The 288358-nt window shown below is 45.1% G+C and overlaps 1 protein-coding gene across 3 annotated transcripts; it reads right to left on the reverse strand.

The window, feature by feature from the left end:
* Positions 1-22735: 22735 nt before the first annotated feature.
* ADAMTSL4 (ADAMTS like 4) lies at positions 22736-223843 on the reverse strand. 3 transcript variants are annotated; one of them, XM_073639550.1, is made up of 17 exons: positions 223408-223843; positions 192205-192271; positions 173960-174708; positions 171185-172265; positions 167792-167894; positions 127283-127419; positions 100732-100936; positions 100023-100195; positions 44136-44244; positions 43352-43606; positions 42678-42807; positions 29821-30025; positions 29571-29744; positions 28231-28404; positions 27956-28135; positions 27719-27863; positions 22736-25796 (listed from the first exon to the last, which is right to left on the reverse strand). In XM_073639550.1, the coding sequence occupies exons 2-17, from the start codon at positions 192268-192270 to the stop codon at positions 25660-25662; spliced, it is 4023 nt and encodes a 1340-aa protein (XP_073495651.1). In that variant the 5' UTR covers position 192271; positions 223408-223843; the 3' UTR covers positions 22736-25659. The 3 variants fall into 3 exon arrangements, with proteins under 3 accessions (XP_073495651.1, XP_073495650.1, XP_073495652.1); XM_073639549.1 differs by lacking the exon at positions 223408-223843 and adding an exon at positions 222066-222324; XM_073639551.1 differs by lacking the exon at positions 223408-223843 and adding an exon at positions 222066-222325 and having other exon boundaries at positions 25664-25796; positions 27648-27863.
* Between the last annotated feature and the right edge of the window lie 64515 nt (positions 223844-288358).

Raw genomic sequence — 288358 nt, forward strand, 5'->3', positions numbered from 1 at the left:
ATAGTGAGTGCAGCTCTGGAGTATAATACAGGATGTAACTCAGGATCAGTACAGGATCAGTAATGTAATGTATGTACACAGTGACTGCACCAGCAGAATAGTGAGTGCAGCTCTGGAGTATAATACAGGATGTAACTCAGGATCAGTAATGTAATGTATGTACACAGTGACTGCACCAGTTGAATAGTGAGTGCAGCTCTGGAGGATAATACAGGATGTAACTCAGGATCAGTAATGTAATGTATGTACACAGTGACTGCACCAGCAGAATAGTGAGTGCAGCTCTGGAGTATAATACAGGATGTAACTCAGGATCAGTACAGGATCAGTAATGTAATGTATGTACACAGTGACTGCACCAGCAGAATAGTGAGTGCAGCTCTGGAGTATAATACAGGATGTAACTCAGGATCAGTACAGGATCAGTAATGTAATGTATGTACACATTGACTCCACCAGCAGAATAGTGAGTGCAGCTCTGGAGGATAATACAGGATGTAACTCAGGATCAGTAATGTAATGTAATGTATGTACACAGTGATTGCACCAGCAGAATAGTGAGTGCAGCTCTGGAGGATAATACAGGATGTAACTCAGGATCAGTAATGTAATGTATGTACACAGTGACTGCACCAGCAGAATAGTGAGCGCAGCTCTGGAGTATAATACAGGATGTAACTCAGGATCAGTACAGGATCAGTAATGTAATGTATGTACACAATGACTGCACCAGCAGAATAGTGAGTGCAGCTCTGGAGGATAATACAGGATGTAACTCAGGATCAGTAATGTAATGTATGTAGACAGTGACTGCACCAGCAGAATAGTGAGTGCAGCTCTGTAGTATAATACAGGATGTAACTCAGGATCAGTACAGGATCAGTAATGTAATGTATGTACACAGTGACTGCACCAGCAGAATAGTGAGTGCAGCTCTGGAGTATGATACAGGATGTAACTCAGGATCAGTAATGTAATGTATGTACACAGTGACTGCACCAGCAGAATAGTGAGTGCAGCTCTGGAGTATAATACAGGATGTAACTCAGGATCAGTAATGTAATGTATGTACACAGTGACTGCACCAGTTGAATAGTGAGTGCAGCTCTGGAGGATAATACAGGATGTAACTCAGGATCAGTAATGTAATGTATGTACACAGTGACTGCACCAGCAGAATAGTGAGCGCAGCTCTGGAGTATAATACAGGATGTAACTCAGGATCAGTACAGGATCAGTAATGTAATGTATGTACACAGTGACTGCACCAGCAGAATAGTGAGTGCAGCTCTGGAGGATAATACAGGATGTAACTCAGGATCAGTAATGTAATGTAATGTATGTACACAGTGATTGCACCAGCAGAATAGTGAGTGCAGCTCTGGAGGATAATACAGGATGTAACTCAGGATCAGTAATGTAATGTATGTACACAGTGACTGCACCAGCAGAATAGTGAGCGCAGCTCTGGAGTATAATACAGGATGTAACTCAGGATCAGTACAGGATCAGTAATGTAATGTATGTACACAGTGACTGCACCAGCAGAATAGTGAGTGCAGCTCTGGAGGATAATACAGGATGTAACTCAGGATCAGTAATGTAATGTAATGTATGTACACAGTGATTGCACCAGCAGAATAGTGAGTGCAGCTCTGGAGGATAATACAGGATGTAACTCAGGATCAGTAATGTAATGTATGTACACAGTGACTGCACCAGCAGAATAGTGAGTGCAGCTCTGGAGTATAATACAGGATGTAACTCAGGATCAGTAATGTAATGTATGTACACAGTGACTGCACTAGCAGAATAGTGAGTGCAGCTCTGGAGTATAATACAGGATCTAACTCAGGATCAGTAATGTAATGTATGTGCACAGTGACTGCACCAGCAGAATAGTGAGTGCAGCTCTGGAGTATAATACAGGATGTAACTCAGGATCAGTAATGTAATGTATGTACACAGTGACTGCACCAGCAGAATAGTGAGTGCAGCTCTGGAGTATAATACAGGATGTAACTCAGGATCAGTAATGTAATGTAATGTATGTACACAGTGATTGCACCAGCAGAATAGTGAGTGCAGCTCTGGAGGATAATACAGGATGTAACTCAGGATCAGTAATGTAATGTATGTACACAGTGACTGCACCAGCAGAATAGTGAGTGCAGCTCTGGAGTATAATACAGGATGTAACTCAGGATCAGTACAGGATCAGTAATGTAATGTATGTACACAGTGACTGCACCAGCAGAATAGTGAGTGCAGCTCTGGAGTATAATACAGGATGTAACTCAGGATCAGTACAGGATCAGTAATGTAATGTATGTACACAGTGACTGCACCAGCAGAATAGTGAGTGCAGCTCTGGAGTATGATACAGGATGTAACTCAGGATCAGTAATGTAATGTATGTACACAGTGACTGCACCAGCAGAATAGTGAGTGCAGCTCTGGAGTATAATACAGGATGTAACTCAGGATCAGTAATGTAATGTATGTACACAGTGACTGCACCAGTTGAATAGTGAGTGCAGCTCTGGAGGATAATACAGGATGTAACTCAGGATCAGTAATGTAATGTATGTACACAGTGACTGCACCAGCAGAATAGTGAGTGCAGCTCTGGAGTATAATACAGGATGTAACTCAGGATCAGTACAGGATCAGTAATGTAATGTATGTACACAGTGACTGCACCAGCAGAATAGTGAGTGCAGCTCTGGAGTATAATACAGGATGTAACTCAGGATCAGTACAGGATCAGTAATGTAATGTATGTACACAGTGACTCCACCAGCAGAATAGTGAGTGCAGCTCTGGAGTATAATACAGGATGTAACTCAGGATCAGTAATGTAATGTAATGTATGTACACAGTGATTGCACCAGCAGAATAGTGAGTGCAGCTCTGGAGTATAGTACAGGATGTAACTCGGGATCAGTACAGGATCAGTAATGTAATGTATGTACACAGTGACTGTACCAGCAGAATAGTGAGCACAGCTCTGGAGTATAATACAGGATGTAACTCAGGATCAGTACAGGATCAGTAATGTAATGTATGTACACAGTGACTGCACCAGCAGAATAGTGAGTGCAGCTCTGGAGTATAATACAGGATGTAACTCAGGATCAGTAATGTAATGTATGTACACAGTGACTGCACCAGCAGAATAGTGAGTGCAGCTCTGGAGTATAATACAGGAGGTAACTCAGGATCAGTAATGTAATGTATTTGCACAGTGACTGCACCAGCAGAATAGTGAGTGCAGCTCTGGAGTATAATACAGGATGTAACTCATTATCAGTACAGGATCAGTAATGTAATGTGTGTACACAGTGACTGCACCAGCAGAATAGTGAGTGCAGCTCTGGAGTATAATACAGGATGTAACTCAGGATCAGTAATGTAATGTATGTACACAGTGACTGCACCAGCAGAATAGTGAGTGCAGCTCTGGAGTATAATACAGGATGTAACTCAGGATCAGTAATGTAATGTATTTGCACAGTGACTGCACCAGCAGAATAGTGAGTGCAGCTCTGGAGTATAATACAGGATGTAACTCATTATCAGTACAGGATCAGTAATGTAATGTATGTATACAGTGACTGCACCAGCAGAATAGTGAGTGCAGCTCTGGAGTATAATACAGGATGTAACTCAGGATCAGTACAGGATCAGTAATGTAATGTATGTATACAGTGACTGCACCAGCAGAATAGTGAGTGCAGCTCTGGAGTATAATACAGGATGTAACTCAGGATCAGTAATGTAATGTATGTACACAGTGACTGCACCAGCAGAATAGTGAGTGCAGCTCTGGAGTATAATACAGGATGTAACTCAGGATCAGTAATGTAATGTAATGTATGTACACAGTGATTGCACCAGCAGAATAGTGAGTGCAGCTCTGGAGGATAATACAGGATGTAACTCAGGATCAGTAATGTAATGTATGTACACAGTGACTGCACCAGCAGAATAGTGAGTGCAGCTCTGGAGTATAATACAGGATGTAACTCAGGATCAGTACAGGATCAGTAATGTAATGTATGTACACAGTGACTGCACCAGCAGAATAGTGAGTGCAGCTCTGGAGTATAATACAGGATGTAACTCAGGATCAGTACAGGATCAGTAATGTAATGTATGTACACAGTGACTGCACCAGCAGAATAGTGAGTGCAGCTCTGGAGTATAATACAGTATGTAACTCAGGATCAGTAATGTAATGTATGTACACAGTGACTGCACCAGTTGAATAGTGAGTGCAGCTCTGGAGGATAATACAGGATGTAACTCAGGATCAGTAATGTAATGTATGTACACAGTGACTGCACCAGCAGAATAGTGAGTGCAGCTCTGGAGTATAATACAGGATGTAACTCAGGATCAGTACAGGATCAGTAATGTAATGTATGTACACAGTGACTGCACCAGCAGAATAGTGAGTGCAGCTCTGGAGTATAATACAGGATGTAACTCAGGATCAGTACAGGATCAGTAATGTAATGTATGTACACATTGACTCCACCAGCAGAATAGTGAGTGCAGCTCTGGAGGATAATACAGGATGTAACTCAGGATCAGTAATGTAATGTAATGTATGTACACAGTGATTGCACCAGCAGAATAGTGAGTGCAGCTCTGGAGGATAATACAGGATGTAACTCAGGATCAGTAATGTAATGTATGTACACAGTGACTGCACCAGCAGAATAGTGAGCGCAGCTCTGGAGTATAATACAGGATGTAACTCAGGATCAGTACAGGATCAGTAATGTAATGTATGTACACAATGACTGCACCAGCAGAATAGTGAGTGCAGCTCTGGAGGATAATACAGGATGTAACTCAGGATCAGTAATGTAATGTATGTAGACAGTGACTGCACCAGCAGAATAGTGAGTGCAGCTCTGTAGTATAATACAGGATGTAACTCAGGATCAGTACAGGATCAGTAATGTAATGTATGTACACAGTGACTGCACCAGCAGAATAGTGAGTGCAGCTCTGGAGTATGATACAGGATGTAACTCAGGATCAGTAATGTAATGTATGTACACAGTGACTGCACCAGCAGAATAGTGAGTGCAGCTCTGGAGTATAATACAGGATGTAACTCAGGATCAGTAATGTAATGTATGTACACAGTGACTGCACCAGTTGAATAGTGAGTGCAGCTCTGGAGGATAATACAGGATGTAACTCAGGATCAGTAATGTAATGTATGTACACAGTGACTGCACCAGCAGAATAGTGAGCGCAGCTCTGGAGTATAATACAGGATGTAACTCAGGATCAGTACAGGATCAGTAATGTAATGTATGTACACAGTGACTGCACCAGCAGAATAGTGAGTGCAGCTCTGGAGGATAATACAGGATGTAACTCAGGATCAGTAATGTAATGTAATGTATGTACACAGTGATTGCACCAGCAGAATAGTGAGTGCAGCTCTGGAGGATAATACAGGATGTAACTCAGGATCAGTAATGTAATGTATGTACACAGTGACTGCACCAGCAGAATAGTGAGCGCAGCTCTGGAGTATAATACAGGATGTAACTCAGGATCAGTACAGGATCAGTAATGTAATGTATGTACACAGTGACTGCACCAGCAGAATAGTGAGTGCAGCTCTGGAGGATAATACAGGATGTAACTCAGGATCAGTAATGTAATGTAATGTATGTACACAGTGATTGCACCAGCAGAATAGTGAGTGCAGCTCTGGAGGATAATACAGGATGTAACTCAGGATCAGTAATGTAATGTATGTACACAGTGACTGCACCAGCAGAATAGTGAGTGCAGCTCTGGAGTATAATACAGGATGTAACTCAGGATCAGTAATGTAATGTATGTACACAGTGACTGCACTAGCAGAATAGTGAGTGCAGCTCTGGAGTATAATACAGGATCTAACTCAGGATCAGTAATGTAATGTATGTGCACAGTGACTGCACCAGCAGAATAGTGAGTGCAGCTCTGGAGTATAATACAGGATGTAACTCAGGATCAGTAATGTAATGTATGTACACAGTGACTGCACCAGCAGAATAGTGAGTGCAGCTCTGGAGTATAATACAGGATGTAACTCAGGATCAGTAATGTAATGTAATGTATGTACACAGTGATTGCACCAGCAGAATAGTGAGTGCAGCTCTGGAGGATAATACAGGATGTAACTCAGGATCAGTAATGTAATGTATGTACACAGTGACTGCACCAGCAGAATAGTGAGTGCAGCTCTGGAGTATAATACAGGATGTAACTCAGGATCAGTACAGGATCAGTAATGTAATGTATGTACACAGTGACTGCACCAGCAGAATAGTGAGTGCAGCTCTGGAGTATAATACAGGATGTAACTCAGGATCAGTACAGGATCAGTAATGTAATGTATGTACACAGTGACTGCACCAGCAGAATAGTGAGTGCAGCTCTGGAGTATGATACAGGATGTAACTCAGGATCAGTAATGTAATGTATGTACACAGTGACTGCACCAGCAGAATAGTGAGTGCAGCTCTGGAGTATAATACAGGATGTAACTCAGGATCAGTAATGTAATGTATGTACACAGTGACTGCACCAGTTGAATAGTGAGTGCAGCTCTGGAGGATAATACAGGATGTAACTCAGGATCAGTAATGTAATGTATGTACACAGTGACTGCACCAGCAGAATAGTGAGTGCAGCTCTGGAGTATAATACAGGATGTAACTCAGGATCAGTACAGGATCAGTAATGTAATGTATGTACACAGTGACTGCACCAGCAGAATAGTGAGTGCAGCTCTGGAGTATAATACAGGATGTAACTCAGGATCAGTACAGGATCAGTAATGTAATGTATGTACACAGTGACTCCACCAGCAGAATAGTGAGTGCAGCTCTGGAGTATAATACAGGATGTAACTCAGGATCAGTAATGTAATGTAATGTATGTACACAGTGATTGCACCAGCAGAATAGTGAGTGCAGCTCTGGAGTATAGTACAGGATGTAACTCGGGATCAGTACAGGATCAGTAATGTAATGTATGTACACAGTGACTGTACCAGCAGAATAGTGAGCACAGCTCTGGAGTATAATACAGGATGTAACTCAGGATCAGTACAGGATCAGTAATGTAATGTATGTACACAGTGACTGCACCAGCAGAATAGTGAGTGCAGCTCTGGAGTATAATACAGGATGTAACTCAGGATCAGTAATGTAATGTATGTACACAGTGACTGCACCAGCAGAATAGTGAGTGCAGCTCTGGAGTATAATACAGGAGGTAACTCAGGATCAGTAATGTAATGTATTTGCACAGTGACTGCACCAGCAGAATAGTGAGTGCAGCTCTGGAGTATAATACAGGATGTAACTCATTATCAGTACAGGATCAGTAATGTAATGTGTGTACACAGTGACTGCACCAGCAGAATAGTGAGTGCAGCTCTGGAGTATAATACAGGATGTAACTCAGGATCAGTAATGTAATGTAATGTATGTACACAGTGATTGCACCAGCAGAATAGTGAGTGCAGCTCTGGAGGATAATACAGGATGTAACTCAGGATCAGTAATGTAATGTATGTACACAGTGACTGCACCAGCAGAATAGTGAGTGCAGCTCTGGAGTATAATACAGGATGTAACTCAGGATCAGTACAGGATCAGTAATGTAATGTATGTACACAGTGACTGCACCAGCAGAATAGTGAGTGCAGCTCTGGAGTATAATACAGGATGTAACTCAGGATCAGTACAGGATCAGTAATGTAATGTATGTACACAGTGACTGCACCAGCAGAATAGTGAGTGCAGCTCTGGAGTATGATACAGGATGTAACTCAGGATCAGTAATGCAATGTATGTACACAGTGACTGCACCAGCAGAATAGTGAGTGCAGCTCTGGAGTATAATACAGGATGTAACTCAGGATCAGTAATGTAATGTATGTACACAGTGACTGCACCAGCAGAATAGTGAGTGCAGCTCTGGAGTATAATACAGGATGTAACTCAGGATCAGTAATGTAATGTAATGTATGTACACAGTGATTGCACCAGCAGAATAGTGAGTGCAGCTCTGGAGGATAATACAGGATGTAACTCAGGATCAGTAATGTAATGTATGTACACAGTGACTGCACCAGCAGAATAGTGAGTGCAGCTCTGGAGTATAATACAGGATGTAACTCAGGATCAGTACAGGATCAGTAATGTAATGTATGTACACAGTGACTGCACCAGCAGAATAGTGAGTGCAGCTCTGGAGTATAATACAGGATGTAACTCAGGATCAGTACAGGATCAGTAATGTAATGTATGTACACAGTGACTGCACCAGCAGAATAGTGAGTGCAGCTCTGGAGTATAATACAGGATGTAACTCAGGATCAGTAATGTAATGTATGTACACAGTGACTGCACCAGTTGAATAGTGAGTGCAGCTCTGGAGGATAATACAGGATGTAACTCAGGATCAGTAATGTAATGTATGTACACAGTGACTGCACCAGCAGAATAGTGAGTGCAGCTCTGGAGTATAATACAGGATGTAACTCAGGATCAGTACAGGATCAGTAATGTAATGTATGTACACAGTGACTGCACCAGCAGAATAGTGAGTGCAGCTCTGGAGTATAATACAGGATGTAACTCAGGATCAGTACAGGATCAGTAATGTAATGTATGTACACATTGACTCCACCAGCAGAATAGTGAGTGCAGCTCTGGAGGATAATACAGGATGTAACTCAGGATCAGTAATGTAATGTAATGTATGTACACAGTGATTGCACCAGCAGAATAGTGAGTGCAGCTCTGGAGGATAATACAGGATGTAACTCAGGATCAGTAATGTAATGTATGTACACAGTGACTGCACCAGCAGAATAGTGAGCGCAGCTCTGGAGTATAATACAGGATGTAACTCAGGATCAGTACAGGATCAGTAATGTAATGTATGTACACAATGACTGCACCAGCAGAATAGTGAGTGCAGCTCTGGAGGATAATACAGGATGTAACTCAGGATCAGTAATGTAATGTATGTAGACAGTGACTGCACCAGCAGAATAGTGAGTGCAGCTCTGTAGTATAATACAGGATGTAACTCAGGATCAGTACAGGATCAGTAATGTAATGTATGTACACAGTGACTGCACCAGCAGAATAGTGAGTGCAGCTCTGGAGTATGATACAGGATGTAACTCAGGATCAGTAATGTAATGTATGTACACAGTGACTGCACCAGCAGAATAGTGAGTGCAGCTCTGGAGTATAATACAGGATGTAACTCAGGATCAGTAATGTAATGTATGTACACAGTGACTGCACCAGTTGAATAGTGAGTGCAGCTCTGGAGGATAATACAGGATGTAACTCAGGATCAGTAATGTAATGTATGTACACAGTGACTGCACCAGCAGAATAGTGAGCGCAGCTCTGGAGTATAATACAGGATGTAACTCAGGATCAGTACAGGATCAGTAATGTAATGTATGTACACAGTGACTGCACCAGCAGAATAGTGAGTGCAGCTCTGGAGGATAATACAGGATGTAACTCAGGATCAGTAATGTAATGTAATGTATGTACACAGTGATTGCACCAGCAGAATAGTGAGTGCAGCTCTGGAGGATAATACAGGATGTAACTCAGGATCAGTAATGTAATGTATGTACACAGTGACTGCACCAGCAGAATAGTGAGCGCAGCTCTGGAGTATAATACAGGATGTAACTCAGGATCAGTACAGGATCAGTAATGTAATGTATGTACACAGTGACTGCACCAGCAGAATAGTGAGTGCAGCTCTGGAGGATAATACAGGATGTAACTCAGGATCAGTAATGTAATGTAATGTATGTACACAGTGATTGCACCAGCAGAATAGTGAGTGCAGCTCTGGAGGATAATACAGGATGTAACTCAGGATCAGTAATGTAATGTATGTACACAGTGACTGCACCAGCAGAATAGTGAGTGCAGCTCTGGAGTATAATACAGGATGTAACTCAGGATCAGTAATGTAATGTATGTACACAGTGACTGCACTAGCAGAATAGTGAGTGCAGCTCTGGAGTATAATACAGGATCTAACTCAGGATCAGTAATGTAATGTATGTGCACAGTGACTGCACCAGCAGAATAGTGAGTGCAGCTCTGGAGTATAATACAGGATGTAACTCAGGATCAGTAATGTAATGTATGTACACAGTGACTGCACCAGCAGAATAGTGAGTGCAGCTCTGGAGTATAATACAGGATGTAACTCAGGATCAGTAATGTAATGTAATGTATGTACACAGTGATTGCACCAGCAGAATAGTGAGTGCAGCTCTGGAGGATAATACAGGATGTAACTCAGGATCAGTAATGTAATGTATGTACACAGTGACTGCACCAGCAGAATAGTGAGTGCAGCTCTGGAGTATAATACAGGATGTAACTCAGGATCAGTACAGGATCAGTAATGTAATGTATGTACACAGTGACTGCACCAGCAGAATAGTGAGTGCAGCTCTGGAGTATAATACAGGATGTAACTCAGGATCAGTACAGGATCAGTAATGTAATGTATGTACACAGTGACTGCACCAGCAGAATAGTGAGTGCAGCTCTGGAGTATGATACAGGATGTAACTCAGGATCAGTAATGTAATGTATGTACACAGTGACTGCACCAGCAGAATAGTGAGTGCAGCTCTGGAGTATAATACAGGATGTAACTCAGGATCAGTAATGTAATGTATGTACACAGTGACTGCACCAGTTGAATAGTGAGTGCAGCTCTGGAGGATAATACAGGATGTAACTCAGGATCAGTAATGTAATGTATGTACACAGTGACTGCACCAGCAGAATAGTGAGTGCAGCTCTGGAGTATAATACAGGATGTAACTCAGGATCAGTACAGGATCAGTAATGTAATGTATGTACACAGTGACTGCACCAGCAGAATAGTGAGTGCAGCTCTGGAGTATAATACAGGATGTAACTCAGGATCAGTACAGGATCAGTAATGTAATGTATGTACACAGTGACTCCACCAGCAGAATAGTGAGTGCAGCTCTGGAGTATAATACAGGATGTAACTCAGGATCAGTAATGTAATGTAATGTATGTACACAGTGATTGCACCAGCAGAATAGTGAGTGCAGCTCTGGAGTATAGTACAGGATGTAACTCGGGATCAGTACAGGATCAGTAATGTAATGTATGTACACAGTGACTGTACCAGCAGAATAGTGAGCACAGCTCTGGAGTATAATACAGGATGTAACTCAGGATCAGTACAGGATCAGTAATGTAATGTATGTACACAGTGACTGCACCAGCAGAATAGTGAGTGCAGCTCTGGAGTATAATACAGGATGTAACTCAGGATCAGTAATGTAATGTATGTACACAGTGACTGCACCAGCAGAATAGTGAGTGCAGCTCTGGAGTATAATACAGGAGGTAACTCAGGATCAGTAATGTAATGTATTTGCACAGTGACTGCACCAGCAGAATAGTGAGTGCAGCTCTGGAGTATAATACAGGATGTAACTCATTATCAGTACAGGATCAGTAATGTAATGTGTGTACACAGTGACTGCACCAGCAGAATAGTGAGTGCAGCTCTGGAGTATAATACAGGATGTAACTCAGGATCAGTAATGTAATGTATGTACACAGTGACTGCACCAGCAGAATAGTGAGTGCAGCTCTGGAGTATAATACAGGATGTAACTCAGGATCAGTAATGTAATGTATTTGCACAGTGACTGCACCAGCAGAATAGTGAGTGCAGCTCTGGAGTATAATACAGGATGTAACTCATTATCAGTACAGGATCAGTAATGTAATGTATGTATACAGTGACTGCACCAGCAGAATAGTGAGTGCAGCTCTGGAGTATAATACAGGATGTAACTCAGGATCAGTACAGGATCAGTAATGTAATGTATGTATACAGTGACTGCACCAGCAGAATAGTGAGTGCAGCTCTGGAGTATAATACAGGATGTAACTCAGGATCAGTAATGTAATGTATGTACACAGTGACTGCACCAGCAGAATAGTGAGTGCAGCTCTGGAGTATAATACAGGATGTAACTCAGGATCAGTAATGTAATGTAATGTATGTACACAGTGATTGCACCAGCAGAATAGTGAGTGCAGCTCTGGAGGATAATACAGGATGTAACTCAGGATCAGTAATGTAATGTATGTACACAGTGACTGCACCAGCAGAATAGTGAGTGCAGCTCTGGAGTATAATACAGGATGTAACTCAGGATCAGTACAGGATCAGTAATGTAATGTATGTACACAGTGACTGCACCAGCAGAATAGTGAGTGCAGCTCTGGAGTATAATACAGGATGTAACTCAGGATCAGTACAGGATCAGTAATGTAATGTATGTACACAGTGACTGCACCAGCAGAATAGTGAGTGCAGCTCTGGAGTATAATACAGGATGTAACTCAGGATCAGTAATGTAATGTATGTACACAGTGACTGCACCAGTTGAATAGTGAGTGCAGCTCTGGAGGATAATACAGGATGTAACTCAGGATCAGTAATGTAATGTATGTACACAGTGACTGCACCAGCAGAATAGTGAGTGCAGCTCTGGAGTATAATACAGGATGTAACTCAGGATCAGTACAGGATCAGTAATGTAATGTATGTACACAGTGACTGCACCAGCAGAATAGTGAGTGCAGCTCTGGAGTATAATACAGGATGTAACTCAGGATCAGTACAGGATCAGTAATGTAATGTATGTACACATTGACTCCACCAGCAGAATAGTGAGTGCAGCTCTGGAGGATAATACAGGATGTAACTCAGGATCAGTAATGTAATGTAATGTATGTACACAGTGATTGCACCAGCAGAATAGTGAGTGCAGCTCTGGAGGATAATACAGGATGTAACTCAGGATCAGTAATGTAATGTATGTACACAGTGACTGCACCAGCAGAATAGTGAGCGCAGCTCTGGAGTATAATACAGGATGTAACTCAGGATCAGTACAGGATCAGTAATGTAATGTATGTACACAATGACTGCACCAGCAGAATAGTGAGTGCAGCTCTGGAGGATAATACAGGATGTAACTCAGGATCAGTAATGTAATGTATGTAGACAGTGACTGCACCAGCAGAATAGTGAGTGCAGCTCTGTAGTATAATACAGGATGTAACTCAGGATCAGTACAGGATCAGTAATGTAATGTATGTACACAGTGACTGCACCAGCAGAATAGTGAGTGCAGCTCTGGAGTATGATACAGGATGTAACTCAGGATCAGTAATGTAATGTATGTACACAGTGACTGCACCAGCAGAATAGTGAGTGCAGCTCTGGAGTATAATACAGGATGTAACTCAGGATCAGTAATGTAATGTATGTACACAGTGACTGCACCAGTTGAATAGTGAGTGCAGCTCTGGAGGATAATACAGGATGTAACTCAGGATCAGTAATGTAATGTATGTACACAGTGACTGCACCAGCAGAATAGTGAGCGCAGCTCTGGAGTATAATACAGGATGTAACTCAGGATCAGTACAGGATCAGTAATGTAATGTATGTACACAGTGACTGCACCAGCAGAATAGTGAGTGCAGCTCTGGAGGATAATACAGGATGTAACTCAGGATCAGTAATGTAATGTAATGTATGTACACAGTGATTGCACCAGCAGAATAGTGAGTGCAGCTCTGGAGGATAATACAGGATGTAACTCAGGATCAGTAATGTAATGTATGTACACAGTGACTGCACCAGCAGAATAGTGAGCGCAGCTCTGGAGTATAATACAGGATGTAACTCAGGATCAGTACAGGATCAGTAATGTAATGTATGTACACAGTGACTGCACCAGCAGAATAGTGAGTGCAGCTCTGGAGGATAATACAGGATGTAACTCAGGATCAGTAATGTAATGTAATGTATGTACACAGTGATTGCACCAGCAGAATAGTGAGTGCAGCTCTGGAGGATAATACAGGATGTAACTCAGGATCAGTAATGTAATGTATGTACACAGTGACTGCACCAGCAGAATAGTGAGTGCAGCTCTGGAGTATAATACAGGATGTAACTCAGGATCAGTAATGTAATGTATGTACACAGTGACTGCACTAGCAGAATAGTGAGTGCAGCTCTGGAGTATAATACAGGATCTAACTCAGGATCAGTAATGTAATGTATGTGCACAGTGACTGCACCAGCAGAATAGTGAGTGCAGCTCTGGAGTATAATACAGGATGTAACTCAGGATCAGTAATGTAATGTATGTACACAGTGACTGCACCAGCAGAATAGTGAGTGCAGCTCTGGAGTATAATACAGGATGTAACTCAGGATCAGTAATGTAATGTAATGTATGTACACAGTGATTGCACCAGCAGAATAGTGAGTGCAGCTCTGGAGGATAATACAGGATGTAACTCAGGATCAGTAATGTAATGTATGTACACAGTGACTGCACCAGCAGAATAGTGAGTGCAGCTCTGGAGTATAATACAGGATGTAACTCAGGATCAGTACAGGATCAGTAATGTAATGTATGTACACAGTGACTGCACCAGCAGAATAGTGAGTGCAGCTCTGGAGTATAATACAGGATGTAACTCAGGATCAGTACAGGATCAGTAATGTAATGTATGTACACAGTGACTGCACCAGCAGAATAGTGAGTGCAGCTCTGGAGTATGATACAGGATGTAACTCAGGATCAGTAATGTAATGTATGTACACAGTGACTGCACCAGCAGAATAGTGAGTGCAGCTCTGGAGTATAATACAGGATGTAACTCAGGATCAGTAATGTAATGTATGTACACAGTGACTGCACCAGTTGAATAGTGAGTGCAGCTCTGGAGGATAATACAGGATGTAACTCAGGATCAGTAATGTAATGTATGTACACAGTGACTGCACCAGCAGAATAGTGAGTGCAGCTCTGGAGTATAATACAGGATGTAACTCAGGATCAGTACAGGATCAGTAATGTAATGTATGTACACAGTGACTGCACCAGCAGAATAGTGAGTGCAGCTCTGGAGTATAATACAGGATGTAACTCAGGATCAGTACAGGATCAGTAATGTAATGTATGTACACAGTGACTCCACCAGCAGAATAGTGAGTGCAGCTCTGGAGTATAATACAGGATGTAACTCAGGATCAGTAATGTAATGTAATGTATGTACACAGTGATTGCACCAGCAGAATAGTGAGTGCAGCTCTGGAGTATAGTACAGGATGTAACTCGGGATCAGTACAGGATCAGTAATGTAATGTATGTACACAGTGACTGTACCAGCAGAATAGTGAGCACAGCTCTGGAGTATAATACAGGATGTAACTCAGGATCAGTACAGGATCAGTAATGTAATGTATGTACACAGTGACTGCACCAGCAGAATAGTGAGTGCAGCTCTGGAGTATAATACAGGATGTAACTCAGGATCAGTAATGTAATGTATGTACACAGTGACTGCACCAGCAGAATAGTGAGTGCAGCTCTGGAGTATAATACAGGAGGTAACTCAGGATCAGTAATGTAATGTATTTGCACAGTGACTGCACCAGCAGAATAGTGAGTGCAGCTCTGGAGTATAATACAGGATGTAACTCATTATCAGTACAGGATCAGTAATGTAATGTGTGTACACAGTGACTGCACCAGCAGAATAGTGAGTGCAGCTCTGGAGTATAATACAGGATGTAACTCAGGATCAGTAATGTAATGTATGTACACAGTGACTGCACCAGCAGAATAGTGAGTGCAGCTCTGGAGTATAATACAGGATGTAACTCAGGATCAGTAATGTAATGTATTTGCACAGTGACTGCACCAGCAGAATAGTGAGTGCAGCTCTGGAGTATAATACAGGATGTAACTCATTATCAGTACAGGATCAGTAATGTAATGTATGTATACAGTGACTGCACCAGCAGAATAGTGAGTGCAGCTCTGGAGTATAATACAGGATGTAACTCAGGATCAGTACAGGATCAGTAATGTAATGTATGTATACAGTGACTGCACCAGCAGAATAGTGAGTGCAGCTCTGGAGTATAATACAGGATGTAACTCAGGATCAGTAATGTAATGTATGTACACAGTGACTGCACCAGCAGAATAGTGAGTGCAGCTCTGGAGTATAATACAGGATGTAACTCATTATCAGTACAGGATCAGTAATGTAATGTGTGTACACAGTGACTGCACCAGCAGAATAGTGAGTGCAGCTCTGGAGTATAATACAGGATGTAACTCAGGATCAGTAATGTAATGTATGTACACAGTGACTGCACCAGCAGAATAGTGAGTGCAGCTCTGGAGTATAATACAGGATGTAACTCAGGATCAGTAATGTAATGTATGTACACAGTGACTGCACCAGCAGAATAGTGAGTGCAGCTCTGGAGGATAATACAGGATGTAACTCAGGATCAGTAATGTAATGTATGTACACAGTGACTGCACCAGCAGAATAGTGAGTGCAGCTCTGGAGTATAATACAGGATGTAACTCAGGATCAGTACAGGATCAGTAATGTAATGTATGTACACAGTGACTGCACCAGCAGAATAGTGAGTGCAGCTCTGGAGTATAATACAGGATGTAACTCAGGATCAGTAATGTAATGTATGTACACAGTGACTGCACCAGCAGAATAGTGAGTGCAGCTCTGGAGTATAATACAGGATGTAACTCAGGATCAGTAATGTAATGTATGTACACAGTGACTGCACCAGCAGAATAGTGAGTGCAGCTCTGGAGTATAATACAGGATGCAACTCAGGATCAGTAATGTAATGTATGTACACAGTGACTGCACCAGCAGAATAGTGAGTGCAGCTCTGGAGTATAATACATGATGTAACTCAGGATCAGTACAGGATCAGTAATGTAATGTATGTACACAGTGACTGCACCAGCAGAATAGTGAGTGCAGCTCTGGAGTATAATACAGGATGTAACTCAGGATCAGTAATGTAATGTATGTACACAGTGACTGCACCAGCAGAATAGTGAGTGCAGCTCTGGAGTATAATACAGGATATAACTCAGGATCAGTAATGTAATGTATGTACACAGTGACTGCACCAGCAGAATAGTGAGTGCAGCTCTGGAGTATAATACAAGATGTAACTCAGGATCAGTACAGGATCAGTAATGTAATGTATGTACACAGTGACTGCACCAGCAGAATAGTGAGTGCAGCTCTGGAGTATAATACAGGATGTAACTCAGGATCAGTAATGTAATGTATGTACACAGTGACTGCACCAGCAGAATAGTGAGTGCAGCTCTGGAGTATAATACAGGATATAACTCAGGATCAGTAATGTAATGTATGTACACAGTGACTGCACCAGCAGAATAGTGAGTGCAGCTCTGGAGTATAATACAAGATGTAACTCAGGATCAGTACAGGATCAGTAATGTAATGTATGTACACAGTGACTGCACCAGCAGAATAGTGAGTGCAGCTCTGGAGTATAATACAGGGTGTAACTCAGGATCAGTAATGTAATGTATGTACACAGTGACTGCACCAGTAGAGTATAAGTGTTTTTTCTATGTCTGTAACCCTATAATAAACTTCCACCCTTTAAAGAATATTTTGTTGCTGAGTGTCAAAAGTGTAACAAAACCCAGTCATTAATATCGTTATGCAATAAAACATAAATAATCCCAAAGAGGATAATACTTTTTATAGTCTCTGTAGTTAGAGTTGGTTGCAATCCTATGAATTATATCATGAAGCAAAAGTATTGTTTCCTTCTAATATTGGGTAATAGCTGCCTCTGAATTGTATAAATGCAACGTTCATGTCTATGCAGCCACCACTAGGGGGAGCTCATGAAATACAGATTTATATAGTTCCCATTAATGTTCAATATCAGCTGTATAGTACATTTGCAGTTTCAATAAAAATATGTGAACCCTTTGATATTACCCATAATTCTGCAACGGATCGAGTAAAATGAAAGCGAGCAGGCCAGCGATTGTGTAAGCTGTGCACATGTTTAGGGACTAGAAGACAAAAATAGCTGTAATTATAACCTAATATGATCACAGGATAGTTATTATTGAAATAGTTCTCTAATATGATAATTAAATAAACGCTCCAGACTACACCTCCAAAACTCCAGCAATCCAGCTTCTCCTGTGCTGCCATCCAGTGGACAAACTGCAGTACTAATTAAGATTTAAAATTACATCGTATTGAGCGGGAAAAACAGTGCGCTATCGCCATCTGCTGGCAGAAAATTAATAATGACTATTTGCCATTTGAGTCTACAGCCCTCAGCTTGTATATTGTATAATAACCAGACGCGTAATTATTGCAGACAGGGCTGCCACCAGGAATTTCAGGGTCCCATACTGGCAAAATTTTCGGGCCCCCTTGAGACTCCGCTCAGGCTCCACCCCAGCTCCGTCTCCACTCCTCGGACCGTTCACAGTCCCACCGCCCACTCTTGGAAACACTCCACTTCTGCACCACATTCTCACCAATCACACATTAACATTTCCCATCGAACCATATCACACATATAGCCAGCAGCTTTTGTTTTGGCCAAAAGATTTTTTAAGCCACTACCATGAAAAGGAGACTCTCTTCTGTCCGGGCCTACTCTACCCTAACCTATTAAATATTTCTTATATTACCCAATACTCTTTTTAGGAATATATATATTTTTTAAGGGAATGTGTCACATATATTTTTTAAAATTACCAATAATATCACATACAAGAGAGAAATACCATCACACCATAACCAGACCATATATTACCACCACATAGTGACCAAATAATACCACATACAAGGGAAAAATACCGCCACACCATGACCAGACCACATATTACCACCACATAGTGACCGAATAATACCACATACAAGAGACAAATACCAACACACCATGACCAGATCACATATCACCACCACATAGTGACTGAATATTACAATACTGATTAATTACACAATACTAATATTACCATAAGTGCCATTATACACAGGAGCTCTGTACATAATATACAGTGTATAGTGTCAGTGCACAGGTAATACAGGGATCACCAGTGAGATTATACACAGGACCTCTGTATATAGTGTCAGTGTACAGGTAATACAGGGATCACCAGTGACATTATACACAGGAGCTCTGTATATAGTGTCAGTGTACAGGTAATACAGGGATCACCGGTGACATTATACACAGGAGCTCTGTATATAGTGTCAGGGTACAGGTAATACAGTGATCACCGGTGACATTATACACAGGAGCTCTGTATATAGTGTAAGTGTACAGGTAATACAGGGATCACAAAAGATATTATACCCAGGACCTCTGTACATAGTAGTGACTGAATATTACAATATTGATTAATAACACAATACTAATATTACCATAATTGCCATTATACACAGGAACTCTGTATATAATGTAAAGATAATAGTGATCACCAGTGACATTATACACAGGAGCTCTGTATATAGTGTAAAGATAATAGTGATCACCAGTGACATTATACACAGGAGCTCTGTATATAGTGTCAGTGTACAGGTAATACAGGGATCACCAGTGACATTATACACAGGAGCTCTGTATATAGTGTCAGTGTACAGGTAATACAGTGATCATCGGTGACATTATACACAGGAGCTCTGTATATAGTGTAAGTGTACAGGTAATACAGTGATCACCAGTGACATTATACACAGGAGCTCTGTATATAGTGTATAGTGTACAGGTAATACAGTGATCACCAGTGACATTATACACAGGAGCTCTGTATATAGTGTATAGTGAACAGGTAATACAGTGATCACCAGTGACATTATACACAGGAGGTCTGTATATAGTGTCAGTGTACAGGTAATACAGTGATCACCAGTGACATTATACACAGGAGCTCTGTATATAGTGTAAGTGTACAGGTAATACAGGGATCACCAGTGACATTATACACAGGAGCTCTGTATATAGTGTATAGTGTACAGGTAACACAGTGATCAACAGTGACATTATACACAAGAGCTTTGTATATAATGTCAGTGTACAGGTAATACAGCGATCACCCATGACATTATACACAGGAGCTCTGTACATAGTATATAGTGTATAGTGTCAGTGTACAGGTAACACACTGACTCACCTGTGACATCTCTAGTTGAAGTCTTTCATCTTCGCACAGCAGTAATAATATCCATAATTAGCCCCTACAGTAATAATGTCCGATATGCCCCCATGTCTCCATCCTGCCCCCATGTCTTCATTTTGCCCACAATGTCTCAATCCTGCCCCCATGTGTCCCATTTTGCCCCCATATTTCTATTCTGCTCCCAATGTCTCTCCATCCTGCCCCCAATGTCTCTCCATCCTGCCCCCAATGTCTCTCCATTCCGCCCCCATGTCTCTCCATTCTGCCCCCATGTCTCTCCATTCTGCCCCCAATGTCTCTCCATTCCGCCCCCATGTCTCTCCATTCTGCCCCCATGTCTCTCCATTCTGTCCCCATGTCTCTCCATTCTGCCCCCAATATCTCTCAATTCTACCCCCAATGTCTCTCCATTCTGCCTCCAATGTCTCTCCTTTCTGCCCCCATGTCTCTCCATTCTACCCCCCATGTTTCCATTCTGCCCCCCATGTTTCCATTCTGCCTCTATGTGTCTTCATTCTGCCCCAATGTCTTCTCATTCGGCCCCCATTTTTCCATCCTGCCCCATAGTGCGGCTTTATAAAAAAAAAAAAAGTTTCTCCTCACCTTGCAGCGCCAGACTCTCCCATCACCCGAAGCACGGTTGAAGGCGCATGATAGTGAAGCCATACTCCAGCGACATGCGCGCTGACGTCAGCTGCCGGCCTGTGAATGGTTGGCGGCTGTTAACTATTGCCGCGCGGGAAGCTTCCCACACGGCAATAGATTTCAAGTGAACGTACATCCGAGGACGCACATTCACAGTAACTGCCGCTGGGGCTCGGTGAGCAGAAGAATGGGGCCCTGACTGGGCCCCATACGCCAGTAGGGGCAGTAATGCCCTAATGGCGGCCCTGTTTGTAGAGGACACAAATGTGACCGAACCTGAAAGGAAAGGAGATGCGCTCACACATAGGTCGTCTGAAGTCACTTCATAATGTCCGTATAATATCCCCTCTCACTGTAAATAGAGAGACTTTATTCTTCCGTTGCCTGTTTTTTTGTGGGACGAGTTGTAGTTCCGAATGACACCACCTATTTTATCATGTGATGAAATGGAAAATGGAAAAAAAAATCCAAATGCTGCAAATTTGCAAAAAAAAAAGCGCAATTTCACAACTTTTTAGGGGGGTTTGTTTTTACAGCGTTCACTATACGGTAAAAATGACCTAAGAATACGATTCTCCAGGTCAGTACGATTACGGAGACACCAAACGCCATACTCCAAAACCCCTATCGTTTTCAATTTTCAGGATCTGGGGCTGGGTGGGGGCTTATTTTCTGCGTCCATTTTGAGGGAGGTACGATGCTGTGATTACCTTCTTATTGTTCTACCGTTTACTGATTGGATTATTTTATATTTTGATAGATAGGACTTTGTGTATTTTTAAATTTATTTTTAATAGGGGGAAAAGGAGGGTGATTTTAACTTACATTTTTTTTTCATATTTTTTTAACTTTTTACTTTACTTGTTAGTCCCCTTAGGGGACTTGAACCTACGATTGTCTGATCACCAGTACTATATACAGTAATACCACAGTATTGCTGTATATTGCAAATATTGCGGTCTATGAACATCAGCCACGTCCGACGTTGAACAGATTAACAGCTGCTCCTCTTACGGCAGTAAAATGCAGATGAGGGTTGAATAATACAGCCATCATCCACCTGGAAAGATGCAGGCTCAGGAACTGATCCTGCATCATAGAACTGGGCCTGACATATGAAATACCAGAACGTCATATGTCAGCAAGGGGATAGAGGTGTAGTTTATCTCCACTCATAAATTTATTTGTCATTGTTCATTTGCTTCCTAAATGCAAAGTTAGCTAACTTTGTATAAAGTCTTTAGTAAAATGTTCTACAATTTTGCTACTGTGGAGCGTCTGTAGGTCAATAATTCTAGCTAAGTGCTTTTGGAAAAGCTGATACAAATAGGTCGGACTATCTGCTCAATTTTGACCTCTTGGTTTTCCCATCCCCTTCTCTCAGTGTTAGAGGTATCAGCAGGGAGGGAGGCATTCACACCACTGGAGAGGGGATAAAGCATTTAGAGACTCAGAGAGGTCAGAAAATACAGACTATAGAAAATGAGGAAATAAGTGCAAGATAGAAGCAGTACCCTGGATACACACAGACCTCACTTCCAGCCTTTATTACTCCGAGAGACACTCCTAGAAGAGAAAAATTGAAAACTGCATATCAGATCGTCTGAAAATGAATGAAGGTTGCAGACTGAAATTTCATTTTATTAACTATAGGTAACCACTAACATATGTAAAAGATGCCCATAGTCTTTAAAAGTATGTTTTTTAAGAATGCATTGGGTAAAATCTGCAGCAAAATCAACGTCAAATCCACATCTCATGCAGATTTTTAGTTCCATGTGAACATACCCACTCACAAGGCTGGAAATATATTTGCATTACATGTAATAAACTCCATCGTATGCATTATAGACCGGAAACATTTCATCATAATGAACAAATCCGAGAATAAAATACATTTTCAAGAAAATTTAATATTTTTTCTTTACAATCTCTTTCCATATGAAACAAAAACATAAAATCCTCTTTCTTAAAAAATAAATTAAAAAATTTACAAGAAAAAAATGGACGCCGCTTATAATGATGTAATAGCTGGAATATGGATCTCAGAATAGAGAAGAAATACTCAGCAATATTTCATAAGATTTTTCCCAAAAATCAACTAAACAGTGACTGCGGAAATTTTATAAAAGGACCTTAAGCAACAGAGTAAATTATAACATTTTAGGGTGTGAGATCCCAATCTAAAATCACCAGTTTCCATGAATATCCTGCAGATTATCATCTTTCAGCAAGCTCCCCTGCACATGTGGCTCAGGCCTCCAAAATTACTGATGTCCAAACAATTTTCATTTTTTTTTAAAGGTTTTTGGGTGGTTCAAAAGACACACTGACCTATTAGGACATAAAGTTGTAAAAAAGTGGGGGGTTTCTAGAGAAAAAAAGCTGCTGCCAAGAGTGATTCAAGCTCTTGAGGACTTTGCGACCATGTTCTATATGCCTATCCATTCATTTGTAATAGTGCCATGTAATACTACATTTCCCCTGTAGTGAGTGACGATCTTAAAGGGGATCTTTACTGTTTAAAGGGGGCCTGTTTATTGCCATAAATATGTAATTTTTTTACCTGGTGTAAATGACACTTTTCTCCTGAACCCGGCAATGTTTTTCTTTTGTTCATACGCCTCTCCGTTCATGAGATATGGCCCTGTATTCTCTGGATATAAATCTACTCTTGTTAGCACAGTGGGTGTGGTAAACAAGACGACGCCCACAGAGAAGAGCTGAGAACCACGCCCACTTTACTAACAAGACTAGACTTATATACAGGGAAGAAGAGGGCATATCTCAGGAATGGAGAGGAGTAGGGAGAAAAGAAAAACATCGCCGGATTCAGGAGAACAGCGGCATTTACACCAGGTAAAAAGAAATTACATATATTTTGCAAGCAACGGGTCCTTTTAAAAGGGTTGTCCAGGACTATCCTTAGCATTAATGTAAACAGTCAGACGTTTCACACACCTTAGAAATATAGTTGGTGAACTGAAGGAAAAATAACGTACAGTCTGAATAGAAACCTTCGGCACTCAAGTACAACACTCTGGATGAAGTTGAAAAAAGTGCCGAAGGTTTCTATTCAGACTATCCTTAGCATTTAGCATCAGCTGGCTCTGTATAATTAGTGAGTCTTCTGCCACACAGTGCTTTTCCTTTAAGGGTAATAATGTGCTTGTTTTGGAAACCCCATCAATTTTGCATCACCCCTTACACTCCTCTAACAAAGTGGTCTCCAGCCTTTGGCTCTGCATGCAGTTGCAGGCAATTACCGGTGACCATGTGATTAATGGCTGAGGTGCAGGAGCGTTGGCACTATTTTCGAGTCATTGGTCGCTCCCTTTGTAACAGTGACAGTAACTCTGCGACAGTGATTGTCCGACACTCACAGTAATGGTCCTGAAATGTATGGAAACTTACAGTAAGTTGGATGGGAAGGGGTTAAAAGCACCATGAATCAATCCCTGATTATATTACACGCGCCTGTTGCCCGCATGAGGTGGAGGCGGACATTTTTTCTATGCAATTCACCACCATTATAAATGGGGGTCACTGGCACTGCACTAAGGAGGACGCCATTATTTACTACTAAGCATCCAGGAAGACATTTGGCCGTCAGGCGGGAAATCTATCAATTATAATGGGGTAAAATTAAAACATACAGAAAACACTTGTAATAATAACAGTACGATATGGCCGATCAAACTCAAAATTGAAAAATGAAAAGGCTAGTTCAGGGCTAAAAAATCGTGGCCTTTTTCTTCCAGAAACAGTGCCACTCTTTGTGATGGGTTGTTTCTGGTATTACAGTTTAGAGTCAATAAAGTGAAATGTTTTTCTTAAAGGGCATAAGGGACTGAGCAGTGTAGATGTGACTCCAGCACCAGAATAAGGTAAGAGCTTGATCTCTCTGGGTCTCCATCTGCTCGTTTTCTTACTCTCCTTCCCTCTCCATAGAGTAATTGGAGCTTCATAATAGGAGCTGTAACCTAACACCTCACTGTGCCGTCTTGTCTTGGATGATGAGTGGATGATGAGTTCAGAAGGCGGGGGAGAGGAAGAGGAGGAACATAAGTGGAGAAAGAAGCAGAATTTTCTGCTAAAATACAATACAAAGTTTCCTATATTGTTTTTCTTCCAAAGTTTGTTGAAATTACAGTTCTTATTTAACCTGTACAACTTTAGTGTATGACGTGGGCTATAAAGGCTCCTCCAGTCATGTTACAAAAATCTGTATGTAGCCCCATATAAAAGAGGGTCTAGGGTGATAGTTTCACATCCCCCACCGGGCAAACAAAAAAAGGAGAACAGAAACCTGGTCACTTTCTTGCAAAAGTAGCACCACCCCTGTCTACAGGTTGGGTGTGGCATTGCAACTAAGCCCCATTCCCTTCATTGCAATACCATGCCCAACCTAAGGACAAGTGTGGCGCTTTTTTTTTGGAAGAAAGCAGCCTTGTCTTTAAGTAACCTCGTCTTTTTGCATGATTCCTATATGGTGCCATCATCCTATGGCATGATCAGTTTCCCAGAAGTCACAGTTGTGGTAATTGCAGGTGGCGATATATCAGTTGTTATGTAGCACCGTAATAAAAGAATCGGGAAAGCAAAAAAAATAATTCCTCCCTCCCCACGTGAGCGAGAGGTAAACATTCAAAAGCAAATATACAATTCAGTCTTTAGTCACTTCTCCGTTGGGAAATTTCGACCTCGGCAAGAGCCGACGCCGGACGTGGCACTAAAGAGGTAAATAAATACTGTCTCTTCTGCATATATAAAATATAAAATCTGGTGAGGTGGGTGGGGGGCCGGCGACCTGCTCGCTATCGGTTCTCAGACGTCCTTCGTTGCAGCGAATGGGCACAGGAAGAACAGCATGCTTGCTTGTAATAGGTGTAGACACAGAGCCGAGCCTGCACCACCACGGCGCAGTTGTGATATCGATCGTGGCAGTTGTCATCTGGATAGGGGAAGACGAAAAAGTTACACCAAGAAAAGGCAAAGGGTTATGGAGACAATCACATGCTACACGTTCATGCATTTTGTGCTTATTTGGGGTTTTTTGTTTCATGGTGGGCATTCTTACTTTTTGATGATTGGTAAAAAGGGGTCAGATAAGAAAGAAGCTCTCCGTTCTTGCCGAATCAGAGGGGCCTTCTGGGATAACCTGTCCGTGCTCATTTCCAGACATCACATCTACAGACATCTTGCATGCACGGTCAGTAGACCAGAGGTGGAGCGCGGTCCCTGCCGCTTTGCATCGGGAGGCGAGCATGGCCGGTGACGTCGCATCGACAAATCTTCCTGGCTGCGTGAGTGACACGTATTGCCTATCTGTCCTACTCATTAGAACTGTACTGGTGCACATCTCCGAATCAGGAGGTGAGTGCTGCCGACGGCGGCGGTACATCTACAGTCATCTGCCGGTTTGTGTGCGCGACCAACAGGTATTGTGCACTTGTTCTAGTCGTAAGAACCAGGAAATATCTGTAGACCTTTTGTCATCAACTCCACTCACTTTCCGATGTGGAGAGGCAAATATCGAGCACATGTCCTATTCTGATGGCTCAGACAGGTACGCGATGCTTGCCCTCGCCCATGGGAGCCAGAAGCTATCTGTAGACATGACGTCACCGCCTCCCGATATGGAGCGTCAGGTATCGCAAAACAGTATAACGCCTTGAATAGAGGGTCATAGCAAGAATTATCTTAGGTTACATGGTTAAAAGATAACGTAGGTGCGGGAGAGGCACAAACCTGTGTATTTCCTGCCTTTCGTAGCTATTTTTAACCATTTTTGCAGTATATTAGGATCTCCTGCTCCTCTTCAGTATAGCTAAGAGCTTCCAACAGAAACCAAGGAAACATGACGCAAAATTTCCAGTTTATTAATCTAAAGGGAAAAAGATGCTGGAGGGACGCACATCTGTGTATTTCCTGCCTTTCTAAGCCGTGTTTTAACGATTAGACCACTAGTAGAACATACATGTTATAGGTGGGAACAGGTCACAAAATGTCAAGATCAAGAGAGAACAAGATGCCGGAGAGACGCACATCTGTGAATTCCCTGCCTCTCTAAGCTTTCTATAAATTTCGCAGTACATTATACCACTGGTGGGAGAACATACATGCTATAGATCGTCCATGACCTTCAAAGGAACAGGTCACAAAATTTCAAGATCTGGAGGCAAAAAGATGCAGGAGAGACGCACATCTGTGGATTTCCTGCCTTTCCTGCCTTTCATTTTCCTTCTAGATCCATAAACTGGAACATTTCTAACGTGGTCCCTACATAGCATTTATGTTCTACCAGTAATCTAATATTTAAAAAAAAATAGCTTAGAAAGACAGGAAATACAAAGATGTGTGTCTCTCCTGCCTCTTTTTCCCTCCAGATCCGTGAATCGAAAATTTTGTGACCTGTCCCTTTTGGTTTCTGTCGCTATACTCCAGAAGAAGCAGGAGATCCTGGATAATGGAGCCAAGAGAATCCGACAAGCCAAGAATTTGGAAACTTTTTGAACTTCTACATCAACAAGAGAAGAGTTTGCCAATCTTCTCAAGCTCCACTTGTGATGATGTTAGTGAGGACATGGAGGTGCCATGACGTAGAAGGAGATGGCATGGAAGCAATGATTTGGAATATCTGTGCCACATAGTTAAGTCCACAACGCACATCAAATAAAGCCAGGACAGACGTGCCACTAAGCTCAGCCACTACAGCTAACCTCTAACGATTAGGAATGGGTTCTAATGATCAAGCCGCCATCATCGACTTCTGCGCACTGCAAAGCATTTCCGGTTTATTAACCTCTGAGCTGCTGGAGCGGTCGGCAAGGGTAAAGTCAGGTCAAGGCTGGACGGTTCCCACTCTCTCCTCACCTAGTACAGAGGAGCAGGGCTGCGGATTACATGCTTTCTTCTCGTCCGGTTTAGAATCCAGGTCACACTGATGACTGTAGGTCTTGTCAGCCGCCAGGCACCGCACCTCTCTTACCTGTATGCCACCTTCACAAGACTGTGAGCACTAGGGGGCATTATGAAAAAACAAAATAAAAAATGAGGTCAATAGTCAGAAGCCATTATTAGATTACGATAGTGTCGATTTCCGCCACTCACGGTGCTCCAAGGCGTGGTGAACCAACGTGACCCGCAAGATCCGGCATTGCACGACTGTAGGCTTGGCGGCTTCTCTAGGTGGGCACACTCGGATGCATCACTGACGTTAAAGTCTGAGCCCATTTTGCTGACGCAGATCACATCACGTCTCTGCGAACCTTCATCACACTCTGCAGAGCACTATACCAAAGAAGGGATGAGACCCCATCGGTGAAAATTACCATAATTTTGGGGGGGAATGGGGGGGATTTATGATTTGAAGGGGGACTATGTACCTGAGACCAAGGTCCGGTGTACCACTTGATTGTCCGCTCACACGGCCCACTGTTGCACACTCGCATGTCGGAAGGTTTATTTCCTGGGCAGCCATCTTGGGACTCGTCGTTGGGAGAACTCGAGAGACAAAAGACCGAACGGCGCTGGATCCCAGGTCCACATTCAGAAGAACACTGCAAATCGTGACACCCAAGAAGAAGTATAACACATGGGACATCTAGAAGGGATGGCCTGAGCATTCAATGGGTACTCAAGGAAGCAATGCACTAAGTAGTAGACGTAAGGTGACACAACTTCAAAGAGGTGGTGAAAAAATAGAAAATCACTTGTGTTTTTCCCATTTTTGGATTTACTTTTTACCACCTTCGTTGTGCGATATAAATGACTTGTAAGATGATTCTTCATGTCAGCACAATTACAGCGATACTAAACTTGTAAAAAAAATTCTGACCTTTTTGTAAAAAAAACAATAAAATAAATAAAAATTGTTTGGTTTTGCCATTTTCCAAGACCCTTTTTTTCTCTGCATTTTTTTTGTCTATGGAGCTGTATGAGAGCCTGTTTTTATCGTTTCTATTTTGGGGTACATACAACATTTTGAAAGTTTTTTATTACATTTTTGGGAATAAGTGTGGCAACTGAAAAATGGTCAATTTTGGGGTTTTACCTGTTTTTTTCTATACAGCATTTACTTTTTTTTTATGGGTTAAATCATTTTTAGATCTCGATAAATTGAACCTTTACAGAAGTGGTGATAATGAATATGATTTAATAGATTTTTTTTCATTTTGGATTGAGAACTTTTATTTGTTTTATTTTGTTAGATAAAAAAAAATTAAAAATTTCACAGAAACAATAAAACAACAAAACACAATAAAATAATGAAACACAATTTGCAGTAAGAGGGGAAAAAAAAGCCACGAGCAAAAATTCAAGCTACGGTAATTCCTAAATCAAAAATTGCTGGAAAAAAAGTTAAAGATTTTTTTTAATTTTTTAGTCCTCCTAGGGGATTTGAACCTGCGATCGCTTGTATACTGCATTACCACATTTCCTATGAAGCCCAGCCTGTGGACACCCAACGTGGGGGTGCAACTACAATTGCACCCCTTCAATGCCACTGTCAGAGATTGACAGTCCAAGTTGCTCTCCACACTCATTGTCGGATGTGGTGAAAGCCCCTTTTGAGGGTTATCCTCCCGCCCTGATGGCCGCTGTGTCGTGTGGATATGAGTATATATATGTAAAGAAAAGAGGATCATATCTCATTAGACTACCATTCACTGGCGTACACCACCATATATATGTATAGGTCACACCGTCATAAGAGTAGACTTACTGTGGAGCTCCAGTCATTGTGGAACCAGCTCCGGACGCAGGGTCCCATGTCACAGACCTCGTTGTTCCTCGGGCGGAGACGGTTGCTGCATTCTCCTTCTCCGATAACGTCCCCTTGATTACTGATACATCGGACGTGACGGGTCCTCTGGCCAAGGCCACACATGACTGAACACTTTGGGTAAAATATAAGTTATCATCTCATTGATCATCCAGTTTCTCTACAGGCAGCTTCCTCGGCAGTTCCTTACCGTGCTCCAGTTGCTTTGGATCTCCCAGTGGCTACAGATACGCAGTTGGCACGTCTGGGTGACATTCGGCTTGGCCAAGTTGCTGCACCTTTGTGGGTGAACCATAGTGGTCCGGTTGGCGTACATCTGCCGGCACAAGACTTGCCGGTGTTGTATCCCACTGCCACACGTCCTGCTACAAACGGACCAGTTACCAAAGTCCCAGCTGAGGAGAAGCAAAGAACATGAAAAATCACATTCTGCCGGTAATCTATGAAAGTAGAATCATTTCATACGGTTCTCCTAGATGTTCTGTTGCTTCTAAGGAGCCCTCAGTATCCTGTTCTTGGATAACAAAATTGGCCAAATTGAACGAAATGTTTCTTTCTAGAGCGCTGCTGGTGTACAAAGCATTTTCCATCGTGACTCAGACAGTTCAGTTCCCAGTTCAAATTGTCCAAGACCAAGACTGTCTGGCACGCAGAGCCCCTGGATAACATTTACAAACACTGAAGTTGAGTGAAAATGGCTGTAAAATGGATCTCAAGAAACTGAAATGTATACCTTCTCGGCTTTCATGGTTGGAAAATTGGGGTCAGACCAAACCTCAGATCATTCCTGATCGCCAACCAATGCTTATTTCCAATAGACCCTTTCCATTCCTTGTTGGCGGGTATCAAGTTCATGTATTTTATATTTTAAAAGATATGGAGTCTGTTCAGTTTAATTAAACCCCTATATCCAATGTCAAATTAAACTCTGTTGTCTAAGATCTGCTGAATCAACTCTGCTACATCACTGTGCTAGCTCTGCTACATTCAATGTGTGGCGGCCTCTGCAGAGAATTGCACCTCAGATCTTATTTTCTGGTCTGTAACTTTCCCCTTAGGATACAGTGGGTACGGAAAGTATTCAGACCCCTTTACATTTTTCACTCTTTGTTTCATTGCAGCCATTTGGTAAATTCTAAAAAGTTCATTTTTTTCTCAGTAAAGTACACTCTGCCCCATCTTGTCTGAAAAAAAAAACAGAAATGTAGAAATTTTAGCAAATGTATTAAAAAAGAAAAACTGAAGTATCACATGGTCATAAGTATTCAGACCCTTTGCTCAGACACTCATATGTAAGTCACATGCTGTCCATTTCCTTGTGATCCTCCTTGAGATGGTTCTACTCCTTCATTGGAGTCCAGCTGTGTTTAATGAAACTGATAGGACTTGATTTGGAAAGGCACACACCTGTCTATATAAGACCTCACAGCTCACAGTGCATGTCAGACCAAATGAGAATCATGAGCTCAAAGGAACTGCCCAAGGAGCTCAGAGACAGGATTGTGGCAAGGCACAGATCTGGCCAAGGCTACAAAAGAATTTCTGCATTACTCAAGGTTCCTGAGAGCACAGTGGCCTCCATAATCCTTAAATGGAAGAAGTTTGGGACCACCACAAGTCTTCCTAGACCTGGTCGTCCAGCCAAACTGAGCAATCATGGGAGAAGAGCCTTGGTGAGAGAGGTAAAGAAGAACCCCAAGATCACTGTGGCTGAGCTCCAGTGATGCAGTAGGGAGATGGGAGAAAGTTCTACAAAGTCAACTATCACTGCAGCCCTCCACCAGTCGGGCCTTTATGGCAGAGTGGCTCCACGGAAGCCTCTCCTCAGTGCAAGACATATGAAAGCCTGCATAGAGTTTGCTCAAAAACACATGAAGGATTCCCAGACTATGAGAAATAAGATTCTCTGGTCTGATGAGACGAAGATAGAACTTTTTGGTGATAATTCTAAGCGGAATGTGTGGAGAAAACCAGGCACTGCTCATCAAAAGTATTGGCACCCCTGCAATTCTGTCAGATAATACTGAGTTTCTTCCTGAAAATGATTGCAATCACAAATTCTTTGGTATTATTCTCTTCATTTAATTTGTCTTCAATGAAAAAACACAAAAAGAATTGTCCTAAAGCCAAATTGGATATAATTCCACACCAAACCTAAGAAAGGGGGTGGACAAAAGTATTGGCACCGTTTGAAAAATCATGTGATGCTTCTCTAATTCGTGTAATTAACAGCACCTGTAACTTACCTGTGGCACCTAACAGGTGTTGGCAATAACTAAATCACACTTGCAGCCAGTTAACATGGATTAAAGTTGACTCAACCTCTGTCCTGTGTTCTTGTGTGTACCACATTGAGCATGGAGAAAAGAAAGAAGACCAAAGAACTGTCTGAGGACTTGAGAAACCAAATTGTGAGGAAGCATGAGCAATCTCAAGGCTACAAGTCCATCTCCAAAGACCTGAATGTTCCTGTGTCTTCCGTGCGCAGTGTCATCAAGAAGTTTAAAGCCCATGGCACTGTGGCTAACCTCCCTAGATGTGGACGGAAAAGAAAAATTGACGAGAGATTTCAACGCAAGATTGTGCGGATGGTGGATAAAGAACCTCGACTAACATCCAAAGAAGTTCAAGCTGCCCTGCAGTCCAAGGGTACAACAGTGTCAAGCCGTACTATCCGTCGGTGTCTGAATGAAAAGGGACTGTATGGTAGGATACCCGGGAAGACCCCACTTCTTACCCCGAGACATAAAAAAGCCAGGCTGGAGTTTGCCAAAACTTACCTGAGAAAGCCTAAAACGTTTTGGAAGAATGTTCTCTGGTCAGATGAGACAAAAGTAGAGCTTTTTGGGAAAAAGCATCAACATAGAGTGTACAGGAAAAAAAAAGAGGCATTCAAAGAAAAGAACACAGTCCCTACAGTCAAACATGGCGGAGGTTCCCTGATGTTTTAGGGTTGCTTTGCTGCCTCTGGCACTGGACTGCTTGACCGTGTGCATGGCATTATGAAGTCTGAAGACTACCAACAAATTTTGCAGCATAATGTAGGGCCCAGTGTGAGAAAGCTGGGTCTCCCTCAGAGGTCATGGGTTTTCCAGCAGGACAATGACCCAAAACACAATTCCAAAAGCACTATAAAATGGTTTGAGAGAAAGCACTGGAGACTTCTAAGGTGGCCAGCAATGAGTCCAGACCTGAATCCCATAGAACACCTGTGGAGAGATCTCAAAATGGCAGTTTGGAGAAGGCACCCTTCAAATATCAGGGACCTGGAGCAGTTTGCCAAAGAAGAATGGTCTACAATTCCAGCAGAGCATTGTAAGAAACTCATTGATGGTTACCAGAAGCGGTTGTTCGCAGTTATTTTGGCTAAAGGTTGTGCAACCAAGTATTAGGCTGAGGGTGCCAATACTTTTGTCTGGCCCATTTTTGGAGTTTTGTGTGAAATGATCAATGATTTGATTTTTGCTTCATTCTCTTTTGTGTTTTCTCCTTGCAAGAAAATTAAATGAAGATAATAATACCAAAGAATTTGTGATTGCAATCATTTTCAGGAAGAAACTGAGTATTATCTGATAGAATTGCAGGGGTGCCAATACTTTTGGCCACCACTGTATAACTTTACAAGAGAATTCATATAAAATAATATCGCGTTGGTACAGAACCCAGGAAATATTACATCATATCGGTCTGAGCGACTGTAACTTATGCTGGAGATGCAAACTAGATGTGGGTAATATGACACATATCTTCTGGTCATGCTCGAAGATTAGACCATTTTGGGGAAAGGTAGAAGAGACCTTAAAAAAACTAGGCCTGATAAGGTACACATTAACCCCTAAAGAAATCCTATTATCCTGCCCAACAGATAACTACAAGCCAAGAAACCACGACTCCTTGTTGTTGGGAGCAGCAAAACAGCTGATCTCTCTACATTGGAAGCAAGGATCTCCCCCCACTCATTCTGAATGGGTAAATTAGGTCAACATGATAAGGCGTTTAGAGGAACTCACCAGTTGGGAAACTTATAGTCACCCCCAATTTACTAAAGTATGGAGCCAGTGGAGACAGGAGGAATAATCTTACTTAGTTACTCCCCCTTGGAAAACCATATCACCTTCCTATTATGATATTCTTTCAATTATAATTCCCTTGACTTGCTGGATACATCCACCCCCCCCCACCCCTCTGCGAACTAATTGTCCCCTTGGTCGAGAGTGTATATCAACCACAAGCCTTATATAACACTAAACTATAAGAGATCTGCTATTTCTTTAAAAGGTAAATTGACTGCTACTATTATTCATATGTCTAATTGCTCTTATTTTTGTTTTTTCTTTATCTCTTTTTTGAGGTCTAACTCGTGGGCTACGAGCTTGTTTATGTTTTTGTTGTTTTTTAGGTTTTTTCGTTATTATGTCATTTAGTGTATCAACACGATTACTGTGATTTTGAAAGCCATGTTGACATGTTTTCCATTACCTGTGTATAATTACTGACTTGTCGTGATGCTTCAATTTTCCGTGTTCTATACCTTATTCAGAAATAAAGAAGGTTTAAAAAAAAAAACACATGAAGGACTCCCAGACTATGAGAAATAAGATTCTCTGGTCTGATGAGACGAAGATAGAACTTTTTGTTGATAATTCTAAGCGGTATGTGTGGAGAAAACCAAGCACTGCTCGTCACCTGCCCAATACAATCCCAACAGTGAAACATGGTGGTGGCAGCATCATGTTATGGGGGTGTTTTTCAGCTGCAGGGACAGGACGATTGGTTGCAATTGAAGGAAACATGAATGCGGCCAAGTACAGAGAGATCCTGGATGAAAACCTCTTCCAGAGTGCTGTGGACCTCAGACTTGGCCAAAGGTTCACCTTCCAACAAGACAATGACCCTAAGCACACAGCTAAAATAACAAAGGAGTGGCTTCAGAACAACTCTGTGACCATTCTTGACTGGCCCAGCCAGAGCCCTGACCGAAACCCAATTGAGCATCTCTGGAGAGACCTGAAAATGGCTGTCCACCAACGTTCACCATCAAACCTGACGGAACTGGAGAGGATCTGCAAGGAAGAATGGCAGAGGATCCCCAAATCCAGGTGTGAAAAACTTGTTGCATCATTCCCAAGAAGACTCATGGCTGTACTCGCTCAAAAGGGGGCTTCTACTCAATACTGAGCAAAGGGTCTGAATACTTATGACCATGTGATATTTCAGTTTTTCGTTTTTAATAAATTTGCAAAAATTTCCACATTTCTGTTTTTTTCAGACAAGATGGGGGCAGAGTGTACATTAATGAGAAAAAAATAAACTTTTTAGAATTTACCAAATGGCTGCAATGAAACAAAGAGTGAAAAATGTAAAGGGGTCTGAATACTTTCCGTACCCACTGTAGATAATCAATATAAGATTGGTGGTGGATGTCTAACACCCGGCCCCCACACAGATCAGCTGTTATTAGTGCTGGCAGTGGTATTCGAATGTTAACACGGCTCAGTTCAATATGTAATAGTCGCTGCCTAAACCTGCAGATCAGCTCTTATTTTTCGAGGTAAGTACCACTCACCTTCACCACAAATAACAGAGCACAGAGACACAGCTTATACACTGATCCCTCAACCTTGATTCTTCTGCTACATCTCTGCGCCTGCTCTGCTGTATTAAACTCTGATGCTAACTCGACTCTGTTACACAGATTTCTCATCGTTCAGTCTGTTCTGCTACATCATTGTGCCAGCTTTACTATATTAAATTCTACACAGATTCCCCATCGTTCAGTAAACTCCGCTACATCACTGTGCCAGTTCTGCTACATTGAAATCAGTTGCTAACACAGCTCAGCTACCCTAATTCCTTATTGCTGTGTCTACTTTACTTCACCTGCTGCAATGACTCCTCTTCTACTACTCCAGTTGCCTTCATGCCAGTTTGACCACTTCTGCTATCATGGTTCTAACTTGTCCACCCATCTGCACCAGCACCACCTGTCCGGGCTGCACAACAACCGCTCAACCGGAGCAAGGGCTAATATGGTCTGGCCAGGACCTGCTGTTCTAAAAACGCATTAAATTATGCTAGTGTGAGACTGGCCTAGCTGTGAGGTATGCAAGGCAATCCAGATTTTGTTTCAGCGTGACAAAAAGTTTCAAAACTTTGACAGTAAGTGTAGATACCCCCTGCAGCGGAAATTAAAGAGTAACTAAACTTTTTTTTTCTAACAACTTTCTCCAGCACAGAAAGTTATGAAACTTTGCAAATCACTTTATTATGGGATTTTCCTTCATTCCTGTAAAAAATTGAGTGTAAGTGGCTTCCAAACCCTTGTTTTTTCTCCACTCTATTTGGTTGCGTTGATATCAGGACATGCTCATGTGGAGTACAGATGCTGGCAGTGATGGGTCAGCACAGGTCTCCTCCTCTGAGTGTTCTGCTTATCAGCACAATCTCCTGCAGCAGCTTATCCCAGAGATAGTGAGACACAGTTGCTTCTTATCCTCAGAGTTATTGAGACTTAAGTGCTGGCTCTTTAATTGCAAGCAACTCCGCTCCAAATAAGTACATCCTGATATCAATGCAGACGAAGGCAGGCAAATAGATTGGGGAAAAGCAGAGATTTGGAGGTCACTTACATGCACTTTTTTACAGGGATGAAGACAAGTCCACTGATAAAGTGATTTGCAAGTTTCATAACTTCCCACGCTGGACAAAATTATAAAAAAAATGAATTACTCTTTAAGGACTACTTGGTATTCCTCTGCATCTATGAAATGCTAGGTCCTCTGTGGAGGTGCTCTGCTGTCTCGCTGATGGTAAATGGTGCATATAGGTGGTCTCGAAGTTTGGTATAGTTTATCACATACAGGTGCATCTCACTAAATTAGAATATCATCAAAAAGTTAATTTATTTTAGTTCTTCGATCCAAAAAGTGAAACTCCCATATTATATAGAGTCATTACACACAGAGTGATCTATTATATAGAGTCATTACACACAGAGTGATCTATTATATAGAGTCATTACACACAGAGGGATCTATTATATAGAGTCATTACACACAGAGGGATCTATTATATAGAGTCATTACACACAGAGCGATCTATTATATAGAGTCATTACACACAGAGGGATCTATTATATAGAGTCATTACACACAGAGGGATCTATTATATAGAGTCATTACACACAGAGGGATCTATTATATAGAGTTATTACACACAGAGGGATCTATTATATAGAGTCATTACACACAGAGGGATCTATTATATAGAGTCATTACACACAGAGGGATCTATTCTATAGAGTCATTACACACAGAGGGATCTATTCTATAGAGTCATTACACACAGAGGGATCTATTATATAGAGTCATTACACACAGAGGGATCTATTATATAGAGTCATTACACACAGAGGGATCTATTATATAGAGTCATTACACGCAGAGTGATCTATTATATAGAGTCATTACACACAGAGGGATCTATTATATAGAGTCATTACACACAGAGGGATCTATTATATAGAGTCATTACACACAGAGGGATCTATTATATAGAGTCATTACACACAGAGGGATCTATTATATAGAGTCATTACACACAGAGTGATCTTTTATATAGTCATTACACACAGAGGGATCTATTATATAGAGTCATTACACACAGAGTGATCTATTATATAGAGTCATTACACACAGAGTGATCTATTATATAGAGTCATTACACACAGAGGGATCTATTATATAGAGTCATTACAGACAGAGGGATCTATTGTATAGAGTCATTACACACAGAGGGATCTATTCTATAGAGTCATTACACGCAGAGGGATCTATTATATAGAGTCATTACACGCAGAGGGATCTATTATATAGAGTCATTACACACAGAGGGATCTATTCTATAGAGTCATTACACGCAGAGGGATCTATTATATAGAGTCATTACACACAGAGGGATCTATTCTATAGAGTCATTACACACAGAGGGATCTATTCTATAGAGTCATTACACACAGAGGGATCTATTCTATAGAGTCATTACACACAGAGGGATCTATTATATAGAGTCATTACACACAGAGGGATCTATTATATAGAGTCATTACACACAGAGGGATCTATTATATAGAGTCATTACACACAGAGTGATCTATTATATAGAGTCATTACACGCAGAGGGATCTATTATATAGAGTCATTACACACAGAGGGATCTATTATATAGTCATTACACACAGAGGGATCTATTATATAGAGTCATTACACACAGAGTGATCTATTATATAGAGTCATTACACACAGAGTGATCTATTATATAGAGTCATTACACACAGAGGGATCTATTATATAGAGTCATTACACACAGAGGGATCTATTATATAGAGTAATTACACACAGAGGGATCTATTCTATAGAGTCATTACACACAGAGGGATCTATTATATAGAGTCATTACACACAGAGGGATCTATTATATAGAGTCATTACACACAGAGGGATCTATTATATAGAGTCATTACACGCAGAGTGATCTATTATATAGAGTCATTACACGCAGAGGGATCTATTATATAGAGTCATTACACACAGAGGGATCTATTATATAGAGTCATTACACACAGAGGGATCTATTATATAGAGTCATTACACACAGAGTGATCTATTATATAGAGTCATTACACACAGAGTGATCTATTATATAGAGTCATTACACGCAGAGGGATCTATTATATAGAGTCATTACACGCAGAGGGATCTATTATATAGAGTCATTACACGCAGAGGGATCTATTATATAGAGTCATTACACGCAGAGGGATCTATTATATAGAGTCATTACACACAGAGGGATCTATTATATAGAGTCATTACACACAGAGGGATCTATTATATAGAGTAATTACACACAGAGGGATCTATTATATAGAGTCATTACACGCAGAGTGATCTATTATATAGAGTCATTACACGCAGAGGGATCTATTATATAGAGTCATTACACGCAGAGGGATCTATTATATAGAGTCATTACACACAGAGGGATCTATTCTATAGAGTCATTACACACAGAGGGATCTATTATATAGAGTCATTACACACAGAGGGATCTATTATATAGAGTCATTACACACAGAGGGATCTATTATATAGAGTCATTACACACAGAGGGATCTATTATATAGAGTCGTTACACACAGAGGGATCTATTATATAGAGTCGTTACACACAGAGGGATCTATTATATAGAGTCGTTACACACAGAGGGATCTATTATATAGAGTCATTACACACAGAGGGATCTATTATATAGAGTCATTACACACAGAGGGATCTATTATATAGAGTCATTACACACAGAGGGATCTATTATATAGAGTCATTACACACAGAGGGATCTATTCTATAGAGTCATTACACACAGAGGGATCTATTCTATAGAGTCATTACACACAGAGGGATCTATTATATAGAGTCATTACACACAGAGGGATCTATTATATAGAGTCATTACACACAGAGGGATCTATTATATAGAGTCATTACACACAGAGTGATCTATTATATAGAGTCATTACACGCAGAGGGATCTATTATATAGAGTCATTACACACAGAGGGATCTATTATATAGTCATTACACACAGAGGGATCTATTATATAGAGTCATTACACACAGAGTGATCTATTATATAGAGTCATTACACACAGAGTGATCTATTATATAGAGTCATTACACACAGAGGGATCTATTATATAGAGTCATTACACACAGAGGGATCTATTATATAGAGTAATTACACACAGAGGGATCTATTATATAGAGTCATTACACGCAGAGTGATCTATTATATAGAGTCATTACACGCAGAGGGATCTATTATATAGAGTCATTACACGCAGAGGGATCTATTATATAGAGTCATTACACGCAGAGGGATATATTATATAGAGTCATTACACGCAGAGGGATCTATTATATAGAGTCATTACACGCAGAGGGATCTATTATATAGAGTCATTACACGCAGAGGGATCTATTATATAGAGTCATTACACACAGAGGGATCTATTCTATAGAGTCATTACACGCAGAGGGATCTATTATATAGAGTCATTACACGCAGAGGGATCTATTCTATAGAGTCATTACACGCAGAGGGATCTATTCTATAGAGTCATTACACACAGAGGGATCTATTATATAGAGTCATTACACACAGAGGGATCTATTCTATAGAGTCATTACACACAGAGGGATCTATTCTATAGAGTCATTACACACAGAGGGATCTATTATATAGAGTCATTACACACAGAGGGATCTATTATATAGAGTCATTACACACAGAGGGATCTATTATATAGAGTCATTACACGCAGAGTGATCTATTATATAGAGTCATTACACGCAGAGGGATCTATTATATAGAGTCATTACACACAGAGGGATCTATTATATAGAGTCATTACACACAGAGGGATCTATTATATAGAGTCATTACACACAGAGTGATCTATTATATAGAGTCATTACACACAGAGTGATCTATTATATAGAGTCATTACACACAGAGTGATCTATTATATAGAGTCATTACACACAGAGGGATCTATTATATAGAGTCATTACACGCAGAGGGATCTATTATATAGAGTCATTACACGCAGAGTGATCTATTATATAGAGTCATTACACGCAGAGGGATCTATTATATAGAGTCATTACACGCAGAGGGATCTATTATATAGAGTCATTACACGCAGAGGGATCTATTATATAGAGTCATTACACGCAGAGGGATCTATTATATAGAGTCATTACACGCAGAGGGATCTATTCTATAGAGTCATTACACGCAGAGGGATCTATTCTATACAGTCATTACACGCAGAGGGATCTATTATATAGAGTCATTACACGCAGAGGGATCTATTATATAGAGTCATTACACGCAGAGGGATCTATTATATAGAGTCATTACACGCAGAGGGATCTATTATATAGAGTCATTACACGCAGCGGGATCTATTATATAGAGTCATTACACGCAGAGGGATCTATTATATAGAGTCATTACACGCAGAGGGATCTATTATATAGAGTCATTACACACAGAGGGATCTATTATATAGAGTCATTACACAGAGAGGGATCTATTATATAGAGTCATTACACACAGAGGGATCTATTATATAGAGTCATTACACACAGGGATCTATTATATAGAGTCATTACACACAGAGTGATCTATTATATAGAGTCATTACACACAGAGGGATCTATTATATAGAGTCATTACACACAGAGGGATCTATTATATAGAGTAATTACACACAGAGGGATCTATTATATAGAGTCATTACACACAGAGGGATCTATTATATAGAGTCATTACACACAGGGATCTATTATATAGTCATTACACACAGAGGGATCTATTATATAGAGTCATTACACACAGAGTGATCTATTATATAGAGTCATTACACACAGAGGGATCTATTATATAGAGTCATTACACACAGAGTGATCTATTTCAAGCTTACTTCTGTTAATGTTGAGGATTATGGCTTACAGCCAATGAAAACACAAAAGTCATTATCTCAGTAAATTAAAATAATTTACAAAAAACACCTGCAAAGGCTTCCGAAGCGTTTAAAAAGGTCCCTTAGTCTGTTTCAGTAGGCTCCACAATCATGGGGAAGACTGCTGACTTGACAGATGTCCAGAAGGCAGTCACTGACACCCTCCACAAGGTCCCAGAGTCTGGAGGAAGAGTGGAGAGGCCACAATCCAAGCTGCTTGAGGTCTAGTGTGAAGTTTCCACAATCAGTGATGGTTTGGGGGGCCATGTCATCTGCTGGTGCAGGTCCACTGTGGTTTATCAAGACCAAAGTCAGCGCAGCCATCTACCAGGACATTTTACAGCACTTCATGTTTCCCTCTGCTGACAAGCTTTTTGGAGATGGAAATGTCATTCTCCAGCAGGACTCGGCCCCTGTCCACACTGCAAAAGTACCAATACCTGGTTTACACACAACAGTATCACTGTGCTTGATTGGCAGCAAACTCGCCTGACCTTAACCCCATAGAGAATCTATTATAGAGAATCTATGGGGTATAGTCAAGAAGAAGATGAGGGACCCCAGACCCAACAATGCAGATGAGCTGAAGGCTGCTATCAAAGCCACCTGGGCTTCTATAACACCTCAGCAGGGCCACAGGCTGATCGCCTCCATGCCACATTGCCGTATTGATGCAGTAATTGATGCAAAAGGAGCCCGACCAAGTATTGAGGCATTTACTGAACATACATTTCAGTAGGACAACATTTCTGATTTTAAAAAACATTTTTCCAGCTGTTGTTATAAAGTATTCTAATTTACTGAGATAATGACTTTTGTGTTGTCATTGGCTGTAAGCCATAATCATCAACATTAACAGAAATAAACACGTGAAATAGATCACTCTGTGTGTAATGACTCTATATAATAGATCCCTCTGTGTGTAATGACTCTATATAATAGATCACTCTGTGTGTAATGACTCTATATAATAGATCCCTCTGTGTGTAATGACTCTATATAATAGATCCCTCTGTGTGTAATGACTCTATATAATAGATCCCTCTGTGTGTAATGACTCTATATAATAGATCACTCTGTGTGTAATGACTCTATATAATAGATCCCTCTGTGTGTAATGACTCTATATAATAGATCCCTCTGCGTGTAATGACTCTATATAATAGATCCCCCTGTGTGTAATGACTCTATATAATAGATCCCTCTGCGTGTAATGACTCTATATAATAGATCCCTCTGTGTGTAATGACTCTATATAATAGATCCCTCTGTGTGTAATGACTCTATATAATAGATCCCTCTGTGTGTAATGACTCTATATAATAGATCCCTCTGTGTGTAATGACTCTATATAATATAGGAGTTTCACTTTTTGTATTGAAGAACTGAAATAAATTTACTTTTTGATGCTATTCTAATTTAGTGAGATGCGCCTGTATATGGTGATGCTCTGGGCTTACAATGCAGGGCAGGGCTGGGTGTTACAGGCCTCCTCCTGAGGGAATGGCTTTGTTGATGAGTCGCATTCATCCTCATTAACCTCATCCAAGGAACTCCTGGAGACGCACTGGTAAATGGGGTACCAGAACCCTAAAAAAAAAAAAAAAAAAAAGGTGTTACAGTGATAAAAAATACAATCCTGCCAAATTATGTATTTGTATGGTTGGGTTCACAAGCAAAAAATTGTGACAAAAAATGCCACAAGTCCTGGCTGAAGGTATCAAGTCAAAGTTTGAGCAGCAAAGTGTATATGGGGCCTCTTCCATGTTCCTTTTGACAGTAAATTGAAATGAATAAAATAAAGTGCTATCCTGTGCCTAAATAATACCACTGTACAGTGTCCTCATCCTACCAGACAGTCCCGACATAATGCTACCGCTTAGTCCTTTAATGACCGGACTTTATCTGCCCCGCTTTTGGAGGGAAAGTCTCGGGACCTGAAGTGCAAAGGCACTGGACTTTGATGAACTCAACTGTTGGGTGGGTTGATTGGGGTGGTACTGGATCTTACGATAGGTGATCAATCACAGATCAGTGGGGGCCCTGAAGCTCAACATCCCCATTGATCAGTTGTCGTTAGCTCCAGTGGTGGCCGAATGTTTGGAGCTGTACAGCACAGCTCCGGCCCACTCACCTTTCCCACAGGTGACCGAGCATGGCGTATTTCCAACTCGTCTCCAGAAAAACTGAGGTTGTTCTGGCCAATAGTGAACAGGGGGCGCCGAAAGAGGAGGGATGCGGATGTTGCGCTGCAAAGTGCCGGGGGGCCGAACTGGTGGTGGTGGCCTTGCTTGAGGCGGTGGGACCACCCGGGGGCGTTCCTCCACAGGGTGATTTCGTATGCTGTTCTGTGGCAGGGAATCGCTGGAAGCCACTGACCTCAGAGAACCTACAGAGAGAATATATATCAGGTAAAAGAGAGAACTTGGATGAAACCCAACGGTGAGGTCCATGGGTCAAGGATGAGAGCCGGTACCCCGTCATTTTTGGCTGTCTACGATGAAACAGAGGAAGAGAACAGTCTCTAGTGCCACCTAGCTGCCTGAAAATGGAGAAAATACTGGTCTAGCTGTATATCCTAATGGGCCTCATACACAATAGATAGTTGTCGGCCAAAGGATCATGTATATACCAAACCACCATACACAGGAGTCTACAAGTGAGTCGCTGCCAGACTGCTCTGGCGGAGGCTTATCTTGCCAAGATAAAAAAAAGGATCGCTAGTCCGAAATTTCCCCAACAGATGAGTTGGGAGGCCCCCTGCCGATATTCGTCTCATGTATTTGGGGACATTGAGTCATGTAACAAGACTCTCTTTAAAGGGTCAATATTGACTTCTAGGATAGCTACTTCCAATAGGTGGCGCTAGAGACCCTGCTCACTTCCTAAATATGAATCTCTAAAAAGGGGGCTCTTACCGTATTCCTGCGAGGGGACGTGGGAGACATGGCCGGGATTATCAGAGCTGGACGGCGAGGAGACAAAATACTGAAATGAGACCCCAGGATTATCTTGCTGAAATATCATCTGTAATGGAAATGGAATAAATAGTTCGGTGAGTAGACTTCCTTTATAAGACGGATATAATTACCTACAGTCCCGAGTGTTGTGGGACTGTCATGCAAGCAGGACTCCAAAGGAATAGGGCTAATGTCAATTTGCATTCAGTTGCAGGCTATAGAGCATGCTGGGAATTGTAGTTTGGCTACAGCTGCAGTAAGAGGTGTTTGGCACTAGGTGGTGCTGCAGCCCCTATATACACTGCATAGGGAACTCTGGGGCAGCAATGTTTGACATACTGATCGGACACTACTGTAGCACAATGTGACCGCTATCATTACACAGGACTGCACAATGTGACTTGTGATTACACAGGACTGCATAATGTGACCGCTATAATTACACAGGACTGCACGATGTAACTTGTGATTACACAGGACTGCATAATGTGACGGCTATCATTACACAGGACTGCACAATGTGACTTGTGATTACACAGGACTGCATAATGTGACCGCTATAATTACACAGGACTGCACGATGTAACTTGTGATTACACAGGACTGCATAATGTGACCGCTATCATTACACAGGACTGCACAATGTGACTTGTGATTACACAGGACTGCATCATGTGACCGCTATAATTACACAGGACTGCACGATGTAACTTGTGATTACACAGGACTGCATAATGTGACCGCTATAATTACACAGGACTGCACAATGTGACTTGTGATTACACAGGACTGCATAATGTGACCTCTATAATTACACAGGACTGCACAACGTGACTTGTGATTGCACAGGACTGCACAATGTGACTTGTGATTACACAGGACTGCACAGTGGGACCGCTATAATTACACAGGACTGCACAATGTGACCGCTATCATTACACAGGACTGCACAACATGACCGCTATCATTACACAGGACTGCATAATGTGATCGCTATAATTACACAGGACTGCACGATGTAACTTGTGATTACACAGGACTGCATAATGTGACCGCTATAATTACACAAGACTGCACAATGTGACTTGTGATTACACAGGACTGCATAATGTGACCGCTATAATTACACAGGACTGCACAATGTGACTTGTGATTACACAGGACTGCATAATGTGACCGCTATCATTACACAGGACTGCACAATGTGACTTGTGATTACACAGGACTGCATAATGTGACCACTATAAATACACAGGACTGCACAACGTGACTTGTGATTACACAGGACTGCATAATGTGACCGCTATAATTACACAGGACTGCACAATGTGACTTGTGATTACACAGGACTGCATAATGTGACCTCTATAATTACACAGGACTGCACAACGTGACTTGTGATTACACAGGACTGCACAATGTGACTTGTGATTACACAGGACTGCACAGTGGGACCGCTATAATTACACAGGACTGCACAATGTGACCGCTATCATTACACAGGACTGCACAACGTGACCGCTATCATTACACAGGACTGCATAATGTGATCGCTATAATTACACAGGACTGCAAGATGTAACTTGTGATTACACAGGACTGCATAATGTGACCGCTATAATTACACAAGACTGCACAATGTGACTTGTGATTACACAGGAATGCATAATGTGACCGCTATCATTACACAGGACTGCACAATGTGACTTGTGATTACACAGGACTGCATAATGTGACCGCTATAATTACACAGGACTGCACAATGTGACTTGTGATTACACAGGACTGCATAATGTGACCGCTATAATTACACAAGACTGCACAATGTGACTTGTGATTACACAGGACTGCATAATGTGACCACTATAATTACACAGGACTGCACAACGTGACTTGTGATTACACAGGACTGCATAATGTGACCACTATAATTACACAGGACTGCACAACGTGACTTGTGATTACACAGGACTGCATAATGTGACCGCTATAATTACACAGAACTGCACAACGTGACTTGTGATTACACAGGACTGCATAATGTGACCGCTATAATTACACAGGACTGCACAATGTGACCGCTATCACTACACAGGACTGCACAACGTGACCGCTAACATTACACAGGACTGCATAATGTGACCGCTATAATTACACAGGACTGCACGATGTAACTTGTGATTACACAGGACTGCATAATGTGACCGCTATAATTACACAAGACTGCACAATGTGACTTGTGATTACACAGGCCTGCATAATGTGACCGCTATCATTACACAGGACTGCACAATGTGACTTGTGATTACACAGGACTGCATAATGTGACCGCTATAATTACACAGGACTGCACAATGTGACTTGTGATTACAAAGGACTGCATAATGTGACCGCTATAATTACACAAGACTGCACAATGTGACTTGTGATTACACAGGACTGCATAATGTGACCACTATAATTACAAAGGACTGCACAACGTGACTTGTGATTACACAGGACTTCATAATGTGACCGCTATAATTACACAGGACTGCACAATGTGACTTGTGATTACACAGGACTGCATAATGTGACCTCTATAATTACACAGGACTGCACAACGTGACTTGTGATTACACAGGACTGCATAATGTGACCGCTATAATTACACAGGACTGCACAATGAGACTGCTATAATTACATAAGACTGCATAATGTGACCGCTATAATTACACAGGACTGCACAACGTGACATGTGATTACACAGGACTGCACAATGTGACCGCTATAATTACACAGGACTGCACAATGTGACTTGTGATTACACAGGACTGCACAATGTGACCGCTATCATTACACAAGACTGCACAATGTGACTTGTGATTACACAGGACTGCATAATGTGACCGCTATAATTACACAAGACTGCACAATGTGACTTGTGATTACACAGGACTGCATAATGTGACCGCTATAATTACACAGGACTGCAAGATGTAACTTGTGATTACACAGGACTGCATAATGTGACCGCTATCATTACACAGGACTGCACAATGTGACTTGTGATTACACAGGACTGCATAATGTGACCGCTATAATTACACAGGACTGCACGATGTAACTTGTGATTACACAGGACTGCATAATGTGACCGCTATAATTACACAAGACTGCACAATGTGACTTGTGATTACACAGGACTGCATAATGTGACCGCTATCATTACACAGGACTGCACAATGTGACTTGTGATTACACAGGACTGCATAATGTGACCGCTATAATTACACAGGACTGCACGATGTAACTTGTGATTACACAGGACTGCATAATGTGACGGCTATCATTACACAGGACTGCACAATGTGACTTGTGATTACACAGGACTGCATAATGTGACCGCTATAATTACACAGGACTGCACGATGTAACTTGTGATTACACAGGACTGCATAATGTGACCGCTATCATTACACAGGACTGCACAATGTGACTTGTGATTACACAGGACTGCATAATGTGACCGCTATAATTACACAGGACTGCACGATGTAACTTGTGATTACACAGGACTGCATAATGTGACCGCTATAATTACACAGGACTGCAAATTGTGACTTGTGATTACACAGGACTGCATAATGTGACCTCTATAATTACACAGGACTGCACAACGTGACTTGTGATTGCACAGGACTGCACAATGTGACTTGTGATTACACAGGACTGCACAGTGGGACCGCTATAATTACACAGGACTGCACAACGTGACCGCTATCATTACACAGGACTGCACAACATGACCGCTATCATTACACAGGACTGCATAATGTGATCGCTATAATTACACAGGACTGCACGATGTAACTTGTGATTACACAGGACTGCATAATGTGACCGCTATAATTACACAAGACTGCACAATGTGACTTGTGATTACACAGGAATGCATAATGTGACCGCTATAATTACACAAGACTGCACAATGTGACTTGTGATTACACAGGACTGCATAATGTGACCGCTATAATTACACAGGACTGCACAATGTGACTTGTGATTACACAGGACTGCATAATGTGACCGCTATCATTACACAGGACTGCACAATGTGACTTGTGATTACACAGGACTGCATAATGTGACCACTATAATTACACAGGACTGCACAACGTGACTTGTGATTACACAGGACTGCATAATGTGACCGCTATAATTACACAGGACTGCACAATGTGACTTGTGATTACACAGGACTGCATAATGTGACCTCTATAATTACACAGGACTGCACAACGTGACTTGTGATTACACAGGACTGCACAATGTGACTTGTGATTACACAGGACTGCACAGTGGGACCGCTATAATTACACAGGACTGCACAATGTGACCGCTATCATTACACAGGACTGCACAACGTGACCGCTATCATTACACAGGACTGCATAATGTGATCGCTATAATTACACAGGACTGCAAGATGTAACTTGTGATTACACAGGACTGCATAATGTGACCGCTATAATTACACAAGACTGCACAATGTGACTTGTGATTACACAGGAATGCATAATGTGACCGCTATCATTACACAGGACTGCACAATGTGACTTGTGATTACACAGGACTGCATAATGTGACCGCTATAATTACACAGGACTGCACAATGTGACTTGTGATTACACAGGACTGCATAATGTGACCGCTATAATTACACAAGACTGCACAATGTGACTTGTGATTACACAGGACTGCATAATGTGACCACTATAATTACACAGGACTGCACAACGTGACTTGTGATTACACAGGACTGCATAATGTGACCACTATAATTACACAGGACTGCACAACGTGACTTGTGATTACACAGGACTGCATAATGTGACCGCTATAATTACACAGGACTGCACAACGTGACTTGTGATTACACAGGACTGCATAATGTGACCGCTATAATTACACAGGACTGCACAATGTGACCGCTATCACTACACAGGACTGCACAACGTGACCGCTAACATTACACAGGACTGCATAATGTGACCGCTATAATTACACAGGACTGCACAATGTAACTTGTGATTACACAGGACTGCATAATGTGACCGCTATAATTACACAAGACTGCACAATGTGACTTGTGATTACACAGGACTGCATAATGTGACCGCTATCATTACACAGGACTGCACAATGTGACTTGTGATTACACAGGACTGCATAATGTGACCGCTATAATTACACAGGACTGCACAATGTGACTTGTGATTACAAAGGACTGCATAATGTGACCGCTATAATTACACAAGACTGCACAATGTGACTTGTGATTACACAGGACTGCATAATGTGACCACTATAATTACAAAGGACTGCACAACGTGACTTGTGATTACACAGGACTTCATAATGTGACCGCTATAATTACACAGGACTGCACAATGTGACTTGTGATTACACAGGACTGCATAATGTGACCTCTATAATTACACAGGACTGCACAACGTGACTTGTGATTACACAGGACTGCATAATGTGACCGCTATAATTACACAGGACTGCACAATGAGACTGCTATAATTACATAAGACTGCATAATGTGACCGCTATAATTACACAGGACTGCACAACGTGACTTGTGATTACACAGGACTGCACAATGTGACCGCTATAATTACACAGGACTGCACAATGTGACTTGTGATTACACAGGACTGCACAATGTGACCGCTATCATTACACAAGACTGCACAATGTGACTTGTGATTACACAGGACTGCATAATGTGACCGCTATAATTACACAAGACTGCACAATGTGACTTGTGATTACACAGGACTGCATAATGTGACCGCTATAATTACACAGGACTGCACGATGTAACTTGTGATTACACAGGACTGCATAATGTGACCGCTATCATTACACAGGACTGCACAATGTGACTTGTGATTACACAGGACTGCATAATGTGACCGCTATAATTACACAGGACTGCACGATGTAACTTGTGATTACACAGGACTGCATAATGTGACCGCTATAATTACACAAGACTGCACAATGTGACTTGTGATTACACAGGACTGCATAATGTGACCGCTATCATTACACAGGACTGCACAATGTGACTTGTGATTACACAGGACTGCATAATGTGACCGCTATAATTACACAGGACTGCACGATGTAACTTGTGATTACACAGGACTGCATAATGTGACCGCTATCATTACAAAGGACTGCACAATGTGACTTGTGATTACACAGGACTGCATAATGTGACCGCTATAATTACACAGGACTGCACGATGTAACTTGTGATTACACAGGACTGCATAATGTGACCGCTATAATTACACAAGACTGCACAATGTGACTTGTGATTACACAGGACTGCATAATGTGACAGCTATCATTACACAGGACTGCACAATGTGACTTGTGATTACACAGGACTGCATAATGTGACCGCTATAATTACACAGGACTGCACAATGTGACTTGTGATTACACAGGACTGCATAATGTGACCGCTATCATTACACAGGACTGCACAATGTGACTTGTGATTACACAGGACTGCATAATGTGACCACTATAATTACACAGGACTGCACAACGTGACTTGTGATTACACAGGACTGCATAATGTGACCGCTATAATTACACAGGACTGCACAATGTGACTTGTGATTACACAGGACTGCATAATGTGACCTCTATAATTACACAGGACTGCACAACGTGACTTGTGATTACACAGGACTGCACAATGTGACTTGTGATTACACAGGACTGCACAGTGGGACCGCTATAATTACACAAGACTGCACAACGTGACTTGTGATTACACAGGACTTCATAATGTGACCGCTATAATTACACAGGACTGCACAATGTGACTTGTGATTACACAGGACTGCATAATGTGACCTCTATAATTACACAGGACTGCACAACGTGACTTGTGATTACACAGGACTGCATAATGTGACCGCTATAATTACACAGGACTGCACAATGAGACTGCTATAATTACATAAGACTGCATAATGTGACCGCTATAATTACACAGGACTGCACAACGTGACTTGTGATTACACAGGACTGCACAATGTGACCGCTATAATTACACAGGACTGCACAATGTGACTTGTGATTACACAGGACTGCACAATGTGACCGCTATCATTACACAAGACTGCACAATGTGACTTGTGATTACACAGGACTGCATAATGTGACCGCTATAATTACACAAGACTGCACAATGTGACTTGTGATTACACAGGACTGCATAATGTGACCGCTATAATTACACAGGACTGCACGATGTAACTTGTGATTACACAGGACTGCATAATGTGACCGCTATCATTACACAGGACTGCACAATGTGACTTGTGATTACACAGGACTGCATAATGTGACCGCTATAATTACACAGGACTGCACGATGTAACTTGTGATTACACAGGACTGCATAATGTGACCGCTATAATTACACAAGACTGCACAATGTGACTTGTGATTACACAGGACTGCATAATGTGACCGCTATCATTACACAGGACTGCACAATGTGACTTGTGATTACACAGGACTGCATAATGTGACCGCTATAATTACACAGGACTGCACGATGTAACTTGTGATTACACAGGACTGCATAATGTGACCGCTATCATTACAAAGGACTGCACAATGTGACTTGTGATTACACAGGACTGCATAATGTGACCGCTATAATTACACAGGACTGCACGATGTAACTTGTGATTACACAGGACTGCATAATGTGACCGCTATAATTACACAAGACTGCACAATGTGACTTGTGATTACACAGGACTGCATAATGTGACAGCTATCATTACACAGGACTGCACAATGTGACTTGTGATTACACAGGACTGCATAATGTGACCGCTATAATTACACAGGACTGCACAATGTGACTTGTGATTACACAGGACTGCATAATGTGACCGCTATCATTACACAGGACTGCACAATGTGACTTGTGATTACACAGGACTGCATAATGTGACCACTATAATTACACAGGACTGCACAACGTGACTTGTGATTACACAGGACTGCATAATGTGACCGCTATAATTACACAGGACTGCACAATGTGACTTGTGATTACACAGGACTGCATAATGTGACCTCTATAATTACACAGGACTGCACAACGTGACTTGTGATTACACAGGACTGCACAATGTGACTTGTGATTACACAGGACTGCACAGTGGGACCGCTATAATTACACAGGACTGCACAATGTGACCGCTATCATTACACAGGACTGCACAACGTGACCGCTATCATTACACAGGACTGCATAATGTGATCGCTATAATTACACAGGACTGCACGATGTAACTTGTGATTACACAGGACTGCATAATGTGACCGCTATAATTACGCAAGACTGCACAATGTGACTTGTGATTACACAGGAATGCATAATGTGACCGCTATCATTACACAGGACTGCACAATGTGACTTGTGATTACACAGGACTGCATAATGTGACCGCTATAATTACACAGGACTGCACAATGTGACTTGTGATTACACAGGACTGCATAATGTGACCGCTATAATTACACAAGACTGCACAATGTGACTTGTGATTACACAGGACTGCATAATGTGACCACTATAATTACACAGGACTGCACAACGTGACTTGTGATTACACAGGACTGCATAATGTGACCACTATAATTACACAGGACTGCACAACGTGACTTGTGATTACACAGGACTGCATAATGTGACCGCTATAATTACACAGGACTGCACAATGTGACCGCTATCACTACACAGGACTGCACAACGTGACCGCTATCATTACACAGGACTGCATAATGTGACCGCTATAATTACACAGGACTGCACAATGTGACTTGTGATTACACAGGACTGCATAATGTGACCGCTATAATTACACAAGACTGCACAATGTGACTTGTGATTACACAGGACTGCATAATGTGACCACTATAATTACACAGGACTGCACAACGTGACTTGTGATTACACAGGACTGCATAATGTGACCGCTATAATTACACAAGACTGCACAATGTGACTTGTGATTACACAGGACTGCATAATGTGACCGCTATCATTACACAGGACTGCACAATGTGACTTGTGATTACACAGGACTGCATAATGTGACCGCTATAATTACACAGGACTGCACAATGTGACTTGTGATTACACAGGACTGCATAATGTGACCGCTATAATTACACAAGACTGCACAATGTGACTTGTGATTACACAGGACTGCATAATGTGACCACTATAATTACACAGGACTGCACAACGTGACTTGTGATTACACAGGACTGCATAATGTGACCGCTATAATTACACAGGACTGCACAATGTGACTTGTGATTACACAGGACTGCATAATGTGACCTCTATAATTACACAGGACTGCACAACGTGACTTGTGATTACACAGGACTGCATAATGTGACCGCTATAATTACACAGGACTACACAATGAGACTGCTATAATTACATAAGACTGCATAATGTGACCGCTATAATTACACAGGACTGCACAACGTGACTTGTGATTACACAGGACTGCACAATGTGACCGCTATCATTACACAAGACTGCACAATGTGACTTGTGATTACACAGGACTGCATAATGTGACCGCTATAATTACACAGGACTGCACGATGTAACTTGTGATTACACAGGACTGCATAATGTGACCGCTATAATTACACAAGACTGCACAATGTGACTTGTGATTACACAGGACTGCATAATGTGACAGCTATCATTACACAGGACTGCACAATGTGACTTGTGATTACACAGGACTGCATAATGTGACCGCTATAATTACACAAGACTGCACAATGTGACTTGTGATTACACAGGACTGCATAATGTGACCGCTATAATTACACAGGACTGCACGATGTAACTTGTGATTACACAGGACTGCATAATGTGACCACTATCATTACACAGGACTGCACAATGTGACTTGTGATTACACAGGACTGCATAATGTGACCGCTATAATTACACAGGACTGCACGATGTAACTTGTGATTACACAGGACTGCATAATGTGACCGCTATAATTACACAAGACTGCACAATGTGACTTGTGAATACACAGGACTGCATAATGTGACCGCTATCATTACACAGGACTGCACAATGTGACTTGTGATTACACAGGACTGCATAATGTGACCGCTATAATTACACAGGACTGCACAATGTGACTTGTGATTACACAGGACTGCATAATGTGACCGCTATCATTACACAGGACTGCACAATGTGACTTGTGATTACACAGGACTGCATAATGTGACCACTATAATTACACAGGACTGCACAACGTGACTTGTGATTACACAGGACTGCATAATGAGACCGCTATAATTACACAGGACTGCACAATGTGACTTGTGATTACACAGGACTGCATAATGTGACCTCTATAATTACACAGGACTGCACAACGTGACTTGTGATTACACAGGACTGCACAATGTGACTTGTGATTCCACAGGACTGCACAGTGGGACCGCTATAATTACACAGGACTGCACAATGTGACCGCTATCATTACACAGGACTGCACAACGTGACCGCTATCATTACACAGGACTGCATAATGTGACCGCTATAATTACACAGGACTGCACGATGTAACTTGTGATTACACAGGACTGCATAATGTGACCGCTATAATTACACAAGACTGCACAATGTGACTTGTGATTACACAGGACTGCATAATGTGACCGCTATCATTACACAGGACTGCACAATGTGACTTGTGATTACACAGGACTGCATAATGTGACCGCTATAATTACACAGGACTGCACAATGTGACTTGTGATTACACAGGACTGCATAATGTGACCGCTATAATTACACAAGACTGCACAATGTGACTTGTGATTACACAGGACTGCATAATGTGACCACTATAATTACACAGGACTGCACATCGTGACTTGTGATTACACAGGACTGCATAATGTGACCACTATAATTACACAGGACTGCACAACTTGACTTGTGATTACACAGGACTGCATAATGTGACCGCTATAATTACACAGGACTGCACAATGTGACCGCTATCACTACACAGGACTGCACAACGTGACCGCTATCATTACACAGGACTGCAAAATGTGACCGCTATAATTACACAGGACTGCACGATGTAACTTGTGATTACACAGGACTGCATAATGTGACCGCTATAATTACACAAGACTGCACAATGTGACTTGTGATTACACAGGACTGCATAATGTGACCGCTATCATTACACAGGACTGCACAATGTGACTTGTGATTACACAGGACTGCATAATGTGACCGCTATAATTACACAGGACTGCACAATGTGACTTGTGATTACAAAGGACTGCATAATGTGACCGCTATAATTACACAAGACTGCACAATGTGACTTGTGATTACACAGGACTGCATAATGTGACCACTATAATTACAAAGGACTGCACAACGTGACTTGTGATTACACAGGACTGCATAATGAGACCGCTATAATTACACAGGACTGCACAATGTGACTTGTGATTACACAGGACTGCATAATGTGACCTCTATAATTACACAGGACTGCACAACGTGACTTGTGATTACACAGGACTGCACAATGTGACTTGTGATTCCACAGGACTGCACAGTGGGACCGCTATAATTACACAGGACTGCACAATGTGACCGCTATCATTACACAGGACTGCACAACGTGACCGCTATCATTACACAGGACTGCATAATGTGACCGCTATAATTACACAGGACTGCACGATGTAACTTGTGATTACACAGGACTGCATAATGTGACCGCTATAATTACACAAGACTGCACAATGTGACTTGTGATTACACAGGACTGCATAATGTGACCGCTATCATTACACAGGACTGCACAATGTGACTTGTGATTACACAGGACTGCATAATGTGACCGCTATAATTACACAGGACTGCACAATGTGACTTGTGATTACACAGGACTGCATAATGTGACCGCTATAATTACACAAGACTGCACAATGTGACTTGTGATTACACAGGACTGCATAATGTGACCACTATAATTACACAGGACTGCACAACGTGACTTGTGATTACACAGGACTGCATAATGTGACCACTATAATTACACAGGACTGCACAACTTGACTTGTGATTACACAGGACTGCATAATGTGACCGCTATAATTACACAGGACTGCACAATGTGACCGCAATCACTACACAGGACTGCACAACGTGACCGCTATCATTACACAGGACTGCAAAATGTGACCGCTATAATTACACAGGACTGCACGATGTAACTTGTGATTACACAGGACTGCATAATGTGACCGCTATAATTACACAAGACTGTACAATGTGACTTGTGATTACACAGGACTGCATAATGTGACCGCTATCATTACACAGGACTGCACAATGTGACTTGTGATTACACAGGACTGCATAATGTGACCGCTATAATTACACAGGACTGCACAATGTGACTTGTGATTACAAAGGACTGCATAATGTGACCGCTATAATTACACAAGACTGCACAATGTGACTTGTGATTACACAGGACTGCATAATGTGACCACTATAATTACAAAGGACTGCACAACGTGACTTGTGATTACACAGGACTGCATAATGTGACCGCTATAATTACACAGGACTGCACAATGTGACTTGTGATTACACAGGACTGCATAATGTGACCCCTATAATTACACAGGACTGCACAATGAGACTGCTATAATTACATAAGACTGCATAATGTGACCGCTATAATTACACAGGACTGCACAACGTGACTTGTGATTACACAGGACTGCACAATGTGACCGCTATCATTACACAAGACTGCACAATGTGACTTGTGATTACACAGGACTGCATAATGTGACCGCTATAATTACACAAGACTGCACAATGTGACTTGTGATTACACAGGACTGCATAATGTGACCGCTATAATTACACAGGACTGCACGATGTAACTTGTGATTACACAGGACTGCATAATGTGACCGCTATCATTACACAGGACTGCACAATGTGACTTGTGATTACACAGGACTGCATAATGTGACCGCTATAATTACACAGGACTACACGATGTAACTTGTGATTACACAGGACTGCATAATGTGACCGCTATAATTACACAAGACTGCACAATGTGACTTGTGATTACACAGGACTGCATAATGTGACCGCTATCATTACACAGGACTGCACAATGTGACTTGTGATTACACAGGACTGCATAATGTGACCGCTATAATTACACAGGACTGCACAATGTGACTTGTGATTACACAGGACTGCATAACGTGACCGCTATAATTACACAAGACTGCACAATGTGACTTGTGATTACATAGGACTGCATAATGTGACCACTATAATTACACAGGACTGCACAACGTGACTTGTGATTACACAGGACTGCATAATGTGACCACTATAATTACACAGGACTGCACAATGTGACTTGTGATTACACAGGACTGCATAATGTGACCGCTATAATTACACAGGACTGCACAATGTGACCCCTATCATTACACAGGACTGCACAACGTGACCGCTATCATTACACAGGACTGCATAATGTGACCGCTATAATTACACAGGACTGCACGATGTAACTTGTGATTACACAGGACTGCATAATGTGACCTCTATAATTACACAAGACTGCACAATGTGACTTGTGATTACACAGGACTGCATAATGTGACCGCTATCATTACACAGGACTGCACAATGTGACTTGTGATTACACAGGACTGCATAATGTGACCGCTATAATTACACAGGACTGCACAATGTGACTTGTGATTACACAGGACTGCATAATGTGACCGCTATAAATACACAAGACTGCACAATGTGACTTGTGATTACACAGGACTGCATAATGTGACCACTATAATTACACAGGACTGCACAATGTGACTTGTGATTACACAGGACTGCATAATGTGACCGCTATAATTACACAGGACTGCACAATGTGACTTGTGATTACACAGGACTGCATAATGTGACCTCTATGATTACACAGGACTGCACAACGTGACTTGTGATTACACAGGACTGCATAATGTGACCGCTATAATTACACAGGACTGCACAATGAGACTGCTATAATTACATAAGACTGCATAATGTGACCGCTATAATTACACAGGACTGCATAACGTGACTTGTGATTACACAGGACTGCACAATGTGACCGCTATCATTACACAAGACTGCACAACGTGACTTGTGATTACACAGGACTGCACAATGTGACCGCTATAATTACACAGGACTGCACAACGTGACTTGTGATTACACAGGACTGCACAATGTGACCGCTATCATTACACAGGACTGCACAATGTGACTTGTGATTACACAAGACTGCATAATGTGACCGCTATAATTACACAGGACTGCACAATGTGACTTGTGATTACACAGGACTGCATAATGTGACCACTATAATTACACAGGACTGCACAACGTGACTTGTGATTACACAGGACTGCATAATGTGACCACTAAAATTACACAGGCCTGCACAATGTGACTTGTGATTACACAGGACTGCATAATGTGACCTCTATAATTACACAGGACTGCACAATGTGACTTGTGATTACACAGGACTGCATAATGTGACCGCTATAACTACACAGGACTGCACAATGAGACTGCTATAATTACATAAGGCTGCACAATGTGACCGCTATAATTACACAGGACTGCACAACGTGACTTGTGATTACACAGGACTGCACAATGTGACCGCTATCATTACACAAGACGGCACAACGTGACTTGTGATTACACAGGACTGCACAATGTGACCGCTATCATTACACAGGACTGCACAATGTGACTTGTGATTACACAGGACTGCATAATGTGACCGCTATAATTACACAGGACTGCACAATGTGACTTGTGATTACACAGGACTGCATAATGTGACCGCTATAATTACACAGGACTGCACAATGTGACTTGTGATTGCACAGGACTGCATAATGTGACCGCTATAATTACACAAGACTGCACAATGTGACTTGTGATTACACAGGACTGCATAATGTGACCGCTATAATTACACAAGACTGCACAATGTGACTTGTGATTACACAGGACTGCATAATGTGACCGCTATAATTACACAGGACTGCACAACGTGACTTGTGATTACACAGGACTGCATAATGTGACCGCTATAATTACAAAGGATTGCACAATGTGACTTGTGATTACACAGGACTGCATAATGTGACCGCTATAATTACACAGGACTGCACAATGTGACTTGTGATTACACAGGACTGCATAATGTGACCGCTATAATTACACAGGACTGCACAACGTGACTTGTGATTACACAGGACTGCAGAATGTGACCGCTATAATTACACAGGACTGCACAATGTGACTTGTGATTACACAGGACTGAATAATGTGACCGCTATAATTACACAGGACTGCACAACGTGACTTGTGATTACACAGGACTGCATAATGTGACAGCTATAATTACACAGGACTACACAATGTGACTTGTGATTACACAGGACTGCATAATGTGACCGCTATAATTACACAGGACTGCACAATGTGACTTGTGATTACACATGACTGCACAGTGAGGCCACTATAATTACACAAGACTGCACAATGTGACTTGTGATTACACAGGACTGCATAATGTGACTTGTGATTACACAGGACTGCATAATGTGACCGCTATAATTACACAGGACTGCACAATGTGACTTGTGATTACACAGGACTGCACAATGAGACTGCTATAATTACACAGGACTGCACAATGTGACTTGCCATTACACAGGACTGCATAATGAGACTGCTATAATTACACAGGACTGCACAATGTGACTTGTCATTACACAGGACTGCACAATGAGACTGCTATAATTACACAGGACTGCATAATGTGACCGCTATAATTACACAGAACTGCACAATGTGACTTGTGATTACACAGGACTGCACAGTGAGGCCACTATAATTACACAAGACTGCACAATGTGACTTGTGATTACACAGGACTGCATAATGTGACCGCTAAAATTACACAGGACTGCACAATGTGACTTGTGATTACACAGGACTGCATAATGTGACCACTAAAATTACACAGGACTGCACAATGTGACTTGTGATTACACAGGACTGCATAATGTGACCTCTATAATTACACAGGACTGCACAATGTGACTTGTGATTACACAGGACTGCATAATGTGACCGCTATAACTACACAGGACTGCACAATGAGACTGCTATAATTACATAAGGCTGCACAATGTGACCGCTATAATTACACAGGACTGCACAACGTGACTTGTGATTACACAGGACTGCACAATGTGACCGCTATCATTACACAAGACGGCACAACGTGACTTGTGATTACACAGGACTGCACAATGTGACCGCTATCATTACACAGGACTGCACAATGTGACTTGTGATTACACAGGACTGCATAATGTGACCGCTATAATTACACAGGACTGCACAATGTGACTTGTGATTACACAGGACTGCATAATGTGACCGCTATAATTACACAGGACTGCACAATGTGACTTGTGATTGCACAGGACTGCATAATGTGACCGCTATAATTACACAAGACTGCACAATGTGACTTGTGATTACACAGGACTGCATAATGTGACCGCTATAATTACACAAGACTGCACAATGTGACTTGTGATTACACAGGACTGCATAATGTGACCGCTATAATTACACAGGACTGCACAACGTGACTTGTGATTACACAGGACTGCATAATGTGACCGCTATAATTACAAAGGACTGCACAATGTGACTTGTGATTACACAGGACTGCATAATGTGACCGCTATAATTACACAGGACTGCACAATGTGACTTGTGATTACACAGGACTGCATAATGTGACCGCTATAATTACACAGGACTGCACAACGTGACTTGTGATTACACAGGACTGCAGAATGTGACCGCTATAATTACACAGGACTGCACAATGTGACTTGTGATTACACAGGACTGAATAATGTGACCGCTATAATTACACAGGACTGCACAACGTGACTTGTGATTACACAGGACTGCATAATGTGACAGCTATAATTACACAGGACTACACAATGTGACTTGTGATTACACAGGACTGCATAATGTGACCGCTATAATTACACAGGACTGCACAATGTGACTTGTGATTACACATGACTGCACAGTGAGGCCACTATAATTACACAAGACTGCACAATGTGACTTGTGATTACACAGGACTGCATAATGTGACTTGTGATTACACAGGACTGCATAATGTGACCGCTATAATTACACAGGACTGCACAATGTGACTTGTGATTACACAGGACTGCACAATGAGACTGCTATAATTACACAGGACTGCACAATGTGACTTGCCATTACACAGGACTGCATAATGAGACTGCTATAATTACACAGGACTGCACAATGTGACTTGTCATTACACAGGACTGCACAATGAGACTGCTATAATTACACAGGACTGCATAATGTGACCGCTATAATTACACAGAACTGCACAATGTGACTTGTGATTACACAGGACTGCACAGTGAGGCCACTATAATTACACAAGACTGCACAATGTGACTTGTGATTACACAGGACTGCATAATGTGACCGCTATAATTACACAGGACTGCATAATGTGACTTGTGATTACACAGGACTGCATAATGTGACCGCTATAATTACACAGGACTGCACAATGTGACTTGTGATTACACAGGACTGCACAATGAGACTGCTATAATTACACAGGACTGCACAATGTGACTTGTCATTACACAGGACTGCATAATGAGACTGCTATAATTACACAGGACTGCACAATGTGACTTGTCATTACACAGGACTGCACAATGAGACTGCTATAATTACACAGGACTGCATAATGTGACCGCTATAATTACACAGGACTGCACAATGTGACTTATGATTACACAGGACTGCACAGTGAGGCCACTATAATTACACAAGACTGCACAATGTGACTTGTCATTACACAGGACTGCACAATGAGACTGCTATAATTACACAGGACTGCACAATGAGACTGCTATAATTACACAGGACTGCACAATGTGACTTGATTACACAGGACTGCACAATGTGACACGAGACGTGTTAGTCAAAATCTCATTACCATCATATGAGAAAAGCAATACGATGAATGTCCTGTGATAGATAGAGACTTTCCAGAGGGGCCAGGAGCTTCATATTATGCCACTGGACGAGGTTTATGTACACCCCACCAAACAGTTGGCATTGCTGGGTGTTTTGTGAGTGATCTGGGTTGGTCCTGGGGAGGGGGGGAGTTTATATTTTCATTTTTTTTTTTAACTGAACAGGTAGTAGTTATGCAGACTCTAGACCAGATCTGTCACTCTCTACCTGTCCTCCATGTGTAGTGTGGGGTCTGTCACTCTCTACCTGTCCTCCATGTGTAGTGTGGGGTCTGTCACTCTCTACCTGTCCTCCATGTGTAGTGTGGGGTCTGTCACTCTCTACCTGTCCTCCATGTGTAGTGTGGGGTCTGTCACTCTCTACCTGTCCTCCTTGTGTAGTGCGGGGTCTATCACTCTCTACCTATCCTCCATGTGTAGTGCGGGGTCTGTCACTCTCTACCTGTCCTCCATGTGTAGTGTGGGGTCTGTCACTCTCTACCTGTCCTCCTTGTGTAGTGTGGGGTCTGTCACTCTCTCCCTGTCCTTCATGTGTAGTGCGATGGTCTGTCACTCTCTACCTGTCCTCCATGTGTAGTGTGGGGTCTGTCACTCTCTACCTGTCCTCCTTGTGTAGTGTGGGGTCTGTCACTCTCTACCTGTCCTCCATGTGTAGTGTGGGGTCTGTCACTCTCTACCTGTCCTCCATGTGTAGTGTGAGGTCTGTCACTCTCTACCTGTCCTCCATGTGTAGTGTGGGGTCTGTCACTCTCTACCTGTCCTCCATGTGTAGTGTGGGGTCTGTCACTCTCTACCTGTCCTTCATGTGTAGTGCGATGGTCTGTCACTCTCTACCTGTCCTCCATGTGTAGTGTGGGGTCTGTCACTCTCTACCTGTCCTCCATGTGTAGTGTGAGGTCTGTCACTCTCTACCTGTCCTCCATGTGTAGTGTGGGGTCTGTCACTCTCTACCTGTCCTCCATGTGTAGTGTGGGGTCTGTCACTCTCTACCTGTCCTTCATGTGTAGTGCGATGGTCTGTCACTCTCTACCTGTCCTTCATGTGTAGTGCGATGGTCTGTCACTCTCTACCTGTCCTCCTTGTGTAGTGTGGGGTCTGTCACTCTGTACCTGTCCTCCATGTGTAATGCGATGGTCTGTCACTCTCTACCTGTCCTCCATGTGTAGTGCGGGGTCTGTCACTCTCTACCTGTCCTCCATGTGTAGTGCGGGGTCTGTCACTCTCTACCTGTCCTCCATGTGTAGTGCGGGGTCTGTCACTCTCTACCTGTCCTCCATGTGTAGTGCGGGTCCTGTCACTCTCTACCTGTCCTGCATGTGTAGTGTGGGGTCTGTCACTCTCTACCTGTCCTCCTTGTGTAATGTGAGGTCTGTCACTCTCTACCTGTCCTTCATGTCTAGTGTGAGGTCTGTCACTCTGTACCTGTCCTCCATGTGTAGTGCGGGGTCTGTCACTATCTACCTGTCCTTCATGTGTAGTGTGAGGTCTGTCACTCTCTACCTGTCCTCCATGTGTAGTGCGGGGTCTGTCACTCTCTACCTGTCCTCCATGTGTAGTGCGGGGTCTGTCACTCTCTACCTGTCCTCCATGTGTAGTGCGGGGTCTGTCACTCTCTACCTGTCCTCCATGTGTAGTGTGAGGTCTGTCACTCTCTACCTGTCCTCCATGTGTAGTGTGGGGTCTGTCACTCTCTACCTGTCCTCCATGTGTAGTGCGGGGTCTGTCACTCTCTACCTGTCCTCCATGTGTAGTGCGGGGTCTGTCACTCTCTACCTGTCCTCCATGTGTAGTGTGGGGTCTGTCACTCTCTACCTGTCCTCCATGTGTAGTGCGGGGTCTGTCACTCTCTACCTGTCCTCCATGTGTAGTGCGGGGTCTGTCACTCTCTCCCTGTCCTCCTTGTATAGTGCGGGGTCTGTCACTCTCTACCTGTCTTCCATGTGTAGTGCGGGGTCTGTCACTCTCTCCCTGTCCTCCTTGTATAGTGCGGGGTCTGTCACTCTCTACCTGTCCTCCATGTGTAGTGTGAGGTCTGTCACTCTCTACCTGTCCTCCATGTGTAGTGTGGGGTCTGTCACTCTCTACCTGTCCTCCATGTGTAGTGCGGGGTCTGTCACTCTCTACCTGTCCTCCATGTGTAGTGCGGGGTCTGTCACTCTCTCCCTGTCCTCCTTGTATAGTGTGGGGTCTGTCACTCTCTACCTGTCTTCCATGTGTAGTGCGGGGTCTGTCACTATCTACCTGTCCTCCATGTGTAGTGTGGGGTATGTCACTCTCTACCTGTCTTCCATGTGTAGTGCGGGGTCTGTAACTCTCTACCTGTCCTCCATGTGTAGTGTTAAGTCTGTCACTCTCTACCTGTCCTCCATGTGTAGTGTGGGGTATGTCACTATCTACCTGTCCTCCATGTGTAGTGTGGGGTCTGTCAGTCTCTACCTGTCCTCCATGTGTAGTGTGAGGTCTGTCACTCTCTACCTGTCCTCCATGTGTAGTGTGAAGTCTGTCACTCTCTACCTGTCCTCTATGTGTAGTGTGGGATCTGTCACTCTCTACCTGTCTTCCATGTGTAGTGCGGGGTCTGTCACTATCTATCTGTCCTCCATGTGTAGTGTTAAGTCTGTCACTCTCTACCTGTCCTCCATGTGTAGTGCGGGGTCTGTCACTATCTACCTGTCCTCCATGTGTAGTGTGGGGTCTGTCACTCTCTACCTGTCCTCTATGTGTAGTGTGGGATCTGTCACTCTCTACCTGTCCTCCATGTGTAGTGTGGGGTCTGTCACTCTCTACCTGTCCTCCATGTGTAGTGCGGGGTCTGTTACTCTCTACCTGTCTTCCATGTGTAGTGCGGGATCTGTCACTCTCTCGCTGTCCTCCATGTGTAGTGCGGGGTCTGTCACTCTCTACCTGTCCTCCATGTGTAGTGCGGGGTCTGCCACTCTCTGCCTGTCCTCCATGTGTAGTGTGGGGTCTGTGACTCTCTACCTGTCCTCCATGTGTAGTGTGGGGTCTGTCACTCTCTACCTGTCCTCCATGTGTAAACGTGGGGTCTGTCACTCTCTACCTGTCCTCCATGTGTAGTGTGTGGGGTCTGTCACTCTCTCCCTGTCCTCCATGTGTAGTGTGGGATCTGTCACTCTCTACCTGTCCTCCATGTGTAGTGTGGGGTCTGTAAATCTCTACCTGTCCTCCATGTGTAGTGTGGGGTCTGTCACTCTCTACCTGTCCTCCATGTGTAGTGTGGGGTCTGTCACTCTCTACCTGTCCTCCATGTGTAGTGTGGGGTCTGTCACTCTCTACCTGTCCTCCATGTGTAGTGTGGGGTCTGTCACTCTCTACCTGTCCTCCATGTGTAGTGTGGGGTCTGTCACTCTACCTGTCCTCCATGTGTAGTGTGGGGTCTGTCACTCTCTCCCTGTCCTCCATGTGTAGTGTGGGGTCTGTCACTCTGTACCTGTCCTCAATGTGTAGTGTGGGGTCTGTCACTCTCTACCTGTCCTCCATGTGTAGTGTGTGGGGTCTGTCACTCTCTACCTGTCCTCCATGTGTAGTGTGGGATCTGTCACTCTGTACCTGTCCTCCATGTGTAGTGCGGGGTATGTCACTCTCTACCTGTCCTCCATGTGTAGTGTGGGGTCTGTCACTCTCTACCTGTCCTCCATGTGTAGTGCGGGGTCTGTCACTCTCTACCTGTCCTCCATGTGTAGTGTGGGGTCTGTAAATCTCTACCTGTCCTCCATGTGTAGTGTGGGGTCTGTCACTCTCTACCTGTCCTCCATGTGTAGTGTGGGGTCTGTCACTCTCTACCTGTCCTCCATGTGTAGTGTGGGGTCTGTCACTCTCTACCTGTCCTCCATGTGTAGTGTGGGGTCTGTCACTCTCTACCTGTCCTCCATGTGTAGTGTGGGGTCTGTCACTCTACCTGTCCTCCATGTGTAGTGTGGGGTCTGTCACTCTCTCCCTGTCCTCCATGTGTAGTGTGGGGTCTGTCACTCTGTACCTGTCCTCAATGTGTAGTGTGGGGTCTGTCACTCTCTACCTGTCCTCCATGTGTAGTGTCGGTTCTGTCACTCTCTACCTGTCCTCCATGTGTAGTGTGGGGTCTGTCACTCTCTACCTGTCCTCCATGTGTAGTGCGGGGTCTGTCACTCTACCTGTTCTCCATGTGTAGTGTGGGATCTGTCACTCTCTACTAGTCTTCCATGTGTAGTGCGGGGTCTGTCACTCTCTACCTGTCCTCCATGTGTAGTGCGGAGTCTGTCACTCTCTACCTGTCCTCCATGTGTAGTGTGGGGTCTGTCACTCTCTACCTGTCTTCCATGTGTAATGTGGGATCTGTCACTCTCTACCAGTCTTCCATGTTTAGTGTGGGGTCTGTCACTCTCTACCTGTCCTCCATGTGTAGTGTGGGGTCTGTCACTCTCTACCTGTCCAGCATGTGTAGTGTGGGGTCTGTCACTCTCTACTTGTCCTCCATGTGTAGTGTGGGGTCTGTCACTCTCTACCTGTCCTCCATGTGTAGTGTGGGGTCTGTCACTCTCTACCTGTCCTCCATGTGTAGTGTGGGGTCTGTCACTCTCTACCTGTCCTCCATGTGTAGTGTGAGGTCTGTCACTCTCTACCTGTCCTCCATGTGTAGTGTGGGGTCTGTCACTCTCTCCCTGTCCTCCATGTGTAATGTGGGGTCTGTCACTCTCCACCTGTCCTCCATGTGTAGTGTGGGGTCTGTCACTCTCTCCCTGTCCTCCATGTGTAGTGTGGGGTCTGTCATTCTACCTGTCCTCCATGTGTAGTGTGGGGTCTGTCACTTTCTACCTGTCTTCCATGTGTAGTGTGTGGGGTCTGTCACTCTCTACCTGTCCTCCATGTGTAGTGCGGGGTCTGTCACTCTCTGCCTGTCCTCCATGTGTAGTGTGGGGTCTGTCACTCTCTACCTGTCCTCCACGTGTAGTGTGGGGTCTGTCACTCTCTACCTGTCCTCCATGTGTAGTGTGTGGGGTCTGTTACTCTCTACCTGTCCTCCATGTGTAGTGCGGGGTCTGTCACTCTCTGCCTGTCCTCCATGTGTAGTGTGGGGTCTGTCACTCTCTACCTGTTCTCCATGTGTAGTGTGGGGTCTGTCACTCTCTACCTGTCCTCCATGTGTAGTGTGTGGGGTCTGTCACTCTCTACCTGTCCTCCATGTGCAGTGCGGGATCTGTCACTCTCTACCTGTTCTCCATGTGCAGTGCGGGGTCTGTCACTCTCTACCTGTCCTCCATGTGTAGTGTGTGGGGTCTGTCACTCTCTACCTGTCCTCCATGTGTAGTGTGGGGTCTGTCACTCTCTACCTGTCCTCCATGTGTAGTGTGGGATCTGTCACTCTGTACCTGTCCTCAATGTGTAATGTGAGGTCTGTCACTGTCTACCTCTCCTCCATGTGTAGTGTGGGGTCTGTCACTCTCTACCTGTCCTTCATGTGTAGTGTGAGGTCTGTCACTCTGTACCTGTCCTCCATGTGTAGTGCGGGGTCTGTCACTCTCTACCTGTTCTCCATGTGTAGTGTGGGATCTGTCACTCTCTACCTGTCCTCCATGTGTAGTGCGGGGTCTGTCACTCTCTACCTGTCCTCCATGTGTAGTGTGTGGGGTCTGTCACTCTCTACCTGTCCTCCATGTGTAGTGTGGGGTCTGTCACTCTCTACCTGTCCTCCATGTGTAGTGTGGGGTCTGTCACTCTCTACCTGTCCTTCATGTGTAGTGCGATGGCCTGTCACTCTCTACCTGTCCTCCATGTGTAGTGCGGGGTCTGTCACTCTCTACCTGTCCTCCATGTGTAGTGTGGGGTCTGTCACTCTCTACCTGTCCTTCATGTGTAGTGCGATGGTCTGTCACTCTCTACCTGTCCTCCATGTGTAGTGCGATGGTCTGTCACTCTCTACCTGTCCTCCATGTGTAGTGCGGGGTCTGTCACTCTCTACCTGTCCTCCATGTGTAGTGCGTGGTCTGTCACTTTCTACCTGTCCTCCATGTGTAGTGTGGGGTATGTCACTCTCTACCTGTCCTTCATGTGTAGTGCGATGGTCTGTCACTCTCTACCTGTCCTCCATGTGTAGTGCGGGGTCTGTCACTCTGTACCTGTCCTCCATGTGTAATGCGATGGTCTGTCACTCTCTACCTGTCCTCCATGTGTAGTGCGGGGTCTGTCACTCTCTACCTGTCCTCCATGTGTAGTGCGGGGTCTGTCACTCTCTACCTGTCTTCCATGTGTAGTGCGGGGTCTGTCACTCTCTACCTGTCCTCCATGTGTAGTGCGGGGTCTGTCACTCTCTACCTGTCCTCCATGTGTAGTGCGGGGTCTGTCACTCTCTACCTGTCCTCCATGTGTAGTGCGGGTCTTGTCACTCTCTACCTGTCCTCCATGTGTAGTGTGGGGTCTGTCACTCTCTACCTGTCCTCCTTGTGTAATGTGAGGTCTGTCACTCTCTACCTGTCCTTCATGTGTAGTGTGAGGTCTGTCACTCTGTACCTGTCCTCCATGTGTAGTGCGGGGTCTGTCACTATCTACCTGTCCTTCATGTGTAGTGTGAGGTCTGTCACTCTCTACCTGTCCTCCATGTGTAGTGTGTGGGGTCTGTCACTCTCTACCTGTCCTCCATGTGCAGTGCGGGATCTGTCACTCTCTACCTGTCCTCCATGTGCAGTGCGGGGTCTGTCACTCTCTACCTGTCCTCCATGTGTAGTGTGTGGGGTCTGTCACTCTCTACCTGTCCTCCATGTGTAGTGTGGGGTCTGTCACTCTCTACCTGTCCTCCATGTGTAGTGTGGGATCTGTCACTCTGTACCTGTCCTCCATGTGTAATGTGAGGTCTGTCACTGTCTACCTCTCCTCCATGTGTAGTGTGGGGTCTGTCACTCTCTACCTGTCCTTCATGTGTAGTGTGAGGTCTGTCACTCTGTACCTGTCCTCCATGTGTAGTGCGGGGTCTGTCACTCTCTACCTGTTCTCCATGTGTAGTGTGGGATCTGTCACTCTCTACCTGTCCTCCATGTGTAGTGCGGGGTCTGTCACTCTCTACCTGTCCTCCATGTGTAGTGTGTGGGGTCTGTCACTCTCTACCTGTCCTCCATGTGTAGTGTGGGGTCTGTCACTCTCTACCTGTCCTCCATGTGTAGTGTGGGGTCTGTCACTCTCTACCTGTCCTTCATGTGTAGTGCGATGGCCTGTCACTCTCTACCTGTCCTCCATGTGTAGTGCGGGGTCTGTCACTCTCTACCTGTCCTCCATGTGTAGTGTGGGGTCTGTCACTCTCTACCTGTCCTTCATGTGTAGTGCGATGGTCTGTCACTCTCTACCTGTCCTCCATGTGTAGTGCGATGGTCTGTCACTCTCTACCTGTCCTCCATGTGTAGTGCGGGGTCTGTCACTCTCTACCTGTCCTCCATGTGTAGTGCGTGGTCTGTCACTTTCTACCTGTCCTCCATGTGTAGTGTGGGGTATGTCACTCTCTACCTGTCCTTCATGTGTAGTGCGATGGTCTGTCACTCTCTACCTGTCCTCCATGTGTAGTGCGGGGTCTGTCACTCTGTACCTGTCCTCCATGTGTAATGCGATGGTCTGTCACTCTCTACCTGTCCTCCATGTGTAGTGCGGGGTCTGTCACTCTCTACCTGTCCTCCATGTGTAGTGCGGGGTCTGTCACTCTCTACCTGTCTTCCATGTGTAGTGCGGGGTCTGTCACTCTCTACCTGTCCTCCATGTGTAGTGCGGGGTCTGTCACTCTCTACCTGTCCTCCATGTGTAGTGCGGGGTCTGTCACTCTCTACCTGTCCTCCATGTGTAGTGCGGGTCTTGTCACTCTCTACCTGTCCTCCATGTGTAGTGTGGGGTCTGTCACTCTCTACCTGTCCTCCTTGTGTAATGTGAGGTCTGTCACTCTCTACCTGTCCTTCATGTGTAGTGTGAGGTCTGTCACTCTGTACCTGTCCTCCATGTGTAGTGCGGGGTCTGTCACTATCTACCTGTCCTTCATGTGTAGTGTGAGGTCTGTCACTCTCTACCTGTCCTCCTTGTATAGTGCGGGATCTGTCACTCTCTACCTGTCCTCCATGTGTAGTGCGGGGTCTGCCACTCTCTGCCTGTCCTCCATGTGTAGTGTGGGGTCTGTCACTCTCTCCCTGTCCTCCATGTGTAGTGCGGGGTCTGTCACTCTCTACCTGTCCTCCATGTGTAGTGTGGGGTCTGTCACTATCTACCTGTCCTTCATGTGTAGTGTGAGGTCTGTCACTCTCTCCCTGTCCTCCATGTGTAGTGCGGGATCTGTAACTCTCTACCTGTCCTCCATGTGTAGTGCGGGGTCTGCCACTCTCTGCCTGTCCTCCATGTGTAGTGTGGGGTCTGTCACTCTCTACCTGTCCTCCATGTGTAGTGTGGGGTCTGTCACTCTCTACCTGTCCTCCATGTGTAGTGTGGGGTCGGTCACTCTCTACCTGTCCTCCATGTGTAGTGTGAGGTCTGTCACTCTCTACCTGTCCTCCATGTGTAATGTGTGGGGTCTGTCACTCTCTCCCTGTCCTCCATGTGTAGTGTGGGATCTGTCACTCTCTACCTGTCCTCCATGTGTAGTGTGGGGTCTGTCACTCTCTACCTGTCCTCCATGTGTAGTGTGGGATCTGTCACTCTCTCCCTGTCCTCCATGTGTAGTGTGGGGTCTGTCACTCTCTCCCTGTCCTCCATGTGTAATGTGGGGTCTGTCACTCTCTGCCTGTCCTCCATGTGTAGTGCGGGGTCTGTCACTCTCTACCTGTCCTCCATGTGTAGTGCGGGGTCTGTCACTCTCTACCTGTCCTCCATGTGTAGTACGGGGTCTGTCACTCTCTACCTGTCCTCCGTGTGTAGTGCGGGGTCTGTCACTCTCTCCCTGTCCTCCATGTGTAGTGTGGGGTTTGTCACTCTCTCCCTGTCCTTCATGTGTAGTGTGGGGTCTGTCACTCTCTACCTGTCCTCCATGTGTAGTGTGGGATTTGTCACTCTCTACCTGTCCTCCATGTGTAGTGTGGGGTCTGTCACTCTCTCCCTGTCCTCCATGTGTAGTGTGGGGTCTGTCACTCTCTACCTGTCCTCCATGTGTAGTGCGGGGTCTGCCACTCTCTACCTGTCCTCTATGTGTAGTGTGGGATCTGTCACTCTCTACCTGTCCTCCATGTGTAGCGTGGGGTCTGTCACTCTCTACCTGTCCTCCATGTGTAGTGTGGGGTCTGTCACTCTGTACCTGTCCTCCATGTGTAGTGCGGGGTATGTCACTCTCTACCTGTCCTCCATGTGTAGTGTGGGGTCTGTCACTCTCCACCTGTCCTCCATGTGTAGTGCGGGGTCTGTCACTCTCTACCTGTCCTCCATGTGTAGTGTGGGGTCTGTAAATCTCTACCTGTCCTCCATGTGTAGTGTGGGGTCTGTCACTCTCTACCTGTCCTCCATGTGTAGTGTGGGGTCTGTCACTCTCTACCTGTCCTCCATGTGTAGTGTGGGGTCTGTCACTCTCTACCTGTCCTCCATGTGTAGTGTGGGGTCTGTCACTCTCTACCTGTCCTCCATGTGTAGTGTGGGGTCTGTAACTCTATACCTGTCCTCCATGTGTAGTGTGGGGTCTGTCACTCTCTACCTGTCCTCCATGTGTAGTGTGGGGTCTGTCACTCTCTACCTGTCCTCCATGTGTAGTGCGGGGTCTGTCACTCTCTACCTGTCCTCCATGTGTAGTGTGAGGTCTGTCACTCTCTACCTGTCCTCCATGTGTAGTGCGGGGTCTGTCACTCTCTACCTGTCCTCCATGTGTAGTGTGGGATCTGTCACTCTCTACCTGTTCTCCATGTGTAGTGCGGGGTCTGTCACTCTCTACCTGTCCTCCATGTGTAGTGTGGGATCTGTCACTCTCTACCTGTTCTCCATGTGTAGTGTGAGGTCTGTCACTCTCTACCTGTCCTCCATGTGTAGTGCGGGGTCTGTCACTCTCTACCTGTTCTCCATGTGTAGTGCGGGGTCTGTCACTCTCTACCTGTCCTCTATGTGTAGTGTGGGATCTGTCACTCTCTACCTGTCCTCCAAGTGTAGTGCGGGGTCTGTCACTCTCTACCTGTCCTCCATGTGTAGTGTGGGGTCTGTCACTCTCTACCTGTCCTCCATGTGTAGTGCGGGGTCTGTCACTCTCTACCTGTCCTCCATGTGTAGTGTGGGGTCTGTAACTCTCTACCTGTCCTCCATGTGTAGTGTGGGGTCTGTAAATCTCTACCTGTCCTCCATGTGTAGTGTGGGGTCTGTCACTCTCTACCTGTCCTCCATGTGTAGTGTGGGGTCTGTCACTCTCTACCTGTCCTCCATGTGTAGTGTGGGGTCTGTCACTCTCTACCTGTCCTCCATGTGTAGTGTGGGGTCTGTCACTCTCTACCTGTCCTCCATGTGTAGTGTGGGGTCTGTCACTCTACCTGTCCTCCATGTGTAGTGTGGGGTCTGTCACTCTCTCCCTGTCCTCCATGTGTAGTGTGGGGTCTGTCACTCTGTACCTGTCCTCAGTGTGTAGTGTGGGGTCTGTCACTCTCTACCTGTCCTCCATGTGTAGTGTGGGGTCTGTCACTCTCTACCTGTCCTCCATGTGTAGTGTGGGGTCTGTCACTCTCTACCTGTCCTCCATGTGTAGTGCGGGGTCTGTCACTCTACCTGTTCTCCATGTGTAGTGTGGGATCTGTCACTCTCTACTAGTCTTCCATGTGTAGTGCGGGGTCTGTCACTCTCTACCTGTCCTCCATGTGCAGTGCGGGGTCTGTCACTCTCTACCTGTCCTCCATGTGTAGTGTGGGGTCTGTCACTCTCTACCTGTCTTCCATGTGTAATGTGGGATCTGTCACTCTCTACCTGTCTTCCATGTGTAGTGTGGGGTCTGTCATTCTCTACCTGTCCTCCATGTGTAGTGTGGGGTCTGTCATTCTCTACCTGTCCTCCATGTGTAGTGTGGGGTCTGTCACTCTCTACCTGTCCAGCATATGTAGTGTGGCGTCTGTCACTCTCTACTTGTCCTCGATGTGTAGTGTGGGGTCTGTCACTCTACCTGTCCTCCATGTGTAGTGTGGGATCTGTCACTCTCTACCTGTCCTCCATGTATAGTGTGGGATCTTTCACTCTCTACCTGTCCTCCATGTGTAGTGTGGGGTCTGTCACTCTCTACCTGTCCTCCATGTGTAATGTGGGATCTGTCACTCTCTACCTGTCCTCCATGTGTAGTGTGGGGTCTGTCACTCTCTACCTGTCCTCCATGTGTAGTGCGGGGTCTGTCACTCTACCTGTCCTCCATGTAGACTGTGGGGTCTGTCACTCTCTACCTGTCCTCCATGTGTAGTGTAGGATCTGTCACTCTCTACCTGTCCTCCATGTGTAGTGTGGGGTCTGTCACTCTCTACCTGTCCTCCATGTGTAGTGTGGGGTCTGTCACTCTCTACCTGTCCTCCATGTGTAATGTGGGATCTGTCACTCTCTACCTGTCTTCCATGTGTAGTGTGGGGTCTGTCACTCTCTACCTGTCCTCCATGTGTAGTGTGGGGTATGTCACTCTCTACCTGTCCTCCATGTGTAGTGTGGGATCGGTCACTCTCTCCCTGTCTTCCATGTGTAGTGCGGGGTCTGTCACTCTCTACCTGTCCTCCATGTGTAGTGTGGGGTCTGTCACTCTCTACCTGTCCTCCATGTGTAGTGTGGGGTCTGTCACTCTCTACCTGTCCTCCATGTGTAATGTGGGGTCTGTCACTCTCTACCTGTCCTCCATGTGTAGTGTGGGGTCTGTCACTCTCTACCTGTCCTCCATGTGTAGTGTGGGGTCTGTAACTCTATACCTGTCCTCCATGTGTAGTGTGGGTCTGTCACTCTCTACCTGTCCTCCATGTGTAGTGTGGGGTCTGTCACTCTCTACCTGTCCTCCATGTGTAGTGTGAGGTCTGTCACTCTCTCCCTGTCCTCCATGTGTAGTGTGGGGTCTGTCACTCTGTACCTGTCCTCAGTGTGTAGTGTGGGGTCTGTCACTCTCTACCTGTCCTCCATGTGTAGTGTGGGGTCTGTCACTCTCTCCCTGTCCTCCATGTGTAGTGTGGGGTCTGTCACTCTCTACCTGTCCTCCATGTGTAGTGTGGGGTCTGTAACTCTATACCTGTCCTCCATGTGTAGTGTGGGTCTGTCACTCTCTACCTGTCCTCCATGTGTAGTGTGGGGTCTGTCACTCTACCTGTCCTCCATGTGTAGTGTGGGGTCTGTCACTCTCTCCCTGTCCTCCATGTGTAGTGTGGGGTCTGTCACTCTGTACCTGTCCTCAGTGTGTAGTGTGGGGTCTGTCACTCTCTACCTGTCCTCCATGTGTAGTGTGGGGTCTGTCACTCTCTACCTGTCCTCCATGTGTAGTGTGGGGTCTGTCACTCTCTACCTGTCCTCCATGTGTAGTGCGGGGTCTGTCACTCTACCTGTTCTCCATGTGTAGTGTGGGATCTGTCACTCTCTACTAGTCTTCCATGTGTAGTGCGGGGTCTGTCACTCTCTACCTGTCCTCCATGTGTAGTGTGGGGTCTGTAACTCTATACCTGTCCTCCATGTGTAGTGTGGGGTCTGTCACTCTCTACCTGTCCTCCATGTGTAGTGTGGGGTCTGTCACTCTACCTGTCCTCCATGTGTAGTGTGGGGTCTGTCACTCTCTCCCTGTCCTCCATGTGTAGTGTGGGGTCTGTCACTCTGTACCTGTCCTCAGTGTGTAGTGTGGGGTCTGTCACTCTCTACCTGTCCTCCATGTGTAGTGTGGGGTCTGTCACTCTCTACCTGTCCTCCATGTGTAGTGTGGGGTCTGTCACTCTCTACCTGTCCTCCATGTGTAGTGCGGGGTCTGTCACTCTACCTGTTCTCCATGTGTAGTGTGGGATCTGTCACTCTCTACTAGTCTTCCATGTGTAGTGCGGGGTCTGTCACTCTCTACCTGTCCTCCATGTGCAGTGCGGGGTCTGTCACTCTCTACCTGTCCTCCATGTGTAGTGTGGGGTCTGTCACTCTCTACCTGTCTTCCATGTGTAATGTGGGATCTGTCACTCTCTACCTGTCTTCCATGTGTAGTGTGGGGTCTGTCATTCTCTACCTGTCCTCCATGTGTAGTGTGGGGTCTGTCATTCTCTACCTGTCCTCCATGTGTAGTGCGGGGTCTGTCACTCTCTACCTGTCCAGCATATGTAGTGTGGCGTCTGTCACTCTCTACTTGTCCTCGATGTGTAGTGTGGGGTCTGTCACTCTACCTGTCCTCCATGTGTAGTGTGAGATCTGTCACTCTCTACCTGTCCTCCATGTATAGTGTGGGATCTTTCACTCTCTACCTGTCCTCCATGTGTAGTGTGGGCTCTGTCACTCTCTACCTGTCCTCCATGTGTAATGTGGGATCTGTCACTCTCTACCTGTCCTCCATGTGTAGTGTGGGGTCTGTCACTCTCTACCTGTCCTCCATGTGTAGTGCGGGGTCTGTCACTCTACCTGTCCTCCATGTAGACTGTGGGGTCTGTCACTCTCTACCTGTCCTCCATGTGTAGTGTAGGATCTGTCACTCTCTACCTGTCCTCCATGTGTAGTGTGGGGTCTGTCACTCTCTACCTGTCCTCCATGTGTAGTGTGGGGTCTGTCACTCTCTACCTGTCCTCCATGTGTAATGTGGGATCTGTCACTCTCTACCTGTCTTCCATGTGTAGTGTGGGGTCTGTCACTCTCTACCTGTCCTCCATGTGTAGTGTGGGGTATGTCACTCTCTACCTGTCCTCCATGTGTAGTGTGGGATCGGTCACTCTCTCCCTGTCTTCCATGTGTAGTGCGGGGTCTGTCACTCTCTACCTGTCCTCCATGTGTAGTGTGGGGTCTGTCACTCTCTACCTGTCCTCCATGTGTAGTGTGGGGTCTGTCACTCTCTACCTGTCCTCCATGTGTAGTGTGAAGTCTGTCACTCTCTACCTGTCCTCCATGTGTAGTGTGGGGTCTGTCACTCTCTACCTGTCCTCCATGTGTAGTGTGGGGTATGTCACTCTCTACCTGTCCTCCATGTGTAATGTGGGGTCTGTCACTCTCTACCTGTCCTCCATGTGTAGTGTGGGGTCTGTCACTCTCTACCTGTCCTCCATGTGTAGTGTGGGGTCTGTAACTCTATACCTGTCCTCCATGTGTAGTGTGGGTCTGTCACTCTCTACCTGTCCTCCATGAGTAGTGTGGGGTCTGTCACTCTCTACCTGTCCTCCATGTGTAGTGCGGGGTCTGTCACTCTCTACCTGTCCTCCATGTGTAGTGTGAGGTCTGTCACTCTCTACCTGTCCTCCATGTGTAGTGCGGGGTCTGTCACTCTCTACCTGTCCTCCATGTGTAGTGTGGGATCTGTCACTCTCTACTAGTCTTTCATGTGTAGTGCGGGGTCTGTCACTCTCTACCTGTCCTCCTTGTATAGTGCGGGGTCTGTCACTCTCTACCTGTCCTCCATGTGTAGTGTGGGGTATGTCACTCTCTACCTGTCCTCCATGTGTAGTGTGGGGTCTGTCACTCTCTACCTGTACTCCATGTGTAGTGCGGGGTCTGTCACTCTCTACCTGTCCTCCATGTGTAGTGTGGGGTCTGTAACTCTCTACCTGTCCTCCATGTGTAGTTTGGGGTCTGTCACTCTCTACCTGTCCTCCATGTGTAGTGTGGGGTCTGTCACTTTCTACCTGTCCTCCATGTGTAGTGCGGGGTCTGTCACTCTCTACCTGTCCTCCATGTGTAGTGTGGGGTCTGTCACTCTCTACCTGTTCTCCATCTGTAGTGTTGGGTCTGTCACTCTCTACCTGTCCTCCATGTGTAGTGCGGGGTCTGTCACGCTCTACCTGTCCTCCATGTGTAGTGTGGGATCTGTCACTCTCTACTAGTCTTCCATGTGTAGTGCGGGGTCTGTCACTCTCTACCTGTCCTCCATGTGTAGTGTGGGATCTGTCACTCTCTACTAGTCTTCCATGTGTAGTGCGGGGTCTGTCACTCTCTACCTGTCCTCCTTGTATAGTGCGGGGTCTGTCACTCTCTACCTGTCCTCCATGTGTAGTGTGGGGTCTGTCACTCTCTCCCTGTCCTCCATGTGTAGTGTGGGGTCTGTCACTCTCTACCTGACCTCCATGTGTAGTGTGGGGTCTGTCACTCTCTACCTGTCCTCCATGTGTAGTGCGGGGTCTGTCACTCTCTACCTGACCTCCATGTGTAGTGTGGGGTCTGTCACTCTCTACCTGTCCTCCATGTGTAGTGCGGGGTCTGTCACTCTCTACCTGTCCTCCATGTGTAGTGTGGGGTCTGTCACTCTCTACCTGTCCTCCATGTGTAGTGTGGGGTCTGTCACTCTCTACCTGACCTCCATGTGTAGTGTGGGGTCTGTCACTCTCTACCTGTCCTCCATGTGTAGTGTGGGGTCTGTCACTCTGTACCTGTTCTCAGTGTGTAGTGTGGGGTCTGTCACTCTCTACCTGTCCTCCATGTGTAGTGTGGGGTCTGTCACTCTCTACCTGACCTCCATGTGTAGTGTGGGGTCTGTCACTCTCTACCTGTCCTCCATGTGTAGTGCGGGGTCTGTCACTCTACCTGTCCTCCATGTGTAGTGTGGGATCTGTCACTCTCTACTAGTCTTCCATGTTTAGTGCGGGGTCTGTCACTCTCTACCTGTCCTCCATGTGTAGTGTGGGGTCTGTCACTCTCTACCTGTCTTCCATGTGTAATGTGGGATCTGTCACTCTCTACCTGTCTTCCATGTGTAGTGTGGGGTCTGTCACTCTCTACCTGTCCTCCATGTGTAGTATGGGGTCTGCCACTTTCTACCTGTCCAGCATGTGTAGTGTGGGGTCTGTCACTCTCTACTTGTCCTCCATGTGTAGTGTGGGGTCTGTCACTCTACCTGTCCTCCATGTGTAGTGTGGGGTCTGTCACTCTCTCCCTGTCCTCAATGTGTAGTGTGGGGTCTGTCACTCTGTACCTGTCCTCCATGTGTATTGTGGGGTCTGTCACTCTCTACCTGTCCTCCATGTGTAGTGTGGGGTCTGTCACTCTCTACCTGTCCTCCATGTGTAGTGTGGGGTCTGTCACTCTCTACCTGTCCTCCATGTGTAGTGTGGGGTCTGTCACTCACTACCTGTCCTCCATGTGTAGTGTGGGATCTGTCACTCTCTACTAGTCCTCCATGTGTAGTGCGGGGTCTGTCACTCTCTACCTGTCCTCCATGTGTAGTGCGGGGTCTGTCACTCTCTACCTGTCCTCCATGTGTAGTGTGGGGTCTGTCACTCTCTACCTGTCTTCCATGTGTAATGTGGGATCTGTCACTCTCTACCTGTCTTCCATGTGTAGTGTGGGGTCTGTCACTCTCTACCTGTCCTCCATGTGTAGTGTGGGGTATGTCACTATCTACCTGTCCAGCATGTGTAGTGTGGGGTCTGTCACTCTCTACTTGTCCTCCATGTGTAGTGTGGGGTCTGTCACTCTACCTGTCCTCCATGTATAGTGTGGGATCTGTCACTCTCTATCTGTCCTCCATGTATAGTGTGGGATCTGTCACTCTCTACCTGTCCTCCATGTGTAATGTGGGATCTGTCACTCTCTACCTGTCTTCCATGTGTAGTGTGGGGTCTGTCACTCTCTACCTGTCCTCCATGTGTAGTGTGGGGTATGTCACTCTCTACCTGTTCTCCATGTGTAGTGTGGGATCGGTCACTCTCTCCCTGTCTTCCATGTGTAGTGCGGGGTCTGTCACTCTCTACCTGTCCTGCATGTGTAGTGTGGGATCGGTCACTCTCTACCTGTCCTCCATGTGTAGTGTGGGGTCTGTCACTCTCTACCTGTCCTCCATGTGTAGTGTGAGGTCTGTCACTCTCTACCTGTCCTCCATGTGTAGTGTGGGGTCTGTCACTCTCTACCTGTCCTCCATGTGTAGTGTGAGGTCTGTCACTCTCTACCTGTCTTCCATGTGTAGTGTGGGGTCTGTCACTCTCTACCTGTCCTCCATGTGTAGTGTGGGGTCTGTCACTCTCTACCTGTCCTCCATGTGTAGTGTGGGGTCTGTCACTCTCTACCTGTCCTCCATGTGTAGTGTGGGGTCTGTCACTCTCTACCTGTCCTCCATGTGTAGTGTGGGGTCTGTCACTCTCTACCTGTCCTCCATGTGTAGTGTGGGATTTGTCACTCTCTACCTGTCCTCCATGTGTAGTGTGGGGTCTGTCACTCTCTCCCTGTCCTCCATGTGTAGTGTGGGGTCTGTCACTCTCTACCTGTCCTCCATGTGTAGTGCGGGGTCTGCCACTCTCTACCTGTCCTCCATGTGTAGTGTGGGATCTGTCACTCTCTACCTGTCCTCCATGTGTAGCGTGGGGTCTGTCACTCTCTACCTGTCCTCCATGTGTAGTGTGGGGTCTGTCACTCTGTACCTGTCCTCCATGTGTAGTGCGGGGTATGTCACTCTCTACCTGTCCTCCATGTGTAGTGTGGGGTCTGTCACTCTCCACCTGTCCTCCATGTGTAGTGCGGGGTCTGTCACTCTCTACCTGTCCTCCATGTGTAGTGTGGGGTCTGTAAATCTCTACCTGTCCTCCATGTGTAGTGTGGGGTCTGTCACTCTCTACCTGTCCTCCATGTGTAGTGTGGGGTCTGTCACTCTCTACCTGTCCTCCATGTGTAGTGTGGGGTCTGTCACTCTCTACCTGTCCTCCATGTGTAGTGTGGGATCTGTCACTCTCTACCTGTCCTCCATGTGTAGTGTGGGGTCTGTCACTCTCTACCTGTCCTCCATGTGTAGTGCGGGGTCTGTCACTCTCTACCTGTCCTCCATGTGTAGTGTGAGGTCTGTCACTCTCTACCTGTCCTCCATGTGTAGTGCGGGGTCTGTCACTCTCTACCTGTCCTCCATGTGTAGTGTGGGATCTGTCACTCTCTACCTGTTCTCCATGTGTAGTGCGGGGTCTGTCACTCTCTACCTGTCCTCCATGTGTAGTGTGGGATCTGTCACTCTCTACCTGTTCTCCATGTGTAGTGTGAGGTCTGTCACTCTCTACCTGTCCTCCATGTGTAGTGCGGGGTCTGTCACTCTCTACCTGTTCTCCATGTGTAGTGCGGGGTCTGTCACTCTCTACCTGTCCTCTATGTGTAGTGTGGGATCTGTCACTCTCTACCTGTCCTCCAAGTGTAGTGCGGGGTCTGTCACTCTCTACCTGTCCTCCATGTGTAGTGTGGGGTCTGTCACTCTCTACCTGTCCTCCATGTGTAGTGCGGGGTCTGTCACTCTCTACCTGTCCTCCATGTGTAGTGTGGGGTCTGTAACTCTCTACCTGTCCTCCATGTGTAGTGTGGGGTCTGTAAATCTCTACCTGTCCTCCATGTGTAGTGTGGGGTCTGTCACTCTCTACCTGTCCTCCATGTGTAGTGTGGGGTCTGTCACTCTCTACCTGTCCTCCATGTGTAGTGTGGGGTCTGTCACTCTCTACCTGTCCTCCATGTGTAGTGTGGGGTCTGTCACTCTCTACCTGTCCTCCATGTGTAGTGTGGGGTCTGTCACTCTACCTGTCCTCCATGTGTAGTGTGGGGTCTGTCACTCTCTCCCTGTCCTCCATGTGTAGTGTGGGGTCTGTCACTCTGTACCTGTCCTCAGTGTGTAGTGTGGGGTCTGTCACTCTCTACCTGTCCTCCATGTGTAGTGTGGGGTCTGTCACTCTCTACCTGTCCTCCATGTGTAGTGTGGGGTCTGTCACTCTCTACCTGTCCTCCATGTGTAGTGCGGGGTCTGTCACTCTACCTGTTCTCCATGTGTAGTGTGGGATCTGTCACTCTCTACTAGTCTTCCATGTGTAGTGCGGGGTCTGTCACTCTCTACCTGTCCTCCATGTGCAGTGCGGGGTCTGTCACTCTCTACCTGTCCTCCATGTGTAGTGTGGGGTCTGTCACTCTCTACCTGTCTTCCATGTGTAATGTGGGATCTGTCACTCTCTACCTGTCTTCCATGTGTAGTGTGGGGTCTGTCATTCTCTACCTGTCCTCCATGTGTAGTGTGGGGTCTGTCATTCTCTACCTGTCCTCCATGTGTAGTGTGGGGTCTGTCACTCTCTACCTGTCCAGCATATGTAGTGTGGCGTCTGTCACTCTCTACTTGTCCTCGATGTGTAGTGTGGGGTCTGTCACTCTCTACCTGTCCTCCATGTGCAGTGCGGGGTCTGTCACTCTCTACCTGTCCTCCATGTGTAGTGTGGGGTCTGTCACTCTCTACCTGTCTTCCATGTGTAATGTGGGATCTGTCACTCTCTACCTGTCTTCCATGTGTAGTGTGGGGTCTGTCATTCTCTACCTGTCCTCCATGTGTAGTGTGGGATCTGTCACTCTCTACCTGTCCTCCATGTGTAGTGTGGGATCTGTCACTCTCTACCTGTCCTCCATGTATAGTGTGGGATCTTTCACTCTCTACCTGTCCTCCATGTGTAGTGTGGGGTCTGTCACTCTCTACCTGTCCTCCATGTGTAATGTGGGATCTGTCACTCTCTACCTGTCCTCCATGTGTAGTGTGGGGTCTGTCACTCTCTACCTGTCCTCCATGTGTAGTGCGGGGTCTGTCACTCTACCTGTCCTCCATGTAGACTGTGGGGTCTGTCACTCTCTACCTGTCCTCCATGTGTAGTGTAGGATCTGTCACTCTCTACCTGTCCTCCATGTGTAGTGTGGGGTCTGTCACTCTCTACCTGTCCTCCATGTGTAGTGTGGGGTCTGTCACTCTCTACCTGTCCTCCATGTGTAATGTGGGATCTGTCACTCTCTACCTGTCTTCCATGTGTAGTGTGGGGTCTGTCACTCTCTACCTGTCCTCCATGTGTAGTGTGGGGTATGTCACTCTCTACCTGTCCTCCATGTGTAGTGTGGGATCGGTCACTCTCTCCCTGTCTTCCATGTGTAGTGCGGGGTCTGTCACTCTCTACCTGTCCTCCATGTGTAGTGTGGGGTCTGTCACTCTCTACCTGTCCTCCATGTGTAGTGTGGGGTCTGTCACTCTCTACCTGTCCTCCATGTGTAGTGTGAAGTCTGTCACTCTCTACCTGTCCTCCATGTGTAGTGTGGGGTCTGTCACTCTCTACCTGTCCTCCATGTGTAGTGTGGGGTATGTCACTCTCTACCTGTCCTCCATGTGTAATGTGGGGTCTGTCACTCTCTACCTGTCCTCCATGTGTAGTGTGGGGTCTGTCACTCTCTACCTGTCCTCCATGTGTAGTGTGGGGTCTGTAACTCTATACCTGTCCTCCATGTGTAGTGTGGGTCTGTCACTCTCTACCTGTCCTCCATGTGTAGTGTGGGGTCTGTCACTCTCTACCTGTCCTCCATGTGTAGTGCGGGGTCTGTCACTCTCTACCTGTCCTCCATGTGTAGTGTGAGGTCTGTCACTCTCTACCTGTCCTCCATGTGTAGTGCGGGGTCTGTCACTCTCTACCTGTCCTCCATGTGTAGTGTGGGATCTGTCACTCTCTACTAGTCTTTCATGTGTAGTGGGGGTCTGTCACTCTCTACCTGTCCTCCTTGTATAGTGCGGGGTCTGTCACTCTCTACCTTTCCTCCATGTGTAGTGTGGGGTATGTCACTCTCTACCTGTCCTCCATGTGTAGTGTGGGGTCTGTCACTCTCTACCTGTACTCCATGTGTAGTGCGGGGTCTGTCACTCTCTACCTGTCCTCCATGTGTAGTGTGGGGTCTGTAACTCTCTACCTGTCCTCCATGTGTAGTTTGGGGTCTGTCACTCTCTACCTGTCCTCCATGTGTAGTGTGGGGTCTGTCACTCTCTACCTGTCCTCCATGTGTAGTGCGGGGTCTGTCACTCTCTACCTGTCCTCCATGTGTAGTGTGGGGTCTGTCACTCTCTACCTGTTCTCCATCTGTAGTGTTGGGTCTGTCACTCTCTACCTGTCCTCCATGTGTAGTGCGGGGTCTGTCACTCTCTACCTGTCCTCCATGTGTAGTGTGGGATCTGTCACTCTCTACTAGTCTTCCATGTGTAGTGCGGGGTCTGTCACTCTCTACCTGTCCTCCATGTGTAGTGTGGGATCTGTCACTCTCTACTAGTCTTCCATGTGTAGTGCGGGGTCTGTCACTCTCTACCTGTCCTCCTTGTATAGTGCGGGGTCTGTCACTCTCTACCTGTCCTCCATGTGTAGTGTGGGGTCTGTCACTCTCTCCCTGTCCTCCATGTGTAGTGTGGGGTCTGTCACTCTCTACCTGACCTCCATGTGTAGTGTGGGGTCTGTCACTCTCTACCTGTCCTCCATGTGTAGTGCGGGGTCTGTCACTCTCTACCTGACCTCCATGTGTAGTGTGGGGTCTGTCACTCTCTACCTGTCCTCCATGTGTAGTGCGGGGTCTGTCACTCTACCTGTCCTCCATGTGTAGTGTGGGGTCTGTCACTCTCTACCTGTCCTCCATGTGTAGTGTGGGGTCTGTCACTCTCTACCTGACCTCCATGTGTAGTGTGGGGTCTGTCACTCTCTACCTGTCCTCCATGTGTAGTGTGGGGTCTGTCACTCTGTACCTGTTCTCAGTGTGTAGTGTGGGGTCTGTCACTCTCTACCTGTCCTCCATGTGTAGTGTGGGGTCTGTCACTCTCTACCTGACCTCCATGTGTAGTGTGGGGTCTGTCACTCTCTACCTGTCCTCCATGTGTAGTGCGGGGTCTGTCACTCTACCTGTCCTCCATGTGTAGTGTGGGATCTGTCACTCTCTACTAGTCTTCCATGTTTAGTGCGGGGTCTGTCACTCTCTACCTGTCCTCCATGTGTAGTGTGGGGTCTGTCACTCTCTACCTGTCTTCCATGTGTAATGTGGGATCTGTCACTCTCTACCTGTCTTCCATGTGTAGTGTGGGGTCTGTCACTCTCTACCTGTCCTCCATGTGTAGTGTGGGGTCTGTCACTCTCTACCTGTCTTCCATGTGTAATGTGGGATCTGTCACTCTCTACCTGTCTTCCATGTGTAGTGTGGGGTCTGTCACTCTCTACCTGTCCTCCATGTGTAGTGTGGGGTCTGTCACTCTACCTGTCCAGCATGTGTAGTGTGGGGTCTGTCACTCTCTACTTGTCCTCCATGTGTAGTGTGGGGTCTGTCACTCTACCTGTCCTCCATGTGTAGTGTGGGGTCTGTCACTCTCTCCCTGTCCTCAATGTGTAGTGTGGGGTCTGCCACTCTGTACCTGTCCTCCATGTGTATTGTGGGGTCTGTCACTCTCTACCTGTCCTCCATGTGTAGTGTGGGGTCTGTCACTCTCTACCTGTCCTCCATGTGTAGTGTGGGGTCTGTCACTCTCTACCTGTCCTCCATGTGTAGTGTGGGGTCTGTCACTCACTACCTGTCCTCCATGTGTAGTGTGGGATCTGTCACTCTCTACTAGTCCTCCATGTGTAGTGCGGGGTCTGTCACTCTCTACCTGTCCTCCATGTGTAGTGTGGGGTCTGTCACTCTCTACCTGTCCTCCATGTGTAGTGCGGGGTCTGTCACTCTCTACCTGTCCTCCATGTGTAGTGTGGGGTCTGTCACTCTCTACCTGTCTTCCATGTGTAATGTGGGATCTGTCACTCTCTACCTGTCTTCCATGTGTAGTGTGGGGTCTGTCACTCTCTACCTGTCCTCCATGTGTAGTGTGGGGTATGTCACTATCTACCTGTCCAGCATGTGTAGTGTGGGGTCTGTCACTCTCTACTTGTCCTCCATGTGTAGTGTGGGGTCTGTCACTCTACCTGTCCTCCATGTATAGTGTGGGATCTGTCACTCTCTATCTGTCCTCCATGTATAGTGTGGGATCTGTCACTCTCTACCTGTCCTCCATGTGTAATGTGGGATCTGTCACTCTCTACCTGTCTTCCATGTGTAGTGTGGGGTCTGTCACTCTCTACCTGTCCTCCATGTGTAGTGTGGGGTATGTCACTCTCTACCTGTTCTCCATGTGTAGTGTGGGATCGGTCACTCTCTCCCTGTCTTCCATGTGTAGTGCGGGGTCTGTCACTCTCTACCTGTCCTGCATGTGTAGTGTGGGATCGGTCACTCTCTACCTGTCCTCCATGTGTAGTGTGGGGTCTGTCACTCTCTACCTGTCCTCCATGTGTAGTGTGAGGTCTGTCACTCTCTACCTGTCCTCCATGTGTAGTGTGGGGTCTGTCACTCTCTACCTGTCCTCCATGTGTAGTGTGAGGTCTGTCACTCTCTACCTGTCTTCCATGTGTAGTGTGGGGTCTGTCACTCTCTACCTGTCCTCCATGTGTAGTGTGGGGTCTGTCACTCTCTACCTGTCCTCCATGTGTAGTGTGGGGTCTGTCACTCTCTACCTGTCCTCCATGTGTAGTGTGGGGTCTGTCACTCTCTACCTGTCCTCCATGTGTAGTGTGGGGTCTGTCACTCTCTACCTGTCCTCCATGTGTAGTGTGGGGTATGTCACTCTCTACCTGTCCTCCATGTGTAGTGTGGGGTCTGTCACTCTCTACCTGTCCTCCATGTGTAGTGCGGGGTCTGTCACTCTCTACCTGTCCTCCATGTGTAGTGTGGGGTCTGTAACTCTCTACCTGTCCTCCATGTGTAGTGTGGGGTCTGTCACTCTCTACCTGTCCTCCATGTGTAGTGTGGGGTCTGTCACTCTCTACCTGTCCTTCATGTGTAGTGCGGGGTCTGTCACTCTCTACCTGTCCTCCATGTGTAGTGTGAGGTCTGTCACTCTCTACCTGTCCACCATGTGTAGTGCGTGGTCTGTCACTCTCTACCTGTCCTCCATGTGTAGTGTGGGATCTGTCACTCTCTACTAGTCTTCCATGTGTAGTGCGGGGTCTGTCACTCTCTACCTGTCCTCCATGTGTAGTGCGGGGTCTGTCACTCTATACCTGTCCTCCATGTGTAGTGTGGGGTCTGTCACTCTCTACCTGTCTTCCATGTGTAATGTGGGATCTGTCACTCTCTACCTGTCTTCCATGTGTAGTGTGGGGTCTGTCACTCTCTACCTGTCCTCCATGTGTAGTGTGGGGTATGTCACTCTCTACCTGTCCAGCATGTGTAGTGTGGGGTCTGTCACTCTCTACCTGTCCTCCATGTGTAGTGTGGGGTCTGTCACTCTACCTGTCCTCCATGTATAGTGTGGGATCTGTCACTCTCTACCTGTCCTCCATGTGTAGTGTGGGGTCTGTCACTCTCTACCTGTCTTCCATGTGTAATGTGGGGTCTGTCACTCTCTACCTGTCCTCCATGTGTAGTGTGGGGTATGTCACTCTCTACATGTCCTCCATGTGTAGTGTGGGGTCTGTCACTCTCTACCTGTCCTCCATGTGTAGTGTGGGGTCTGTCACTCTACCTGTCCTCCATGTATAGTGTGGGATCTGTCACTCTCTACCTGTCCTCCATGTGTAGTGTGGGGTCTGTCACTCTCTACCTGTCCTCCATGTGTAATGTGGGATCTGTCACTCTCTACCTGTCCTCCATGTGTAGTGTGGGGTCTGTCACTCTCTACCTGTCCTCCATGTGTAGTGTGGGGTCTGTCACTCTACCTGTCCTCCATGTATAGTGTGGGATCTGTCACTCTCTACCTGTCCTCCATGTGTAGTGTGGGGTCTGTCACTCTCTACCTGTCCTCCATGTGTAACGTGGGATCTGTCACTCTCTACCTGTCTTCCATGTGTAGTGTGGGGTCCGTCACTCTCTACCTGTCCTCCATGTGTAATGTGGGGTATGTCACTCTCTACCTGTCCTCCATGTGTAGTGTGGGATCGGTCACTCTCTCCCTGTCTTCCATGTGTAGTGCGGGGTCTATCACTCTCTACCTGTCCTCCATGTGTAGTGTGGGGTCTGTCACTCTCTACCTGTCCTCCATGTGTAGTGTGGGGTCTGTCACTCTCTACCTGTCCTCCATGTGTAGTGTGGGGTCTGTAACTCTCTACCTGTCCTCCATGTGTAGTGTGGAGTCTGTCACTCTCTACCTGTCCTCCATGTGTAGTGTGGAGTCTGTCACTCTCTACCTGTCCTCCATGTGTAGTGTGGAGTCTGTCACTCTCTACCTGTCCTCCATGTGTAGTGTGGAGTCTGTCACTCTCTACCTGTCCTCCATGTGTAGTGTGGGGTCTGTCACTCTGTACCTGTCCTTCATGTGTAGTGCGATGGTCTGTCACTCTCTACCTGTCCTCCATGTGTAGTGTGGGATCTGTCACTCTCTACCTGTCCTCCATGTGTAGTGTGGGGTCTGTCACTCTCTACCTGTTCTCCATGTGTAGTGTGGGTTCTGTCACTCTCTACCTGTCCTCCATGTGTAGTGTGGGGTCTGTCACTCTCTACCTGTCCTCCATGTGTAGTGTGGGGTCTGTAACTCTCTACCTGTCCTCCATGTGTAGTGTGGGGTCTGTCACTCTCTACCTGTCCTCCATGTGTAGTGCGGGGTCTGTCACTCTCTACCTGTCCTCCATGTGTAGTGTGGGGTCTGTCACTCTCTACCTGTCCTCCATGTGTAGTGTGGGGTCTGTCATCTCTACCTGTCCTCCACGTGTAGTTTGGGATCTGTCACTCTCTACCTGTCCTCCATGTGTAGTGTGGGGTCTGTCATCTCTACCTGTCCTCCATGTGTAGTGTGGGGTCTGTCACTCTCTACCTGTCCTCCATGTGTAGTGTGGGGTCTGTCACTCTACCTGTCCTCCATGTGTAGTGTGGGGTCTGTCACTCTCTACCTGTCTTCCATGTGTAGTGCGGGGTTTGTCACTCTCTATCTGTCCTCCATGTGTAGTGCGGGGTCTGTCACTCTCTATCTGTCCTCCTTGTGTAGTGTGGGGTCTGTCGCTCTCTATCCTTCCTCCTTGTAGAGTGCAGGGTCTGTCACACTCTCCCTGTCCTCCATGTGTAGTGTGGGGTCTGTCACTCTCTACCTGTCCTCCATGTGTAGTGTGGGTTGTGTCACACTCTCCCTGTCCTCCATGTGTAGTGTGGGGTCTATCACTCTCTACCTGCCCTCCACGTGTAGTGTGGAGTCTGTCACTCTCTACCTGTCCTCCATGTGTAGTGTGGGGTCTGTCACTCTCTACCTGTCCTCCATGTGCAGTGTGGGGTCTGTCACGCTCTACCTGTCCTCCATGTGTAGTGTGGGGTCTGTCACTCTTTACCTGTCCTCCGTGTGTAGTGTGGGGTCTGTCACTCTCTACCTGTCCTCCATGTGTAGTGTGGGGTCTGTCACTCTCTACCTGTCCTCCATGTGTAGTGTGGGGTCTGTCACTCTCTACCTGTCCTCCATGTGTAGTGTGGGGTCTGTCACTCTCTACCTGTCCTCCATGTGTAGTGTGGGGTCTGTCACGCTCTACCTGTCCTCCATGTGTAGTGTGGGGTCTGTCACTCTTTACCTGTCCTCCGTGTGTAGTGTGGGGTCTGTCACTCTACCTGTGTCCTCCATGTGTAGTGTGGGGTCTGTCACTCTCTACCTGTCCTCCATGTGTAGTGTGGGGTCTGTCACTCTACCTGTCCTCCATGTGTAGTGTGGGGTCTGTCACTCTCTACCTGTCCTCCATGTGTAGTGTGGGGTCTGTCACTCTCTACCTGTCCTCCGTGTGTAGTGCGGGGTCTGTCACTCTACCTGTCCTCCATGTGTAGTGCGGGGTCTGTCACTGTACCTGTCCTCCATGTGTAGTGCGGGGTCTGTCACTCTCTAACTGTCCTCCATGTGCAGTGCGGGGTCTGTCACTCTCTACCTGTCCTCCATGTGTAGTGCAGGGTCTGTCACACTCTCCCTGTCCTCCATGTGTAGTGTGGGGTCTATCACTCTCTACCTGTCCTCCATGTGTAGTGTGGAATCTGTCACTCTCTATCTGTCCTCCATGTGTAGTGCAGGGTCTGTCGCTCTCTATCCTTCCTCCTTGTAGGGTGCAGGGTCTGTCGCTCTCTATCCTTCCTCCTTGTAGGGTGCAGGGTATGTCGCTCTCTATCCTTTCTCCTTGTAGAGTGCAGGGTCTGTCGCTCTCTATCCTTCCTCCTTGTAGAGTGCAGGGTTTGTCGCTCTCTATCCTTCCTCCTTGTAGAGTGCAGGGTCTGTCGCTCTCTATCCTTCCTCCTTGTAGAGTGGAGGGTCTGTCGCTCTCTATCCTTCCTCCTTGTAGAGTGCAGGGTCTGTCGCTCTCTATCCTTCCTCCTTGTAGAGTGCAGGGTCTGTCGCTCTCTATCCTTCCTCCTTGTAGAGTGCAGGGTCTGTCGCTCTCTATCCTTCCTCCTTGTAGAGTGCAGGGTCTGTCGCTCTCTATCCTTCCTCCTTGTAGAGTGCAGGGTCTGTCGCTCTCTATCCTTCCTCCTTGTAGAGTGGAGGGTCTGTCGCTCTCTATCCTTCCTCCTTGTAGAGTGCAGGGTCTGTCGCTCTCTATCCTTCCTCCTTGTAGAGTGCAGGGTCTGTCGCTCTCTATCCTTCCTCCTTGTAGAGTGCAGGGTCTGTCGCTCTCTATCCTTCCTCCTTGTAGAGTGCAGGGTCTGTCGCTCTCTATCCTTCCTCCTTGTAGAGTGCAGGGTCTGTCGCTCTCTATCCTTCCTCCTTGTAGAGTGCAGGGTCTGTCGCTCTCTATCCTTCCTCCTTGTAGAGTGCAGGGTCTGTCGCTCTCTATCCTTCCTCCTTGTAGAGTGGAGGGTCTGTCGCTCTCTATCCTTCCTCCTTGTAGAGTGCAGGGTCTGTCGCTCTCTATCCTTCCTCCTTGTAGAGTGCAGGGTCTGTCGCTCTCTATCCTTCCTCCTTGTAGAGTGCAGGGTCTGTCGCTCTCTATCCTTCCTCCTTGTAGAGTGCAGGGTCTGTCGCTCTCTATCCTTCCTCCTTGTAGAGTGCAGGGTCTGTCGCTCTGTATCCTTCCTCCTTGTAGAGTGGAGGGTCTGTCGCTCTCTATCCTTCCTCCTTGTAGAGTGCAGGGTCTGTCGCTCTCTATCCTTCCTCCTTGTAGAGTGCAGGGTCTGTCGCTCTCTATCCTTCCTCCTTGTAGAGTGCAGGGTCTGTCGCTCTCTATCCTTCCTCCTTGTAGAGTGCAGGGTCTGTCGCTCTCTATCCTTCCTCCTTGTAGAGTGCAGGGTCTGTCGCTCTCTATCCTTCCTCCTTGTAGAGTGCAGGGTCTGTCGCTCTCTATCCTTCCTCCTTGTAGAGTGCAGGGTCTGTCGCTCTCTATCCTTCCTCCTTGTAGAGTGCAGGGTCTGTCGCTCTCTATCCTTCCTCCTTGTAGAGTGGAGGGTCTGTCGCTCTCTATCCTTCCTCCTTGTAGAGTGCAGGGTCTGTCGCTCTCTATCCTTCCTCCTTGTAGAGTGCAGGGTCTGTCGCTCTCTATCCTTCCTCCTTGTAGAGTGCAGGGTCTGTCGCTCTCTATCATTCCTCCTTGTAGAGTGCAGGGTCTGTCGCTCTCTATCCTTCCTCCTTGTAGAGTGCAGGGTCTGTCGCTCTCTATCCTTCCTCCTTGTAGAGTGGAGGGTCTGTCGCTCTCTATCCTTCCTCCTTGTACAGTGCAGGGTCTGTCGCTCTCTATCCTTCCTCCTTGTAGAGTGCAGGGTCTGTCGCTCTCTATCCTTCCTCCTTGTAGAGTGCAGGGTCTGTCGCTCTCTATCCTTCCTCCTTGTAGAGTGCAGGGTCTGTCGCTCTCTATCCTTCCTCCTTGTAGAGTGCAGGGTCTGTCGCTCTCTATCCTTCCTCCTTGTAGAGTGCAGGGTTGACTACTGGGTGATTCCCTGTAAAACTAGGTGAGCTGACCACAAATCATTCTTTTGTAAGTACTGATGCTGAAGTCACATGTTCCTCCACTTCCTTTGCCCCCTCTCTCTCCAGAAATTGAAGATGAGGGCTCTAAGAGCAGATTATCACATGACTGCAGGAACAGACTACACACAGGTTTTGTTTGTAGTCTGTTGCCATAGAGACACACAGGTCTGCATAGGAACTTCATACACAAAACAGCAGGATATTTTTCCATGAAGGCTATTTGTGAAGTTGTTTTATTCCTTACATTAGCATTACGGGACCGAGTAAAAATAAAAATTGAAGATGCCCTTTCAGAAAGCAGAAAATCTTTGCAAGGAAAGTTCCCCTGTATGCTGACCAAACTATTAGCTCATCGGTCAACAAAAGGATATGAATCATTATATTGCCTTATACAAGCAACGAGGGCCTGATTGTGTCCCAACTAGGGCGCAGGTCAGCAAAGAAAAGCAAAGGCCTCGGCCTGCGGATGTCCAATTAATTACAATGGCAGCGCAGCGATGATCTCACCGTCCAGCATCCACCATATCATGTCTCCTGCTGAAAAGCCGTCGGAGATTTCATTCCTTCTCATTACTTTTGTTGTTTTGGAGATTTTTTAGTGTTTGGATAAACCTTTCATGGCCCCTGTGACCGGGCTCATAAGAGACCGCAAGGATATGACAAGTTTCTATCAGTGTCCCGACCCTGGCGCCACAAATGATCAGTCTCCCTTGTCGTGGTACATGCCTCGTCTTTAAATGAAAATGGGTCTTAAAAGTAATTTTGTACCATTTGGAGGACAACCAACCCACAAGCACCCAGCTGGCACAGTACCCAACGATGAACTCAGCTGCCACAGTACCCAGCGATGCACCCAGCTGGGCAGTACCCAGCGACGCACCCAGCTGGCACAGTACCCAGCGATGCACCCAGCTGGGCAGTACTCAACAATTCACCTTGATGGCACAGTACTCAACGATGCAACCAGCTGGCACAATACCCAACGATGCACCCAGCTGGCACAGTACCCAACAATGAACTCAGCTGCCACAGTACCCAACGATGCACCCAGCTGGCACAGTACCCAACAATGCACCCAGTTGGCACAGTACTCAACAATGCACCCAGCTGGTACAGTACCCAACAATGCACCCAGCTTGTACAGTACCCAACGATGCACCCAGCTGGCACAGTACCCAACGATGCACCCAGCTGGCACACAACCCAAGGCACAGTACCCAACGATACACCTAGCTGGCACAGTACTCAACAATGCACCCAGCTGGTACAGTACCCAACGATGCAACCAGCTGGCACAGTACCCAACGATGCACCCAACTGGCACAGTACCCAACGATGAACTCAGCTGCCACAGTACCCAACGATGCACCCAGCTGGCACAGTACCCAACAATGCACCCAGTTGGCATAGTACTCAACAATGCACCCAGCTGGTACAGTACCCAACGATGCACCCAGCTTGTACAGTACTCAACGATGCACCCAGCTGGCACAGTACCCAACGATGCACCCAGCTGGCACACTACCCAAGGCACAGTACCCAACGATACACCCAGCTGGCACAGTACCCAACAATGCACCCAGCTGGTACAGTACCCAACGATGCATCCAGCTGGCACAGTACTCAACGATGCACCCAACTGGCACAGTACCCAATGATGCACCCAGCTGGTACAGTACCCAATGATGCACCCAGCTGGCACAGTACCCAACGAAGCACCCAGCTGGTACAGTACCCAATGATGCACCCAGCTGGCACAGTATCCAACGATGCACCCAGCTGGTACAGTACCCAACGATGCACCCAGCTGGCACAGTACTCAATGATGCACCCAGCTGGTACAGTACCCAACGATGCACTCAGATGGCACACTTCCCAAGGCACAGTACTCAACGATGTGCCCAGCTGGCATAGTACCCAACGATACATCCAGCTGGCACAGTAGCCAACGATGCACCCAGCTGGCACAGTACCCAATGATACATCCAGCTGGCACAGAAGCCAACAATGCACCCAGCTGGCACAGTACCCAACGATGTACCCAGCTGGCACAGTACCCAAGGCACAGTACCCAACGATGCACCCAGCTGGCACAGTACCCAATGATGCGCCCAACTGGCACAGTACCCAACGATACACCCAGCTGGCACAGAACCCAATGATGCACCCAGCTGGCACAGTACCCAACGATACACCCAGCTGACACAGTACCCAACGATGCACCCAGGTGGCACAATACCCAACGATGCACCCAGCTGGCACAATACCCAACGATGCACCCAGCTGGCACAGTACCCAGCAATGCATCTATCTGGCGCAGTACCCAATAATGAACCCAGCTGGCACAGTACCCAGCAATGCATCTATCTGGCACAGTACCCAATAATGAACCCAGCTGGCACAGTACCCAACGATGCACCCGGCTGAAACAGTACCCAACAATGCATCTAGCTGGTACAGTACCCAACAATACATCCGCTGCGCCTATATCGTAGCTAAGCAAGTAGGCCATACTAGTAGTACATGTGAAAATAAGAAATTTGGTAAGATATCTTAATAGATAACTATGTTTTTTTTCTTTCAGGACTTATATTTCACTCTGTAAACTCTGTATTCAGTGAAGACAGATTTTCCCATTACTGTGATAAGGAGATGACAGTTGGTGCTTGTAAAGTTCTGTGGAGAAGGAAGAAGGGAGGAGACATAGGCAGACAGATTTTCTACTGCAAGTAACGACAGTTATATTTTAACTGTAGTTTCAGGAGAACTTGCAGCACAATGTCTGTATCTGCTTCTAGCTCCTCCATAGAACTTTATGAGCACTGTCATCTCAGTAATGGGAAAATCTGGATTCTGTTATTAGGAGATCATGTTGATTATTACTTTGTAATAGTAGTAGATTTTGGGTTAATATTTCCCTTTCTATAGTTTCTCTACACTAATTGTGTGGACTTCTCTATGGCCACTTGATAATTCAGAATATTAGAAAATTGTGGCGCCCTGCTGCGCATTGGTGCCACAGATCCTAGAGGGGTGCATGGACGGATTCCTCCACAAGAGGCCCTCATAGCATACACACACCTCCACCTTCCACATCAGACCACCAGAGGGAGCCCGGATAGGGATATAAATAGGGAAGGTGGAGCTAGGCGGTTCAGTCTGTCTAAGTCTAGAGAACAGTTTCCTCAGGGGACAGAGGTAGTTCCAGTCCCTCTAGAGAGAGTTCAGACTCATAAAGCTCAGACTAGTGAGCCTAAGGCGTGCCGACGTCATAAGAGCGGTGAAGGATAGCAAGGCCTACTGCCAGTGTGAAGCCTAGTGAGGGCCCTGAGCGGCCGAAGGCAAGTGGAGTAAGAGAGCTACATAGGGGGCAGAGGAGCTTAACCAGCTCACCCTAAGACCATATACCGGGCACCAGGTCCGTGTCTGCAAGGATCTCTAGGACCAGCAGAAACAACCAGAACCCCTGGCGAACTACATGTCCCAGGAACACCAGAAGCTGACCGTTATCCCAGGGTCAGGAATCACAGAGGCCCAAGAGACCAGGGAGTGTGATCTCCAACAGAAGGCCCTACCACCAGGTCAGCAGAAGCCAGACAGAGACCAAATTAGGCCTAGCTCCAGGCAGGTCATAAACTTATCAGGAAAAGGCAAGAAACAGGAGGCCCCACACCCGTTCACTGGGGAGAGTCCTGAAATGCACCCTTCACCCTACAGTGCCCTGGATCGTGCCTGAAACACCACCAGTAAAGGTACTGAAGTGAACTGTTGTGAGTGTGCCTATTCTTCTCCTGACCCGGCTGGGTCCCCTCTGTCCTGCATCCCTTTTCCTACGCTGCCCTGAGGCCCCGCTCCACCTGTGGGGAGCCGCACCAACTAAGCTGCCTGATCACCGGCCTCAGAGGACTGTAGCAGCGCTGGTGATCCTCAGACACCACGGGTGGCGTCACGAACATTCCCCTTTCCCATACACCTTTCCCCCATTATCCCTTGCTTTTAAGAGTGACCCCAGGGTACGGGCCCGGGAGCCGGCCACCGCGGCATCCCCCAACACTAACAGCAAGGCCCGGGCGCCGAGCAGTCATCCCCATCCCCTGGGCGCGTCAAAATCAGAATTTCATAGGTCCAGTTCGTACAAGATTGGTCTCTTAAAAAGTGTTTGTATCAATTTCAGACCATCTAATAATCCAGAATATTAGATAATCCAGCTGATACCCATTTTAAGGGGACCTGTCACTTGCCATAAATATGTATTTTTTTACCTGGGGTAAATGCTGTCATTCTCCTGAATCCAGTGATGTTTTTCTTTTGTTCCTGCACCTCTCCATTCCTGAGATATGACCCTTCTTCTTTGCATATGGATCTTGTAATCCAAGGGGCGTCCTCATGAAAACATCCACGGAGAAGAGCTCAAGACCACGCCCACTAAAAAGACTAGATTTATAGACCGGGAAAAGGGGGTCATATCTCAGGAACGAAGAGGCACAGGGAGAAAAGAAAAACATCGCCGGATTCAGGAGAACAGCGGCATTTACACCAGATAAAAATATACATATTACAGGCAAGTGACAGATCCCCTTTAAATAAGCAGGAGCATGATTGCTTGGATAACATGGATCATTTGATAATCCAATATAGGCATAATAAAATCTGAGTTCTTTCTACTGCCTGTGAAATAGTGATTGACTAAGTATCCTTAGGTAAATATACAGTATATAGCCAGAGTATATTTACTGTTTTGGGTAAGGTTCCTCGAGGATTGCTTAGCCCCATGTGAATTATATACTGTTCAATGAAAATTTCTATAAAACGCACCACTGTACAAATGAATGGACTGTGTTTTCTTTCCCTTTAAACAGGAAATTTAAGAAAATTGTGTTCCATATTTTGTGGCTTTAAATAAAATGAAACTTCAGGGCTCCAGGAAACATTTCCGTTCTTTCTACAAGATTTTTAAAATATGGAAAGATAAATATAAAATTTATAACAGGAGGCATCTACGCCAGTAATAAATTAAATTTCCTTCTTTTCTTGTTAACTCCCATCTATGGATTTCCAGATATTTTAAAATATCGGCTCGTCATAGAGACGTATACAAAATTCACTTGTTTGTCAGATTATCAATCTTTCTGGTTTATTGTAAACCAGATTAAAATAATATCACTATATTAAATGGGTTGTCTTAAATTCCTATCTTCAGGAGCTGCATCCCGGCTTCCTGCTTGCCGGTGGAGCTGTGAACTCCTGGAGTTTGACGTATTGGGGTATCGGGTTGGCAGCATGGCTGAGCCGCCAGTTTTGCCTGTGCAGTATGGGGGAAGTGCAGCATTTACAAGCTCGCGCTGCTCACCTACAGAAACGACCACTCTAAGGTGGCCGGTAACTTTGGCAGCAAGCTGTACGCTACAGAACTAAAAATCCCTCTATTCTTGAGAGCAGACTTTTTAATAAGAGGTAAATTCATGGCTGAAAGTGTTGGCACCCTTGAAATTGTTCCAGAAAATTTAGTATTTCTCCCAGACCATTATTACAATTCCACATGTTTTGTTATACACATGTTTATTTCCTTTGTGTGTATTGGAACAACACAAAAAAAAACACAGAAAAAAAGGCAAATTCGACAAAATTTCTCACAAAACCCCAAAAATGGTCCGAACAAAATTGTTGGCACCCTCAACTTAATATTTGGTTGCACACGCTTTGGAATAAATAACTACAATCAGTCGCTTCTTATAACCATCAGCTTTTTACACCTCTCAACTGGACTTTTGGACCAATTTTCTTTTGCAAACTGCTCCAGGTCTCTCATGGGAAAGCGTCTTCTCTCAACAGCAATTTTTAGATCTCTCCACAGGTGATCAATGGGATTTAGATCCGGACTCATTGCTGCCCCTTCAGAACTCTCCAGCGCTTTGTTTTCATCCATTTCTGGGGGCTTCTTGATGTATGTTTGCGGTCATTGTCCTGCTAGATGACCCATGACCTAGGACACAAACCCAGCTTTATGACACTGGGCACTAAATTGCTAACCTTGAGATTGTTGATATTGTTCAACAATATTGGCTTTCAAGTCCTCGGACAGTTCTTGTTTCCTCTTTCTGTCCTCAATGCTTACTGTGACACACACTGACACAATGCAAAGATTGAGTAAACTTCTCCCCTTTTTATCTGGTTCCAGGTGTGATTTCATATTGCCCACACTTGTTACTTGTCACAGGTGAGTTTGAACGAGCATCACATGCTTGAAACAAAGTTGTTCACCCACAATTTTAGAATGGCATCAACAATTTTGTCCAGCCCATTATTGGGGTTTTGTATGACATTATGTCCAATTTGCCTGTTTTTTCTTGTGTTGTTCCAATACACACAAAGGAAATAAACATGTATATAACAAAACATGTGTAATTGTAATAAATTTTTGGGAGAAATTCTTCATTTTCTTGAACAATTTCAAGGGTGCCAACACTTTGGGCCATGACTGTGTAAGATGAGATGACCAGATAATGTTTATGAGGGTCTTACAATTCTCTGCCGACACATGTTGTCTAGATAGAGATGAATTGTGCATTTGGAATGTCAATGCCCAATCATTTTGTTCCTAGGGAAGATAGGCTGCCACCAGAAGCTAAAGCCCCACTCTATACAGAACATATGCAGGCTTGGTCAAGTATTCATGTGTATAGATGGAGGAGGGTTAGGAGAGATTGCTGCCGGTGTGTTGCCTACAGTTGTCTCAGGAGTATGGCCACCTTTGCTCCTTTAAGTATGATTATTCTGCATGTTCAGCACATGTCTTCAACTTCTGATTTTGTTCTAAACTTGGCATTCTTAAGTAGATATTACAAAATTAATCTGGAAAGTAGGAGAAGGTGGCCTTTCAGAGCGGTGCACATCAATCCAGAGGATCCAACAGTAATCTGTGGCCACTGAATGGGGGTCCTATGAACGGCCTCCTACCTCCCTGGATACGTGGCTCCTCTTTTAATTAGATGGCCTGACGCAAGATCGTCGTTGCGGCACGATGTTGTGCCAGGCCAGCTAATCAAAAGAAGAGCTGCGGATTCCGGGGGGTAGTAGGTGGTTCTTAGGGCTCCTCTCCAGCGACTTCATATTACTGATGTGGCCAAATAACCAGGTCCTGGAAATCGATCTGAATCAACTCTAGTGGGCTTCTTTGGATTTTCGCTAGATAGAGAGTGCCAATGGTGTTCTGTCCCACCTATTATAACATTTATTGGACGTGTTTTGAACATTTTCTTGACTTTCAGTACCACATATATAACTATTGGTCTAAAGTGTCCGTTTGGGAAGGGGAATGAAATAATCCGAACTGAAAAGCTGCATGAACATAAAGGGATCTTTAAGCTTTGCGTTAATGGGATATTTACATAGAGAGCGAGGGAGGAATTAGAGGGAATCTCATCGATGAAGATATCTATTAGGATCGGTGTCATAGAACACAAAAACTCTACAATTTCAGCACGCGGACTGAATTTCAACAAATGCACATCAAAGCCCACCCAGTTATATAGCATTTGGTCCCAACCAAAGACCTGGACTCCTCTACCGTGCTTCATCTCCCACTTCTCTGTTCTTCTTGCCATGACCACCTATGAGGTCCATAAGTTATTCAGAATCTGAAACTTTTTCAGAACTTCTGTTCTTTCGGCAGTCTCTAGATTTTTGCTCACCCTAGGAAGTAGCAAGCAGCCCTTCTCTTTCATCGCACATGAGGTAACCTCAAGCTTGACACATCGTCCAGAATTGGTGCAATCACATCCGTTGTAAATCAGTTAACGTAGAAGGTTTCAATTAGACCTCATTTGGCACCTGAATTCCGAAGTTAAATTCAGAGTGAGTCAGATAGTGGATGTTAAGAGGGTAAATTGCTAAATAGCCTAGGAGTTTTGGGTGACTTGTCCTTGGACATATAGTGCTAAATATATTCTCAGGGCAATTATTGAAAGAAAAGATAAGGCTGAATTTCGTAACATAAGTGTAACGTACGGTTGCCTATGGAAATTCTACCCCATGTATCCAAAGACCATGACCAATGAGGCTATGTATTTTAGGGTCCATGCAACCAAAAAGATTGGACTATTAAACCTACTGATCATTGTGGTTGAGGGTCCCATCACATACTCCACTTCATGTATGATCTTCCTTCATCTACAGAATAACTGGTTGGCCAACCAATATTCAAAGATTTGAGAAGCATTTTAAATTATTACATGACGGACATCAATCATTTTTGATTGACATGATCAGCAATGAACCAACAGTTTACCATCACTCATTCCAAATATATTTTAATCTATGGTGACATTTTAGCAAAACATTTAGAAATGTTGAATGTCATTATTGGTATGATCTATCAGTTGACCCTACAAGTAGTGAAACAGCAAAAACAGTATGTGGGTCCACACATATTCACTTGTCTTCATGGTTTCTCAATGTTCTCAAAAAAAATCCCACTGGTAAACCATCTGCTCTGTTGCATTGAAATTCTCCAATACTAGGAGTAGGGGCAATGGACCCATTCCTTGCCATAACCTTCATGTGTGATTTGTAACTCCCCACGTTGCTCAACAGTCTTTCAAACCCTGAGGGCTTGTTCTACAGGTCCTACCCTGTAGCAGAAAATTGTAACAGTAATGAAGGACATGAGGTATAGAAGAAGTGTCAAGAATAGTTTTTTGTGCATTCATACTCACATAGACGTCAAGAGCTTCGGAGGTGGGTCCGGGGGCACTGAAAGATTCTCCTTCTAGTTCCTCACGTCCAGGTTGGGTGTAGGTAAACACAGTGCTTCCAGCTTCGTATTTTCCAGGTGGATCTACTGCCCAGTTGCCATTAATAATGGATTTCCCGGATCGATTTCTTAAAGCTAAGACATATTTAGAAGATGTGGGTCTTTCATTCATAGGATCAAGAAGACCCTTGAGTTTATATTTGGAAATCTATCGATATTCAAAAACTTCATCTAACCATAGATAGCATGCCGGAATGCTATGAAATGGGCATTTCCTTTGTGTAGTTAACAATGGCCAGTACTAAGCTTTTACATCCTTCCCCGCCCTAATCCCTTCCATTCCACAATATCTATTTCGCAGCCTTTCACCTCTTAAAATCAACCTTTTAATTACTTATATGTACTGTATATATATCTTTTATGTAATCTACCAAGTTCTCTACAAATTTCAATTTCTACCCTAGTCCCAATATAGAGCCAAGTTTCCACTCTACTAAATTCTTAATTTATCTTCCATGTGCCTTGGTCTCTTATGATCTGTTTCATACTGACCATGGTCAGCCATCAACTATTCCTCCAGAAAACCATAAACACGATTCACAATGTTAGTATCCTTAACTAATAAGTGACAGAACCTCCTTTGTTCCACCACTGTTACGTGTCTTTCCTACCTAGGTAGTTAGGGCTCCAAGTAAGTTCTCGGACACTGATCTGTGTGGCTCCTTTTGGAATCTCCAGAATTTTATGGTAGCCAATAGGAATATTAGTGTCTTTGAAAGTCCCCGTAATGAACTTGCATGTAGAGTCATCTCCACCACACACTCCACACGTGTCCAAGGTGCTGTTCGATCCTAATATGCCATCACAACCCGGGCTCTGCAATTAAGAAAAATAATAGTGTTATTTCCAAAGCCACCAGGACAAAAGTCACCATGTAATTCCTAATTTCTCCTGTGGAGGCAATGCAGGGAAATTAAACAATTGTAGTCAGGTTCCTCTACAGATTACAGATGATCACTGGAGCTAACATCAGAAAAACACCCTGTGAATGGTTTATTTTCAAGAGTCCCAAAAATGAAAGGTGCACAGTGGAAACATTTTTTCTAGTTAATGATGTTCTTCATTCTGAATCCTGAGTACGATCGTGAGTGATCAGGCCAGAGGGTCTTATATTCTGCTAACATTAACGGTAGACTGTATAAATGGAGCTTGATTCTATGTTACAACCCCCCATTAAAGAACTTGCTTCTTTTATTAAAGGACCAATTTTGGTAACGGGTATATATTTGGAAATGACTAAAAATATATTCCTGGAGCTCTGTGGTAGGTGAGGACACAGATGTAACACATGGTTCACAGTCAGGAAGTAGAGATAAGTCTATGGGTTACACTGACCTAAATCCTGAAATGTTCTGTATATTAGATCTGGGATCAGGCATCCACATGTTCATAGAAGTCATTCCAGAAAAAAAATTCCCTTCTGGAGTGATAAAAATAATATATGTTAGAGTATCTCTAAAGATGAGTACTCCTTAGGTGATGGTTTCCTTGGGTTGACTGAGCTTGATCAAAAATGCATACATTAAGAAAATATGTCCGCTGTTCTCCCGAATCCGGCGATATTTTTCTTTTGTTCCTGCGCCTCTCCGTTCCTGAGATATGGCCCACTCTTACCTGTATATACTGTAAATCTAGCCTTTATAGCCAACTAGGAGTGGACCTCATAAAGAAAAGTTGAGCACTAAACCCACTTGGCTAAAAAGGCTAAATTCAGACACAGGGACGAAGGGGCCATATCTCAGGAATGGTTACCACACACGTATGTCATGGAACATTAACATGTGGACAATGGTTCATGTAAGAGTCCATCGTTGGACCACACACACCCTTCATTATCACATGCTGGACTCCATCTCATATTTTCATTAAATTTGTCTTGTTTTTTTATTTTGAGGTTTGGAGCATTTCATGGTAGTGGATCAGTGCTTTGGATGTATGCTGAGAACTAATTTTCCATGCCAGACCAACTCTCTGGAATGACTATAGAAAGGCACCTCATTAGAAAGGATGCAGACACTCTGACTCTTGGCATGAACTAGAGATTACACTATGTATCATAGAAGAAGTGAAGGGTGAGAGCCAGGAGATCTGCTGACCACCAATGGGTCCTTTCTGCACACATAAAACTTAAACACCAGACAGTCCAAAAGTAATATTAAGAAAGAAATGCAATGTGACATATACAGAGTCTTCACAAGTGGTACACTGCACACCCCTGGGCCCTGGAGCGTGGTGGTTCTCAGCAGGTCCCTCAGCCCTATATGAGAAGACCATTTAATGAGAAGTGAGATAGTTGGTGGTCCCAGTAACAGAGTTTTCACTGGGATCAATGAGCTTTATGTTACACCTTTACGGACCCTTAAACTCCAGGATCGGTTCCATCTACCATCTCTTGCATGTGCTTGGCATTGATGTTTGCGTTTCGTAGCTGTGATAAAATGATCGAGGAGGAAATTCTTTGCACATTTTTCAGAACTTCTCTGAGGTCAATCGGGAGTCTACTGGGATATAAAACTGTTTTTAATGATCATAAATTAATTTCTGGGTTATATTATGAAGTATGTTTTTAATTAGGGGCAGCACATGCTAGATTATGTCCGCAATAAGCTGGTTTTAATAAAAGCTGAAGGACGCAGAGACATGGGCTCTCTACTGTCTAGTAAGTTTCCAAGAGATCTGGACGTGGTATGGGGTTAACAGACACTCAGTGTTTGGCCTCTGTGAAACATCCCATTGTCTCTCCACACAGTCATGTACTTTTGCTGGAACTGGACCAGTGGTTCTGGCTCTACATCACAAGGACCTGAAGCTTTATACTCTCGCATGTGGTCTTGATAGCTGCCGGAGACCATCTCTGAATGTTTGGAGTACGACTCTGTCTCCCATGGATCTGTCTGCGACCATGTTACCTACAACCTTTTCCCTGCATGAACTTTTTGCATAAGAATTGATCACGCTTCAGTTCCTAACGAGTCTGCTGTCCAAGGGCCAATGTTGCTTTTATAATCAGCTGGAGGCAGTAAACTAATCTGTTATCTTCTGCCATTCCTTTCGATCCAATAAGTAGTCATACATCTCGGTTGGATACTACATGGCATCATGTGTGTCTTTATACAGTCAGCGCAGTAGGCTAATCTAGAGGTCAAGGCTGAGGACAACCTTGAGCCTTTAAGGTGAGGATGAGAAGTTTTCATAGATTGAAAGATTATAGGACTATGTATGACATTCTAATCCAACCCAAAAAGAGAATTTCATATAATCCTGCACACCTTCCTCTGGATTACCATGTTAGGCTATAGGTTGAACTCGGTGGACTTATGTCTACTTTCAACTTAAAAACTATAAACCTTATGACTGGAAAACAGCCTATACATTCTATGTAAAGTCTAACTAGTGTTGGAAAATTTAGGTAGGTGGTACATGTCAAGTCAACATCCACATGAAACCTGCCATATAGCTCTTTTGTGACTAGCCTTCACGCATTATTTATTATTTATTATTATAGCGCCATTTATTCCATGGCGCTTTACATGTGAAAAAGGGGTATACATAGCAGAAACACTTACAATAATCTTGAACAAAATGAGTCAGCGACTGGTACAGGAGGAGAGAGGACCCTGCCCGCGAGGGCTCACAATCTACAAGGGATGGGCGAGGATACAGTAGGTGAGGGTAGAGCTGGTCGTGCAGCGGTATGGTGGAGCGGTGGTTACTGCAGGTTGTAGGCTTGTCAGAAGAGGTGGGTCTTCAGGTTCCTTTTGAAGGTTTCCACGGTAGGTGAGAGTCTGATATGTTGGAGGAGAGAGTTCCAGAGTAGGGGGGATGCACGGGAGAAATCTTGTACGCAATTGTTGGAAGAGGAGATAAGAGGGGAGTAGAGAAGCAGATCTTGTGAAGATCGGAGGTTGCGTGTAGGTAGGTACTGGGAGACTAGATCATAGGTGTATGGGGGAGACAGCTTGTGGATGGCTTTGTATGCCAGGGTTAGTGTCTTGAACTTGAGTTTCTGGGCAATGGGGAGCCAGTGAAGGGATTGACAGAGGGGAAAGGCTGGGGAGTAGCGGGGGGACAGTCAGGCAGCAGAGTTTAGGATAGATTGGAGGGGTGCAACAGTGTTAAAAGGGAGGCCACAGAGCAGGAGGTTGCAGTAGTCAAGGAGGGAGATGATGAGGGCATGCACTAGTGCTTTTGCAGAGTCTTTGCTGAGGAATGTGCGGATCCTGGAGATATTTTTGAGTTGGAGTCGGCAGGAAGTGGAAGGGGTTGGATATGTGGTTTGAAGGCAAGGACAGAGTTCAGGGTTACCCCAAGGCAGCGAGCTTGTGGGACTGGGGAGAGTGGGCAGCCATTAACTTTGATGGATAGGTCAGATGGGGGGGTTGAGTGAGGTGGGTGAAAGATGATGAATTCAGTTTTATCCATGTTAAGTTTTAGAAATCTAGCAGAGAGGAAGGATGAAATAGCGGACAGGCATTGTGGGATTTAGGTTAGTAAGGAGTTAATATCGGGTCCAGAGAGGCAGATCTGTGTGTCATCAGCATAGAGGTGATACTGAAAGCCATGAGAATCTATGAGCTGTCCCAGGCCGAAGGCATAAATGGAGAAGAGCAGGGGCCCTAGAACTGAGCCTTGGGGGACACCGACAGATAGGAGGCAAGATGAGGTGGTGGTGTGTGAGTGGGAGACATTGAATGTCCTGTCTGTTAGGTATGAAGAGATCCAAGATAGGGCCAAGTCCGTGATGCCAAGAGATGAGAGAGTCTGTACTAAGAGAAAATGGTCCACTGTGTCGAAGGCAGATGACAAGTCTAGGAGTAGGAGAACGGAGTAGTGTCGCTTGGATTTGGGGGTTAGTAGGTCGTTGGTGACTTTAGTCAGGGCAGTTTCAGTGGAGTGATGCTGTCGGAGGCCAGATTGTAAGTGGTCGAAGAGGGAGCATGAGGAGAGGTGGGAGGACAGTTCAAGGAGGACATGTTGTTCCAGTAGTTTTGAGGCATAGGGGAGAAGTTATATGGGGCGATAGCTAGTCAGAGGGGATGGGTCAAGGGAGGGCTTTTTGAGGATAGGTGTGATTCAGGCATGTTTGAAGCGTGAGGGGAAGACAACGTTAGTGACAGATTGAAGAGGTGGGTTAAGGTTGGGATGAAGACTGTGGTAACGCTAGGGATGAGGTGGGACGGGATTGGGTCAAGTTTGCAGGTGGTGAGGTGTGATTTGGAGAGTAAAGAGGAAACTAGATTTTCTGTAATGGTGGAGAAGTTGGTTTTAGAGGAGGAAGGTTGAGTAGATATAAGGAGGGGCTGTGGGGACTTTAGGCAAAAGCCTTGTCTGATGGTGTCAATCTTCTGCTTGAAGAATGAGGCAAACTCTTCGGCTGAGATGAGAGGAGAGGAGAGGGAGGAGGCGCTGGGGGAAAGAGGAGAGAATTCTTATTGAATCCTTATTCAATAAGCTTTAGGTAGCCATGTCCTTGTCTCCAATTCACCGGTAGTCGATGGACGAGAGCGATTCAAGTCGTCTACTACCATCCCCGGATCCTCTTTTGATTAGCAGGCCTTCTGCAACATCATTTTTGTGCCATGATGCACACAAGAAATTGAGCCAGACCGGCTGATAAAAAGACTGAGGATCATGAAAAATACGTTTTGCAGGGTTTCCAGGGTCCTGCAAATGTATTCACTCATGTCTAGTAGGTATTAATCACATGATAATGGGAAGACACCTAAAGTAGAGATGAGTAAAACAAAAAAAAATTCTATATCCCGGTCCATGGCAGCAGGACCAGATCAGTACGAACTTCGTCAGGTGACACTCAAATACCGGCATCTTGCAATTACTAGGCTTCTAGAGCAGGGTAGTGAGAATCTTTTTGCTCATCTTTAAGCACAAGATTTGCCGTTTTGGAGGAGCTCTGACCTAGTTGTCTAGCCATCACAATTTGGACCTTGTGAAAGTCGCTCCGATCCTTACGCTTGCCTATGTTTTCCTGCTTCCAACACATTAAATCTAGTACTGCTAAATTGCTTCCAAATCTATTCCACTTTTTGACCGATGCTAATGTAATGGAATAACCACTGTCCATAGTTTTAGTGTTATGGGTTATTGGTGTATACAGGTATATACGTCATTATATATGGAAGCACTGATGTAGCGTAGCCGAGTTGTTAATCCAGTATTTGGTACAACTCATCTGTGATTTCCATTTGGCTCTTTAGACTTCACCTTCACAGCTCTGTTGTAGAATCACACTTTACTTTCTAGAAGATGGGTAATTTCTCCTTTTATCTGATAATTGAGTTAATTATTTGTCTCGTTGTTTTGACACGCAATCACGATTACATAGTAGTGTACATCCCTTACCGCCTCCCTGTCCAACAGGCTGTATGCAAGCGTTTCAGCCCTAAGGGGACACTTTATATAATCTCTGAAATGTATGCAAAGTGTGTGCAAGTCAAGCCCGCAGCCCTCATTACTCTCCAGAGAGGCAGCTACATTCGTGTTGTGGTTACAGCTGTGTGGTTACGAGGCATAGCCTTCCAACATGAGAAGTATAGGAATCAGTGTAGTCATTTAACACCCCCCCACCCCCTTCCTCTCTCCTTGCCCCCATTTTCCTTTAGAGGGCTGTAAACTGAACCTTGCAATCAACGTAAAAATACAAAAAAGTAGTACTAATTACGCCAATTTCTCAATTTGAAGGTCCCTCATAGCAAGTCCGGGCTGGGTAATGTAATGAATTTCTCTGGTAGGCCCCCTGAAATGCCACAAGGAAAGAACACACAAAGAAACTTGTTCAGGAGAAGATTGCAGGGTGTTGGGGACATTATGCCAAGACGACGCCTAGACGCAATGTGTTAACAATATGTTCTGACAATGTAAACACTCCAGCAGAAAAATCATGTAGCCCGGGGACAGATGGCTGAGAGAGGAACCTTAGATTCGTTGGCATGTGGGTAAAAATATGTTTTTTTTTCTAACAACTAATGCCCATAAGTCATCTGCATGTGTAACTTCGTGTACCAGACCCAAGCAAAGAGCAAATTCAATTAACCAAAAATGTTGCAAATTAGCCCCCTCCTAGATGGAAAAAGCCTACAGCCACCTATTGTAGGTAGTGGCCCTATATGGTACCATTAATGAGCCTACATGACTTGGGATGTTAGCCATCTACAAACATCTGTTTAGGGATACTTGCCCTTCATCAGTGCAGAGCAGGGTTTCCCTGGATGAATCAGACTCCCTTGATCAAGATGGTGCTGATGACAGTCCTCTTTCCATCAAGGTAAAAGGTGCTAATACTTTAAAGTCCCCCCCAAACACATCAGATAGCTGTCGGCCAAAACATTGTGCGTCAGTCAGCTATCTCTCCTCACTCTCCTATACACAGCAGCGCTACAGTGTTCTTTTTGAAAGAGCCACTGCCAGACATCTTTGGCAGAGGCTTATCTTTATCTTACAGCCAGCTAGACCCTGTTTTTCACTGATGAGGAGCAAATAACCCCAAACAGAAGTATGTAAATGGGTTTCTGGCTTGGTAAATATGTCTAGTTATGTTGTAAAGCCCATTAAAGGGAACCTGTTACTAGATTCATGTGGCCCAAACCACATTTTGATGACGCACCACCCGCTCCGGTTCCTTGACATATCTCTCTGTAGGTATACACATGGGAGCGACCTGTCAATCAATTGTAGCGGGGTGGGGAACAGTAAAATAGATGGAAAGAAAGTTTTCTGGCCCTTACATAAGGGGCTAAAAACTATCCACATGCACAACCCACAGTAATTTCATATAGAGGGAAGATCTCATATCGACAGTCAGTTGTAAATGATATCTGGAGATGGTAAGCATGTTGGTATCATGAGTTCTTATTATGCTATGTGAGAAGTCCTTTCCAAATCTCAGTATGGTGTCACTAAAGAAGGTGCAAAAAGTCAATAGTAATTACTGCCCCCAAAATTAGCAGTGTGAACCTGACAAGTGGCTCCAGGAATGGTCCTGCTGGGTGGTCTACAAGACCTCCACAGCTTACAGTGAAATATTACTTCTCACCAGCCCAGAATTTGTACAGTCAGACCCTGCTCTCTGCCCTCACTCGGTATATATCTCCCGCAGGTGACCTCTATGAAATAACAAGTGCAATTTATCTTTCTGAGGGTAGCAGGATTAATGAGGCAGCAGCTTCCGCTTCGAGAACAACAGTTGCTGTAGGAGAGGGGTAGATATTTCTCACTTCACGGTGTGGTGAGAATGGGAAATACAAGGGATGAGCTGAACATTTCTTCACTGACTAACACACGGAAGGCATAGTTCCCTTTTTGCTGATTATTCACATAAATTACTATACGCCCTACACCTAACCAGACTTCCTGAACACAATCTCTCCAACACATTTTTAAAGAGGATCTCTTACCACTTTTTACATGCTATACTATATATGATAAGTTGGCTGAAGATTTGAATAAAACATATATACAGTACAGACCAAAAGTTTGGACACACCTTCTCATTTAAAGATTTTTCTGTATTTTCATGACTTTGAAAATTGTACATTCACACTGAAGGCATCAAAACTATGAATTAACACATGTGGAATTATATACTTAACAAAAAAGTGTGAAACAACTGAAAATATGTCTTATATTCTAGGTTCTTCAAAGTAGCCACCTTTTGCTTTAATGACTGCTTTGCACACTCTTGGCATTCTCTTGATGAGCTCCAAGAGGTAGTCACCGGAAATGGTTTTCACTTCACAGGTGTGCCCTGTCAGGTTTAATAAGTGGGATTTCTTGCCTTATAAATGGGGTTGGGACCATCAGTTGTGTTGTGCAGAAGTCAGGTGGATACACAGCTGATAGTCCTACTGAATAGACTGTTAGAATTTGTATTATGGCAAGAAAAAAGCAGCTAAGTAAAGAAAAACGAGTGGCCATCATTACTTTAAGAAATGAAGGTCAGTCAGTCCGAAAAATTGGGCAAAGTTTGAAAGTGTCCCCAAGCGCAGTTGAAAAAACCATCAAGCGCTACAAAGAAACTGGCTCACATGAGGACCGCCCCAGGAAAAGAAGACCAAGAGTCACCTCTGCTTCTGAGGATAAGTTTATCTGAGTCACCAGCCTCAGAAATCGCAGGTTAACAGCAGCTCAGATTAGAGACCAGGTCAATGCCACACAGAGTTCTAGCAGCAGACACATCTCTACAACAACTGTTAAGAGGAGACTTTGTGCAGCAGGCCTTCATGGTAAAATAGCTGCTGGGAAACCCCTGCTAAGGACAGGCAACAAGCAGAAGAGACTTGTTTGGGCTAAAGAACACAAGGGATGAACATTAGACCAGTGGAAATCTGTGCTTTGGTCTGATGAGTCCAAATTTGAGATCTTTGGTTCCAACCACCGTGTCTTTGTGCGACGCAGAAAAGATGAACGGATGGAATCTACATGCCTGGTTCCCACCGTGAAGCATGGAGGAGGAGGTGTGATGGTGTGGGGGTGCTTTGCTGGTGACACTGTTGGGGATTTATTCAAAATTGAAGGCATACTGAACCAGCATGGCTACCACAGCATCTTGCAGCGGCATGCTATTCCATCTGGTTTGCGTTTAGTTGGACCTTCATTTATTTTTCAACAGGACAATGACCCCAAACACACCTCCAGGCTGTGTAAGGGCTATTTGACCAAGAGGGAGAGTGATGGGGTGCTACGCCAGATGACCTGGCCTCCACAGTCACCAGACCTGAACCCAATCGAGATGGTTTGGGGTGAGCTGGGCCGCAGAGTGAAGGCAAAGGGGCCAACAAGTGCTAAACATCTCTGGGAACTCCTTCAAGATTGTTGGAAGACCATTTCCGGTGACTACCTCTTGAAGCTCATCAAGAGAATGCCAAGAGTGCGCAAAGCAGTCATCAAAGCAAAAGGTGGCTACTTTGAAGAATCTAGAATATAAGACATATTTTCAGTTGTTTCACGCTTTTTTGTTAAGTATATAATTCCACATGTGTTAATTCATAGTTTTGATGCCTTCAGTGTGAATGTACAAATTTCATAGTCATGAAAATACAGAAAAATCTTTAAATGAGAATGTGTGTCCAAACTTTTGGTCTGTACTGTATATATACATACATATATATATATATATATATATATATATATATATATATATAAATATATATTAATCTTCATGGTGGAGAAATTAGGTTCTTAAGTTTATATGCTAATTTCTCCTTCGGCCAAAGGGGCGCTAGTAGAGATTCTTCTCTGGGGGCTGTTACTTTTTCCCCCTGTAGGTCGTTGCCCAATCATAAGCAGGTGGCATCATACAGGGTGAAAAAATGCAAATAACCTCAGAGAAGCTTAGAATCGTATTTTTCACTGATTTGGTAAGACTGATATGACTAACCAGGTATCATTGAGATCTCACTGCCGGTGATAAGTGTACAGGGGAAGAAGGACAGCTGCATTGTGTGTCATTACATACAATTCTCTGCATCTATCCCAGAAATTAGAGAATAATGCCCCAGTGCCTAGGATAGAAGCAGTGTATTGTAGGTGACATGCTGCAGCTTTCTTCTCACAGCACTGTCATGTCATTCATAATGTAATCACATGAAATCACCGAGAGATGAAAGCTGCAGCATGTCACATAAACAACAAACAACTTTGTATCTATCCCAGAAACAGGGGCATTATTCTCTGATTCCTGGAATAGATGCAGAGAGTCGCATGTAATGACACACAGCACAGCTATCCTCCTCCTGTACGTGTACTCTCTCTAAGCATTGGCAGTAAGATCTCCATGTGACTTGGTTAGACACACAAGTCTTACCATATCACAGTTAGAAGAAAGCCAAATCTGACCTTATCTGGGGCATTTTCTTTCTTTCTCCCCTGTATGTCCCTGCATGCTTATAATAGGGCAACATCATACAGGGGAAAAAGTAAACTCCCCAAAAGAAGAATCTCCATTAAGGCCCCCTTAGTTGAAGGAGAAATTATCATCAAAACTTTTCAAGCTAGCCTCTCTGCAAGGAGACAAGAAATAAAAAAAAACAACAAAATAAAACGTTTTTTTCAGATCTTCAGACACTTTATCATTATGTGGCCAGTTTAGCATCTAAAAAGGGTGAATGGTCCTCCTAGATGGTATGGTTGTTGAGCTTCCAAATGACAGGAGCACCATGTCCCACAGCTCCCAACCTAGATGTCACAAGATGAGGTGATGACTCCTCTTGGAGCTCTCCCCTGCAATAGTATAGGTCAGAGAAGTTACATCAAGTGTGGATATTATTCTATATCCTCTGGAGAAGTTATTATTTTCCTGAAACAGTTTTGAAGAATTTTTAGAAGAGTTTTTTTCTTGAAGCATTTTTTGCAGCCAATTGAATTGACATTGCCCATCTTGGAGAAGTTTCCATCAGGATCCACTTCAAAGAAGTGACCTGCACTTTCTTTTTTTGCACCATAAATTTTCAAAATCTCTTCAGGACTGGATTTTGTATAGACTTGAATAAGAAGTTTTATAAAGCAGATTTCTAGTAGGAATTTGGAGCAGATCTGAACATCGCCTTAGTGTCATTCATTTACATTGGGATCCTTAGTAAGGTAACAGGATAACAGTTGATCACCTGTGGTTCAGGCAGTAGAAGTCCCAATAAACCACTACTTAAGGTGACCTGCTTAATTAAAATGGGAAGTCAAAACCCTTCAAAAATGTATTTGTCTTCAGTTGCTTTACTGAAACCTGAAGAGCCAATTTGGGAAGGGGACAAGGGGGCATCTTCTACGTCTGGAGGAAAGAAGGTTTAATCACAATCACAGACGCGGATTCTTTACTGTAAGAGCAGTGAGACTATGGAGCTCTCTGCCGCATGATGTTGTAATGAGTGATTCACTGTTAAAATTTAAGAAGGGCCCGGATGCCTTTCTTGAAAAGTATAATATTACAGGTTATATATACGAGATTCCTTGATAGGGCGTTGATCCAGGGAACTAGTCTGATTGTCGTATGGAGTCAGGAAGGAATTTTTTTCCCCAATGTGGAGCTTAGTGTTTGCCACATGGGTTTTTTGCCTTCCTCTGGATCAACATGTTAGGCTATGGGTTGAACTAGATGGACTTAGTCTTCCTTCAACCTTAAAAACTATGTTACTATGTTACTGCCAGACACCTCTGGTGTTGGATTCTAACCTGTGAGAACAAAGGATCGAGCATGTTGAAAATTATCATGTCTGATCCTTCCTCTGATATCGTCTAGTAGGAAAGAGTCAGGAGGCAGCTAACTCTCATAACATTGTCATCTGGCTCTGCCAATACTTTCCTTTAATGTGTTTTGGGAAGCTTAATACTAGTGAGGCCGACAGGTGTCTAAGGTCTATGGGGACCGTGAAGACCCGGGGTCTTCCGTGGGCGTAGCGCTACTCAGACAACACGGGGTGATGGTAAAACAGCGTGGCAATACTTTATTGAACCACGAAGCGGACAATAAATACATAGAACAGTCCCAGCAAATACCCAAGATGGTACAACATTACACAGTCTCACCCTTCCTTCTCCGCCTGCCTGGGATAGAACAGCTGCGACTTTGGAGACTTCCAGGGCCGACTACCTCAACCAGTGGCCCCCCGCTTCTGGTGGGCTCCCACAGAGACAAGGTAGCGGCAAGCTTAGGAAGCTAGCAGTCCATCGAGGTACAAAGCCAGGAGACTCGAGGGTCCCATCCTGGCCTCTCCGAGAGTTTCCATGTGGCCAGGTGACCGGCGGGTCACAATTTGGCTTCTCTGAATGTCTCCATGGGTTCCAGGTGATCGGTGGGTCCCTCCTGGCAACCCCATACAACATATCCATGGGGCCAGGTGACTTCCTTGTCCCTCCCTGATCTCCCCAAAATGTATCCATGTCTCCCTGATGGTCAGTGGAGCAGATCCGTATCTTTCCAGTCGATACCCTTAGGCTAGAATCATGTAAAATCCAAATCTGTGTCTATTTGGATGCCATGTTATCCATCTACTTTCCTGAAGGATGTCTCTAATTCTCCTTGTAAAGTCTTTCTGATGCTCCTTGATTCTGCTTCCCAAGTCTGACTGCTGCAAAAACACATATACCATCTGCTTCTCTGGGCTCAGCCCCTTGAATGGCAGAACTGATCTCACCCCCCCCCCCCAAAGCTAAGTGTGCATTAGTGGAGGTATCTTTCTCAGGTCGACCTCATCACCTGGTTCTACACGTGAGACTCCCTGAGGTGAAGGCTCCGCCGGATCTTCTTTCAACACTTACACAATGAGCCTAGACAATTTTTGAACAATGGTTAGAGGCTCCTGAGATACTGGTGAGATTAGAGGAAAGTTGGACACTTTACAAGTTAAATTAGTGTACATAAACTGACAAGCAAGCAGAACATTAATAAAACACAGCCAGCAAATCTCTAATAAAACACAATAACGTAGTTCTCTTGAAATAACAAATCTAATTGTCTGGCTAATTAAGATTTTAAGTTGTATCGTCACAGGGATCTTTACAGTTTATAGTAAGGCTGTGTGCCCACGATGCTTTTTTTAAGCGTTTCCGCAGCGGCAAAAACGCTGCAGAAACGCTTAAAAAACGCATGGTAGAAGGCCTGCCATGTTCCCCAATGATAATCCGCATGTGCTGTGCACATGCTGGGGACATTTCCGCTGCGGATTATCATTGCGGAAAAAAACGCAGCACAACCAATTATTTTGCGGAAGCGCTGCGTTTTCGCCGCCATTGATTTGCATTAGAACGCGCCAGTTCCGCAAGACTGCATCTGTACTTGCGTAAATGGCGCGTCCTAATGAGCGGATGGTACCCGGGTGTAGAGGAGAGGAGAGTCTCATCCACACCCAGGTACCATTAAAAAAGCTGTAAAAAAAAGAATAAAATAAAAAATAAATATATATTTACCTTCCGGCGGCCCTCGCTGCGCTCCTCCTTGCTTCCTGGCACTTCGCGATGGAATGAAGGACCTGCGCTGACGTCAGAGTCATGTGACGGGTCAAGCGACGCTGACGTCGGCAGGTCCTTCAGTTACCGCTGCCGGCAAGGGAGAACGGAGTGAAGCAAGACAGCACGGGCCATCGGAGGGTAAGTATAGATTTTTTTTTTTTTTTTTTGACACTCTATCGGGTCACACTATATAAATCCATGCCGTTTGCATGGATTTATATAGTGTGACCAAGTTGTCAAGCACTTTCCAAGTGATGCTAAAATCGCCTGGAAAGCGCTTGTCAACCCGCATGCGGAAATGCAAGTGAAGAACGCTTCACATCCGCATGTCCCTAGCAGGAAAACGCATGTACAATCCGCATGTACAATCCGCATGTACAATCCGCATGTACAATCCGCATGCATTTTTTCTGCCAGGGAGATGCAGAAAAGCTCAGAAAAAAATCCTGAGCATTTCTGCATCGTGGGCACATGGCCTTAAGATGGAAATATTAGGAAATTTGCTTGAAATTAGAAGTGACAATGTAAAGTTTCAGGAGTATGTAAACCATGTAACCTTCAGTGAGTACTTGAGTCAATACTTGTTAACTGATTAGAAAACCCTAAGGAGTCATAAAGTGTTATCCCTGCAGGACTAATAATGTCAAGATGAGGAGGGAAGTAACAAGCCACTTCCTTTGACCTGCAACTTAACTATCAGAAGGAGCGAAATCTCTACCATTAAAACCAACACTGCAATCTGCGTGCCACATGTAAGGTTTAATGGAACCCGGCTGTGCCGTAGGTACACTGAGGTGTAAATCTTGTATGTGAGCATGCACTTGGATTTATTACCAGGAGGGTATATGATAGCACCTGTAAACATGGAAGCACTTCCGCTGAAGCCATCAGATCTGACTTATATCTTAGGGTGCATCCATACGGCTTTTCCAGTAGGCCAGTTTGAAAAAAAGCCAAAAGAGAACTTTTAGCCACCATTGAGTAAACATTTGCGAAAAGTTGGGGGTGTAACTGAGGTGTAGCTCCACATTCATGTCCACAAGTTGGTGCCCAAAAGACCCTTAACAAGTCCAGAACTATAAATGATGCCAACTTTCAGTATGTGACTGCATGTGCATGCTCAACAATACTACAGTCTGCCCCCCACTACTACCCAGGGAACACCCCAACCAACTAGGACCCTCACAAATCTAGATTAAGTTTACACAAACCTCCCCCTTCCTCCTTTTTGTTCCTTGACAGTGCCAAATTTACTAGGACAGTGTCTAAAAATTTTGGTGTAAAGTGGCTTTTTGGACTATACCGCTTTCCACCTATTCTGTGACCCTTCCAATTTCCGTTAATGGAAGAAACATTAGAAAAAAGTGCTGCTGTATAGACGGTTTTGGCAGTGCCCAAGGGATTAACCAACCTTTTTAGGAGTCTTCTAGACATTCTGGCAGATTTGGCAAGCATGGCAATAGTCAGAAAGTCCTGGCATAAATTCTGTAATAGGAGTTAATGTACAAGCGCAGATTCCCCCTACTGCAGAAATGGGAGTAAAAGGAGATAAAATCGTAGTTCAACACACAAAAGACTGTAACTAGTAAGTAGTGACAGATTCTCTTTATAGAGAATCTGCCACTTGCCATAAATATGGTGTAAATGCCGCGGTTCTCCTGAATCCGGCGAGGTTTTTGTTTTCTTCCTGTGCCCTCTCCATTCCTGAGATATGGCCTCTTCTTTCTTTAATGTTAATCTAGTCTTGTTAGCCAAGAGGGCGTAGTCATAAACTCTCTATTGTGGGTGTGTTCTTGAGGACCACACCCAGCTGGCTAACAAAATTAGATTTATATACAGGGAAGAGAGGGCCATAACTCAGGAACGGAGAGGAGCAGGGAGAAAAGAAAAACATCGCCGGATTCAGGTGAACAGCGGCATTTACACCAGGTAAAAATAAACGTATCTTTGTAAAGTGAAAGGTTCTCATTAAGATTTCAAAACCCACACCTGTGTACTAGACCAAACTGAGCCTTAAAGCCCAACTCCGAGTTGTCTTAGTTTTTTTCTTTCTAAAGCTTTAGGCCGGATAATTCTGTATCCACTAGTTCTTCAGGGAGGAATGCTGGATTTAGTCATCTCCTCCGCCCCCTGATTTACAGCAGGTAGAGTAATCATGACACATCCACGTATCTCATCTGAAAATAATCCAGCCATTGCCTTTTATTCTGCAGGATTCAGCTTGCACACTTCAGATATTAATAATAAAAAAATACTTTCCATTACATCCCATTTATTACTGCTGTCATATCAACTTTTCAGGAGAACACGTAGTACTCTTTGGAATAGCCAAAATATTCTAGATTGTTAAAAAGGAACCTGTCATTAACCCACTTCTAGTTTTAAAGTAAATACTGTGCATAATTATTGGGGTCCAACTTTCCAGATAGCACCGATCAGCACAAGAATCAATACGCTAGTGGACACAGCACCACTCTCCCTTATGTGGCCATGGCTGGTGTTGCACCAACATGGATAGTAGCATGTCCAGTACTGCAGTGGATAAGCTGCTGTTAATAGTCATAGTGGCCTACATTGGTTGGATGGTTTCCAGTGATCCAAAGGGCACAACTAGCCGTTAGCTACCTGATCGCTGTGGGTCTGACTGCTGGGACTCCCACCGAACCTTCCAGAGATCCAAGGGCTCTGAAGAACCTCGTGTGAATGGAGAGGTGGTCGACCATGCACACTGCAGCTCCATTCATTCCAATGGGAGTATCAAAGGCCAGCCAAGTTTAATGTTCGCCCACATGATCGACCACCACACCATTCAAACGGTGCTCGTAAAAGCGCTGATTCTTGGGATCATTGGGGGTCCAAGTGATCCGAACAATGGATAGGGAATAGCTTCCAAATTTGAGAATACCTCTTTAAAACTCTATTTGATTGTAAAACACTACAAAAAGACCTAGATAATCTGGTAAGTGGAATAAAACTGGAGATAAAAGAACAGGAGAAGGACTTGTGTATTATAACAAACAGGAACACTCAATGTCAAGCAGCAGCTGCAATTGCAAATACAATTTCATGGTATATAAAAAGAGATAAAAACTTGAGATCCCAAGGTAATATTAGTCTCCTATAAATGGAATATTACTTGATACATATCAAATTAGCTACGAAATCCCTCAAAATTTTGGATGCGTGAGAATTCTATTCGAATCCAGGTAAATGGCAACCAGTCGGCCACCATATTGCTAGATTCTTTTAAGGGCTGGGAAGAGGTTAAAAAGCAAGAGGACTCTATACTCACCTGCCCTTGGCTTCCCACCCGGTTTTGTCTAGGAGGTAGGAACGTCTTACAACGCTGAATAGGCCTTACGCGGTCATGTGGTGCACGACGCATATGCATCAGACCTCATGTAACTACAGGAGCCATAATCAGTGCCAAAAAACATTGTCCAGACCATAGGGAGCTAAAGGAGGACTGGTCGGGGGGCTATGCAGTAGGAAACGAGAGTATAATGGTCTATTGTCTCTAACCCTTTCTTGTCACTTTAATTTCAAACCAAATTTACTCGAATCTAGCCAAATCTGCCAAACGATTCGAGTGAATCCGCCCCAAAAATAATTTCGGGAGTTTGTCTCATCTCTAAGTATTACCCCTATATAATTAAAAACATGAAAAATCAGGCTGGTTCAGCTTGGAAAAAAAGATCTACAGTGGGTACGGAAAGTATACAGACCCCTTTAAATGTTTCACTCTTTGTTTCATTGCAGCCATTTGGTAAATTCTAAGGCTATGTGCCCACGATGCAGAAATGAAGCGGAAAATTTCCGCATGTCCTTGGCCGGAAAAATGCGTGCGGAATTTGACACGCGTTTTTCGCGCGTTTTTGAAGCGTTTTGCACATGCGGAATTGCCAAGCGTTTTTCTAATGCATTGAGAAGAACTTTATTAACCCTTCAGGTGCTTCACAGGAATTTTTGGAATGTGGAAGAAAAAAATTAACATTTTAACTTTTTTCACAAAAATGTTATTTTAGACCAATTTTTTTTTTATTTTCGCAGGGGTAACAGGAAAAAATGGACACCCAAATTTGTTGTGCAATTTCCCCTGAGCATGCAGATACCCCATATGTGGGGAAAAAACACTGAGCGCACGGCAGGGTTCGGAAGGAAAGGAGCGCCATTTGACTTTTTGATTGTAAAATTTGCTTGAATAATTAGCGGACGCCATGTTGAGTTTGGAGAGCCCCTGATGTGCCTAAACAGTGGAAACCCCCCACAAGTGACACCATTTTGGAAACTAGACCCCTCAGGGAACTTATCTAGATGTGTGGTGAGCACCTTGAACCCCCAAGTGCTTCACAGAAGTTTATAACATTGAGGCGTAAAAATAAAAAAAATCAAACTTTTTCCACAAAAATTATGTTTTAGCCCCAATTTTTTTATTTTCACAAGGGTAAGAGGAGAAAATGGACCCCAAAAACTTTTGTGCAATTTCTGCTGAGTACGCCAATACCCTATATGTGGGGAAAATACAGTGTTTGGGCGCACGGCAGAGTTCAGAAGGGAAGGAGCACTGTGTGACTTTTTGAACACAAAATTGGCTGGAATCGAGAGCGGACACCATGTCGCATTTGGAGAGCTACTGATATGCCTAAATAGTGGAAACCCCCCACAAGTGACCCCATTTTGGAAACTACACCCCTCAAGGATTTTATCAAGAGGTATAGTGAACATTTTGAACCCAGAGGTACGACACAGAATTTGATAACATTAGGTCATCATATTGAATAAGTTGTCATTAGTCTTGAGCGCAAGTGCTCGCTACTTGAGTTTGCATCGGGTACACGGGTATGCACCATGTATCGTGGGTGCTCGAGTGACATGCTCGAGTCCCCGCCCGCATGTTTCACAGTTATTAGACACCCCAAAAAGAAAACATGCAGGGATTGCTCGTGCATGGCAGGCGATCCCCGTGAGGTTTTTTTGGCCGCAAAGCATATGGGGCAGAGACTCGAGCATGTCACTTGAGCACCCGCGATACTCAGTACATTCCTGAGCACCCGATGCAAACTCAAGTAGCGAGCACTTGCGGTCAACACTAGTCGCCATATCGTCATCTTTTTTTTTTTACTTTTACTTACGAAAAAAATCCCAACCCTAACCCTAGCCCAATCCTAACCTTAGCCCAACCTCAACCCTAACCCTAGCCCAACCCTAACCCCAACCCCAACCTTAACCCCAACCCTAACCCTAGCCCAACCCTAACCCCAATCCTAACCCTAACCCTAGCCCAACCCCAGCCCAACCCTAACCCCAACCCCAGCCCAACCCTAACCCCAACCCTAGCCCAACCCTAACCCCAACCCTAACCCTAGCCCAACCCTAACCCTAGCCCAACCCTAACCCTAGCCCAACCCTAACCCTAACCCTAACCCCAACCCTAACTCTAGCACAACCCAAACCCTAGAGTTTATTTTTTACGCCGTTCCTCGTTCAGTATAAGTGATTAGACGACTTTATTCTTCAGGTTGGTGCGATTACAGTGATACCAGAATCATATCAGGTTTTTATGATTGACAGCTGTCACACACTAAAAGACGCATTTTTTTGTAAAATCTAGTTTTTGCATCGCCATATTTTGAGAGCTATAATTTTTCCATATTTTGGCCGACAGAGTCATGTGGTGGCTTGTTTTTTGCGGGATGAGTTGACGTTTTTATTGGTACCATTTGCAGGCACATGACATTTTTTGATCGCTTTCTATTCCGATTTTTGGGAGGCAGAATAAACTAAAACCAACAATACAGGAATTGGGGTTTTTTTTACATTTTTTTATTCTGTTCCGCGTGTGGTAAAATTGATAAGGTTGCTTTATTCTTCGGGTCAGTACGTTTACAGCGGTACCACATTTATATTGTTTTTCTATGTTTTGGCGCTTTTACACAATAAAAGCTATTTTATATAAAAAAATATTTTTTTGCATTACTTTATTCTGAGAGCTATAACTTTTTTATTTTTCGGCTGATGGAGCTGTATGGCGGCTTGTTTTTTTTGCGGGACAAGATGACGTTTTCAGCGGTACCATTTTTATTTACATTCGTCTTTTTGATCACGTGTTATTCCATTTTTTGTTTGCCGGTATGATGATAAAGCATTCTTTTTGGCTTTGTTTTTATTTTATTTTTTTACTGTGATCACTAAAGGGGTTAACTAGTGGGGCAGTTTTATAGGTCAGGTCGTTCCGGACGTGGCGATACCAAATATGTGTACTTTTATTGTTTTGTTTGCTTTTTTTTCATAATAATATTTATTGATGGGTACATTATATTTTTATTTTTGGTAGATTATTATTTTATTTTTTTTATATTTTTACAATTTTTTTTTTTTTTTTTTTCATTTTTAAACATTTTGTTTTACTTTTATTCTTTGTACCACTATGGGACTTTCACTTTTTTTTATTCTGATCGCCTATATAGCATAGGGATGGAGCATCATCCCGGTGTTATACAGGCTGTCAGTGCTGCAGATGCAGAAGATACTTTGGTCATGCACTGCGCATGACCAAAGTATCTTCCTGCTGTCTGGTGACCCGGATGTTGTCATGACGACATCGGGTCGTCATGGCAACATTCGGGAAGCCGTGGCAGACAGCGTTGGATGCCGGCAGGAGAGGTGAGTATCGCGATCATCTCCCCTTGCCACCGCAATGCTGCGATCGACTTCGATCGCAGCATTGCGGGGGTTAAAGTGCCGGGAGTGGTGCGGGACCGCTCCCAGCACATAGCACTGGGTGTCAGCTGTGACAATCAGCTGACACCCGGCGGCGATCGCGCCCGCACAGCCTGTGTGCGGGCACGATCGCCATGAGTTACTAATACATATCTGGCTCCAAGTCCCAGGACGCAGATGCGTATTAGTACGTCTTGGGCGTTAAAGGGGTTAAAGTACACTCTGCATCCCATCTTGACTGTAAAAAAAACAGAAATGTAGAAAATTTTGCAAATTTATTAAAAAAGAAAAACTGAAATATCACATGGTCATAAGTATTTAGACCCTTTGCTCAGTATTGAGTAGAAGCCCCCTTTTGAGCTAGTACAGCCATGAGTCTTCTTGGGAATGATGCAACAACAGGTTTTTCACACCTGGATTTGGGGATCTCTCCCATGACCTGTTTATACCAAGGATGGTGACAAAGACGAGGGGGCACACTATGCGTCTGGAGGAAAGGAGGTTCCTGCACCAGCATAGAAGGGGATTCTTTACGGTCAGAGCCGTGAGACTCTGGAACCCTCTGGGAGAGGAAGTGGTGATGTCCAACTCACTTAATGAGTTCAAGAGAGGCCTGGACGCCTTTCTTGAGAACAATAAAATTACATCTTATGCTTAGTGATAGTTAATTAATCCAGGGATTTAATCTGACTGCCAGATTGGAGTCGGGAAGTGAATCTTTCCTCAATGATGTAAATTGGCCTATACCGCATGGGTTTTTTTGCCTTCCCCTGGATCAACGCTGCGGAATAGCTGCAGTGCACAAGAAATAGGCTGAACTGGATAGACGCTTGTCTTTTTTCAGCCTTATAAACTATGTAACTATGTAACTATGATCCTCTGCCATTCTTCCTTGCAGATCCTCTCCAGTTCCGTCAGGTTGGATGGTGAACGTTGGTGGACAGCCATTTTCAGGTCTCTCCAGAGATGCTCAATTGGGTTTAGGTCAGGGCTCTGGCTGGGCCAGTCAAGAATAGTCACAGAGTTGTTCTGAAGCCACTCCTTTGATATTTTAGCTGTGTGCTTAGGGTCATTGTCTTGTTGGAAGGTGAACCTTCGGCCAAGTCTGAGGTCCAGAGCCCTCTGGAAAAGGTTTTCATCCAGGATATCTTTGTACTTGGAAGCATTCATGTTTCCTTCAATTGCAACCAGTCGTCCTGTCCCTGCAGCTGTAAAAAACACCCCCATAGCATGATGCTGCCACCACCATGTTTCACTGTTGGGATTGTATTGGGCAGGTGATGAGCAGTGCCTGGTTTTCTCCACACATACCGCTTAGAATTATCACCAAAAAGTTCTATCTTCGTATCATCAGACCAGAGAATCTTATTTCTCATAGTCTGGGAGTCCTTCATGTGTTTTTGAGCAAACTCTATGCGGGCTTTCATATGTCTTGCACTGAGGAGAGGCTTCCGTCGAGCCACTCTGCCATAAAGGCACGACTGGTGGAGGGCTGCAGTGATAGTTGACTTTGTAGAACTTTCTCCCATCTCCCTACTGCATCTCTGGAGCTCAGCCACAGTGATCTTGGGGTTCTTTTTTACCTCTCTCACCAAGGCTCTTCTCCCACTATTGCTCAGTTTGGCTGAACGGCCAAGTCTAGGAAGACTTCTGGTGGTCCCAAACTTCTTCCATTTAAGGATTATGGAGGCCACTGTGCTCTTAGGAACCTTGAGTACTGCAGAAATTATTTTGTAATCAAACTGTGCCTTGCCACAATTCTGTCTCTGAGCTCCTTGGGCAGTTCCTTTGAGCTCATGATTCTCATTTGGTCTGACATGCACTGTGAGCTGTGAGGTCTTATATAGACAGGTGTGTGCCTTTCCAAATCAAGTCCTATCAGTTTAATTAAATACAGCTGGACTCCAATGAAGGAGTAGAACCATCTCAAGGAGGATCACAAGGAAATGGACAGCATGTGACTTAAATATGAGTGTCTGAGAAAAGGGTCTGAATACTTATGACCATGTGATATTTCAGTTTTTCTTTTTTAATAAATTTGCAAAAATTTCTACATTTCTGTTTTTTTTCAGTCAAGATGGGGTGCAGAGTGTACATTAATGAGAAAAAAAATGAACTTTTTAGAATTTATCACATGGCTGCAATGAAACAAAGAGTGAAAAATTTAAAGGGGTCTGAATACTTTCCGTACCCACTGTATATACAGTACAGACCAAAAGTTTGGACACACCTTCTCATTTAAAGATTTTTCTATATTTTCTTGACAATAAAAATTGTACATTCACACTGAAGGCATCAAAACTATGAATTAACACATGTGGAATTATATACTTAACAAAAAAGTGTGAAACAACTGAAAATATGTCTTATATTCTAGGTTCTTCACAGTAGCCACCTTTTGCTTTGATGACTGCTTTGCACACTCTTGGCATTCTCTTGATGAGCTTCAAGAGGTAGTCACCGGAAATGGTCTTCCAACAATCTTGAAGGAGTTCCCAGAGATGCTTAGCACTTGTTGGCCCTTTTGCCTTCACTCTGCGGTCCAGCTCACCCCAAACCATCTCGATTGGGTTCAGGCCTGGTGACTGTGGAGGCCAGGTCATCTGGCGTAGCACCCCATCACTCTCCTTCTTGGTCAAATAGCCCTTACACAGCCTGGAGGTGTGTTTGGGGTCATTGTCCTGTTGAAAAATAAATGATGGTCCAACTAAACGCAAACCGGATGGAATAGCATGCCGCTGCAAGATGCTGTGGTAGCCATGCTGGTTCAGTATGCCTTCAACTTTGAATAAATCCCCAACAGTGTCACCAGCAAAGAACCCCCACACCATCACACCTCCTCCTCCATGCTTCACGGTGGGAACCAGGCATGTAGAGTCCATCTGTTCACCTTTTCTGCGTCGCACAAAGACACGGTCGTTGGAACCAAAGATCTCAAATTTGGACTCATCAGACCAAAGCACAGATTTCCACTGGTCTAATGTCCATTCCTTGTGTTCTTTAGCCCAAACAAGTCTCTTCTGCTTGTTGCCTGTCCTTAGAAGTGGTTTCCCACCAGCTATTTTACCATGAAGGCCTGCTTCACAAAGTCTCCTCTTAACAGTTGTTGAACAGATGTGTCTGCTGCTAGAACTCTGTGTGGCATTGACCTGGTCTCTAATCTGAGCTGCTGTTAACCTGCGATTTCTGAGGCTGGTGACTCGGATAAACTTATCCTCAGAAGCAGAGGTGACTCTTGGTCTTCCTTTCCTGGGGCGGTCCTCATGTGAGCCAGTTTCTTTGTAGCGCTTGATGGTTTTTGCAACTGCACTTGGGGACACTTTCAAAGTTTTCCCAATTTTTCAGACTGACTGACCTTCATTTCTTAAAGTAATGATGGCCACTCGTTTTTCTTTACTTAGCTGCTTTTTTCTTGCCATAATACAAATTCTAACAGTCTATTCAGTAGGACTATCAGCTGTGTATCCACCTGACTTCTGTACAACACAACTGATGGTCCCCACCCCATTTATAAGGCAAGAAATCCCACTTATTAAACCTGACAGGGCACACCTGTGAAGTGAAAACCATTTCCGGTGACTACCTCTTGAAGCTCATCAAGAGAATGCCAAGAGTGTGCAAAGCAGTCATCAAAGCAAAAGGTGGCTACTTTGAAGAACCTAGAATATGAGACATATTTTCAGTTGTTTCACACTTTTTTGTTAAAGTATATAATTCCACATGTGTTAATTCATAGTTTTGATGCCTTCAGTGTGAATGTACAATTTTCAAAGTCATGAAAATACAGAAAAATCTTTAAATGAGAAAGTGTGTCCAAACTTTTGGTCTGTACTGTATACAAAACACCGGAACTAATTATTCCTTCCAAGCATCAAGTAACATTATGCATGGAGGATAGGCAATTCAGGCATGATATAGGAAAGGATTCTTTACAGTTAGAGTAGAATTTAGAATAGGGCTAGATCCTTACCTCGTAACACTCATTATTAAGGAAAATAATCACACTAGCAATGAATGATCTAGAATTGATGGAGTAGGCTAAAACTTGATGAACTGGTATCCTTTTTTCTAACCTATGGAATTCTATTACTTTACTAGGGTGAAGTGTCTCCTAAAATGAAATGGTTCATGATATCACTAGATCAGAGAGTGTTAATCCCATAGGCTCAATATGCACTGAACGGGATTAAGACAAATTTCAGACTAAATCTATGTGATTTAGGTTACAGCCGGAATGAAAATCTGTCGGAGAATTTTACTAAACATGTGATTTGGATGCGAGAAGGAAAGTAGGGATATTGAAGACAACTACAGAATAGGTGTATTGTTGGACGGCCGGTCATACACATGTGATGTGGCATGGTCTTCTCGAAGAAACAGCTGGGAGGTGGGGTAGAATAGATCTCCACTTCATGACTGCGGGAGGTTGTCCAGAATAATGAAATGTGCACCTCTGGATCTGGACAGGAGCCACTTCTTCTCAAAGCCAAGAGCTCGAAATAATATGAATAATGGATCTTCACTACAATTTGGTTCTGCTACAGTATAATGATTGTCTTTGAAAAGTAGTTACGAGACATATAAGGCAGCACCAGAGTAGAGGTCTGTCCTTGTCCTTGCAGACACAAAGCACCCATAATAGACCTCAATGCAGACATCCATCAATCTTCATTTCTCCTAAATTGGCCTTACATCTTAGATAGATTTCAGCCAAACGCTCATTCAGCCAAAGCTACTCATCCCACAATAGGGAGAGGGGAACGAATTCCTGCCTGACACCTTTGGTGTCAGATTATCTCTGGTAAAAACAATTGATGGGGCATTTTAAACAATAATATGTCCAATCCTTCTTTCCCCCTCGATATTTGCCATCAGTAGAGAGTCAGGAGTGGTCCTGAGGAGTTTGGGCAACATTCCAATTACAGTCAGGCAAGGTCTACTAACCTTAATAATTCCATCACGAAAGTGTTCATGGTCATTTTTTACCACCAACCTTCAGGGTATGCAAAGTCCCATACCAAGAGGGAATAAATGACTTAAAAATAGAGATAAGCAAATTGATTTGTTGCAAATTGATTTGTTCCAAATAGAATTACATGAAAATTTCCCCAAAAATCAGTTTTTTTTTTTAACTCTATTCACTGGCCGCCATTTTTTTATAAAAAAAAAATAATAATATAATACTCTTCTTGCTCCTCACCTATTCTGCCATCACACTTCCCTGTCTGGTCTTCTGGTTTTGACTTGTAGGCCCAATGCTGACCCATCCCCACGCATATTAGGATTGATGTCTAGGTTGTATGCAGCAATCATATGGGGTGTAACCCAAGTCATAGATGTCAATGACATGCATGAACGAATCAGAGTCGGACATAAGTGATGCCTAGAAGTCGGAGCCAGAAGACCAGAGGGAGTGTGAAGAGGACGGGGCAGGGAGATTACAGTGGCAGTATAAGTGAGTGGTGAGGAGAGTATAATATTTTATTACTTTTTTCAACACTTTGTTCCTCTTCATTTATTATACCTTGGGGTCTAGAGAGAGAACACAAATCAGGGCACTTTCGATTCGCACTGAATTTATTGGATGCAAAGCCAATTTTTTGGGTCAAACCAAATCCAAATCAAATTCCAGGTTTTGTGCTAAACAATAAACTTAAAAACCCCATCCAGTCCCAATAAAGTGCTTCAATGACAAAAAAAAACACAAAAAATGTCTTCAACCATCTTCAAAATGCGTTTGGTAAATTATAGGAGAATCCTTGAGTTTATCAAGATAGATCTAAGTGTCAACCCTCCATAGAAAACTGATGAGAAGAAAAGTCAACATCAATGATCTTGGTGCCCTTTGACACCCAACCTGAAAATAAGGAATAATTGATTAAAGGCAAGGCCGAATCCAGCAAAGTGTGATTCTTCTTTAGGTAACCTTGTCAGCCATAATGACTAACTCCTCGGGAAGTCTTCTTCTTCTTAAGGGCCGGGGCCATAAACATTTCCTTAGACAAGGTAGAATGTGTTCTTTGTGGTTTACCATTCATGGTTGAGCTACGTATTAGTAATTTGTGTACTATTACCTACATGTGAAGACTTGGGGTCTCCTTGACACAATCTAAGGTTCTTCACAACTCTTATAATTAATCCGGTCTCACAAACATCCTGTCCTTGTACACATCGTAATATGAATCATCTACAGAACCTCTGACAAAATGTTTAACTTTTACCTCTTGTCAAATAACAGGTTGGTGACAAGGCAACGAAGAAAGTGAAGAAGACATTTCATAGTACCCGGTATTTGGCAATCCCACAAATTTATCAACCAGAGGTTGTAAATAAGAAGGTGCATGTTTTAAAATTGCCAACCGTATATGATTCTTCAGTGATGTGGACAAACTTAACGTATTGTTAAGAAAACCAGAGGCACTTACGAATCCAAGAGTGAACACCGGACTATATTCTGACTCATGAGACTTAAGACATCATACTTACCAGACATTGCCCATCAACACAAAAATCCTGAGAACCAGCTTCACAAGGAGTTCCATCTTGGACCTTCTCGGTATGACGTACGTAGAAACGGTAGCCAATGGGTCGACAGTTTAGGGCACACCTTTGATTTCCACTTACTGCAAATAAAAAGAAAAGGAGGTGATATGTTAAGTAAATCTATGAGTTTCCTCAATGTTTTTATGTTACATTCAGCCATTCCTGAGGCCTCTTCATCCTCTCTATGGGCATCGGTAGCTGAGTGACCATCACTATTAACAGCCACCACAGTGTGTATCAGAGTTGGTACTCTAATGTCCACAGATGTGAAGGTCTCATTCAGGCACATATTTTACCATACATATTAGGATCACAAATCTCAAGTTCCCAAACTGATATCACACCACACATAGGGTTCACAAAATCTCATGTTAGGTCCAGATGTTGCAACCATAGTAAGGATGCCAAGCTGCGGCCACATTGTGACTGTCTGAATGGGGTATGTATCAGAACTAGAGCGGTTGCAGAGAAGAGCAACCGAGGTTAAGGGAATGGGTAACCTGCAGTACCAAAACAAGTTACCAAACCTGGAGTTACAAAGTACAAATCGTTGTACACTGAGACCAGCAACTGTGAGAAGGAGGCATCCTCTACGTCTAGAAAAAAAAAATGAATCATCACCACGGATGCAGATTCTTTACTGTACAAGTAGTAAGACCATATATTCTTTACTCTATGAGCAGTGAGACTATATAGCAGTGATATTCTTTACTATACAAGTAGTAAGGCCACAGATTCTTTACTGTAAAAGCTGTTAGACTGTGGATGGGAATGGTGGAACCCCTGCGCCGTGGTCCGGAGAGAGCCTGGAGGGGCATAACTAGGTGAACACCTGGCTCTTAGCTAGAGAGGGTTAGACTTGGCTCCATATGGACACCAGGTGCTACTCTAGAACAGACCTCGGACGCATTGCAGCTGACCCCTAAGGGCACAGAGCTGGAATGGCCTAGAAAGGTAAAGCTCGACTGGTACAGGCAGGTACAGCTGGAATACAGGAACGGCAGGTGCTGGTGGGGACGGATGGTGTTCAGGCTGGTACTGGCAGGAGCAGACAGAAACAGCTGGTATACAGATGGGCATGACAGGTGCAGACTGGTACAGCTGGTATACAGGTGGGCACGGCAGGTGCGGCAAGTACGACTAGTATACAGGCAGGCACAGGCAGGTACACACTGGTACGGCTGATATACAGGCAGGCACAAACAGGCAAGTACAGGCTGGTACAGGCAGGTACTGGAAGACAAACTAGAACAGGAACCTGAGAACTAGCAAGCATGTAACTAGCAGAGAATACACATTGCTCAGGCACCTCCCAACAGGTGGAGGTGCCTTAAATAATAAGTGCCTCCCAGCCATTGGCTGGGGACACTTTAGGACACTGCGTGCTGTCCCTTTAAGAGGGCGGGAGTGCGCGCCCTAAGTACAGTGCCCAGTAATTTGCGATCTGTGCGAAGGCCCAGGGCAGCAGCAGCAGGAGGAGGAAGTGTGGGACAGAGGCCGCGGCGGTGAGAGACTCGGCATCCCTGCTGGGGGAGGGAGGAAGTGTGCAGGGACGCCGGCGCTACAGAGACTGTAGAGTCTTTACTGTTCTGATGGTGAAACTATAGATTCATTATTGTGTGAGCAGCATCTCTATTGATTCCGTAATGTACAAGCAGTGAGACTATAGATTTTATACTGTGATGGCAGTGAAACTAGAGATTCTTTACTGTACGAGTAGTAAGACTACTGATTCTTTGCTGTGCAAGTAGCGAGACTATAGATTCTTTGCCCTAATATGGCACAAATATAATCTTTCTGTCTTCTTCTACATCAATATGTTAGGTCATACAGTTAGGTCCATATATATTTGGACAGAGACAACATTTTTCTAATTTTGGTTCTAGACATTACCACAATGAATTTTAGACAAAACAATTCAGATGCAGTTGAAGTTCAGACTTTCAGCTTTCATTTGAGGGTATCCACATTAAAATTGGATGAAGGGTTTAGGAGTTTCAGCTCCTTAACATGTGCCACCCTGTTTTTAAAGAGACCAAAAGTAATTGGACAGATTAAATAATAGTAAATAAAATGTTCATTTCTAGTACTTGGTTGAAAATCCTTTGTTGGCAATGACTGCCTGAAGTCTTGAACTCATGGACATCACCAGACGCTGTGTTTCCTCCTTTTTGATGCTCTGCCAGGCCTTCACTGCGGTGGTTTTCAGTTGCTGTTTGTTTGTGGGCCTTTCTGTCTGAAGTTTAGTCTTTAACAAGTGAAATGCATGCTCAATTGGGTTGAGATCAGGTGACTGACTTGACCATTCAAGAATATTCCACTTCTTTGCTTTAATAAACTCCTGGGTTGCTTTGGCTTTATGTTTTGGGTCATTGTCCATCTGTAGTATGAAACGACGACCAATCAGTTTGGCTGCATTTGGCTGGATCTGAGCACACAGTATGGCTCTGAATACATCAGAATTCATTCGGCTGCTTCTGTCCTATGTCACATCATCAATAAACACTAGTGACCCAGTGCCACTGGCAGCCATGCATGCCCAAGCCATCACACTGCCTCCGCCGTGTTTTACAGATGATGTGGTATGCTTTGGATCATGAGCTGTACCACGCCTTCGCCATACTTTTCTCTTTCCATTATTCTGGTAGAGGTTGATCTTGGTTTCATCTGTCCAAAGAATGTTCTTTCAGAACTGTGCTGGCTTTTTTAGATGTTTTTTAGCAAAGTCCAGTCTAGGCTTTTTATTCTTGATGCTTATGAGTGGCTTGCACCGTGCAGTGAACCCTCTGTATTTACTCTCATGCAGTCTTCTCTTTATGGTAGATTTGGATATTGATACGCCTACCTCCTGGAGAGTGTTGTTCACTTGGTTGGCTGTTGTGAAGGGGTTTCTCTTCACCATGGAGATTATTCTGCGATCATCCACCACTGTTGTCTTCCGCGGGCGCCCAGGTCTTTTTGCATTGATGAGTTCACCAGTGCTTTTTTTCTTTCTCAGGATGTACCAAACTGTAGATTTTGCCACTCCTAATATTGTAGCAATTTCTCGGATGGGTTTTTTCTGTTTTTGCAGCTTAAGGATGGCTTGTTTCACCTGCATGGAGAGCTCCTTTGACCGCATGTTTACTTCACAGCAAAACCTTCCAAATGCAAGCACCACACCTCAAATCAACTCCAGGCCTTTTATCTGCTTAATTGAGAATGACATAACGAAAGGATTGCCCACACCTGTCCATGAAATAGCCTTGGAGTCAATTGTCCAATTACTTTTGGTCCCTTTAAAAACAGGGTGGCACATGTTAAGGAGCTGAAGCTCCTAAACTCTTCATCCAATTTTAATGTGGATACCCTCAAATGAAAGCTGAAAGTCTGAACTTCAACTGCATCTGAATTGTTTTGTTTAAAATTCATTGTGGTAATGTCTAGAACCAAAATTAGAAAAATGTTGTCTCTGTCCAAATATATATGGACCTAACTGTAGGTTGAACTCAAATGGATTTTATCTTCTTTTGACCAATATGAAACTGCTTTTCAAATAAAACCTTCATTTCCAAGGCGAAACTAACTGAAATGATAATTGTAAGATTTAGGTTACCACAACAAAACTCGAAAACACATCCTGTTTATTTTGTTTTTACCTTTCATCCAATATATTTAGCCGAAATAGCACCCGACAGATGCGGAGGACACTTGGAAGATGATACCTCCAATACAGCTGCTGGATAAACCTAATCCTTAACGATAATTAGTGATCTGTATATGTTCCAGCCTCTGTTATAATCGATTTATTCGGGAAAGTTGGCCCATGAGTAAAGAGATACGCCAAGTGTCATTGGGTCCACAGAGGACGAGGCTCATTTCGTGGAACTTTCTCAGCCATCGTGGAGCCATTTTGTCTTATCACTTACAAGCATTTTACACTGACATAATACTTGGCGTAGAATAGGCGTTACTCATATTCACATGTCAAGCACATTATTTAATAAGTGACCGGTGATGGCCCCTTCGGTAAACATGTTTTACACCATATGTTTTGTTTCAAATGATATTTAACACTTGGATTTCCTCACATGCTAAGAAAACAGAAAACCCTTAAAATCCCTTGAACATCTGTAGGGCTGGGACATGAATTCTTGAACTTTAGTGTCCTTTAGGTGGGGTTTACAAAATAACAGAGTGTAACTCTGTATAATCATGTAGACAATGACGAAAAAGGGGTCTCAGCATTAAAGGAATATATCACTCTCTTATAGTGAGGATCCATAATCTTTGGTCTGGCTCCGAGCATGATTAATCTCCAATGATTACTTCAAAAAGTTCTATATTGGAGGTCTTTACCCTTTGTGGAATCAATGTAATCAATGAGATTACATTATAGAAGGCCTACCACCAATGTTGCTCCTCTGACTTGTCTGAGAAGTTAATAAGCTGTGTCAATTAATCGGAAGTCCCAAAACCATGGTGGGTCAACCAAGTGGTCTATTTTCTTGAAACTAGGTCAAATATTGACCTATGGAGCATGACATTTTTTGAGACAACCTCCAAAGTCTACAAAAGGCTAACTCTTTTTGGAGCTCTGATGGTGCCAGACTGACTAACTGTCAAAAGTTAAGGCATTACATGTGAAGGTAAGAATTGGTGGAGATCATTTGAAAACCACGAGTTCCAAAAAGAGAAGTATTCATTGACAATATCCATAGTTCCATCAATCAGGATATCAGTAAGGTTCTAGTTCATTGACCGACACCCAAATATGCTGCTAGGCTCACCAAGTGAGTTGGATCCTCTAAGTCTCAGGTCCGGGTGGGTACATGGAACCTGGGTGTTGATGCAGCAAGCAGGAAAGCACTTGGGCAGCGGGGATTGGGCACACTCAGAAATCTAAAGCGCAGCACGTCGGATGAAGTATAACCCAGCAGGGATTGAAGCAAATAAAGCACAGTATGAACAGAAGGTGGAGCACACCAAATTTACAAGTCTAGAAACTCAATTTCATGGCACAAGTGTGTTTTTAAATGGGCCTTAACCCCTTTACCCCCGAGGGTGGTTTACACCTTAATGACCAGGCCAATTTTTACAATTCTGACCACTGTCACTTTATGAGGTAATAACTCTGGAACGCTTCAACGGATCCCACTGATTCTGAGATTTCACGATGGTGGTAAAATTTCTTCGATATAACTTGCGTTTATTTGTGAAAAAAATCGGAAATTTGGCGAAAATTTTGCAATTTTCAAAATTTGAATTTTCCTGCCCTTAAATCAGGGAGATATGTCACACAAAATAGTTAATAAATAACATTTCCCACATGTCTACTTTACATCAGCACAATTTTGGAACCCAAATTTTTTTTTGTTAGGAAGCTATAAGGGTTAAAAGTTGACCAGCGATTTCTCATTTTTCCAACAAAATTTATAAAACCATTTTTTTAGGGACCACATTAAATTTGAAGTCACTTTGAGGGGTCTTTATGACAGAAAATACCCAAAAGTGACACCATTCTAAAAACTGCACCCCTCAAGGTGCTCAAAACCTCATTCAAGAAGTTTATTAACCCTTCACAGGAATTTTTGGAATGGGGAAGAATAAAATGAACATTTTTTTTTCACAAAAATGTTACTTTAGACCCAATTTTTTTAATTTTTGCAATGGTAACAGGAAAAAATGGACCCCAAAATTTGTTGTGAAATTTCTCCTGAGCACGCAGATACCCTATATGTGGTGGAAAACCACTGTTTGGGCACACGGCAGGGTTCGGAAGGGAAGGAATACCATTTGATTTTTTGAATGTAAAATTTGTTTGAATAATTAACGGATGCCATATCGCATTTGGGGAGCCCCTGATGTGCCTAAACAGTGGAAAGCCCCCACATGTGACACCATTTTGGAAACTAGACCCCTCAGGGAACTTATCTAGATGTGTGGTGAACACCTTGAACCCCCAGGTGCTTCACAGAAGTTTATAACATTGAGCAGTAAAAATAAAATTTTCACATTTTTCCCACAAAAATATTTTTCAGCCCCCAATTTTGCATTTTCATAAGAGTAACAAGAGAAATTGCACCATACAACTTTTTGTGCAATTTTTCCTGAGTAAGCCGATACCCCATATGTGGGAGAAACCACTGTTTGGGTGCACGGCAGGGTTCAGAAGCGAAGGAGCGCCATTTGACTTTTTGAATGTAAAATTTGCATGAATAACTAGCAGACGCCATGTCGCGTTTGAAGAGCCCATAATGTTCCTAAACAGTGGAAACCGCCCACAACTGACCCCATTTTGGAACCTAGACCCATCAAGGACCTTCTCTAGATGTGTGGTGAGCACCTTGAACCCCCAGGTGCTTCACAGAAGTTTAGAACATAGAGCCGTGAAAATAAAAAAATCAAACTTTTTCCACAAAAATTATCTTTTAACCCCAATTTTTTTTATTTTCACAAGGGTAAGAGGAGAAAATGGACCTCAAGAACTGTTGTGCAATTTCTCCTGAGTACATCGATACTCCATATGTGGGGAAAATACACTGTTTGAGAACTCAGGAGGGTTCAGAAGGAAGGAGCACTGTGTGACTTTTTGAACGCAAAATTGGCTGGAATCGAGAGCAGATGCCATGTCGCGTTTGGAGTGCCCCTGATTCGCCTAAACAGTGGAAACCCCCCACAAGTGACCCCATTTTGGAAACTACACCCCTCAAGGATTTTATCAAGGGGTATAGTGAACATTTTGAACCAAGAGGTACGACATAGAATTTGATAACATTAGGTCATCATATTGAATAAGTTGTCCTTAGTCTTCAGCCCAAGTGCTCACTACTTGAGTTTGCATCGGGTACTCGGGTATGCACCATGTATCGCAAATGCTCGAGTCTCCGTCCTGCATGTTTCACAGTTATTAGACACCCAAAAAAAAACATGCGGGGATTGCTTGTGCATGGCAGGCAATACCCATGAGGATTTTTTGGCTGTATAACAGCTGCAAAACATATGGGGCGGAAACTCGAGCATGTCACTCGAGCACCCACGATAATCGGTGCATACCCGAGCACCCCATGCAAACTCAAGTAGCGAGCACTTGCGCTCAACACTAGTTGCCATATCGTCATCATTTTTTTTTCTTTACTTTTGAAAAAATCCCAACTCCAACACAACCCTAACCCCAACCCTAATACAACCCTAACTCTAGCACAACCCTACCCTAGCACAACCCTAGAGTTTATTTTTTACGCCTTTCCTCATGCGGTATAAGTGATTAGATGACTTTATTCTTCAGGTCAGTGTGATTACAGCGATACCAGATTTATATCGGGTTTTTATGACTGACAGCTGTCATACACTAAAAAACCCTTTGTTTTGCAAAGACTAGTTTTTGCATCGCCATATTTTGAAAGCTATAATTTTTTCATATTTCGGCCGACAGAGTCATGTGACGGCTTGTTTTTTGTGGGACAAGTTGACGTTTTTATTGGTACCATTTTTGGGCACGTGACATTTTTTGATCACCTTTTTATTCTGATTTTTGGGAGGCAGAAAAACAAAAAACAACAATTCAGGAATTGCTATTTTGGGGTTTTTTTATGCCATACCACATGTGGTAAAATTGATAAGGTTGCTTTATTCTTCAGGTCAGTATGTTTACAGTGGTACCACATTTATATTGATATTGTTTTTTTATGTTTTCGCGCTTTTACACAACAAAAACTATTTTATAGAAAAAAGATTTTTTTTTTTTATATATCGCTTTATTCTGAGAGCTATAACTTTTTTATTTTTCGGCTGATGGAGCTATATGGCGGCTTTTTTTTTCCGAGACAAGATGACGTTTTCAGCTGTATCATTTTTATTTACATTCGTCTTTTTGATCGCGTTTTATTCCACTTTTTGATTGGCGGTATGATGATAAAGCATCGTCAAAGCATGTCATGACGATATCGGGTCACCACAGCAACTATCCGAACCCGACATACACAGCGCAGGACGCCGGATAGCAGGTAAGAGGCGCACTCTTACTAGTGCTCGCACCGGAAATGCTGCAATCGACTTAGATCGCAGCATTTCGGGGGTTAATGTGCCAGGAGCGGTGCGGCACCGCTCCTAGCACATAGTACCGGATGTCAGCAGTAACAATCAGCTGACACCCGGCGGTGATCGCGCCAGCACAGCCTCTGTGCGGAGCGATCGACCTGGCGAAATAATACGTATCTGGTCCAATAGGCCCAGGGCGCAAATACGTATTATTACGCCCTATGTCAGAAAGGGTTAATTAAGTCTGTGGAGATGATGTCATCGATCCACACTGGGCAACTTGCAAAACCCAACCAGGAGCACAACAGAGGGCAGCGGACCAAGGAAAAGGAAGCAAAGTGTGGGATACACAGAATACATGTGTAACAGATGCTTCTCCGATTGATCTCAGAAGCTTCTTCAATGGATAATGTGATCCCCAACCATGGTGGGACAATCAAGTGGTCCAGTTCTTTTAAGGATACCGAGCTACTGGACACTTAAGAGCCGGTCATTTTACAAAATATAAAGCCAAAATCTTTAGTGGACTACCCCAGTCGCAGCCATGGAAAACAGAAATGATCTACTTGAAAAGATTCCTGGAAACACAAGCAGCACATCTGCTAGTCAAAACTGAGATCACTGATGACTTTACAATATTCTGAGGTGTGATTCCATAAAAAAAAGCAACTGCTGAGGTCACAAATATACCAAAACACTTTTTTAGTTACATTCAGCCTGTTCTCTTCTGTAGTCTAAGGAATAGTGATGTTAATAAATATTTGAGGATTAGGGTCCTGGAGATGAGGACGGCTCTGTGCTATGTGAGACCTCCCTGGCTTCTTGTATAGATATGATCCACGAATTCTCTCTTCCAAGTCCAGATTGAAAGCAGAACTCTCTCTATTCACTGGCTGGCGAGCGTGGAGCCCCCCACAGCTGGGAGACATCTGGCTGTGGTGGTTTGTGTCCCGGACCACATATCTATCCCAACAAGGTCATTCTGTGTTTTACAGTATTTTATCTTGCCTGACAATGAGATGACTTCAGTATAAGGATAAGTAACAGCTGATCCGGGCATGAAACAAACAAACTGGGCTTGGGCGTCCATGTCATAATACACAGAGGTGCCATGGACATGGAGATTACGTTAATGTGACATGGTAGCTTTCAAGAATTTGTGGGAAGATATCCCTCCTAACTTTTGTTACTCATATTGGACCAAGATAAATTATTTACGGGAAAAATATTTACTTGAGTTATTTAAGAAAAAGTGCCCAGTCAGGTCTGATGCTCTGCTAGATGTTCTCCTTCATCCACACTTATGGGGACAAAAAATAAAGAAAACCTATAGAGGAGCCACAAAGAGACTCCCATTTGGGATGCTACTACTTTGAAGACTGAGATCCTATATCCTCTTGGGGTCCTGCAAGTCTGGAGAGGCCCTCTTAAGGACCCCATACACATTACACTAATTTCGGCCAATATTAACAAGTTTGGCTGAGACTCTAATGTGTATGATGGCAATGGCTGACTGATTGTTGGGGAAGATGTTGATCAAGCATGTCCAAGTTCAGACTGCTAGTCACATAGTACTGCTGGAGATAAGCCGCCAACCAACGTGTCAGCCATCAGCTTTCTCATAAAGAACTCAGGAGCGCTCAGCCAAGTGTGCTCTCCTGTGTATGGAAGAGTTGACCAAGATGGCCGACAGCCATCTAATGTGTATGGGGGCCCTTAGATACTGCAAAATCTCGTATGACTAAGGGATGCGTTCCTTAATGAAGGACTTCTTGCTTACTCCTCTCTATCTATTCAGAGCAGGGTATACCAAGCCTGGCAGACTGGTCCACCAGATGACCTCCCACATGGCCAAAGCTGTGGGTCCCTCATGGCCAAAGCTGTGGGTCCCACATGGCCAAAGCTGTGGGTCCCTCATGGCCAAAGCTGTGGGTCCCACATGGCCAAAGCTCTTGGTCCCAAATGTCAAACAGATAACAACCCCATTCGGAGAGGTCTTTGGAACCAACCAGTTTTACTAGGATCTATTTCTTATATGGTAAAACGTAAGACCCCCAAACAAATTAGATAGTTGTTCACCAGTCAGGACATTAGGAAACTAACTCTCTTGATACCAGGTCGAGGAGATAGTAATGATTTAACCAATGCCTATTGTTATGTCCCAAGAGAGCATTGTTTCACAAGTATCCTGTTGATATTTAGGGCACAATTCTTGATCAAAGTTTCCCTTAAAGTGAAGCTGCCACTTGCCATAAATACGTAACTTTTTTTATCCGGTGTAGAAGTCGTTGTTCTCCTGAATCCAGCGTTGTTTTTCCTTTCTTCTTGCCCTTCTCTGTTCCTGAGATATGACCCACTCTCTATAACTCTAGCCTTGGTAGCCAAGAAGGCATGATTCTCAACGCTCTTCTGTGGGCGTATTCATGAGAACCTCACCCAGTTGGCTAAAAAGATTAGATTTATATAAAGGCCATATCTCTGCAACAGAGAGGTTCAGAAACAAAAAAAAACCAATGCTGGATTCAGGAGAAAAGCGGCAATTACACCAGGTAAAAAAAATAACATATTTATGGCAAGTGACAGGTCCTCTATAACTGCAGACATTCTACTTGATGCTTCTGCCTTCCCTGCATCCGTAAAGCTGAAAATCTTTACATCTGACAGACGACCAGTGATGATGGACACCCCGTCACCGAGACGCATTTACGTCATAGGAATGTGACTACTGTGTAATCCCTATAGGCCCTATATGAGCAATGATTAACAACACTTGGCTCTCAGGCTGGAGACATTTTTCATTATTTTCGTTCTGGGCCTCCCGTCAGCAACATTTACATTAGGTGTAAAAATACTATAAACATTATATTGAGTGGATATGTATTTCTGGGTCTCTACGGATGACGACCTTTACGTTATATTCAGCTGTGAAAATTGAAATTCCTGGTTATTTACAAAATGGTGGGTGGCTAAAAAAAACTTTCTGTCTACCTGCTGATGATCTACGATTTGGGGGATCTCAATACTGACCTACGTAATTAGAGACTTTCATTAATGTTGTCCAAATTTTGTAGCAAAAAAAGGTAAAAAAAACAAACACATAATAGATTATAAAGTTGCAGCCAATACACTTCATTTTATGGGAATATTTTTATTGGGAGTCATGGGGTTAACAGTACTGGGTGTTCATCTGGCTCTTGTACTGACGTCATCCCTAATTTGTTCTTGGGGGATATTTTTTGCTTCTGTCACTCTGCACAAAAAAAAAAGAAGCAAAAAAAAAAGAAACAAAAAGACCCTGAAGAATAGGGAGGTAACCAGCAAACCAATTATTTCATTACTGTAAACTTTATCTAGTGGCCGCCCTTGCAGAAGAGACTTCGCTTAATGTAGAGGAATATCCGCTAAAGGAATTGGTAAACCCAAATGCATTCTTTACCTTCAAGAAAGCATTAGATACATCAATGAGTATGACAAGGGACGCAACAGTAGGAGGTTGCAGAGGTAACAGTGACGCCTGGGGGCTCGAAGTTTTCAGCTACGTCTCTAGTCTGGGAACAAACTATTAAACAAATCCAGACTCAATCTGTAACGAACAGGAGGAGATTACTTTACAGAGGTTTTAAGAAGGACCACGAGAAACCAAGGCGTAGAAGATGTTGAGCTTCTCAAATCTGTAGTTGGTGTGGGGCAGTCCAACTGGAGAGAGAGAGAGAGAGAGAGTGGTTGTGACTGCAGACCGAAAAAAAGGGAGAAGAACCAATCAGAGAGGGCAGAGATGGCCTCCTTGTCCACAGCAAGAGATGATTCACCAGAAAATGAACAGTATGGATATGTTTTATCCTGAGAGTTCGAGCCAAATAGAATGGCCAAGCAATGGTGGAGGAACCTGGAGGCATTGAGAGGACAACACAACAGATAGGACTGTGGCACATTCGCCATGTGTATATTGCAGACTCCAAAGAGTAGTTCCATTCTTCCAAGTTCCAAACATTTCCGTTCACAAACAGCTATAATTTTTTATTAGTTGCCATTGATTTGTTGGACTATGTTTGTCTGGCGCAACTCAATTCCGCATCGAGAGGTGAGCAGACCTGATGACACTGCGTCTCTACATAGTTGCCGGGCCTCGTATACAATCGGCAGGTACCGTGAACTTGTCCTTTTTCTGTGAATAGGCATGGCATGTTTTTTTGGGGGGAAAATAAAAAATGATGTTTTTCATATCCTTGGCTCATACTAAGACTGGGTTTAGAAGAAATTGATAAAAGTTACTTCCTCGAATTTGCGAATGTGAGACACACAGATCGAATACACGTTTGTCTGAAAGAGCCCTAACCAACATTCCCGTTAGGCAGTAATAAGGCAGTTTAAGTCGTGAGTGACCCAACCTACTTTAAGGTGGGGTTTACAAAAGTCAAGCCCCCTTTCTACCTGGAATATCCCAAATGTTGTGCCTTGAGGATTATGTCTCAAAATTTGGGGCAGTGGTGGAAAATTCGGGCAAATGGCTGGTATGTGGGCTTAAAAGAAAAAGTTTAAACTGGCATTGTAAATGCTTGATATTTCATGGAGGTTGGGTTTTTGACTAACTTAATCTAGTAGCCAATTCTACTGTAATATTTTATCAAATATGTGTTCTATGGGAATCTAATTTTGTATGAACCATTTCCATCTTTTTTGGGATGGTCTTGTCTCAACCCATCCATACTCTCCTTTTTCCACAATACGTTGGTAATAACGCAATGGTATATATGGCCATATTGCTTAAACAGGAACCTAAGCTCTATAATATATCAAGCACACCCTGCTCATTACTCAGCTATGCTGGACGGCCTGGGAATGAATAGGGGGCGGTGGAAGCACATTTTGGTAGGAGAGGGGGGGAACATCTGGCAGAACTAAGCATTCACCACATGTGTGCAGCTCGCTATAGCGAAGGCTATTTGTCAGACTGCAAAAGGCATTCATGGGACTGGAGAGGTTAATCCCACACTGGCAGTCTTCCCTCCATTTACTCAGCAGTGAATTGTGGAAATGTGTTTTTGGGCAGGTGGAAAGAAGGAATTATTTTAACTTCTTATGTCAGAGATTGAAGACTTGCCTACCCAAACGGTGCCTCTCCTCGGGGCAACCGGACGACCCTTGGCACGACATTTAACTGAATAATATTATATTTTTTTAATGACTAATAAAGATTTTGGGCCATTCTTTCTTGTAATAATCCCAAACTCCGACACAGTTCATAGCAGACCCTTTGTTGAAGTTGAGCAAGGAAAAGTGGCTTGTTGGCATCTCACCTAGCAGACAAGGAATAGTGGCGTGACTTAAAGCTTGTAAGCCCTAACGAAATACCTCACAGAGTTCCCTCAACTAACATGGGTCTTTACTATTATTAGTCTTCCCATATGGGCCCAAAGTAACTTTTTAGGACCGCACATAATCAAGGCCAACCTCTTCTCCCTGGCCAGGACACATGCCCCACTAACCTCACATCTTTCCTCCTACCGTATAGCTTGATCAGACCAATTTACTAAGAAATCCATACACTTTAGATTGACTTTCTCACTCATAGCTATTCCATCTAACCCCCAATATGCATGCACGATCAGTTCAGTTGAGTGTGCATGTGACATTGGTAGGAAGAGGGGAATAAAACAGTAATCTCCCAGATGAGCAAATCGATTCGGGGAACTCCGGTCCAGTGTCCACGTCAGTGGTACTTTGTGACTAGGCAGGAGGCCCCGAATCTCTTACCTGCCGGCGTCATGTCACACAGATGATGTTGCACCAGCCCTGATAAATCAAATACTGCATCAGGGAAGCCTGAAAGTAAGAGATTCATTGGCCTAACATCTAGCCACCGGGTGCCACTGAACTGGAGTCTGGCAAATGGAACCACTCATCTCTACTCCCAGAGAACAAAAGAAACAGGCAGTCATAATCGAAGTGTCCTATCTGATCTTCCAACATGTGCCTTCGGAGAGTCAGGAGACCATATACACATGAAATGTTGGACAGTCCCACCAAAAATGGTAGGTTCGGCCAACATTAATCTAATTTAATGTACAGTTCTTTACCCTTAAAACCGTCTTGGAGGTATGATCTGTATTTCAGGATTATCTCTGATTGGAGATAATAGCATTTTAGGAACCAGCAGATAAAAGTGTGGTTGATACTTATCTAGCATGGCAGCATCACCAAATTGCATGTCCGATTTTGGACTACCGATACTTTTGTTCTGCCAGCCAATATGTCTAGCAGTGGATCTCTCAAAGAAAACACAGAAAAGCTCAGTAGAGCAAGCGTTCTCATGTATGGGAGAGGTGGGCAAGGTAGCTGCTGGCCAAACAATGGTTATGTAAAGTGTATGGAAGGTCTTCATAGTCAAGAAATTCTGTTGGTTGTCCCAGTTTTAGAAGGAGTATACTGCAGGCAATTACCCCAACCAGTGGCTTACAAAGGACTTGGCCCCAAAGTAAAGAAGAGAACATTTAACATTCTTCACATCACCTCACTTAGGACAATCAACTATCACTTAGACTATGAGGTCCTGGTGGCCAGATCCTATTTTCAATCCTGGAGATCTTATCCCGTGGTAGCTTCTCATCACCTATTAAAATTAACCATACCAACCTTGAGAAAATGAGAGGTGAAAGGCACTAGGATTTCTTGTCACGGGTAGTAGTGGTTAGCTGTCCATTCATTAAATATGGCCATATCTATGACATGTGCTCCTTGAAATAATGGATATGTCAGTATGTCAATATCAGTATGAAGTTCATTTTTATTATTTTTTTACATTTCCAAGGAAACAGCATCAACATCCCGTAAAGCCTTGGGAGGATATCTTGTTCTTATCAGACCCATGGAGGTCTCCCTCACCAAGTCCCACAGAAACCCCAGGCTTTGATGTCCATCTGTTACCATTTTATGGTCACATAGTATTCAGCTGACTTTGCATAGACACAGAAGCATCAGATTATGATACCAAGAAGGACTAGTAAGATTTTCTTGGACCATATGGTTTGAATACCTATAAGCCCCCAGCAGAGACCTCCAGTTTCTTTAGGGAAAACCCTTTACTTGTAAGGCATTTAATAGCGCAAGATAAAGGATGAAAAGCTTACGTAAAGAGCTACAGGCAATGACGTGACAAGATTTAGTATTAGTCTGAGCAGGAAATGGAGACAAAGTGTATCTAGAGCCTTATCTGAAGGGTATGGCATCTACTAGTATCTCTATTCTTTGATAAGTTGCAGAGGTTACATTATTTCCCCCCCCACTATCGTCTTTGGACTGTGTTTGATATTGCATCTGATACTAATTCAGGTGAATGTGTAATCAGTTACAATACCATACACAGCATTTGGACAACAGTGGCGCCGTTTTGGAAAAATAAGTTGAGTTTCTCTTTTTGGTCAGAGAAATGTCATAGAGTGGCCGGAACATCACTACTATTAAAATATGCCAATTGCGGTTTACCGAACAAACGTTCTAATGGAGGAACAGGTGGGACCGGTAGCTGTTGGTCAACCAACTGTAAAAAGTCTGGTAGAGAAATATTTCTAGGGAAAGCTACACCAGTAGATAATGGAGTTGAGCCGAATGATTCACAGGACCCTGGTCTATCTGTCATGTTGGTAGTTTGTGACTGTTGAAATAGAGCCCTGCAAACCGATTCCTATCTGCTAGCATCCATAACACCTCTTCTGATTAATTGGCCAGTCATGGCGTCTTTTGAGCACCGTGCCACAATAATGACATAATGCTGGACTCAGAAGAGAAACCTGCAAGTAAGAGGAGGTTCACAGGGCTCTGGTTCCTGCAGCTTTGGGCTACCAACATGGCCATTGAATATGGGGCCTGCAAATGTTCTCAACTATGTTAGAAGCTGTACAGTATTAGAAACACATGATTGTAGTCCTCCAAAAACAGCACCACTCTTACCCACAGGTTGTGTGCCACTTTTTTCTGATTTGTGTTACGTCACTCCATTCCAGAAAATTTGCATTTGTTGCTTTTGGAGAGCAGCATGTGGAATCTCTGCTTGTAGTGCAACTGGGCGTTTCTTGACAGTCTTTTCTGGGGGCGTGCGCTTTCACCCCTCTCTCCCAGATGCTGCCCATCACAGCTCGGCAGGGTATGATACTGATAGATTGCTATATCAGCCTGCGAATGGTAATTGGCAGCATCTGGGAGGGAGGGGTGCAAGTGCACGCCCCCCAGGGAAGACTCTGAAGAAACTCACAGTTGAACTACAGGTAGAGATTACACATATTGCTCTCCAAAAGCAAGAAATGTGAATATCTCTGCAATAAAGTGATGCAGCGCAAAACAGAAAAGAGCGGTAGAATCAGGGAAACTCAGAGACTTTTACAAGGCATTTAACTTAATTTTTGAGCAAGTGACTATCCATTTTAAACAGATAAAAAATGTTGTAATCAGCCAATGAGAATCATAGAAATGGGCAATAAGGTTACCAAGAAGGAAGATGAACATTAAGGACCTCTTAATGCTCCTTAAAGAGGTTTTCAACTTCTAGAAAAAGGGGTATTAATAAGGTTAATCAAAGCTCAAAGAACTCTATTTGCAAGAGTTGGAAAACAGTACGTGGCTCCTGAAGGCCCCTAAAAGTCTCCATTTGGTGGACCAATTTTTAGCCATGGTTAAACAACTGGTCAAAAATCAAAAAGATATTCTAAAATGCCACAGTCTTCAAGGGTCTGCCCGAATAGGACAAAGGAAGATCTGTTACATCAGGAAGGAGTAATATTTAATGTTCTTGGAGTTGGAAGACAATTTTTTGGAATTCCCCAGAGGCAATGCTAAAGCTTCACTTCCTGACCGGACCGAGAGCAAGACATTCATATCTTTAGGCAAAACGGATGAAACTTAATCATAAAAATATGCACAAACAAACAATCGCGGATAATTGTCTAATAAACTTTTATAGATGGAGTATGCACCAACATTTCCTTCTAAGCTAGAGATGATCTGCCAGGGAAAACAGTGCATGAATATGCAATAAAATAAAATTTGTGTCTGAATAATCTTGGTCCCCATATATGAACTATTTGCATGATCTTTTTTGTGTATACGTCCCTCAGGAAAGTTTTGTAAGATCGGTACTCGGGGGAACAGCCGGAGACTGTCCCAGCGAGACCAGACAGATGTTGACCCAGGCCCAACACACAAAGAGGTCTTTCCCAGTTTGCTTAATCTCCCGTGCTTTTTTTCCAGCCCGTTTGTTTATTCCTGTGCTGCTGGAACACTTGATTCACATATAAACCATGGTAGTTTGTACTGCTAACAAAAGCTCTCTGTCCGACCCCTTGTTCACTCAGCTAGGAAAACTAAATAATAGAGGGCAACTCGAGCAATGCTGGATTTTCTGCTTCCTCCATAGACAAGTTTTCCAAATTTATAGCTGTAAAGAGCTTTCTTCAAGGCACATGTGGCAAAATGTGAGCATGCAGGAGATGACAACCAGAGGCACAATGGATGAACATCATCTCAGATTTCATGACCATGTCTAAAAATCTGATCGGAAGACAATGAACAGCTCAAGGAAAAACTATTCATATGGTCGCCAACATTGACTTTAATGGCACTCAATGATCAAAAAAGTATCTCAACTATCACTGCGGTATTTTTTATAATACCATAAGAGGTAGCTCTAAATATGAGACATCTGGTGAGGAAAAGGCAGCAGAAGACTTAGTCCAAGTGTCTAAGAAGAACTATTCATTTCACTGCTACGGAAGCATACAGAAGGGAGAACAACTCGGATTACATTGACCAACCAACATTACCTTGGTACCATTCATGGTGTGGGATCTTGCAGGCTTTAAAGAGGTTGTCTGGTGAAAACAAATTATCAGTAGAGATGAGCGAAAAACTTCACGCAACCCCTGGTCCACGTCACTGCTTTCTGGTCATGTTCAGGAGCTGCATGAATTTGATGAGCTTCTGGGTTCATCAGAGCGTTGTTTGATTCCCTGGCCCAGTGTGACGCCATCTTTTTGGCATGCAGCACACAGATGACGTCTCGCCAGCCCGGCTAATCATAAGCTGAACCTGGGATACTGGAAGTTAAGGAAATTTGAGCCACAGCCAGAGAGCACCGAACTGGATCGTGGATTAGGGTTGTGTAAAGCCATTCGTTCATCTCTAGTTATGACCCATCCAAAGGATAGGTGATAACTTGTTGCCCGTTGGGGGTCCGACCACTGAGACTCCTACCAGTCGGCAGAACGGGGCACTTTCATCCCTGCTGAATGGAGTGGCAGTGTGCATGCTCCAACGCCAATCCAAGCATCCCTTAAGGAGCTGCTGAGTTCAGCTTTTTCTGGCAAACTCATAGAGAGTGAATGGAGCAGAATTTGGGCATCCAACCTAGTGCTCCATTTTGTTACTGGGATAAAAGTGCTTCATCAGGTATAAAAATTCCCCTCATCAGTGCAGGTCTCAGCAGTAAGACCCCCACGAATCAGTAAGTTACTTGTTTTCACTAGACAACCACTTTTAAGAATTTGGACACCTTTGGGGGCAATACTTAAATATTTGTTCAGTTGGATTTCATTAAAAATGTTGCACTTTCTATTACCGTTTACAGAATGAGTTAACTGTGAATCCGTCTGTGAGCTCATCCTGATGGGAGCGTTTACAAGTTATAATTCTTATCTTTGTAGCCATGATTCAGCTGAGAAAAGCTAAGTTCACAAACAAGGTTTTTGCTGAGTTTTTTTCTGCAGCCAAAAGAATAATGAAGATAATTAGCTTTCAAGCCTCCCGTAAGAGCAAGGAAACCCAAATGCAAAAATGATTTTGAGTCAAAATTGCAAACATTTAAGTCTCAGAGGTAATTTTACAGTATCTCCTTGTGGAGGGTGAAATGTCTGACATGCCAGTGTACAGAGACTTAAAGGCCATGCAGTGATCCTCTGGGAAATTACACTTGCATGTCAGGCATGCCCTCTCACACAGCCAAAGCAGATCTCTTGCTTTGCATTGAGGAGGGGCAATGCCCCGAAACACAATTCTAGTTTGGCCTTTATCTGAAGTCATTTGGGAAGGCTCGCTAAAAGGTCGGTTGGCTTTTAGGAATGCTCCTTCCAATAGGTGACCATGGAGTTCAAGTCTTCTTCCTTTCTGAAGAGGTAGTTTGTATAAAGGGTTAGGTAAATTGTGTCCATATCTTCTAAATGAGGTCTCAAGAAGCAATACCAACATGGACTACATGATGTTCAAAATGGCAGCGATATTGGGCATGGAAAAGGGATGCGTTGTAGAGTTATCAATCCAACCGCTCATGATGCCATCTGGTACACACAACGAGGTCACCCATGAAGCTCCTCCATTATTGTAAAGCTGACCAGCCCACAATCTAAGCCAAGCCACTGAAAGATCTAACGTCTCCATCTTGGAGAATGTTTGCAGCCAGGTCTAGGGAAACAACATCAGGAATTCTTTTATTCGCGTAGAGCCGAGGGCACGAGGAACAGTCCTGGGTGTCTACAATGTTTACTCTTAGCATGGCTGCTGACAGACAATGAGCCTGTATAAATGAGAGGGTGATGAAACGGTCCCTGGAATTGGCGCCACACATTCCTGCATCTCACCTCCTATGCCCATTCTTGATAGTAGAGATATGCATTGATTTAACCATTGCATTTCTTTGCAGCCCAAATGTAAAAAATAAAAACGCTTTACCTCGGGATGCACCAGTTGACTTTCTGACAAGAAGCCTCCTTTCGGGAGCACTGGCTTTCTGCTTCACTACTGGTGCACCGGGCAGTGCTTTTGTTGTCCCTTACATTGTGTGCTATCATATAAATCCTAAATATAAGCTTTATACAGCATGTTGCCCAAATAACATCGCCATACAGGAACATCGCTTCACTATACTGTATAGTACCACCATGAAATAGTGCTCTAATAATACCAACATAGCCACTAGATAGCCTCTTCATGCGTAAGTTATCTAATGACAGTATTATCGACTTTGTTTTACGCTGGTATGTAAATAAAATTAGGATTTTTGGAGAATGCAAGCCTTTCTGAGATCATATGTGGCACCCCCTCTTCAATAGGGGCACTTTGCCCACTTCTGAAGTTGTCACTGCCCACACTTTAGTTAACTGGAAAATTGGGATGAACCTCAGGAGCCAATAAACACATTGAACAAGACTGAGACAATATTAATCCAATTTCAGAAGCTCGGGGGCGGCGGAGCATGACAAACACCAATGAGACAATTCCTGTGTCATGCACCTCCCCTCCCGTTCGGCACTAGGTATAACACCACCAAAATTTCGTAGACTTTTCCTTCAATCGGTCACATTGATATTTGGTTACAACAGGAAAAAAATTGTGTATGGCCCACATAAGAATATAAAAAAAAACTGGTTTACATCATCATGTTTAAGATTTACGTGACTTATCAAAGAGTAGGCTGAGAGAAGTATTGGAAGTGTTAGATTAATATGTCATTCCACCCCGCAGATGATGGACCACACAAAGCTCATGTGCAGGTCACCGAGGAAGCACGTGGCCTTCACTTTATCACGTGTGCACAGGGTCATATGGCGGAGCGTCCTGAATACGTTGCACGCTATGCAGAGATGGTATCTGGAAATGATTAGAAGTAAGAAACTAAAAATATTACTTTGATCTCTAAAGAATGTCGTTATTTTTGAACTGGAGAATCTAAAGACTGAATTTGTTTTTTGGAAATTACTTCAATATTATAATTGGAGTGCAGTACCGGGGTCATGGGTTTCGAATACAACCATCTGAATAGAGTTCATGTCATTATCAAGTTCATGTGGGTATATTCAAGATACTCAAGTTTCCTGCCAAACTTCAAAGAATAATTTATTTAGATGTTCATAGTCATGTTGGTCTTCGGCATGGTTAATAGATACTTGGGACCTTACGGCCCTCGTAGGGGTATTTGTTAAGCTTATCATTGGAAATCGGATGACCATGTGTTCGTCAGATGGACCTGTAACTTGTCATAAATATATATATTTATATTTTATCTGGTGTAAATGCCGCTGTTCTCCTGAACCCGCCATTGTTCTTCTTTTCTTCCTGCGCCTCTCCGCTCCCGAGATATGGCCCTTCCTTCCCTGCATATAAACCTAGTCTTGTTAACCAACTGGGCATAAGCCTCATAAACACGCCCACAGAGAAGAGGATCACACCCACTTGGCTAATGAGACTAGATTTACACACAGGGAAGAAGGGGTCATATTTCAGGAATGAAGAGGCGCAGAAAGAAAAGAAAAAGATCGCCGGATTCAGGAAAACAGCGGCATTTACACCGGTTAAAAATATTACCGTACATATTCATGGCAAGTCAGCCGTCTTCTTTAAGTAAAAGCACTAGTGTTTGTTTGTTTTTTAAAGATAGATGAGAGATTTCAATAGATGTGTTAACAATCCTGGCCCTTCTGAGGTGGACGAGAGTTGGTCATGTACCTGGTGTCAAGCATGAGCTCAACCTCGGCCACATGTTTGGTCAACTGTCATGGGCGGGGATCACTCCATACCAAATCTTTATAAGCTGTTATCTTATAAAATGGTCAAAAACTGGAATCTATTTAAAATAGCTTGCTTTTAATGAATTTGGATCATGGGTAGGAGAAGGGAGATGATCGGACTTGCATCACATCTATAGACATCATGAAAAAATAGATTACAGCTTATCATACCTGCAAATCTTCATCCTTTGGTGCTCGGTACCAGGAGTGAAGGCAATAAATCCAGTATGAAGAGGAGACCGGTATTTCGTCTTCCTTATGAAAATTATCTGATTTATGTAATGAATGAATGATAACAAAAAAACCACAGTGCCGACTCTGACGCGTTTCGGAAATTACATTTCCTTATTCATAGCTCATCTTTAGACTTAGATCTACTGTATATTATATCTCCTACCTGCAAACAAACCGGGCCCCAGTGCACCCGCTGTCCCCAATACTAGTTTTTAGGGACTGATCACTTTATAAAAAAAATCATCAAGCTTTGCCTGCATTCACATTGGAAACCGGTTGGTTAAGCACATGAGCGGGCTATACGTGGTATAAGTCTATAAGTGCCTTATTCTTTTAGCTCTTGATCTGCCTGCAGTTCATGTTTGTGAAGGGGCCCGGTCTTCCTCCAGCACACACAATGTTTGGTACGTAATTTAGCAAATACTTAGAGTGAACAAAGGGCTGAGTGTGTAAGGGGAGCCGTAACTGTGAGACACAAAGGCTGCTGGGGACTAATGCAGCCGCTATAAGAACTCAGGAAACGGTTTTCTCACAAAGCTCTCCAAAGTCTCGAGCACTCTTACCCGCATCGATTGACGTCCTCTACAGTAATGAGACAGCAATCTAGCAGAACGTTAAACTTTCATAGCTGCTATGGAAGAAGAAGAACAATGCTCGGAAGAAGCCTCGAATGAATGTAGCCTAGTATAAAGTACAGTAGATAAATATAGATAAATAATACTGAATAGTCAAGAGGTATACATTACTGAACTTCAAGACTATGTCCATTATCCACACAGAAACACCAGAAGAGTGTTGCGGATTTCAGCTTTCAGCAGAATAATCAATATTCAGACATTGTGGGGAGGCGAATTCACAGGACACCAAAATAGAAGACTAAAACAACAATGACCACCCAAAATTACATTGAAAAGAGTCTTCTGGAGACAAAGGATGTCGTCCTACGTATAATTAATAAATGATGTAACTGGAAATCAGTCACTGTGGTCTACATAAGGGGTTAGTCTTTTAGAGAGGATTCCCAACCTACATATTAGCAAGTAGAACAGTGTTAAGCAAGGATGAAAAAGGGGGCATATTTTTTTGGTAAATTGGTAAATTCATCTACAAGAAATCTAGAAAAGATGCATGATAACTCCTGTGGGAGCCATCGTGGGGCAGTACTGATAGTCATGAAGATTTCCACAAAAAAGATTTAGTACATTTTGTGTATGGGAATGGAGACTCTTTAGGCTTGATACATCGATGGCAGTCACATAGATGACTGAAAGCTTCAGCTGGAGTTCCTATAATAATCCCTCCATGAAATCAAGATAAGCCTTTAATCAGGAGTAGCTTTTACCCCCACAGCAGTCCCCTTCCCTTCAATACTCGCAGATTGCAGAAAGTGTTTCATGAAGGCAAAAAAAAAAGAATCCTTCTTCAGAAGCTAAACAGCTGGGAAATCTGATTATCGGGGCAAGAGGAACTGTCATCATCATCATAATGCTTGTTTGTTCCAGAAGTCGTCTCCATCTGGATCAAAAATTGTGAGGGCCTCACTGTATTTCCTCTGTCACATTCCTGAGCATAAAAACTTGAAAAATGTCTGACAAATCGACAGTACATCGACATGTAAAGACATTTGAGCTTATGGGCACTTACAAAAAAATTACAAACTTAAAAGCCAACGTTTTGGGATTTCTCCAACGTTTTGGGATTTCTCCAGTGTATTCTTCAATCTAACTACAAAGATTTCATCTTTAATTAGTGCCCTTTTATACACTAATTACAAATATAATAATAATAGATCAGTGTTATCAAAAAGTATTTGCCCCCTTTATACTGCAATTTTTTTTTTTATATTTGGCGGATTTCCTGGATTTTTTCACTACAAATTGTAGGTCTCTTAAGCAAAATACACTGGGATAGATTTATCTTACTCCTTTGTCCTAACTTCTTACTTTTCAAAACTGGCAAGTGGTGTTAAATTGCAAAAAAAAATGCCCAATATCTGGAAATATTTTAAAAATAAGTGCAAAAGTTTTAGAAAATGAATTACAGTGTCTCACGTAGCTAACGCCTGTCCAACACTGTAGACATTGTAAAATGGGCGCCCCTACTCAAGCCCTCCCTCTCAGAGTCAAAACAATAAGCCACTCCCAGGAGGAGCTCTCAATCTGAAGAAGCCCACCCATCTATGCAATCAATGCTAGATATTCCCTAGAGCTCATAGTCGATGGGTTAGAGAAGACCAACCTGTACCAACTAGAAATTTTATGGGTTCTTTTCCAAAAACTTTTTTAAAAAACAGCATTACTCTTGTACTCTTCGATTGTGTATAGTAGTGCGGCTATGCTTTATTCTCCTACACTGGATTGAGCGGCTAGATACTAGATAAAATCTATGGGTAAGATTGGTTGCTTGTTTTGGAAGAAAAAAGAAAAAAAAAACATGTCCATTTACCATGTCCTTCCCAATAACAACGTCAAAATATAGAAGTCACACGACAACAGGGGCCAATTTCCTGGGACAGAGGGTAAAGTTAGTCAAAGAGTATATTTAGACATATCTGAGGTGGGAAGGGTCAACACACTCAACCAAAAATAAATTGAACAAGCTGTATCCACTCAGAGATACCAAGATGGAAAAGTCCATTAATTAGCCACAAACAAACAGTCTATTTATCCGGGCATTCTGACTGCTCAGCATTCATCACTATGTCCTCGTAAATAGATGTACGGACACTGGACGCCCCTCCTGTGTTTCTACTGCCCATCAGTCCCTATCATCAGATTTATGAGCCTATATCAAGATTACTAATTATTTCCCAGTTCTACAAGTTTAGTACAAGTGAAAATAGCTGACTAAGTCTGACTTTGTAATCGAAGGGGTTGTCCAAAAGGACCACCGATTGCATATGCCCTTTTAGAGGTTACTCTATGCAACCGTAAAGGGTTTGTGAAGCTGGGGCAAAGGGTCTTCATTCTAAGAAGAATGCCCTAAGAAGTGGCCTATATTTTGATGTAAGGTGTTCTCCCAATAGGGGGGAAGTAGGGGTAACGGTTCCTCAATAACTAGAAACTGGTCACTCTAGAGGACCACTGGCATCCATGTATTACAAAGATGCCCATTGAGGGCCAACATTGATCTGCAGTCCTAGCAATAACAGCTGACCAGGATGTACTCGGGTACTTAAAGAGGTCCCATCAATTTCCATAAAATTATATATTCTTTAACCTTATGTAAATGCCGCTGTTCTCCTGAATCCGGCGTTGTTTTTCTTTTGTTCCTGCACCTCTCCGTTCCTGAGGTATGGCCTCCTCTACCCTGTATGTAATACTAGATTTTTTTACCCAAATGGTCCTGGTCCTGAAGAAGAAGACATTGAGGGCCACGCCCAGTTGACTAACAATGCTAGATTTACCCACAGGAAGCTGGGGTCATATCTTAGGAACGGAGAGGCACAGAAACAAAAGAAAAACATCTCCGGATTCAGGAGAACAGCGGCATTTCTACCAGGTAGAAAAAAATATTTATGGCAAGTAACAGGCCTTTAAAAATGTTTGTGCATAGACTGTTACCATAGAGAGATATAACTCTGCGTAGAAGCTTTATACACAGAATAGTTGGATATTTTTAATCAAGGTGCTTTGCAACATTGGCTTTTTTATACAATGAAACCATAAAAATGACTGCCAAAGGAAGCATAGCATTTATCCAAAATTGTAGGCTTTTTTATGATACTAAAACAATACATGGCCTTCCCTCAGAGACCGATACACAATAGATAACTGTTGGCCGAACGATGCTTTGGCCAATCATTCGGCTGGTTCCCGCCATACATAGGAGTGCTCGCTCCTTTGTACTCTACAAGAGCACCATGGCCAGACTTGTGTGGCAGAAGCCTATCTCACCAAGAACAAAAGGATTGTCACTCCAAATACAGACATGCCAGATCCTTATCTTCCCCCAACATCATCTGTCAGGGTAGAGTCTTGAGGCCCCCATACACACCGACCATTGACCAATCCCGTCGATATCAGAGGGTTCGACTGACATTAGTCTAATGTGTATGGGAGCCTTTAGGATATATGGGGGGGGAGTTGGGTCCTCTCCCCTCTGTACCTGTTTGTCACTTTTAGGGTTTTCATTGTAATTTCTATTTGTGTTTTGTATGTAACCCCTGCTCATGTACACCATGGAATCAACGGTGCTCTAAAAATAAATAATAATATTAATAATGATAATCCAACTACCGTGAACCCCCTTGATCTGTGAGAGGAAGGAAGAATGAAGCTGATCTGCGTAAACATTCCAGGGTCCACTCCCTGTGGTCATACCCCACCAACCATGAAACATTGAAGGTCTATATCCTAATGATATAAACTATTTTTGCCCCAGGAAATTACATTATATGAAAGAGTGACTACAACCAGTTCAAATATTGTCACAGTTTTGATAAAAATGGGCAGAATGGTCATATTTATGGGCATCTTCTGAATTTTTTTTTGATAAATACTGTTTAACACTCTGAAGAATCATCTTAAAAAAAAAGGAACTTCTTAAGAAATAAACTGTAATAATCCGCAGATCTTATGACTGTAAACACCTATCAACAGAGGAGAGGTGCTGACAGTGACCATCTGCAAACACTGGGCTTAGTATAAACTATAACTCGTGCCAGCTCTCCGATAACGGCTGAAATAGTCCTTACCTAAACATAGGCAATGGACAGGATCGGGAGTGAAGATACTCTTATACAGTATTTCTCATAATTCAACCATGGGATCAAGTCTAGACTGGGATCAAACGACAAAAAATGCATAAAGGCCATGTTTCCAGGGTATCCCCATAGCTTGGACTCCCTCAGAGCAGCCAAAGCTTTTCTTTTGTACTTCAGTTTTCAAAGTAAAGATCTTTAGCCCAGAACATGGACAGCTCAGACCAAGAGAAGTCAACATATTTTCAAGGGGAACCTTACCCATTGTGCTCTGCAATTACCAATAGAAAAAAAAAACATTATAAAATAAAATGTATTCACTTAGAAAAATGAATTTAGAAAAAAGCATGGTGCCTACAGTGAAACATGGTGGTGGCAATGTCTTTATGTGGGGCTGCATGAGTGCTGCTAGTGTCAGGGTCTACATGTCATTGATGGTATCATGAATTCACAGATGTACTGCTCTGTATTGATAGAGAAGATGCCGCCATCACTCCATGCCCTTGGTAGATGTGCACTTTCTAAAACACACATCTGTCATATTTCTGAGGAATATCAGGGCGAAAGTGATTTAGTGGCCAAGTGTTTCCTGATCTGAACACAATCGAACACCTATGGGGAGTTCTGGACAGACAAGTAGTCATCACTCTCCATCCAAGAATCCAGGCTCTAAAAGAGGTCGTTCTTAAAGAATGGGAAAAGGCAGATGTTGCAATATGTCACCAACTTGTTGAATCCATGCATAGAAGACTTGGTGCTTCCCTTAAAAATCATGGAGGTCGTACAAAATACTAGATGTAGTAGTTTTTGATGTTGGGTGTAAAGTAAAACTGAAGATTTTGTAAATTAAGTCATATTAACCTTACTTTCATCCTATGAGTTAAAAAAAACATTTGAAACTCAGTCTTGTCAAAATTTTAAAATTGTTCTTGTGTTCAGTGAGATATTGAGTAAAATTTTAGTTTTCAAAAGGGGTGTACTCATTTATGTTGAGCACTATGTATATATATACACACACATTTGTATGTATGTTTAGCACCAAACTGTATGAAGTTAGAGATACAACAAAGATCGTGGGCTCCCAAACAGAACAGGGCTTCCCACCTTTGGGTGTTGATTACATAGACTTCATCCTTTTTCCACCTGAAACAACCACAAATTTGTTTCCCAAAAAATAAAAAAGGTTAAAAATTAAGAATATGTAAAAGAGTTATAGAGGCTAAAATAAAGATTGGCAAAGGAAAATGCATGGTACGTGTGGTCCCTATCATAACTCGGAAATGGGTCCTTTACGCACCAATGGAAAGTTGGTCGGAAATCCCAAACAAATGAATCGAGAATTTCAACCACCTCTCCAATGACATTGGTGCGCACCAGTGCTCCGTTCTCGCAATGGTTGTAGGACCCGCACCTACTATACATTTTGGTGCAACTTATGGGTGTATTCCTTAAATGTACCAAATTGGAAGACGCTTTAAGGGGTTATGATATTGTCTTCTTATATGGCAGAGGATCATTTTTGGCTTCTTTAGGCCTCAGGGTCACACAATAACCTCTGCATTCCTACACTTACACCACTGTCTAAAGCTTGTAAATGTAAGATTTGGAGGAGATTTATTATATTATCCCACGGCAGCCAGTATTTCACCAGTTATTGCAGTTCTTAGTTCTGGAGGAGGACTATGTTTACTTGCACTTGACAAGAAGCAAGATATAGCAAGACAGGTGCAAGAATTCAGGAGGTGTAGTCTTCACGAGGCATCAGCCTGCTTTTTTTTATCACATTGTGATATATGGGCACAGCATGGCAATATAATATTTACCAGATACATAAAATATCTAGCATCTGGATTATCAGGAGGTCGTAGGTAGTTCTAATTGACTCTGCAAATTCCTCTGGTCCATATGGCCACATTTTTTGGAGGTGGAAAAATTCAATGAGTTTTTCAAGATGAATCCACTTGAGGTTTTGAAGGAATTATTTTTTAATTATTGTTTTTCTTCCTTACATTTTTTTCTACAAGAAAACACATCCTACAGTACAGAGTAAGAGGACAGGAACCATGGTACCATAAATAGGAAGACCCAATCCTAAAAGTCAATAATGACCCTTTTACAAGCCTTGAAACATTTCCTAGGATATCAAACCAAACCAGAAACTCCATTTTCAAACAAGTGTTTCGGCGTGTTTGTCCCTCATCAGTGCAAAGCAGGAGAACTGATTCTATTTGGGTTCTCCTGTTTTGCACCGATGAAGGGCAAACACCCCAAAACACGTGATTGCAAATGGAGTTTGTGGTTTGGCTTCTAATCCTAGGTCAGATGGAAAGGCTCGTTAATGTGTTGATAGCAATCCTAAAAGTCAATATTGACCCCTTAACAAGCCTTGCCACATTACCTAAGATAAGAAGACAGACACATGTTTCGGGGTGTTTGCCCCTTATCAGTGCAAAGCAGGAGAACTAGTTCTATCAGGGTTCTCTTGCTTTGCACCAATGAGGGGCAAACTGTCACGGGTGTGTCAGAAGTGACAGACAGTCGCACTGCAGTTGGTTGCAGGAGATCTCTACTTTTGGCATTACAGACAACTTCTTAGAGGCTGCCTCTAGGACCCAGCGGCTACCTTCCTCTGGCTAATTAACTTCTTGGTCTGGGTGTATAAATACCTGCTGTGTATTAGAGGGAGGTGCCAGTGATATTCATTACTACTTGTGAAGGCTTTAGGAAGAGCTGTACTTCTTCCTCTCTGGAGCTTGAGGACGTGTGCGCATTTGTCTGGAGTCGTCTAAAGCTAAGCAATTTCCCCCTGTTTGTCTACCCTTGTTGTCTATAGTGTTTAGTGGAGATCGACTTGTGCTCATCTCCTCCCTTCCCTAGCCATACGCCAGGGAAAGACAGGGCGAGGCATGCGTGCGGCGATCGGTGAAGAGCAATACAGGGACGTTAGGGGAAACAGGGTGACGCTAGATCAACCTAGGAGGTCTCCACTTCCCCATTTCCCTAGAGTCTGGGCTCCCTTTCCCTCTTCCCTTTGTGTTGCATTAAGTCTTTCCCACACTCTGCGTGACACAAACACCCCAAAACAAGTGTCTGCAAATGGAGTTTCTACTTTAGCTTCTTATCCTAGGTCATACAGCAAGACTGGTTAAAGGATTGGTAACAATCCTAAAAGTAAATATTGACCCTAATAAGCTTAGCAGCATGACCTAGGATAAGAAAACAAACCAGAAACTCCATTTGCAGATATTTTGTTTCAGGGTTTTTGCTCCTCACCAGTGCAAAGCAGGAAAACTGATTTTGACTGGGTTCTCCTGCTTTGGACTTATGAGGGGTAACCACCCTGAAACACTTGTCTGCAAATTGAGTTTCTGGTTTGGCATCTTATCCTATTTCCTTTGGCAAAGCCTTTTTTTCTGGCTTTTAGAATTGTCATTTCCAATAATCATCATCTAACTTGCAATCTGAAATTCGGGTGGTAAAGGCTAAGAATTCTCAAAAGTTTGTGTACATTTTAGGCATAAAAATGACTGCATTAAAGGAGGCTGTATGCAGTTTGCGGAGTCCAGAACAGCTAGTCTTTTGATACGTTGTCCTCAATTTAAGAAAACTCTAATCTCTTTGCATACCTTGCCTTCAAAACAAGTGCGGGGCCCATTCTCCCATGCCCCCAGAGCCGACCTCACTGTGCCTACTGACAGTGAAACAACACAGCTGGTGGAAGACAAGTCCGCCCCATATTCCCCCGTACCAGTAAGCTGGGCAAGAATTTCACCTTTATAAACGGATTTGTTTTTCCCTATACTAGGACCTAGCAGGTATCCTGCAGCAAGTGCTGAAGGCTCAGGGGGTGCACACAGCGGGCCAGTTAGTTTTGGAGCAGGCGCATGGGATCTTTCACTGTTGATATGTTTTAGGGTGTTTGTGTTTTTTGTTCAGTTTACATGCCAGAAAAAGCCAGGAAGAATTGGTTATTTATAATGCAGATGGGACCGTGTCCCTTTTATGTCTTTAAGGATGGAAAACGAAAAATTCCGACAACTTAACCCTCAATCGGCAGCTTTATTTTAGCCATAAACCACACTTCTGTCAGTGGGATTGGGAATCTCTCAGTTCAAGTTTCTTATATAAAACTCTGGTCCTGTAGACCGCTCTAAATGATCTCTGTAAATGGTCGGAAACCTTCTCAGTCTCAAAAAAAACCTACATAGTTAAAGGGGTTTTCTCATCAGCATAAATGGGAAAAATTACAAAAATGCTAAAGCATCTTTGCAATTTACCTCTTATTAAAAATCCTCTCTGTTGTCAAGAACGCAGGGATTGTTATTTTCATCGCTCACTACTTGTTGCTTTGGTTGCTGGTCACCTCTGCAGCGAATCAGGGGTGGTTGGTTTCCTAGGCAAGAAGCACAGGCTTGCAAGCTGTTTGCGACAGAGCTTGTGAGCGCTGCTCTGAAGCTGGTTGGATCCGGCAAGAGGCAAAGCATTGCAGAGCATACCGTGCAGGCCAGAAGCGAATCAATGCTGCTGGGCTGAAATGTCAATCATCAGGAGCACACAGCTCCCTTGCAGGCAGGAAGACAGGGGACAGGGGAGCAGTATACTCCTGAATATTGAACATGAGAACAACCCTAAAAGACAGAAAAGAGAGGACAGTTGGGGATGCAGCTGCAGTTTCTCTTTTTCAGCTAGCTTCTCTATCTTTGCATTGGTTGTAACAGAGAAGGGGGCTGGCTTAGCCATTAAATATAGCCAGTGAGCCAGCACCCTCCACACACAGCCATGGTCATGTGTCGATACAGGGAATACCATCCTATTCCGAGGCCAGGAACACAATGGAAGCTCCAAACATGAGACAGGAGTGGCCACCTGACAAGCGGGACACCTGAACTAAAAAATAGCAAGTTATATACTTTGTAAAGTTTTTTTTGTAGATTTTTGGAAGGTGGACAACTCCTTTAAGTTGTGTATGTCTTCATTCCAGAACCTCTCCTGGTTCCACAGGTAATGAAGTAGGAAGAATATGAAAAGAATTCCTCAAAAATATAAATTTTTTCACAATTTTTGAACAACCTGGAAACCCTAAACCTTCCATCTTGTGTATCATAGACTTATAATTTGGATTTTTTTCCAAAGCTGTGAGCCAGACGGTGAATCACAATTCCGGATGGCAGACTGTCGAACACCAATTTCCGAAATCACAGAGAGAGGTCTGTACATTGCCTGCACAATGCTTTGTAGTTTTCTCTGTGAGATTGAATTGTACATCACACTAAATCACTGACAAGTGTTTAGTAAAACAGTTATTGGTAACTGTCGCCCCGGTTCGCACAGTCTGTGCATTGTGCAGTATACCAGCTCCAATGCCTTGACAAGCAGACGGAAAAAAAACAGAAAAGAACAATGACGATTACAATTACTCCGTGTTAATCACCCTTGCAGCCACTTTAAAGGGTTTCCGCTCGGCTGTCTGTACTCGGAGACCCCATGTCACATTCCACGCAGACACACAGGGGCCACACGGCTCCCGCTAATCCCAATATTTACAAAATAATTTGAATTTAATTGGACTTTCTCGAGGGAAAATGCACAAGAAATCCATAGCAAAGGAGCAGCGAGGAGATCATAATAAGGTCTCTTCCTAAAAGATGCTTTGTTCTTAATCACTAAACCCCATAGGGAATTAAAAAATATTCAAAAATACCATATGTTAAAATTACACCAGTCTGAGAGCGGTCTAACTCGGACTCAGCCATGCTGTTAGCTGGAAAGAATTGCAAACCTGTTAAACTTTCAAGTCTAAAAAGCAACATAAAGAAAACCTATCACCTGCCATAAACAAGTGAATTTTCCCTTGGTGTAAATGCCGCTGTTCTCGTCCGACAATGTTTGTCTTTTGTTCCTGCGCCTCTCTGTTCCTGAGATATGGCCCTCTCTTTTCTGTATAGAAATCTAGTTTTTATAGCCAAGTGGGTGTGGTCCTCAAGAACACACCCACAGAAGGAGAATCACATCCACTTGGTTAAAAAGACTAGATTTATATACAAGGAAAAGGAGGCCATTTCTCAGGAAAAGAGAGGCGCAGGAAGAAAAGAAAAACATTGCCGGAATCAGGAGAATACACCGAGGTAAAAAGGACATATTCTTGACAAGTAAAAAGCCCTCTTTAAGATTTCTTGAAATAAGAGAAGAGGACTTATAGGTTTAAAAGAGGCCACTGTAGTCACAGAATGAAGCATCTGTTTGATATTCAAAACCTGTGGAAAATCTCAAATCTAATAGAATAGAAGGGTATGTATATTTTTGCGACATTTGTATTCACTTTTATGCATCTTAAGAAATGAAGCAACTTTGCTAATAGTTTTTCAACTGTTTGGTGTACACAGCTTCTGTGCAAAGCTATGTGTCTCCATTGTAAGTGACTACAAAAAAATCTGTAGCTGATCAGCTCTTTCAGGGGCATTGCCCTAATATCAAACCAGGAGGAGGTGCCTTCACGTAGACAAACCCTTATAGTGGAAGGCTTGCACCATCCTGATCACTAGCTAGCAAAAGTTGTGGTGCCTGGGGAGAGGAAGAGTCTTGTGCAAGGCTACCATTCCCATAAGGAGTTTCCCAAAACTAGCAAAACGTCTCTTTCACGCATATATGAATAAGTGATGGCCATTTGTGATCCACTTCTTGGGGTAAATCTATGAGAATACGACTGTGGTTAGTACAAGAAGTAGTGAGGGGGTTCACACAAAGAGCAACTTGTCTTTTTGGGCTACAATGTCAGTGGGTGGTCAACTATTAGCCTGCCAAAGTCTGTTTCTCTCAAATCCTTTCATTACATGGACAGCACACTGATTTAGACTGGAGCTGTGCAATACCTTAGGTCCCCTCTGGGGGTGTGTGGCGCCCCTGAGGGTTCGGCCGCCACAGGGACGCTGCACTTTTCTAATGGAGTGTAGTATTCCTCCTCTGAGGTAAGAACAGTATGATAGTCGTGACACAACCTTTGCATCCAACACCACATTTCTCCACCAGAGGGAGCTAGTATGCACCAGGTGCTGCTCCCCTGGTTACAGGGAGACTGGGGAACACAAAGTGGTAGGAACCAGTTAGTGGGTGAGGGTGGAGGACTTACAAGTTAGTTACACTTTAGATTTCATATTTAATGAAAAGCCATCTTTAGTCTTGGTCTTTTGCTGGTCCTTGATAGTCAAGGTCTTTCGGCTGTTCTCTGTGCTGTCATATACTGTGTGTAAATGTGACCTCCCTCCCGGAGTGCAGATCCTGTGTGGGCCAGCACCGGCCTGGGACACAGCCCTCGTACCCCGGCCTTGGGACGAGGGACAGCTTGCAGACCAGGAATGTCTCAACCCGGCCAATGACCAGGACCAAGAAGGCCCGGAGCTCAAGAGTGTGGCTCCATAGCAAATGGGTCCCGGGGAGGATGCAGACGGAGCGGAGTACGCCACCTGTCCTCGCCTAGCTGATCTATTTAGAGGGATTCTAGCTGCAAGAGGGGTACTGGCCCCCAACACCCGACCTCGTCACTCCAAGTCCTGGTTGGGAAAGCCCGGTAGGCCCAGAGGATCCCACCGGGCAGCGGATGGAGAGGAATTGCCACCCGTGCCCTAGTTCTGAGAGGAGCTCAGAGGGAGACCCGGCCTATCTACACACGCACAGACGGGAAAGGGAAAGGTCTGTAGTGCAGGAACACTCTGGTGTAGGGTCCCGACTGAATGCTGGACTTCCTCGGAGGTAGTCGGACCCCCGTCCCTGGCAGCCGCAGGACTCCGCGGGGAGCAGGGAGTCGCCTTCCCGCTGTCGTCTCTAAGTGAGTAAAGCCTTGGAAGTTCACCCCTATGGCCTCCGGACTGTTCATTCTGCGCCATGCCATGCGATGCGGTGCCCGTACTCCCCACACTACTACCCCCTTTCCATCCTGCCTGCCTGCCCCGAGGCCTTGCTCCACCTGTGGGGAGCAGTGAGAACTTTGGCCACCGTGACACCAGGCCTCGGTGGACTGCAGCGGCGCAGGTGACCCTTCACCAGGCACCACAGGTGGAGTAGTCGTTAAATAAGCCACTCAACCTGGACGAGCCCACAACATCTTCCTTTTCATGTGACGGCCCTGAGCACGGGTCGGGTCTGGGCCACAGCTGCACCCCATCTCTTCAACCCGATGCCGAGTCCCCCATCACCCAGGGTAAACTCAAAAAAGGGGCTCTTTCGAGAATGAGGCGTCAGAGGTGCAACAGAGAAATTGAACATTAGCAAGTGAATTTATCAAGTACTAGAACATTTTGGACCCTAAAAATGTGTCCTTTGGCATAATCTTGCATATCATTACACCACTTGAGTCACATTTTTCGGAGTCTAATTATTAAATACTTCGGATGTTTTCTACACAAGTATTAAGCGTGCGAGAGACAAGCATGACCAGTGCGACCATCTGATATGATCTCCGGGAGGCTTGGTGTTTTCATGGACTGACAGATGTTAGTTTGCACAAGATATTAGTGATCTGTGCTCTTCGAAATCCTTTAATTGCGCAAGGTACTGATTGTGTTTCCTGCAGTCTGACACACCGTGCTGGTATGCGTTATTCCAAGGGCTTGTACAAATCAGGAGCCATCAACCTGACAAGGTGTCAACCTGCCGACGGAAAGCAGGGTAGATGTTTCTACTTAGACGTCAGAGGGTGGATTAATCTGAAGGCCACGGCTGTAGTATGCAGACATGCTATTGTATACAAGGTGCCATTTCAATGAACCATCTGCCCTGATATTTACCTTGGAGTCTGACACGCAGGACTTGACATGACATTTCCATCAGGTACCATATACTTGGACAAAGTTCCTCTAATTACATCATTTCTGTTCCTAAATCTGGTGACCATATTTGATGAACAGGGAGAGAGCTTCTAGCTCTGAAGGACTGAGAAGTATCCAAGGAACTGAGTAAAGTTTCTCCTGTGGGGGCGCTGTGGTGTAATTGAACGCTTGTTGCTCAGTTCTTCTTGCATAGGTTACAACTAGAAATATTGGGAATTGATTCGTCCATCAGCCATGTAAGGAATCGGTGGCCACTGGATTGGATCTGTAAGAGCTAACTCTTACCTGCTGTCATCCTCAGTTCTTCTTCTGATTAGTCGGCCTGGCATGATATCAGGCCACAATGATGACATAGCACCAGGCCGGCTAATCAAAAGAAGATCTGTAGATGCAGCCAGGTAAGAGGTGGTTCACAAGGCTCTCGTCCAGAGGGCACAAATTACTAGGGTGGTGAGAGGACTTAGTTGTGTGAATTAATTTGTATCAAGCCTACTAGGTACTTTTTTTAACAAAAAAAACTGAACTACTTTAAACAGGACCTATCACTTGCCAAAAAGTGTTTTGCTTGGTGCAAATGCGGCTGTTCTCCTGAATCCGGCGTTGTTTTTGTTTTGCTCCTGCGCCTCTCCATTCCTGAGATACGGCTCCTTCTTCTTTGTCTAAAAATCCAGCCTACTTAACCGATTGGGTGTAATCCTCAACTCTACTCTGTGGGTGTCTTCTTGAGGAGCACGCCTAGTTGGCTATAAAGGCTAGATTTATATACAGGGAAGAAAAGGCCATATCTCAAGAACGGAGAGGAGCGGGAACAAAAGTAAAACAAATGCCGGATTCAGGAGAAAAGCACCACTTGTGTCAGGTGAAAAAAAAGACATATTTGTGGCCTCTAGGTTACGATTCTGGAGCTGAAGAGGAACTAAAGAATCTGCTTGTTTGAAGTTGTCCGCGCTTATGTAATGCATACCATTGGAAAGCACTGCATTGTTACACACGGGACATGGTCCGTTTACCTAGTAAGCAATGTGCAGACAGACAGGTTACCCAAAAAAACATCAAAACACTAAATTCCAAAACCTCTGCACACTAATCCTCCGACTATAGAAAATGGCCACTAAATGGCATTACTTAGAGTAGACTAGAGAAGGTCCTAAGCATTGCAGATGCGCTGTTCTGTATAAATCCACGACCCGGAGAATGTAACACGACTCTCAGTGGAAACTTCTAAAGAAAGGACTAATCCTGAGATCAGACGTTCCCTCTTATCTGCTGATGTACCTGAAGTAACGCGATAGAGGAACGTGATGACTAAAGTAACAGTCACGTGTGGCAAGATCAAAGCCCCAGGCGAAGAAGTAGGTTGGCGGAAACCTGCCAATGTTCCGGGAAAATTACTGATTTTTTTTTTTTATTATTCTCATGAAGGCTACCATTTGTTGTCCTCAATTCAGCAATTCAAGCTTCAGTTAAAGTTTTAAGCCATGTATAAACTGTTTTACGGAGTCAGAAGGTATTTTTTGGAGAAGTCTCAAAGAGGTGGCTGCTCCTAGCCAGTAAATAAATGGACTGCGTGGAATTTAACAGTGCTGGCTTTCACCAAGTATGAAGAAATGGCCAAAGACTTGAGACTTTTTGCTTGCAGAGACCATTGATTTCAGTGCCAACGATATTATACATAAGTGGTGCCTGACTCCTCAAACCGTTCATGGAGGTCAGGCAAAAGTCACAGTTTCTATCCCTTTTGGACCAGATTATATTGCAGGATAGCGGCAGAAGTCAGTTAATTTGCATATAATCTGTAATAAAAACTATAGCTACTCTAGACATATTTTTGCAAACTGTATTATTAACTTCTGAAGACCTTTCAACTGTCCATCAAAGCGTACACCTGGAATAAAAGAACTCCAAATATCTTACAAATATAGACAACTAACCAGGGGTCACGGGTTCAGCAGGGGTCTTGGGCTAGAGCCACTTAGTAGAAGGACAAGCTGGCTGGACTTAGCAGCACTTGTATCTAAAAAAGTTCCTTGTTCTAAAATAGAAGTGTTGGAGGAGGCAACACGAGTGAGGAACGTGGTGTATCTAAAATGAACATCAGTGAGGTCAAAACGCACATAGTTCGGCAAACATATCAAAGACCAGAAAAGTTATTTGAAAGTCGCTGCCAGCCACAATGTTCCAGGAACGCAAACTCTCTTTAACCATGTCTTCACCAACAAGGCCGGCTACGGGGGTAGACATAGGAGAAGAGACAACAGGAGAGAACTCTTGGAATAGAGAAGACCTCAACAATAATAATGCCAGTAACGTGACAATGATGACTGCCTAGACCACCGACCAACAGAAACAAGAAGACTAAAACAAAAGGCCAAATACCGCCCAACTCAGCAGAACGTAGATAGCCCATGGGCGAGAGACATCAACCAGACTGTTCCCAGGAAGAGGGAAAAGTTCTGCTATGGCCCAAGCTTAGTTCACCAGTGCTTACCAGCTATCGACTGTTCAGAGTCCACGCTGCCCAAGGTTCAAAAGGTCGCACACAAGGATAAAGCATTAAAGCATGAATGCGGTTTATTGTGTCAAAGCATTTCAAGGTTTCCAAACCTCTTCATTAGGACCAAACCACAATGATCATTGTGGTTTGGTCCTGATGAAGCGACACACAGGGTACACTTTTTAATAAGTACCCTACCTTACTTTTGCTTCTGTTCTACATCGTGGGGATTGCCAGGGAATAAGTGTTCAACCAGTACCATAATATCATTATAGGGCATAATTTTAAAGGATCCCCCATCATCCTGATTCCTACTTTCAAAGAAGAGACGTCATCGGCAACTGACGAAGCTTGCCATTTGTTCTTGGGCTCACGATGGCATGGACTGCCTGTAGGTCAAAATAGGCACTGCAGGCTACCACCTATAACTGAAACAGGTTGCATTGTACACCATGTTCTTGTGCACTTTGCCTGTGTCAACTTCTTGGTAGACAGGATAGGCAGAGTTGGCACTTGTACTTAAAGAGGACCTGTCACTTGCTCAAAAAAGTGAGTTAAACACTTTGTAAAAATCCCTCAGCTCCCCTGACTCTGCCAATCTTTTCCATTTGCGATGGATTGCTCCATTGCAGAGATATTCAATTTTTTCTTCAGGAGTGTACTATGTGAAATCTCTACTTTGCAGTCCATCTGGGTGTTTCTTCAGAGTCTTCTCGGGGAGGGGTGCGATTTCATCCATCACTCCCTGATGTTGCCAGTCACAGATCGGAAGTCTGAGACAGATTCACTGCTAGATCAGCTGCTGAGCTGTGATTGGCAGCGTCTGGGAGGGAGGGGTGAAGAAACGCCCAGTTGCACTGCAAGCAGAGATTTCACTTGCTGCGCTCCAAAAGAAGCAAATGTGAACATCTCTGCAATGGAGCGACGCAGAGCAAAGCAGAAAAAAGTGGCAGAAGCAGTAGAGCTCATGGATTTTTACAAGGTATTTAACTCGATTTTTTGAGGAAGTGACAGATCCTCTTTAGGGGGTCCAAAAGGCCCATAAGCCCTTCAGCTACAGAGGTGGAATCAGGCATGGCACTTTTTACAAGATTTACTGTGCATACAGTATAAGTCATTAACAGAGCTTGTCATTCTTAGAAATTCAGTGCCAGGGACCAAAACATTTTTACAGTAGGTCTAGTAACTCCTGCTTGCCTTTCAAACACCAGATGTAGGGTTAGTCGGAGCAGTGACACTTGGTATTACATGACATGCAGTGATGTCACACATCACACATGGCTTTTATGACTCTTGTCGTTTAATGATGGGAGGGAAAGTCTGCTGATTCCATTATACCACAGGGAACAATACCGGATATTAGAGATAGAGGGGCATGAACCGCTAGAGGAAATGGAAACCTCCTGCAGCCTTGTTATATGTGGCATCCACTCTATACACACAGCACGAGTCTTCCTTACTCTTCCCTCATCCTTCCTGCTGTACTGCAGTTTCTCTCGTCACTTTCTCCATTCAACCCTCTAAACAGCAGGTTGGGAGGATGGTATCATTGTGTTCTTTTTAACAACCCCTACACTATGGCGCCGTTCACTGGGCACATTCAACCAAAATGGGAGTCACAAATGGCTGATCTTCGGTGTGCCAAGTGCCAGACGTTGACCCATCTGACATTGATGACCTATACTACCAATATCTAAGTCCGCAACAACTTTTTAACTCTAAATTAACTAAATATATACGCTGTATGAAAATATTTCCAAATAACTTTGAGCACATGGGTAGGTCTTTAGTAGTTTGCCCCAAAAATGAATTTCTTGACGGTCGTACTAATCAGTTTTAAACTGGAGACTGGTACTCAATCTATCCCGAAAATGAACTGTTATTGACAAGCAATGGCTGGAAAACTGTCTTGTAATTATTTACTGATGGCTGGTAAGGGTCTATTCCTAAGATATAGCCTTAAAAGACTCAACCAAACCTGACAACAGACCAGTGACAGTTTATACTATTGATGGAAACTGTCACCAAGGTCGATTATGAGACCAAACCTCTGAAAAAATGCTTTACAATTTAAGGCTGCCACACACAGTAAACCAACGCCAGCCGAACCTGCCGATAGCGGTATGCTCAGACTACAGTCTACTGTGTATGGGGGCCTCCCAAAGTTAATGTCCGACTTCAGACTGCCAATCCTTTTTTACCCGGAGATATAAGCCAGAGATGTCTGACAGTGGTTCTCTCTTAGTGTCCATATGCTCCTGTGCATGGGGGAACCGGGGGAGATAGCTGCTGGCCGAAAAATCGGGCAAACCATCATTCAGCCAATAGATACCTCTTGTGTATGGGGCCCTTCAGTTTAGCAGAGGCAATCCAAATGCCCAATCCTTGTATCCCCACCCTACACCAGATGCCTGGAGGCCCTCCCTCCATATGCACATTAGTTGGTTGGCCAGTCCCGTTAATGTTTGTCGATTCTGAGGCTAATGGGATAACTCTTGTTAAATGGCCTATGTTATAATACATGAGGCTGACGAAATCTCACGTCAGTTTTATCTGTAACCTATCTAGGCATCTACTTTACCATAGATAAGACAATGACTTTATTGTATTATAGACGCGGTGAAACGCCCTTACCTTCTGTGAATGCTTCCCACTGATACAGACGACCCATGAACTCCTGGTTATTAAAAGTTGAACATTGTAAAGTTCTTGCGTCAAGTTGACCGGCTGGGCATGACTGCAAACAAACAAAGGAATAGATTTTATTCTTTGCTGTAATGGGAAAAATGTCCACAATCAGTAAAGATATCACATGTTGATGACTACACTCAAGGAAGTCGATTACTGTACACTCTAGAAACCCATGGGCGAAATATGAGACAAAAGTAGAAACCACATTTTAAAATACAACATAATCGAGACAAAGACCTCATCAGACCATCGGCAAAAATCAAAAGGACTAGCCCATTGTGGTGTGAAGTTTTACCACCTAGAACATAAGGACCTAGTGTTTGTTTCCATGACTGATGGGCCAATTCTGAAGATTCTGTTGGCTAATAATGCTGTTATACTCGATAGAGACATCTGGCACCGGTTTATGCCACCCAGTGTTGGACAAGCTGGGTCGTCTTTCCTGGTCAGACTCTTTAGCAAGGCAATTTTTGCATAGAATCCACTGCATTCTAAGAACTTTATTGGTAAAGAACTTAATGAACCTATCATCAGAAATTGATTTATTGTATAAATCACATTTTTGTGTTAAATTTATTTTTCAAATATTTTTGACAATGTTTTTTTTTAACGTATCACAATCTGTATTAAAAGTAAAAAAAGCACAACTCTTGCAATTCTCACATTGGCCACTGGGGCTTTTTAGACTCTGACTTCCTGTTATTTCATGAAATAACACATGTACATTGGCAATAAACTAACTCCACCCCTATTTTTTATTGAAGCATCTAATGAGCGTGTTCAAAGGTCATTGTAAAGGGGGAGCTGAGACATCGCCTATTGTGACTGGTGGATCCTGTGTTATCAGCTGTGTACAGAGGAGTTAGCTATCAGTGTAATCCTTCCTCTGATAATATGGAGCGTTGTAGTAAATTCTTCCTCAAAGGTCAGAAAGTGCAAGTCTAAAAAACCCCAGTGGGCAGTGTGAAAACCGCAAAATTACTATATTATTATTATTATTCATTGCAATGCCATTTTTTTTTAAATACATGTAACACAAAAACCTGATTTAGACAATAGCTCATTTTCGGGTGATAGCTTCCCTTTAAAGAAACTGTCCACAGGAAAGGTGGTAACTCGTTGATTCATGGGGATCTCACCACTTGGACCCCCACCAAACCAGAGCTCTGCAGTGCATAGAGTGTGCACGATCAACTGCCACTCCACTCAACCATGGCTCTGTAGGATCAGCCATTCTCGAGATTGGTGGGATCCTCAGCGATCAGAAAATTATCATCTGTCCTCTGTAAGACATTGGGATGTGTTCATGGTCATGACCCATTAAAAACAGAAGCTATGATGCTAAAGTGCCTAATTGTCCCCACACACGTTAGACAAGTAAGACGAAAGAACTGATATCGGTGGGATTGTCCAGCAGTCTAATGTGTATGGGGGCCTCCCAACTGTGCCCCAACAAATGATGTTGGGAGTGAGAAGGATCTGACATGTTGGATTTCCAGGGCTTGATCTTTTTGATCTCCTGTGAGGTGTCGAGGGGATAGCTGTCCACCAAATGATCATTCTGTCAACAGCTAGATCTTGAGTGATGTCAACAACAAGAGGATCTACTACTTCGATTAGAAAAAGCTAGCCAGCTTTTAGGACTTGACAGAACTCTCTAATTGCTGAGTGTGAGAAAGCTTTGTGGTTGTCCCAGGGACTTTCGCTGAACACAAGGTCTGGGTATTACACCGCCTACAAACCCTCTCAATACAAGGAATCACAAACTGTGATGGAGATTTTAAGAAGCTGAAGCAGACGGAAGATATTTCCCAACTAAGTCTTTGTGAGAGAGGCAAATGCAAACATGTCAAACGTGAATTATAATTAGGTCTTGTTTGAACAATGCAGAGGGCCGCTCACAGTAGACGTATCCAGTTGCATTTATACCGACTGTCACATAAATAGTAAAAATGTTTACAGCAGCCCACAAATAGGATATTTTAAGTCTGGAGCCATCAGAACATGCACAAGATGGGACTCTTATTTCTCTGCAGTTCACCCCACGCTGAATTCTAATACACCAATTTGCCAAATACCAATGTTAATGCCAACAAGATGGCTGCTGTGAGGTGAACATGTTACGCTGTTTCCGAAACTCCCATTGATTTTATGTGAGTGTGAATAATCATCTGCCAGTAGCAATGACTGATATCTTGAAAGACTTAAGCCAGCCATACGCATTAGATGGTTGTCGGCCAAGCAATGGTTCATCAAATCACTTGGTCGGCGGCAATCTCTACACAGAACAAAAGAATTGGCGGTCCGAAATCGGACTTGCCGTACCCTTAACTCCCCAGACAATCCATTGTCTGGGGCCCCCATACACATTAGATGGTTGTCGGCCAAGCAATGGTTCATCAAATCACTTGGTCGGCGGCAATCTCTCCACAGAACAAAAGTATCGGCAGTCCAAAATCGGACTTGCCGTACCCTTAACTCCCCAGACAATCCATTGTCTGGGGCCCCCATACACATTAGATTATTGTCCGAATCCGTCTATATTGCGGGTTTGGCTAAGGTTAGTCTAATGTGTATGGAGGGCTTTAGTCAAATTGTTTGGGTCTGCTTACCATCTATTCTGAATACCATAAAACTATAAGACCTTCTTTTGTTCTCCCTACTATCAACTATTTAAAAATATGTCACTGGGGAGCATAAAGACCATTACAATATCACGGCCATCTGCCCAAAGCTCAAATAGTCAGAATTTGGTGTAAGATGAGCAGTGGCAATTAAGAGTTGAGCAAAAAGATTTGCAAGACCCTGGACTGGGTTCCTCATAGTCACACTAGGGCAGTGCGAAATTCCTTGCCCGTCATTCGAACACCAACATACTGGATGCCTCTTGTGATCATTTGGCTCTGCCGATGTCATGAGGTCTAGCGACTAGGCCTCACATGATGTTATAACATGTGAGGTTCCTAGTAATCACAAGAGGTGCTCGAGTGCTTCGAGGAACTTCACACAGCCCTACCAAGGAGTACTGACGTGGATCTTTGACAAGGGTCCTACAAATCTTTTTGCTCAACTGTACTGGAAATTAAAATGTTGTGAATAAGGAAACTTTTAGATGGCCAGGACCTCATGTTGTTCTACAGAACTGGACCAAACTCATCACAGGATCTGAAAATGATCTAAGTCCAGTTCTATGGCACTGCGGGAGGTCCGTTTATTGTAACACTAAGAAAACAAACCAAAAGGAACAATATTTAGAAATTCTTGCAGACCATTTATTGTTCATAAAATTTGCTGTGTTATATGAACTCTAGTAATTAGGATGGAATAATGCCATACCTCTTGGGTGCATGACTTGTATTGCTTCTTTGGACCTGCACAGTGAAATTCTTTTTCTGTTCCAGGATTATATAGAGAAAGTGGAACATCAGAATTTTGATGTTGACTTTGCCTAGGGTCTTGTCCTCTTTCAAAGGTAAGGGAGGGGTTTCTTCCCAGTGAAGCCCAAGCATCTCCTTGCAAAGGTCTGGATGGATGGTCTCTGTAAATACTCGGATATGTCCTGCTACCATCTGTACCATGCCTATATGGACTTTGTCTTTGACTACGGGGTCTAGGACGGTGTGATGAATCAGATTTGTGACCGTTTTGTTCATGTTCGACTCCTTTATCACTGGTGGCATCAGAAATTTGTGCTATCTCCTCATCGTAATCTTTCTTGAACGCTTGATGACTACCTATAAGTTTTCTCATTACAGTATACATTCTCTGACCATTTATTTTGGATTGCATTGGTTTAGAAGTCTTTGTCAATGGTGGAGGTTGAGTTGAAGGCATCTTCTGTTCCAGCTTTTCACTGGCCCTTGTAGTCCTGGTGCTAGTTCCACTTTTCTCATTTTCAGTGAGATAAAGTGGATCATCATCTTCTCTTTCTGTCTCAGGATCCCAGAGAGCATCCTGGGTATTGGTGTCATGTCTTTGATGGTTAATAGATTGTCTTCCACCTTCTCCACCAACAAGTGACCCATGTTCTGCTGATTCTCCTTCAAATTGTCTATGGTGAAAATCATTCGGAGCTGAAGAATTTGCAATTTTTTCTGGCCAGTAAGGTTGAGGAGGCTGACTAGATCTCTTGGGTTTTTTCAAAGATGAAGCACTCTTTTTCGAAGACACATCAAGAAAATCAACAGCTTTACCTAGAGATTCACTACCATGTTCTCCAAGGCTGTCTAATGACTTTTGTGTTGCTGTTAAGCCCTTCTTTCGCTCTCTCTTTGGGCTAACAGTAGTGCCAAAGTTCATTAACTTGTGATGTCTCTTAAAGCGTTGCGTTTCATCTTTTTCAGTATGTAGGGGCAACGCAAATGGTACTTTTCCATAACCATATCTCCCAGGCTTTATTATGTTTCTTACACGAGACCTATGGGAAAAAGAAAGAAAAATCAAGATCTTTACTCCCATGCCATGAATTACGTCTAGGCACAAATAAATATGATGTTCAACCGATAACGATAATGAATGTGCATCACTTGTTACGAAACGCAAACCCATGACTCAGAATAATGGCCATGTTATCATTTGACCAAAATAAAATGCAAAATCCCCTTTCACCTCATCCGTAATTCTTGGCACAAATGTCGTGCTCGCAAAGGAAAACAGATTCCGTGAAGGAGCTGCCCATACAAGGCATTAAGAAAGCTGAAAGGATATTTAATTGCTTTAAACCAACTCTCTTAGTATAGAAAAAAAAGTGAAAGAAAAAAAAAAGTGAAGTCGAAATTTCCAGCACTGACTTTAAATAAACAAGATTGTTATCCGATGTTGGAATTGCTTTGGCTACTCTGTAAAATCACATCTGCTGCATTAAAAACGTATTAAAAAGTCGAAGTTCTGAAAACTAATGTTTCATTGTAAAGAGGCCCAGGTTTTATAGTCTGACAGTACAGGAATTGGACAATAAGTTAACACCAATAAATATATGTTATTATACCTCAAGACAGCTTAACTGTAGGTAAAGAACTAGCATAAAGCCAAGAGAGTAAATATTTTATAGAGGATTTAGTCTACGTGTGAACAGTTCTCAAGGCTAATAAAAAAGATCGAAGATATATTAAAAAGAAGATTTATCATGGAAAATAGACCAAATCAGCTATAGCTAAAGGCATAGATAAAAGACCAGGGAATAAGGACTCTAAAAAGGACTCTCAAGGCCCCAAGCGTTGCCCGAAGTCCCCAATATCAATGGGTTGGGTCAACAGTCTATTTTCTATGGGGCCTCAAACAGATTATTGCTGGGAGAATTAAAAATCCAGCATGTCCGATTTGGGACTGCCCCTCCTTTTGTTCTCTAGGGATAAGTTGTCACCAGAAATGTCTGGTAGCGGAGCTCTCATAAAGAACACAAGAGCGTTTCCTCGAGAGAGTGAGCTCTCTTGTGTATGGAGGAGTCGCGACAGAGAGCTGCCGATAAACCATTATTTGGCCAACAGCTAGCTAATGTGTATGGGGGGATTTACTCCTCCACCTGACATCCTATGTCAGTGGTTGTCTTAAAGGAGTTGCCTCATAAAGATCGTCTTTGTCTCCATGCCTTTGTGTATGGCATAAGAGGTATTCCTTTAGTTGGGACCTCTAAAAGGCGTTCCATTTAAGTGACTTCCCCTATATCTGGGCTGCTATTCTGCATGAATGTCCATACAATGTAAAACTCTCAATCCAAAGGATTATGACTTGTAAACATAGACCATTCAGATGTTTGACATTTGAGACCACTTTTGGGTTCATAAAGCCATGGTTGTAAAAAGAAAAACTCCTCAACAAAAATCAAACTAAGTCCCCCAGTAATCCAAGATATAAAAAGTCTTCATACCCTGTGATACTTGGGCAAATCCCCTCAAGAGAGGGCAGTAATGCATAGGGTCTTACCATTTTAAAGCAAAGGCTGGGACCCCTCTTTCTAAAGGTATCATTGCAGTCATACTGACTACCTCCATGGTATGAACACTATTGCCAAATTCTAGAAATCTTTGATATTGTTATTCCTTCTTTAGTTGGTGGTGAATTCCTAACCTTTGATCTAATCAACACGTTCTTCTTTTATCATGAATTTCCTACCTTCGTGAAAAGCGAGATTCTTTAGTGGGAGACAGAGGTGGTAATGCTCGTACTGGGTTGGTCTCCTCCCAGCTGTCAGGTTTTAGAAGAGGGATGGAATCTGGAAAGAATGGCCATGGTTGTGAAGAGTCATCCACATGCGAGTTGTTCCTTCTATTAAAAGGGACATCTTGCTGGGGTTTTCTATGAATGGAGAAGGTTTCGGAAGCATGTAATGCATCCTGCCTGAGCGGCATGTCCAGTGGTGATGGCTGCCAAAGTGTTTCTGAGGGTTGAGGCACTATCCGTCCTCGGTTAGATGTTGGTCTGTGATAAGGAGGTTGATCCCGTCTAGGATATGAAGGCTGGGATCCACCAGCAAATGTTTCTTCTCTGGCATTGCGATTAAATTGATTATGTCGACTGGGTGGTAGGTTTCTTGGTAAATGAGGCTCCATGAATGGAGCTGCAATCTCTCTTTCTCTATGAAGAGGGTACAATGGCCTGGCGGGCCCCACAGAGTAAAGATTGTCACTCTCATCTCGAAAAGGTGGCTCTGGATGTAGCTGAATGCTGTGAGGGTTTGGCTCTGGCCTTGGTACCCAAGAAACTTGCTGATATGGAGACAAGCAAGCACGACTTCTTTCGATGACTCCCAAGCCACAGGTCTGTGAACATGAGGACCATGTTCCCCAGGAGCCCCATGTGCCAGCTACTTTATTCTCCACCTGGTCATCTTCCGAAGTTTGTCGAGATCTCCGATGAGGTACCTGTAAAGCATGGAGACACAAAGAAAGCTATAAGATGGTCCACTATCTTTGAACACATTCAGAGTCATTTGCTAACCACATATCATGAGAGGTTAATTTTTCTACACTTTTACTAAAGTAGCACTAGTCCAGATCTTTTTAAGACCTTCTACAGATCTCAGAGGATCATAAGTTGTGGATGCAAGAAAGTGCCAATGATTCCGCGCTCCTCCAGGTCAAAAGAAGAAGAAGGGATGCAATGCCAAGTGCTTGGTTAAGAGTCCATTTATTAAAAAGCTAAAATCAGACGCCTTTCGTGGACATCCTGTCCACTTCATCAGTGCATAGCTTGTGTACTTGGACACAAGCTATGCACTGATGAAGTGGACAGGACGTCTGATTTTAGCTTTTAAATAAATGGACTCTTAACCAAGCACTGGGCATTGCATCCCTTCTTTTGACCTGGAGGAGCGCGGAATCATTGGCACATTGCATATACAACTTATGGTACTCGGACCCTTGAGGTTTGGTGTCTCCTGCAGCACTCCCCTATACCATCATATGAGTTGTGCATTTCACAACTCACCAAGGTCAGCATCCTTTTTCCTTTATACCACTACTTGTCTGGGTAACAGCGCTATTGGCGCCCCCTCTCCATCTTATTGCAGATCCCAGAGGATTGAATTCCCCAAGCAAAAGGCAGTCACATCTACACCAACACACGTTGTTCTCATATATCTCTTACAACACGTGTTAGATGGAAACATACCATATGGATGGAAAAAGCTAATCGCCCATGTAATAACTTCCTTTCAATGATGATGGGAAAAGCATATAATAGATGTCAGCTCCTCCATAAACTTTAATACAAACCTCTTCATAAGCAACTCATCACAAAGCAATGTCCCATAGACGTCAATATTCCCCAGACACGTTAAGATGGTATGGTCCATCCAAAGCATGGTACAAAACTCTACGTTCCCTACAAACAAAGTGAATTTCCATTTTAACTAAACAGATACCGTAATTACTTTTGACCTTGATTGTTTGAGAGCACAAACAGATAGCAATTAACTAAATCTTTCAAGGACGGATTTATGAGAGAGGGACACAATAGGGCTGCACTCGTCTTTGACTTTGCGTGACCTGCGATCTGTATCTTCTATAAAGGGGCTGCTTGACAATGGCTAGTTGCGGAAGAGGAATGAATTTTGCCAAGTCAGAAATAGCTTTACATTCTCCCCTGTAACAATGGTATGTGCTGTCACTGGGATTCCTGATAGCAGAAGCTCCATTACGGTCAGCCATACATCACGTGCTGCCATCTGAACGCAATCTAGACCCTCCACCCACTAGGTGACAGATATTCCTAACATCTTCAAGGTGGCAGCAAATTAGAAAGGCAAATTCTGATCGCGAATCTCAATGCAAAGTCTGTACTGAGACCACCCCAACCATCACATGCAATGGCTTCAAATAATGCATGCAAAGAGAAAAAAAATAAGAGTCATGAGTGCAGTCTTCAAGGAATTGCATGCATGCTGTGGACAATCCCTACTAGTTACAAGGGGAACAATTACCAATGAGCGAATCGATTCAAAGATAATTGAATTCATGATTAATTTTTAGGAATCTGTTAAATTTGTGATTCACTATGTGCAAATTGCCTAAAGTGGCCACCACCACATTTTTATACTGCATCAGCCAGAGTAGGATCACATGACTTTGGCCGGGCTTCCTGACAATAAACAGCAGCTATCATATTCCTATCATATGTTACAGCACAGCTAATCAGAACAGACTATCATAGCCTTTTTACAAGCAGAGGCAGGGAATGCAGTAACCATTTTGGGGTGAATCTGGATAATGAGAGAACATCAGTTTAGCCATAGAGATATGACGAGAAAGTCATAAAACACTGAGGAAACTGTACAAACAGTGTGTGACAGCACAGCAGTGAAGAAACTGTACATATAGTGTGTGACAGCACAACAGTGAAGAAACTACATATAGTGTGTGACAGCACAGCAGTGAAGAAACTGTACATATAGTGTGTGACAGCACAGCAGTGAAGAAACTGTACATATAGTGTGTGACAGCACAACAGTGAAGAAACTACATATAGTGTGTGACAGCACAGCAGTGAAGAAACTACATATAGTGTGTGACAGCACAGCAGTGAAGAAACTGTACATATAGTGTGTGACAGCACAACAGTGAAGAAACTACATATAGTGTGTGACAGCACAGCAGTGAAGAAACTGTACATATAGTGTGTGACAGCAAAGCAGTGAAGAAACTGTACATATAGTGTGTGACAGCACAACAGTGAAGAAACTGTACATATAGTGTGTGACAGCACAGCAGTGAAGAAACTGTACATATAGTGTGTGACAGCACAGCAATGAAGAAACTGTTCATATAGTGTGTGACAGCAAAGCAGTGAAGAAACTGTACATATAGTGTGTGACAGCACAACAGTGAAGAAACTGTACATATAGTGTGTGACAGCACAGCAGTGAAGAAACTGTACATATAGTGTGTGACAGCACAGCAATGAAGAAACTGTTCATATAGTGTGTGACAGCAAAGCAGTGAAGAAACTGTACATATAGTGTATGACAGCACAGCAGTGAAGAAACTACATATAGTGTGTGACAGCACAGCAGTGAAGAAACTGTACATATAGTGTGTGACAGCACAACAGTGAAGAAACTACATATAGTGTGTGACAGCACAGCAGTGAAGAAACTGTACATATAGTGTGTGACAGCAAAGCAGTGAAGAAACTGTACATATAGTGTGTGACAGCACAACAGTGAAGAAACTGTACATATAGTGTGTGACAGCACAGCAGTGAAGAAACTGTACATATAGTGTGTGACAGCACAGCAATGAAGAAACTGTTCATATAGTGTGTGACAGCAAAGCAGTGAAGAAACTGTACATATAGTGTGTGACAGCACAACAGTGAAGAAACTGTACATATAGTGTGTGACAGCACAGCAGTGAAGAAACTGTACATATAGTGTGTGACAGCACAGCAATGAAGAAACTGTTCATATAGTGTGTGACAGCAAAGCAGTGAAGAAACTGTACATATAGTGTATGACAGCACAGCAGTGAAGAAACTACATATAGTGTGTGACAGCACAGCAGTGAAGAAACTGTACATATAGTGTGTGACAGCACAACAGTGAAGAAACTACATATAGTGTGTGACAGCACAGCAGTGAAGAAACTGTACATATAGTGTGTGACAGCAAAGCAGTGAAGAAACTGTACATATAGTGTGTGACAGCACAACAGTGAAGAAACTGTACATATAGTGTGTGACAGCACAGCAGTGAAGAAACTGTACATATAGTGTGTGACAGCACAGCAATGAAGAAACTGTTCATATAGTGTGTGACAGCAAAGCAGTGAAGAAACTGTACATATAGTGTGTGACAGCACAACAGTGAAGAAACTACATATAGTGTGTGACAGCACAGCAGTGAAGAAACTGTACATATAGTGTGTGACAGCACAGCAATGAAGAAACTGTACATATAGTGTGTGACAGCAAAGCAGTGAAGAAACTGTACATATAGTGTGTGACAGCACAACAGTGAAGAAACTGTACATATAGTGTGTGACAGCACAACAGTGAAGAAACTGTACATATAGTGTGTGACAGCAAAGCAGTGAAGAAACTGTACATATAGTGTGTGACAGCACAGCAGTGAAGAAACTGTACATATAGTGTGTGACAGCACAACAGTGAAGAAACTGTACATATAGTGTGTGACAGCAAAGCAGTGAAGAAACTGTACATATAGTGTGTGACAGCACAGCAGTGAAGAAACTGTACATATAGTGTGTGACAGCAAAGCAGTGAAGAAACTGTACATATAGTGTGTGACAGCATAGCAGTGAAGAAACTACATATAGTGTGACAGCAAAGCAGTGAAGAAACTGTACATATAGTGTGTGGCAGCAATGCAGTGAAGAAACTGTACATATAGTGTATGACAGCACAGCAGTGAAGAAACTGTACATATAGTGTGTGACAGCAAAGCAGTGAAAAAACTGTACATATAGTGTGTGACAGCAAAGCAGTGAAGAAGATTAATGTATGACAACACAGTGTCCGCAATGGTAGTTCCCTTTGCACCACTCCACAGGTTCTGTGCTTCATTGGGGCACTTCTCATGGAGTTACCTGCAAATTAAGAGATAAATCGTTTCCAAGGCACCAGAGAGATGATTGCATTCCTTGAAGCTCATCTGCCATTTGTTTGAGCTTGGGGGGGCCACTTGCTTGCTGAGACGTTGCTTCTATGATGCATTTTGGAAGAATAAAGGAATGAAATTCTCTCTCTCGTGCCTTGGAAACAATTTGTCTCTGAATGTATGACAGCTTAGCAGTGAAGAAACTGTAAAAATAGTGTATAACAGCACAGCAGGGAATAATAATAATCTTTTCATTTATACAGCACCAACATATTCTGCAGCGCTTTACAATTCAGACAATTCACAGACAATATTGGCACTGTCCCCATTGGGGCTCACAATCTAGGTTCCTTATCAGTATGTCTTTGGAGTGTGTGATGGAACTGGAGAACCCGGAGGAAACCCATGCAAACACAGGGAGAACATACAAACTCCTTGCAGATGCTGTCCTTGGTTGGATTTGAACCCAGGACCCCAGCGCTGCACGGCTGCAGTGCTGACCACTGTGCCACCATACAGTCCTAACCACTGAGCCACCTTTCTGCCCATAAGAAGAAGATTAATGTATAACAGCACAACAGTGAAGATTAATGTATGACAGCACAGCAGTGAAGAAACTATACATGCAGTCATGGCCGAAAGTGTTGGCACCCTCAAATTTTTCCAGAAATGAAATATTTCTCCCAGAAAATTATTGCAATTACACATGTTTTGTCATACACGAGTTTATTTTCTTTGTTTATATTGTAACAACAACAAAACCCCAAAAATGGGCCACACAAAATTGTAGGCACCTTTCCAAAATTGTGGATAAACAACTTTGTTTCAAGCATGTGATGCTCGTTCCATCTCACTTGTGACAAGTAACAGGTGTGGACTATATTAAAATCACACCTGAAACCAGATAAAAAGAGAAGTTGACACAATCTTTGCATTGTGTGTCTGTGTGTCACACTAAGCATGGAGAACATAAAGAGGAGAAAAGAACTGTCTGAGGACTTGGCAACCAAAATTGTTGAACAATCTCAAGGTTACAAGTCCATCTCCAGTGATCTTGATGTTCCTTTGTCCACGGTGCACAACATAATGAATAAGTTTACAATCCATGGCACAGTAGCTAATCTCCCTGAACGTGGGCAGCAGAGAAAAATTGATGAAAGCTTGCAACACAGGATGGTCCGGATGGTGGATAAACAGCCCCAATTAAGTTCCAAAGAAATTCAAGCTATCCTGCACTCTCAGGGTGCATCAGTGTCAGTGCAAACTATCCGTTGACATTTGAATGAAATGAAACGCTATGGCAGGAAAAACAGGAGGACCCCACTGCTGACACAGAGACATAAAAAATCTAGACTGCAGTTTGCCAAAATGTACATGAGTAAGCAAATATCCTTCTGGGAAAGCATCTTGCGGACAGATGAGACCAAGATACAGCTTTTTGGTAAAGCACATCATTCTACTGTTTACCGAAAACGGAATGAGGACTACAAAAAAAAGAACACAGTACCTACAGTCAGATATGGTGGAGGTTCAAAGATGTTTTGGGGCTGTGTTGCTGTCTCTGGCACTGGGTGCCTTGACTGTGTGCAAGGCATCATGAAATCTAAAGATTACCAATGGATGGATTTTGGGTTGCAATGTAGTGCCCAGTGTCAGAAAGCGGGGTTTGAGTCCTAAGTCATGGATCTTCCAGCAGGACAATGATCTCAAACATACTTCAAAAAGCCCCCAGAAATGGATGGAAACAAAGCGCTGGAGAGTTCTGAAGTCACCAGCAATGAGTCTGGATCTAAATTCCATTGATCATCTGTGGAGAGATCTTAAAATTACTGTTGGGAGAAGACACCTTCAAATATGAGACCTGGAGCAGTTTGCAAAAGAGTCCAAAATTACAGCTGAGAGTTGTGAGAAGCTTGTTGATTGTTATAGGAAGCGATTGATTGCAGTTATTTATACCAAAGGAGGTGCAACCAAATATTAAGGAGGGTGCCAACAATTTTGTCCAGACCATTTTTGGGGTTTTGTGTGAAATTATGTCCAATTTGCCTTTTTTTCTTTTTTTTGTGTTGCTCCAATAAACACAAAGAAAATAAACATGTGTATAACAAAACATGTGGAATTGTGATAATTTTCTGGGAGAAATACCATTTTCTGGAACAATTTCAAAGGTACCAACACTTTCGGCCATGACTGTATAGTGTGCGACAGCAAAGCAGTGAAGAAGATTATTGTGTGACAGCACAACAGTGAAGAAACTGTACAGATAGTGTGTGACAGCAGAGCAGTAATGAGGATTGTGACAGCACAGCAGTGAAGATTAGTGTGTGACAGCACAGCAGTGAAGAAACTGTACATATAGTGTGTGACAGCAAAGCAGTGAAGAAACTACATATAGTGTGTGACAGCACAGCAGTGAAGAAACTGTACATATAGTGTGTGACAGCACAGCAGTGAAGAAACTGTACATATAGTGTGTGACAGCACAGCAGTGAAGAAACTGTACATATAGTGTGTGACAGCAATGCAGTGAAGAAACTACATATAGTGTGTGACAGCACAGCAGTGAAGAAACTGTACATATAGTGTGTGACAGCAAAGCAGTGAAGAAACTACATATAGTGTGTGACAGCAAAGCAGTGAAGAAACTGTACATATAGTGTGTGACAGCACAGCAGTGAAGAAACTGTACATATAGTGTGTGACAGCACAGCAGTGAAGAAACTACATATAGTGTGTGACAGCACAGCAGTGAAGAAACTGTACATATAGTGTGTGACAGCAAAGCAGTGAAGAAACTACATATAGTGTGTGACAGCATAGCAGTGAAGAAACTGTACATATAGTGTGTGACAGCACAGCAGTGAAGAAACTGTACATATAGTGTGTGACAGCCATGCAGTGAAGAAACTGTACATATAGTGTGTGACAGCACAGCAGTGAAGAAACTGTACATATAGTGTGTGGCAGCACAGCAGTGAAGAAACTGTACATATAGTGTGTGACAGCACAGCAGTGAAGAAACTGTACATATAGTGTGTGACAGCAAAGCAGTGAAAAAACTGTACATATAGTGTGTGACAGCAAAGCAGTGAAGAAACTGTACATATAGTGTGTGACAGCACAGCAGTGAAGAAACTGTACATATAGTGTGTGACAGCAAAGCAGTGAAAAAACTGTACATATAGTGTGTGACAGCAAAGCAGTGAAGAAACTGTACATATAGTGTGTGACAGCACAGCAGTGAAGAAACTGTACATATAGTGTGTGACAGCAAAGCAGTGAAGAAGATTAATGTATGACAGCAATGCAGTAAAGAAGATTAATGTATGACAGCAATGCAGTGAAGAAGATTAACGTATGACAGCAAAGTAGTGAAGAAACTGTACAGACAGTGTGTAACAGCAGAGCAGTGATGATGAATGTGACAGCACAGCAGTGAACTTTAGTGTGTGACAACACATTAGCGAAGAAACTTTACAGATAGTGTGTGACATAACAGCAGTGGCCATGCACCTGATGAAGTGGACAGGATGTCCATGAAACGCGTTGTTTTTAGCCCTAGTATGTTTCAACAAATAAGTTATATTTTACTAATCTACCATTGGAAATCGTCGCACGGAGAAGAGTGGAGTTAGAGACACGTCTTTATCTTCTTCTTATAACACCAGTGAAGAATAAGTGTGTTAGAAAAAGAACATAATGTCTTACTAATTTTTCAGGCAGAAACACTAAAGAGATGAACTGGAATATAAGTTGGTGTGTATGCAGTGTGCAGGTGCATGTTCACTCTGGCCACTAAACAGACAAAACCCAAGATAAAAACATAATAAGCAAATTCTCTGCAGTAAATAAACCTAGCAATAGTGCATGAAAATAATATAGGGTACCTAGTTAATATAATTTTGATCAAAAAAACGTAAAAGCCATCCCACCATGTCACGGTGACCCTATTCGGGAAGGTCCTAACCGCATGCACACTAAGTTATATTCCAGTTCATCTCTTCAGGTTTTTTTCTTCAGTTTTTTTGCACTCTGTGCAAATAAAGGTGTTGTCTCCATTTTCTTTGAGCTGGACATTACTTTCATGTAGTTCACCATGGCTGCGTGTCTACTAGCCAGGTTTCAGTTTTTCTCAGCCCTTATCCACATGCACGTCACTTGACAAATGGTAAGGTTTTAATACTAGAGGTTAGGAACGTCCCGACTATGGTCAACTTTAAGTGGTGGGATGGCTTTTACATTTTTTTAATCAAAATTATGTTAATTGAGCACCCTATATTATTTTCATGTACCATTGCTATTTATTTATTTATTTACTGTTGGGTATTTGCTTATTATGTTTTTATCATGGTTTTTGTCTGTTTAGTGGCCAGTGTGAACATGCGCCTACATGCTGCATGCACACCAACTTATATTCCAGTTCATCTCTTTAGGTTTTTTTTTCAGTTTTTTTGGCACTCTGTGCATATAAAGGTGTGGCTTCCCTTTTCTTTGAGATTAACATTATATTCATGTAATTCCCAATGGCTGGGTGTCCATTAGCTGGGTCTCAGACCTTCTCAGCCCTTATTCACATGTACGTCACTTGACAAATGGTAAGATTTTAATACTAGAGGTTAGGACCATCCCGAATAGGGTCACCTTGACGTGGTGAGATGGCATTTACATTTTTTTTTATCAAAATGATGTTAACTAAGCACCCTTTATTATTTTCATGCACTATTGCTATTTATTTACTGCAGGGTATTTGCTTATTATGTTTTATCTTGGGTTTTGTCATTTTTCAGGCAATTGGAGGCCTTGGAGTACTTTCAAAGCTTATTTTCTGGGAAAATTTGGCAAAGCTTGCGAATTTGAAAAAATTCGCTCATCTCTAGTGACAATAATATGGTCAAAAAAAGTGTCCCATTCCTAGTGAATTCCAATGATCAGATGGGATCTTTGGAGAAACCCAGCAGTAAGTGTACAGTGTTCCTGCAGTGCCACCACAGGAGTAGTTGAGAATTACACGGTGCATATTCAAATCAATCAGTTTTCTGGGATGGGACCATTTCTACACAGCGAGAGAAACTGTTTATTACTTCTCTCAACTCTGGTCAATAGATGATGAATTCCATTGCATAAACGGTATATAAAAATGGGTCTTCTAAACTAGACAATCCTTTTAAGAGTGTTTGGCCAATGCTGGTCAATACTGGGTGACAACTACAAAAGGTGGTTACTTCAGGGTCCTTAGTGGTTTTACCCAGCATTCAGACCCCGAAGAACGTATAAACAGATTGGAATCCATAACATGTCAGTAGAAGAAATAAGCATTACCTGCACACAGCTGCTTTGGTAGGGATAACATTACTAGCTTTTCATCTGCAGTGGAGCATGGTTCCCTCATAACGGAGGTATTAAATAAAAGCAAAGACAGCATATTCAGAGAAAAAGGTTACCCAAAAGTCCTGAGGCTCACAGCGATCAGATATGATCTGTTGTTGAACTTTGCAAGTCTCAGATTTCCCTACAGCACCACCACAGGAGAAACTATGCATTACACAGTCCTCATTAAGTTCTGTGTATAACGAATGGACATGTTAGGTCTTCCAGAAATCTTTGATGGCACTTTTTGCTCCAAGTAAGGACCGCCCTCTATGAAACTCAAAATTCCTAATAATGTATTTGAAAATTGGTGTTCCAGACCCCTTTTACTTAATTTTGTGCTATGATCCCAAAATATACACTACTAAGACCAAGAACTAGTGTTTCATTGATAGCCGCCACTCCACCGCAACCAACAAGGCTCTTTTAGCCTTTACGAAACGCTTTAGGTTTGTCCAGACTACGGAGTCATGTAAAACTCGTAACAAATCCAACACCTATTCCCAATTTCCACATCTAAGACCTTCAAGAAAACCTCCAATGGATTATGCAATAAAGAGCTTTAGCCCTTTGATGGGGATGAGTAATTTACTAGTGTGGAGAGCGGCTAATGGCTCCTGCATGATACAGAGTCTTTACAACAATGAAAACCATCCGATAGTCTATAATATGAGTCAGGTTTCCGAAAGTCCTGGGGCATTGGGATGACAACATTAGTTTTACTAGTCCATCAACCAAAGATTGATCACAAGGGCAGGTTGACCAGTGGTCTTCTCATGGCATGAGTAGAAACCATCAAAGCTCAAGATAAAAGAGTAGAGGTATCAAGTGTCAAAAGTTAACGACCAAAGTATTCTGGAATCAATCATATCATATGTTCTGTAGATGGTGGAGCTCTAATACGTTCGCCTTAACTTGTGCGCTATGGTATGAGGACATCAAACATTTTGTGATTTTTTTTTTTATGTTTTTTAAAGATTTCACCTTTTTTGTTTTTATGGCCAGCTTCAGGCCATGCCTAGATTATATCCTAATGGGAATTCTCAGAGTCCTGTGGGGTTTTAGTTGTCTATACATATGAAATACATTTTTTTGCTTTCTGCAGGATTCGGACAACCATCTTATGTGTATAGAGGTCCCCAGACTCTCTCTCTCTCAACAACAGAAAGAAAAAAGAAAAAAGGATTGCGTGTGTTGAAATTCAAGATGCCTGATCTCTTTGTCCTCCTAGAAGCTAAGTGTCCGGTAATGTCGTCCCCACTGAAAACATATGGACTATTAGTTGAGCTTGGATTTGTACTGGGGTAGCAGAAAATATACCAGTCATATTCAACTTTAGTCAGGCCAAGCTTGCCTAAAATCCCTATGGTTCACAGCAAAAACTACAATGAGAAATGAATAGTCATCACACTGCCAGTGCCAAAACAGTAACACCAGTATCCGGTGTGAACCTGGCCTAAGAGGTTTCATAGATAGATGTATCAGCCGATCGTTCGGCAGGCAGCTATCTCTCCCGTCTGCTCCATTGTCTGTAGTGCTCCGGTATTCTCTACGAGAGAAACGTTGTCAGACTCCTCGGGCGGTGGCTTATCTTGCCGAGAACAAAAGCATCGTCAGACAAAAATAGGACATGATAGATCCTTATGAGATGATGTCAGGGCAGAGTCGGAGGCCCCCAGGCATATTAGACTGTCAGCGGAGCCTGTGGATATCAGCAAGTGTGGCTGATTTTGTCTAATATATTTGGGAGCCTTAAGACAGAAAGGCCCCGATTCATCAACACTGGCATTTTTCATGCCAGTCTTGATGAGGGGGATATATGGAGTATGAGGAGAATGACTCTTAATGAAATCGGCAAGGTGCGAAGCAGCGTGCGCCTCGCCACAAATCTTACTCCAGTCGGTGACTGGATAAAGACTTGCAGCGTAAAGAATGCCACCCCTCGTCATGAATTTGACGAGCATGGGTATTCATTCCCTGCTATGCCCCTGTCCCGAACCAACTCTGCCCACTTTGTCAGAAAATGGTGTGAAAACACCAAAAGTTGCAAAGATTTTTCGCAGCCTCACGTTGTGCAAAAATGTTGTGACTTTTCAAAGCTTTTTACGCCAGAGTTCTGAATCGGAGCCAAAGTATGAAAATATATAAAAACATAATTCCCCATCTCTAAAAAATAAAAACCTACTTAAAAAAATACAGCGCTGTCCATTGCTAACATTTAACTAATTGCTTTTCATCTAATTATACTTTAAACTCAGTGAGAAAAATTTTTTTTTTAATACATCCATAAGATCTTGAGGGATCAGAGGTCCATACATTGTTCTTGACATAGGACCACATTAAATGCATATATTCAGGTTTATTCTTCAGCACAGGAGGGGTTAGGATGACCTTAAAACTGTAGTCATTGTGTCCATTCATCTAACAAGTCAACCGTTCCCTAAACAGAAACAAGGAGAAGACTTACGGTAAATCAGCTCCAACCTCATCGCCAACGCATGACTTGTCAAGCTTCAAGTACAATGAGGTTTCCTGCTGGGGATGTAAATAAGCCGAGGATCTAAAGACCCATCAATAAGTGTAACACAGGATCCGGGTTAAAGCAGGAGGACAAAGGCCAATCACCCAATGCTTGGAATGTGGCAGGTCTTCAGGAGCTACATTCCACGATGACCAAAGCTGCAGAGCTGTAGGCAATATACCCTAATATTTATAGATTTATATATATATATATATATATATATATATATACACAGCTCAAAAAAAATAAAGGCAACACTCAAATAACCCATCCTAGATCTGAATGAATGAAATATTCTCATTGAATACTTTGTTCTGTACAAAGTTGAATGTGCTGACAACAAAATCACACACAAATCATCAATGGAAATCACATTTATTAACCAATGGAGGCCTGGATTTGGAGTCACCCCCAAAATTAAAGTGGAAAAACACACTACAGGCTGATCCAACTTTGATGTAATGTCCTTAAAACAAGTCAAAATGAGGCTGAGTATTGTGTGTGGCCTCCACGTGCCTGTATGACCTCCCTACAACGCCTGGGCATGCTCCTGATGAGGCTGAGCATTGTGTGTGGCCTCCACGTGTCTGTATGACCTCCCTACAATGCCTGGGCATGCTCCTGATGAGGCTGAGTATTGTGTGTGGCCTCCACGTGTCTGTATGACCTACCTACAACGCCTGGGCATGCTCCTGATGAGGTGGTGTGTGGCCTCCACGTGCCTGTATGACCTCCCTACAACGCCTGGGCATGCTCCTGATGAGGTTGTATGTGGCCTCCACGTGCCTGTATGACCTCCCTACAACGCCTGGGCATGCTCCTGATGAGGCTGAGTATTGTGTGTGGCCTCCACGTGTCTGTATGACCTCCCTACAACGCCTGGGCATGCTCCTGATGAGGCTGAGTATTGTGTGTGGCCTCCACGTGTCTGTATGACCTCCCTACAACGCCTGGGCATGCTCCTGATGAGGCTGAGTATTGTGTGTGGCCTCCACGTGCCTGTATGACCTCCCTACAACGCCTGGGCATGCTCCTGATGAGGTTGTGTGTGGCCTCCACGTGCCTGTATGACCTCCCTAAAACGCCTGGGCATGCTCCTGATGAGGTTGCGGATGGTCTCCTGTGGGGTCTCCTCCAGGATGGCACATCAATGCGAGCTGTAGCAAGAAGGTTTGCAGTGTCTGTCAGCGTAGTGTCCAGAGGCTGGAGGCGCTACCAGGGGACAGGCCAGTACACCAGGAGACGTGGAGGGGGCCATAGGAGGGCAACAACCCAGCAGCAGGCCCGCTACCTCCGCCTTTGTGCAAGGAGGAACAGGAGGAGCACTGCCAGAGCCCTGCAAAATTACCTCCAGCAGGTCACAAATGTGCATGTGTCTGCACAAACGGTTAGAAACCGACTCCATGAGGTTGGTATGAGGGCCCGACGTCCACAGATGGAGGTTGTGCTCACAACCCAACACCGTGCAGGACGCTTGGCATTTGCCACAGAACACCAGGATTGGCAAAGTAGCCACTGGCACCCTGTGCTCTTCACAGATGAAAGCAGGTTCACACTGAGCACATGGGACAGACGTGGCAGAGTCTGGAGACGCCGTGGAGAGCAATCTGCAGCCTGCAACATCCTTCAGCATGACCGGTTTGGCAGTGGGTCAGTAATGGTGTGGGGTGGCATTTCTTTGGAGGGCCGCACAGCCCTCCATGTGCTTGCCAGAGGTACCCTGACTGCCATTAGGTACCGAGATGAGATCCTCAGACCCCTTGTGAGACCATATGCTGGTGCGTTTGGCCCTGGGTTCCTCCTAATGCAGGACAATGCCAGACCTCATGTGGCTGGCGTGTGTCAGCAGTTCCTGCAAGATGAAGGCATTGAAGCTATGGACTGGCCGCCCGTTCCCCAGACCTGAATCCGATTGAGCACATCTGGGGCATCATGTCTCGCTCCACCCACCAATGTCATGTTGCACCACAGACTGTCCAGGAGTTGGCGGATGCTTTAGTCCAGGTCTGGGAGGAGATCCCACAGGAGACCATCCGCAACCTCATCAGGAGCATGCCCAGGCGTTGTAGGGAGGTCATACAGGCACGTGGAGGCCACACACAATACTCAGCCTCATCAGGAGCATGCCCAGGCGTTGTAGGGAGGTCATACAGGCACGTGGAGGCCACATACAACCTCATCAGGAGCATGCCCAGGCGTTGTAGGGAGGTCATACAGGCACGTGGAGGCCACACACAACCTCATCAGGAGCATGCCCAGGCGTTGTAGGTAGGTCATACAGGCACGTGGAGGCCACACACAATACTCAGCCTCATCAGGAGCATGCCCAGGCGTTGTAGGGAGGTCATACAGGCACGTGGAGGCCACATACAACCTCATCAGGAGCATGCCCAGGCGTTGTAGGGAGGTCAAACAGGCACGTGGAGGCCACATACAACCTCATCAGGAGCATGCCCAGGCGTTGTAGGGAGGTCAAACAGGCACGTGGAGGCCACATACAACCTCATCAGGAGCATGCCCAGGCGTTGTAGGGAGGTCAAACAGGCACGTGGAGGCCACATACAACCTCATCAGGAGCATGCCCAGGCGTTGTAGGGAGGTCATACAGGCACGTGGAGGCCACACACAACCTCATCAGGAGCATGCCCAGGCGTTGTAGGGAGGTCATACAGGCACGTGGAGGCCACACACAATACTCAGCCTCATCAGGAGCATGCCCAGGCATTGTAGGGAGGTCATACAGGCACGTGGAGGCCACACACAATACTCAGCCTCATTTTGATTTGTTTTAAGGACATTACATCAAAGTTGGATCAGCCTGTAGTGTTTTTCCACTTTAATTTTGGGGATGACTCCAAATCCAGGCCTCCATTGGTTAATAAATGTGATTTCCATTGATGATTTTTGTGTGATTTTGTTGTCAGCACATTCAGCTTAGTACAGAACAAAGTATTCAATGAGAATATTTCATTCATTCAGATCTAGGATGTGTTATTTGAGAGTTCCTTTTATTTTTTTGAGCAGTGTATATATATATATATATATATATATATATATAAAACTGAGTCATTTGGAGAATATGGTCAGGAGAGGAAAACTCGTAAACTCTAAAAAATTAAAAAAAAATGTAAAAAAAATTTCAACAATGTTTTGCTGACCTAGAATTGGTGTTCATAGAAATTAGATTGTGGCCAATGTGGAAGATAGATCCCTATAGGTTATCCATATAGTTGATCAAGTGTCCTATGGTCAGGTAGAACATGTCATTAAATCTATAGTAGACAGTACTCTCAGCAGGTAAGGATCATCGTGACTGGCTAAAACACTTCCAATTCCATTAATCAATATTTGTTGGAAAGGCAAATTTGCTGGTACCACAACACATAATGACTATTGCCTACTGTTGACAACTAAATAATAATTGGGTACTAAAGGACTAAAATTACCAACTAATCCATGGGAACTACTAAAAATCAAGATGAATATTACTACTCTAAAACTACCCATTAAAGAGCAAATTTTTTATAAATGTTTTAGGCCCCTTAACGAGAATCTGTCACCACTTTGGAGTCATCAGACCTCTACTTTGGCCATACAGGGTATAGAAAAGTAAATCTATACTTACCTGTATGGCCCATAGTAGAGGTCTGATTGCAGAGAAAAGCGCTTTAATCAATTCTATTTTGTACAGGCTTGGCGTCCGGGAGACATGAAGAAATCCCCGCCTATGTGCCCTGGGCCCTGTGACGTGCAGGGCAGGGGGGGAATATGATGATTACACACATAGGCGGGGATTTGGGGGGATAATAAGCATATAGGCGGGATTTGGGGGAATAATGAGCACATGGGCGGGGATTGCTTGGCGTTTAATTGATTAAAGCGCTCCCTTTAATTCTGAGCAGATTGGTAAGTGTCTGGGTCCTAAGACCCCCACCGATCACTTAAAAGATCTCTTATAAGTGTGAAGCTCAGGAGACAAGAGCGCCCAGCTTCTGCCTGAGGGCTGTCAGATCTCCACCAGGACCTAATCCTGTGACGTCTGCTTCTGTCGGTAGGCGCCGTCGTATACATTTTGTGGGTTGTGCTGGTGATTGAAGAGACTTTGCAACCAGAAGCTCTGTACGGCACAGGCTCTGTCCAGCCACTTAGATTTGGGTAGATGGGACCTGCAGTGCTGTCCAGTCTGGCAGTATTGGTGTGTGCTGTCCAGCTGGAGTTATACCTTCTTAAGTTTTCAGCTTACTGCTGGAGGCTGCCAGATATAGCTTTGTGCTTCCCTGGTTTAGGCCTGTGTTTTCTGCTTCAGTTTAGTATAGTGTTTTCCTGTACGGACCTCGGCTTATTTGTTGATGTTTCTCCTGCCTGATGATTTTGGACCTTTGCGGCAATCTTGGATTTGACCTGGCTACCTGACTATCCTTCTTGCCAGTTTCCGCCACTGAAAAGCAGCTGACTCTGTGCCCCTTGTTCAGGGACCCCTGTATAAGTCCAGTTCCCTGTATAGGGGTTAAAGGGTGAAGGCTAGGACAACCCCAGGGCTCTGGGAAACAGAGTAGCTTGCACCAAGCCTGTTTGTCATAGCCATTTTCGAGCTGCCAGGTAACAACTGACAGAGCCACCTTACAAGCGCGAGCACACAGTGGAATACGGAATCAGTAGCAAGTTATAAGCTATTTATTGCATCCGATCTATGTTGTGATGTAAGTTCTCAGGCAGAAGCTGGGCACTAATGAGCGACGCACTTCTAAGAGATCTTTTGAGCAATCAGAGGGGGTCTCAGGACTCAGAATTAAAGAGCCTAAAACATAAAAAAATTATACAAAAGTTTACCTAAACTTTAAGCTATGAGAACTACTAAATTGGAGATACCAACTAATCTATAGGCACTCCTAGACTGCAGATATCAGCCATACTATGGGTACTACCATGCTAAAGCGACCAATTAATCTATGGCTACTACTAAACTAAAACAACCAACTAATCTATGGCAAATATTAGACTGAAGAGACAATGATGTCAACAAGATTTTTTCAGATGATGTATACCCATGAGCATTGCCCCCTTTATAGTACCCCTTTAGGTCATGTAAAATTAGTGAGGCTCCAGTACCCGACATCATCTGTTATCACCTCTGGTAGTGGTGGGATGTAAAACTGGTCTGCAGAACCTTGAAGCAGCCGCTAAACAGTGTATGGCGCTCTACGTACAGCCAGTAGGAGGTGACAACAGCTGATTCGTGGGTGTGCCAGTGGTCTCCCACCACCTCATGATCTTATATTGATGACCTAGCCTGATAACCTTTAAGAGATTTGAAGAATCGATAGGACACACCACGAAACATAAACTGAGCATCTCTACTGCCTTGATGACAAATGTTGGGGGGAGGGAATCATCTCATGTCCTCGTCAAACTCACTTTTTCACTTCCAAGGCAGAGATGAAGGATCAACAGGTGAATAAACCAGTACTGTAAGCTTGACATCCTATGGAAATAAACAAAAGACAAGATTACTTATAAGGGACTTTACAATCATCCCAAAATTCAGGACTATAATCCATTCTAGTAGAGGTGTTCTCAAACTATTCTGGTCCGAGAACACATTTTAAGACTGAACTACATCCAAGGGCAACAATAAAACGCTACATTTTGCATTCATGGTATATCAAAAATATAAGTAAAAAAGTGGAGTTTTTACTTTCGGGACTCAAACTACTCGGGAGAATGGTGTTCCCCTTGTCCCCTATTTGGCACTTCAGAGAAGAGGATACCATACATGTGGCTCTGTCCATTTTAGATTGTAGAAATATTTCACAAAAATAGGAGTGAATCGCTGACAAACTTCTCTTTCTCTCCACCTCAACTGCTTATTTCTGGAGTGTCAAGGAACCAATTCTTCCCATACATGCTCACTCCTGAAATGAAAAACATCAAAGAGGTTCCTGAGAAGCCAACACTACTGTTATAGTTTTATCACACAAACTATCTTGTAGGACCTTATTTTACCATTCCCTAGAATTGTTGGGGCTCATCAAGGTTCACCACATATGGTGACAGGGGTTTTCTCCAGTTTCCACAGTTCAACCAAGAGTTGGCGTTGACTTTTATCATAGAGCAAACATGTAGGCTCATCAGTAATTTTCTCCTAGTTGTAGGTTTGAAAACAACATGTGCTTGTATCCTTTACAGCGAATGACATAACCCTAAGGAAGAAGCCGTAAAAATATCACTTCCGTAAATGACGGCTGATGGGCAATAGATTTAAGCACAAAAGGAATGACAGAAATGAAGAGAAAAGTACGTCTACTGTCGGAGTCATCTCCGACTTGGTTTGGTTTAACATTTGGCAACATTTCTGTCTTTCCACGATCTGAAAATAGTAAAATACAAGCCTGGGCACTGATAAAAGAGACAATACCAGACATGTTGGACTTATTTAGCAAAAAAGAAAGGCTAAACTATCCCAGGTCGGTCAAGTCCTAGGCCAAGTGACAAGAAGACCCATGAGGTTCAACCAAAGACATCCATACTTATGGAAGATTTCCTTTTAGGTCTATTCCCTTCTGAGAGGAACTAGCGGATAGCTATTTATCCAGATCCCTTATATAATCCTTAGTATAGCATTACTTTGTTACATAGGGATTTTGAGCCGGTTCTCCTAGAATTGCCACATGTCCCATTTGCCCCACCTTTGCGTGCGGACAATATAGAAAAGTGGAACTTAAATAGGAAATGTCAACATACAAGGTGGTCACTCCCTGTCTTTTTTTGGACAAAATTTTGTAAAAACTGAGTAAGCAGAAAAATTAGTCACAGACCAGTCATAAAATGTTACAACACAAGCCTCTAAGAATGCAGAAGTACAAAACAAAACAATAAAAAGAGCCAATTATTGTTTATAGGATCAGCAATGATTCATGGCTTAAATGGCAGGAGCCTCTGCAGAGAGAACTCTAGGGTCTTTAAAGGGCCTTGCAACATGACTTAGGCTTAGAAGCCAAACAAGAAACTCTATTTGCAAACACATGTTTCAGGATATTTTTCCCTCATCAGTGCAAAGCAGGGGTAAGGTTTCTTCTTGTGCAAAGCGCCAATTTGAAATGGTCTACTTGCTTAGTCATATTCCCAGGGGAGCACTGCATGGCCTTAAAGTCTCCCTATACAAAGTTGACTATCTTTACAAGAAGAAACTGTAGCACTTAGATTCCCTATCAGAGGCCTCTTACACAGCCAAATCAGTTCTCCTGCTTTGCTTTGATGAGGGGCAAACACCCTGAAACATTTTTCTGCAAATGGGGTTTCTGGTTTGGCTTCTTATCCCAAGTCATGTGGCAAGGCTCGTTAAATGATCAATATTGATTTTTAGGATTTGTACTTCCAATAGGTGACACTAGAGTTCAAGCCCTTTTCCTCTCTGAAGAGGCTAATTGCATATTCAAAATCCCAAGGGATCATTGCATGGCACATAAGTCTTCCTATGTCTCTCATCAAGGAGAAACCTTACGACATAAATGGTGACATCTTTTTGGGATAGGATGAAACCGGTAATTGTAGTAAAAGTGCGATGACACCTGCCAAAAAGTTGATAAATCAAATAATATACTAAATACTCAAACCTGGTAGATCTAATTATTTAGCTGTTTGTTAAACTGGGTGACAACCAATATGGACGCCATTACAAATATCTTAGGGTCTGTCATCACATTTTCCTAAAAAAAATGTTTAATGATAAGTTCTGCAATAAAGGCAATTACTCCTGTAGACCTGCAATGGGAACTGGGCAAATAAGAAGAAACCGGGATCTTGTAGAAATGCTACCTGAAAAGTACGTCAGTGGCCTATCCAGAAGCCCCTTCTCCTTGGTAAAAGTTCCCTTTTGAAAAAAACACATATATCAATAACTAAACCTAGTTGTATATCCGATTCCAAAAAAAAAGGATTTGATTGCTTGTAAGTAACCATTGTGAAAGATCTCAACAAAAATAATGAAGCAAAATTTTCCAATATCGTTATCGGTAAGCCACCATCCGGAGCTAGACATCAAGAAAACAAATGTTCTTCTGATGCCGTGTGTGGGAAATATGATATTCTTAATAAGTTTTGTTTATCTCTTTTAATGTGGTTAAAGAAAATTCATTAGAGACTTCTACCACTGATAGGGCACTCACTGACGTCCCCCGAAGGGACAAAAAACATCTGTGAGCACTTCAACTTCTTGTCATATCCAGATGACCAAGAAAAACACTCAAGATGCTTCTAGAAAGGACATCTTCTCCAGTGGGACTCCACCTCAATTAATTAAGGTGGTGGACCTTCATAGAAACAGCTTCATTGAATAAATCATCCACCTGAGATAAGATAGACCGAAAAAAAGCCCACTATCCCAAATTTCCAGAATGTATCCCAATATATATTCCCTGAATGGTTTTGTTAAATAGTTTCACCCTGTTAAGAAGAAGGTGTGGTATTTTGTGTATGTGCGTTGCCTGATGTCTGTTCATGGAGACACCCATGTGCGTGCCGTTTATATTTTATGCTAGGTAGTAACCATGCTCTTCACGTCCTGTCTTCGTTCCGAGAGACTGTGAAACACAAACACAGCTGCATTTCTGTCACAAGTCCAATATTTTATGTAAAAGCTGCATATTACACATCGCTGAATGATTTGTAACTCGCCAGACACCATTTAACTACCATCACCTGGTCACATCTGTTCGGAAAGTATCATTGCCCACAATGTCTTATGCCTACCTTGACCAAGACTTCAAGGGTAAGTTAACACGTTGCGTATTTGGTGCAGACTTTGACAACGTATGGATTACATTTGCTGCTATCTACTTAGCTGGTATGATATTACGCAGAGGATTTTCTGCTTGAAAAATCCAAATCTAACACATCAATCTGATGCCAACTGAATTGAGTATAATTTTAGGAAATTCAATGGACAGGTTGAATTTGAACAATTTGTGATTCAATTAACCCCCAAAAATTGCCCACAGATATTTTATACAAAGCAAAAGATTGCATGAAAAAGTCTCACATGATCTCAGGTGCAGCCACTTGGGCTTCCCCATAACTTCTTCCAGCTATCAAACATATGGTATAAAGCAGCCAAACAAGAAGGACTAGCATAGTCTCTATAAAAGCAGAGGCAGGGAATGCAGCAGCTTATTTGTAGTGAATCTAGATAGTGAGAGGATGTCACAGCTTAGCAATAGATATAAGGAAACTTTTAAAACACTGAATAAACATTACAAATAGTGTGTGACTGCAAAGCAGTTTTTCCCCGTAGCCAAATACGGTGGACATTATAAAGGCTGTGTTTGCATTTAAGAGCTTGAAAATGCTCAATACAGAACTAGGAGACCTCAGATTATCACACACTTGAATTCAGACAATTGGAGGGTTTGACATACAAATCGACTTGGTGCAAATCAAATATCTAGGAAAAATTTTGACAATGAGGGTGAATTTCACAAGATTCACTATTTACAACTTTAGACTTTAGAGTAAAAGTGATTCTCAAGTGAATGATAATATGTGATCTGAACCATCTATTGGTCCTGACTAGTTTTGAGTGAGATTGCTCATTTAACCCTTTAAACGAGCACGCTCGGGTGCTCGCCGAGTAGCTTCGGCGTGCTCGGCATCTCTGTTTGAACCGCTGCGGCTGCATGTGTCACAGCTGTTAAACAGCTGTGACACATGCAGAGATTGCTTAACAAACAGGCAATCACTGCATGTGTCACAGCTGTCTAACAGCTGCGACACATGCAGCCGCGGCGGTTCAAACAGAGATGCCGAGCATGCCGAAGCTACTCGGCGAGCACCCGAGCATGTTTGTTTAAAGGGTTAAACGAGCATGCTTGCGCAACACTACTATTTATTACTACTACTTTCTCAAAGATGCCTGAGCAATAACATGGGTATTATGGAAGTAGCTCATGACTCTTCTTACCCAAGTGTGGGGATCAGTAGATTTTTAAAGATCACTTGCCCTCTTAAAATTAGGGAAGATGTAACAACCCAGACGCACGAGTTATATAAACTACTAAACCTTAAGCCTGTACAAGAAGAAGAGGGAGTGCAAATTTCTCTTCTGAAGAGTACAAAGTACCCTAGGTTACTAAACACACCTGCATTTCTTAGATCTAAACTTGATGTTGCGCTTTTGGATCAGCATTTTAAAGTTTATTTTTTACTTTTTGTAGGTGTGTAATAAGCAAGTTCTAACGTTGCACACTTTGCATTCTGATGGCTTGTACAGTGGTGTAGCGTAGGAAGGGCCACAGGGGAAGCTGCACTGGATGCAAAACTTCAAAGAGAATATAAAAAGATACCATTACCATGAAGCATGCCCAGGACCTCGGTGCAGGTGCCCCAGTTCTTCAGGGTAGCGGAGCTTTGAACTATACCGATACAGTTGGATCGCGTGGTAGAGCAGGGAGCCATAGGCCATAGCCATAGGAAAGTAGAACCATTCACATTGACTTCCAAGCTCATAAGCTGCCTTGTTGGGAGTTGATGCCAACGGCTGTCGGCCAAACAATGCTTCGGACAATCGTACGGCCGTCGGCCACCTCAGCCATCTCTCCCATACACAAGAGCACTCCAGTGTTGTCTATGAGAAAGTCGCTGGCTGACAAATTGGCTGGAGAATTATCTCCTAGAGATCACTGCGAATGACAGTCCGAAATCAAACATGCTTGATCAACATCTCTCCCAACCATAAGTCGGGCGGCGTCCCATACATATTAGACCATTGGCCGAACCAACCGAAATTGGCGCGTATGGCCGATATTTGTCTAATGTGAATGGGGGAGGGTTTAGAATTGGTTCAAATGCTGCAACTTTTGGCCCCCATTGACAGTAGTGAAAGCTAAATACCATGGTGACCTGCGGAGTACAAAGGTTACTCTTTTTAGACTAATGCCCAGATCTTACTTTCCAGGACCATCAAAAGCGCTGAACTCAAGCGAAAACATGAATGTTACATTTGGATGAGTTTATTATTGGATACTATGAGATTTGGAAATGCAGCTCAACTAGAGTAAAGTCCTGTATAGCAGCGTTGGACGGAAAGGGTATATACCTTGGACAGGGAACAATATATCAATTTCCTACTAAATACCTCCAGCAAGCTGTGTAAACTCTGTCTAGTTAAGCAAATACTGTAAGAGGAAAGAAATGAGACATTTTGAATATAAAAAGTCTTTGTCAGTCCGGTCATTGCCCCTAGCCCTGAGTGTTTACTAATAGTCGAAAATCCATGCCTGAAAGTCCAATTTACACTCGAAAAGTCCTACAAAGAGGTCTCTATTGAGGACGGGAACAGTATGAACGCTCTGTGAATGTTCTTAGTGTGAGCGGTACATGGGTTTAATCCCGTGTTAGTCATCATCCCATGTTAGATGTCCTCCTGTTTACAATCAACCAAGTATAATCTGGTAGATCCGTACCAGAAATGATGACGAAATGTTCCAACCTTGTTAGTATCACGGTCAAGACGTCAAACACTGTTGTGGCATATCACTGGGAAAAGACGAAGAAGAGCCCCTCAGAAAAGCTCCAGGTTTCCCATGTCAGTCCCTTTTTACATCTCCCTTTGAAGGTCAGTTAATGGGAATATTTAGGGTATATTCTCGCTCTACTTTATCGCTTGGATTTTGATGTGGAAAACATGGGCCGGTATTTTCAAAGAAGAAAGCGTGTTACCCTTTCTCCTGACTTGGTTTTCAAGACGTGGCTTCTTGGTGGGTCTCATCCTCCAAAACCATCCATGGCTGGTAGTGACTTGTGATGGTACTCAATGGAGGTAGCCATTTTGAACTGCAAATCAGCCAAAGAAAACTAACATTTCGCAATGGCTTTCTCTGCCGATTCCAGAACAAATACACATCGGATTTTCAGATTTTTTGAAGCTCAAATATACTGTTTCAAATATTGTCCTATATGTGCAATATACTGTACTGTAGGATGGGTTGCCAGCACGTAGGACAAGGCAAGTATTGTGCCCCCTTAAAATAACTAGTGCCTTCTTTAGAAAGTATTAATAACCCCTCCAAAAATAATAATGCCACCTTTGAGCCATTCAGCGCCTGATCTCTTCTCCTCTGCACACGGACTGGGCCAGCACAGGTGGCACAGTATAGTCATTGCACCATCAGCACTGGGACGCTAACGTCTTGTAGGCCATAGGTCTACATCAGTTTGCCGCCTACAAGTGGTGGGTGACTATGGCACCGTGCTCTCTGACAGGATCCAACTACATTGATGTCGATACTGTTCAAAGTGCCACTGGGGCACTCGACCAAAAACTCGGTGCATGAGAACTGCCCGGATCGTCGGTGATTCCTATCTTTTGAAATGCACCCCTAAGAAGTTTGCTCCCATGGCAGCTGCCCCTATGGCACTCCCCAAACTATGTCACTGGCAATACCTGGAGTTCTGGTTATGAGAGAATGCAAAACACTACAGTGAAACTAACCAGAGCAGAGCAAAAATGAGAGGATGAGGAGGAGGATGAGGAGGAGGATGAGGAGGAGGACTGTCCTACAATGCAGATTCATTTAGCTTGTAGAAAACTGGGCAACGACTCCATTATTTGCAAATTTTATGCTGGGATTGTGACTGGATGAAAGCGCTGGGAATCTGCATCACATGAGAACAATGACCTTCAGGTGACCTCCGACCAGGACATTTTATTTTGCAAATTGAAAAGGAAGACAGTAATTGCCCAGGCATTGTTCAAGTGACATGCAGCGGAGAATGAACTGGCAGAGATCTATCTGTGACTTTTATTAGAGGAATTATCATAAAAAAACCACCTGGCAGAGGCTTGTAAGAGCCGGCTCTGCAATCGGGAGGGAATCTTCTGTTCGCAACTTAGGGTGGGGAAACAATTGCAACAATATGAAATGACATAATCTGTCAGCGGGATGAGCACTGCGAGGAAGCGCCACAATCATATACTGGTGTGACGGCACGTTAAAGAGACAGCAGCGCGGCGTAAAACATAACATGTACATAAAAACAAATGCAAAGTCCTTGGCTCAAAGCCTTGAAATGAAATAAAAATACTGTAAAGAATTATTCAACTATTTGAGACGTTTAAAGGGGCTGTCTCTTTTATACTTAAATTCATGCATTTGGGGCAAAAATTAATTTTTGCATTTGGAATTCATGAAACATTTTGCACCGTTTGGCTTTTACGGGCTCTGTGTGTTCCTGCACATTCACCTTTCATGTGGTCAGAAATTAGCAGAAAGAAGGTCATAAAGAGACATACAAAAGAGTAACAAACTTTTCCCCCCATTATTCAATCAGAAGGAGCTCACTGATGATGTCTCAGTTAACTCATTCAGCAGTCTGTAAAAGACACGGAGGCTATAGAAGGCAATCAGTGTAAACTTTTTAATTAAACGCAATTACAAAAATGTTTATAGCCCTAAATGCATGCATTTAAATAAAAAAAAAAAGTCCCCAAAGGTGGACAACCCACTTTAATTTGCAAGAAACAAGAGACAACTACTGTCATTGTTCCTGCTCTTTGCTCATGCACCCAGAAACTAATTTGAGTGGCAGCCACTGTGGCATGGCTCCGAACTGTCCCAAATCTAGCTGGACAGTCCCAGATGTGAGGCTGTCCCAGGAGGTTGGGGATATGTCTGGCTTTCAATTGTATATGCGCCTTTAGGACACAGATATAGCTAAATACAGTTATATGAAAAAGTTTGGGCACCCCTATTAATCTTAAGCTTAATGTTTTATAAAAATTGGTGTTTTTGCAGCAGCTATTTCAGTTTGATATATGTAATAACTGTTGGACACAGTAATGTTTCTGCCTTGAAATGAGGTTTATTGTACTAACAGAAAATGTGCAATCTGCATTCAAACAAAATTTGACAGGTGCATAAGTATGGGCACCTCACCAGAAAAGTGACATTAATATTTAGTAGATCCTCCTTTTGCAAAAATAACAGCCTCTAGTCGCTTCCTGTAGCTTTTAATGAGTTCCTGCATCCTAGATGAAGGTATTTTTGACCATTCCTCTTTACAAAACAATTCCAGTTCAGTTAAGTTTGATGGTCGCTGAGCATGGACAGCCCTCTTCAAATGATCCCACAGATGTTCAACGATATTCAGGTCTGGGGACTGGGATGGCCATTCCAGAACATTGTAATTGTTCCTCTGCATGAATGCCTGAGTAGATTTGGAGCGGTGTTTTGGATCATTGTCTTGCTGAAAGATCCATCCCCTGCGTAACTTCAACTTTATCACTGATTCTTGAACATTATTGTCAAGAATCTGCTGATACTGAGTGGAATCCATGCGTCCCTCAACTTTAACAAGATTCCCGGTGCCGGCATTGGCCACACAGCCCCAAAGCATGATGGAACCGCCACCAAATTTTACCGTGGGTAGCAAGTGTTTTTCTTGGAATGCTGTGATTTTTGCCGCCATGCATAACGCCTTTTTGTATGACCAAACAACTCAATCTTGGTTTCATCAGTCCACAGGACCTTCTTCCAAAAAGAAATTGGCTTCTCCAAATGTGCTTTTGCATACCTCAGCCGACTCTGTTTGTGGCGTGCTTGCAGAAACAGCTTCTTTCGCATCACTCTCCCATACAGCTTCTCCTTGTGCAAGGTGCGTTGTATAGTTGACCGATGCACAGTGACACCATCTACAGCAAGTTGATGCTGCAGCTCTCTGGAGGTGGTCTGAGGATTGTCCTTGACTGATCTCACCATTCTTCTTCTCTGCCTTTCTGATGTTTTTCTTGGCCTGCCACTTCTGGCCTTAAGAAGAACTGCCCCTGTGTTCTTCCATTTCCTTACTATGTTCCTCACAGTGGAAACTGACAGGTTAAATCTCTGAGACAGCTTTTTGTATGCTTCCCCTGAACAACTATGTTGAATAATCTTTGTTTTCAGATCATTTGACAGTTGTTTTGAGGAGCCCATGATGCCACTCTTCAGAGGAGATTCAAACAGGAGAACAACTTGCAAGTGGCCACTTTAAGTAGCTTTGCTCATGATTGCATACACCTGGCTCTGAAGTTCAAAGCTCAATGAGGTTACAAAACCAAAAAAAGTGCTTTAGTAAGTCAGTAAAAAGTAGGTAGGAGTATTTAAAACAAGAAAATGATAAGGGTGCCCATACTTATGCACCTGTCAAATTTTGTTTGAATGCAGATTGCACATTTTCTGTTAGTACAATAAACCTCATTTCAAGGCAGAAACATTACTGTGTCCAACAGTTATTACATATATCAAACTGAAATAGCTGTTGCAAAAACACCATTTTTTCTAAAACATTAAGCTTAAGATTAATAGGGGTGCCCAAACTTTTTCATATAACTGTATAGTGGTAGAACAGGGAGAGAGACTTTACTATGTTGGCACATCTTCTACGCTGTAGATGAAGGGGGCTGGCTGACTGGCTAAACCAGCCCTCTTTGTAACTAAAAAAGGGGGCTGGCTTACCTATTGAAATGAGTAATCAGCCAGCCCCCTTCATGCACATGAAGCTCTTTCTTGGCTTAGATCCTGAAGTTAAGCTTCTAGAGAAAAAAATCTTGAAATCAGCGCACCTTTCTTAAAGGGGTTTTCCAGGCTCCTGACAAATTTCTGAGGTCACTCTATGCAAGAGCAGATTGTCGTGTTGTGACAGTGTGTAAGGAGCACAGTGTTACGATTTCCCAGTATTTCCAGTGTCCGTATACGGTCATGAGACCACAATATTGTCCCCAGCACAAGCCTGCAGCTGTTGTATACGCCAACAAATTAAGAGGCCATGCTACATTTTCTATGTAAGAAGATTATGGTGGAATTCCAATAATATCCGACCATGATCAATATTCCACCAAGATAAGTGACGGCTGGTTAATCATTGAGGCTCAGTATGTAAGTGAGGTAGTACATTTTACAGCATGGAACTAAAGAAACCGCTCAAGGAAAATTAGAAATGTTGGCGTCAATGTTCCTCTATCACCATTCGCCTCCACACTGAGTGCACACAACATTTTATACAGCCGGAGCACAATATCCAGGAATGCGGCTGTGAGCTGGTTAGGACGCCGCAACCTCCAGTATAAAACTTGTCTCTTTCAGGCAAAAAATGGTGGCTTAGGTTAACCAGGACATTTTTACATAGCAAGCGTAAGGCCGAAGGTTGTCAACACTTGGCAAAATGTAGTAGATGCTGCGGCCTAGTGCACAAGAAGGGTGGGGGTGATAAAGACTTCAGGGGATTCTTCTATCGGGAACACTGGAGACTATAATAAGCCGCCATTTATAGCAGTGAATATGATGATGTCATCACTCTGTGACATCACTTCATGGAGTCATAATGCTGGTAAAAAAATAAGAGAAACATGAAGTAGGTTAATTATGTGGCTGTAAGATTAGAGGCCACCACAGAAAGCATAGTTGCCAACAGTCCAAAATTTTCATAAACAATTATGCCGTATGTGAGGCAGAAGAAGGGCAGGGTCTATGTAAACATGGATGTTACTGCCTGATATTGGGGGCAGGAGTTAAACATCCCTATTTTTACCAACGTGGATGTTGGCAAGTGTGCCAGAAGGGTTCATGAAAGATTTCCTTAAAGGTCTCCTCAGAGATGTCCCTAAAGGCCCCTGAGAGATGTCCATAAAGGCATCCTGAGAGATGTCCTAAAGGCCTCCTGATAGATGTCCTTAAAGGCCCCCTGAGAGACGTCACTATAAGCCCCTTGAGAGATGTACCTAAAGTCCTCCTCAAAAATGTCCCTAAAGGCCCCTGAGAGATGTCCCTAAAGGCCTCCTGAGAGATGTCCCTAAGGGCCCCTGAGAGATGTCCATAAAGGCTCTCAGAGATGTCACTAAAGGCCCTCTGAGAGATGTTCCTAAAGCCCCCCTGATAGATGTCTTAAAAGCCTCCTGAGAGATGTCACTAAAAGCCACCTGAGATGTACTGAAAGGCCCCCTAAGAGATTTCCCTAAAAGCCCCCTGAGAGATGTCCCTAAAGACCCTGTGAGAGTTGTTATTAAAGGCCCTCTGAGAGATGTCCCTAAACACCCCCATACATAACAGACTAACAATTGAATCTGCCAATATCAGCAGGCTCAGACAACAGTCTACTGTGTATGGTGGCTCAAGACTCTCACAACAGATAATGTCAGGATTGGATTTCCAATAGCTTTTATTCTCCAGGAGATAAGCTGCCACCAGAGAGGTCTAAAAGGGACTGTCTCGTATAGAACACAGGAGCTCTGGGCAGAGCAAGCATTCCTGTGTATGGGAGAGATGGTCGAGATGGCTGCCAGACTAATGACCAAATCATCATTCAGCTGACAGCTATCTATTATATATGGGAGCTATCTATTATATATGGGGTCCATCAAGGGGCCAAACACAGATAAAGCCAAAGAGCCTACTGAAGCTGCACTCAGGGCAAATGGCCTCAAAACTCCACCACAATTCCCTTACAATCACCTTGCACTAGGCAAGGACGACTCTTTTGTGAAAAGGCATCAAAGAAAAGTAAAAAAAAATATTCCACCAACTCATGGTCCTAAAAATTTTACTAATTTGACATGAACCATAAATTAGTCCCATGCTGGATTAGCTACACTAAGCCCGAGAGGGCACTTTACTCCCTTTTGATCCCTATTAGGCCGGGTACAGATGGCCGTGTTTCACAATCCGTATACGGACTGCAATGCCTGATACAAGCTTACTACCTCATATACAGTTGAAACCAGAAGTTTCCATCCACTATATATAAAGACACATCTGGATGTTTTTCTCAATATATGACATGAAATCAGAATAAACCTTTCCTGTTTTAGGTCAGTTAGGATTACCATAATGTTTAATATTTGCCAAATGCCGGAATAATGAGAGGAGAGAATGTTTTAAGGCATTTTTATTACTTACTGCAAAGTCAAAAGTTTACATACACTAAGGTTACTATGCCTCTAAACAATTCTGGGCTGCCCATATGATGTCGTCGTGTGTTTGGAAGCTTCTGGTTAACATCTGAGGTAATTAGAGACACACCTGTGGATGTATTTTAATGCACACCTGAAACACACTGCTTCTTTGTGTAGCATCATGGGAAAGTCTAAAGAAATCAGCCAAGATATCAGTAAGAGAATTGTGGACTTGTACAAGTCTGACTTATCCTTGGGTACAAATCAAGATGCCTGAAGGTGCCTCGTTCATCTGTACAAACAATTATACGCAAGTACAAACAAGACGGGAATGTCCAGCCATCATACCGCTCTGGAAGGAGACGGGTTCTGTGTCCCAGAGATGAACGTGCTTTGGTCCGACATGTGCAAATCAACCCAAGGACAAAAGCAAAAGACCTTGTGAAGATGATGGCGGAAGCTGATAAGATTGTGGCAATATCCACAGTGAAACGAGTACTGTATCAATGTGGGCTGAAAGGCCACTCTGCCAGGAAGAAGCCAAAACTCAAAAAGAAACATAAAAAAGCCAGATTAATGTTTGCAAATGCACACAGGAACAAAGACCTTAATTTTTGGAGATATGTCCTATGGTCTGATGAAACTAAAATTTAACTTTTTGGGCATAATGACCATCGTTACGTTTGGAGGAAAAAATGGAGAAGCTTGGAAGCCTAAGAACACCATCCCAACTGTGAAACACGGGGGTGGCAGCATCATGCTGTGAGGTTGTTTTGCTGTAGGAGTGACTGGTGCACTTCACAAAATAGATGGCATCATGAGAAAAGAAGATTATGTGGCAATACATCTCAAGACATCAGCCAGGAAGTTAAAGCTTGGGTGGAAATGGGTCTTCCAAATGGACAATGACCCGAAGCATACTGCCAAAATGGTCACAAAGTGGCTGAAGGATAACAAACTCCATGTTTTGGAGTGGCCATCACAAAGCCCTGATCTCAATCCTATTGAAAATTTATGGGCAAAGCTGAAAAGGCTGCGAGCGCCGAGCAAGACGACCTACAAACCTGGATCAGTTACACCAGTTTTGTCAGGAGGAATCGGCCCAAATTCCCACCAACTATTGTGAGAAGCTTGTGGAAGGAGATCCCAAACGTGTGACCCAAGTCATTCAGGTTAAGGGCAATGGGACCAAATACTAATGAAATGGATGGAAACTTTAGACTTTGCAGTAAGTAATAAAAATGCCTTAAAACATTCTCTCCTCTCATTATTCTGGCATTTGGCAAATATTAAACACTAGATGGCGGCCCGATTCTAAAGCATTGGGTATTCTAGTATATGTATGCGGCCGACCGGGCGCAATCAGCATAGCGTTGTTTAAATTTGGCCCCAAAATCGCTGATTGGTCGCGGCCGGCAACCGCGACCAATTAGCAAAACGGTGTTTAAATTTGGCGGCAATATCGGTGATTGGTCGCGGGTGGCGGCCACGACCAATCAGCGAAATGTGCTAGTGAGCTTGTTTAAATTTGGCGCTAAAATCGCTGATTAGTCGCGACCGCGACCAATCAGCAAAACAGTGTTTACATTTGGCGCCAATATCGCTGATTGGTCATGACCGGCCGCGACCAATCAGCATTATTGGCGCCAAATTTAAACACCGCTTTGCTGATTGGTCGCGGTCGCCAGCCGCGACCAATCAGCATTATTGACGCCAAATTTAAACACCCCTCTGCGGATTGGTCGGCGACCGCGACCAATCATCAGAGCGGTGTTTAAATTTGGCGCCAAAATCGCTGATTGGTCGCAGCCGACGGCATCGACCAATCAGCGGAGCGGTGTTTAAATTTGGCGCCAATCTGGCTGATTGGTCGCGGTCGACCGGCGGCCGCGACCAATCAGCAGAGCGTTGTTTAAATTTGGCGCCAATCTCGCTGATTGGTCGCGGCCGCCAGCCGCGACCAATCAGCAGAGCGTTGTTAAAATTTGGCGCCAAAATCGCTGATTGGTCGCAGACGGCCGGCAGCCACGACCAATCAGCAGAGCGTTGTTTAAATTTGGCGCCAATCTGGCTGATTGGTCGTGGCTGGCGGCCGCGACCAATTAGCAGAGCGGCGTTTACATTTGCCACCCATATCGCTGATTGGTCGCAGCCGGCCACCGCGACCAATCAGCGGAGCGGGGTTTAAATTTGGCACCAATAATGCTGATTGGTCGCGGCCGGCGACTGCGACCAATCAGCAGAGCGGCGTTTAAATTTTTCTTCCATATCGCTGATTGGTCGCGGGCGTCGACCGCGACCAATCAGCGTCGTATTAGTGAGGACCGGGGAGCGGCGCTGCCTGTGCGGCTATTTCCGCTGCGAGAAGCCGGGAGATGAGCGGCTTCTCGCAGCAGAAGTATCCCGACTGGCGGCGCCTGTCAGGGTACTTGTGCAGCCAGCAGCGGGGAGATGAGCGCCTCGCGCCGCCTCATCTCCCTGCTGCATCGCCGCTGACCTCCGTCCTGCAGATGGGCTGCTAACGGCCCCCATCTTTTTTCAGAAATCCCGCGTCGCTGATTGGCCGTGGCCGGACCAATCAGCGACGCGGGATTTCCTGGACAGACAGACAGAAAGACAGACAGACAGAAAGACAGACAGACAGACGGGATAAGACAATTATATAGTAGATGTTTCTCAGTTACCCTGCAAATGCCCCGTCTCATGCTGCACATAACACATCTGCATCTCTGGCTGATATGGGCATAAAAGGGGACAAACTTATGGTGTGACCCCCATGCTCCCCTGACCTCTACCCCATTGAGAACCTCTGGAGCATCATCAAAAGGAGTGTCTATGATGGCGGGAGGCAGTTCACATCTAAGCAACAGCTCTGGGAGGGTATTCTGTCCTCATGCAAAACAATTGAAGCAGAAACCATCCAAAACCTGACAAATTCAATGGACGAGAGAGTTCAGAAGCTCCTTTCCAACAAGCGGTCCTATGTGAAAATGTAACATCACCTAGAATAAAGTTTTGATTTCAGTGTGTAATAACCTGCTAATGCTTATCATTTCAAAAATGACCATTTTTTTGTTCTTTATTAAAATGAAAAGGTTGAACACTCTGCTGTGCAGAATAATTGGGAACATGCATTTTGAGTGCAGTTTGAGTTTTTTATTTTTTTATACATATCCTGTTATCATAGGCAGTTTATACAAAAACCTTTCAATTGTACTCTAATAGTTATTTGACTGGAAAATTACAATGACTGCAATTCATATAGGTAATTTAGGAAAATCTGAGAAAATATTATTTGCATAATAATTTGGAACACAGTGTAGATCATACGGAAGACTGTATACATACACTTACACCAGATTATAAATTACTATAGTACGGTATAAAAAGTACACAATTACAACCACCATAAATGTAATCTGTACATCAGCCCCATGGTTATAATAATGCAGTAACAGGAAAGATGGGCCATATTGTGATTACTGGTTACTGGGATAATTATAGAGACAGAAAAACGAGAAGAACAAGTACCACCGTGCTCACAAGACGCAGGCGACACAAAGAAAAGCCAATGGATGGGCCAACGTCACTGGTGAGGGGGTGCAGTATACATCACTGGTGAGGGGGTGCGGTATACATCACTGGTGAGGGGGTGCGGTATACATCACTGGTGAGGGGGTGCGGTATACATCACTGGTGAAGGGGTGCAGTATACATCACTGGTGAGGGGGTGCGGTATACATCACTGGTGAGGGGGTGCGGTATACATCACTGGTGAGGGGGTGCGGTATACATCACTGGTGAGGGGGTGCGGTATACATCACTGGTGAAGGGGTGCAGTATACATCACTGGTGAGGGGGTGCGGTATACATCACTGGTGAGGGGGTGCGGTATACATCACTGGTGAGGGGGTGCGGTATACATCACTGGTGAGGGGGTGCGGTATACATCACTGGTGAGGGGGTGCGGTATCCATCACTGGTGAGGGGGTGCAGTATACATCACTGGTGAGGGGGTGCGGTATACATCACTGGTGAAGGGGTGCAGTATACATCACTGGTGAGGGGGTGTGGTACACATCACTGGTGAGGGGGTACGGTATACATCACTGGTGAGGGGGTGCGGTATACATCACTGGTGAGGGGGTGTGGTACACATCACTGGTGAGGGGGTGCGGTATACATCACTGGTGAGGGGGTGCGGTATACATCACTGGTGAAGGGGTGCAGTATACATCACTGGTGAGGGGGTGCGGTATACATCACTGGTGAGGGGGTGCGGTATACATCACTGGTGAGGGGGTGCAGTATACATCACTGGTGAGGGGGTGCGGTATACATCACTGGTGAGGGGGTGCGGTATACATCACTGGTGAGGGGGTGCGGTATACATCACTGGTGAGGGGGTGCGGTATACATCACTGGTGAGGGGGTGCGGTATCCATCACTGGTGAGGGGGTGCAGTATACATCACTGGTGAGGGGGTGCGGTATACATCACTGGTGAAGGGGTGCAGTATACATCACTGGTGAGGGGGTGTGGTACACATCACTGGTGAGGGGGTGCGGTATACATCACTGGTGAGGGGGTGCGGTATACATCACTGGTGAGGGGGTGTGGTACACATCACTGGTGAGGGGGTGCGGTATACATCACTGGTGAGGGGGTGCGGTATACATCACTGGTGAAGGGGTGCAGTATACATCACTGGTGAGGGGGTGCGGTATACATCACTGGTGAGGGGGTGCGGTATACATCACTGGTGAGGGGGTGCGGTATACATCACTGGTGAGGGGGTGCGGTATACATCACTGGTGAGGGGGTGCGGTATACATCACTGGTGAGGGGGTGCGGTATACATCACTGGTGAGGGGGTGCGGTATACATCACTGGTGAGGGGGTGCGGTATACATCACTGGTGAGGGGGTGCGGTATACATCACTGGTGAAGGGGTGCGGTATACATCACTGGTGAGGGGGTGCGGTATACATCACTGGTGAAGGGGTGCAGTATACATCACTGGTGAGGGGGTGTGGTACACATCACTGGTGAGGGGGTGCGGTATACATCACTGGTGAGGGGGTGCGGTATACATCACTGGTGAAGGGGTGCAGTATACATCACTGGTGAGGGGGTGCAGTATACATCACTGGTGAGGGGGTGCGGTATACATCACTGGTGAAGGGGTGCAGTATACATCACTGGTGAGGGGGTGCGGTATACATCACTGGTGAGGGGGTGCGGTATACATCACTGGTGAGGGGGTGCGGTATACATCACTGGTGAGGGGGTGCGGTATACATCACTGGTGAAGGGGTGCAGTATACATCACTGGTGAGGGGGTGCGGTATACATCACTGGTGAAGGGGTGCAGTATACATCACTGGTGAGGGGGTGCGGTATACATCACTGGTGAGGGGGTGCGGTATACATCACTGGTGAGGGGGTGCGGTATACATCACTGGTGAAGGGGTGCGGTATACATCACTGGTGAGGGGGTGCGGTATACATCACTGGTGAGGGGGTGCGGTATACATCACTGGTGAAGGGGTGCGGTATACATCACTGGTGAGGGGGTGCGGTATACATCACTGGTGAGGGGGTGCGGTACACATCACTGGTGAGGGGGTGCGGTATACATCACTGGTGAGGGGGTGCGGTTTACATCACTGGTGAGGGGGTGCGGTACACATCACTGGTGAAGGGGTGCAGTATACATCACTGGTGAGGGGGTGCAGTATACATCACTGGTGAGGGGGTGCGGTATACATCACGTATACGTCACTGGTGAGGGGGTGCGGTATACATCACTGGTGAGGGGGTGCGGTATACATCACTGGTGAGGGGGTGCGGTATCCATCACTGGTGAGGGGGTGCGGTATAGATCACTGGTGAGGGGGTGCAGTATAGATCACTGGTGAGGGGGTGCGGTATAGATCAGTGGTGAGGGGGTGCGGTATAGATCACTGGTGAGGGGGTGCGGTATACATCACTGGTGAGGGGGTGCGGTATAGATCACTGGTGAGGGGGTGCGGTATAGATCACTGGTGAGGGGGTGCGGTATACATCACTGGTGAGGGGGTGCGGTATAGATCAGTGGTGAGGGGGTGTGGTACACATCACTGGTGAGGGGGTGCGGTTTACATCACTGGTGAGGGGGTGTGGTACACATCACTGGTGAGGGGGTGCAGTACACATCACTGGTGAGGGGGTGCGGTATACATCACTGGTGAGGGGGTGCGGTATACATCACTGGTGAGGGGGTGTGGTACACATCACTGGTGAGGGGGTGCGGTACACATCACTGGTGAGGAGGTGCGGTACACATCACTGGTGAGGGAGTGGGGTACACATCACTGGTGAGGGGGTGCAGTATACATCACTGGTGTGGGGGTGTGGTATGCACGTAGCATGGGGTATACAGAGTCCGGGCCACAAAACCAGCAGCTTCCTTCTGGTTACTGATCCCAGCAGTAAGACCATGGCCCCACTATCAGTATTTGGTCAGTATTTGGTCAGTATTTTTTCTCAGGAGTGGGAGCGAAACCAGAAGTGGGTGATAAATGCAGAATTGGTGACGTGTTGCTATTCTATCTTCTCTCTGATTGTTCCTCACCTGGTTCCTGAGAAAAAATACTGATAGTGGGGCCGTGGCCTTAGCCACACTGTGGTGTGAGGCATCGTGTTATGTGGGACTATAAGGGGCTGTGCTCACCATGTGGCTATTATCTAAGCATTGCACTTGTCATTTTTTATTCGGCACCATATGTTGGTATTATTTAAGAGTTTCCAGACACAGCTGGATCCGGTGGTAGAGCAAGTAGCCATTGGCTCCCTACTCCACCTCTCTCTATGCCCTATGGGCTAAGAGACGCCAGCCTCTGGGGCAAATGGGCCACTGCAGCCTCCACCCGCCCGCTCTAAATGCAGGGGAGAAGAAGACTGGTCAGCGGATTAGGGAAGTATACACTTTATTACGTGGAAGGGGAGGGGCACTGATACTTTTAAGGATACATTAATACTTGTGTTTTAAGGGCGGGGGGCACCTTGTTTCTTTGTTTCAAGGGGGCTCTCTTTGTTTTAAGGGTGTACTCGAGCGGGCAGTCTTTGTGTTAGGGATGCCCTCCTTCTTTTGAAAGAGCACTCAGGCTGGAGCTCTTTGTTTCCAGGATGCCCTCAGGGTGGGGTACTGTTCGTTTTAAGGGTGCACACTCAAGGTGAGGTACTCTTTGTTTCAAGGGTGCACTCAAGGGACACTCTCTGTTACAAGGGTGTAATCAGGGGACAGGTAATGGGAAAGACGATGATCCACAGACTCCAATAGTAAAAACAAATGTCTTTTATTTAGAATTTTTTAAAAAATATCCAGATGGCGATAATGAAACTCCAGCTGGTGGAAGAACAATACTAGAAGGGAAACACAGGGACACAAGGAGGGGTGCGCTACCAGACGCGTTTCGAGAGAAGACTGCTCTTAAACTAGGTATGAATACCTAATATTGGAGTCTGTGGAGCTGGATCATCGTCTTTCCCATTACCTGTCTACTGAGCGCAAGCAGCAGCGCTGACCACGGATCCTGGAGACACCCAGCTGCTTCATGGAGGGGAGCTGTTTTTTTTCTTTTCCCTTTCCATTTCATAATCAGGGGACACTCTCTGTTACAAGGGTGCACTCAGGGGACACTCTCTGTTACAAGGGTGCACTCAGGGGACACTCTCTGTTATAATGGTGCACTCAGGGGACACTCTCTGTTATAAGGGTGCACTCAGGGGACACTCTCTGTTACAAGGGTGCACTCAAGGGACACTCTCTGTTACAAGGGTGCACTCAGGGGACACTCTCTGTTATAATGGTGCACTCAGGGGACACTCTCTGTTATAAGGGTGCACTCAGGGGACACTCTGTTACAAGGGTGCACTCAGGAGACACTCTCTGTTACAAGGGTGCACTCAGGGGACACTCTCTGTTATAATGGTGCACTCAGGGGACACTCTCTGTTATAAGGGTGCACTCAGGGGACACTCTCTGTTATAATGGTGCACTCAGGGGACACTCTCTGTTATAAGGGTGCACTCAGGGGACACTCTCTGTTACAAGGGTGCACTCAGGGGACACTCTCTGTTACAAGGGTGCACTCAGGGGACACTCTCTGTTACAAGGGTGCACTCAGGGGACACTCTCTGTTATAATGGTGCACTCAGGGGACACTCTCTGTTATAAGGGTGCACTCAGGGGACACTCTCTGTTATAAGGGTGCACTCAGGGGACACTCTCTGTTATAATGGTGCACTCAGGGGACACTCTCTGTTATAATGGTGCACTCAGGGGACACTCTCTGTTATAAGGGTGCACTCAGGGGACACTCTCTGTTACAAGGGTGCACTCAGGGGACACTCTCTGTTACAAGGGTGCACTCAGGGGACACTCTCTGTTATAAGGGTGCACTCAGGGGACACTCTCTGTTACAAGGGTGCACTCAGGGGACACTCTCTGTTACAAGGGTGCACTCAGGGGACACTCTCTGTTACAAGGGTGCACTCAGGGGACACTCTCTGTTATAAGGGTGCACTCAGGGGACGCTCTCTGTTACAAGGGTGCACTCAGGAGACACTCTTTGTTACAAGGGTGCACTCAGGAGACACTCTCTGTTACAAGGGTGCACTCAGGGGACACTCTCTGTTACAAGGGTGCACTCAGGGGACACTTTGTTGCAAGGGTGAACTCAGGGGACACTCTTTGTTGCAAGGGTGAACTCAGGGGACACTCTGTTACAAGGGTGCACTCGGGGACACTATTACATGGGTGCACTCAGGAGACACTCTGTTACAAGGGTGCACTCAGGAGACACTATGTTACAAGGGTGCACTCAGGGGACACTCTGTTATAAGGGTGCACTCAGGGGACACTCTCTGTTATAAGGGTGCACTCAGGGGATGCTCTCTGTTACAAGGGTGCACTCAGGGGACACTCTTTATTACAAGGGAGCACTCAGGGGACGTTCTTTGTTACAAGGGTACACTCAGGGGACACCATTACAAGGGTTCACTCAGGGGACACTCTTTATTACAAGGGTGCACTCAGGGGACACTCTGTTATAAGGGTGCACTCAGGGGACACTCTTTGTTATAAGGTGAACTCAGGGGACACTCTGTTACAAGGGTGCACTCAGGGGACACTCTGTTATAAGGGTGCACTCAGGGGACACTTTGTTACAAGGATGCACTCGGGGACACTCTATTAAAAGGGTGCACTCAGGGGACACTCTTTGTTACAAGGGTGCACTCAGGAGACTCTCTCTTACAAGGATGCACTCAGGGGACACTCTCTGTTACAAGGGTGCACTCAGGGGACACTCTGTTATAAGGTTGCACTCAGGGGACACTCTGTTATAAGGGTGACTCAGGGGACACTCTTTGTTATAAGGTGAACTCAGGGAACACTCTGTTACAAGGGTGCACTCAGGGGACACTCTGTTATAAGAGTGCACTCAGGGGACACTCTCTGTTACAAGGGTGCACTCAGGGGACACTCTGTTATAAGGGTGAACTCAGGGGACGCTCTCTGTTACAAGGGTGCACTCAGGGGACACTCTTTATTACAAGGGAGCACTCAGGGGACATTCTTTGTTACAAGGGTGCACTCAGGGGACACCATTACAAGGGTTCACTCAGGGGACACTCTTTATTACAAGGGTGCACTCAGGGGACACTCTGTTATAAGGGTGCACTCAGGGGACACTCTGTTATAAGGGTGCACTCAGGGGACACTCTTTGTTATAAGGTGAACTCAGGGGACACTCTGTTACAATGGTGCACTCAGGGGACACTCTGTTACAAGGGTGCACTCGGGACACTCTGTTACAAGGGTGCACTCAGGGGACACTTTGTTACAAGGATGCACTCGGGGACACTCTATTAAAAGGGTGCACTCAGGGGACACTCTTTGTTACAAGGGTGCACTCAAGAGACACTCTCTTACAAGGGTGCAGTCAGGGTACACTCTGTTACAAGGGTGCACTCAGGGGACACTTTATTACAAGGGAGCACTCAGGGGACATTCTTTGTTACAAGGGTGCACTCTGGTGACACTCTGTTACAAGGGTGCACTCAGGGGACACTCTTTGTTACAAGGGAGCACTCAGGGGACACTCTTTATTACAAGGGTGCACTCAGGGGACACCATTACAAGGGTTCACTCAGGGGACACACTTTATTACAAGGGTGCACTCTGGGGACACTCTGTTACAAGGGTGCACTCAGGGGACACTCTTTGTTATAAGTGTGCACTCAGGGGACACTCTTTGTTACAAGGGTGCACTCAGGGGACACTCTCTGTTACAAGGGTGCACTCAGGGGACACTCTCTGTTACAAGGGTGCACTCAGGGGACACTCTCTGTTACAAGGGTGCACTCTGGGGACACTCTGTTACAAGGGTGCACTCAGGGGAAACTCTTTGTTACAAGGGTGCACTCAGGGGACACTCTGTTACAAGGGTGCACTCAGGGGACACTCTGTTACAAGGGTGCACTCAGGGGAAACTCTTTGTTACAAGGGTGCACTCAGGGGACACTCTGTTACAAGGGTGCACTCTGGGGACACTCTGTTACAAGGGTGCACTCAGGGGAAACTCTTTGTTACAAGGGTGCACTCAGGGGACACTGTGTTACAAGGGTGCACTCAGGGGAAACTCTTTGTTACAAGGGTGCACTCAGGGGACACTCTTTGTTACAAGGGAGCATTCAGGAGACACTGTTTCAATGGAGCACTCAAGAGGTATAGGGGGGCACTCTGTTTCAAGAGTGGATTCAGGGGCCCATAACTCATATGATGAATGCCAAGTGTACCACATGGGCACTGCAAGGGTTACTAATAAAGTCTGTGGTGAGAAAACCGATAAAGAAATAAAGAACCTCAGAAACTACAGTGTCTCATGGGGATAACTCAGACACAGTGGGGAAAGAGGCGTTTCGGTGTTGGAGGTTTGCTGGCGCTTTAAGAGGCGGATGCCGGTATATGTTTATAGCGTGCGCTGCCAAGGAATGTGGCACGCTTTGGCTTGACAGCACTAACAGCTGCCGATAATGGACCGAGCTCGTTAGTTTTGTTTTGTACTGGTTCACTAGGAGAACTGGATCACGTAATAATGGGTTAATGGCCGGCGCTGCCATTTTCCATCACAGGCTCATAGTGAATCAGTTTTTGGACACCGGGCCGGAGGACATCAGGACATTGGGATCATTTGTCCTATATTCTGCCTAGAATGAGCTCACGTGGCTGCACGCTTGCTCCCTGGCCTCGGCATTAATCACTTTGGAGCAAAGTCCACCAATCCTATGTCAGTAAGGAATGTGTCATCGGTCCTGGGGGGCACACGAATCCATATGCTCACCCCCATATATGTACAGTGAAGCACCCAAAAGGATTTTTTTAACATTCTTTAATCACCACTAGTGCCCAGTGGTTGTATCTGGTATTACAGCTTAGTATGACTTTGATGCAATACCAGATAGAACCACTGGACAAGAGTGGCGCTGTTCCATTCAAATCTTTTTTTTTTTTTTTTAATATGGTCACGATGAAATTGTCCTAAAAATATTTTGGCAGACAATCAGCGCTTGCCATACGTGCCATATTTATTTTTAATATATATATATATATAACATAAAATTCTGGAGTCTGGGGTTAACCTAGAACAAAACAAAGCTTTTGGTTTGACACAAGAGGAAAAATAATAATAAAAAAAATAATAATGGCTGCGTTCTCCCCATATAATTCCTTCCATATGTCCTGCCTAGACCTTACAATCCCTCCTGACGCAACTTTAAGACACATGGAATGCATTCCTCTAAATGAAACATAAGGGCAGAACCCGCCATCCCCTGTAGTATATTAAAAGCACAAAAGAATAAAAAACAACCCTGTATTATAAAACGCCCATTAAAAACACAAAAGCAAAACAATAAAAAAGACAAACAAAAAGCTGATGTAAAAAGAGTTAAAATAAATGGCAAATCGGACAAATAAGTGAGCTCTTCATCAGGAGCCACCAATGTCTCCGGTCCCTGGCACCCTGCACAGTAAACAGGAGTAAAAGCTCCAAGTTTCCTTGAGTTTCAGGGACCGGATCCAATTTTTGGACAGTTCCAGGAGTGATTCATCGGCGTCACTACAACCTGTAGGACCGTTTATGGGGTGCAGGTAAGGTCAGGAGATTACCCGCACAGGCATTCCAGGTCAGAGACATTCCTGCAGGATGTTACAGACTTTATGGTGTCACCACCTGGGTGTCGGTATCAGTTCTAGGCTCTGTGCCCACTAATCTCTGATTGCTTTTGTTTTGGCTAGAACAATATGCCACCAGCGTTGCCCAAGCTAGTAGAGTTTATAGCCGCAGGGCATTCACCTCCGACAGACAATGGTGGATAAACTGGAGGAGGAAGGGCGCCTAAAAGGGCTGATAATGCCTCGACCATCCTCTCACTGTTACAAGAAGAAAATTCGTCTTACGTCTGTAAAGGTAACGAGTCATCAGAAATTGATCTATTATTAAAATCATTTTTTTGTGTTAATTTTTGGTACATTTTTTTTCACACTGGTGTTTTTTAGATTCAAACTTCTTGTTGTTTCCAGAAATTCACATGAACATTAGCAGCAATGAACAAACTCCGACCCTATCTTATGCACTGAAGCACCTAATGAGCGTGTGCAAAGGTCATTGTGAAGGGAGGGGGAGGTGAGCTGTGATACCGCCTATTGTGAATGCTGGATCCTGTGTTATCTACCGTATATACAGGTGTTATCAGTCATTCTACAGGAGGAGGAGGTGAGCTGTGACATCACCTATTGTGAATGGTGGATCCATTGTTATCTACCGTATATACAGGTGTTATCAATCATTGTACAGGAGGGGGAGGAGGTGAGCTGTGACATCACCTATTGTAAATGGTGGATCCTGTGTTATCTACTGTATATAGAGGTGTTATCAGTCATTCTACAGGAGGAGGAGAGCTGTAAAATCACCTATTGTGAATAGTGGATCCTGTGTTATCTACTGTATATAGAGGTGTTATCAGTCATTGTACAGGAGGAGGAGGTGAGCTGTGACATCACCTATTGTGACTGGTGGATCCTGTGTTATCTACTGTATATAGAGGTGTTATCAGTCATTGTACAGGGGAGGAGGTGAGCTGTGACATCACCTATTGTGACTGGTGGATTCTGTGTTATCTACTGTATACAGAGGTGTTATCAGTCATTGTTCAGGAGGGGGAGGAGGTGAGCTGTGACATCACCTATTGTGAATTCTGGATCTTGTGTTATCTACTGTATATAGAGCTGTTATCAGTCATTGTACAGGAGGAGGAGGTGAGCTGTGACATCACCTATTGTGACTGGTGGATTCTGTGTTATCTACTGTATACAGAGGTGTTATCAGTCATTGTTCAGGAGGGGGAGGAGGTGAGCTGTGACATCACCTATTGTGAATGCTGGATCCTGTGCTATCTACTGTATATAGAGCTGCTATCAGTCATTGTACAGGAGGAGGAGGTGAGCTGTGACATCACCTATTGTGACTGGTGGATTCTGTGTTATCTACTGTATACAGAGGTGTTATCAGTCATTGTTCAGGAGGGGGAGGAGGTGAGCTGTGACATCACCTGATGTTTATACAGGATATTTACAAATGATATCCTGTCTTTAATAATAATAATAATAATAATAATAATAATAATAATGATACTGCTGAAAAGTCTTTTGTAAAGGTCAGAATGTGTAAGTCTAGTATAAGGCCTAGTTTCCAGTGTAAACTTTGCTATATGTCTATGGGGTTCAAATCCTAAAAAAAAAAGACATTTAGCACAAAAGTATAGTACAGGTCATTTTCTTATTGAACAACTCCGACATCACAACTACAAATCCCATGGGCCTAAAATGATTTAAAAAAAGACAGATGGATTTTGTATGCAGCAATGAAGTCAATGGTGGAAAAAAATACTTGAAGTGACAGAGCCTGATCATTTTTTCCAGATCTGTTTGGTGTCCCTGGCCTCCATGCTTCCCCCTCCTATCATTGTACCGGGCCTTCCCTTGACCTTCCAGCTATTCCAGGAGTTCCTGGCATGAGTAACTTAGTGGAGCGTTTCCAAGTCCATTACTCCATGTGTTTTCACCATGACGCTTTGTTAGTAAACATCCGCAGCCTGTATATCTGTCAGACAAGATGGAGGCGCTTCGTTGCCCACAGCAACCAATCATGGCGCAGCATTCAATTTACCATTGAAAAGCTGAGCTCTGGTTGGTTGCTGTGGGCGGCAAAGACCATTTTCCCTCAGACTTTTCATGAATGAGGAATATGTGATTGTACTAGTAACACTTTTTTTTACTCAGGAGGCGACAGAATAAAATGGCTGCCTGATCCATTACTGGAGAAATGGAACCAATCACATTCCAGCTCTTATTTTTCTAAGGTAGGCTGAAAAATGAAAGCAGGCACTTGATTGGTTGCTAACAGCAACTCCTCCGTAATCACCTGACAGGGTATATAAACACAAATAAGATCATTTCAGTCAAGATGGCTGCCAGAAAATGTAAATAAAGGCCTCACAGTGTAGTAATGACAGCTCTGTTAGCTACAGCAACCACACAGACGCCTCAGTTCAGGAAATGTCTGACAGAATGTGTGTCTACGTGAATTGTTTGGCAATGATCCAACAACCCCTTTAAGAAAGCTGCCACCCTGGTAGTAATTGTAGGGGAAATAATGCATTATGGGTAGCTTTCTATAAAAACGCCCTCAATTCTTATAGTGATAAAAAGAAATTGATTGCATTAGTACATAAACATACATTAGGTGTAAACGCCCTTTAAGAAGGACCACTTCGTAGTTTATATCTGCCATGGTGACGAAGGCCGGAGTTATCTCCTCTGGTATTTGGCATCCTCTCACCGAGCTCATCATACATAGTGTGAAAACTCCCGTCCCTCCATGTCACCTGCTGCGGATAGCTGGGGAATCACCAGATTAAGGGGCATCGGCTTACACCCTCCATCTCTACTTACCACTGTTAATTTAGAAACATTTCATATCTTTATCTAAAGTGAAAGCCACACGCCCCAAACACCCAATACCCCGCTGTGACCCGACAGGCATGAGGATGTGTAATGCCGTAAGGACCAATTCCATGCACCAATATTACTCAAAGTGGTGCTCGGCAGAGATCTGGGGCACCAGGCCATGAGTCTCCAGCAAGTGGATCTTCAGTGCTAGGAGCGCCACTGTTTTTTGAGTTTTTTTTCCTCTTTAAATTTTTCACCCCTGAGAACTTTGTGCCCAGCGTAAAAGCCATATTATTGCTCCAGTGTATAGGGGAAGTTATAGACAATCCCTTGAAATGTTATTCTGATTGTTAAAGGGGTATTCCCATCTCCAAAATCCTATCCCAATATACTGTATATATAGGTGTAATAATAATAATATTAGCAAATACCTTCAATTAGCAATGTAGTATAGTTTTTCTGATTCGCGATGTCTCTTTCCTCATGTGCAAGCATTGCAGGACCTTAGGTATCAATGGTTACGACCACTAGCAACTAGCTGTCACTATATCAGTGGTCGTAACCATGGATACCTAAGGTCCTGCAATGCCTGCACATGAATAAAGAGACATAGCGAATCAGAAAAACTATACTACATTTCTAATTGGGAGGTATTTGCTAATATTATTATTATTATTATTACGCCTACTACATATTGGGATAGGATCTCGGAGATGGGAATACCCCTTTAAGCTCCTTCTTTGAGTGTAACTTCAATCCAGAGTTTCACTTCTAAAAAAAATGGGAAATCCCAAATCTTTTTAAAACCTTGTGTAAAATTAGAAAAACTGCATTACTTTCTTCCATTGCCCAAACTGTGCCTCTCAGTCCATGGATTGGGTTTGCATGAGTGCTATTCAAGGGGGTGGAGTTGAGTTGCAATACCACAAACAGCCTATAAATAACAATGGCGCCATTTCTTAAAAAAAAAAAAAAAAAAGCGTTCCATATCTCTGACTACGACTACGACTGTAACATGCTTTTTTTTCATGCTACTGCTGCAGACCACCACTACTAACAGAGACACTTTTCCCGGTCAGACGAACCATACACCAAGCTAAGGAGCTGGTACAGAATACATAGGAGACGGGCCTGACCTCGTGGTCACCATTTTACTAGTAAGGAATGCTAAGACTGTAAGGCAGACATCAGAAGATCTGTAAGTTTTGATACCCGAGGCTTGAGGAAATAAATAACTCTCCAGGAGCCACTAGCTGATATCAGACACGCCACTTACCCCCAGGGCAGGTAACTTGTCAGCGTAAGCTTACCTACAGGTCTCAGACTGAAATCTCAGCCCTGCTCTGTGATATATATTACAAGTAGCAGGAAATTCGCATGTTCTGCTAAAATATTGGAAAATGTGCACCAAATTTTCAAGCGCACCTAAAATCCCTTTGCAACAAATTTTGTGATTTTTCAAAAGTCTGTCTACAGTGGCTAACTAAAAACACTAAAAACTTAACAAAAAAAGGCACAAATGCAATAAGGAATGTACCCTTGTGATCCCATCTACTTTCCAGACTGATGCAAAACAAGAAGATCAGAAGATGTCCTGAACTGCTCCACCATGCTAAGGGTGCACCGAGTGACTGTGCTTGGTTTGAACAGTCATTTTGTGCTGAACGGCTCATTTCAAGAAGATATTTAGATCTTATCAGCTGTCCTTATAGTCATAGTTCTGAATTATGCCTATGTTATACCACCAGGGCTTCTGTTATCACTGATGAAATGAGCTCTAGAGGTCAATCATTTCTTTATGATGTTGCTTTGAAGGACATCCAGCTGGTACAATAACATCGCCTTTTGGACAACGTTGACCAAATGGACCACATACTTCTGAGAAGGAGCAGCCTAACACGAGGCTTTCTTCTTTATTTCTGTCCAGCCTCGGTGGAGAATTTTCCAAAATTGTAGTAGACCTCTCTCGTAAATAGTCTACACGTGTCCCAACATCCTGACTTACTTTCTCATGCTCTGTTCACATGTACAAATGCTTGTTTGTTCCATTTTAGGAACAGAGAAACGGAATAAGCGATCCACTTCACCAGTTATGTCAATGGAAGAAGGGGAACCCCCTTTGGTGTCCGTTTTATGGAATGGGGAAAAAAAGTCCTAAATGAAGAACTTTATCTTCCATTCCAGACAGACCCCCATAATAGTGAAGCAACGGATCACTTACTCCGTTTGTCTGTCCCTAAAATGGAATGTCCGAGCGGATGTGTGAACAGAGCCTTGTCAGAGAATGGATCAGGTACTCACATACTGTAGATAATTCCGTCCATGGCTACGTTCTCATGATGCAAAAAGACAGCGCATCTTCTGCTGCGTAAAGGTTCCCAACCATAACTAACAAAATAAACAATTTCAATCGTGATGCACGTTCACTGGGTGCAATTAAACCTTGAACGACAAACGACGGACAGAAATATTCCCATAAATGACATTTTATCACCTATCTATAGTGTATATGATAAATGATCCGCCTGCTGCTACCTCCACCACTCTCATACTCCCGTGTGTGAATGGAGCAGCAGTGAGCATGTGCAGCTCTCGCAGTGGTGGTGGTGGTTGCACATGCTCACTACTTCTTTGAGACCCTTGCTCTCTTAATCAGTGGTGGTTTCAGCAGCTTCCCCAGAGATTGTACAATTATCATCTATCCTGTGGATAGATGATAAATGTTATTTATGCGACACCCCCATTATTTTCTTTGGAAGAAGCTTTGTGCTTTTATAACTGTTTCAAGAAGGCCATACACCATCAATAGGGAGAGGGAAATGATCCTCCACAGGTGTCTGGCAGCGACATGTTTCCCCTAAAAACAAAAGGATTGGGCATCAAAATTCGAAACTATTTTTTTTAGCCAAGAGAAGAGTTAAGATGCAGCTTACAGGTTAGATATTGCGGCATTGACCAACAGGGAGGGCCAATATCAACTGAAATGTCACCTTGATGTCCATAAATTTTGAGGTGTAGGACATTGATGAGGAAGAAAACCTTCCCATGTGGGGTCATCTTCTCGTAGCAGCTTATCTGCCAAAGAATACGAGGATCAAGTGACTAAATTCTAACTCCCCAATCTATGTGTCCCCTGACCAAAGCTTTAGGAGCGTAGTCAGGAAGCCCCCATATTTCTCCATATCTTACAAGGATACAATAAACGTCCCTTTATAAAAGCGCTACCTGGCAACTGCTGGGCTACTATGGAGGATATCAGTAAAGCAAGAGGAAAGTGTTGGAAATGTAGTAATAAATTAGTTATGAAATTTTGTTTCATTTGACCCATATAGGAAATTCTTCAACGACATTTCCCAGCATTACCTCTTGGCATGCTGAGAGTTATAGTTCAGCAACAGCTGAATGTCACATGTTCAGGACAATCCATTGATAAATGCCCCATAGGTCAAAAAAGGTCACAAATGTAGGAGGACAATTTAATCCTTATAACCCCCCAAACTTCCAGACATGCTGGAGCTTGTAGTTCCCTACTAGTTAGAGAGCCACAACTTGTACATTTCTCTTTGCAAGTGACCAGATGTCACATGTGATGGGCAGAAGGTCTCCAGAGTCCTCAGGGATGATCCAGCAGCCTGTGCCTTACCTTCAGCGCAGGGAGGGATCAGATGGACCTTCCTCTTCTTCTTGTAAATAGTTCAAGGCAAAAAAGTATCCAGGATCCAAGTGATAGAAAGATTACAGCAAGTCCTCCAGCCCTCCTGACATGGTCTCATCTAGCTGCTCTCTCCTCTCACCTCCTGCCCCAAGAAAGTCCTACAACATTCCCAGCACAGTCCAGCTGAAGTCTACAGAGTCAGTCCCCAAACCCCAGGCACCTCCCTCTCCTCTCTCCTGTCTCCCTGATCAATTTCACTCCCCTCTGGAATGCAATCCCTAATTCTGCAGTTTGCCAGTTGCATCCATGTTTCTCCCCCTTCCTCTCCAGCCCAATCTGCCTGGTGGGCTTCTGAGCCTCCACACTATACTGCACCAGCAGCAGCAGCAGCCCTCCTCCTCCTCCTCCCCCCCGGTGACAGCTCCAGCAGAGACCTGCACCTCCATGTGCTCCAACCTCCCACCCTCACACACCCCTGCTGCAGATCTGCAGAGTATTGATCACCATTGTGTCTATACCAGCTGTGGACCTCCCATACAGGTGTCCCCCAAGGGGTCATGCATTGGCACAGTGTAGATCGTCAGCACGCAGGGCTAGGCAAGTACTGCACATCCTAACCCAGTAATAAAGAGTCCTGAGTGCCTCCCTAAACAATAATGCCAGAGGAAGGTAAGGATTGCTCCCTCTTGCCCAGTATTAATGCCTCCTAAGTGCCCCCATAAAACAACTAATGCCCCCTAGTACCCAGTCAAGAAGTAGCGCCACCTTAAAGTAATGATGCTGTGGTGCAGCTGGAGTTGTCAGTGCCCGGGAAAGCATTACACTCCTAACCCAGTAAATATGACCCCTTAAAACTAATAATGTGCAGCAAGGATGCAGTAGGGTAGGTGAATTGCCAATTCCCGGGAAAGGTAAGTATTGTGACCCCTAAAGCAGTAAGTGCCCCCATAAAACAAATAATGCCCCTCTAGTACTCCCTTTAGAAATAGTAGTACCACCTTAACAAGTAATGATGCTGTGTCGTAGTGTGAGTTTCAATGTGCCCGGGGCAAGGAAAGTATTGCACCCCTAACCCACTGATAATGCCCTCTGAGAGCCCACGTAACACAAATAGTGCTCCTCAGTACTCCCATTATAAATAGTAGTGCCCCCTTAAAAAGTAATGATGTGGTGGTGTAGTATGGACTGCTGGTGACCAGGGCTTGGTAAGTACTGCACCCCCTAACCTGGTAATGATGCATCCTGAGAGCCCCATAAAACAATAATGCTCCCTAAGAGCCCCCTTTAGATATAGCAGTGCTGCCTTAAAAAGTATGGATGCAGTGGCATAACTTAGTTTAGTAGTGCCCATGGCAAGGAAAGTATTGCACCTCTAACCCAGTAATAAGGCCCCGTGAGTGCCCTCTTAGAAGTGATCTCCCTTAAAAAGTAATGGTGCCCCCTTAGTGCATTCTCCAAAAGTAATTAAAAGTAAAAACATTAAGCTTCTATTCACCTTATCCAAGTGGACAAGTTTTACCCTTTACACAGAGCGGCTGGGCACAGGGGGCGCAGTGCAGTGACATCATTGTGCCGTCTGTGCGGTACTGATGTTGTGTTGATGCCAATGATCCGGGGCAAACAGCTAGAAGTATGGGGCACATGCACCGCCCTGAATCTTCAGCGCCAGCTTTTGAAATGTTGTACTTGCTCCCCTAAGAGTTTTGCAGCCCTGTGGCCCCTTGCCAGGCTGGGCTACCAAGCACATGCACCAGACTGCCAAATGTTTTTCATGGGTTCCTTATGTGATGAAGTTATAAAGTGCACCTGTGCCCCTGTTATACCATGGATACCCGAGCGCCAGCACCTATTTATGTCAGTCCAACTTCCCCCTTAAGTGTCAGCCATATTTAATCCCCTGTTGTCAGCCCTAGTTCTTTGGTTGTCAGATACAGTGCCCACCTTTAAAGTGGGCCTGCACCAGGAGAAAAGTGTCCAGGTTTCGCTCTTATTTTATTATCACTATTCCCCTTTTTCCTTTTTTTAATATCTGCCATACAGTTCCAGAGATAGGGGCCTTTTTATGTAATTCTGCTTTGTGTGGTCTTATAAGGGGGCGTGGCACACAGGATCCTATGGGGTGTGGCACACAGGATCATCTGGGGGCGTGGCATACAGGATCCACTGGGGGCATAGCACACAGGATTCTCTGGGGCGTGGCACACAGTTTCCTCTGGGGGCATGGCACACAGGATCCTCTGGGGCGTGGCACATGGGATCCTCTGGGGCGTGGCACACGGGATCCCCTGGGGCGTGACACATAGGATCCTCTGGGGAGTGGCACACAGGATCCTCTGGGGAGTGGCACACAGGATCCTCTGGGGAGTGGCACACAGGATCCTCTTGGATGTGGCACACAGGATCCTCTGGAGTGTGGCACACAAGGTCCTCTGGGGAGTGGCACACAGGATCCTCTGGGGAGTGGCACACAGGATCCTCTGGGATGTGGCACACAGGATCCTCTTGGATGTGGCACACAGGATCCTCTGGAGTGTGGCACACAGGATCCTCTGGGGAGTGACACACAGGATCATCTGGGTCTTGGCACACAGGATCCTTGAGGGGGCGTGGCACACAGGATCATCTGGGGGCATGGCACACAGGATCCTCTGGGGGTGTGGCACACAGTATCCTCTGGGGGCATGGCACACAGGAGTCTCTGGGGGCGTGGCATACATGATACTCTGGGAGCGTGGCACACAGGATCCTCTGGGGAGTGGCACACAGGATCCTCTGGGGAGTGGCACACAGGATCCTCTGGGGAGTGACACACAGGATCATCTGGGTCTTGGCACACAGGATTCTCTGGTGAGTGGCACACAGGATCCTCTGGGGAGTGGCACACAGGATCCTCTGGGGTGGGGCACACAGGATCCTCTGGTGAGTGGCACACAGGATCCTCTGGGGAGTGGCACACAGGATCCTCTGGGAGTGCTCCTCTGGGGAGTGGCGCACAGTATCCTCTGGGGGCATGGCACACAGGAGTCTCTGGGGGCGTGGCATACATGATGCTCTGGGGGCATGGCACACAGGATCATCTGGGTCTTGGCACACAGGATTCTCTGGTGAGTGGCACACAGGATCCTCTGGGGAGTGGCACACAGGATCCTCTGGGGTGGGGAACACAGGATCCTCTGGTGAGTGGCACACAGGATCCTCTGGGATGTGGCGCACAGTATCCTAGAGGGGGTGTGGCACACAGGATCCTCTGGGGAGTGGCGCACAGTATCCTCGAGGGGGTGTGGCGCACAGGATCCTCTGGGGAGTGGTGTACAGTATCATCAGGGCGTGGCACATATGATTCTCTGGGGAGTGGCACACAGGATCCTCTGGGACGAGGCACACAGGATCCTCTGGGGCATGGCACACAGGATCCTCTGGGGAGTGACACACAGGATCATCTGGGTCTTGGCACACAGGATCCTCTGGGGAGTGGCACACAGTATCCTCGAGCGGGCGTGGCACACAGGATCATCTGGGGGCGTGGCACACAGGATCCTATGGGGGTGTGGCACACAGGATTCTCTGGGGGTGTGGCACACAGGATTCTCTGGGGCGTGGCACACAGGATCCTCTGGGGGGCGTGGCACACATGATCCTCTGGGGGTGTGGCACACAGGATTCTCTGGGGGAGTGGCACACAGGATTCTCTGGGGAGTGACACACAGGATCATCTGGGTCTTGGCACACAGGATCCTCTGGGGAGTGGCGCACAGCATCCTCGAGGGGGTGTGGCACACATGATCCTCTGGGACGTGGCACACATGATCCTCTGGGGAGTGGCACACATAATCCTCTGGGGAGTGGCACACAGGATCCTCTGGGGAGTGTCACACAGGATCCTCGGGGGCATGGTGCACAGGATTCTCTGGGACATGTCACACATAATCCTCTGGGGACTGGCACACAGGATCCTCTGGGGAGTGGCACACAGGATCCTTGGGGGCATAGCACACTGGATCCTCTGGGGAATGGCACACAGGATCCTCAGAGGCATGGCACACAGGATCCTCAGAGGCATGGCACACAGGATCCTCAGAGGCATGGCACACAGGATCCTCGGGGCATGGCACACAGGATCCTCAGAGGCATGGCACACAGGATCCTCAGAGGCATGGCACACAGGATCCTCAGAGGCATGGCACACAGGATCCTCAGGGGCATGGCACACAGGATCCTCAGTGGCATGGCACACAGGATCCTCGGGGCATGGCACACAGGATCCTCAGAGGTGTGACACGCAGGATCCTCTGGGGAGTGGCACACAGTATCCTCTGGGGCATGGCACACAGGATCCTCGGGGCGTGTTTTTAGGCTGCTCTGCTTATTAACCTGTGAGCAACTCCCCCTTGGTAAAAAAAACATGTTTTTAAAAAAATTAGCACTAAATAAAAAGTCTCATACCTTTGGGACAGTATGGCGGATTATAAAAAAGAATAAAGAATAATATCCAGGGGAACTGCGGGAATAAAATAAGAGCCCACAATGGACACGTTTCACCTTGTGACAGGTCTTCTTTAATTTGCCATTCTTAATACCACTTCAGATGTCAGCCAGATATCGTTCCTTGCCCCCTCAAGTATCCCCTAATGTGTCAGCCACAGTGCCCCCTTCAGGTGTCAAACAAGTACTACAACTTCTCAAAGTAAGTTTTTACTATGTAGCAAATGAGAAACACAGTTCTTGCTTGATGCTTTATTGCCCCTAATATAGGGTGATGTCTTGGAGGTACATTGTTTGTCCCTCGTCTGGCTCTTACTAATTGAGTCTCATGTGTTGACCTGGCTCTTTTCATCAGGGGCTTTGTGGAATCCCCTCCATACCCCTCCTCTGCTTCTCCGCTACTTGTGAATGAAGTTACTGTGAGTGCGCTCTGTATACCTTCACTGAGGGGAAACTAGGAAGTAATGAAGGAAAGGGGGGCTTCAGGCGAATAAAAACATACCCCAGGCTGCTATTTTCAGTGTCAGACAGTATTTAACTGTTTCTACACGGAAGGTCAGGGGTCTTCAAAAGAAATGGGCCAGAGGGAAGTAGGGAGTTTGGTTTCCCTTTAACTCTACTGGTAGGGGTGGTATCATTGCATACATAGGCTTGTCAGTGTGATAGTAATATTGTTGTTGTTGTTGCTTTATGTTGTTTTTATCAACAGATCAATCAATGTGTCCTTTAGGTGACAATTAAAATGGTGAACCCCACCTTTCTAGAGGCCAAAATGATTCATAAATCAGGGGTAATCCCATCTGGACACCCCTTTTCTAAATCCATCTGCCCCCCAGTGATCTGGCCTTGGGTCCAGCTGTGGTCACCACCTGTGGTCAGCTGTCAGCACTGGGGGTGCAATGCACTTCTCTGGCAGATGTTATGCAAGGTCGCACAGGGCTGGTGATCCTTCTCATTATCAATGGATAACCTTAGTCAAAATCTCAAAAAAATATAAGGCAGACTGCTGTTAATCCCAATATTTCCAGTGCCATTTGATTTTCGTACATCCTTGAATGCCTCCCAACACTTTCATATTACCCTCTAGACCAGGCCTGCGCAACATATGGCCGCTGGCCGCATGCTTCCTGCCAGAGTGTTTGTTGCGGCCCGCAGAGCTGTTCAGGAGACGCCAGATCCCATTCTTCCTATATTGAAATGTATCTGCATCTTACATCTTACACATTTGAAAACTTTGGGCCAGGACAGGGGCAGAGGAGCGTGCATCAGCCCCTGCCCCGACGTGCGGTCGCATGATGAGGTCATCACTCTGCTGATGTCACCAATGTAACAGAGGAAGAGAAGATGACAGGCATCTGTAATCGCTCCATGGAGGAGTTTAAGATTAAATGTGCTATCATATTAGATTAACGGGTGGGGGGAGGGGCAGGCAGGGGTTCCTGCGAGTGCACATTATGGAGCAATGGGGGGACATTATGGGGCAATTGGAGATGATTGTGAAAGGGGGCATAGTATAGTGAGGGGAAGTGGGGTGAGGAGACTTTATGCAGAGGGGCAGTTTGGGGGGATATTTTAGAGAGGGGCAGTGTGGGGGAATATTACGGAGATGTGCAGTGAGGGAGGGATATTATATAGAGGTGCAGTGTGGAGAGGATATTATGGAGAGGTGCAGTGTGGGGGAATATTATGGATAGGGGCAGTGTGGGGGGGATTATTATGGAGAGGAGCTGTGTGGAAGGGAATATTATGGAGAGGTGCAGTGTGGAGGGGATATTATGGATAGGGGCAGTGTGGAGGGGATTATTATGGAGAGGTGCAGTGTGGAGGGGATTATTATGGAGAGGTGCAGTGTGGAGGGGATTATTATGGAGAGGAGCTGTGTGGAAGGGAATATTATGGAGAGGTGCAGTGTGGAGGGGATATTATGGATAGGGGCAGTGTGGAGAGGATATTATGGATAGGGGCAGAGTGGAGGGGATTATTATGGAGAGGAGCTGTGTGGAAGGGAATATTATGGAGAGGTGCAGTGTGGAGGGGATTATTATGGAGAGGTGCAGTGTGGAAGGGATATTATGGATAGGGGCAGTGTGGGGGGATTATTATGGAGAGGAGCTGTGTGGAAGGGAATATTATGGATAGGGGCAGTGTGGAGGGGATTATTATGGAGAGGTGCAGTGTGGAGGGGATTATTATGGAGAGGAGCTGTGTGGAAGGGAATATTATGGAGAGGTGCAGTGTGGAGGGGATATTATGGATAGGGGCAGTGTGGAGGGGATTATTATGGAGAGGAGCTGTGTGGAAGGGAATATTATGGAGAGGTGCAGTGTGGAGGGGATATTATGGATAGGGGCAGTGTGGAGGGGATTATTATGGAGAGGAGCTGTGTGGAAGGGAATATTATGGAGAGGTGCAGTGTGGAGGGGATATTATGGATAGGGGCAGTGTGGGGGGGGGTTATTATGGAGAGGAGCTGTGTGGAAGGGAATATTATGGAGAGGTGCAGTGTGGAGGGGATATTAGATAGATGGGCAGTGTGAGGGAAATATTATATAGAGGGGCAGTGTGGGAGATATTTTTGAAAGGGGCAGTGTGGTGGGATATTATGGAGAGGTGAAGTGTGGGGGGACATTATGGAGAAGGGCAGTATGGGTGGATATTTATATAGAGGGGCAGTGTGTGAAGATATTGTGGTATGATGGGAAGGGGCAGTGTGGGGGAACTTTATGGAGATGTGCAGTGTGGGAGGGATATTATATAAAGGGTCAATGTGGGAAGATATTATGAAGAAGTGCAGTGTGGGGGGATATTATGAAGAGGGCAGTGTAGGGAAGATATTTTGTGCAGGTAGCACAGTGAGGGGCAATTATTTAATCAAGTTTGTAGCATGGGAGATTTTTTTTTGAGGGCACCATGTCGGGAAGTGCAACTGAAGACGGAAGTCTGCAGAGATGAGCTCTGGGCATGAAATCTCATTATGGTGTCTGTACTACATGGAGACAAAAGGAATGGGAATGACTTCAGTCAGAGAAGATGTCAACTATAAGGTGTCTGGGTGTAAATGTCTTTTTGTGCTACTGACTACATTTCATCAGTACTGTGGTTCCTATATGGTGCGCAGTCTGATGATGACTGATAACAGCAACTCACAGCAGCTCCTTACCATAATTAAAGACACACTGGGAGTTGTAGGTTCATGCAGTACAATTGTATATGGGGCTGACCCGAAATTGCAGTTGATCGTTGTACTAAGCTTAGTGCTGTATACATGTACTGATGGTGTTTCTGGCGCTGCATTCATGTACTGGCAGTTTTTCTAGAACTGCATTCATGTACTCACGGTAGTTCCAGAGCTGCATTCATGTACTGATGGTGGTTCTGGTGTTGCATTCATGTATTGATCGTGGTTCTGATGCTGCCTTCATGTATTGATTCTGGTTCTGATGCTGCATTCATTTACTGACTATGGTTCTGGTGCTGCATTCATGTACTGACTGTTGTTCTGGTGCTGCATTCATCTACTGACAGCAGTAGTTGTGGCTCTGCATTCATGTACTGATGATGGTCCTGATTCTGCATTCAGGTACTGATGGTGGTTCTGGTGCCACGCTCATGTGCTGACAGTGATTCTGATCTTGTACACATGTAGGAATCCAAAACGTGCTTTATGTCTATGTTAACACTTAATCTCAAATCTCAAAATTTTGAGGAATTTTATGAGGAGAATTTGGTAAGTTTCTGCTCTAAAAACTCAGTTTAAGCTAGTGTGTATTCACACTGATTTTTTTTTAGAGCAGAAACTCTCCAAATCCTCAGATACTCAAAACTTGGTTCTGGTGATGTATTAATGATGGTTCTGGTGATGCATTCATATCAGTTCCCCTTTAAAAATTTTTTACAGCCCTTGGAATGGGTTCAATATGGCAATGTGGCCCTTGGACCAAAAAAATTTGTGTACCCCTGCTCTAGACCCAGGTCAGAGGCTTCTCTCCCACCCAGCCAGTACCCTGTTCTGCAATGATGAGGTCCTTCCATTGAGGACAATGGTGGGAATCCTCATTGATGGGACCTTCAGACAGGTCTCGTGCAAGAGAAGGTCTTTAGTACATACTAATCGTCTTTTCCATCTGATAAACATATTTTTCCAATTTAGGATGGTTTGATATAAGAATTTGATAACGTAGGCAGGAATTTCTCATCACTGTGTCATGCTGCACCTGTCCCATTTGGAGATGTTACCGAGAAGACCTGTAAATCATTTTGCAGATAGAGGCACGCGGGTTACAGGAGAAAGCACTGAGGTGCAGATTTATAGAACATATCAGGATGTTGAGGTCAAACTTGCACATTTTTGTTACTGCATCAGAATACATTGTAAATGGCTTCGTGCACCTTTGGGACAATCCCTTTTTAGTAAGAATTTCCACTGATAATAAGCTGATAAAAGGGTTTCCCATTGCTTGGACCCCATGATCAGCTGTAATCTGTGGGAGAAACTGGCAATTAGTGTTCAATTTGCCTGCAGTGCTCCTAGAGGGTAAATGAGGCAATACACATTGCCCAATGAAATAGGTAGACTGCTCAAGTAATACCCTGATATGTAGGTTCTCATCCAGAGTTGACCCATTGAAGTTGACCTGCACTGAATAGTAGATGATGGCCCAGTTGGTGTGCTTTCTTTTGTAAACTTTCAAGCCTTAGGTATGTGCCTTATTTCTTTTTAAGAGTAGAACAAACTTGGTGCCAACTTATGAACCCAAGTGGAGACATGATAGGAACAAATGGCAAGATCAGAAAGTAAAGATTATCTTTGACCCTTACTACTTACATTGCTTAGAAGTTAATCCCCCCATACACTTTAGATCGCTGTTGGGTGAACAATGGTTCAGCTAACCACTACCTCTCCCGATATCCCCCGTAAACATGAACGCCCAACTTGGCCGAACGTTCCTGTGTTCTCTACGCCTGACTCCTCTGGCGACAGCTTATCTACTGAAGAACATAAGGCCCAGCTGTTGGAAATCCATCATGACAATCCTTCTTTCCCACAACATCATCTGTAAGGAGAGAGTCTGCACGCTCCTATACACATTAGACTCTCCGTTTATCCTGTCAATATTGGTGGGTTTGGCTGACATTAGTGTAATGTGCATGAGGGTCTCTAGGCTGGTCACACATATTTGAATGTTATCTGCAAAATTCTCGACCTGGCAATGGCTATCTGTCCCATCCCATCTCTCCATGCATGTGCACACTATGTACAGCTGACTCATTATGTGCTCTCAATAGTAAGAGGTGCGTAAAGTCCATCATACACATTGGATGGATTTCTTGGCCCATGTTCACTATGAGAGATTTGTCGTCAGAGATGTATGAAATTGGACATGTCCAATCGACATCTCCCCCAACAATCAGTTTTCTGTAGCCCCATACACATTAGACAGACAGCTGTACCTGTCAATATCTGTGTCGATATCTAATGTGTATGGGAGGCTTAAGACACTACCAGACTCTGATGGCAGCTGCTTACCTTCCTGAGAACACAAGTTATCAACCAGTTGAAATCTTTATCTCCTCCAACATCTACCATTGGGAAGAGTTGAGAGGCCAAAGGGTTGTGCCAACTTAGGAAGTTATCACCTAGCACTCTACTCGACTGTCCCGTAAATAATGAAAAGAGCTGTGCCTGTATGCCCATTGCTCCTTCCAGTTTGGAGAACTTCAAATTATAAGTGGAGGTTCCATAAGTAGGACCTTCAGTGATCACCAATATTCACCCAGTGTTGCAACTTTAAGATCAAGGGATCCGCAATAGAATTAGTCTCCTCATATGGACCAAAGGATCCTTTTTGGACCCTCCCTGATTCCAGAGTCTGGGTGCAACTACACCCAATATGACTTCACTCATGTTATCACCTATCCCCTAGATTGCTGAAAAGTTACTAAGTTGGAACAACAAAGTAATGATGGAACTCCTCCGGCTACTCCTTCCTTCCATCCTGGGAGTATGTGACATTTATTTTACCTTCTAAAGATATTTAGATATTTTTTTAAGCCACCACTACAAAGAAGCCCAAGCCCCTAAGCATGCATCGCTTACCGTTCCCTAGGCTGTCATTGAAAAAAAAAACTAATGGAAATCTCTCCGTCTTCTTTGAGCTACATGACACCACTGGCGAAGGTTACGGCTGAATCCATGTTTGTTCCAGCAGACAATGGCTATTCCCCGAGGGGGTGATTTGTAATTAAAGTGATGTAGACATTGAGCCTTCATTGTCATCATGTCAGCCCGTCAGCCCAAATAAACAGGAGTCAAGAAGGAGGCTCTAAATACCATTGCAACCGCATGTGTAATCCCCGTATCAGGTTTACACCCATTTTCAGGATTCTGAATGACATGAAACTCTTACAGGTTTACGTTCACCACTCCTGGCTACTTCTTTATATGTTTTTTTATGTTTTTTTTTTATATCTTTTTATATTTTTATTTAGTGGATTTAGATATTATGGCCACACTAATCCTCTACATTCTTAGGGGGCTCAAAAAATCCTTCTGCTCTCTATGTGGAGACTAGTAATAGTTGGGGAGGTAGTGTTAATTTTAGGTGGGGCCAATCCATGCTAATGTCCTGAGACTACATTTCCTAGGATGAAGACTGGACCCTATAGGAGCAGCCTGAATTCATTAATCCATTTTCTCCTCTAGGTCACCAGAGATCGTACAATGCTAGTGTAGAGCCCCGAGGGTTCGGTTGCTACAGGGGTATTGCACCTCAACCAGAGGTGTGATATTCCACTCCCAGGTAAGGATGGAGTGTGGACCAGGGCTCAGTTAGTTGCATGCACACACACACACTCACCCCATTTCCGGGGGACAGCTCGACGGTGCTCCCATATTGCAGGCACAACTGACCATGTCCCTGGCTGGAGGGGGGAGGGGGGAGAGAACCCAGTGGTGTAGGAGCAGAAAGGGAACGGTTTCTGGAGCATAGGAAGGAGCTCATTGGGTGCTGGTCACCTGAGCTCAGACACAGAGAAGCAGATAAAAGGTGGGAGCCATCTTAAGTCAGAGAGCAGGAGAGCAGTGCAGAGCAGAGTAGCAGCTCAGTCAGAGCTGACAGGGAGCCGAGGCTCAGCCTGAGCTCAGCTCCACGAGGCAGGCCTAGAGAGAAGGCCGTGGCCAGAGAGGAGAAGAGAAGAAGGAGAAGGAAGGAAGGAAGGAGAAGAGACAGAGGAGTGGAAGGGCTCCAGAAACAAGAAGGCAGAAGGGACCCTAAGAGAGTAGAACGGATAGCAACCGTTGCAAATCCGCGTTATATCGGGTGAAGGGTCAGGTTGTGGAAGGGTACCGGATTCCCAAGTTGGTGGAGGTAAATCATCCCTCAGCCAAGAACCGGAGGTCGTGATCATTTATTTGTGCGACCCCCCTCCAAACCTGCTAGGAAGGCGCCATATAGGATAGCGGGAAGCGGAGGCCAACGCTTACCCGACACGGTCCGCGGTAGCTGGACAAAAGTTTGGTCACTGGTGGGGCACACGAGGCCAGAGAAAGGACAGAAGGGAGTCCTGTGCCATACTCCTGAATTGCCTGGGGGTTGACCGAGCTCCTCACCTGGTGGACGCAGCACGGCTTGGGCAGTCATTGCTGACTGAAGTGACTTGGATAACAACTGTGAGTAAAACCCTGGACTGCACCATTGGACTCAGTATGATCTTTGCTGCGCCTGCACCATCACCCCCAGCATCCACCTACACTGCCCTGAGGCTACACTCTTCCCGTGGGGAGTTATCCTACCCCTGTGCTGCACACTAACACCAGCCTCAGCGGTCTGCCTCGCAGCGGCGGTTATCTCTGACCGCAATCCACGGGTGGCGTAGTCGGACATTCTAAACACTGATAAATAGACTGCCACCATTTGGTCTGACTACCCTGAGCCACGGGATCGGGTTGCCACTACTACCCCCAGCATCGTACAGAAGCCCGGTTCCGGGTACCCCACGGCCCAGGGGGCGAGTCACTAGCCCACCAGGGAATTTTTTACTACTCTAGACTATCAAAAAAATATGAAAAAAACTGTCTAAAAAAATATACAGTTTGAAGAGTGCTGACTACATTTTAGAAAATTGTATTAATCAGGATGTGTGAGAGCTTTTGTGATAAATCAATCCCTTTGTTTAGAAAATTGGTGGAAGCCCTAGTTTATTGTGTAAGCTGGGACCATATAGTATATAGGGAGGGTTACTTTGGGGTTAGGCAGTGCCACACTTGAGCACTGCCCTTGTCAGGGCAGGAGTAATACACTGGGCATGACAGGGCTATCCAGTACCAGGTCCGATTATACCACTGCTCCTGCCTACCTTGTACTTTATGAAGTTTTATATTGGGCACTGGCTATTTTTGTGCACTTGCACTTTATATCATTGTTATAGGTTGTTCGATCAGTGTCCTTCACCTCTAGGTGTTGTAAGGTGGCTAATGGTCGCGTAGTCGATGGGAGGTGTGTGTCACAGAGATGGCTGGTCTCTATGATGCAGCCCGGAATGTTTCTCTAGTGCACATAAGCACTAAGAGGATCGTATGGTGCACCTGGGAGCCGGGGTACGGGTTGCTAGGAGAGATGGGTGGGTCTAGCTACCCACATATCTCACCTCTGGTTGTGGTTACCACCCTATGTAATGGAGGTTGTTGTTTGGCACATGGTCTGTGTTTGGAGGGAGAAGGCCTCCTGTGTGTGTTGTCTCTAGACTGAGCTGTGTGCTGGATACTTACCAGCCTGTGTGACCACAGGGCGAGTTTATCAGAGAACTTGCTTAAAGGACATTTTACATTGTTTTTGCCTGAAGCAAAGGCTGTTTGTATTCCTTTATTTTTGCCTGGTTTATGAAGTAATAAACCAACATGAAGATTTAAAGGAACATGCCTCCTGTTTGCCTCCCACCGCACCCAAGCGAGTAACATCCCTACAGGGTATATGTTTTAATGAGATTATTAAAAGTTAGGTTTTATAAATATTTTTTGTCTCCTTTCTGAATATACCATGAAGCCCTAGTTTAGCTATCTCTACTACTGTAATTGTCTATGTTACTCATTTTTCCTAGATCCACCACTTGGCACTGCCTGCTCTTCATGAATGTCTGACAAACCTAGCACTGTTACATGGCTGGTACCCTGCAATTACAAATGCTGGTTATGCCTTGGACTCGTGACAAACCCATCCCTGCTATATTGCAGGTAAGTACTGCCTTGGACTTGTGACAAACTAAACCCTGTTAAATCGCTGGTTACTCAGCAAAACTGCTGGTCAGTACTGCCTTGGACTTGAGACAAATCCAGCTCTGCTGAAATACTGATATATACTCTGCTATAGCCCTGGTCTTTACTATAGTCCTGGTCTGCTATATACTCTACTATAGTCCTGGTCTTTACTATAGACCTGGTCTGCTATATACTCTACTATAGTCCTGGTCAGTACTGCTTTGGATTTGTGACATATTTGTAGCGCCCCGAGGGTTCGGCCGCTACAGGGGTATTGCACCTCTGCCAGAGGTATGATATTCCACTCCCGGGTAAGGATGGTGTGTGGACGGGGACTCAGTTAGCTGCATGCATCACACACACCCCATTTCCGGGGGACAGCTCAACGGTGCTCCAATTAGTACAGTAATGCAGGTACGACAGAACATGTCCCTGGCTGGAGTGGGGAGGGGGGAGGAAAACCCAGTGATGTAGGAGCAGGAGGGGACGGGTTCTGAGCATAGGTAGGAGCCCATTGGTTGCAAGTCACCTGGGCTCATGCACAGAGAGGGAGGTATAAGAGGTGGGCACCATCTGAGTTCAGTTCAGTCAGTGGAGTGAGACAAGGAGTTCAGCCAGAGAGGGCTGACTGGGAGCTGTGGCTCAGTCTGGGCCCAGCTCCATGAGGCAGGCCTAGGGTGAAGGCCGGAGCCAGAAGAGAGGAACAGAAACAGAAAGGAAGAAGAAAGGAACAGAAACAGAAAGGAACAGCAAAGAAAGAGAAGTACCCAAAGTGTAGAAAGGCCCAGAGACACGAAGGCGGAGGGAACCCTAAGGACCCAGGAGATTACGGGTGACGGATTGGCAGAACAGGGTACCGGATCCCAAGTTGGTGGAGGTGACTAATCCTTAACCAAGAACCGGTGGTCGTGATCATTTACTGGTGGGACCCCTCACTACACCTACTAGGAAGGCACACCACACAGGGTCAGGGAAGTGGGCATCCAGTCCTCCCAGGAGAAGACCCGAGGCAGCTGGACAGAAGTAGTGTCACTGGTGGGGCACGGCTGACGAAAGGATAGAAGGAAGTCCTGTGCCACACTCCGGAATTGCCTGGGGGTTGATCGAGCCCCCTGCCTGGTGGACGCAGCACGGCTCAGGCGGTCCTACCTGTGCACAAGTGACCTGGATGAGAACTGTGAGTAAAGAACCTGAACTGCAACACCTTGTCTCTGTGCTTTCTCACCGCGTCAGCACTACTAGTGCTGGGACTCCCGTGCACCATCACTCCCATCGTTTACACTTACTGCCCTGAGGCTGTACTCCTCCCGTGGGGAGTTATCCCATTCTCTGCTGCGCACACAACACCAGTCTCAGCGGTCTGCCTTGCAGCGGCGGTACACCTTGACCGCGATCCACGGGTGGCGTAGTCGGACATTAAACTACAAAAACCCTATAAAGACTGCCACTGGTTTGACCACCCTGAGCCACGGGACCGGGTCGCCGCCACGGTGACTACATCCCCCAGCATCCACAAAAAGGCCCGGTTCCGGTTTCCCCACGCGGCCCAGGGGGCGCGTCAACTTTGGCGTGGTTGGCAGGATTGCGACCAACCCGCCGCAAACGGGTATTGCGCGCCTGAAGAGAAAGAGACTGTTTTATTGAAAGTTGACTGTGTTGAAAATGGCGCCCGCCCCAGCAGAACAGACGCCATAATGTGCGCGCCAAAAGACAACAGGAAGCCACCTCCCATCGTGGGCCAGGTCCCAGAATGGCGCCAAAGAAGGAACCCGCCCCCAACAGCCATGAGTGCGGCTGTAGAGATGTCCATCAACGTGGGGGGGCTGCCCCTGAAAGTGATTGTCAGCAGATGGCCCCAAGACCACCCCCAATGGGGGCGGACAGGAAAGAAAACTGTGGGGCAGGGTGCGGTCTGGATCAGTCTGGACAGACCGCACCCGGGAATGGAAGGAACACCAAACACCACCAGCACCTTGGCCCGTAGCCTGTTGCAGGCTGAACCGCCATGCAGCCTAACAGAGTTGCTGGCACAGCTCCCCAGAGACCCGGAGCATGCGCAAGCCACGCTAGAAGGCCTGGACCGGAGGATGGTCTGGGCACAGCGGGATGTGATCGCCGGGTGGAGGGAGGAGTTGGCCCGGCAAGCCGTGACCCGACCGCAGGAGGCGCTACCACCGCCCAGCCGCACACCTGCCTCTGAGGGCGGTGAAGGTGGACCGGAGTCCGGGGACGCTGCCGCGGAGGAGGCCACAGAGACCGAGGCAGGTAACGGGGACATCATCACCCCAAGCCCTGAGGCCGCAAGACTGCCCAAGCCTCCCTTTGCGGGACCCGAAGCCCCGGGAACCGTACCTGACACCACGCCTCCGCCGCTACCAGCTAGGCCTCAGGCTGCAAGCGCTGCTGTCACGCCCCGCCCCGTGCCGTGCCCTTTAACCCCGGGCGCAATAAAGAAACAGGCGCCACAGGCCGGGTCGCAAGGCCTAGTGCACCCGGGCGTCACTGCCTCACCAGCGCCCCCTTCCTTGACTGCGCCACTCCCGGGCACAACCAGAAGACGCCCACTGGCCTGGTCGCAATACCGAGTGCCCCCGGGCGCCGCTCCCCAACCGGGGCCCCCTGCTATACCGCCCCTGGGCGCGGATCTATTCGCCCAGCACACCGGCCCGGATGGACTGCCCCTGGTATGGCCGGCCGACCTGGTCAGCAGCCGCCAATGGAGAGACCAGCCCCCGCGCGAACCCCTGATACCAGCTCCGGAGCCCAGAGAGATAAGCCATCCCTCACTGGAGGACGCCCAGTTCGAGTGGGACCCCACTGGAGAAAACCTGATGGGGCTGACTGGGAGCTGTGGCTCAGTCTGGGCCCAGCTCCACGAGGCAGGCCTAGGGTGAAGGCCGGAGCCAGAAGAGAGGAACAGAAACAGAAAGGAAGAAGAAAGGAACAGAAACTGAAAGGAACAGCAAAGAAACACACAGGGTCAGGGAAGTGGGCATCCAGTCCTCCCAGGAGAAGACCCGAGGCAGCTGGACAGAAGTAGTGTCACTGGTGGGGCACGGCTGACGAAAGGATAGAAGGGAGTCCTGTGCCACACTCCGGAATTGCCTGGGGGTTGATCGAGCCCCCTGCCTGGTGGACGCAGCACGGCTCAGGCGGTCCTACCTGTGCACAAGTGACCTGGATGAGAACTGTGAGTAAAGAACCTGAACTGCAACACCTTGTCTCTGTGCTTTCTCACCGCGTCAGCACTACTAGTGCTGGGACTCCCGTGCACCATCACTCCCATCGTTTACACTTACTGCCCTGAGGCTGTACTCCTCCCGTGGGGAGTTATCCCATTCTCTTCTGCGCACACAACACCAGCCTCAGCGGTCTGCCTTGCAGCGGCGGTACACCTTGACCGCGATCCACGGGTGGCATAGTCGGACATTAAACCACAAAAACCCTATAAAGACTGCCACTGGTTTGACCACCCTGAGCCACGGGACCGGGTCGCCGCCACGGTGACTACAACCCCCAGCATCCACAAAAAGGCCCGGTTCTGGGTTCCCCCACGCGGCCCAGGGGGCGCGTCATATTCAACTCTGATCCAATGCTGGGTTTTATGCTATACTTCTGATCAGTGCTGCCTTGGACTTGAGACAAATCCAGCTCTGTTGAAATGCTCGGTACCCTGCTGGGCAGCTTTGCACTGGATTCTGTGACAAACTCAGCTCTGCTATGTTGTAGAGACAATTCTACTTCACCACTGAAAGATCTGCATTGGACTCTGTGACAAACTCAGCTCCGTCCACTGGTCCTTCATCTCAGAGTCTACTCTACTTCATCTGTCCCATTTGCTCCTTGTTATCATTCTGCATACACAAACTCCACCGGCACAAGGAATTCTGACACAAGTCTGCAGTCACATAGAGTGACTTGAGCCTTAAGCCTAGACAACCCCTTCAAGTACAGCTCTTGAACACCCCTGATTACACCAGGGAACGCCCCAAATGGAATGTGACCACCCAATCAGGGTCGGACTGGGGCACCGGGACACCGGAGAATTGTCCGGTGGGCCCGGGTCCTCAGCGGACCCCCGAGCAGGACACACGGGGCCCCTGGTTAACATGGCCGCCGGTGCTCCGCACTGCAAGGGCCCGAAGGCCATGTGGGGGCCCTTGCAATGCGGCTGATGAGGATCCATCCTCTGCGTCCTGCCAGGTGCTTCCTCTCTGACACAGGCTCGCGCTGCTTGATGATGTCATCATGCAGCACGAGCCTGTGTCAGGGAGAAAGATGCCGGGCAGAAAGCACAGGACGATCCTGCGGGGGAGCTGGTTGAGAGGTAAGTGTTTTTTTTTTTAAACTAATACACTGGACTGGAGATGGGGGGAAAAGGGGACCGTAATGGTGATGGAGGAGGTGGGGGGAGATGAGGGAGAGCAATGGTGATGGTGGGGGGAGATGAGGGAGAGCAATGGTGATGGAGGAGGTGGGAGGAGATGAGGGAGAGCAATGGTGATGGAGGAGGTGAGGGGAGAAGAGGGAGAGCAATGGTGATGGAGGAGGTGAGGGGAGAAGAGGGAGAGCAATGGTGAAGGAGGAGGCGGGGGAGAAGAGAGAGAGCAATGGTGAAGGAGGAGGTGGGGGGAGATGAGGGAGAGCAATGGTGGGGGGAGATGAGGGAGAGCAATGGTGATGGAGGAGGTGGGGGGAGATGAGGGAGAGCAATGGTGATGGTGGGGGCAGATGAGCGAGAGCAATGGTGATGGAGGAGGTGAGGGGAGAAGAGGGAGAGCAATGGTGAAGGAGAAGGCGGGGGGAGAAGAGGGAGAGCAATGGTGAAGGAGGAGGTGGGGGGAGATGAGGGAGAGCAATGGTGATGGAGGAGGTGGGGGGAGATGAGGGAGGGTGATAGAGGAGTTGGGGGAGGTGAGGGAGAGCAATGGTGATGGAGGAGGTGGAGGAGAAGAGGGAGAGCAATGGTGATGGAGGAGGTGGGGGGAGATGAAGGAGAGCAATGGTGATGGAGGAGGTGGGGGGAGAAGAGGGAGAGCAATAGTGAAGGAGGAGGTGGGGGGAGATGAGGGAGAGCAATGGTGGGGGCAGATGAGGGAGAGCAATGGTGATGGAGGAGGTGAGGGGAGAAGAGGGAGAGCAATGGTGAAGGAGAAGGCGGGGGGAGAAGAGGGAGAGCAATGGTGAAGGAGGAAGTGGGGGGAGATGAGGGAGAGCAATGGTGGGGGGGAGATGAGGGAGAGCAATGGTGATGGAGGAGGTGGGGGGAGATGAGGGAGGGTGATAGAGGAGTTGGGGGAGATGAGGGAGAGCAATGGTGATGGAGGAGGTTGAGGAGAAGAGGGAGAGCAATGGTGATGGAGGAGGTGGGGGGAGATGAAGGAGAGCAATGGTGATGGAGGAGGTGGGGGAGATGAGGGAGAGCAATGGTGATGGAGAAGGTGGGGGGAGATGAGGGAGAGCAATGGTGAAGGAGGAGGTGGGGGGGAGATATGACATGGCAATTGTGATGGAGGAGGTGGGGGAGATATGGCATGGTGATGGAGGAGGTGGGTGAAGATATGGCATGGCAATGATGATGGAGGAGGTGGGGGAGATATGGCAATGATGATGGAGCAGGTGGAGGAGATATGGCAATGATGATGGAGCAGGTGGGGGGAGATATGGCAATGATGATGGAGGTGGTGGTGGGAGGAGATATGGCAATGATGGAGGAGGTGGTGGAGGGAGATATGGCAATGATGATGGAGGAGGTGGTGGGAGGAGATATGGCAATGATGATGGAGATGATGGGGAAATATGGCAATGATGATGGGGGAGATATGGCAATGATGATGGAGGAGGTGGGGGAGATATGGCAATGATGGAGGAGATATGACAATGATGGAGGAGGTGGGGGAGATATGACAATGATGGAGAAGGTGGGGGAGATATGACAATGTTGGAGAAGGTAGGGGAGAGCAATGATGGAGAAGGTGGGGAGAGCAATGATGGGGATGGGGGAGAGCAATGATGGAGGTGGGGGAGAGAAATGATGGGGAATTATTTGGATGCTATATGCTGTTAATATCTGGTCATGGTGTGGTGGTATATCTACCTTGTATGTGGTATTATTCAGTCACTATGTGGTGGTAATATGTGGTCTGGTCATGGTGTGGTGGTATTTCTCCCTTGTATGTAGTATTAATCGGTCACTATGTGGTGGTAATATGTGGTTTGTGGCTAACATGTAACCTCAGAATAAAAAATAATATTTAATCAGAAAAATCTTATAAAAAGCTGGCACTATGCGTTCCATGGGATGGAGCACAAGCGTTTTGCCAGTGAGCATCGGAAGTGACGCATGGTGAAGCCAGAAGCTGTGTGTTCCAAGTGGTGGAACGCACAAACATCATATTACCGAGTACCGGAAGTGACGTAGGCGGAAACGGAAGTCGTGCATTCCACTGTGTGGAGCGCACGCTGAACTGCCAGGTTGAACAGTATATCAATAGACTATCTATGGAGGTTTTAGAGTGCAAACACATGGAGTATGGGGACCTATTGTATGCAGGTGCCTGATATCTATTATGGGGCACTTCCTATTGGGACCAATGGAACTAGGGGGGAGGATCTATTTAAACAGGACTGAGGGAAGGTTTGAGTTACCTATCCCAGTTCTGACTATCAAAATGGACTGAACATCAGTGCGGATCTGATCTAACAGACATCTACATTCTACATATTTATATACCCTGGACATTCCTTTTGTATCAGCCTCCTGAGGAACCAAAAAGTTGGGGAAATGCGTTGAGGCACTGGGACACTAATCAGAAGCTTGAGACCTCTGCTACTTATCTAGGACCATCCTTTTATGGTCAAGATAAGTTTTCCACTTGAGACACTGTGACATGATCAGAGACTGGAGACCTTCGTTACGTATCCGGGACCATCTTTCTACGGTCAAGATAAGTCCTCCATCTACATTAATTTATTTTGACTGTGTTTATAACATATGCCTTAGCTTACATCGGATTGTGGTGCAATTAGGAAGTATATCTAGGGTGAGCCAGGATATTTATTGATAGCCGGTATGGAGCGGGGGCGCCAAAATTGCCAACTTTAACTAGGGTGACAACCTCCGCAGGTTGGTAGGAATCAGTGTAGCACCCTGAGGATTCGGCTGCTACAGGGGTATTGCACCTCAACCCAGAGGTGTGATATTCCACTCCCGGGTAAGGATGGAGTGTGGAACTGAGCTCAGAAAGCTGCATGCACTACACACATCCCATTTCCGAGGAGCAGACCAACGGTACTCCCACTTAGAAATGTGCAGGTACGACCGAGTCTGTTCCTGGCTGGAGTGGGAGGGGGGTGGTACATCCCAGTAGTGTAGGGGCAGATAGGGGGAGCAGCCTGGGTAAAGATAGGAGCTCATTGGGTGCTGGTCACCTGAGCTCACACATAGAGGGAGTATTTAAGGTGGGCACCATCTAAGATCAGGGTCAGTCAGCCACAGTCAGTCAGTCTGTGAGGAGCCAGAGAGACATCAGCCTTGGCAGAGCAGTCAGAGGAAGAGGAGCAGAGCAGCCCCAGAGAGAGAGAGAGGAGAAAGGAAGAAAGACCCAGAGGGGGTGAAAGAAAAGGACTCTGAGAACCCAAAGTCCATCACCGGGTGAAGAGTTGGCAAAAGGGTACCGGATCCCAAACTGGTGGGGGCTAAAGCACACCCCAGCCAGAGACCGGAGGCCGTGGGCAGGATCTGCCACGGCCACCCACCACATCTACCCTGAAGGCAAACCACATGTAGGGTCAGGGAACCCAAGGCCAAGGGTCTCCCAACAGAAGGCCCGAGGGAGCTGGACCTAGGTAGATCCCTGGTGGGGACGGCCAGAAGACAGGACAGGAAGGAGGGCTCAGGGTCACGCTCCGGACTTGCTTGGGGGTTGGCTGAATCCAGGACCTGGTGGACGCAGCACGGCTCGGGTGGTCACTTGAAGCTGGAGTGACCGGAACATCAGCAGTAAGTAAATACCCTAAACTGCACAACCCGACTCTGTCTTTAATCATCATCTACGCTGCACCACCACAACCCCCATCTTCTGCACCTGACCCCCTGAGGCCATACCCCTCCCGTTGGGGGTTATACTATCAAAAGCTGCACCAACACCATCAGCCTCAGCGGACCCTGCTGCAGCGGCGGCCGTAGTGACCGCAATACAACGGGTGGCGTAGTCGACATAACGAACTTTGTAACATCTGTAGGACTGCCACATACTCTGAGCTTGACACCCTGGGCACGGACCGGGTCACAGCCACTCGGAGACTACAACCCCCATCTGATCCGGCTCCGGGTATTCCCCTAAAGAATATGGCCCAGGGGGTGCGTCATCAGCATATAGGTATATATTTAGGACCTGATCAGTGTTTATGTATAGTGTAGAGATCTATGTGTAGCGTCGGCGTCCCTGCCTCCTGCTAGGCAGGGACGCCGTTCCCCTCACCTCTCCGCTCCGTGCTCGGCGGCTTCCTCCCGCTCTGCTGGCAGCGCGCGCTGCTTCCTGGCCTCTCTGCTTAGGGCGCGCGCGCGCTCCCCCTCTCTTAAAGGGGCTGCGCGCGTCGTCCTAAGGAGTCCCCGGCCAATGGCCGGAGGACCTCACCATATATAAGGCACCTCCTCCAAAATGGAGGTGCCCGAGCAATGTTGTTGCAAAGCCTTTCAACTCTGCTTCAGCCCTCAGGTTCCCTTACCAGTTACCTGCCAGATCTCTGCTTGATACCTACTTGATTCCTGTCTATCTGCTTGTATTCCTGCGGTCCGACAGTCTGCCTTCCAACACCTGTCAGTCTGTCTATGGATCTGCTCGCCCGCTCACCTGGGAGCGCTCACCTGCTACCTGTCTGCTAGCCTACCTGGAGGCTCTGCCGTCACTTGCCGTGACCACCTGCCTGTCCAGAGACTCCTGCTCGCTCACCTGGGAGCGCTCACCTGCTACCTGCCTGCTAGCCTACCTGGAGGCTCTGCCGTCACTTGCCGTGACCACCTGCCTGTCCAGAGACTCTTGCCCGCTCGCCTGGGAGCGCTCACCTGCTACCTGTCTGCTAGCCTACCTGGAGGCTCTGCCGTCACTTGCCGTGACCACCTGCCTGTCCAGAGACTCTTGCCCGCTCGCCTGGGAGCGCTCACCTGCTACCTGTCTGCTAGCCTACCTGGAGGCTCTGCCGTCACTTGCCGTGACCACCTGCCTGTCCAGAGACTCCTGCCCCCTCACCTGGGAGTGCTCACCTGCTACCTGTCTGCTAAGCCTACCTGGGGGCTCAGCCGTCACTTGCCGTGACCACCTGCCAGTCCAGAGACTCTTGCCCGCTCACCTGGCAGCGACCACCTGCTACCTGTCTGCTAGCCTACCTGGAGGCTCTGCCGTCACTTGCCGTGACCACCTGCCTGTCCAGAGACTCTTGCCCGCTCACCTGGGAGCGCCCACCTGCTACCTGCCTGCTAGCCTACCTGGAGGCTCTGCCGTGACTTGCCGTGACCACCTGCCTGTCTAGAGACTCTTACCCTGCTGTCACTTGCCGTGACCGCCTGTCAAGAGACTGTCCCCGTCACTTGCCGTGACCTCCTGCCCTTCTACCCAGAGACTGTCCCCGTTACTTGCCGTGACCTCCTGCCCTTCTACCCAGAGACTGTCCCTGTCACTTGCCGTGACTGCCTGCCCGCCTTCCCTGGGAGCCACCCGCTTCCTTACAAGGACTGCCCCTTTGTATAGTTGCTCTGAGGTTCCACCTCCCAGACCCGTTACACTATGGAAGCGTGATCCTGTCTGTGTTTTTAATTATGCACTTTTGTCACTTTGTACACTGGGTTGCACTTATCCTTTTGGGGTACTGACAAACTCGTAATATGATTCTATATAATCCTATATGATTCTGATAATCAATGGGATATTAGCTGTGTGAAGTGGTCTTTTTTGTTATTAGGGCTCTATGGAATAACCAATAGAGTTCAGTACCTCTGGTGTGGTTTTTACACATTAGTCTGTGTGTTTGTCCACTTTTTATAAGATTTTTCTGATTAAAGATTATTTTTTTATTCTGAGGTTACATGTTAGCCATACTTCTTTCCTCAGAACAGCTGTATTATAATATAAAAATTACTAATATGTGGTCTGGTCACTGTGTGGTGGTATTTCTCCCTTGTATGTGGTATTATTCAGTCACTATGTGGTGGTAATATGTGGTGTGGTCATGGTGTGGTTTTACTTCTCCCTTGTATGTAGTATTATTCGGTCACTATGTGGTGGTAATATGTGGTCTGGTCATGGTGTGGCAGTATTTCTCCCTTGTATGTGGTACTATTGGTGTTGGTATAGTTGACTGTGTTGTGTATGGCAGTCATTTGTTCTCTCTGATATTAATTAAGAGAAGATTCTTTATTTCCATTAGTGATTAAATACTTGGAACAAGATGCACTTACGGGGCTTCTCTGGGGAAACAAGTAATCACCTTTCCACATGATAAGTGATAAATTATTGATTAGTGGGGGTCTGACTGCTGGGACCCACACCGATTGGTAGAATGTGGAGCTTTTATCCCATTAGACTGGACCTCATGTGCGACTTGACCACTGATCCATTCATTCCCTCAGTGACTGTTCTTGTTTTTTTCTGGAAGCCCCAAAGAGAATGAAGGGAGCTGCGGTCAGACGTGCCACCTGTCGCTGCATTTTAAAATGGGGTAAGTGTCCTGTCGGGGATAAAACTTCCCCATTCTTCCGATAGGTGCGTTTTCCAATGTTCAGACCCAAACGATCAATCAGTGATCTCGGATCCTGTGGATCCTATGGATCGGTGATAACTTGTTTTAACCAAAGAACCGCTTTAATGCAAACTACCGTAATTGTACATCCCAGTTATAGCATGTGCACAGTAGATGTGCAGGAGCCGCCTGTGATTTACAGCAGATGCTCCACTATAACGGGGATATCGGCTAACAGGTATTTGCATATTGCTGTAGGGTGGGCCCCGAAGATCAATTCCTCCTGTGGGCCCCTGACACCCCAGTACGACACTGCACCCAATTGTGGGTGGAATTTGCATAATCCTGCCTCTGTACAGCCCTAGACATTATCAAATTTGCCAGGACTATTTCCCAAAATATCGAGACAGCTTCTTCAAATACTCGACTTATGATGACCAATTGGATTTGCGCTGGCTTTGTCTTACAGGACAACCTTGACCCGGACTTCTCTGACTCTTGATATTGCAGAGCCTAGTAAGTGGCAGAGGAGCCCAGGATTCCACCCAAGAGGTGAAGACGCGACTGGATGCGGACCAGGTCAAGGCAAATCTAATTACTCACCCCTTTACAGGACAATTTTGTCAGGGGTGGTGAGATGGTCACTGGTTTACTATGGCACAACTTTTGATGTTTCTGAGGACAGGACTGGGTTGTACTGGACTCTACTTCCATTGGGCTCCATATCTATGGATCGGTTCAGCCTGCCATGTATGTGTTATCAATGGGAAGAGGTGATATACACACTAGATGGCTCAGCCGGGCCTCCCATATTCGGGAGTGCTCTTCCAAGAGAGCACTGCCGTGTTCTCTACAAGAGAGCCATCGCCAGACATGTCCAAAATCGGACATGCCCAATCGACATCTCCACTGACAATCTGTGAAAATATAGAATACTTTTATAAAGATCCCCTTTATTAAGCAAAGTAATGCTACTAAATCCTCAGCTTGCACCCTTTTGACCATAGGTGCGTAGTGGGTGCTCCATGGTGAGTAGACCATGGTGAGCACATCCGGCTATAAGGGTGCCTCTATGGTCACCTGAGAGGGCATGTGATGATCTTTCAGGTCTTGCTCTGTTTTTCAGTGTGACTTTTAAAACTATGTGAAATATGTGTATTTCATGCCAAGCACAGTATTATTGTATTCCTGGTAATACCCTTGCTTTTTGCAGATGACAGATTACTACAGTTGTGTTGAGAAACAGATTCTTTATTTCTTTCTATTTTTTTCATATTCCCTCTGAGAAACGTGGGACATTCCATTTTAGTGAATAGCACGATATTTCCAATCCTTGAACGTTGTCGCTCTTTGGATTTGCTTCAAGAGACCCTGAGAATAGTCAGATATTCTAGATAAATTGGTCCTAGAAGATCCCTACACTAAAAAGGAATTTGATTTCTATTCCACTTAGGATCAAAAAGGTAAAAAAAAATAATATAGTAGAAGCAGAAATAAAAAAATAACTTTTGCCCCTTCATTTGCAGACGTGACGCCCACCCATGGCCGGGTGGATTCATTTTATTTTATTTCAAGAAATTGGTGTCAATTATAGTGTAAATTTACAGGCCTAGATTTCCATTTTGGTGCAAGATGCAAAAAAATCTGTAGATTGAAGTGTGCGTCTTAATACATCTGGTAATTTTTATAAGCGCTCTCTTGGGATTAAGGCCCTGTGCATTTTGCCAGAATTCTGGCGTAAATTGTTTTGAAAAGTCAAAAAACTTTGGAGTAATTCATTGCTTACAATCCCATAACTTAGTATTTTGTAGCATAACCTCTTGCTTTAATTCCTGCACCGCACCGACGGGGCATGGAAGCCACTCGGGTATTCAAGACATCTTGAGCGATCTTGCTCCATTTGCAAATATTCAGACAATTCATCTTTATTGCTCTAGGTACGGACCCTAACTCGTGGCCCTAACTCATCCCAAAGGTGCTCTATAGGGTGTAAATCAGGCGATTGGCTCGGCCATTGCAACAAGCGAACATTTTTCTTTGCTAACCAATTTCTGATTAAATTGGATGTGTGTTTAGGATCATTGTCTTGCTGGAATTTCCATCCCCTACTTTGGTTTTACCATCTGGCAGCAATACATTCTCCAGTATATCTTTGTACATGGTAGCATTCATATTTCCATTAATTCAATGCAGAGGGCCAATGGCAGATGCAGAAAAGCAGCCCCAAACCATGACATGGCCACCACCATGTTTCACTGTAGGCCTTTGGTACCTTACATCATTACGTTTTCCAATTGGGCGGTATATATGACGCACCCCCTGGGCCATGTTCAGGGGATACCCGGAGCCGGATCTGGGTAGGGGTAGTAGTCCTTGTGGCGGTGACCCGGTCCGTGCCCAGGGTGTCAAACTAAGTGGCAGTCTAAGGCAGTAGATGTTAACTTGATGTGTCGACTACGCCACCCGTTGAGTGCGGCTTTGAAGCCGCCGCTGCAGAACAGTCCGCTGAGGCCGGTGGTATGGGTGCAGCGATGATGGTATAACCCCCAACGGGAGGGGTATGGCCTCAGGGCAGCAGGTGTGGATGATGGGTGTAGTTATGTTGTAGAAAGGAGAGTCAGAGACTTGAGGTGCAGTTTCAGGGGTTTTACTCACAAGTGTTCTCTCAGTCACTCTGGCCTTGAGTGACCACCCGAGCCGTGCTGCGTCCACCAGGTCCTGGACTCGGCTAACCCCCAGGCAGTTCTGGAGCGTGGTCCTGAGCTCCCTTCTCTCTCTCTTTCTCCTGGCCGTTCCCACCAGGGATCCACCTTTGGCCGGCTCCCTCGGGTCTCTTAGTGGTTAAACCTCCTCTGGGTTCCCTGACCCTATGCTTGGTGTGCCTTTCTTGTGGATTTGGTGAGGGTCGTGGCAAATCTTGACCACGACCTCCGGTTCCTGGCTGAGGATAAGTGGCCTCCACCAGTTCGGGTTCCGGTACCCGTGTCCGCCAACCCTTCACCCTTTCTGGTCTTTTTCTGGGTTCTTGGGGTTCCCTTTGTCTTTCTCTCTGGGTCCTTCTTACTCCTCTCTCTCTGCAGGCTTGGCTCTGGAGCTGGGCCCAGCCGGAGCCACAGCTCCCTGTCAGCCCTCCTGGCTGAACTCTTCTCCTCTTCTCCTCCTGCCTGAACTGAACTGAACCCTGATCTAAGATGGTGCCCACCTTATATACCTCCCTCTATGTGTGAGCCCAGGTGACTAGCACCCAATGAGCTCCTAGCTTTACCCAGACTACTCCCCCTATCTGCCCCTACACTACTGGGATGTTCCACCCCCCTCCCACTCCAGCCAGGGACAGACGCTGTCGTACCTGCACATATACTTGGTGGGAGTACCGTAGTTCTGTCCCCCGGAAATGGGATGTATGTAGTGCATGCAGCCTACTGAGCTCAGTCCCACACTCCATCCTTACCCGGGAGTGGAATACCACACCTCTGGCTTGAGGTGTAATACCCCTGTAGCAGCCGAATCCTCAGGGTGCTACATATATAGTGCTGCCATCACTACCAAACAGATTGAACTTGGATTCATCTGACCACAACACAAAAGACCAATCTGCCTCTTGCCATTGGCCATGTTCTTTGGCAAACTCAAGTCGGACCTTCCAGTTTTTTGCAGAGATGAAAGGCTTCTTGACTGGACTTTGTGCATTCAACCCTACTGTTCTTAGCCATCGTACCACAGTTTGGAGACTCACTTTGACCCCATATTCTTCGTTCATTTCATGTGAAATATGTACAGCACTTTTATGGACATCAGATTCTGACTTTTCCTTAATAATGTGATCAACTCTTGAGGAAGTTTTCCATGGTCGTCCACTTCTAGGTTTGTCAGCTGTCCCATAACCTTCTTTTTCTTTCTTTAATATACCTGACACTTGACTCTGAGTACAGTTGGATTCCACAGCTCCTCTTTTTGGCTTTTGCCTGACTCCACTCTCAGAATAAGAAGCTTCCTCACATCTGGTGATAAATTTGGCTTTGTCTTTGTTATGTTTTAACCTAAAAACACACACATGAAAAAAAATTTTTTTAGGCAATATTAGACTACCCATGACAAAGTATGCAAAACATTTGGCCCAGCAACTGTTGAAAACTAACACATAAATGGATAAAACAATGTCACACACAATTTTCGTCCTTATAGCTGACAACCATTTGCTTCCGTTATACTAAAATCACCAGGAAAATTACATCACAACAACCAGACAGAAGTAATCACACTTTTTAAAAAAATGCAAAACTTTTTGTGGCCACTCAGGGCCGGTTCCAGGTTTTCATGGGCCCCGGGCGAAAGAATCTCACTGGGGGCACTTTAACACATACTACAATTCATGATTCACAGATAAGAAATATAGGTATAGCACAATGCCAAAGAATTCCCTTCTTACATTACATGAGTGATATCTAGTGTAAATTCCACAATAGCTCAGAAACCGGCGAATCCTCGCAGAGCACAGTGCGTGACCTGGGGGGATCCAAAAGTCCAGTCACACAGAGTGACTGCAGACTTATCATTTTAGATTAACAGTATAGTCCTCCATGCAGTATTATGGGCACCACATATTGCTCCATACAGTATAATGGGCCCACACAGCCCTCAATATGGTATTATGGACACCACATAGTTTTCCATACAGTATTATGGACACCACATAGTTTTCCATACCATATTATGGGCACCACATAGTGCTTCATACAAAGAAAAAGCCTGGGAGTCTGAACTGAAACGTAAATTGCTGTGCATGCAAAATGTAAATGCATCTGTAATATAAGGCGGCATGCGTGTCTCTGAAGCCTCGACAGACTGCACATGCGTGACGCGCAGTCTGGCTCCAGACAGAAGCAGGCATCCAGCTGTTACAAGTAAGAGGAGGTGTATGGCGCCGGAGATCGAGGTATGTGTAGGCACTGAACGCACACTGCGATCTCCGGCGCCATACTTGCATACTTACCTGACCGGGAGGAGCGTTGCCGCGGCGCCTCTCTTCGCTGGAGACCGGGGGCGGAGTGAAGGCGTCGGATCGGCGCGCGCGCATAGCGCTATCCGGCGCCATTTTACTGAAGACACATTTACAGTGTGTCTTCAGCAAAATGGCGCCGGACAGCGCGGTGCTCCAGCACCGCACTCCTCCCCCGGCCTCCGGCAGAAGAGGACGCAGCAGCGCTGGAGTACAGAGAAGAAAGGTGAGTATAACTGTTTTTTTGTTTTTGTATGTGTGTACAGTGTCAAAGGGATGAGGGGTACCACACATACCAGGATTGGGGTTGAGGGGTACCACACATACCACGATTGGGGGTGAGGGGTACCACACATACCAGGATTGGGGGGTGAGGGGTGCCACGCATACCAGGATTGGGGGGTGAGGGGTGCCACGCATACCAGGATTGGGGGGTGAGGGGTGCCACGCATACCAGGATTGGGGGGTGAGGGGTGCCACGCATACCAGGATTGGGGGGTGAGGGGTGCCACACATACCAGGATTGGGGGGTGAGGGGTACCACGCATACCAGGATTGGGGGGTGAGGGGTGCCACGCATACCAGGATTGGGGGGTGAGGGGTAACACGCATACCAGGATTGGGGGGTGAGGGGTAACACGCATACCAGGATTGGGGGGTGAGGGGACCATGCATACCGGGATTGGGGATGAGGGGTGCCACGCATACCGGGATTGGGGATGAGGGGTGTCAAGCATACAGGGATTGGGGATGAGGGGTGCCACGCATGCCGGGATTGGGGATGAGGGGTGCCACGCATGCCGGGATTGGGGATGAGGGGTGCCACGCATGCCAGGATTGGGTATGAGGGGTGCCACGCATGCCGGGATTGGGGATGAGGGGTGCCACGCATGCCGGGATTGGGGATGAGGGGTGCCACGCATGCCGGGATTGGGGATGAGGGGTGCCACGCATGCCGGGATTGGGCTGAGGGGTGCCACGCATGCCGGGATTGGGGATGAGGGGTGCCACGCATACCGGGATTGGGGATGAGGGATGGAGTGCCATGCATACTGGGATGAGGGATGGGGTACCATGCATACCAGGATGAGGGATACCATACACACCAGGATAGTGATGAGGGGTGCCACGCATACCAGGATGGGGGTGAGGGGTGCCACGCATACCAGGATTGGGGCTGAGAGGTGCCACGCATACCAGGATTGGGGGTGAGGGGTACCACGCATACCAGGATTGGATGGTGGGGACAGGATGGGGGCAGCACAAATACAAGGAGGGGGGCAGCACATACCAGCATGGGAGACCATATACCAATAAAAATGCTCGCCACCCGGGCATAGAACGGGTTCAATAGCTAGTGTTCACATAAGGCCATTAGACAGAAAAAAACAACAAAGACAAAAGCACAATACACAAATACCCAAAGGTAAATGCCTAAATCGCACAGTGCATAAAAATAATGATAAATAATAAAGAGTATTTAGTTAACATAAATTTTGATCAAAATAATGTAAGAGCCATCCCGCCACGTCATGGCAACCCTTATGGGACAGTCCTAACTCTAATATTAAAACCTTACCATTCGTCAAGTGACATACATATGGATAAGGGCTGAGAGAATGAGCCCTTAGTAGAAGTATGGACCTGAGAGGCAGAATGAACCTTCCAGCTCAGAAAAAGGGCGGCCACACTCTTATATGCACTAATGCACATTAGACTACAAAGAAAAAACCTGTCTAATGGCCTTATGTGAACATGCATTTACATTTTCTATGGACACCAATTTACGTTTCAGTTCAGACTCCCAGGTTTTTTCTTTGTAGTCTAATGTGCAGTAGTGCATATAAGGGTGTGGCCGCCCTTTTTCTAAGCTGGGAGGCTCATTCTGCCTCTCAGGTCCATGGACTATCCCATAAGGGTTGCCGTGATGTGGCGGGATAGCTTTTACATTATTTTGATCAAAATTTATGTTAACTAAATAGCCTTTATTATTTATCATTATTTTTATGCACTTTGCGATTTATCCATTTATCTTTGGGTATTTGTGTATTGTGCTTTTGTCTTTGGTTTTTATAGTGCTTCTTACAGTATTATGGGCACCACATAGTCCTCCATACAGCATAATGGCCCCATATAATGCTCCATAAATAAAAATAAATAACTAATCAAATACTCACCTCTCCCTGTTCCTTGCTGCTCCGGTCTCTTCATAGTCGTCTGGCTCTTTGCACTGCTCAGCAGAGGGCGTGCTGTAGTGAGGTCACTGCGCCTTCTGCCCTGAGATGTTACAGAGAGTTAAAAGGTGCTGAAGAGACCGGAGCGGCAGGTATCGGGGAGAGGTGAGTATTTGAGGAGGGTGGGGGGGTGCCAGCTCTGGCATCAGGCTTTCCCAATTCATGGGCCACATAGTGTGCTGGTGTCCCAGACAGTGAGTGGGCCCCTCCTGTTTGTCTGGGACCGCCCGGGTGGCCTGGATGCGCCGGTTGACCGGCTGCGCCGGGTGGTGATGACAGCCCTGTCGCCACTGTATATAACTCTAATATTTTTAGTCAAGTGGGGATGGTGGTCAACTTCTAGCTTTAGTGAAACACGCCAATTTGGTAATAAAACTTGGAAGAGAGGACCATGCCTCAGGAAAGGAGAGGCGCAGAAACAAAAGAAACTCAAGAAGAAACTCTGCCCCATTCAAGTGAATTGAATCCTACACGAACCATGCAACACAGGGATGGCTTTTCTAAGAGACAATGGCTAAATCTTCCTTGCGCAAACCCAACCTATAACTTAACATAAAAAAAATAATATTTTTATGATTTGGTGTAAATGCCGTCGTTCTCCTGAATCCAGCGATGTTTTTCTTTTCTTCCTGCGTCTCTCCGTTCCTGAAATACGGACTCCTCTTCCCTGTATAAAAATCTAGTCTTGTTAGACAAGTGGGCATCATCCTCAAGAAGACCATGCCCCCTTGGATAACTAGACTAGATGAAGAGCGAAGAAGTAGCTATATCTCTGGAACGGAGAGGTGCAAGAACAAAAGAAAAATATCTCCGGATTCAGGAGAACATCAGGGTAACAAAAATACAAATTTATGGAAAGTGACAAGTCCTTTGTAAAAATATAATATATTTCTGTGAGTGCATACTAAGACTTAATAGCAAGTGCAGGTTCATTGAACTTCATGTAGATCTCAGGAAACATCACAGGACAAGGAATCCTAATGAGGAAATTATCGGAACAGTCCCTCAGCGCAGGAAGCTATGCTGCAATCATTCCTGGGGCCACTGTGAGCACTTGTAGACATCTATCAAGGAAAGTTTAAAGGTCTTTAAAGGGCATTGCTGGTGGAATTGGGATGTTCCACACTACAACCTTCCCCATACATTAAAGAACACGGCCAAAAGCCGGAAGGATTCAGGAAACTAACTCGATAAAAATAAATAAGGCAAAGGATCCTTCACTAAAAGGCTGGACGTGATGGAAAGCATTGACTTCCCTCCCTCTCAACACTATACAGAATGTAAAGAAATCTTAAAGGCAATCTGTCCGTAGGATCAACCCTCTTAAGCCGTCTATATGGGCATGCAGGTCATAGACAGTTGAATAAAATGATGCCTGATATCTGCGATCCAATGTCTTATTCCAAAGAAATCCACATATGTAAATGAGCTGTTCAGATCTATGGGCCGGACATAGATCTCCCTGAGAATCTACATCCAGAGGTTGTTAGTAAATAAAAAGGGGTGTTACCAGTGTGAGACATGTAGATCAGAGCAGACTGTCAGTCATTACATGTCTCGCACTGGTAACTCCTTTCTTTTATTTAAAATAACTCTGGAGACAGATTCTCGTGAAGACCTACGTCCGACCCATAGATCTTAACAGCTTATTTACATATTGAGAATAGCTTGGATTTCTTAGCAATAAGACATTGGATCGCAGTTAAGCAACTATCTATAACGTACGTGCCCATATAGACGGCTTAGGAGGGTTGATCCTGATTCTTACTGACAGATCCCCTTTAAAGGATTCTGTTAAAAATCGAGTCCTCAAAGTTCGGCTTCACTGGTTTTGAGTCTAGTTTTGTCTCCGTCCTGCATTACATGCTGCAGAGAAGATCCACAGCCTAGAAACTGATCTCACATTTCTGCAATGGAACTCACAACATATGCACAATTGAGGCAGATTCTGTGGTGGCGAATTTACCGACTGATGATATCTTCTACACAGATGCCAATGCATATGCCTCTATCCAAGTATGAAAACTTTTATGATCTATGTAATATTAAAATGTATTTGTAAAAATATAAAATAAAATAAACCCCATAATGAGACTGAGAGGAAACAGACCCTTCAGCTAATGTATTTTCCGTAATTCCCTTGTTAGCGCCATTATTATGTTAATTCATGCGGTATATTAGCTGCATAAATAGATATGCCCAACCTGCTGTCTAGAAACATCTGTTGTCTGGTTTTCATTGTCAAAGTGCATGACTATTAAATTGTCTCAGTGGGGGGATTAGCACTTGCCAGGGGTCCTCCTAGACATAGCTGCACTTTCACTAACAGCCTGTAAGGCCTAGGGCTTGGAGAACAATATCCCTTGCTCCCCTGCTGGGGTGAGCATGCTAAGTAATCTCAGCTGGGAGAAGGAACCTGAGAAGCTTACATGATATTTGGGGGATACAATGGGGTGTGCAGTTCACCCTGAGAAGCTTATATGATATTTGGGGGATATAATGGGGTGTGCAGTTCACCCTGAGAAGCTTACATGATATTTGGGGGATACAATGGGGTGTGCAGTTCACCCTGAGAAGCTTACATGATATTTGGGGGATATAATGGGGTGTACAGTTCACCCTGAGAAGCTTACATGATATTTGGGGGATACAATGGGGTGTGCAGTTCACCCTGAGAAGCTTACATGATATTTGGGGGATACAATGGGGTGTGCAGTTCACCCTGAGAAGCTTACATGATATTTGGGGGATATAATGGGGTGTGCAGTTCATCCTGAGAAGCTTACATGATATTTGGGGGATACAATGGGGTGTGTGTGGCGCCCCTGAGGGTTCAGTCGCCACAGGGGTACTGCACCTCAGATAGAGATGTGGTATCTCCTCTTCCAGGTAAGGATGGAGCATCACCCAGGACCCCACTTCACACTCAACACTACACCACTCCTGTCCTGCAGGAGGCCTAAATGCACCAGGGTGCTGCCCCGTTCCGGGATAGAGGAGATGGGGGAGAACCAAAGATAGGGGGAACCAAGTAGTGGGTGAGGTTGGAGGAAACACTTACAGGAAGCACTTATAGAATCATTTATAATAGGTGGCCATCTTAAGTTCAAGGTCCTTTGATTGTGGTCTTCTGTCAGGGTCCAGCAAGAGTCTGTAGCTGACTGAAGATACACGGTCCTCGTTCTCAGGCCTCGAGACGAGGAACGGGTCGGAGTTAACCAGTGTCTCTGCCCGGTCAGGGTCCCGTTCTAAGAAGGCCTTGGAGGGGAGCAGAGGAGATAGGCTCCGCAGGCAAAAGGATCCCAGGGGGATACGGACGGAGCGGAGTCGCCACCTGTATTCTTCACTCTGGCCAAGCCAGAGGGATTCCTGCTGCAAGAGGGGTGACCGGCCCCCGATATCTGACTGTGTACTTCACGTCACTGTTGGAAAAGCCCGGCGGCTTAGTGGATCCCAGGGGGGAACACAAGCGGGAAGAGAAGGAGAGGAACACACCAACGGGGTCCTGACAGGTGCTCTCGATCTACCTGGGAAGTGCTGAACCCTCTTCCTGGTGGCCGCAGGTCGCCGTGTGTAGCAGATGGAAGCTTTGCGGCTAAAGTTCATCTAAAGTGAGTAAAACCCTGGATGACTTCATTTACCGCCTCCGCTTGGTTATTCCCGCGCGGCACTGCACCCACCATCCCTCCACATAGCTCATCTAACTCTGCCCTGAGGCCTACTCCGCCTGTGGGGAGTAGTACCAACCGAGCTGCCAGAACATCAGCCTCAGAGGACTGTAGCTGCGCTGGTAATCTTCACCAGAAACCACAGGTGGCGTAGTCGAACAACCACTCATCCAAAAGCCCATTTTTTTTTATGTGACAGCCCTGGGCACGGACCGGGTCACGGCCACGACGACATCCCACACCACCACCATACATTGACCCGGCACCGAGTAAAACCCCAACGCTCAGGGAGGGCGTCACATGTGCAGTTCACCCTGAGAAGCTTACATGATATTTGGGGGATACAATGGGGTGTACAGTTCACCCTGAGAAGCTTACATGATATTTGGGGGATAAAATGGGGTGTGCAGTTCACCCTGAGAAGCTTACATGATATTTGGGGGATATAATGGGGTGTGCTGTTCACCCTGAGAAGCTTACATGATATTTGGGGGATATAATGGGGTGTGCAGTTCACCCTGAGAAGCTTACATGATATTTGGGGGATATAATGGGGTGTGTAGTTCACCGGACTATTTCTACTTCAAAGCCCCCACTTAAAGGGGATCTGTCATCAGGTCAAAAGTGTCCAGTTTTAACCCCTTATTTTATTCCCGCAGTTCACCTGAATATTATGTTTTGTTTTTTTAATCTGCTATACAGTTCCATAGAGATGGGCTTTTTTATTTACCGATGATGTTTATGGTGTTTGCTAAGTGGGCTCACTGAATCCTCGGGGGTGGGTCTTCAGGCTGCTCTGTCTGGGTTCGTATTTCTCTAGGCGTGGTGTGGTTTGAGGACTATATTAGTCTAGGGAATCTGGTCTAGGGCCTGTATTTGTTTTGGAGGGGTTGGGTGTCTATATTTGTTTAGATAGTTTGTATGAGTTTGATTTGAGATTTGTATTTACTTAGGGGGTCTTGTCTAGTGTCAGTATTTGTTAAGGAGGTATGACCTTGATCTATACTAGTTTAGAGGTCTGGTTTATTTAGAAGTCCTAATGTTTAAGGGGCTTGTGGTCTGTAATACTTTAGGAGGTCATGTTGACCTCTACTCCTTTCTTTAGAGACCCCCACTCTGCCAATATGTGGGGGTCCCAGAGATGGCCATACAATACTTACCTCTCCTTTTTTCAGCTTGACCTTTTCTTTCTGACATGGGAGATAGAAGTTGGCACCTCTCACCTACATAGCTTACAGTTATGGACCTCCATTTTCATGTAGCATGCTGGGGCATGGAAAATGAGAACCTCGCCCACGGCTACCACCCCGCGCCACGTCACATAGCCTCCGGGCCACTGCAGGTTTAGAGGGTCTGATCTAGCATCTTTTTCTAAAGGCTCTGTAGTCTATATTTATTTTGGGCTCTGTATTTGTTATGAGGGTCTGGTCTAAAACGTCCATATACATTAGGTTAAAGTCAGCTGATCCCACAGATTTCCAAGGGATCAACCTACCCTCTGATGATGAATGGGGGCTTACCGACTCTTCCACCAAAAGATGGCTGTGGAGAGAAGGATCCATAAAAGATCAGTGGCAGTCCAACCACTGGGATCCACTGATCGGCAGAATGGGGCATTAGATGGAGAGGCAGTCCTTTGCTCAGCTTTTCCCGGCAGCTGTGTAGAGAATGAATGAAGTGGCCGTCGAGCATATCCATTTTTTTTTAACTCGGACAAAAGTGCCCCGCTGGGGACAAAAATTGCCCCGTCTGCCAATGGGTCCGTAAAGTTTTCAGTGCTCTTAGTGAATCTTCCGTTCTTCATAGAGTTTCTGCCAACGCATCTGTGCACTGAGGAGAAGAGACGTTCTTATGTCATTACACTTCTCCAACAATCTAAAGTTTGAGAATTGGCCTCAGGGATAATGTACTTACATGTAATTTGGTTGGCGGCTGACCACAAATGTTACTGAGGTTTATCTACCGGTGCTTATTACCCTGCCTAAAAAATGTTCATGTGGAGAGAAAAATTGATATGCTATGTGGACCTCCTACAAAGACAGGCCATCGGGACTAGAGCAGAAAAAGTTTTTTTTTTTTTAACCTTTATAAAGAATTTTTGGAACTTTTGTGGAAAATATTAACAAAATAATCCCACGGTAGAAATGTCATGCCATGTAGGCGTACACGTAACAGCACAAATTTGTAACGTTGCAATATGGAGTGAATTAAACAGTTAGTCCGTTTTCTGAGTTTTATGGTCCACGTCTGGACCAGCCACAGATCTCTTGACCTTGACTCCATAGCCTCATTTATACATATGAATACATCCCCGGCTAGACCAGAAATCAAGGTCTGCATATGGACCTCCTTACTTTTCTTGTGTGTTCTCTAAGGGAGAGTCACAGCCAAACTTGTCTGGCATTGTCTTTTCGCACTGAGGAAAAAAAAAAGGATTGTCAGTCCGAAATCGAACTGTGCTACCAGGCTGCACCCAAAGCCTACAGGGCAACTAGACCTTTCACAAGCTTGTTTCAGCCCACACAGATAAAGATCGCTCTCGGCCTTGCACTTACCAGGCTGACTATTTCCACAGCCCCGACCAACTCTCCAGAACTAACCAGTCAGGATGACCAATACGGCTTCAGCGGTGGCCCTCACGCAATGCCATGGCCGAATTTTATCAGCCTATAGACTCTGCAGGCTCACTGTCTGTGTGTCACCCTGGCCTGGATGCCACAAATGTATAATAAAGCTGTGTCTGAGAGCAAGGGGGAGGTTCTCTGGTCAGGGACCATTAGCATGCAATACCTCCTGTCTCAGGCCAGTAGGGGGAGCAGGCTGCCCCTATAAAAGCTGGAACTGGGGGCAGGGTTAGGGAGAACTGGACAACCTGTCTCTGGAGTGAGAGGTGTCCCAGAGCAGGGACAGACAGTTGTGTTGCAGCCTAAGAGGCCGTGTGGCAGTAGGAGAGCCACGAGCCAGGGGCAAGAGGCGAAGCGAGCCTGTCCTGGCAGATAGAGAAACTAATCTACCAGACTTTGGTGTCCGAGGCTGTTAGGATTCCAAGTCCTACAGCAAATAACCAGTCCGCATGGGACTGTATATCCTTTGGCCTAAGAAGCCCGGAGGTTCCGCCACAGCAGAAGGGACCGGTGAAGCCGCACCAGGCCAAGAGTAAAAAGGGACCCAAGTTGCCAGCCATACCGGCGAGAAGACACGGTGAGCTCAGGAACGTGGGCTATTACACCACGAGGAGGGAAATAGCCAGAAAGAGCGCAGAGAGCACGGTAGGCCTACACACTCACCCTGATCAGGGCCAGCTTCCCACTTGTTCTCAGACATCCAGGCCCCATCCTAGCCGGGACTGTTTTTGGGTTGACTCACCTGTCTTAATAAAGACCCTGAACTGTTTAAGAGGCCTCCGTCTCCTGGCTATTGCGACCGGAATCATCCCCTCCATCATCCATCTATATACTGCCCTGGGGCCATACTCCTCCCGTGGGGAGTTGTACTATTCAGTGCTGCACATTTACATCTGCCCCAGCGGTCTGCACTGCAGCGGCGATTAGCCCTGACCGCAATCCACGGGTGGCGTAGTCGGACATTGCAAAACATATAGTAGACTGCCACTGGTCTGACCACCCTGAGCCACGGACCGGGTTGCCACTACTACCCCCATTATTGCCCTGTTGCCCGGATCCGAGTGCCCCACGGCCCAGGGGGCGAGTCATCTGCTCTGCAGCACATGCCTTAGGCTCCGCTTCAAAATGCAGCCATGCTGCTTTACTTTAAAGGGAATCCATTTGCAAGTTTTTTTGCTATGTAATCTGACAGCAGCATGATGTAGGGGCAGAGAACCTGATTCCAAGGGTGTATCACTTAGTTTACTAGGTTCAGCTGTTGTGATAGAATCAAAGTTTTCTCTGCTGCAGAATTAGGAAGGCTACACTGTGTATAACCCCCCCCCCACACACACACACACACACACACACACCACTATCTGTTTCTGTGTACATTATATATTGAAATAAAGCTCCTAATCAGTGGTGGGGGCGTGGTTTGACTAGGAGGCATGAGTCACCTAGTCATCTACTAATAATCTCCTGCTGATAAAACACTGATGATTTTATTGAAAAAATAGTAAGTGACACATCGCTGGAACCAAGGTCTCTATATGTCCATTATGCTGCTCTTGGATTACATAGCAAACACCTGCTGACCCTTTTAAAAGACTAGCTCACTGTTTGGAGGCAACCTCTCTTTTTAGCTAAGGTCTGCTACTCCACACCATTCTCTGAGTTCTTGTGCCATTCCTAGAGAAGGTCAGGCTTGTGGGTCTAGCACCTCATACAGACTGGACACCAAAACACTTCCTGCAGGCTCAGAATGGTTATACTTGAGCCTGCTTCCAAAGGGTTTCACTGGCAGCAGGTGCCGCGGGCACACCAGCGGGATTTCAGCCACAGACTGCTTCAGTTTTCTGTAATACTGACACTTAGTGTAAACAATGAACCTTTGTGTTCCAGCATGAGCTCTTTAGCCCAGTTTTTACTCCTGTACACGAAGTCGCATCCAAAGAACTCACAGACTCTTCCCTTCTCGTCTGCCCCTTTCCCCTCTCCAGTGGTAATGCCTCTAATTTTTTTGTGCTTTAGCCAATTTCTTCACTATATTCTATGTTAGATTGGTAAGCATGGGTAAAATGCCCCTTCATTGTGGAAGGAACAGCCACATGACAGCCCACATTCTCTAGAAACTTGCTGTGTAAACTCTGTGTGCAGGTCACTTTTTAATAAAATCTTGAACCATTCACTGGAAATGAACTTCACCCATAAAACTTTCAATGATGTGGCAGGAGCCGTGAATTATATCCAGCACACTCTCACTTTACAGTGGCCACTTCTTTACATCTGGGGGCCATAACAGCAGTTGCTTGGCCACATATCACAATCTGATATTGCTGAGTTTATTCAAAGTCAGAAATGTATTTTTTTTGGGTCTCACTGACTCATCCTGTTCGATTTCCTCTTTAGCGGAGTCAGGAGGCTGCCGCTGGCGGTAAGGTGCTAATATTAACCACACGGACACATGTTCCTTAGTGCAGTTTGTTTGTTTGTCTTTGGTGGGCCCTCCCTGGGACGTACGATAACCTTGAGATGCGACCATGAAATGCGTGCTGGTTATCAAACTGAGCTGTGGGAGAGTAATAACCTTATATCCTGCACTGGCTGGGTTGTGATTACAACTACTAGTCAATTTCTGGAAAATTTGCAGATTCTAAAGGATTTGCGTATTTTCAAGCCTCAGGGTCCCAAAGTAAATCTAACTGTGCCCCCACTTCATGTATGGCAGAGGGGCCACCAGACACCAGAGTCCCATGTTACCTTTCCACCCCTTATAGCTATGTCCTTTACCTGGAATGTTGAAAATTCTCCAACCAAAATTTAGTTTTGCACATTTCGTCTGCACTCTTTGCCATGTTATTCCTGAGCCTACAACCTATTGCAGATTTCAGCTTTCAGCAGAATCATTCAGCATAATTAACTGACGTTGGACTTACAACAACCATTTTCTGCATAATCACAACACTGATAATTACAGGAAGAGAACATAAAAAGGGCACATAATAAAGTTATAAATAAACTTTTAACAATTAACACAGCACCATCTGCTGTCTGCTCAACACAGTTCCTCTAGCATAACCTGCAGAGGCATATATTCACAACTTACTCTCTCATACGCATTGTAGGGTTTCACTCTCTCTTTTAGGCATTAGGTGTTAGGTAGTGTTCACACAGGTAATGACGTTTTGGTCCAAACATGCAGTTTTTATTGCTTTCCACAGGTGGCACAGCAAAAAAAAACATAAATCCCTAGCCTTGTCCAGGCGCTAACTAAACAGAACAGACACTGGCTACTCATACACGCTGAGCTCCGGCTCAGTCACACAAAATAGCCATTCTCCATATAAACCACTGATCCTCGCGGTTCTCCAATACTCATCCAGTCTGGTCAGCTTCCCTGAGTTTACTGCCTAAGGTGAACAGCTATCCTGGTTATATAAACGCTATCCAGGTGATTATATCAGAACCTGTAGAGCTAGGATTTAACCCTAGCCTACTTGGCTTTGCTACATACAGTACACCTATCCCTCGCCCAAAGCCAAAGCTGGCCACCAACTGCCAACACACAGAGCCTACAGGGCTTTAAATTGACCCGAATGTGAGGCTCATTTTTCCTCTTGGGCTTTGAGGAGGCACTCTTTTACCTGTCCCTTCAATTTAGTCTCACGACACAATCGTTCATTATGCTTGGCCCCTTCCGGAAACCAATTATCGTCTCCCGTCTCCTGGAAAACCCCTTTTAGCACACTTACATTTTCCAAAGAACCTTTTACCTTAACGTCTCTGAGCTGGGCAGTCCCAAAGTTGTCCTGGGACTCCTCCAGGGTAAGGGGTGATTCCTTATCCTCCTCTCCAGCTAGTACAGTGAAATTAAATTCATCGGTTACATTTTGTGCCTTTGTTACCATAACCGACTCCTGGCAACATACCAGACTGCTAGGTGCTACAGCTTTAGCCCATAAGTCCCAGAACAACAAAAAGTCACACCCAATAACAATATAATGCAATATATCTTTGACTACTCCCACTTTGTTGAACACGGAACCACTGACAGTGCATTTGTCAACCTTGGATAGTTCTTGGCCTCTTCATGGATACACTTTACCTCCACCCCTTTCCAATGGATTAGCACATATGGAAGTGTGGCCCTTGCCAGGGTCACCAAATTCGCTGAGTCTATAAGTCCTGTCACTTGGACACCGTTCACAGTCACCGGGCATTCCTGAGGGCCCTCATCAGGATGGGATTAGCAACAGCACTGCAGGCAGGGTTGGCGAAGTAGTAGTAGCGCTGGCCTACGCTGCAGTCCATTGGCTTCAAGGTAAAGGGACAAATGGCTGATATATGATGCAGGACTTGACTCCTCCAACAGACAACTTTGACCCATCCTGGGTCTTTGCGAGCCCCTCAGATGTGGACTTGGGCCCCTTCTTTTGGGTCTCCCAGAAATGTGACCTCAGGCTCCTTTGATTACTTAGGGTGTTCTCCATGGCCAAGTAATCTTTTTATGAGGCTCACAAGGTCATATGCATTCTGGGGACCTCCTTGGGCAACCCAGTTTTGCACCGATTTTGGTAGTGAGCGAATAAATCGGTCCACTACCACTCTTTCCACCAAATGTGCCGGAAAGCAGGTCTCAGGCAGCAGGCATTTTTCCACCAGGTGCAACAGGTCAAACATCTGGGACCGGGGAGGTTTGTCCCTTTGGTAGCGCCAGATGTGCTCGGACTGCCAGGGTTACCCCCAAACGTGCCATAATCTCCTCCTTTAGCTTGTCATACTCCTTGCCATCCCGCAAGGCAAGGTTGTAGTACACTTTCTGCTGTTCCCCTGTAAGGTATGGAGCTAGGACCTCCGACCATTGCTCCGGGGGCAGTTTCTCTCTGTCTGCCACCCTACCAAATACAGTCAGGAAAGCCTCAATGTCGTCTTCCAGAGTCATCTTCTGTAAAGCCTCCCATACCGTTCGCCTTAGCCGGATAACATCACTTTGGCTCGTGGATGATGCCATCTCCCTGGTCCGGACAGTTTCTGCCAGGCGAGATATACGCTGCTGATGTTGCTGCTGAACCTGTTGTAACTGCTGCTTATGATACTGCTGCTGCTGAAACTGCCGAATCAGTCTCCTCTTGGGTTTGCTGCTGCTGTATCTGCTGATGCTGCTGCATCTGGACTAATTGCTTAACAGGCTCCTCCATGCTGTCAGACTGTGTTCCTAATGCTGTGGCTGCCTTTACCCAGGACATTCAATTCTTACACGGCAATTGCCTGTGCCCTCTAGGACTTCACACCCGCATTACATCCTCCAATGGTAGGGATTCACTCTCTCTGCTAGGCATTAGACCTTAGATAGCATTCACACAGTCAATACAGTTTTGGTCAAAACATGTGCACTTTTGTATTGCATTCCACAGGTTGTACAGCACCAAAACAAATTAAAAAATATATATCCCTAGCCTTGTCCAGGCGTTGAGTAATCAGAGAAGACCCTGGTTACTCATACACAGCTGGACTAGCCCTAGCTCAGTCACAGAAAACAGCTATTGTCCATAGCAACCACTGATACTTGTGGTTCTCTGTACACGGCCTGTGCAGACTCTTCTCAGAGAGGGATTCTGGCCTCTCTTCGGCTCCAAGACACATCCAGTCTGGTCAGCTTCCCTGAGCTGACTGCCTAAGGAGAACAGCTAGCCTAGTTATATGCAGGCTAGTCAAGTTATCTAATCAGAGCCTGTAGAGCTAGGAGTTAACCATAGCCTACCTGGCTTTGCTTCAACATGCACACTTTCACATGGACATATTTAAATCCAGGAAAGGTCTAATCCAACATGAAATCAAACATCTGTCATCAAGAAAGAGTCGGGGCACCCCTATACCCATTTGCATGTGCATGGACACCTTTACTACTATAATAGTCAGAGATTGTGTGATGAAGGTGATATTTGAGTTCTGCTATTGATGAATACCAAACTCGCTAGAGTCTCAATACCAAACTCGCTAGAGTCTCAATACCAAACTCGCTAGAGTCTCAATAGAAAACTTGCTAGAGTCTCAATACCAAACTCGCTACTACAGTCTCAATACCAAACTCTCTAGAGTCTCAATACCAAACTCTCTAGAGTCTCAATACCAAACTCGCTACTAGAGTCTCAATACCAAACTCACTACTAGAGTCTCAATACCAAACTCGCTACTAGAGTCTCAATACCAAACTTTCTAGAGTCTCAATACCAAACTTTCTAGAGTCTCAATACCAAACTCTCTAGAGTCTCAATACCAAACTCTCTAGAGTCTCAATACCAAACTCGCTACTAGAGTCTCAATACCAAACTCGCTACTAGTCTCAATACCAAACTCGCTACTAGAGTCTCAATACCAAACTCGCTACTAGAGTCTCAATACCAAACTCGCTACTAGAGTCTCAATACAAAACTCGCTACTAGAGTCTCAATACCAAACTCGCTACTAGAGTCTCAATACCAAACTCGCTACTAGAGTCTCAATACCAAACTTTCTAGAGTCTTAATACCAAACTCGCTACAGTCTCAATACCAAACTTTTTAGAGTCTTAATACCAAACTCGCTACAGTCTGAATACCAAACTTGCTACAGTCTCAATACCAAACTCGCCTGAGTCTCTATACCAAAATTGCTAGTCTCGATACACATTTAGCTGGAGTTGGTGCTAATCAATTCGCAAGACATGGTGCATTGACTACATCAGTTTTCTGTGGCCACTGGACAGGAGTTGTGAGAACAGTCTCCTACCTTCCTGCATCCGCGGCTCTTCTTTTGATTAGCTAGACTAATGCATAACATGGCAAGCCTCGGATGCCGGGATTGATTCACACAACTCTACTCATCGCGTCCTCTCTGCTTTCAACTCGGTGCCCTCAGTGCTGAAGACCTCGCCAATGTCAGACATTCTGGCAAACAACCCACAAAGATGACAATTTTAGTTATGTTGTTGTGTATTGCAAGTTACGTCTGCACAAAATTCTTGCAGAAAAGGGTAAAGCCTGTTTGGCAGAAGTTTTTTGCAAGGTATTTCATTGAAAATATGTAATTTAGCATTTATTCTTGCAGAGTCATTTGATTTCTCAATTTGTTTTTGAAGGCCATAATTTCTGAGGAGTCTTTTCCTTCCTTTATACTCCGTTACAGTATTGTGAAAAAGATATTAGGCAATGATCTCACCGACCAACATAACAGCTGCAAATTCATCAATGTTTAGTAAGTGCTGTGAAATTATAATTTAAATTAAAGTTGACTTTTATAAAGTTTATTAAAGTTAACTTTCCTGTCCTTCAAAAATGTCATGGAAAAAGCTTTTTCGTCAAAGCCGTGTTGCATAATAATTCAGGGGTGAAAATGTCACATTTGCAGCATAAGCAACTGCCTAGGAGCCGTTAATGACCGGTAACATGAAAGAAATTACACTAGTGATGGATCATAATTACAGTGCAAACAATGAGAAATGTGCTCTGTGATCACACGGCCATTGTTAAAGGGAGTCTATCAGCAGAAAATGACTGCACAAACCAAGCACAGCGAGCAGACAGTTCAGTGCACCTTCCCACCTACTTGCTCTCCATCTATCACAGCCTTTCTCTGGCTCCTGTAAAGTCAGAGCTGGTAATCAAGGAAGAAAATGGTAGAGTTCAATGGAAAACAAGTGGGTAGGAAGATGAACTAAACCGATTGGCCACGCGAAGGGTGTACCGAGCGCCTGTGCTTGGGTTGTACAGTCATTTTGTGCTGACTGAAAATGGCAAGGGACCCGTATGCTTTCAGTAGAGAGGTGGCCGTACTTAGGCTTGACCATCCTTTTTGAGGTTGTGATGGTGTCACATGGTGTGTAGAGTATCATTCTGTCTATGTTCATATTTTTACTGATTTTAGGATTCTTGTCTTGTTGCTCTGTATCTTTCTGTGTGTTCCCCCGTATTGTCCAGAGTCTTAATTACTTTACAACAGGTCAGATAATTGAATTAGCTCAGTTACTATCTGCAGCCTGAATGTGTCCCTGCCTCTTGATGAGCCCCTGCTGACATCTCCTGACTGTCCATTCATGACCCCTCTGCTCCTCATATGCCACAAATCCCCCCCCCCTCCTTAGTGTCTTGATCTCTGAGGTACCCTTCCCAGGTCTGGGGGGCCTGAAAACCATCCAACCTGTCTGCTTACTCCTGGATATAAGGCGGGGGCCTGAGGAGGGCAGAGAGACGAGTATGATAGATCCTTTGTGGGATGCTGATGCTAAGGCCAGCTCCCCAGAGAGGCTTGGAGAAACCCTGATTACCCTGGAAAATACTGCTGGAGAAGCCTATATGGAGAAGTATCTGGAACCGCACTGCCATATCGATCTCTAAGCGGAGGATTGTGACTCTCATCTCCCAGGCATTTATTCCATTACTGGACTGTATCCGTGTTATCCTGATACTGGACTGTATCCGTGTTCCTGGACTATTTCATCCTCTGTGTGGTAGATTGTTTTATGGACCTTTCGGTTTGCATGTAATAAAGGTTCTTGGGACTGTTCACTCATCTCTCTGTTGATTTTGTGATACCGGAGTAGGACTCGCTTCTTTCTGTAAATCTTACAGCCGTTGAAGAAGAAGACCATGCCTGAGCAAAGGTACCTCTCAACTGAAGTATATCGAGAGTGTGGCAATCGATTACAATCAACATAGCTCCCAAAAAGAGATGATTCCCAACTTTATCATCATGGAAGAACCACTAAAATTTTTTTGTGTAAAGGTGGCAGATCTAAGTTTTGCTGTTTTGGGGGGATCCCTTGACCAAGCTTCAAAGAATGTTTTTGCGAAACCTGGCTGAGAAAAATACTTTCAAATGCAAAACTGTGGAGGAAATCCCTAATTACAAAGGATAATAAGAGAGAATGGCAAGGTCATCTGCGAACGATCAATTAACTGTGAGATTGACATTCCATCCTCTTTTTGAAGTCTCTATCATAGGTATAGGTGACGCGCCCAGGGGATGGGGACGACTCGGCGCCCGGGCCTTGTTGTGTGGTTTTGGGGGATGTCGCGGTAGTCGGCTCCCGGGCCCGTACTCTGGGCCTCTCTTGTAAAAGGGTGGATAATTAGATAAAAGTTCATGACGCCACCTGTGGTGTCTGGTGAGGATCACCAGCGCTGCAGCAGCCCACTGAGGCTGGTGTTAGGGCAGCTTGCGTGGTATAGCTCCCCACAGGTGGACCTAGGCCTCAGGGCAGCGTAGGAGAAGGGATGCAGGACAGGTGGGACCCAACCAGGTCAGAGCAAGAACAGGGACAGACACGATAGTCACTTCAGTACCTTTTACTGATGGAAATGCAGGCACATCCCGGGGCACTGTAGGGTGAAGGGTGCATTTCAGGATCCTCCCCAGTGAGCAGGTATAGGGCCTCCTGTTTCTTGCCTTTGTGTAGTAAGTTTCTGACCTGCCTGGAGCTAGGCCTAACTTTGTCTCTGTCCTGCACCGGCTGACATTGTGGTAGGGCCTTCTCTTGGAGTACGCGCTCCCAGGTTGCGGGGGCCTCCGTGCCTCCTGACCCTGTTACGTATCAGCTCTTGGGTGATCCTGGGACCTGAAGTCTTACAGGGGTCTCCGGTTGTCTCTACAGGGGGATATACGACCCTGTAGACGCGGACCCGGTGTCCAGTATATGTTTTCTGGGGTGAGCTTGTACAGCTCCTCTGCCCCCAATGCTACTCACTCCTCTAGCCTTCGGCCTACTCGGAGCCCTCACTAGGCTATACACACTAGAGGCAGCTTGCCGCGCTTCACCGCTCTTATGGCGTCGGCACACCTTAAGCTCACTATGCTGAGCTACAACTAAGTCTGGACTGGGATCCACTGCAGGCTGACCTCTCGCAGGCTTAACTACTGCAGGCAGGAACTCTCTCAACAAGCTTGACTCTCTGTCGACTCCAGACTAAGCTGCCTAGCTCCATTTTCCCTATTTATATCCCTACGGGCTCCCTCTGGTGGTCTGAGGTGGAAGGTGGAGGTGTGTGTGTGCTGTGGGGGCCTCTTGTGGAGGAATCCGTTCATGCACCCCTCTAGGATCTGTGGCACTCAAGCGCAGCAGGGGCGCCACATAGGCTTACATGACTAACTGACTGCAATTACAAAGACTGTTTCTATATACCCCTTAACCTGGATGATCTATAGAATGAATAATAAAACACGCAGAAAACGTCCTGTTAGGTGAACAAGTGGCCACAGCTTTATTATTATCCGAAAAACCAACCACAATCATTTGACCCTACTTATTAAAAACATCCCAACATGCCAGCCACTGTACAACAGTGAGCATGTAATCTCAAGGGCCAAAATTTTCCGCCAGCTGTTACAATTAAGCCACAAACCAAACACCAAAACAAAAGGGGAATGGAGGGTGTGTGTTATCCTCAGGCCATAGGTAGGAAAGAGGGGGGATTCCTTCCCCTATTCATCCTATATACCCCTTCATGACCCTCCGTCTTTCCCCATAACTAATTACATTCCTCGGCTTTTCAAATTCAAAGCATATCATTGTGACATGCAGAAGTAGTGCTGTTGCTTCAAAAGCATCCAGCAACTATTATAAGTAACACAAGCACAGGAGACAGGAAGTGTTGTGCTCCAGAAGCATCCAGCAACTAGAGGGATTAACACAGTCAAAGGAGACAGGGAGTGTTTAGCAGAGCCCCAGGGGGATTGTGGGGAAGTTGTTTACTGTTCTGGCTGGAGCCGAAGAGAAAGGTGGTGTGTGATCTGTATCTCACAGAAGGCAAGGGAACATAATTCAGATCAGGAGGGAAGCTAAACACAGGTCAGATAGACTCCCTGAGTTAACAGTGTGGAGTATTATAGGGCAGAAAGATAAGGACTGGAAGGAATCGTGTCATAGGGATCTTCTCCCTCATCAAACCCCCCCCCTCCATCTCCATGCAGGATAAAGAATGCTGTGTACTATTGAGTCCTTGTGAAGGAAAAGCCTGTGGTTGTGTATGCATAGAAGTGTGCTAAGAGATCTAATCTGTGCTTAATTTTGCTACTGAAGAGACTGACGTTACTGTGCCTGCTTTATTAGACTGTACTGTAATGAAGATTGTTGTCCCTGAATTGCACTGGCCGTGCTTCAGATAAGATTCCACTGTTAAACTGTTGAAAAAGACTCTTGTCAGATGTGTCTGGTCAGCAACTGAATCTATCGTGTGCCTGAGAGAAGCTGCAGCCTATGGTCGCCCTGAGTAATGGTTCCCCCAGGATTCCAACGAATTCATGAAACCCGTCTCGCTCCTATCTCAACCTAGCAGCGTGCGCGTAACATCATCCCCAAACAATTTTCATTAACCCTTGCAGTCCCTGGTCCCTTCATTAATCATTATGGTGCCTGCAAAGACATTCAGTTTTTGGTATACTCTTTTTGCCAGCCCAACTGAAGCCAAATGGATGCCCTTTTGATCTCTGTTGGGTAAATGGAGTCCTACAGATAGGTTTGACATACACTCTTGGATTGTTTCCGCAAGTATACATGTCTAATGTAGGATTCAAACACAGCGTGCTGAACCTAAAAGAATCTTTATGCAATGTGCGTGGTGAACTGTAGTTAGTGGGGCAACATTACAGCTTCATGCTGCCATAGGTTGGACCTCTAATCAATGAGAACAGTCCAGAAACACAAGACTTGGAAGAACTAAGAGGTTTTAAAGGGTTTTAAAAGGTCCTAAATGGGTATTGTCAGATAGCACTTGTAAATATTAACAATTTTGCAATTTACTGATTTTTAACATTTCCAACCATTCTTGAGATAGTAACACTTTTCTTTTGTTTCCATTACCTTGGAGTCCGACCACCGCTGCTAGATACACAAAAAGGGTCATCCTTAAAAGGGTTATACCCATCTTCAAAAATGGGTTTTGCCAGATAGTACTTGTAAACACAAGCATCTTTGAAGTTTACTTCTGATTAAAATTTTCAGCCATTCTTGAGATATTAATACTTTTTTTGTTTACAGGTCATTGCCTTGGAGACAGACCACCGCTGCTAGACAGCAGAACATGCGTAGTGCTTACAAGCTCTTTTCTATTAAGCTTGAAAGCACTGTTTTGAAGCTGGCCAGGATTGTTTGAGAGTGCTGTTACCTAAACCCACAGTGCTTACAAGCTAGACAGCAGTGGTGGTCGGTCTCCTAGTCAACGAGCTGTAAACAAAAGAAAAATGTTAATATCTCAAGAACGGCTGCAAATTTTATTAAGCAGTAAATTGCAAAATTGCTTGTTTTTACAAGCACTATCCAACTAGATCCATCAATGAAGATGGTGTAAAACCCTTTAATATAGAAGAAACTCACACAAACTGTATACCAAGAAAACTAAATATATATTCCATCTTAAGGCAAAGAGAAAAATCCATTGCAGTTGGCTGGCCATTGCAGATGACAGAAGTAATGGCAACTTTTTGAGGTCACTTACTGTCAATAAAAGCAGAGACCAAAGGTGAAAACCTGCAATTACCTATTTACTAACATAAAAGAGAATTGTGAAGTCTAACCTGCTGGGCAACCAAACTCAACATCTAAGACTACCTTAAGCTTGTGACCCGACATGTTGGACCCGGCCCAATAGTTGGAAATCTAACAAACCTTCATGGGCTCAGCACCCAGCATGATGCACCTTGCAGAGTCTAAAGAGAAATTAATTGACTCGTTCCCTTCACACTACGGTTCACAATTTGTTAGTTTAAGCTGACGAGCAATCAAAACGGTGGGTGACATGTCAACACAACTCAACGGAGAAGTCTCTGTTTTCCATAGCTCAATAGTTGCCATTCTAAGCCCTCAAACTACTCTCTATTTTTGCGTGCATGCCCCATAAATTTTACTTCTACTCTTAATCTGTCTTCTCCTACCTTCCTGTTTTGTTCAATTTGTACTTTGTTCTTTTTTTTTTTTCTATTTGAAGTTCAGTTTGGACAAAATTGACGGGAAGCTGCTTCCATCGTGGATAGCATAGTTGGATATTATTCCTTAGGAGGTAAAAATGTCTAGGCCATAGGCCAGTGTTATCATTGGATGTATTTTTGGTGCAGGGTTCAAATAAAAATATCTACTTTTATGCATTTATTTAATTTGGAGGTCTAATTTGGAAAATACAGGTTAAAGAGACGCTAATCCTGAAACACAATTTCTAAGACCCTGGTTAGTGTTACAAATGTTTCCAAGACTAGGAGTAAATATGGAGAACTGCTACAGAAAATCTATCTTACTTTACACATAAAACACAAAGGAACTATCTATGTAAATGGGAGTTGTGTGAAGGTTAAGCTAGATGGCAAGCAGAAAAACTAGGAGACACAGAGCCAGGAACTGAAGATGTATAGTCAGACCAAGCCTTGCAACAGTAGTGTGAACAGCTCCAGAGAAGAGTTTGTTATGCTTACAGCAGACAAAGGGATAATCAGCAAACAAGCTGCTAGCCACTGACAGCAGTAATGAAGTGGCTAACTAATTTGTTTCTTACTTATGCATTTTTATCTCAATATTTATTGAGTTATTACTAATAAACCATCAATAAACTATACAATTTGTTAATTGCTAATTATTTATTGGGAGTAATTTCTATATTCGATATCTGTCTTGTTTCTGTTACTCCTCTTAATTTGGGCTTGCGTTTTTAGTCTATAGTTTCAAAGATAGTTTGTAGCGAAAATACATTCTGTTGCAGCAGCATTTGTAGTGTGAACAGCTCCAGAGAAGAGTTTGTTATGCTTATGTAGCACCCCGAGGGCTCGGCTGCTACAGGGGTATTGCACCTCGATCCAGAGGTGTGGTATTCCACTCCCGGGTAAGGATGGAGTGTGGGACCAAGCTCAGTTAGCTGCATGCACTACACTCATCCCATTTCCGGGGGACAGAACAACGGTACTCCCACTAGGTAGATGTGCAGGTACGACAGCGTCTGTCCCTGGCTGGAGTGGGAGGGGGGGAGGAACATCCCAGTAGTGTAGGAGCAGACAGGGGAGGGACTCTGGGCATAGGAAGGAGCCCATTGGGTGCTAGTCACCAGGGCTCGGGTGTCAGAGGGAGTATATAAGGTGGGCACCATCTTGAGACAGGGTCTGTTCTGAGAGAGAGTTCAGCCAGAGAGGGCTGACAGGGAGCGGTGGCTCCGGCTGGGCCCAGCTCCAGAGCCAGGCCTGGAGTGAAGGCCTGAGGCAGAGAGAGGAAGGAGAAGAAGGAACAGGAACACCAAGAGAAGCCCAGAGACGCATGAGTAGAGGGAACCCTGAGATCCCACAAGAGAACAAGAACGGGTGAAGGGTTGGCAGAAAAGGGTACCGGATCCCAAACTGGTAGAGGCTAATTATCCTTAGCCAGGAACCGGAGGTCGTGGACAAGTTTTGGCGCGACCCCTCACCATATCCACCAGGAAGGCAAACCACGCATAGGGTCAGGGAAGCCGGGAAAGGTTTCGCCACCAAAAGGCCCGAGGGAGCCGGACATAGGTGGGTCCATGGTGGGGACGGCCCGTAGGAAGGAAGAGAGGGGAGCTCAGGACCACGCTCTGGAACTGCCCGGGAGTTGGCCGAGTCCCGCACCTGGTGGACGCAGCACGGCTCGGGTGGTCACTCTTGGCCGAAGTGACCGGAGCAACACCTGTGAGTAAAAGCCTTGAAACTGCACCACACGTCTCTGAGCTTCCTTGCTGCACCATCACTACCACTATCATCCACATCTGCTGCCCTGAGGCCATACCCCTCCCGTTGGGGGTTATACCATCCACGCTGCACATCCGTACCACCGGCCTCAGCGGACTGTCCTGCAGCGGCGGCTTCATAGCCGCATTCAACGGGTGGCGTAGTCGAACATTCTAACATCTACTGCTAAAGACTGCCGCTCAGTTTGACTCCCTGGGCACGGACCGGGTCACCGCCACGAGACTACTACCCCCATCTGATCCGGCTCCGGGTAAGCCCCCGTGCGCGCGATGCCGCACGACACAGCAGGCCCAGGGGCGCGTCAACTTTGGCGTAGTCGGCAGGATTACGTGCCCGCAACCACCGGGTACTGCGTGCCAGAAGAAAAGTTCACATTTACCGTAAGAAGAAGTCTCCCGCCAATTCCGGAGGGTTCCCGCCATCGGACGTCGTCCGGAGTCGTTTCCCGCCGTTTGCCCGCCATTTGCAGCCTTTGCCCGCCATCCACGGAGTTTCCCGCCATAAAGAGACAATTCCCGCCATCTGAGACGATTTCCCGCCCTGGCAGAGCGGACGCCATTGTGGGCGTGCCGGAGGGTGGCAAGAGGCCACCTCCCATCGTGGGCCAGGTCCAGGAATGGCGCCAAAAGCGGAAACCGCCCCCACCAGCAGAGACTGCAATGATAGAAATGTCCATCAGTGTGAGAGGGCTGCCCCTGGAACTGACAATCACTAAGTTGCCCCGGGACCACCCTCAATGGGGGCAGATACAGAACAAAACCAAGAAGATGGGTGCGGCCTGGAGGAGTCTGGACAGATCACACCCAGAGATGGAGGGAGAGTCGATCAGCACCGACCCTGTGGTCCGGAACATGTTGCAGGCTGCCACCCCGGAAGGCCTGGTGGAGATCCTGGCACAGCTCCCCAGAAATCGGGAGCGTGCACAGACCGCGCTGGAGGCCTTGGCCCGGAAGATGGCCCGGGTACAGCAAGAAGCGCTGGCCGAGTGGAGGAGAGAGATGGTCCAGCAGGCTGGAACCAGCCAGCAGAGGACACCACCCGCAACGTGGAGCAAGTCTGCCCCTGAGGATGGTGCAGGAGGAACGGAGGCCGGAGACGACGCCGCGGAGGGAGCCGCAGAGATGGAAGCAGGTAATGGGGACGTCATCACCCCGTGCCCCGTAGCCGCAAGCCTGCCCCAGCTCCCCGTCGCAGAGCCCGAAGTTCCACTTACCGCGCCCGTTGCCGCACCGCCGCTGCTTCCAACTAGGCCTCAAGCGGCAGGAGCCGCGGTCGTGCCCTCTGTTACGCCACGCCCCTTGACCCTGAGCGCGGCAAAAGAGGAAGTGCCCCCGGCCTGGTCGCAGGGCCGAGTACCCCAGGGCGCCGCCGTCTCCACAGTACCCTTCACCTTCAGAGTGCCACCGGCCTGGTCGCAAGGCCTGGTGAATCCGGGCGCCGCTGCCCCCACCGCGCCCTCAACCTCCACAGTGCTGCCCCGGGTGAAGACCTATTCACGCAGCACACTTGCCCGGATGGGCAGTCCTTCGTGTGGCCACCGGAGTACGTCAACCCCCGACTCCGGAAGGAGTGGCCCCAGTGTGAGCCTCTGATCCCGGCTCCGGCGCCCGCCAACATTGTCCCGCTCCCATTGGAAGAGGCCCAATTTGCGTGGGACCCCACCGGCGAAGACCTCATGGGGTTCACCCAAGAGACCCGGGCGGCCGCAGCCCAACGTGAGGAGTGCTGTCGTCAACAACTGGAAGTCTTTCAGAGGGAACGGCGAGAGAGGCGGGTCCGCGAGGAGCGGCTGCAGGTCCAAAGCGCGGAGCAGAAAAGCCGGACCCGACGAAACCGCCGTGCGGCCCACGGTCCCCGCGCCACCGGGACTGTAATAAAGTTTCAAATGGAGCACGGCTGGGGCTTTATCCGGGATCACAGAACCCCCGGTGATGTCTTTGTTACCCGCAGGGATGTTGAGAGCCACCTGCCGGAGGGACACCGAGGACGTGACCTCTACCCGGGTGATGAGGTTACCTTCACCCGGCACCAGTGTGCCAAAGGACCATACGCCCTTCACGTGCACCGGTTGACTGAGGAGGAGTTACGGTGGGAGGAAGATCAAGAGGACCCGGACGGGTCTGAAGACTACCCTCAGGAGGAGCCAAGGAGAGGATACCGCTACTAAAGGGAAGTAGCATAAGCCAGGAACTGTATATAGTTACCCGTAGGGGTACCTAAGTTGTTGCTAATTGGAGTGTGGTCCCCGTTGGGACTAGTGTGGAACTGTTTAAAGGAACTGTTACCTATATGCCCCTAATCCCCAACCAGGCTGAGGACTGTGAGCAGCCATTCCCCTATTCCCCACTGGCCGAGGACTGAGAGCGGCCATACCCTGTAAATAGTTGCGCTTCCTAAAGCGCCCCCTTTTGGTTTTATAAAGAACTGTTTTTCTCTAGTGACTGTTGCACTTTACCCGGTCATAAGTTGCACCGTGGCCGGAGGAACAAGAATGCTTTATATGGAAAAGTTTTATATCAAAAGTTTATGCTGCTAAGATAGTAATCTAAAAAAAAAAGTTACCTGTAACGTTATATTTTTCTGATAATGTTTTTTATAATGTTTTATATGTTAGTGTGTACTTTAAAAAAATTTTGTATGTTTTGTTTTATTCTTTTACAGCCCGAGGACGTGCTGTGATTTACCAGGGGGGAATGTAGCACCCCGAGGGCTCGGCTGCTACAGGGGTATTGCACCTCGATCCAGAGGTGTGGTATTCCACTCCCGGGTAAGGATGGAGTGTGGGACCGAGCTCAGTTAGCTGCATGCACTACACTCATCCCATTTCCGGGGGACAGAACAACGGTACTCCCACTAGGTAGATGTGCAGGTACGACAGCGTCTGTCCCTGGCTGGAGTGGGAGGGGGGGAGGAACATCCCAGTAGTGTAGGAGCAGACAGGGGAGGGACTCTGGGCATAGGAAGGAGCCCATTGGGTGCTAGTCACCAGGGCTCGGGTGTCAGAGGGAGTATATAAGGTGGGCACCATCTTGAGACAGGGTCTGTTCTGAGAAAGAGTTCAGCCAGAGAGGGCTGACAGGGAGCGGTGGCTCCGGCTGGGCCCAGCTCCAGAGCCAGGCCTGGAGTGAAGGTCTGAGGCAGAGAGAGGAAGGAGAAGAAGGAACAGGAACACCAAGAGAAGCCCAGAGACGCATGAGTAGAGGGAACCCTGAGATCCCACAAGAGAACAAGAACGGGTGAAGGGTTGGCAGAAAAGGGTACCGGATCCCAAACTGGTAGAGGCTAATTATCCTTAGCCAGGAACCGGAGGTCGTGGACAAGTTTTGGCGCGACCCCTCACCATATCCACCAGGAAGGCAAACCACGCATAGGGTCAGGGAAGCCTGGAAAGGTTTCGCCACCAAAAGGCCCGAGGGAGCCGGACATAGGTGGGTCCCTGGTGGGGACGGCCCGTAGGAAGGAAGAGAGGGGAGCTCAGGACCACGCTCTGGAACTACCCGGGAGTTGGCCGAGTCCCGCACCTGGTGGACGCAGCACGGCTCGGGTGGTCACTCTTGGCCGAAGTGACCGGAGCAACACCTGTGAGTAAAAGCCTTGAAACTGCACCACACGTCTCTGAGCTTCCTTGCTGCACCATCACTACCACTATCATCCACATCTGCTGCCCTGAGGCCATACCCCTCCCGTTGGGGGTTATACCATCCACGCTGCACATCCGTACCACCGGCCTCAGCGGACTGTCCTGCAGCGGCGGCTTCATAGCCGCATTCAACGGGTGGCGTAGTCGAACATTCTAACATCTACTGCTAAAGACTGCCGCTCAGTTTGACTCCCTGGGCACGGACCGGGTCACCGCCACGAGACTACTACCCCCATCTGATCCGGCTCCGGGTAAGCCCCCGTGCGCGCGATGCCGCACGACACAGCAGGCCCAGGGGCGCGTCACTTACAGCAGACAAAAGGTTAGTTGCCGGTCTGAACCAGGAAGTAAGGGCAGATTGTAGAAACAAACAGATTGCTGTGAAAACTGGGGAGGCCAACTGGGGAAGTCACTAAAAACAAAGCTTTCTGAATACTCAGAGACATATGGCTATCAGAGTCAGCCTTAAAAGGCCTTGAGTGATGATGTCATTGAGTTCACTGGGTAACTTATGAAACCAGGCTTGGACCATAAGTACGGGCAGCGACCAAAGGGGAAGGGAGCAGAGCCCAGCACTGGAGTCAAGACAATTGAGTAACACCATACCTGTAGGCTTTTTAAGAGAGCATCATTTGCATATTACATGTTATTTCAGCAGTGTATAACTGGAGGATTGTTTATGGTACTGTAAAATCCGTGGTAATGGAACCACTGTGCCAAGGACCGAGGAGAGCCTGGAGGGGCATGACTAGGCAAACACCTGACTCTTTGCTAGAGCCCCTGATGGTGGGGTTAGACTTGGCTCTAGATGGTTTACAGGTGCTACTCCAGGACCTCAGACGCGCAGCAGCTGACCCCCAAATGGGCAGGTAGATGGAACGACAAAGATTGGATGGACTTGACAAGTACAGGCAGGCACGGCAGGAATACTGAAAGACACAGTAGGTGTATACAGGTACAGCTGGCATACAGGCTGGCACGGTAGGAGCAGGCAGTTACGGCTGGTATACAGACTGGCATGGCAGGTGCAGGCAGGTATTCCTGAAATACAGACTGCCACGGCAGGTGCAGGCAGGTACGGCTGATATGCAGGCAGCTGCTGGTGGGCACGATTGATGTACAGGCAGGCAGGTGCTGGCGGGCTCGGTTGGAAGACAGGAACACAAGGCAAGTATGGGCAGACAGGTACAGGACAGGTAAACTGACTGGTGGGTACAGGGGACCTGAGAACTAGCAAGCATGCAGACTACTAACATAACACGTTGCTCAGGCACCTCCCAACAGGTGGAGGTGCCTTAAATAGGAAGTGTCTCCCAACCACTGGCCAGGGACACGTTCAGACGGCGCGCGTTGTCCCTTTAAGAGACTGGGAGTGCGTGTGCCCTAAGCACAGTACCCGGTGATGTGCAATTGGTGCGCAGACCCCGGGCAGGAGGAGGAGGAAGTGCGAGACAAGGGCCGTGGCGTTGAGTGAGTCTGCGTCTCTGCAGGGGGATGGGAAAAGCGTGCAGGGACTCCGACACTACAGATACTACATAGGGGTATACAGTACCATGTCATGAAATTACTGAAAAAAATGTCCAAAAACTGTAAAAAGAAGACCTCCTAGATGGGTCACGCTTTAAAATCTATAAATAATCATGGTCATCGGTGCATCATCATGAGCTAACAGATCTACATAACAACTATTGAACATATTGATAACCATTGTTTCTTCTACATTCAGCATCATGGTCCTACTGACAGGTCTCCATTTTTTCCAATTCTGAATCCACTAATTTCGCATATCAGTTGGATGAAGCAAGCAAAAGACAAAGGAAGTCTGTTGACCTGGACTCCCCTAAGCATGTGTTCTTAAAGGCCCTTTACACTGTGTTCCAAATTATTATGCAAATAATATTTTCTCAGATTTTCCCAAATTACCTATATGAATTGCAGTCATTGTAATTTTCCAGTCAAATAACTATTCGAGTACAATTGAAAGGTTTTTGTACAAACTGCCAATGATAACAGTATATTTTTTAAAAAGTAAAAAACTCAAACTGCACTCAAAATGCATGTTCCAAATTATTATGCACAGCAGAGTTTTCAACCTTTTCATTTTAATAAAGAACAAAAAAATGGTCATTTTTGAAATTATAAGCATTAGCAGGTTATTACACACTGAAATCAAACAGTTTTCAACTCAAAACTTTATTCTAGGTGATGTTACATTTGCACATAGGACCCCTTGTTCGAAAGGAGCTTCTGAACTCTCTCGTCCATTGAATTTGTCAGGTTTTGGATGGTTTCTGCTTCAATTGTTTTGCATGAGGGCAGAATACCCTCCCAGAGCTGTTGCTTAGATGTGAACTGCCTCCCGCCATCATAGACACTCCTTTTGATGATGCTCCAGAGGTTCTCAATGGGGTTGAGGTCAGGGGAGCATGGGGGCCACACCATAAGTTTGTCCCCTTTTATAACACATCTGCATCTCTGGCTGCTATGGGCATAAAAGGGGACAAACTTATGGTGTGGCCCCCATGCTCCCCTGACCTCAACCCCATTGAGAACCTCTGGAGCATCATCAAAAGGAGTGTCTATGATGGCGGGAGGCAGTTCACATCTAAGCAACAGCTCTGGGAGGGTATTCTGTCCTCATGCAAAACAATTGAAGCAGAAACCATCCAAAACCTGACAAATTCAATGGACGAGAGAGTTCAGAAGCTCCTTTCGAACAAGGGGTCCTATGTGAAAATGTAACATCACCTAGAATAAAGTTTTGAGTTGAAAACTGTTTGATTTCAGTGTGTAATAACCTGCTAATGTTTATAATTTCAAAAATGACCATTTTTTTGTTCTTTATTAAAATGAAAAGGTTGAAAACTCTGCTGTGCATAATAATTTGGAACATGCATTTTGAGTGCAGTTTGAGTTTTTTATTTTTTAAAAAATATACTGTTATCATTGGCAGTTTGTACAAAAACCTTTCAATTGTACTCGAATAGTTATTTGACTGGAAAATTACAATGACTGCAATTCATATAGGTAATTTGGGAAAATCTGAGAAAATATTATTTGCATAATAATTTGGAACACAGTGTATATACAGGCAAATCAACAATGAAGTCACTGGACAAGGTTTTCAAATCAATGAACATTTCACTGGCAATGAAAATTGTCTCTTCAGAGAGGAAGAGGACTAGAACTGGTGATGGAGACACGGCTCGTACATAGTCTGGTCTTTTTTCTAGTAACATATGGATGCGAATCCAAGACAGAATAAGAATCAACACTTTCAAAATGTGATGCTGGAGAAGGATGCTATCAATACCATGGATGGAAAGAAGAACAAACAAATCAATCTTGGAACAAATCAAGCCAGAGATGTCACTCGATGCAAGGATCATCAAGCTATTACTTGCCTACTTTGGACACATCATACAAAGAGAGCAATTACTGGAGAAGGACATCATGGTCAGAAGAATAAAAGGAACAAGGCGTAGAGGAAGACCAGCAACCCAATAGCTTGATACAATCAGGATAACGGCAGAGAACACCCTGTTGGGCCTATCTAGGTTTACACAAGATTGATATTCCTACAGATCGTTCATCCATCAAGTTGCCATGTGTTGAGATAGAGCCGAAGGCTGTTAAATAACATGAAAAAATATCGCTAAGGCTCTGTTCATATATTCAGTTGTCATCAATTTTTATTAGATCCAGTATTAAAAATAAATTTTTGTCACCCCAAAACGTATGCAAAAATTTCAATAGTTACCCGGCATGTAAATTCAGCCTAATGTAACTCACAGCTAGACACTGAAAAACACAGAAGTCCTTCAAGTCCCATGTTCCTCTAACATCCACATTGCACTTTCCAAGACCTATTAAAGCCAGATAACCTTTTTTGAGTCAGCGCCCACACGGCAGCACATTGACTTTGGATAAGATTGCCTGTCAACAAAAGTTTTTTTTTTACAGATAATGAAGCTTAAATTAGACCAGGGGTCTGCTATCCCATTGTTTGCCTGGCTCATATCAGAGTTGGCTTGTTCTTCAAGTGATGTGATGTCTGAATACATATTCGACGCCTACGCATGTGATGTCACTCGGGGGTTATATTTTTTAATCTCTCCGGTTTGGGAACATAGATTATACAAAACTGCTTTTTAGTGAAAAATAACATGTCCTGCTTATGACCCCCTTAACTGATAACTCCTAGCGCACTACTGTGAAGAAAAGTCCTTTCGCACTTACAGCCTTTGCTGCTATCAATGAAGTTATTAATGGTTGACTACAGACTTTTTTTGCCAAATTTGCCATATAAGTCATCAGGATTCGCTGTTGGCAGCTCCTTGTGTAATTTCCAACAAATGACTTCCCAAATGTGCTTGATGGGAGTAAAGTCCGGAGACGTTGCAGGTAGGCATGGTAGCCCTCTAGGCCACGCTGGCTGCCCACAGTAGCATGAGCAACATGAAGCCTGGCGTTCTTGTGTTGAAAAATGACTCCTGGGACACTTTGGAGAAATGGTCGCACCACTGGTTCTACCACTTAATGTTATTCCGAGCTGTCAGTGACTGGAGGAGGCCGGATACCGTACATTATGCCACCCCACATCATAATCACTGGATTGGGACTTTATGTTGGTTGGAAATAGGTGGAGAAGGTACTGAAAATGTGAGAAGTCAAACATATCTGTTCTGCAGACGAGTCGGGGCAGGCAGAAGTCGTCATGGCGGTCTGTGCCTGATGGAGAAGGTGATCAAAATGAAACTCTCCAGACTGGAGTCACTGGATCTTACGATATTGTAATCCATTATAGGGTCGACAGATCTGGTATCCACCACTATACGGTCACTATATAGTGCCCACTATTCCCTCTTCAGTTAAAGTGCACCTCTGTAGTTGTAAATATATGTTAGTGGGGTTGAGGGCCCACTCAGCTGTGTCTCACCCCTTATACTGAACCTCTAGCTACGCCTCTGGTCCTATTTAGATTTTTTGTTTTCTGGCCAGTTCCATAATCTTCTGGCAACTACGATGGGTTCAACCAGCGGTCACAATGAGACCATTATCTGTCACCTCTTAACCACTGTTTTGATTATGAGACAGTTTTATTTCAAGATCAATATGCTGGTTATTAATAGGGGAAAGTGGAGCATTCCTCCTACTTGTAAGTGGCCCTAAAGGCCCCTTGAGGATTTAATAATTATGTGGCCAGTTATGTCTTGTTTATGTTTATATTTTTGTCTCAATTTACGTTTTAATTAGAAATATCATAGTATTATTATAAGATTTATATGGGGGTTATATATGGGACATATGTCAAGGACAGCAGAGTATATTCCCAGTGACCAGAAGGAAGGATGGTCCTCTGCATCATGCCATTTTATAGATGTACATTCCTAGAAAGCGTTGAGTTGCTTTATGATTTCTGCATTGCTTCATTGATATTCAAGACCTGCTTTCTCTACTTTCTGCCTGTGGACCTCAAAGTTCAGAGCTCAGTGGGTATTTCCTTAGGGATATATACTTCACTGTACAGGAATAATACTAAAAGGTTGTGTGTAATGTAGCTCTGTTCATGGTAGCCCCACAGCTCTTAATAGGGCATCCACAAACCACTCCAGTTTTAGCATTTCCTAGGGAAAACTGGCTTTCACCTTTAACTCTTTTACAGGAACTTGAACTTACGCATGGGTAACAGTACATAGAATGGCTGCTGGCTGGTGGAGTGAGCTGCCAGAGAGAAGGGTCATCAAGCCAGGTCATGAGGCATGAGGTCAATTTCAGGGACAGATTTGTTAGGCAATTGTGTGTAATGTAGCTCTCTTCGTGGTAGCCCTACAGCTCTTAATAGGACATCCACAAGTCACTCCAGGTTTAGCATGTATGAGTGGAAACCTGGCCTTCACCCTTTACAGAGACCTGGTCTTATGCAGGGCCCCTTGGGTTATGTCCACAGAGTAGCTGCCTGATGGTGGAGCAAGCTGGCAGAGAGAAGGGTTGTCAAGCCCGGTTGATACCAGGAGGTCAATGTCAGGGAGAGAATTGTGGGACAATTTTGAGTAAACAGAAAAATGAGTCAAGGTCAGGAGCTAAACACCAGATGATTGAGGATAGAAATAATACTAAAATGTAGTGTGTAATGTAGCTCTGTTTGTGGTAGCCCCACAGCTCTTAATAGTACATCCACAAGCCGCTCCAAATTTAGCATGTCTAAGTGGAAACCTGGCTTTCACCCTTTACAGTGACATGACCCCTTGGTTTAAGTTCATAGAGTGGCTGCTGGTTGGTAGAGCGAGCTGGCAGAGAGAAAGGTTGTCAAGCCCAGTCAATACCAGGAGGACAAAGTCAGAGGCAGAATTGTGAGGCAATTGGGTAAACAGAAAAATGAGTCAAGGTTAGGAGCTAAATGCTAGATGATTCAGGATACGAGGGCTAGGCAACGCAACCGACCAGGGTAGTAATAAACTATAATTGGCACCTAGAAGATAGCTGTTGAGAGTTTAAGTAGAGAGTGGCACCATGATAGGCTATCAGCAGAAAGATGATTTCAATAGACTATCAACACCATACAGTAAAGTTGGCCATACACATTAGATGGCTGTCGGCTGAAGGATGCTTCGGCCAATTGTTTCGCCAAGTGCTCCTGTGTTCTCTATGAGAAAGCTTATCCCCAGGAGAACAATGTTATTGGCAGTGCGGAATCAGACATGCCCAATCAACATCTCCCCAGTGGGCAGCGCCCCCATAACAATTTGACTGGTCTAATTTTTTCAGGATCTTAAGACATCAGCTCCCTGTATGTGTGGGACCACAAGTCCCAGCCAGACTAATGTAAAAAAGGACCATCTCTGCATCCTCTAAATGCCATTGGTAATGAAAGTGCGGTGCCATCTAGCAGCAAAGGTCATAGGAGATGCTTCAGACATGGACTTAAGAAGAAAAATGAGACAAGGTCAGGAACTAAACATCAGATGATTCAGGATACAAGGGCTAGGCAAAACAGTAAACCAGGGCAGCAACAAACTATAACTGGCCGCCAGAAGTTCTCTGCTGAGAGTTTAAGTAAGGAGTGGAACTGCACAACGCTCACAGCGGAGAGCTGATTCCAACAGACAATCGACTCCCTGTATGTGTGGGACTAATATAAAACAGGACCGTGTCTGCATGCCTAATGCCATCCACAGTGCAAACGTGGCGCCACCTAATGGCAAAGGTAGAGGTTGAAGGAGATGGTTCAGACACAGAAGTTACTACGTATATCTTCCAGGAGTTTGCAGCAGTAAGATCATGCTACACACAAAGGTTTGCATAAACCTAAAGTACATGGGCACGCATCGGAGCTGTATACACAAAACAACAGTATTTTCCTAATCAAGATTATTTGCAAAGTGACTTCAGTTTTTACTTTCAAGGTATTGGTGGAAATTAAAAAAAAATGGTTGTACAGGTGGACATAGTTTTTAAGCATGAAAATGACTATGTCAACAAGTCATTGTGAAGCAAGAAATAGGAATACTTGTATGCTTAGTTGGAGCTAACGTTCCTTCATTCAGTTGTGTTCTCCACTGAGGCATGAAATGTGCTGTCAAGTAATGACATAGAGCAGCACTTGCACCATTTGCTATGAAAACAAGGGCTACATAATGTCAGTCTGTCCTTCTATAGCCCATTGTCCAGGGCACTACTGCTCACAGCCCCACCATTGTCCAGGGCACTACTGCTCACAGCCCCACCATTGTCCAGGACACTACTGCTCACAGCCCCACCATTGTCCAGGACACTACTGCTCACAGCCCCGCCATTGTCCAGGGCACTACTGCTCACAGCCCCGCCATTGTCCAGGACACTACTGCTCACAGCCCCGCCATTGTCCAGGGCACTACTGCTCACAGCCCCGCCATTGTCCAGGACACTACTGCTCACAGCCCCGCCATTGTCCAGGGCACTACTGCTCACAGCCCCGCCATTGTCCAGGGCACTACTGCTCACAGCCCCGCCATTGTCCAGGACACTACTGCTCACAGCCCCGCCATTGTCCAGGGCACTACTGCTCACAGCCCCGCCATTGTCAAGGGCACTACTGCTCACAGCCCCGCCATTGTCCAGGGCACTACTGCTCACAGCCCCGCCATTGTTCAGGACACTACTGCTCACAGCCCCACTATTGTCCAGGGCACTACTGCTCACAGCCCCACCATTGTCCAGGGCACTACTGCTCACAGCCCCGCCATTGTCCAGGGCACTACTGCTCACAGCCCCACCATTGTCCAGGGCACTACTGCTCACAGCCCCACTATTGTCCAGGGCACTACTGCTCACAGCCCCGCCATTGTCCAGGGCACTACTGCTCACAGCCCCGCCATTGTCCAGGGCACTACTGCTCACAGCCCCGCCATTGTCAAGGGCACTACTGCTCACAGCCCCGCCATTGTCCAGGGCACTACTGCTCACAGCCCCGCCATTGTCCAGGGCACTACTGCTCACAGCCCCACTATTGTCCAGGGCACTACTGCTCACAGCCCCACCATTGTCCAGGGCACTACTGCTCACAGCCTCACTATTGTCCAGGGCACTACTGCTCACAGCCCCGCCATTGTCCAGGGCACTACTGCTC

Source organism: Phyllobates terribilis, unplaced genomic scaffold (assembly GCF_046119375.1).
Source record: "Phyllobates terribilis strain yellow unplaced genomic scaffold, ASM4611937v1 Scaffold_7__3_contigs__length_470593459, whole genome shotgun sequence".
Taxonomy (NCBI): Eukaryota; Metazoa; Chordata; class Amphibia; order Anura; family Dendrobatidae; genus Phyllobates; species Phyllobates terribilis.

Excerpts from the sequence above, each read along its gene's own strand:
- ADAMTSL4 (XM_073639549.1), bottom strand. The coding sequence starts at position 222,088 with ATGGACGGAATTATCTACAGTAT. Across the intron at positions 167,895-171,184 it reads ACAAGTCATGCACCCAAGAG|TCATGCCCAGCCGGTCAACT; the intron begins GTATGGCATTAT and ends GTTTGTTTGCAG. Across the intron at positions 25,797-27,718 it reads GCCCTGCTCCTCTGTACTAG|ATGACAACTGCCACGATCGA; the intron begins GTGAGGAGAGAG and ends TCCCCTATCCAG.